Genomic DNA, 288,358 nt, shown 5'->3' with positions numbered 1-288,358 from the left:
TGCTTCTATCTTTATGCATGCTTTGTTGTGAACATTTTCTCCAAATGCTCTTAAGACCCATTTATTAACTGACAATATAAAGAAAACATTTCTGGAGAATGATCTAGGGAGTAGAGAGGAAAAGCTCCTCTTTAAACTGTGTTTAAACCTTTGAAATTGTGAGTATTAAGTGGCCATAGATCTTTTAGTAGCTCTGGGAGCTGCAGTTGGTTTCATTCTGAAAAGGAATTTTTCAGGCTGGAAAAGGTTTTCAGAAATACAGGCATCCAACATATTGCCTGAACAACAGTCAAGAGCAAAGCTGTTGGTCACAATACAAGAATGTCATTTGAATTCATTAGTATCAGTTATCAGCTTGCTGCTAATAATCAGAAGAGATCAGCAGAAATGGTTCAGCAAATATGGAAATTGTGTATGGTTGCACTGTTTCATTGTGGTTTTTTCCCAGTACTTTTGAACAAGAAGTAAAATTTGAGGAATCCATTGTTCAGTGCAAAGTGTCATGTGGCTTCCAGTTTTCCCAGTTTTCAGATAAAATGTGCACAGACACTATAATGCTCATAAGTCAGGTTCATTTGTGCTGGATATATATTCCCTGTCGCTTGATTTAAAGGGAAATAATGATCTGATGGTGAACTCAACTTTTGCATGTTTCGCTAAACTTGGTTCTTTGAAGCATAAGAAACATAGGCTTCTACCAACATGGTCACTCATGGCTGTTTCTGTGGCATATATCTTTAATTTGTACTTATTCAAGACTTTTACAGAGAATAAGATATTTTCCTTTTTTTTTTTTTTTCCTCCTAACCCTTTCCTTGAGAGTTTCATGAGATTGTTATCATTCTTACTTTAATTAGATCATTTCAGAGCAGTGCATACTCTGAATAGAAAACTCCATATGACAGAAGACAACACTGGAAATTTTGGCATTACAGCAACTTTTTTTTTCTCATCAAGGCAGTGTTACATCTGCAGATATTTGTGTCTTTTTTTTTTGGAGGAAAATTTACCACTTTCCATAATTTTTACTTATGTTTTTTTTCTCTTGCCCAAAGGAATCTTACCCAGCTGGCACCTCTTTAACCCACCACAAAAGATGTTTATTCTACCTGATTTTTAAGGTCTAATAAACTATAACACCACAGACCCTTCCTGTTTATCTTCAGACAAGTTGTGTTTCATATTTGTGTGCTGGCCTTACAGTGAAGCTGAACAATTCATTGAAATGCAGTCCTGAAAAGCAAGGATTACTTCTGCACATTTCATTTTAGTACAGACAGGACTGACCCTTTTGCTGCAACTGTTTGATCTCTACAATGGAAGATATTTATTAATTAATTTTACTGAAACCCAAGCTCAGAAATGCTGCTGAATACATTCCTTTACAGACTGTTTTTCTGAAGTGATTACAAAAGTTACTTTGGTTCTTGAACAAGATACTGTACTTAACCCTGTAATCCTAAACTTATTGTCATGACAGCTGGGGAGCCAGAGGGAAGCAGAGTTACGTTCTTTGTGTTCCTCTTTTTGGCAGCTGTTATTGGTGCATGGTGGAAACACTGAAAAGAATACATCTCCCAAACACCACCCTCACCTCAGCCAAAAAAAAAAAAAAAAAAAAAAGGAAATTTAGTAGACTGAAGGAAGAGACTATTTATCATAACTGCAAATGATCCCATTAGAATTTTAGCAAAGTTTAGTTTTTAAAGGCTCAAGAAATGAAAGTTAAGAACTTTCAGCACTGCTTTGAAACTTAGAACAATTTCTAAGATTAAGTAAATAAGAGGTCATCTAGCAGATGAGTGAAAGCTTTAGAAGATTTACTTCCACACTGGGGGCTTGACATCACATTCGACACTAAACATTTTGTATTTTCTCCACAAGATGCACTTTCATACAAGCATGTGCTAGCCCATTTAGTACTTAAAAATGTACAACAAATTCCATTTGTAGATAGCCTTGACTCTCCAGGAGTTCAGCTCTCACCTCATACTTGTTGGCAGCTGCAGCTTTTTCAAAGAAGTATTTTTGGTGGTAAATACCTCCTGGTGAAACTATAACTTGCTAAAATGTATTAGTTTAACAAAAGTTTTAATTTGGGAAAACCAAGGCTGAAATAGGATTCCTGGACAAAACTGGAGAGCAGCCTTTCCCACAGTAACTGGTCTGACACCTGGTTTGTGGCAGATAGTCTGGAATCATTGCTATGCCTGATTTTCCACACAGATGTGCAAAGTCAGATTACATCCAGTCTTAGTGATTATGAGAAATGAACAAATTTACTTAGAATTTCAAGTACCTGCTGCTATTGCTAGCTTTTTCTCTATGCATCTGTCTGTATGTTTACACACTACTTGCATGTATGTTTTTGCGATACCTGCTAGAGGTACAGGGTCTTGGGGCACTAAGCCAGCAAGTTCAGATACTGTGCATTAGGTGACAATAACACAAAGCCATGGCTGCCAGGGAACTAACTACCTCAACCAAGTATCCACAATGATATTTGCAGTACCAAAGCATTTAAACTAACATAACTTTTTTTTGCTCTTCATCATCTTCCCCCCTCCCCCCCCCCCAATTATTTTCTGCATTTACAACTTTGGAAAGACATTTTTGAGAGAGGCAAGGAGTCTGTGGCAGTTCTGGGAGCCAGTACTGCTGGCTCCAAATCATGTGCTTCAACCACAAACTTTTCACTTCTCAGAAAATCCAATTTTGTCCTGGCTTGTATCCTTGATTATTACTGCCTTTTTTTTTTTTTTGGTTTAAGAATCTGCAGAATTTGGTTTGTGTGGTATCATATGACATTTCAGAATAGTGTCTTTGATACTTCAGAATAGTGTCTTTGAACAATCTTGGAATATTAAGAGACACTATTTCAACTTTCTTCTTTTTCTTTTTTTTTTAGCCATGACTACAGTTATATTTCACCATTGTCTGTCCAAGATGTGTCTGATCCCATAATTGCTGTTTCATTTTAACACTCATAAGTATGCACACTTTTAGAAGGTATGAAGGTATTTGAGTATGAAAAGAGGTCCTTCAGATACTAGCTGCCATTTAGATTTTTAATGAGTCATTGCTTGTTTAAACAATTAAAACTGTGAAAGAGTGCTCAATAGGCCAAGCAAGCTTTTTTTTAATTCTTTTTTTTTTTTTTTTTAAGAGGAACTACGTCTGGGTTATATTGAAGTGCTTCAATACTGACATCTTTCTAGAGACTAACAGTTGTTTTTTCTGTTGAAGTTCTTGAAGTCCTATACTACATGAAATATTTTTAATACATAAATACTGTCACAATCTTCAGATGCTTTTTCAGAGTCTGCTCTCGGTGTATAGTTAACTGTGGAAGGGTAATTGGGAACTTAAAGGAGTTGATAGTCTTCCTTTGCAGTTAAGCATTTAAATACTCAGGAGAGGCTTAAGAAATATGCAGCTATCCCTTAGTTTTGCATTTCAGCACTGTTTTCAGGTCTTGCATGTTCTTTTTTTTTTTTTTTTGGAGTGTTGTGCTCCATAAATACTGGGAATTTGCTGTAAAATTGAAGAAATAATCATGATTCTTTGCTGTTCTGCAGTTTTCTCTCTTCTTGATGTTTACTGAATGCTGTTCTGACAAGTACAGCAGCATATATAGTGTCAGCAAACTAGGGAATGTTATAGATAGGATCCCAAGTAGAGACTGCCCAATACCTACTTTGAATTTCATGATTGCAGATATGGTCCCACTTTTCTGAGCTGCTATTATGTAAAACATATTTTTCCTTTTATTTCTAGTGGGTCATTTACACTCATATGCCAAAAAGCTTGCCTTGAAATGTGAACTTTGAAGGGCTGCAGTCTTTTGCACATGAGCACATTTGAGTACCTGTCTGTATTTGTGAGTGGGGTGGAGGTACAATTGCTTAACATTTATAATGCAGCCACTAAACAGTGTATCTGAAATTATGTGTTATAAAGATTAAGTACAGAATCACTGTTCTCCTAGCTCCCAGAAAGTAAATGAAAGATCACTTGTGTGTTTGGGTAAAGGGAGATAATTGACTTGTACTAATAAAAACGTCTTAGTCCCTTAATCTGCTGAGAAAAATTATACTTCTCTTCATTTTTCCTGTCTTGTTTGTCATATTTTTAACTGTGAGGTTTCAGAGGGCGGCAGGGACTTTGCTATCTGCATGTATTTCTAAAGATTCAGCAAAGTGGTGCTTCTGTTCTGACTGGAACTTTAAGACATGAGTCCAGCATATTTTTGAGTCATTAATATTGAGTATATAATCAGAGCTCTTTCTGTGGTAAGCTTGCTGCTTTAGGCAGGTACTTTCTAGTAATTAGGAGAGTAGGAGGATATGCACACTTCATACACAGGACAGTGTAGCATGCATGTACTTTTAGCCACTCACCCTCTCGAGAGCCACGAATTGGTTAATTATTTTCTCTGAGGTATGTGCCTCCTCTAAATTCACATGAAAATGCTGTTTAACATAAGGAGTTGAATGCAAAACGTCAGACGTAATTTGTTTCCATGCACAAATAAACATGATAGAAGTAATTCCCTGTAGATAATACATGGTAGATTTGTGTGAGATGTAGAAAATACACTAAATGTGCTTGTGAGGAAATGATTTCCACAATTCATTTGAATTGCACTTTTCATTTGTTATGAGCCAATTTGTCAGAGATCATTCTGTATTCCCTAATCTCCAGCATATCCCTGATATATCCTCCAAACTCTCACTTTTTTGCTTGTTTTTCTCATTCGCTTTATCTAATGAAAGGAGGGACAAAGGAGCAAAAAAAAGAAAAAAAAATTCAGATAAGGTATAGATGCAAAGTACGGGACACATGACGGGGATTAAAGAAGAATGTAAACTGTGTAGGACAGCGGTTCAATAGAGTCTCTGTGCCTGCTTGTCCTGTTTATCTTTAGTTTAACAAAATCTGCTGTAATTATAGCATCACATTGTTTTACTGCACACACGCAGGGATTAAACAAAGGCTGATATGATTCTGTTAACAATTTTTAGTTCTTTGCTTTCATCATACCTTACATTTTAACTGAGTGCAGGAGAGAAAGAAACTCTGAGAAGATAAGTTCACGTAAAGAAGCTGGAAGAAGCCTCCCTAATTGAAACATCACTTTCCTGCTTTTTCAGTGCCGTGTATAAGAAAGCCTCTTCAAAAAGCTTTCTAGTATAACACTTACAGAAAAAAAAGCTACTGCATCTTAGCTTCAATCTTCATTAAACTCTTTTAAATAGACTTGAATTATTCAAACAGAAAACTCTATTATTTCATATCATAAAGACTTTGCTCATTCAGTTGAAAGGTTTCATGGTTATTGTTAAATTAGTTTATTAATTCCTATTCTTAGACATTCATTTTCCGCCTTTAAGTGAAAATAGACCTGTCTAATTCAGTCAAATAGAATCCTGCCTACATTAAGAAATCTCTTCTGCAAGTCCTCCAGACCTGCAGTAACATGTCCTGTTCCCACACTCCCCAATTTACAAATGGATTTCTACCTCTGTTCCTGTTACACCGTTTATTTAAAAAAAACAAAAAACCAAAAACAAAACAAAACCCCTCAGACTCACTATGTGGTCTTTCACTGTGGCAGAGGGGGGTGGCTGTGAAGAGGCTGTTGTAGTAATCCCTGTGGAGGTCACCAGCAGCACACCAAGATCTTGCTGCCTGGCTGAGTGGCCCAGTGGGAGCTGTAGCACTGAAGACTTTTGTTTGTTTTGTTTTCTGTTTTTTGTTTGTTTGGTGGTTGCTGTAGGGTTTGGGTTTTGTTTTTATTACATATAGCCCTAGTAGTCAAATTACTAGTTCATTCTTTTCAGAGGGTTTAAATTTAGTTATTTCGTACACTCACAGGACAGTTGAGGTTGGAAGGAACTTTTGAAGGTAATCTAGATCGGGGTGTCAAACTCATTTTCACTGGGGGCCACATCAGCGTAATTTCAGGACTGTATAAATGGAGTTATACAGTCCTGAAATTACATTTGGCCCTTTGAAGGCAACCGTGAGGCTGATGTGGCCTCCGGTGAAAGTGAGTTTGCCCTTGATCTAGACCAACCCCTTGCTTATTTATAAGCTACAAACCTACATGAAAAAGCAGTTCTTTAAGGGTTTTTTTATTTTATTTCAAAGTGCATATTTTTGTTGGATCTCAGCTGGTGATATAAAGCACTTCATTTAAGTAAGCTTACAAAACACCTTCAGCTAACATAACTTTTCCCATGTCCATAAAAATTCAATTTATGTGTGTGTGTGACTTAGCAAAGCCGACAATTGGAGATTTGTTATGTGTTTATTTTTTAAGCTTCGTGCACTTCTTGGTCTTTCATTCAAACTAGAATATTTTGTGTCTGAGAACACCATCAGGGAAAAAATAATAAAATATGACTTTGAAAATATTGTTCTATTACACGAAGATGTGAAAACACTTATTCTAACCATTAACTTCAGTACTGTGGTGGGACATATATAAATTATACTTAACAGATTTTAGAAGGCAAGATAACTGGAGGGTAGAAATACATTTCTTTTTAGGTTCAATTTGTCTGTCTTTTGAAGATATGTTTTCTTTTACATGTAATAATTTTCCACTGAATTGTGCTGCTAGTGAAAAGCATTACGTAATGCCCCTGCTAAAAGTAGCTTTACTGTAGAAATATGTATTTGCATTTTCAGGAAGGTGTGACAGTGCCTTTGGTTTTATTTTTTTGTCAAGTACCAGTATCTTGTTAAGACTCTTCAGGGATCTTCTGTGTCTTCTTGTATCTGAATATCTATCTCTAAAGACAGTAGCAACACAAATCGTTACACATCTATGTTAATAAGTGTGATTAATTCATCTGTCTGTTAATTGGATGTGTGATACGCCATATTCCCTAATAGTCTCATAACTCCGTTAATGCCAGATGTCTGTCCTGGAGTCTGGAAGAACTCTCTTTACTGGTGCTTAAAGTATCTGGTACATCCACAACCACATGTCATGGATCTGCTAAGTGCAGTGATTGAATCCAGCTGTTTGCATTCTGTGCTTTGCTGTCATTTGCCAGCCACTCACCATGAGAGCTGGGCAGGAAATTAAAAAAAAAAAAAAAAGGGTATTTTAAGGCTGTTCCCCAGAAGGGGAAAAAAACCCCCAAGATTCACCCCAAAAATAGCTGTCCTTATGGCAGTCACTTCAGATGAGGAGGTTCAGATTCAAAACTGCGAGCTGGATATCTTCATGAAATGTTTATCTTTTTGAATACATCTTTTGGAGTGATAATTTCCTGACAAAAAGCATTTAATGTCCCAAATTCCTGAATATTTCTGTGCACCAGAGCCACTATTTGCACATAGATGATCTGTCCTAGTTGCATAGGGTAATTTTTTTTTTTTTACTATTTGAGTAACTGCCAAGGCTTTGGGAAAAGCGGATGTTGCAACTGATTTTCCGTGTCACCACCCCACATCATCCATGCTTCATATAGTACCGTTTACTATACCTGCTGAGAGTATGGATGGAATTTACTGCCCATTTTTTCTTTGTATGCACTGTCAATGACACAAATCTAATAGGAGTAGTAGGTATATGTCTGTTCTCACAGTACCTTTTTGCAAAACCGAAGGCTGTACACCCCTATCTACCTCTATTACCCACCTAAATGTCAATTTTGCCTCTAATTTTAGTGCTTCATTTTATTATTCATAGCACTATACTTTGTTATACAGTATTATTTTTGTTATGTTGTACTTGAAAAGTACATTATTCTAGGCACTGTACCAGCATAGTAGATAATTGTCTTCCACAGCCTAAAACTGAGGATCTGAGGATTTAGAGTCCTACTGTATTTAACCCAAGTGGCTGCAGCAGTGTTTAACTTAAAGTCTACTCACCGGAAATTTTGACCTAACACATACTCTGTAGCCATGGAGGTGTTGGCTCTTAAAGTAGAATGGGAAAGGGGAAGAAAGGCAAAGAAGAGCAGTCTCTTTCTTTTTCCGCTCCACCCCCCCCCCTCATCAAAGTTGGATATACCTTGGGGGTTGAAGGCTAAGAAGGTCTAGAGCTAACTGGTGTAAGAATGAGAAACAGGAACATATTCATACACCAGGTAAGTATGAGCCCTGCAGACATTCCTAGTGCAGATCAGCAACTGGTTGAACGCTAGGACTACTGTGACCAACTGCCTAATGCTGCTTCAGGATGTCCACACGTCCAGGAGCAACTTTGGTGAACGCAGCACATGCCCTACTTTGGCACAGAACATGATGCTCTCCCCACTGCATGCAATTATTAGGCTTCTAGCTGTTTTTCCCATAGCTGAGATATTATCTGTTGGCTCCTAGGCGTGTGCTAAGAGTGTGTGTGTGTCTGTCTATTCCTCCTAGACTTTTCTTTGTCATGCTACAAAGGGTGCGTGATGTTTGTTAAGAAGTTGGCAGTACTGGGCCAGTCTATATGGAGAAATTGTACTGACACATCTGGCTCTTCAGCACCTGGCATATTACAAAGGGCTGCACAACACTGGTTTGCACTATCAGTACAGCTCTTGGATGTTCAACACATCACCTTTCCCTGTTACTGGAGACAGTATGATTTGTGGAATGTGATTTGAATGTCTTATTAAACTAGAAGTGAATCCTTTAAAAATGAAATTCTGTATAGGCAAAATGACTGGATAATTTCTACATGCTATAAATCTCTCTTCTGATTTATGGTTATTTCTATTCATTTTGTGAAAAGATCAGCAGTAAAAGGAAAACACCAATGAACAGCTTTTTTGATGCTTTCCTTGACTAGTAGTGTATAAATAATTTCTGAAAGATGCTATTAACTTCTCTGGTGGGACAATAAAAATGCTAAATAATTCTAAAGACTAGAAATAGCTATACCCACCAATTTGTTTCTTACAATACCAATAATAGGGCTGATAGCTTCCTGATTATTTTCTTTAAATAATTTTAAAACAACCAAAAAAATTCAAGGTAGAACTGTGAGTTACAGACCTTGTAATCTCACACATATGTTTTATTTATAGACTCAAAGGATTTTTTTTTTTTATGATACTCCTCCACAACATAGCTGGGTATCTCATAAAGTCTTAACGGCTTTTTCCTAACAATGCTTATCTTTTGAGGCAACAATGTCTCCATTATAAGGACAGGTAAGGAAAGAACAGTGAGCTCAGGATTACCCAAGGTCACGGTGGAAGCACACAATAGCAGTAGACATGGAGTGCAAACTTCAAAATGGTGTATTAATACCTAATCTTTCTCTCCACAATATCCTTTCCACAGCCACACACTGCTTATTTATAAGGAGCATCATTGCATATTGTGTGATTTAGTTTTGTGTTAATGGCAAGGCGCCCGTGGTTATTTCTTTTCTTCCAATGCTCTTTGAAAATGTCTTCATCTATACCCCAAAATGTTGCCTGCGAGCTATTCTTGTTGTCACAGTCGCTATTTAAATGACAGAGACACACAGGAAAAAAAAGGTTCGCTTGTATGAAAGGATCCCCATGATGGAAAGTGACCTCAGGCTGTCAGACTCGTCGGGCTGGTTCGCAGCGTGATCCAGCATAAGCAGGGCTGACTTCCAGGCCCTGAGCACAATGCACGGGGTGTGGGGTCACCCTCTGGCTCCCCCGGCCCCTGCTCCCAGGCCATGGGGCTGACCTCCTCCCTTGGGGAGCGTGACCCCTGCCAGCCCAGCTGAAATGGGCTCAGCGGACTCCCAGCCAGAGTGTGAGGCTCAGAGCACAGCTTTCCACAGCAGAAATGGTAGTAGGAGAAAACATTTGTCTTTGTGGAGGCACAGCAACTGCTGAAGAGTATATGCAGCTCCATTCTCATTTAAATAGGGTGCATATTCAAAACTTCACTTGTCTTAAAAGCTCTGTGAAATCTCCAAGGAGAGAAAAATAAAAGCATGCTCTCAAGCTTCTCTGACAATTAGAAGAAAAATAAGGGGATGCTTATTCTGCTGTGATTTAGGGTATGTAATTTCAGTGATGTGTATGCACCTATATACATATGTATATGTTATGTGTGCATAACAAGTCCACTTGTGCAGAGAAAAAAATTGCATATTGCTTTAGTTCATGAGCAGCAATAAAATTGGATGTCTGAATTATTTGATAAAGCTAATCTGCGGAGTTAGAAAGTTTCTCGTGTGATTAATCTAGACTCATAAAAGTAACCTTGTTGAATTCAGTGGAACTATCTGTACGAATGAGAGATGCTGCATCTTGCACTTGAGTTAGTCCCACCAAGTGCTTACTGTGTGGGTTGAAATGATACACAACTGAAAACCAAGACATTTTGGAACTTTTATACATAACTTGCTTCAAGTCTTTCCAGTATTGTTTCCATTACCTCATCATGTGCAAAACAAGTCAGTTAGCTACATTATAGATAATTGAACATTTCCAGGGTACGATACTTAAAATATTACTTCTTAGAGTTATGGTATGCATGATACTTATGGTTCAAACTGAGTTTCATTCACCACAGTTTTACAGTCTGAGGTTTAGAAAAGTTTGTTCTCCACACCCTTGAATATGAGAGGTCATAGAAGGACTGAGCAGCCTTGAAATCTGTCGCAGTGTACTTCTGGACATGAAGGCTTCTATCCAGCAGGTTACTTCTTGGAGTTATTGTGACCCTGGCCTGTGTAACAGCTCCATTCAACTTTTCCCATCTCTTCAACCTCCACTCACATGCAGGGGTCTGGGAGAATCTCTTTGTTCATCAAGATGAAAAAAGTGACATAGCACTTTAAAAGAGAGCTAGGGAAATGGTTGAGGAGATGAGGAAGAGGTTGATAAGTGAGTGTTTTCATATCAAAGAATAGTGCAATTGCCTAAATTTATGTATTTATCTTATTCTTTATTTTAATAACAGTGTAGCTTATACCCAGCCTTGAAGAATGCATTTTTAAATAATTTAATAGAGCAATGGCAGCGTAAATGGATGGAGATGATATACAAAATTGTTTTACATGCTACATGTGAAATATGAGGTTCCCTGGCTGCTGCTGGCAATTACTTTTTAAAGCCCGTTCCTCTCAAGGATTTTGTGATTTATTTTTTATATTCTTTAAGGCAACACTCTTGTGGTAACGATTCTCATAACCTATTCACTCATGTGTAAAACAAACTATGAAATCATGAAGGCTTCTTATGTGTTTCAGTTCAAATTACTTTCTTGCTTCTCACTCATAGAATCACAGAATGCTTGAGGTTGGAAGGGATCTCTGGAGATCACCTGATTTCCCCCTGCTCAAGCAGGGCAACCTAGAACTGGTTGCCCAGGACTGTGTCCAGACAGCTTTTGAATATCTCCAAGGATGGAGACTCCACAACGTCTCTAGGCAACCTGCACCAGTGCCCAGTCAGCCGCACAGTGAAAACGTGTTTCCTTATGTTCAGAGGGAACCTCTTGTGTTTCAGTTTGTGCCCATTGTCTCTAGTCCTGTCATTGGACACCACCCACAAGAGCCTGGCTCTGTCGTCTTTTCACTCTCCTTTCAGGTATTTGTATATATTAATAAGATACTCCAGGCTGAACAGTCCCAGCTGTCTCAGCCTTTTCTCATAGTAGAGGTGCTCCTGTCCCTTAATCATCTTCATGACCATTCAGTGGACTCTCTCCAGTAAGTCTATGTCTCTCTTGTACAAGGCAGCCCAGAACTTGACCCAGTACTCCAGCTGTGTCCTCACCAGTGATGTCTAGAGGGGAACACTCATTCTGTTATAGTCAGGGTTTGTTCAAGTTTGTCTGAAAACTTGCTGTGGTCCTGACTGGAGGGTTTGTCCAAGATGTCCCAGCTGTTTTTAAAGTGATCAGCCACAGTTCTCAAAGAAGCCAACTTTTGAGATGGTGACTGGCTGAGATAATAAAAACTGTTTAGAAGTCAGCTGATATTAAATGCACATTATGTGCTTTCACTAAGATTTCCCTTCACGTGCCAGCCCGGGGCCAGGTCCTGATCCAGGACCAGCTGACTAATTGGAAAAAATGTGCTGGTGACGCAGGGATGACACAGGACCAGCGCTTAAGCCACTCAGTCATGATTTAACATAGTTGGCAGGGAAGTTAGTACATATGGTCCTCCTGACTTCAGGAGGGTTAGAACAGGCCCTTCATGCTCTCAGAAAACCAAACGATTTTTGGTGTTGGCATGTCAAAATACAAATATGAAGTGTAGTTGCAGAGGAATTTAATATTTCTATGAAAATTGAAGTTGTCCTTTTTGTTTTTCATAAAAGCTGCAATTGTTTAAACTCTCTGTGAAAAGCTGGTATGTAGGACAAATGGGATTTCTTACCACATGATCAGAGTTGATTTTATATCTCTCTTTTCACTAATCTAAGATACCTCAGAGAACAGTGTACATGTCAGGTTACATTTTATTGTAGGGCTTAACTGCTGCAAAGGATGATCTTTCTGATAGAATTTTTGTTCCTATTAATAAACTCTCTTGGTAGTTATATAAACATTTAGTGTAGCCCGTTAATGAAAAGTGTGCTGGTGCGAGTGTTGAGTGTACCACAATAAAATTTTAGCAGTCGAGAGGTTGTTTATTGTACTCAGTCGCACATTCTGTTGTACTCCCAGGTATTGAGACTGAAGGGAAACAAATGACATCCCAGGATTACAGCATCTTAAAATGGAACATAAGTTAAAGGAAAACATTTTAGCCACTGTACCTTTTTTCAGTTGTAAAACAATGGATGATTAATTTAGAGGAAATAATATTATTTCTCAAGCAGACTCTCTATGATATTTTGGTGTTTTTTACATAATACTGTTGCCATAAAAACAATGGAAACCAAGACCTCTTGACAGCGCATTTTAGGTCTGGTACAATGAATGTAAATTGAGCTGCCCAGATTGCTGGTGAAAGAGTTTACTTGCTGTAATTGGAATAAAGGAAACTTAAAAACCATAATCTATTTCAAGTCAAAACCAAACAACTGAATATTGTCTTAAACAGTTTTTTTTTTTCCCTGTTCTTGGCATGCCTATGCTCTTTAGGCAAGTGACACTATGAAACTCAGGATACAAATGTTGTTTCTTTTAGATAAGTAAAACTGTTGTTTCTGAATCCTTCAGTCCATTAATTCTAAGTTCATAGTTTCAGGGTTTTTGTTTTGCAGTGTAAAAAAATAAAATATACAAGCTGGAATAAGTCATAAGTAGCAATCAAATAATATAATCTATTTGTTTCTGGTGTTACACTTCATTGGATAAGCTTTGCATGCCTAGTGGGTTTGATACGATGTAAAATGCATTTGATTATTTTATGCAATGTGTCTTCATCATTTTTCTCTATCTAATATTTATTCCAGAAAGATGTCCTTTCTCTGATTGGCATGCCATTTTAGTTATTACAATATTACAAAAGCATAACAAAATATTTTTAAAATCATTTCTGGGGAGAGCAGTGAATGTTTGAGGCTAGCATTAAGCTTTCATTTGAAAACTAAGATTAATGCCTTTATTATTGTATTATATTATCATTATAATATCATTTTTGATGTAAGCAAAATATGGATTTCCAGTCTAGCTTCCAGATGTCTTGCATATGCAATACCAGGTTTTTTATAGTTTTATTTCTTAAGGTGTTATGCTGGCTAGTATATCTACTGAGTGAGTTAATGTCTGAAAACCCCATGCTGATGATGATGCTCACAGTTTTACAGGGTTTAACCATAGGAGGGAGCCTCCTCTCTTTCGAAGTTACACGGGAAGATGCAATCATGTGCCCTTGGAGGTCTCTTCCCACCAGCTTGCATTTGGAAATGTAAATGCATCTTTTTTATATAAGGCTGATCCACTGCAGTTTCACAGGCAAGTACTTTTACTTGGGAGTCAATCCTGCTGTTTCCAGAAACAGCTGTGCAGAAACCACCAAACCCTTCTCCCAACGGATTGTAAGCGTGTGGTCGTACTTGGAACACAAATGAGATTGTCTTAAAAAATAGCTAGGTTGCATAAATATCTGCCAGCATCACTTCAGCTGCTGCAGGAAATAGTGCTTCTTCAGCTGATGCTGCGTGGGTTTTATTCTAGCCTTTTCCATGGCATCTCTGCCTTCCTCACAAACAGCTGTTATTGGACAAGAAAATATTTCAATTGTTGTCCATTTATTATATTCAGATTAGATTTGGCCTTAGCACAAATTTTACACAGTTCAAAGTAGAATTTGTGTTTTACTGGATTTGATTAAGTGGAAGGAAATTTGTATGTATTTTTAAATACATTTTTGACTACGTTGATTACACTGAATTGGATCAATAAGCTAATATAAGAGAGAAATCTGTTGAATTAAAAACCACGGAATAAATGTGGAAGGGAAATACATCATTAGAGAGGGGGAAAAAAGAGAATAGTTGGAGAAGCTAGAACCAAATAATGACTTTAAAATAACTGATTATTAAAGCTTAATACACAAATAACAGTGAATTTTAGGTAATTTCTCTTGTGGTGTGTTCTGTTTTGGGAATTTTTGTTTGGGATTGGGTTTTTTGGTTTGCTTGGTTTTGGTTTTTTTGTTTGGGTATTTTTTTGTTGTGTGTGGTTTTTTGGTTTTTGTTTTTTGTTTTTTGTTTTTTAATGTAGGTAAATGAGATTTAAAATAAACTACCCTTAAAGTTTTTATGTGGTCAGAAATTATTTGCCAGGTTACTTGTACTTGGTGGTTTGGCTTGGGTCTGACCATTTTTTGTGAGCAGAGGTTTCTCTGATGCTTTGACCACCAAGCCTGCCCTCCTGTTCTTCACCTTACATGCCTGAGCTGAGGCATTGGAGCCAGAGTGGCCTCTGACTGAGGGATGGGGATTGTTGCTGAGATACCATAGAGACGCATAGTGATTGTGGTGCCTGGAGTGAGAGCTCACAATATATTCAAACAGGAAAGTGGGGTCTCACTGACCTGTTTCTCCAGCCTTGAAAAGCTGTTTTTCCAAGTTTCTCGCCTCATTACTCCAGTTTCTGATTGTGACATTGCTTTCTGAATCCTCAGCCCACTCAATGTATACTCTGAAATCTGTCCTGGATATCAACAGGTTTATCTTACATTATTCTGAACAAATAAAAAAATTCCCACATTTTCTCACAGCAAGAGCAGTGCCTGGTATTAAGTCAGGCGTTTATCACACCTAATATTCTACTACTTTCCTTGCATACATTATTGGATAATGTCTGGATAAAGTCATATGTTATTTTTTCTTGTCACGTGAATGCAATGATAACTCCTAAGAGGAATCTTTAACAAGGGAGTAAATCTGCAGCAGTGCTTATGTTACTGCTCAGTACTAGAAATTCTTGTTCATATGAGTAGATTTCTTGTATGGAGTCTGATTAACTGTAAGACATTGATGCCTGTTCTTGCAGTAGTTTGCAGGGCGGTTTCCCTTAAGCTATTTATACCATATGCCAGTATGCCATTTTATTCCTTGCTTCTTCTCCTTCTTCCCAAAAACACCCAAGTTAACTATATTAGTTTTTCTTTGTTTTGGAAAAACGGGCAATACTATCACTATATAAATCATTATGTGTATGTTTTCACTGTAGTAATATTCGAAATCTGGAATTCCAAGTGTGCTGCAAACCTCTGAACTACGGGCAAAATACATGTGTCTCCTCCAAAGAACTTAACAGCCTGAGGCTTCAAGCCTAGGAATTTTTTATGCAGATGTTTGTCTTTAAATACCAAGGGGGTTACAAAAAATCCTGATAGTTGGGCTTTCAAAGGCTTTTCAGCCTTCTCAATGCCTACGTCTGTGTGCCTGCTGCTGTCAGTCTGTCTGTAGCAAAATTGTGATTACAATATCTGATTAATTATAAAAATCTCATGGAAAGTCTATAGTATGGATGTCTCCCAATGCCAGGCTGCCTGCTCATCCCCAGGCTGGTGCAGAGGGCTGCAGAGGATGGGCTAGATTATGAGTGTTTTTTCTGGCTGCCCACTGTCCAAAATGTCAGGTTTGTCTCATTTCTGACCAGTCTTTCTGTGAGCAGCATGCCATGTGTGCCAAAAACACTGAAAAGGTACTTGAAATATTTCTGCCCAGTTTATAGAGAGCAGCATCCTTCTTGCTTTATACACCTTATGGATGAGGAGAGATGAAGATCTAACCTCTTACAAGTCATGGGCTGTTCTTTTCATTTTCTGTTCTTATTTTATCATTCTGTCAAACTTTAGGAAGACTGATGCATTTCCTGAAGTTCGCAGGCTTGATGCACCAGTGTTGGCTGATGTGTTTCAAATTTTCAAGCCTGATATCCTCAGTTTCACACATACACTCCTAATGTAAACCCAACTGCACCACTGAAGCCTTGTTTTCATCCAACTCAGAAATAAAGAGCAGAGAGAGGGTATGTTCAGAGTGAGCCTATGGAGATCAAGCCCAAAGGAAAACCCTTGTCAAAGTAAAACATTGACTTGAGTAATGTTCTTGCTGGAGTGAATCTCTCTAATAATCTGAATTTCTTATTTCTTTTTCTTTTACTTGGCTATATTTTTCTGCTCTATTCTCCCCTCATTACTACTTGTTATCCTTCCTTCTCACATGTCCTGGTTTCTGCTGGGATAATGTTAGTTTTCTTTCTAGTAGTTGGTATAGTGCTGTGTTTTGGATTTAGTATGAGAAGAATGTTGATAACACACTGATGTTTTGGTTGTTGCTGAGTAGTCAAGGACTTTTCAACTTCCCATGATCTGCCATGTGCACAAGAAACTGGGAGGGAGCAAAGCCAGAACAGCTGACTCAAGCTGGTCAAAGGAATATTCCTTACCACATGATGCCAAGTGCAGTATATAAACTGGAGTTGGCTGGGTGGCAAATACTACTGCTCAGGAACCAATGGGCTATTAGTGTCATGGCTCACGAGCAATTGCGTTGTGCATCACTTTTTTGGTATATTCTATTATTATTATTATTATTATTATTATTATTATTATTATTATTATTTTCTCTTCCTTTGTATTCCTATTAAACTGCACTTATCTCAACCCACAATTTGTTTGGTTTTTTTTTCTGACTCTCAATTCTCTCCCCCAACCCACATGGTGGTGGGGGGCAAGCAAGTGGCTGCATGGTCCTAGTTGTCGGCAGGGGTTAAATCACGACATTCAGGTATCCCCTCTTCTGCTTGGTAGAATTGCCATGTTGCTTTCTCAGAAGACAGGTCCTATGAGATAGCTAAAGAATATCCCTGAATTCAACATACATATGTTATAGGCTGGCTGAGAATAGATCATTAAATGGCCTTACATTTGAATGGTAAAGTTTTAATATTAATTGACTGTGTTAGAGTTGGTTAAAAGGTATACTCTCTAGAGCACCTACTGACTATTTATAGAAGTTCTGCTTCTTGATGAAATGCTTAAAAGTCAGACTATGTGTGTACCCTTAAGGTGTGCATTTCCTTCTGTTTATAAAGATATGGTGCCTCCATTTTCTATACTGCCTTTAAGAATTACTGAGAGTTTCTTTCTAGAAGGTAAGCAAAAAGAAATCAAAGAACCGCAGTGGATTGCACTAATCAGTCACACCAGTGATTCTCAAAGAGCTTAGTAGCCTTTAAAGTTTAGTTTTGCTAGAGTCTTTTCCAGGGCAGTTGCCTGCACCACTCTGCTTTGCAGAAGAGATTATTTGAAATGCACTTACAATTACTATTAAAAATGCAGGGCTATTATCCAAATGACCTTGCCTTATGCTTTTTTTTAATCTAAGAAACACAGAAAGAAGCAAATGCTATGCCAAAAAAAAAAAAAAAGGTGTTCTTGACAAGATGATACAGATCAAAGAGGACCTAATCGTGAGCATTAGAGAAAAAACTATGTAGCAGAGTGTATAAACCTGCTGATATTTCCTCAGACTTCCTTCAGGCATTTGTCACGAGTTAGACTGAAATTTACATTCTGCAACAAAATGAGAAAAATGAGCTTTTCCAATTTTTTAGTGTCTTGTTTTCAGGAGTATGTCCTACTGTGAGATTTTTTTTTTTAATTTATTTTTTTTTGCCCTATGCAAACTCATTTTAACTGGCTTCCAAGTACAAGGGTGGTTATGCTTCTCAAGCTTCTTTTTTTCACTCTTTCTTTTGACAGGTAAAGCTCTTCTCATTTGCGTGCATCGTAATTAAGTACCTACTGGATGGTATGAACTTTTGTTATTTAAAAGTTATTTATATAAAGTGGTTTGTGAAGAGGTCTTATCCTTTCTAAAACATTTAATGTACTTCCTTCTTTACAATGGGAATGTTCTCAGATTGTTAGGAAGAGACAAAGAAACAATGACAGCAGTTTAGAAGCTGTAACTGGTATATAAATGGCTCACAAGTACAGCTCTTAAAACTCCCTTTTAAGGGGTGAAATTCACACCACACGACTTTCACCATGATAGAATCCATCCTAATTCCCTGACTGGGGTCACCTGAAGCAAGTGTGTAATTCAAAGGTGGTCCTCAGAAAGGAAAATAATTAAAGAAATGGAGTTGAATTAATGAAACAAGATAGCTGCTTTGTATAAATCAGTCCAGTTTTGCTTTTTTGGGTATCAATTAGTCTCTGTCTTCTGTTTGATTATCTTTCAGTATTACCAGTATCATCTTACCCAACAGCAATTCTACAGAAAGAAAGACATTAATAAATCCAAAAGCACATGAATACTATCATCTGAAACACAGTGAATCTTTTTGGCCAGACAATAGTATTTTTTAAAAGAATGAATAGAATTCACATATGTTTATGATACGTTTTTGCTACTGGAGAGGTTTTGTGTATTTTTTTTTAGACAGAATTATGAATATCAAATCTGAAACTATAGAAACAATAACAAATACAAAACATATGAAAACTTGGTCTCAAACATAGGGTAGACTAGTCCTTCTTTTCATTAATCCTCTTTCATAGCATGAGGATCACTGGAGATGGGGTGCAGTAGTGTAGAACAACAGAGACTTGGCTTTCTGCCAAAGAGTTCCTTGGGCCAGGTCATTTGGCCTTAGTATCCACCCATAAAATCAGAGATTTGACACCCTCCAGTATTACCATAATGAACCCATCTGACTGGATGAACAAGCAGAAACAAAGACATAGCGATATTCGCAACCTGTGTTCCTCTCTAAGGAAATAAGAGGCTGACTTCACGTGTTAGAATGTCTGTTAATGAGCTCAAGCCCAAGGAGGCAGAGGCTTACATTTCAGAGAGTTTATCCGCCATCTTCATTTTTCCGATTTTTCATGGAGGGACAGCTCATTCACAGAGAGTTCTGTGAAATCTGGTAGTTTTTATATTAAACCTGTTATTCTTGTAAAAAGATTTCTGAACTCATTTTAGCAGAGAATCTGCATTTGAATACTGAATTTGCACGTGCCATGTGAATCCTCTGATATTATATTTTTTAGATAATGAATAAAGACTTCACATTGCAATTGCTTTCTTCAGTATACTGCAGTGAGGCCTTTGTCCAGTGAAGTATTGTCCAAGATTCCTGTTTAAGTAGTTAAATCAGCATAATTCAGAGGCGGTGCACAAAATTCATAGTCCAAGTGTTCTTTGGGCATAAATGAAACAAACAGAATTCTTTCTTTTCTTCCTTCCTTCCTTTGTTCTCTGCTGATGTTGCTATTTTCTTAAATTAAAATATGATTCAGAGTAAACCACTGGGATTAATTCCTCTCCTTGGAGCCTGTTCCTTACCCCCTTACACGATAACCCCAACAAAGTGGAAAGGGATTCCTCCAACTTCCCAATTTTGAGGTAGGAAAAAGGTGTTCCAGGTATTTATTGCATCTGCTTGGTTCATTTTCACTGTTAAAATAGCTCCGTATGGTGGAAGATCCTCCTCTGCTCCTGTCTCCTCCTTGAGCCAAGCAATAATGGAGAGAGAGAGCTGTGAAGTCACAACCCATATTGTGAAAAAAGTTCTCATCCATCAATCTGTCACCTCGGTTTTCTGTCCAGGGTCACAGAGGAACAAAGTCAGCTTGTGTCAGGTTGAAATAGCATTGGTAAGTGTTAGTGTATGTGAAGCTGGTGGTTTGAAGTCCATTTATTTTGTCTGAAAGGCTCAAACAGCATGCTGCCGAGCAGAGGAACAAGCAGGAGGAAGTCTTATAAATTATTACTGGAAGGCTCACAGCCATCATTTAAGATGTGAAATTATGCTATCTGCTTTTCCAGGTCTTTGATTTACTTTGTAGCATCTGCCTGTTTCTGGGTTTCCACATCTCACGGAGAGGTAAAACTTGCGTTAAAAACTAATACGACAAGAGCCTTTCTTTAACAAAGATTTAATGCTTTCTTGAAAACCAGAGAATATGCAGGGGATATTATCTCAATATCTATGGCATGCTTTCAAGACAAATTGTATGGAAAAAAATGCTGTCTTTTTACATAAACTGGGAATGTAGATAGAAATCTTTTTTTCATTGTGAAAAATGCAGTAGTTCTGATTTTAGTTATCAAAAGCATTTCAGGGAGGCATCAGTGTTTGGTTTTTTTTTTACATTGCTTTTAATTTGATGATTCCTAACGTTATTGATTTCTTGTTTGTTGAGGTCTTTTTTCTTATACTTTTTATTGATTTTCTGGGGGAACATTTTTGCTGTTTTGCTGTTTGAAATATTTAAGGTTTATTCACATGTTCTTTGTTAAAAATAAAAATCTTAGGCCCAACAACAGCTTTAGGAAGTCGCATAGCTAATTTAAAAAGAACAACAACAATGAAAGGCTAACTACTTCAGTGCGTGCTGACTGAGATGCGGGAGGAAACTCTTGCAAGTACCCAGGGGTTTGCTTATTTTGGAAATTAGCAGCTGAGAGGGTGACGAACGGAGATGCGCACTTTTCCATGCCTTGTCCTGACACGCTGCCTGCGTTCAGGGTGTGATGCCCAAGTGCCTGGCAAGCTTGTTTGGATCCCCCCCCGCCCCGCGAGGATGGATGTGAGGCGGCAGGGGGCAGAGGCCGGGGGGGGTGCGTAATGAGTGGCAGCAGCCACCCCCTGGGAGAACCGCTCCTGCTGAAGTCATTTGGTGCGTGCTGCTTTTTCTTGTGCGAGGATTAAGGAGTGGGAGAATGGCTTTGTGAGGAGGCTCGGAGAGAGGGAGCCGAAGAGAGGCTGAACAGAGGGGACGAAAGACTTTAGCCTTTCATAGTTCTTTCATTCCATTCATTCTGGGAGACCAATTGCATGTGATACGGCAGCTGGGGGTTTTGTTTTCCTTTCAGCTGTATACTGTAGGAGAAGCTGGTAAGATTATTATTTTTTTTTTTTCTCCTTGTTCTACTGTTCCACGATGCTATTGTAATTGCTTTATTGAAGTGACTGTTTGGTGAGGAAGTTGGTTGACGATGCTGAGGGTCCCTTGCATTGTCTCTCCTTTGCACAGCTGCAGAGTTTGGGGAGAGGCACTGTTTACAGTAGAGGGGCTGTTTTCTGTTGAACAACTTTGCTGTTATTTTTCCAAAGTTGTTTCAGCCTTTCTTTTGGTGAAGTTAGGAAAACAAGCAAATAAACAGACTTGGCTGTTTAGAAATGGGTAAATTTATAGAAGTTGCAATTTGTTGAAAAAGCTGTTTTGACGAAATCCCAGTTTCAGATGTTCTGCCTTTGATGTTGTCGGATTTGTCACCCTGCTGGATCAACTCCAAAACTGGATTTTATGTGAGAACCTTGTCTCACAAGTCTTTTCTTCACATTTTCAGCAGGGACAAGATAGGTCACTTGAACTGATAGCCAAAGAAAACACAACAAAAATGTATCTGTGGAAGGTGGAAGTATTTGAGGAAAGGAAAAATCCTAGGGGAGCTCTGGAATTAAAAAATAATGAAGGAGCATTAATTCTTGGCACTGATTTTTTTAGCAGAATGCTCCTGATCAGTGTAATAGGAAGCATATGGTTAGACAGAGAATACAAATATTCTTTCACAAGATTCAAGATACACAGGTCCATATCCTGTCTAACTGCATCCTTCCAAAGAGAGAGTTATAGGATTTGTCGTCTTTGAGGCGGGGGCGGGGGGGGGGGGGAAAGAAAAAAAAAGAAAAGAGAGAGAGAGAAAGAAAACCAGAAGATCCTGGCTATCCTGTCCCTTTCTCCTCTTCTTGTTATTTTTAGAATAGTGACTTGTGTTTGTCAGAGTCTTTCATTTCCTTTCATACTATCGTGGGAAACTTTAGCCTGAATTAGTTGGACATACGTGAACGCAGCTTGGGGCATACCATGTCTATTCCACAGGCAGGCTATGAAAATCCTTCCTGTGACTCAGATTAATTGTAAAGACCATAATTACCAACAAAAGTTTCTTTTGTGGCCATTCAAAAATCACAAACGAGGTAAGGGGGAATGACTGACAACAGTTACACTACTGATTGACAGAGAACCATAAACTTGGTCTGTGACTTAGTATGTTAGTTTTTCAGGAAGCGTTGACCTTTTTCACTATTATTCCATTCTTTCTGGTGGACTATTCCAAACTCCCCTATTGATGCTAGAATGTCTATCTATAACGTGTCTTTGTAATTACTGCCTATAGCCTGTATGTCTCTTTACAATGATATGCTTATTTGTTGATGCCACAACAAAAGTGAGATGCATTGCAATCAGACTTCCATGAAAGAATGTGTATCTTTTATATGCCTCACATGCTTAACTATTGATTTCAGCTACAGATTTCACTCTTATGAAGTAATGAAGTGCCACATTCAAATCCCGCAAATTGATACTTACAGTTCTAGCTCTTAATAATGGAAAGCCCATGGATATCAATGTGGTTACTCATCTGAGTAAAGATTTAGAGACTCATTTTCCACTCGTGAATGAAATGGTTTAGGAAGTGCACAGTTACTATGGTTCTCTTTTGGCTTAAAAACAAAAATCTTCATTAAAACAACAACTAATGAGATTTCTCAGAGGGGCCCAAGGAAAGACAAACTCATTGATTTAATATAGGAGTGTGGTAGACTCTTGACAGCAGTATTACAAGAAGAATGAATAAAATGTTCTCTCTCTTCAGCTTATTAACAGTTTTAGCAACATGGGAAACATAATTCATCTCTTCATGCTGCACCACCAGATACGGCCGTGACCCTTGAAATAGCACCACAACTATGAGTTACTCCTCCCTTTGAGAATAAAAGTTAATTTAGTGTGGTCTTTATCGCATACTCCCCCCTTCTTCTAGCAATAACTGCCCATTCTGGCAAATGACAACAAGCTGATCTTTCAGGTTAGGCTTTTCCTGGTTTTCTGTAGACAAAGGTACGCTATCCCCAGCATGCCATGTTTATTACTTTTGCATCCTTTGTTTCATTGCAAGCAAACAAGGCAGGATGTGTTCCCTGGTTATTGATACACCAGTTAAGGCTCCTTAGTTCTTTAGTGGAGAAATTACTTTGGTTCAATGTTTTTAAACTGTTCAACAGCATCCTTTATTTTACAGATATATATATATATATTTGCTGCTAATTCATTCCTAGTTTTCATGAATTCTAAATTTCCAAATGTGATTTTTAAGAATAAATGGACATCCAACTTAAAAGAACTCACAACTGATATTACATCTATACTGTGGATGATAAAGGAACTATATTAAAGTTGTTGTGAAAAAGAAACCTAAAATTAACAGCCTGAGCCAGAAAAGTGGCTATCCTATCATTTTGATAAAGCAGAAATACATATAACTTTACATGGCCATTGTTGGAAAAAGAGCATCTGACTGTAAATGAAAGATCACCACCAATATCACATTTACACATAAAGAAGTAAATCTTGACTATAAATGTATTTTATTTAGTTAAAGCAGAAAAAAATTAATTTGAAAAGTGGAGGGAAACACATATAAATAAACTTAACATCCATTTACTCATAAAATTAGAGCAATCTAAATATATTCCAGAACATATTAGCTACCAGCTCTTTGTTACAAACTGGAAGATTTAGGCAGATGAAAACTGTAATATTGTTTCTCAAAACACATACCCAATTCTGTAAAAGAAATAGTAAGGTTGGAGCTGACAGTCTGGTACTGTGCTGCAATTTTGTGAACTTTTTGTGAGCTTTTTCACATTTCCTAGCCCAGATGTCACATAAAGACCATACAGTGGAAAAACCAACCAACCAACCAAAAAACAACAACAACACAACGCCCACCACACAGTGTGTTTTCTATACTATATACATTCATACCTATATATGCATATATAAACACTAGTGGCAATTTATTAAAATGCAGTTGGTACACTGCAAATTATTGTTAAGCTGGTTTTATTAGTATTCTTTTACTTGTACTCTTACTTACATCACTGTAAGAGTTATTGTTTGAACAGACCTGTAAAGATACACGCTAACTTCATGTATTTTCTGTGTTAACTAAACACTTTCTATGTTCATTATCACACAGAAGAATCCTCAAGCCTCTGCTTAGAGCTCATGGCTCCCCATCTTCCTAGAAATAACTACCTGAAGTGAATGTCACCATAAGTCATGCTAAACACAGTATGAAAGAGAGTTCTACTTTTTGTATCCTTAACTGGAAGAAAACACATCTGGACTTTCATGGGAAGCTGCCATTTTACAAACAGTAAGCAGCAGGAGGTCCAGTCTGGTGGAATAGGATAAGAATTAGAGAATACAGTTCCTACTTGACACAAAACAAGAGATATTGAGTGTTGCTTCCGCATAATTTTCTTTTTATTTTAAATTGCTCTGAAAGTAGTTGGATACTAATTCAGTCATTCTTACTCATGAAGTAACGGAATATAAAACACACTGAGTATTTTTGTCCTATATATTTAAATGATAGTTTCTAAATACCTCTATGTAATTTTCAAAACCTTTTGATGAAATTCTGCATGATTGCTGATGCATCTTCCTGTTCTGCACATCCTCCAGCACCTTAGAAGAGCAGCATGTTCCATAGCTTGGAATTTACTTGTTTTTTAAATCCAATATAAACACAGAGAAATTGAACTGCTGAGTAAGAGATTATCTGCAGGACAATTTGAGCACAAGAACAGTGGGACGTTGTAACAGTATATGGCTGAGGTTTGCAAAGTTCACAAGCATCCCACTGTCTTCCTAGAATGTGTTTCAATGGTGTACATCTATATCACTTTGTCTTTGAAAAGCTGTAACATTTACAAACCTGTTGTCTCCTTTGGTTGGATGTAGTAGGTATTTTTCATCTCATAAATCCTAGTCTTTTAGAAAAATAGTATCCATTTCCGTGATAAACTTACAGGGTTTAAGAGACTGACTTGTGGTCCAGTGTAAGTCTAAATTCAGCCCACATGGTGTGGCAGACTGGGCAGGATGCTGTCTGTCAAAGTCTCATAGTTGATCCAGGATGAAATTATTGAGATATGTGGTCTTAGGCAATTGAAACTTTGACTGAAATGTTAATGGTCTTTTGGCTGACACTTTGGGAAAGACCACCAGTGATTTCCTAAGGGGAAAGAACTATTAGCTTCCAACCATACCTGAGTCTGTCCAACCTCAGTACATTACTAGCTGACATCTATGTAGATTTGTAAGAGCTTTTGAAGCTTTCTGGATTACGTGCAGACAGAAAAGAGATGGATTATTTTTACGTCCATGAACTGGAGTATCATACTTCAGTGCTGAATAAAGGAAACTAAGGGTCAATCTGTCAGTCAAAACGCATCTACATTAGAAAAATGTGTGAAGATTTTTCTTCTGTGCTGGTCCTCTTGTCCAGTGAAATCAGCTGGAGAAATGGTGTAAAATAAGACTTCAGGACTCCAAGGGCTTTCAGAGTATTCTCAGGTGGCAAATGAAGAAGCATTGTATTTTAACTGCCTCTGCACCTCTCCCAAAGTAGTCCCAGAAAGCATGTTGGCCGGCATGGAGCTTATGTTAGGGCTTAGATCAGTTTTAACTTCTAGGTGTTTTTTGTTTGGTTTTGTTTTCTGTTGAGTTTAACTGAGTCAGATTTAGGCAGTTACTCTTTGCCCTTTGTGACCTGTTTTCTTCCAGGTTGTGGAAGAGATGAATGCACCCTGTTGATACTAGCGTAGTGTCCTACAAAGAGATATCACTTGTCTTTTGGAAGTTCTGTCAATTATTTGTTTGTTTGTTTGTTTCTTGCAGTTTGAAGGCCATATATTGGACTTTGCACTGGGTGCTGTTCCCTTTTATAAGACTGTTTCTGTACTCCATTCCTTTTTCCAGTTAACAAATTGCCTAAAAAGATGGTTTTGAAATGTCAGTAGATGCTGAGAGAATGAAATAGTGAAAGCTGGGAATATGCAAAATACAACCTCGGTGGGATTCAGTTCCACATAGATGCTAGAACTTGGGCATCTGTTTGCAAATGTCTACTGTGATTCAGCTCAAGTGACAGCTGACACCTATGATTCAGATCAGTTACCCACATTTAATGCCATTACAGATGCATTAAGATACCTTGAACATCCACATGGGACTGAAAGGTGACACAGGACATGTGGACAAATAGTCTTTCTGGAGAAGTGGCTCTTCCAGGGAATCTGAAATTATGCTAGGCACCTATATATAGGCCCCTGAATAGGAAGGCCATGGTAGCTGGCCAGCTCAACAGCCCTTCAGATTCCACTGCTCATGTTGACTGGATCACCCCTAGCTACAGAGCCACCTTGCACAGTTAACTTGTCTGGAGGCAGAGTTTTAATAACTACTGGGTTTTTTTTTTTACATCTTTTTACCACTCTTTTTACATCTTTACTACTCTTGAAGAAAAAGAGACAAGTTATTCATGGACCAAAATAAAAATGTTCCTGTTCATTATAGTAATAGGGAGGAAGAAGGAAAAGAGGAAGGAAGGAAGGAGGAAAGTGTCCTCTGATTTTCCAATGGCATCTGCTTTGAATGCTGAAGTTAGGATACTGGGCAGCTTTGTCATCAACAGAGAATGATAAACATCTGAATTATTCAAATTCTGCATGAATCCCTAGCCAAGGGGAGACAAAGTCTCCTTGGACTGATTCAGGTGGCCTTAGTAAGATGCTGAGCTGGGAACATCTAGGACTAGTCGACAGCAAACATCAGGCATGCTCATTATAGCTTAGGTCATCTGAATATAACATACTTTCCTAAGGTTATTTTAAGTTCTGTTATATGTGTTTAGACTGAAAGAGATTGTACTCAACACTTCTTTTCAAGATATTATTCTATTCTATTCATCTTATTTAGCATAACTGCTTTCTTATACGATTTGACTTCCAAATGTACCTACCTCTCTTCATCACTTGCATAGGACTATTGCCTCTGAGAAAATAATCTAAGGGAAGAAACTCTTTCCTTTTGTCATGCACCACTTACATTAAGTCCTTTTGCTGAGATACCTTTAAAATTCCGTATTGTTTATGCATCTCTATAGTGTTTTTCTAAGGTATCCTTGCGTATTTTGAAACAATATCAATATGCACTCCACAACTGCCAGAAAACAATTTCCCCAACTGAATAATCTGAATTGTAAGTCCAGTTATTGTCTGTTTTGAGGCCCATAATTAGAGCTCAGATGGTAGGGCAATTGCAGAAGAGAGTTTACCAATTTACATGTTAATCAAACATAGTCTGATGGACGACTATTAGTGGAGACTCTGTCAACATCTTAATTAGGTGGAAGTACATTGTGAGGCCTTGGTGCCTTCCTTTCCATGCCTGAGATTTTTTTCCAAGCAAGTACAGGTTCCTCAGTAGGTGTTTTCCATAGCATTGTTAAATCTAAGACCTTAACTGCTTTAATGAAGGAAGTTAAAAACTGTTCAGCCTTGTCTAGAACGCTAGAGGTAGCATAGAGTCTTCATTAAAGGGTAGAGCCTGGCCAATTTGTAACCTGGATCAGGTAGGATATTAAATGACAGATTTGTGCCAGAATCACATTGAGCACAGAATATGTTTTTAAGAGCTGCGGATGGTTTTATCTGATTGATTAGTTCCACATGTCCACAGCCCCAGGAATCTCTCCACAGGAGCCCACATGGATTCAGGATAAGCACAATTTAAGTATGCCTTTGTAGTTGAGTAACCTGCTGAGTAGGACTTCATCTCTCCTAACAATGTCTCTCCTGATATTTTGTTTAAAGGTTTGCTGGTCTGTAGCTAATTTATTTTACAAATAAAAATCGACTTTCTCCATACAGATATGTTTTAAAATTCCTTGCATACTATCAAATATTGTTTTCAAAAGCCAGCCTGTCTGAGGACTAGCTCCCAGTGAGACTATGAGAGGTTTAGAATTTTTCCCCGTTTGATTCCTTGCTGTACATCTTTCACTGCTGCAAAATGTACACTGTTATATGTAGATGGAAATGTTCAGTGTATATTTATTTTTATTTTTAAAAGGAAAATCCTGTTACGAAATGTTTTATTTTAGTTGGAAGTAGTTCTTTTATTGATGAAACCAAAAACTCTATGTCTCTGGCATTATATGTTCCCTCTAGCAAAAGAATGCAGAATAAAAGTGCCAATAACATGTACACTGCGTGCAATTTCTCTCCTTGCTGTCATGATAGCTGGTGTAAGGGCTGCTGGTTGTGACAAGGAGAAAAACATCTGTTAAGTTTTTTGGAGTTGACTGCTGAGCAGAAGAGGGAGCGATTTATGACCTTATATTTTCTATTATCGCCAGGCATAACACTGTGATTTTTCTGCTTGGTTTCTGAGAAGAGATATGAACTGTGTTTGGAATCAGTACCAGCCACTGCATGAGTGTTGGATGCTACCCTGGCCTTCCACCCAGGGGACTGGTATCACAGCCTCCCATATAGGAAGTGTTTCCTCATTACAGAAATAAAGGAAAGATTCAGTGAGATCAAAACGACTTACAAATTACAGATATCTCTTGCCAAAACAGAGAGAATTTATTGGTGGAAAAGACCCAGGAAGCTTCTTTGGTCTATTTGGTTGCCAGTGCCTTGTTATTTCTTACATCCTCTCAAAGGCTTCATTATGTTCAGTGAATCCTTGTAGGTTTTAGAGGCAGTCTGGCCTCTTAGAGAATTTTTTTTTTTTTCATGTTAAATGTTCAGTGAGTTTCATTCTTCTGTTTGTAGTACAAATTGTCCTGCTCCCTTAAACTAAGGTCACTAAATAAAAGAAGTACTCCGTACGTAATTATAAATGTTCTTATTAGATTTTTGAATATACTGTAAGCTTCAGATGAATGGTGAGTATTTATGTTGAATCCTTTTGTGAAAAGCTGAACTTTATGGTTATTTAAGCCCTAATGTTTATAATCATAAAATAAGACTTTCATGCCTTGAGATATGGAGTATTGGAAATTGTTTTGACACATAGTACTTGAAATATCTCAGGCTAAAAAAAGAACCATTTTAATATTCAGGGAGCCAAATATTCAAAACCAAATTCCAGCAGTTTTGTGCAGTTGCCATATTGCATTAATGCAGATGCTATCAATATTTCTTAACATAAATACAAAAAAATTGATGGGTACAATTTTTTTTAGCCTGTACGTATACCAGTGTCACTGAAGATACTGCAGTCTACAGATGTCATGTGGTAACTGAAAATGGCTTTTTGGATGAGTAACATGACTATATCTTTGCAAAGTCAGTTTGTAATGGCTGAAAAACATAACAGAAAGCAGCTTATAAAGGACACTTTTAAACATTAATTCTTGAGGTTGTTTCAGTATTTGAAGTTTGTTTTAGCTATGGAAAATAGCTCTGGAAACTCTTTTCCCTCTAAATCCAGAGGGAACTTCTTCCAACAGTGGGTTATAACTTCAGCCTTACATACCCTGCAACATCAGCGGAGGTAATTCTGCTTGGCCCCCATTCCCTCTTTTGATAGATCCATATTATCAGTATACTTTGTATTATTTCTCATTACCTTTCCTTCTGATATCCATCCTGGATAATGAATTAAGTGGAATCAAATGAATCAAAATGCTAGGTAGTTTCATAGCACATTCTAATAAATAAGCCTTTTCATCCATGCATTCTGGAGGTTCATGTCTTCTTCCATTACAGTGGAAGCTTACATGCTAGATTTAACCCCGAACTGCAACATTTAATACCTGAGTGAGATAAATCTCTCCTGTAATGACTTAAATTTGGTGTCGTTATAATGTTAAAGTCTAAAGAACTATCTTGACAGTTAAAGAAAGTAAAATACCATCCCTACACAGATAGAGTGCAAAAGTTTTTAAACAGGAAAAACCTCTAAAAGATTTACTCACTGTTTGAAATTAGAAGTTAACAACAAAAAGTGTTTACTAATTTAGAACCTGTTTTCCTCTGGAAAGATCTAATTGCAGCATCTATTTTCAACAGTTCTAAGACATTATTTTTCTAAGGTTTTTTTGACTACTTAGAATAAATACTGAATTTAAATGAATGCAATCAAGAAGCAAAGCAAAATATTATCATTAAATATGGTAAAGTGGTAGGAGCAGCTTTTTCTTAAGATGTTTATTTTGCAAGACTTAAGAATAAATAACTGTTTTATACAGTAGTGTTGTTTTCCATGTAAGTGCTTACAATGTACTTTCAAAGGGCAAAAGATCTAAAAATGTTGTATCATATACAAAATTGTGTTGGTGTATCCCCATAATCAGTCATCCTCCCAGAAGTACGCAAGTAAGAATACTACAATTAACTTGCATTTACACAGTGTCTTACAGTATAAGGAAATCTGTATGAAATGCTCCCGTTTTACAGAAAGGAGAACAAAGACAGCTCAGTGTTTTGATCATTATTCTGGTGTTTCTGAGCCAAGGAAGTCTCTAGTGTTCACGAGAAGGGCACTGAACATCTCTCACAGATGATCCTCTCTCATCTATGAGACAATGTTCTCCTGGAATCAGTCCCAGAGAGACATATTGGGGGAGCAGGTGGGGATTTATTGAAAGAAGACACGGTTATTTGAATACTATTGTAGTCATTAACAATACAGCCATTAAGCTGAACACACACACACAGAAGGTAAATATTTATGTGACTGGTGATCTGGTTGAAAAAAGTGGAAAACTGGACAAAAATATCTATCTTTTAATTTTGTTTCAGTTAAGTGTCTGACTCTTCCTGTTAGACTATTTCTGTGCTGTCATTTTTCTTTACAGCTTTAGGCTTGTGAAATGCTAGATCAAATTGAGAAAGGTAAAAGTAAAAAAAAAAAAAAAAGCCAGGAAAAAAACAAGCAGCTGTAGTAGATATTGTTCAGTGTGAAAAATGTAAAGCTAGCTCTTTTTTTTTTCTGCAGGAGTTCATTAGAGGGCGTTATGGTCTTTCCAGTCCAGTAAAAAAGACATTCTATATCTTGATGTGTGTCTATGAATTTGAAAGATGTGACCTCCGTAGGGGTTACTACTGTTGGTTTTACATCATTAATGTTTTCCTTCATTTATTTCTGCAGAATACCTGCACTGTCTTTTAAAGTGGGAATTGCCTGGGGTTACAAATTGAATCTTGAATCTTTGCACCTGACGCCTTGAGAGCCTATAAATTAGTTATGGGCTAGGAAGATGGAATCCTAAATGTTTCTATTTCTCATAGAAAAGATGACCCTTGGGGTCACTAACCAAAGAATGAAAAACCTGGACTTGTTAACAAAAAACCCTGATTAATTATTTATACACATGTGGGTGTTTGCCATTAGCATCTTTAGAATTAGAAGTCCTTGTTCTGTTAGATTTTTCTTCTGCCCTCGAGACTTTAGTTGTAAAAATGGGGTTCAGTCTAGCCCATTTAGTACTGGAAAACGTACAATGGAAACTATGAGTTAAAGCAGGGTTATATGTGTCCATTGCTCTTGGTCTTTCAAAGGAAGTAAAAATTAAGCTATCTTATTTCAAAGGTACAATAGTGTAGAATCACCAAGAGTAACTGTATCATCACCCATGTGATGGTTTATTATTCTAGCACATTCACAGAAAGGATGAAGAAAATAAATTATTGAGTGCTGTGGGTGATTTCATTTATTTATGTATGTATGTATGTCATTGTTAAAGCAAACAGTAGAGAGAAACCTTGCATCCTAATATGACTCCCGTGGGGAAATCTTAATGCCGTTCAGCCAGGTGGAGCTTCTATGTGTTATTTTTCCATTCACTGCCATCCGCCTATCCATCATAATGCCCTGAGTACATTTCATCCATGAAAACTCTTTGCTATAGCAATATACAGGCTTTGTAAATAAAGTCTGGCACCCCTAAGGGGAACAATATAGACTTCTAGGAATTCTCATATATTTAATCTGTTTTAAGGCCTGAAAAGTATATTTCTGTAATAAAATATTTTAAGACCTTTTTGTCCTGGGAAATTTCTTTTCCATGGCAGGTGACCTTTACAGGTCTTCTCTGGCTACATAATGACTACAGATATGAACATTTAAGGGGTTCAAATATATATAGTATGATGCAGGCATTTTTTAAAGATTGCTCCAAGGCTAAAGCACTTCCCTCCCACCCCCATACTTGAGCAGTTTGAAAGCATCAAGGCTCACGTTATCCCTGTAGATACATGCAGAAAACTCCCAGTGGCTACAGCCAAGGCTACACATGTGCATCCAAGGGCAGTACTTTGGTTCTGAAAGTTAGCTAAGACATGAGATAATAGAACTGGGTTATGTATAGCCCCTTTCATACTTGTCATGGCTATAAGCATCTTAAAAGGAAATGAGATACTACTAGCACAGGGAGCATGTAGGAAGGTTGGGGAGACATTAGGTGCTTAGTAGAAGATCATATGGTGCTTCAAAAAGCAAAGCTTCATTTATGAAGAAAAGCAATAGTGTCCAGAAATACTATTGTTGTTATTTTTCCCTTCCTCCTCTTTCATCTCTTACACCCACCAAAGATGCTATTGGATTTTTAACTTCGGAGTTTTTAACCCACTATCTTAAAACTATTGACTTTTTCTTTTCCCTTGGCCATTTCTTCTAAGCATCCAGCAAATCCTGGGTGTTAAGTCTAGAAAACAAAATACCTTCTCAACCTCAGTCCTACAGCATCAAATGTTTTAGTCTAGTTGTGTTGACATCGCACGTGCAGCTGTGTTGTAGAAAACACTACTAAGCAGCCAAGCAAGGTTGGCAGAGTTTTCCAGTGCTGCTTTAGAACAACCTGTGCTGCTGGAGCAGAGACATCTGAGCTGGCTCTTCTCACTCAGGACTTGGGGGTATGGGGTACAGCACAGCGCCTGAGCTGGCAAATCATGTGGGAGCTTAAATTCAGAAGCAATATTGTGACATTTAGCTTGAGCAAAGCATGGGCTAGTAAGTGCTTCCAAAATATTAGACTGCTCCTATGTGGCTCCTTGGCATGACTTGGCTAAATCTTCACTATGCTACCCCAATTCAAGTCTCCAGTAGCTTAGGTAGCAAGCTATGTGTGCAGTGAAGACCTGCCATACAGACTCTAATCATAGAGGAAATGCTGAGCCAGCAGGTTTCTCTATAAAGCTCATTGCAAGATTTGGGGTAGCTGGGTTGCTGCAAGAGTTGATAAGCCACCCGAGCCCAAACATGGTTAAGTTTTGAGAGGGAAAGAGGTAGTACGTGGATACAATGTATTTAGCCTGGTGTTCCTGACACCACAACTGAACAATTTTTAGAATTTGGAGCTTCTCATTACCTGTTTCTGATGCAATGTGAAAGTCGCATGTGCCTGTAATTTCCCCTCTAAAGGCCTCTGTGAGTAAGCACTCTTGCGGTGGCTGCATAGCTCTCACTGCTTGGAACAATCTGATTTCATGTAACTGACATCAGGTTTGGATTTATCTGATGATATTTCCTGAATTGTTTAATTTGTTAAAATATTTAATAAAAGATTTCTGAAATGATTTATTCAATATTTTCACCATAAAAATGAGCAGCAACATGTGTATCTGTCTGCTGCTGTGTTTGAAGTGGTATGACTGGGTCTCGGATAGTGCCAAGAACTTGCTGCTTTTGTAGGTTGGGTGGAATAATTTGGATCCAGTCACAGATTTTCTTGTTGATTATTCTCTGCCTTGCATTAAACAGCATTACAGGAGGTGTCCTTAAGTATTGATCGTAATAATAGGATATTGTGTATCTACAAGCATCCATACGCATATGCATGTTCTACACCTAAACTTTTATATCTGATTTTTTTAATAGCTCTACGGTAATTGCTTAGTTGAACTGCACCCCTTTGTTTTTTATACATATATCTGTTAAGATATCCTTCCCGCTATTTCTTTTTATGTGGAAGTGAGGGCTATCAACACTGCTGGTGCAGGACCCAGGGTTTGTAACCATATAGTGGCTGGGGCCCATTTTGCCTCCTTAACTCATACAGGGCTCCCTATTTATTTGTAGCTTTGTGTTTTGGTATCACAGTGGAGGCTGAAGAAGAAATAATATTAATAAATATAAGAAACCCAAAAGCTTCTAAATGATAGTGTTTTTAGCTAGAGTTAAGGGAACATTTGCCTTCCTTTTCGGATCATTCCAGCAGAATTACAGGCAAAAGTAATCTCATGACAAAGTGGAGCAGGTTCAGGGTGCTTCTCCACGAGGAAGCATCGGAAGAGAAAAGCTGGAAAGGAGATCCAAGGCAAGACCTGTGGCAAAAGGGACTTGTGGCTGCTCCAGCTGCGGAAGGAAGGGAGGGAGGGAGGGATGTGAAGGGCTGAGATGCTGTTGGCAATGAGCAGCTTGCCCCACTATAGCTGTCCCCCTCTGCATCCCGTGGAGTGCTGGCTGGCAAAGCAGGCAGCAAGGCTGCTGCTTCTTTCCTGCCCCATGCAGTCAGCTGTGTCCCTTACCTGAGCCTAGAGCTGGCTGGTGTAGCTCGGATCGTCTGTGCGATACTGGCAAAAAAAGGGAAAACAGGCACCCTAGAACTGTATGCACACATACATTTACACAGAAGCATTAGTCAGTGTTTGGCTGCATGGTAAGTCAGGAGGGCAGGTAATTAACTGTCTTAATTAAAATGCTGGTAATGTTGACTATACAATTAACATTTATTTAAAAAGGTAATGTATAGGTGAGCAATGTGGTTAGTGCATTACTGATACCTGCCCTTCCAAAGAGCAAACAGATGTGGGAAATGGCATCGTTTGTGGCTTGTCTTTAGAAACAAAGATTTCTTGTAGTCACTTCCACTTAAAGAGACTGCAAAGCCTGAGCTAAAGCTAATGAATGACATGGAGTCAGAAGGCTGTAAAATGCAACTGGCATTTAACCTGAAAGTGTGTTCTATACAACCTCCTCTGCATCTGCTCCTCAGAAGAAGGGAGCTCGTAGCAGACGTTTTAGCTGCAGCAGGACACATTCTCCCTTCCCAGAGCTCCCTGCCTAGACTAGCACAAGCACGAGGGGGGCCTTTTCTCACCTGCAGAGGATGGCTAGCTTTCAAAAAGCATTAACCTCCTACCAGGCTTCACCTCTTTCACAATCATAATATTTTAGCTTAAGAATCATAACATGTTAAAGACAATTCTGCATTCCTTTTCTCTAGCCTCTGGCTTTCAAATCCTGGGGTTATATTTGGGTCAGACTGTCAGCTCTCTCTCTGCAGTGGTCTAAAGGCTAAATCCCTTTTAAAAAAGAAAATAAATCTTCAGTTCTCACATAATGACTTGGTATCTGGAGCTGAGACTTCACAGAAAAGATCAAATAGCCTGAGCCTTGTGACAGAACTGTAAGAAATGGTAACTCCTCATTATCCCATACAGTAACATCTCAGTTATGGTATTAAAATGGACCAAAATGACATCTTCAGTCTTTGAATGTTCCCTGAGAAAGATGACCAAGAATATAGTCCATGTGACAGGAGCTGGTACTGCTTCCCTGCTGCGTGTGTCAGTGATTGTTGCTTGTGCTTTCGACTCTTACATTGCTATAGCTGCTTACTCAGGTGTTACATGGAGTTAAATTGGATGGTTGTGGCAAGCAAAGTGGTTACGAGATGTGGGATAAGTTAAAATGTTAATGAGTTAATGACTCATGGGCACAGATAGGGCCAGAAGTGGTTATGAGCGACTGCTTGACATTAAAACCCTGGAAAGTTTGAGAAGAGCAGAGGTGGAGGGACTGCACAGAGAACAGCTTGTTCTCCCTTGACAATCTTTGCTTGAAAAGAGAGCAGGATCCTTGTCCCATTCGGACACATCATGAGCTCATCTCAGCCTCCACACTCTTCTTCAACAGCTGCAGCTGCATTACAGCAGCCTCTGTGCTAATGGGATAAAAGTATTTCCATGTGCTCTTTTCATTTGGAGCACACATACCCCTCCCCATAGCCACCAGTGTATCCTTGTTCCCTTGAAATGGATTCAAATATTAAAGTCTGTTAAGTTTAATTATTGCTAAAACTCCGGGAGGAAACAAAACCTTATGGCACTTCAAGCTGTTTCAAGACAGGTACATATAAATCACAAATGTGCAATCACTTATGGGAAATTCGGGAGCCGACAAAAAGCAGTAATATGTACCAAAGAGAGTGATCATAAAACTTATGTGGCTTTCTCGACCATGTGTGCAGCACTTTGCAGTTCCTTAGTGAGAACCTCTCATGGTCAGGACTTGCGCAGGAATAACTGGCAGCCACAAGGTGCGGTGTGGTGACATGCCAGAGGTACCACCTGCCTTTCTGGGCTGTTGTAAACAAACCTGTGAGCAGCTAGATTGCTACTTGGACAATTTTGTGCTTTATCTAAAAATTGTTAAATCCCCACGATTTCAAATAAAGTCAAGGGGAAGAGCTTGCCTTCAGGCCTTTTACCAACCACATGCAAACCAAAATTTTATTCGGAGAGGTTTTTTTGCCCGTGAGAGTTCAGAAAAAGGCACACGTGGGAAAGTTTTCTCCTTTATATATACCCCTGCTATCCTTCTTTTATGCTTCTCCCAACACAGGGATTTCTGATTTGGGGGCTATACCGCATTACACATGGACAGTGGATCAGCTACTGTTTGATTTGAATGAAGCTTTTTATATACACACACACATTTAACAAGGCTGTATCTACTTTTCCTGTCTCCCTCTCTTTTTTCTAATACAAAAGCTATTGCTTTCATTAAGTTATGCTGTAGCCGAACAGTACCATAACAAAAATTAAATCATTCAGACTACATTAAGGGGCAGTGCAAAGGAAACAGTACTGGTGGGTAGCTGTTCTTATGGAGGGGCTGAAGAAGAAGTGTATTTCCTTCTTCTGTTGTTGGGCTGACTTCAAATCAAAGTTCATAGGAAACCTCAGTTTACAATTTAGCATCATTCTCTGTTCTCCCATTAGAGTATCCGTGATGACATCTGGCAGCGGCAGCAGCAGGCAAGCTCTACTACCCTTTTATTTTTTTTTTTCTAAGTATTTAGAAGTTTCTTGAGAAGCAACCACCCAATCCAAATAGAAACAATGGCTTTCAGTTTTGCACAAGTGCTACATGCATCTTTACATTGTCTTTTCTTATTAACGAACTCTTTGTTTTCTTCTGATGTGTAATCACGTTACTCTTTCAGCTTATATAAAATTTTCCTATAAAAGTTTAAAGCCTTAGGTTTCTGTTGGAAAGGCCTTCTGTCTTTCTGTTTTTAAAGACCTCTTTTTTATATATATATATGTATATATATATATATAGGTATATATCTTCACACCACACAGGGAAAAAAGCCATTGCTAACATATCGAGTAGGTGCTATAAAATGTTTCTTGGAAGGCGGTCTAAAAAAGCATATATCATGTTTTGTGGAGGATGCTGCACCTAGTATTGTGGTTGGAAGAGCTGAATCACTTTTTTTTCATATGGAGATGGGGCTGTTTGCCAATGTCTGTTGACAATGTGTGTTGATGATGCTTTTCCTCTAGGCTGAGCTCTAGCAAATGCTGATAAATTCCAGACTCTAATCAAACATATTTCAGAAACATTAGCATTTGCTAAATAAACATCTTTCCTTGTCTCTCTTGCATGTAATGGATGTTTTTAACATTGTTTGCCAGTCTCCCTACAACAAATAACAGATGGCCACTGCTTCTAATGAAATAATTATATTCCTAACCCTTTCCTTGGGAAGGAAGAGGTTTAGGCTTGATTTTTTCCCTATCTTACCTCTTTATTTCTATGAAGTGTCTTGAATCTATCACTACTCTTTTCTATTAATGACTCCGGTGTCAAAGATAAGAAGAAAGTTTTTAGTTTAAAACCTTTTGCCAGTTTTAAATGATGGAATGGCTACTTCTCTTGGTATTGCTTTTTGGTTTGGTCACCCTCTCAGTTCCTAAAATGTAAAAGGGAAACCTCAGTCCGAAAGTCTGTGAAGATGGGTAGTGCTGTTAAGAGCCAACTATCAGAGTGATGTGCTAGATCTGCACTGCTCTCCAAGACAGATCCTGGGAGTGGTCAGAAACACTCTCTTCTCCTTGATCTAACCAAAACCTGTTGACATGATTGCTTAAAGGATTTTGTGTCAGTACCCTCTGAGTGTCTTCTTTACATATTCTTGGTGACATGCTAAGCCAGTTGACTGAGTATTATTAAGGTACTAAACTGGCAGATAAGCCTATGTACGCAAGGACCCATATGTGGTGGAAACTGCCTTCTACAATAGGTTGCATTCAAGCCCCCAGGTCCTGTGTTTGTACAGACAGAGATGCAGCCTCGAGAAGTGCTTACTGGTGAGGTTAGTCTGCTCTCTGAAACAGAAGTTTGTCTGGCTAAGAACCTGAGCACGCTAACAAAATGGATGCTCAGGAGTGTCCTGGCAAGACGGGGTCTTTCTGCAGCACTTTTCCACATGTGCATGTGAATGACACAGCGAGAACAGAGACTCCTCAGATTCAGAATATACTTGATTCCTAAATGTTTCAAGAAACTATTTGGCCTTTGACATTGATGACATGCCATACATTGCTAATAATAGCATGCCTGAACTTTTGTTAGACAAATAAGCATATCCTTCAGTAATTCCCACACTCCTAGCTTAAATCACCACAATATCATATCAATGCAAGTGCTGATGAAATACAGAGAAATAGTAAAATCTCGGCTGAATAAAATTTGTTCTCTTTTGAGTGGTCATTTTATGAGACGGAAAAGAAGAACAATAAGATGTTAGCTAGTCTTTCGTCAGCACCACTGCTCTTGGACACTGATGGGGTGACAGGATGCACTTGTTGTCCCACCCTCTTCACAAGTGTTGAGATCTTGCACGAAGCTGCTGATATTCTGCTGAATTATTATGGTAAATGCAGATTCATTAACTACCCTTAAAATAAAGGAAGCATGAGTAAGAGGAAGAATTCACTGAGGTAAGATACAGAAATTCCTGGAAGGAAATACTATGAATAGATGAGCTTGGAGAGGAAGCTCAGTCTGAAGGTTAGGTTGTATTACTTTTGTTTGTTTTTTGTTAGATAAATAAAATTTATCTCCAAGAAGAGTTCAAGTCGGATATTAATTCTAGGTCTACATGTTTTCTGAGCACAGAAGTAAGTACTCAGCCTGTTTGCACTGACAACTAGTACGAAACTGATTATTCACAAAGGGGGAAATGGTGGGATTTATGCCAAAATTACCTAATATTTACTGTTCATGCATCTAGGAAGAAATGAGTAACAGAAATCTGTGAGTGCAGACAGGGATGAAAGTTATTTTCATTATGAGGAGGCCTGTTTTTCGCATGAATCTTGGAGGATCTAGTAATTCACAGAATAACATTGTTTCCACAGATTCATATTGTTTCCACAGATTATAAGGTAGGTGCACTGGTATCAAACTCATTTCTCACCAGTCTGCACAAGACATTCAAAACTGTGTTGTTTGTTTGATACAAAAATTCAGTGTTTGCTGGGTACTTCTGAAGGCAAACAAAAAGTATGTGTTAAATCAGGAAAGAGAGAATATGAAAATGAGCAAGATGGATTGATAACCACACACTTTTAGTGGAATGGTTTGAGTTAACCTGAGGTTTACTTGCTGTTGTATTTATCCCCTTTGTGCTGACTATCAGGATATCCCGTTGCTATAGGCTAATGTGGAATGCACTCTGCTTTAATGGTCAGACTTCAGTGGTTTAATCGTATTTTCACAGGCAGAGAGCTGGTATTAACTTTTTTTTTTTTGTCCCAAGGGGCTAGGCATATGCTGGGAAAAAAATGTGTCACGAATTTCAAGTATGCAAATGTTTGTGGGCTTTTAAGGCTGTAACTGCAGAGAAATTGCAGCATAGAGATTTCACAGTGGTAGTAGTAGTGGGGCATAAAACTTATTCCTGGTAGGTACCAATAGTGTACTTACTTTACAATCATTATAACGAAGAGAAAAATAGTTGCCATTTTAAATAGGTGCTGTCGTCTTTTTGCATGTAGAAACCAGACTTACACATCAGAAGGGTTTAGAAGCTTTGTTCATGTTGCATCTCAAGACCAAGAGGGAGGTATCTTACAGATGTCATTACCAGCAAGAATCCATAAAACTGCCTGCCGTATATGGTTTTTAAAATTATAGCTTAACATCGCTAAGTTTGGATCCGAAGCTCAGCTGAGAAGCAGCCGAAACTGCAGAACTTGAGCTTTTCCCTGCAAACAGAAAGTGTTTGCAGTTCCTACCAGAAAGCGCTGTCGCGAACGGAGCCCGCCGAGTGTTCCCGTGTCTGCCGGCGACACTTGGCGTCCCGGCTGCAAAGTGTCCTCGGTCCGGCGGGCGGAGCGCCGGGGAGCGGAGGCGGCGGCCGGCAGGGGGCGCTGTGCGCCCGGCGCAGGGCGGGGCGGGTCGGGCGGTGCCCCCGCCTCGGGCTCCTCCCCACGCTCCGTTTGCTATCGGTCAAATTGAATCGATTACGGCAATAAATAACCATTAAAAAGTCAATCCCAAACCAAGTCTTTGCTACCCCTCCCTAGCTGTACGCGAGGGAAAGTTTTGGAGGGTTGTTTTCCTGAGCAGTCTCTGACCTTCTGATAACTTTTTCAGGTTTTGTGTATTCATGAGCTTGGTATACAAGAGTTTGTTATTCTATTTTAACATAGCTGTGCATATTTGCATGGTAGACCCACAGTTCGTTGTTTTCCCACTTCTCTGTCTCAGCATTTATCACCCCATCCACTTTCTCGTGCTTGTTCCTGCAATCATCACTTACTCTGTAAGTGTCGTAAGTACATAAATGCTGAAATCAGTGGGAGAATCATTGTGATAGATGGTATCTATCTCGGTAAACAGAGGGTTAGCTGTTGGTTTGGGACCAGATTTCCTTACAATTGCTAAGGCTTCTGGCGGCTGGCTTCACCATCACCTTCAAACTTTGCAAGTCACGTTGGCGTGCGCTGAGGAACGAGGAGGCAGCAAAAGACATTCTTACACTTCAGAAAGGAGCCCAAAGGCAGACTGAGCGTGGATGGGTTGTTTCATGGATAACAAGAGCAGCGATTGTAGAACAAACATGACGGGTTTAACTCTGCTAACTACAGCACAAGAATGCTCCTTGCTGAATGCTCATTATTGTATTTGCAGATTGAACTCATATGTACCACATGTGCTTATTGTTGTTGTGTTGTGATTTCAAGCTTTTATGAAGTGATAAGCCACATATTAATAGTTTTAACAGAAGGTGCTCTAGCTGTTAACATGGTAACACCTTGCAAGAACAATATGTTATGTTCATTTTTGATTCTAGAAATACACAACATTCCGTGCTTCAAAATGCATAAGGTAAGGGCTTAGTTAATACTTAGATCTGCTCAATATATTACCTTCCACAAATTCCTACCCTTTTGCTCAGTCCTGCTATAAAAGTTTGCTGTCTCAGACTGCAAAATATTAATTCATTTTGCAGGAATCTCTTTGAGTACAAGCTGTGAAAGCGGATCTGGATGTCGCAAGCACATTTGCTCTTCCATAATCTTACTCAAAACTGAACTGATTACTAGCACTAGTATAGTAACAGGTGTTCAAGTATATCCAAGTAACTTATTACCCTTGCTTGGAGGAATCTCTTTTTTTTTTTTTTTTTCTTCCTTATTACGATCAGGTTATCAGTGGCATATAAATGAAATCCTAGTCACATTCAGCTCAGTAAAAATTGTCCCATTAGTACTGCAAATGATATTCATAGTAGCAGGATTCCACCCCATGACTGAGGCTGATGTCAATGAAAATTTGCAAAATAAGATACCAGATATACAATGATGACAGTGGTCAAAAGAAAGCCAAGCAGTGGTGTTTTGATCATAATAAAAATTAGCAAACTTTGTTTGTTTACATTCTGGATATCTTAACAAACAAGATAAAATTAAATGAAGTTTGCATGTTAAACTTCAGTTGCATCATGAAGGGGACAGACAAGGATAAAAATACCAAATTTTATGTCTTTACAGTAACTTCGTTCAACCTGCCCTTCTGAGCAGGCAGTGCATGAAAGCATTTGCCCATGCGTAATACCATATTAAACTGTCATGATTTGATGTGACACATTTTTCTCCCAATTTGCATGCCTGATAATAGCTTTCCTAAATATCATCTTCAGGTCCATTGGCATAAAAGTAACTCACCTGAAAGAAACCTTGGATCAAATGTTTGTGATGGGACAATCTCAGCGCTGTGTCTGAATGCGAGAAAAAGGGTTCAGGCCATTAAAAGCTATATGGTCTATTGCCATGCTAATGTTGAGTTCTTTGTGTAGTTTGGGCTTGTTGCCTGTAAACACATTTCCATGACTCAATAAATCCTCTGGAATAAAAGCTCTCACAATTCCAGTACAGTGGAGCAGTCATTTTTCAATTTAATTATAAACAGGCTAGATAATGAGCTGCCTAACTTGTCCCCTTTTCTGAAGGAGGAGAATGGTTAGTGACCTCTTGTTTCTCTAAACAGTACTGAAATCCACTTTATTTGAAAGGAGGAGGAGTGGAAAGTCCTTGACAAAATAAAAGGGGTTCATAAGACAATGCCAGCTGGGCAACTAATATTTTACATAACAAGTAAGAATATATATTTGTGAACCTATTTAGTATTCAGCTTAAGAGAATATAGTAACCATAGCAACCCCTTATCACCTCTTTGAGACACTGCGACATCTTAATGAAATGTGCGCCAAATGCCCTGGTAATATTTGTAAAATGCTGATGATATTATCTCTTGGAGAGAGTTACGTTGAAAGGTAGACATGTAAAAATGCTTGAGACTCATGACTTCCCCATCTACCATCTGCTTTCTCCTGGAGCTTCTACTTTGCTTATACAAATCAGTTTTATTTATCAAAAGCTGAAGATTAATGGATACAAGGGATTGCTGGAGGGAGCACGGCGGTGGACACACATCACTCTTAGCCCACAACATGCCCATGACAACCACCCACAGATAAGTGCTCTGAAGGCTTTAGTGGTTTGTGGTGGCCAAACAGAGGCAACAAAGGGAAAGGTTTCCCAAAAGGGTTGAACGCAGGAACTCACAGGAAGGCACCCAAAATAATGAGGTAAATGCAGATCTGATCTTTCCCTTGAAGCAGTTATCAATTTACAAAGGCATTTGTGCCTTTTACTTTATTTGCAGGCTTCTGAATCACATAAAGCCATAACAGTAATGATATTTCTGGATGTAGTGACAGCTTCTGCCATTCTAGATTTTGCATTTCAGGTGCTCTCCCTTCCTTTTCAGCTTCCAAGCTGCAAGTAGTCAGAGCTTTACACTTCTGAAGTCTAAAATGTGTGTATGGCAGATGAATTTTTCTGTGGGGTTATTTCTGTGCCTCACAGCCCTAAAGCTAAGGATGCCGGGATGGCCTGCAGACCTCCCCTGCCAAAGTGTATTCACCTCTTCCCAAAGGACTCTGTGCTTTGTCCTTTTTTATTTTTTTTTGTGATGAACTTTATTTTCCCAGTCTATAAATACTTAGAGAGGCAAGTGGTTATCAGTTTTCTGAAGATCCCAGTGAATTCAGTGTTCCTCTGATAAAAGATATATGGCAACTGTGTTTAAATCATGAGAGTCTTTCATTTTGAATCCTCAGTATGATTCTTCTTTCTCTCTCACCAGTGTGAAGTGCAGTATACTGTGTATTTATGCTTCCACTCCTGAGTACACATGCAGAAGGAGGGTAGTAAAATCAATGGTTGCCAAGCAATTTGGTAATCAGCTAACACGACTGCACAATTCAGCCTAATTCCTCTGTATGTGCTGAGGGATCTTCATGTCTAATTTTGGTCTGCAGCACCCTGTAGTACCAAGTTCTTCACTGTTAATTGCAGGTGATAGGTGGCAAACTGAGAGCACTGAAAGCGTGGGTGGCTGGAGCTGACAGGATTATCAGGACATCACTCCCCATTCCCATCGGCATAAAGGACATTCTTGGTGCCCAAGAGGTGTGAAAAGGGACTTTCTGATATGAAAGTTATGAACTTTATATGTCGTTGCAGTTTCATGTTGTATTACAGCAAAATAGGAACTAAGAAAGATGGTAGAACAAGAGGGAGAGTATGAGCACATGTGACAAAGTGTTAGCCCCAGGGATCAAAATCTACATGAAACAGCTTAGGAGGCATGCATTAACCTTCACTGTTGGGGTAATGTGCAGTAGCGACTACGTCTCTACTCTTTTTCCCTGCTGTTGGTGCAAAATAATGTCTGAGAGTGTGCTGCAGGCAGGAATTAAAATAGTTGAGTTTCCCTGTAAATAAACATGTATACTCATGAAACAGGACACACTGGGCAATATCTGCAAATTTTAGCATTGAAGTGACAGATGCAGACTAATAATACATTGTGGAAGTAAGAGATGCAAAAACTGAAGTCTAGTGGTGAGCATTTTATTTCTGTGCTGGGCTTCATAATCCATATATCTTACCTGAATCAGATTTTCTGACTTCATCAGATTCACTGAGTATCTTCATGAAATTTTTAACACCAACTATGAAAATACAGTTTTCAAAAAACAGTCCGGTCTGCTTTGGTGATGGTTTTTGTTTGTTTGTTTGTTGTTTGTTTGTTTTGTTTTATTATTTTTACAAGAGTAGCTTATAAAATCAGAATCAAAGTATTAGATTATAAAACTGGTTTGCCTGGAACCTGGAGAAGTACGTTATCTTTGCAGTCATTGTCTTTTATTGCCACTGCCATTTAACAAAAAGGGAGGCCTGAAGAAGGGACACATCTGGAAATGCGAGCTAAATAAAGTAAAAATTCTTTTGGAAACTGGTAAACCTACACTATATATGTCTGTAATTAAAAGGAACGAGGTACAGTGGCTCTTAAAAGTACCATCTGAAAGTGGTTTAAAGGTTAAAAGATCTTGGCACAGATAAAAGGGTGAGATTCAACCAAACCCATCCTCCCAGGGCAGTCCTCCCAATGGACCTATTTATAAGTATACTGTTTCAAACTCCTCCTTAGCTGGTGTACACATAAATAATTTTAAGCAATGCTCCCGGTGAGAAAAAGCATTAATGTGACAGGGAAGACTCTGAAACCGTGTCTTATTTTACTGCTTTGACTAACGCTTTGTGATATTTGCCCACATCCTTGAATTACCTATTTTAAAATCCTCTGGTAAGAAGGTTCTTTTTATTTTCTTCTAAATTCTTTGCCTGCTTTTCTCATTTGAAATTAGAAGAATGTGACTTTCTTGTGTAAACTTCCCACATAAATATATTACATAGTCAGTACCAAGCACCTCGCTGAAGCAGTGGGAAGGGATAGTAATTCAATATTTTGTAGGTAATCTGACCTTGACGGTAACCCTTGTGAACTCCAGAAGCTTATGAGTCAAATCACGAGTCATGTAAGTTAGCAAATTCTCAGTTGTATAAAGAGGTTTTCCTAGGCAGAGTCTAAGGGGTTCAGGTTTAGGCTTTTTGTTGTCATTCTCCAGCCCACCCCCCACAGACCTCATCTCGCCACAAACACTGCAAACCATTGGTATCCGGGCTGGGGAAATATTTTGCTCAGTTGTAGGGAAGACGACCTTAAGACTTCTTTCTTTTTAACAGAGAAAGTCCAAGACTAAACGTTTATTTTTACTTGAAGAATTTGAATATGTTTCTTTTACACATTCATGCACACACCGACACATAATTTTCTAGAAATAATTTCAATAGTCTACTTGTTGTGTGGTCTGATTAATACTGTCTTTCCCACTCTAACTACTTATACTTAGCCCAAAAAATTGTAGTCACATCTACAAAGATTTGTCTTTTTGTACCTTTCATTCCTGCTTATGAAAGAGGCTGTGCTGCCCTGATTACTATAATATGTGAAGAAGTTTTAGTATTCATACATTTATTCTCTCCTTTATTATCCTCAGGAAAATAAAGGCAGCTTCAATACACAGTTTGAGAATTGAAATAGAGATGAAATGCCTTGCCCACAGACACACAAGCAGTTTACAGGTTGCAGTCTGTATTCCTATTGTTTAAGATAGAATCCTGAGTCAGTTTATTTCACAAGATTTCCATTTGACCCCGTTGCTATACAGCTGACAGACAGGTAAGTTTTGCATCTCCTGTCCCAAGAGGTTGCCTGTTGCACAGAAGCCCTTTTCCTGTGTGGCAGGCAGCTGGCGTAGGCAGCCAGGGCACTGGAGAGAAGAAATAAATGAGAATTCTCTATGGGAATATTCTTGAGGAGGTTCAACTGCAAAAAGTAATTTTGTCATGAAATTAGGTTTCAGGACAAAATGCAGATTGTTGACAAATTTTTCTGCCTAGAAGAATGAAACAAAGTATTTTAGTCTGACTTGAACTCTTCAACAACTTGCGCTCTGTTGATCTGAGCTGAAAAATCTGATATCAAGTCAGTGAAATATTGGTTGGTTGTCCCTCCAGTGGCGCTTCGCTTCATGGGATGTGTCAAGAGATGCCTGAGCTCTATTTTCAGCTCAGTGTGACCCAAGTCGGGTAGTGTCATTCCAGGGAAACACAGCAAAACTTTGAAATATCAAACATTTTCTGAGAACAAGAAATGTGGAGAAGAAAAAATGCTGCACAAATGTTCCAATTTTTCATGTTAATGCCATGCCTTAGCTGGGGGGTTGAAAAAATATTAAAATACCAGCATTTCTTGTGTCTTGGAAAATTTTGCAATACAGAATAGTTCTCTCTAAAATTCTTCCTGGATGTGGCATGGTCCTGACAGTGCTTAGAGTTTCTCACTTGTGGCACAGGCTTCTGCATGGCATGGGATATGTTTAACTAGCTGTGTGCAGGCTGAAGAAAAACTCTCGTTTGGAGCAGAATAGCTTAAATGTGAGAACGTTATGCATTTTTTTGTAAACCTGTGATTAGAGGCTTTTGTTTGGAAAGGAAGGATTTGCACGGCTTGATGGTCTCAGTTCATATAGAGATAACGGGAGTTTAAGTAGGTATCTGCTTGCTTCAGGTGACAATTTATCAGTTTAAATATTAATTTGTTTCAGTGAAATTGTGGCGAGATGACTCTTTGTTGAGTTAGTGTGATCATATATTTGTGTATAACTCCTGAAGTGGCAGAACGGTATTGGTTTTGACAGCTACTGCTTGATGTTTGGCTCTAAATGGCATATATCATATGGCTTTTGCCTAGATCTTTATTTGCTTAGTTTGAGTCATTGCATGACTGATTTAGGCAACTGGTCACTAAATAACTAGTTGGTACAAAATGCAACAAAATAAAGTTACTCTTTTTCCCTATGCTAATAGGGGCTACAGAAACATAAGGCAATTCTTGTATTGTTACTTTATCAACCTGGTTTTCATGAAGTCTTATTATGACTGGAATATTAAGGAAAAAAGTGTCATTTAACTATCATCTATTACCTTTAAAAGTAAAGAGGTATAATTATCACTGAAGTGCCAACTAATTGTGAAACTCTAGGAGACGAAAATGGAGAAACAACGATAAACTAATTATGACTTCCATTTAATTCTGCATGTATATATACTACAGAACAGATGTTTTAGAAACTCCGAACCCTTTTAGCATTCTTTTTTGTCAGTCTTTTTAACTTACTATACTTCCATATAATTTTAGAATAGACTATCAGAGTCTTCTTATCACTGATTTATTACACATAAATGTGCACCAACTTGTTCAGCCTAGCAGATCAAGTATCTGCCTTGTAGCAGATGTGGCAAAATGAAATTCAGTAGATATTGTTTTGATTAAAATACCTTAATCGAACTGTCTAGTCAGTGTTATCATTAAAGCAAGTGCAGATGGATCGTTTCTTGCCACCTTTCTGTGTGTCTGAGCTGGGGGTTACTTAGATTGCATAAGTGATGGAGGAAGAAGTTGTCCTGAAGACATCTTTCCTTCTTTCTTGCCTGTGGTTGGTGCAGCCCCGGTGAGATCAGAGCAGTTTGAGAGATGCTGTAAATAACCGAGTGAGGGCGAATGGTCATCTAAGGACCACGCCACCAAGACGACTGCAGGATACTCTGATCTTTCTCATCTCTGCTTGTTTTAGTGATTCCCTGCGAGAAGACTGAATCATCTTCCTTGAAAGGCAATTAATTTCCCAAAGGTCTGCCTTAAGGACATCTTTGTGCACTGTGGTTTTCACTGTATATTTGTAAATTTAAGGATGTCAGGCATTTCTGGTCCTTTTTTTTTTTTTTTTTTTTTTTTTTTTTTACGTTTGATTGGAAAATGTGTGTGCATTTAAATACCCATGAGTCCCTCTGCCAGGATAATTAGTTTATCTTCATTGCATTCACTGCAGCAATGTTGATAAAAGCAGTTAAGCACTGCTTTGTGAGATCCAACTCCGCACATTCTTATATTCACAAATATTAACTACATATTTTTAAATTATTGTGTAACACTTTTACATCTTGATAAGAGTTTTCCATATTAGTACTATTTGGGAGTATTTCCTTTTTTTTAATGCCATATTCTCAGAATTTTTTCTTTATCTTGCAACCTCATATTTTGTGCCAGTTCTTCTGGAGGTTATTTTTACATTTCACTGTTGCCTGGAGTTATATATTCTAGTGTTATCTGGGTTATTAAATACTATTTTGTATTCTGGACATCCTATCCTTCCCGCAGGTGCCAGTTTGAAACTGCCGAGGGAGGGACTATAAAAACCATTAGAAACGAATTCCAACACCAATAGTTTGGGTGTGAATATTGCTTTTTCCTCTCAAAGTGTAACAGTTTAGCTGCTTATTCAATTTTAAAAAGCATATCTTTATTTTTATCAGTTGTCTATACTGCAAATTAAAGGCAATCTATTTGCGGTTTACTTCATACCTGAAGATGTTGATTTTCAAGCTAGGTTTGTTTTTTTCCAAGCAATGTGGTGGCTCATCTTTTTCCTGCTGCAAGTCTTTCACTTCTACCATATAATCATATCCTGGGGTCTGGTCTCTCTCTATTTGGCACAGCTCCGTAAGGAGACAGAGTGCTTCTTCTGTCTTTAACGTATATTGAATTCTCTGGGCCCAGAAGGATTTCCATGGCAGCTGGAATTCAGCTAATGAGAGAAAGTCCTTTTCTCCACTTCCCTTTCTGCACTCCTCCTGCAGCTGGTGCAGACCTAGCTCGGTCTGGAATACATAAAATTGCGTTACACCAAAAAAACTCCAGTGACCAAATAATTCCACATTAGGTTGTTTTGCATCTGGTCCACCAGTCCAAAATTGTTCCTGTGTTTGGTAATTTATTGGAAAGAATGAAACTAATTAAGGAAGGCTGAATTAACAAATCAGAATAAGCAAAAGTTTCAGGTTTTGAAACAGGGGTCGATTTTTGGTATCAAGATTGTTGTCCCTGCTTTTTCAAAACGTAAAACCTTCAAACTTGTCCACTGCATTGATGAGCACCAAACTAAGCCTCAGCCCACTAAACTGAGTTGGAATTTTCCAGAATGAGGGTTGACGTGCTGACAAAGAACACAGAACACCAAGTTTACTATGTTTTATTATAAATATGTGGTATTCGTACATAATGGACAACTTGTAACTGAAATTACAGGATGGTGGGTTTTGCTGCATTTATAAGAACTCCTGAAGCTTTTTGGCTACTTAAGCCAGCTCAGGACACATGTTAAAATTACCTCTTCATCCTAAGTAGGAAGGAGGCAGGATTGTGAGTTAGCACCCAACACCCTGAACCTCTCCCGAGTACCTGCTGACTACTTTTGCCAGGTCAGGAGCAGAACAGCACAGACCATGCTGAAGTTTTTGCTGGTCAATGCTGCTGCTATTGGAGGGCCTGCTAAAATTACCCCGCTTTGCCTCTGCTTTAGTCAATGGGGCAACACACTGCTGAGGCATGAGGCTAGAGAAAGGGCTCTCCTGTCTGCCCATTTTGCTTGGGAAGTATACGATAAGGAGTGTGCTAGACACCTGCAGTGAGCAACAAGGTCACAGCTATTTTGGTATATCTATGCTGGAGTCACACACAACTCTGAGAGCAGGTTAAACTGAGGACTGATAAAGGGAATCTGAGCATTACTACTGATAACCAGAGTTCACAGAATGTAAAACTGCCAATGTTTTGGTGTACTTTTCGGTCATTTGTCTTTTAACTTGAATTAACCCCATAACAACCCTCTAAAACTGTTGGACTCACAACAGTGACTTTGGTCTTGCTTATACAGTGACGCCTGAACTTACAGCTGGCACCACCTCCTCTGGCTGCCCTTTCCTCTGCAGGTACCCACTGAATAGATCGTAAAAGGTTCCATCTTCAGAGGCAGAATCTTCTTGCACTTCCCCAAAGAGAGTATGACTTTCTCATGCATGCACATACACTTTGGTTATAGATGCGAAACTAGATATTCAGAGGAAGGTGTGAAAAAAACCAGCACCTGCCTTTTCTTGCATCCCAAGTGACAGTTCCTCACCTCTAGGTGTACCTTTGTGTCTTCGGAGGCTGGCTACTCACACAACCAATTCTTATGCCATTCAGAAGACCTTAAGAAGTGCAGAACCTACTTTTCAGAATGCACTGTGTGTGGTAGTACTGCTGCCCCGTGCGTTGATCACAAAACACCTTCCTCAAAGGTGGAAAGTGAATGGTGGATTTAGAATGGTGTCTGTCCATGACACTCAGTTATTTCAGTAAAAAACCAGTCCACACTCCACTCTGACTGCGCGTCATTGATGATTTTTTTTTTTGTTAATGATTTTGTTTTGTTGGTAACACTAAAATGAGTTTTCATCCTATAGAACTAACTCATTTTTTGATCCCACATTCTGCTGAGTTTTCAGGAAAATGCAATTCCCATCCCATCCTGTAAGGAGTGTGTGTTGTATGTGAAAAGGTGTGCATTTCCAGAAAAGTTCTGCAACAGTTTTATCTTTATAATATTGGAGTTATTACTGAATCTTTTGCTGTGTTTCCACACGAAACTCTGAATTTGTCCTCAGAGTCCCCTTCTTGAAGCCCTGAAACTAAATAGTCAGTTTTGGGGTGAATCCTACATAAGCCTTACTAATTTTGTAAGTTTTGCACATTTTGCTAAATCACTTTCACCAGGGAAGTTTATCCCTAAGGCTCTAATTACTTCAGGAAAGCATTTTTGTGCTTTCTTTGACTGTATCCTCAAGAGGATTCTCCTAGACTTAACCACTGTAAAAGGTCTTTGCATACCACAAACTTATTTCAAGTGACACGTGTCCACTGAGCTATGCTTGAGGAACAGAGGACAAACATTCCTGTTCAGTGCTCTACATGCGCCTCGTTCTGTGCTTTGCAGCTGCTTCGAGCTGTTGTGCAAGTGCACAGGATAGGACTGTCACTGGAGGATCACTAAGTTGTCTCCTTGTTGGCTGGTGTAAATGGCTGGTCTCACCCTTACACAATGTGCCCTGTTGATCCCTGGAGATAGTTGTTTTCTGTTGTACTTCGAAGCATGTAACTGCACCTTTCCTCTGAGGACATGGACCAGGCGAGGGCACGGTTTGCCCTGGATAAAGTGTAATAGTGCTTTAAATCAAGTTTTCCCTCCATCCATGCCTTGCTTCTGAGGTGGACAGTGTCAAAATTAGACAAACTCCTTTCTTAATTGCGCTTATGAGAAAAACCACTGTTTTCTTTAGCTGGGAAAGCAAACGAATACATTTTTTAGACCTTTTCTTCCTTTCACTGTGAATATACCCAGTGCCGGAGCTTATAATAAGTTAAAAGGAAATATATTTCAGAAGCCTTTAATTAAAATCCTGGCAGCACGTCGTTGTGGAATTTTTTTTTTTTTTTAGCTCAATTCAATAAGATTTCTTGTACTGATAGGAATTTTTCTGCATAGCATCTACTTTTCACATTGGTAATAATTTGAAGAAGCAAATCCATGATGTTGGGGCTTTTCTTCAGACATTAGATTTGCCTGATTGTTCCCTGAGATCAAAAGACAGATTTCCATTTAGAGTGGAACGGAGAGACTAACAGGCTTCTGAAATGATACTAAGTTAGAGGCAAAGAATTTGGAGAAGAGTGGGTAGTTTGAATTTGCAGGTTTGTGTTTCTCCATTATTTTTTTTTTTTAATTCAAGAAAGGTGTAACTTAAATAGCAATGACACTTCAGATTTGGGATTTTTATTTTTGCCTTTTGTTTGTTTATTTTAATGAAAGCCACCGAGGGGCAGCAGATAGACACTAATCTCACTGTTAAAATCGGAAAAAAAATCCCCAACCCCCCAACTATTATTATTTTTCCTTTAAAGTTGCATTTGGGGTCCTGTGTTACCTTGCACAAGAAATTATGCTTCAGGAATGAGGAAATCACTCTCACCAAAGAAGGGAAAGCAGATAAAACACTAATCTTAAGGGTGATTAAACGTTTGCCACCGAGACATATGAAGCTTTGCAACAGAGCATTTCCAAAGTCTGTGGATTCACACACATACTTCTGTTCCTTTCAGCAGACAGGCACTTGCTCTTGATGTAGATGGCAGACTCTATTTTAACTGTTTGCTTCTCATGTCATTATGTAATTTACTTTTAAATCTGATGTGAGGAAGTCGGTGCTTCTGGCGTGCATGTGGCTCCGACTAGGATGTGTTATTGCCACTTTACAGGGTGACTGTTAACTGTTTCTGTATCACTCTGGTGTTTCAGTAGTTTTCACTGGACGTTCACATTTTCTTACTGAAGTCCTAGGAGCCCGTTAAGCTTTAAGCAGACCCGGAGCAGTTAGATGAGAATGTGAATAATCTCTTACACCGCAAATTGACTTCCCTCTTTGTAGCCCTAGACACTGTTTCCAGCTGCTTTCAGTCTTTTAAATCCTTGAAAGCTTTCCTAATCCTCATGTAGGCAGCCTTTATGTGCTCTCCTTCCCTCCCCTTCCTCCTGATTGGCGAGGCTATTTCATGGCCTAATTCAACCAACTACTACATCCCTGGGCTGCGGTTTGAAATAAGAGCCAGGCGGACAGTTGCCTCCCCTCTCCTGACTTTTAATAGGCTGGGGAAGGAAGATTGGGAAACTTGACATTGTCTTAAGAAGAGTGTCTCCCCCCCGCCCCGAGCAAAGGATAAAAAAGAGGAGGGGGGAAATAATAGAGGGGAAGGAGTGGGGAGAAAACTTGATGGATTTCTGCCCTGCCGACAGCAGCGTGGTGTGAGCAGCCCTTTGCCGGCTGGATGGATGATGGGAATCTCACCATGAGGCAGGTAAGAAGCAGCTGCCCGTTGGGGCCGGCCAGACAGGGCGAGCCCCGGGTAGTACCGATACCAACCTCTTCATGTTTCTTAGCCTTGTCAAAAGTAAATTCCTGGGGTGAAGAAAAAAAAAAAAGCAAACAACTAGGCAGTGATGCCACGCAGGTCGTTGTGCATTTCAGGTTCGTATGAGCATGAAAGTGGTTTGCAAAGTATAGAAATCCATTCCAGTGTGCCATAGCTTAAATGCATTGTGTCGGCTATCTCACAGCCCTGTTTGTGTCATGCAACTGGAAATAACTTGCTGTGTTATAAGCCTAAATATGTCAATAATTCAGTCCAGGGATAATTTATTAAGCAGCTCTGCATGAGTTCCTTGCCTGCCAGTGCTTTAATCTTCTGATTGTTTTAAAATTTAGTAGTTTCAAGCTATCTTTCAGCTTCACAAAAGTACTTTAAGATGCGTTTTCTAAGGACTTTTTTTCCAAGATTATTCAAATTAGATTTTTTTTAAGGCTTCTATTCACCTGAAGAGACAAAAGGACCTTTTATTCTCGTTCTCACAGTTAAAAGGCGCTGTGGCTAAATGTTTTTGATTCTTGCTGTTCATAGTTTTACAACAACAATGCGCAGTTAGAAGAGCCTTGTGGGAGCAAGGAAAACTGGCTGGGCTGTATCTTAAGACTGAATCAGAGATCTGTCCCAGTTTAAAAGCCTTACCAGTCCACTTCCGAAACTTGCACTTAATATGTTATTTTTTTAGGTAAGCAATGGGTAAATATGAGGAAATGAAAGAAGTTTTCTAGGTTCTTTTCTGTTTGGGTGTTATTCATTCAGCTCGCAGTGGGACTTTTATAGTACATGTCCAGGGAATGCATGTGTGAGGATTTTGCACCTGTAGTGTAAATGGAGCATTTGTTTTCCGCCCACTTTCTGAAACCATGGTGGCAAATCTCAGCTTCCTTATACCAGTTTTGTGTAAGTTACAGGAGGTGGGGAAGGGTGAAAATAGAGAGAATACAGGTGGCAGGAGGAGGAAAGGTGTTTCTTTCTCCCATTAGCAGAAAAAAAATACATTTCTAGATCTTTAAAGAGAGAAGAAGAGGAATTCTTGTCCTTGTGAAGGAAAACGAAGGGCATTTTATATACCGCATAGTTCAAGTTGATCAGTTGGATGCACGTAGTCATCAGAAATCATTATCGCCACAAGGGGGTACTTTGGCACAGGGGGTTGCCAAGGAGGAATGCGAAAGCAGCAGAAACGTTACAGGATGGCAACAATAAAAAGTAAAATGCTCTGTGAAACATGCACTTTACTTTCCTGAAATATTCTACCTGAAGCATAGGGCTTCATGGGTGATCAAGATGCATAGATGGTGGGTTAAAAAAGCAAGGCAAATAAGTCAAAATGGGGCGGGGGGAGGAGCGGCGTAGGGTAATGTTAACGCACACACGAACCCTCCCTCCCCCTCCAAAAGAGGAGGAGAGGGAGGGAGACATTCCAGCCTAAAAAGAGGTGCAGGCACAGGCTTATTCTTGCAGGGCCCGGCTCGTCCCCGTAGGTATTTGCCTCCTTTCTTTCGGGATCGCAGCGAGGGGCCCCTCCCTGGCCCACCCCGCCTCGGTTTCCTCCCCCCCCTCACCGCTTTGCCTCAACCAGGGGGAATGGGGGGGAGCGGCCGCTGAAGCGCTGCCAGAGTTTGTTTAAACACCTGCCTGCGAGTGCGGTTTCTTTCTCCCGTGCCAAGCGAACGAGTTAGAAGTGTTTTCTCCGGGTTTGGTTGGTTTGTTGCGCACAAATATTTTCGGTTTGGCAGGGAAAGGCTGTGGGGGCTGCAAGGGCCCGAGGGACAAAACCCAGGGAGCTGGATGTCAGGGTGGGGGGGCGGGCAGAGCCGCTGGGCGCATCAGCCCCCGGTAGCAGACTTCATGTTTTAGTGGGAACTGAAGATTGTGATGAGCTATGAACTAACCGTACAAAATGTTTAGGAAATCCATTACAGCTGACACTTAGGAGCAGGAAAGTCCTGGGCAGCTGGAGCGTGTGATCCTGCTTCTAGTTTGAAATTGTTATGGGAAAAAAGAATATGCAGAAGGTGACTTTTCTGCTGGCGTTTTAATGACCCTCCTATTCCGTGCAACAGAGAGTTTATTTTTACCTGCTCTTTCGCCTTGCCCAGCAATCCTCTCTCCCTACCTGTACGGTTGCCTTCCCTGCCCTTCTGGTGCTCCCTTCCCCATCCTTACGCCAGCTGGCTGTAAGCCCGTGGGTTAACTCCTTCATTTTACCAGGCTCAGGGAGCAACTGCTCCCACCTTGAGAGGCTCTTGATGGAAGCTATAGTTTAATTTGGGGTTAAAGAATCACAGAATCAGTTTGGTTGGAAGACACCCTCCAGATCATAGAGTCCAACTGTTAACCCAACACCGTCACTGAACCACATCCCTAAGAACCTCATCTATATGTCTTTTAAACACTGTCAGGGATGGTGACTCCACCGCTTCCCTGGGCGACCTGTTCCAATGCCTGACAACCCTTTCCATGAAAAAAGTTTTCCCCATATCCAATCTAAACCTATTGCTCACAAGCTGGCACAGCTGGTGCGTCACTCCTCAAGCCGCGATGGAGTTAACCATCAAGCAGGTAGTGTGTTGTGGGTGTTGGAATGTAAGAAGGTATTGTGCAGATTGATCTGGTGCAAAAGGCAGCCCACAGGTACTGAACGACAGTGCATAGCAAGACAAATGCACTAATTTCCCCAATAGTAGTGCAGGAATTACTGCAGAAATGTAATATGCAGCCTGTCGAGTTGATAAGGTTCAATCAATTTTACCACTGTGCCAGGCCAATAGTCTCTAGCAGGTAACAGAGGCTGGTGTAAATGTTGTGCTGGGATTTGTAGGTGAGATGGTATAAAGAAGCAGTCTTTTTTAGGTGATTATTGAAAACCTCAGGAAGAAGTGTTTCCTTGCTGTCTGATAGAATGACCTCACATATATGCTCCAGTAACCCAAATGGGAAAATCTCCATCCTATTGTTATGCATGTGACATCTGGAAAGTACACTGGTTACTGTGTACCTGTAAAAGTTTAAGTATCCACAGGAAAATATACTCATTTTTATGTGATTGGGTGCTATAAAACTGGTGTTAGGAAGCAGAAGTGCAATTATTTAAAGGTATCTAACATGGTTGCAAGGCAAAAAAACCCAACTAATCTGACAAGAAAAATGCCTTGCAGGTAACACATTTTCTGCTTTGCAGAGTACTCGCTTCAGTTTCTTACTTAAAAAGAAATTCCTAAGTAAGGAAACTTGCAAGTGATGAAAACACCTGAGAAGGTGCTCAGCCTTCATGTGGTAGAACGGTGGTTTTGTGTGGCTGAACACAGTTGTGAGGCTGGATTCCTTGAGTTTGCTGCGGAACTAGAGAGGGCACTGTGGGCTCTGTTTTAAGTTCCCTAAGCCCACTTCACAGAAAACCAAACGTTTGATGACTTTTAATACTTCATTTTCACTCACTTTCACCCATAAAATGTCCCTGAAGTGCAGCTTGTGGGAGTGTCACCGACAACAGATGCAACTCCTTATTTTGACCTCTTCCTATTGAAGTCCCATTGACTTTGATCAAGGTGGACTTGAGCCCTTCATCACATAAAGAGACTGAACAAAATGACTGTTAACTGACAAGCCACCTAAAAATGAAAAACTATGTTTCTAAGGCACATAAAGCCAATACAATTACTTATCCTGACTGCAGTCATATAGCTTTTAGCATGCATATAATTCACCAAGAGAATAAATGCTGCATGCAATTTCAGTGCAAAACATATGCAAAATTCAAAATCATCCCCTTTCCTTACAGCTGTTTAAGTTCTTAGCATATGTTTCTTATTTCCTATTTTCTTTTGCATACCTTTTAAAATTCTTAATGTGTTCCTCAATAGAAAAGCTGTATGCTTATCCTGGAGTGCTGTAATCCTTAGCCTTGCTTTGGGAAATTCTCTTTTAAAGTTCCTTCTGGGACATTTTGTTGTTTGTTTGGTCTGTAAGGGAAGAATGAGCATCCTGGAGAATGCTGCTTTTTTGTGTGTGCCAGGCAACATAAAGAAAACAAGTGCACAGATTCCGCAGGCTGGGAGTGTATCAGTTAATTAGCAGCTGGACATTGCTCGGTAGGAAGCCTGGCGAGTTTTTTTGTGCATGTGTGTATATGTGTGTTGTCTGCTTCCTTTGATCACTTGTGTGGTAAATAGACATGCAGGGTAGCTATAGCAACTTGTGCTGTAGGTTGGTGGGAACAGAGGGGACAGGATCCTCAGACAAAGGGTAGTTTGTTAGAGTGGTTGGTTCTGATTAGAAAAAGGTGGCACCAATCAGGGCATTTAAGAGCATCAGTTTTGCAAAACGCAACTGGATGTTATCGTTTTCAGAGCAACGTTTGTTTCTGTAGCTCTAAAAGAGCAGATCACATGGAAGATTGGAGAGGAAGGGGGAGGGATAATAAAAAACAGAAGAAAAACCCTGTAACACTTTTGAATGTAAAAATGTTCATGCTGGATTTGTTTTTTTCTGATGTTGCTGCACCGTCTGTGCATTTTGCAAGAAAGCATTTGTAGGAACCAAATGACCACAGATAATGCTACAGATAGTAGTGTTTTTAAAATATGGCTGTAGAGGTGCAATGATGATAACCTGATGTTATATAGGACGTCTGAACCATTATCTTTCTCCAATTTCTAAAAGTCCTGTGTACAATTTGGGATCAAAAGATACTGTACCTATTCAGCAGCCTACCTGTAGAGGTCAGACTTGAAATTCTCAAAATCTTCACGTGATAGAACTTCAACCTAAAGCTATAAAAATACAAACCCAGAAATAGCCACTTTCCTCATTAACTTTATGTGGAATACTTTTAAAATAATGTTGGTTTGTCAGTGTTGGGTTGTTAAGTAACACCACATTCTGCATTGATGGCAGCCTGAAACACATTGAAATTCAGCCTCGTCTCACATCTTGAACAGAGCCCAGCCTAAAGCTTTTATTAGCGCCTGAATTATTTAGATGTGCATCTCCCTCTCGCTGATCCCCACCATGCCTCCTACCTTTGATGAGATCTGTCTCCAGCTCTCTCCCTCCCGCCTGCCTGGCACTCTGCTGCGCCAGCTGCCCAGTCCCAGGGCTTCCCCGCTGCGGAAGGACAGGGAGGCAGGCAGTGGGACGGAGGGTTTCGACAGCTTCTGAGCTCTGCAAAAAGTTGTCAGATCTCAGAGTCCCTCCGCAGAGTAGCACCAGAGGTAAGAGGTCTGCTGGAGCCTGGGGTCGAGGAAAAGGAACTGCTGGGAATGAGGAGCTCGCGGTGGTAAATGCTCGGGGGATACACTGAAGATCAGTAAATGCTTCAGCATTTGGAGAAATATTTGTATTTGGTTGAGGGCGAAAACTGAGCCGAGGGAAAGGAGCAGATCTGTATTTGCATACAACTATGAGAACTGGAATGAGCGCTGCTGTTTGTTTGAACTGGATTTCAGACTTTTTAGGGTACTCCATTCTTTAGCCTGTTCTTGGGCTCAAAGTCTTTTATTGCGGCTGTGCAGTTTAGAGCTTGTAATGCTTTAGCAAGCTTTAAGGAATTACTGTATATCCCTGAGATCCTTGGCTTGTAGTGCAGAATCCACCCTGTCTGAAAACTGAGAAAGGCACTAAGGGGTAGGAAGCTGATTTTGATCTCTTTTCTAAACATTAAAAATGGCTCTTAATTCTTTAAAATTCTTTCTGATTTTCTGTCATGTCATGGTTGTTTGTCATTATTATTTATATCTTCCCAGGTGGACGTGGGAAGACAAAAAAATGGCAAATAGGTGATGTTCGTTTGGCCCTGAAGTATGATAAAACTTTTTTGATTGCTTAAGTGTTGAGATAGCTGGATGCAAGAACCATTTTAAGGTAGTAAAACAAATAAAAGAGAGTCCAGGCTTCTACTCTTGGCTTAGTGGGTTAGTAAATGAGATCTATGGGGCTGATAGGATTCTTCATTGTAGCGTGATAGACTATAACAAAAATATTTATGGAGGGATATTTCATGCTCCTAGAGAGGAGCTGGTGACATGCTATGACAGTCACTCTACGTTTTGGGGTGAGGAGGTCAACATACGTCTCGTACTTCTGACGACACCGACAGCTTCTTGTCACACTGCACCCCGGCATCTGCGGGCCCGCAGCATGGCCCACCACCTCCCTTTGGCACCCCTGCGTCCTGAGCAGGTGCCCATGACTAATGGCACTAACTCGGCTCTTTGGGTCTGCAGGTATTTAATTACTGAACAGCTGCAGCAGGAGCTCATGGAGACTGCCCCCCACCAGAGCAGTAGGTCAGACTCATTTGTGATACCAGCGAGTCGATGCGCTACTTCGGGTCAGGCCAAGAGAGAGGTTGCTCAGATGGCACCACTCTGACTATCTCTGCGATCTCCATTTCTGTTTTTTTATTAGAAAATTTATTCTGAGCGTTAGCTGAGGCTGGTGCTTTCTTCCAATTTTTTTTTTTTTTTTTAGTAGTTATCCCATATGGAAACATGATCCCTCTTTTTTTTTATTGAGTCATTTGAGACGTAAGAAAAGAAGAAAACAAAAGGAAAAGGGAAACACTACAAATTTACACATATGTGTGTATATGTATATATGACAGTTGCTAAATCCAGCCACTCCACCATAAGAACAACCAGCACCCTGGTTTCAAGGTACTCTTAGTCACCAAGCAAGCTTCAAAATTATTGGAGAGGGTTTTATCATTGGAATGGATTGGCTTTTTCCTCCTAAGATTGTGCCCTTATTGCAAAATCTATGTATTATACAGGAAGATGTAAACTCTATTGAGACCTTCTGCTTTGTGGACCACCAAGGTCTGTCTCTCTCTCCTGTGTCAGCTTTTTTCCTCCATCCCGACCAGCCCCAGCTCCCTGGGTAGCTGGAGTCTCATGCTCTCAGCCTCATTTCTCAGCCTCTCAGCCTCAGCTCTGGAGACAGGGATGGATCCAAGCAGATATCACTCTCACTTTCACATTTCTGGTCTCTGGGAGTCACAAGAGGCTGTAGGCAGAAACCTACACAACTGTTTATAGTCCCAACGAAAAATACACATGCTGTAAATCCCATGTGCAGAGGTACAACAAAGGCAGGGGAAGAGAAGGCTGCCCTGAGCAAGGAAAAGAACTGTTCCTTTCAGAGCACCGCGGGTGGACAAAACACTTGGGCAGGGACACGTGACAACCAAGCATGGAGGGGATTTCTCCACGTGATGCTCAGGAGAGCGTCTATGCCTGGCTTCTGCCTTGTGTCAAGTGGCATCAAAATTAGTGTGCACTTTGCTAGCTGGCAGATGTTACCTCTGTGGACCTCATTTTTGACAAATGGTATGCCGCTTTTGAAGCTTAGATTTTTACCTGTGTGCAAAGTTATGCTATTCTACCAGCCCTAGTGGCACCTCTTGAAACAAGTGACTGTAAAGAGTTAATGACTTCATTTCTAACTGTATAACCTCAGAATTATAGTTTAGGCAGAGATTTCAAACTGGGAGTTAAGCAGTTCAAAAGTGCACTATATTGTTTTGGTCTAATTAACACAACATGGTGATAAGACATTAAAGCAGAGTGACAACACTATGCATAGATAACAGGGGACATTAATGCCTGCAGACACAGTCTACATTGTAAAAATTTGAAAAAAAAAGGTTTATTATGTTAGATAGGTCAATGTGATTTGACCTAGTTTTGCTTTGCTGCTTGGAAATTATGTCAGTACTCGTTATGTCATCTCCTTGGATGAGCAATTTAGCATCCTTTTTGCATTGCAGTGTTGTTGTCCTAATATTTTATATATATTTACTTACTCTCTAAAAGGATCCTTCAGGCTAATTTTAGATATATGGGAAAAATTGATACAAACCAAAACCTCCTGAAACTGGTTTCCCTCTTATATATGTCCTCTCTGCAGCAAAAAGGAGTAAATTTATTCACAGCAAAATTATACGTATAAATTCTTAAAAGTATCTTGTCCCTTTTGCATGTAAATCTCATTAAAGTTAATAAAGAATGACTGTACTAACTCTTGTAGCAATGTACACATTTCTCGTGAAGGTTTTCATCACTAGAAAATAGCATTTTTAACTTTACCTGCATGCTTATGCAAAATAGAGTGGATTAAAGGAATCGTGCTATATACTTCTGAAATGTAAGGTCTCATATGAATTCATCAGTATTTCTGTTGGAAAAACTGAGATTATTTTTTTAGTCTTCAACAAAATTGCAAGGCTTCCCTTCATATTTGTGTTTATGCTGGTTTGTGGGGGAGGGTGTGTGTGTTTTTTTGTTTGGGTTTTTTGTTTTGTTTGTTTTGTTTTGTTTTTCTCTACTACCATCTGGACTTGCAAAGCAAGACTTTTTGTTTGCCAGGACTCAAATTGTGGTACATTGAGGAACAACTAAAGGATTAAATGCTACTGTTCTTTGCTCTAACGGAAAAAAAAACCCCTCTTGCTGTTATAGCCAATTATGGTATTTTGCTAAGTGTTAGCAATGGAAAACTCTGTCTCTACTTTAGCTTTACCTATCCACCCACAGCTATGCTCCTCACTGGTGTGTAACCTGTGAAGGGTATTGCAGGGCTTCACTTTCCTCTTCTTAGCCTTGCTTGATCAAAAATGGGCAGCTCTGAAGCCTGATTTTGCTTCTGCTGAAGTCAGTGGGACTGGGGGGGTTGGATGGAATCCTCCTTCAAAATACTGTGTTATTGTAGTTATTCAAGATGTATGTCTGTGAGTAAATTCACACCCTTGTGACAAATGCTGAACAGGTCAGGTGGTAGTGCGAGAGCAAAACCAGGCTTTCTTTCCTGATGGTTTTTTTTACAATTTTTATTTTCTTCCATATTTTCTTGAATAATAAGAAATTTGGTTTTGAGTTTCAGCATGAGCTGAGTTCCTTGCAGTGTTGAAATATTTTAATGAGGTAAGAGCTGTGCAGGTTACTCACTATTTCTTCACAAATACATCTAATCTTCAAAAGGTTCTGCTTATTCAGATTTTTCAGCTCAAGTAAAATTTAAAATTGTAATGCTCTTATACCCCTTGTTAACCAGCTTAATTGGAATACAAGTCTGATAAGAATGAGCGTTCAGAGGTGCCTCTTCTGTGCCATACCTTTTGCTCCTGATCTCTAATTAAGCCTTGTTACTGAAGGTTTAAAAAATTCTCCCACAATATAACTCTCCTTGAATGTCATGGGAGAAGTCTGCTACTGTACCCCATGCCCCTCCTCCCTTTAAAGAGAACTAAAGTGTAAACTGCTTATGAAAGATGAGCAATGAGTGGAAATAAATATCACGTATCCCCACAGTAGTGGAAGCCCAGATAATGAATGTCTTGTGAGTGTGTACACTAATCATTCAGGACCATGATGGTTTCCCAGTAAAGAAGAAAGCCTATCTGCCACTCCTTCAAGTTTACAATCTGAAGGAAATGAAGGATGCAACAAAATACAGCACTTCTGTATCTTGTTTAGCAAGGCTGGGGAAAGCAAATCCCAATTTTCAAAAGAAAATACATGTTGTTTTTAACTTGTGAAACTCAGTATGAGGAGAGATGCTTGAGGGAGAAGATGATTGTGGACTGATGGCACTATTTGTATAGCTAGAAAGACTGTGCCCAAAAAGGGATTCACAGATAGTTCAGATTAGACTCTGGATATTACCTCGTCCAACCTTCTCTTCAACACAGGACACTACAGCAATTTATTCAAACACTCCTGAGCATTTCCAGCACTCAAGAGTCCACCACTTCCCTGGGCAACCTCTTGTCAGCAGGCAACCTTGTGAAGAGAGTAGCTCAATTTGCCCTATAATGAACTTTTTTAGATATTCAAGAAGTGTGAGTAGATCCCCCTTGAGCCTTCTCTTCTCCAGGCTGAACAAACATGGTTCCTCCAGCCTTTCTTCATAGGTCAGGTTCTCCAACCCCCTAATAATCCTGATGACCTCCGCTGGACCCTTCCCAACTTCTCCAACCGAGGAGACCAAAACTGGTCACAGTATTCCAATGTGGCCTAACAAGTGCCAAGCAGACTGAAGTAGCTGTATTCTTGGTTTACTGACTATACTCTTGCTGGTGCAGGCCAGGAGACTGCTGGCCACCTTCCCTGCCAGGGCACACCACCGGCTCCCATTCAACTCACTGCCTGCCACCACCCCCACGTCCCTTTCAGCAGAGCTGCTCCTCAGCCCATCAGTCCCCAGTTTATGCTGCTGCTTGGGATTACTTCTTTCCAGGTGCAGGACATTACATTTATCTTTGTTAAAGCTCATGTCATGGCTGTGTTGAGAAAGTTACTTTACAGCCTCCAAGAGAGACTTCCTGGCCAACATAACAAAAAAAAAAAAAGCTCAAAGCTTTCCCCCTTTAGCTTGATTTTATTGCATGATTGCCCACAAAAGGCTTTTGTTGTTTCTCAAGCATTATCTGTCTTTCTGGACCAGAAATCCTTGGGTATTAGATCATGGATCTTGTCTAATTTATCTATTTCCATGGATTTTTTTTCTATTGTCTGGTTCTATGAATTTATACTTTTAAATATTGCAAAGGAGTTAGCGTTAGGAAGACAGATTGTCGTTGTGTTCTAGAAAATCTGGAAACTGTTACCAGAGAATACAGGTTTGTGGAGAAATGCACTTTATTTCCCTGTTTGTCTTAGGTTGATGAGGTACATCTATCCCAAGAGAGACTAATAACCAATGGTGCTGATTTTTTCTCTAAGGCTCCCTTGAGTTTTCAGATTAATTCCAGTACATTCTCCTAGTCCAATATGTATATATATTTCTTTTCACCCCTTTGAATCAAGCTTTGCTGCCCCCCACCCTGTCCTTGCTCTAAGATTTCTTTTACTGCTTTCTCACTGCCCTGTCCCCAGTTTTTTGGCTTCTGCCTTTAACCTCCTTCTCCTTCCCCAGACATCTGGGCAACACTAGAGCTCATGGGATCTGTACAGTAAGCCCAGAAGGAATGAGGGGTCTTGAAGAAAAGGAGGAAATGCCACCTCAGTCCCCCTCCTCTTTGAATGTGTTTCTAACTCATCAGGGAGGTAGGCTTTTCCAGCCTGGAGCTCCAGTCAGTGTGCAGCTGGAAATTTGAGCATGACAAAGAAGAAAACTGGTAGCACTCTTTTAATCTTCCCTTCCTTCTATCATTGAACTGGAAATTTTCTTTGAAAATTCCTGAGCTTGAAAAAATGTTTGAATCTTTCCAAACATATTTTGGCTGATGTTTGTGCCATTGGTTGGTGCTACGCCAGGACATGACTAAATGGGTTTGCCTCTTTGAGGTACTTGAGAAGAGGTAAAGGAAGGGGAAGGGAAAGAGAAAGAAAGTGGCGGCTCTGGATGTGTGTGTGCTATTTGTATGTAACAAAAGAGAAAGCAGCTCTCTTGTTTTTCTGGACAGCAGTACATTTCGAAATACCAGGGTGCATTCCTGAGGCTAGACTAGGTTACTCTGAAAATAAAGTGCAGAAGAGAGGGGCAGACAGAAGCCCAGAAGGAAAACAACTATGTGGGAGAGGAGACCTGGAGGAGCCTGTGGAGAAGGAAAAGTTTACCAGACTCTCTTCTTAAAATTGCATTAGAAAAGCTGAGGAAAGAGCCTTTACACAGAAATTGTGAATGAAGCTTGTTTTGAAAGCCTTGATGATGAAAATAGGACTTTTGGTACTATAGAATCAGAAGTTGTCTTGGTAAACACAGATGCAAGCAAGAGGAATAGTTCACAAACTTCAAGAGTTTGGAGGCAAAGAGAAGGAAGGCAGCAGACAGAAGGTAAGGAGGGTAAAGAAGACCTCTGAAGGCATAGAAAAAGTGTTAAAGACTCACAGCAACCATTGTAGCTTCCCATTCTGCCTCGTTAAACTGTTTGACCTATCTCTTCTTGAAAGGACTTCTCCTGGTGGTACCTGTCCTCTACAGGCCCCTTTGCGTTGCAGTGCAAAGGGATAATAGGACAATCAATGGGGTTTTGGTTTAAAAATCCTCTGGGAAACTATTTTCTTAGCCGGTTTTTCTTTCTAATGGGTATTAAAAAGACACTACAATGTTCTGGGGTGGTGGGTTTTTAACACCTCTAAAAGAAGCTCAATTATAAGGCTTAGTTTTCTGATCAAACTCCCAAGATTTTTGGGTTTTTCAATCTTGAGGTCATTATGTAGCATGTAAATAAACGTGTTCTTCCAAGTGCTGAAACCTTGCATGTGAGGGCTAGATGTATAAATAATCAGTTAAAAAGTCAAATGTACCAATAACTGTGCATCTTCATTTCTAAGATTTGTAAGCCAGACTTATGGGGCAGTATCAATGTAAAAAATTCTGGGATTTTAAAAAAAATTGAATATAAAAAAATATGGGATTTTTTTTTCCCCATAAGGCACTGTTAAAAGGGCTTCGTTTCAATTGTAAGACCCTTATTCCTGCTGATCTTATAGCTCTTCCACTGTGTGAACTTGAACCTGCAGAACTGACAATCTGACTTTCAGTAGACAGAAAAACAAATCCATGTTGCTTTATTTTGCAAAAGTCTCACACCCCAAAACTAAATCTTTCCTGCACAATTTCACTATTGCAGTTATATGGGAAAAGTTATTTTTTATGACAAAGACATTTGATATTGCAGTTATATGGGAAAAGATACTTTTATAACAATTGATATTTTGATATGTCATCTCAGTAAAATGTATTGTGAAACTTGTGACACCAGTTAGAAGCTTATATGATATGGACAGATAAAACAACACTGTACTTCAAGCCAAGCCTAAGTCCAGCCTTTTGAGTTGAAAGGTGACTGGATTTTCCCAGCTTTGGACTGTTTCATTTGAAAGTGCTATGCCAAAACTTTCCCATTAGGGATTTAAAGACTACGTGTTAATGTGCTTTTCTATGCAGATATGCACAAAGCAGTATTAGGATGGCATGTGCAGTGTAGCAAATCAAGCAAGTTAGCAGTGCTTGGGGATTTAATCATATTTATAATAGACATTTGTTTACTTTGTTCTCTTTCTTGTATAGGGTGAAAAGGTTGTATGTGCCTTCAGGTGATAATGGATGAATTATTTAATTAATAGGGGTGGGTTTTCTCCAAATCTGAAGGTCAAAAATCTTTGTCTAGTGTGTGGGAAAGGGTGATGCTCAGTGTGATTAACACCCAGAGGAAGTTTGTTGAAGTTTATTTTGGCTGGTCTGTAGTTGATAATTCCCTTGGCTAATGGAATGCCTGGCTCCACGTCAATCACCATTTGCAGGGCTTAACTTCCAATAGCACTTATTGGTCACATATGTTGGCCTGTCAACTCTTGTTTCAGAAACAGGATGCAAAATGGTAAACTGCAGCAGTTGGGGATTTTTTTGTTTCTATTTTGCTGTTGAAAGACCCAGATTTTTAAAAAAGGAAGTATAGGAAGGCCCTTGGTGAAAGTCTGCTTATAAGACAGCAGACTCCATGTCTTGTAGGAGACTTACCATGCCACAGTACTTCATTTTACAGGCAGGATAAGTTTGAGAGAGAGAGGTTAGGAGAATGGGAATAAATGAACAAATTCCCATGGCTATTGCTACTTGTACCTTGGCTGACAGGTGGGTGATCTATGAGGAGGCTCTAATGATATTAAAGACTGTATATGGATTAAAATGATGACCTAACATCATACCTTTGGTTGTTGTTGATGGCATGCACTGTTGACCGGGCTTGTTTCCATAGGGAGTTGGAGAAGAGGATGCTTTTTGTGTCAGTAGAGTGTTAGCCAATGTGTGGTCCATGGCAGCTATGACTTTCTGGAGTACTGCCGCTAAGAGTCTTGCAAGTACAGCAAATCCTGTGTTGGCCACTCCACACCAGCTAGCTGAAACAAACTGGTAGTCAGGAAGGGGAGCTGGGCAATGACATACTGGAGAGCCTTTGGAAAATTTTATCATGCCTTGGTTTTATCTGGAAAATCGGGATTATAATAATGATTTTGAAAGATGTTTTGAAGTTTACTTACAGTTTTACTAACAAAGAGTGGTGACATTGATGTATTAAGAAGGCATAGCAGATGGCTCCTTACCATAGGGTGGAAACGTATACTGTATCTTCATGGAATATGCTTCTCTTAAAATGGTACCCTCTTCCCCAGCAACATCTAATCTTTCTTCTCTCCCCATCTCCCTCAAAAAAAACCAAACCCAAAATGAACCAATCACCTTCCAAACCAATCAACCCACTAAAACTGTTTCATTTTCTGATGACAGAACCCCAAAATAAGGCAAAGCTAGTGTGTTCTGGTATGTATCTGGACTGAACAGTTTTTTTGTTCAACTTGACTGTATGAAAGCGCTAAGTATGCTATTCTACATAGTATATGTAAAACATAAATGTTTGTATTTAATAAGTAGCAAAATTAATTGAAATAATTCTTTTTTACTTATTCCTTAAAACATTTCATTCAAGTTGACATACTCCTATACAATGTGTATGTTTTTATGAAACTGAACTTCTCAACAGGGAACAGCTCTATTAAAAAAAATAGATCTATTCCTGTGATCTCTGAGACTGAAATACTTGTTGGAATTAAAACATCTGGTGAAAGAGGATGTGAAGAACTCACATGAATTTTTAAAAACAGATCACTTCACTGTGACTAGATTATGTAAAAGAGACTTTATGAAATGTAAAATATGAAATGTTTTATTAAAAATAATAATGTTTTTCATTGTTGATGAACAAGTCTCCAGTAGTTAGAAGCACTTAATCGGATCAGGTCTCCTCCCCCATTAATAATAAATTCGGTCTTTTTTGTGATCACGGGATTACTATTATATTTTAGCTATTTTGGGAGAGAAATATCACATGATATGGTGAATAAACATCATTAGTCTAGGCTATAATGAGGATCTTGCTAACTATAATGCCTTAGGGTAAACATTGCAGGTACCTTGCGTCTTCATAGGCTTTTATAACAAGATAAACATGTTTGGGTTTTTTTTGATTCTTCCTCCCTTATCAAACCTCTATCCAGACAGACATGCACGTATCTTTCTAAGAAGTGAAGAAAAAAAGGCTTTAAAGGTCGCATGAGGCATCAACAGTAGGCTAAGTTCAGATACTGTTCAGTGATTGGCCTGAAGTAGAAAGTGATGCAAAATTTAGTAGTGATATGTAGATAAGAACAAGGGACTGATTCCAGTTTCTCATGTAGTTGCTTAAATATAATTCCAACAAAGATATTCCAGTAGTTCAGAAGGGACTGAAAGAAAGAACATCCATTCTCCAAACCTTGATTATACAAGTAATGAAATGAGTCATGGTATCTCATAAAATATTTAAGGGAGATTATATAGATGATCAAAAACCATGAAAGCCTCTAGAATGAGTCAGAATGAGGAAGACATAGTGCTGGTGTCCTCTCACTAGCAGGAAATTCTTCGGAGGGAAATTGCAAATGATACTAGGAGGTGGACTATGCCTATACTAAGAAGGACTGCTCCACAAAATATGCTCTAAATCCCAAAATCTGGCCTAGGGAATTTCTGTCCAGATTTTAGATGCATTATTGGTTTAACTTTGAGCATATAAGATGTGTTAACCATATTTTCCAAATATTGAGAATGTTTCATTTCAGTGGATGAAACAATTCACAGATATTTTACTATGCCAAAATTTGGCTGTGGTTTAAAGCATCAAGTTAAAGGTTTGGTACATGGTTGGTATTTTTAATATTTTGCAGGTTTATCTTTTTATTTTAAATGCAAATGTACTCAGACAGGAAGCCTGTACAGGCGGCTCTGTTACAATTTCGTGTTTGCATGTGTCCATGCTGTGACTGAGAAGTTTATTATTCACCTTGTTTGGGTGGTGACCCCCAACTCTCTCCCAAGCTAAGACATAGGCATAGGTATGAAGTAAGTCCCCAGTTCTACTTTCTTGTCAGCCACTAAACATCCCATATTCTTCTCAGGACGAGGATGCAGATTAAATCTGTTTATGCTGCTAGTTCTCTAGTGCCTGTCTATACTTCCCACTCAGTGCCCAGAAGGTCAGGAAAGCCTTCTTGCAATTGACTGGAAAGCACCATGGAGGAGTTCAACTGCAGCTGGAAGAACCGCAGGAATTACCCCAAGAAATCTTAGCTGACACGGGAATGTCTCTGTGCGAACCGATGTGAAAAAACACTACAGAGTGAAGATTGTAATTACCTGAGTGAACACAAGTTTATCTACCTTATTAACTGGAATTTAGACATCTGATTCTAAATCTGTAGCTTATTACTTATATCAAAGAAGAGAGGAGATATATAAAAGAGGACCTACAAAATCAGGCCTTTCCCAACAAAATCTTGCATAACTAATCTTTATTATCTGTGCTACCTATCTTCAAACTCTATATGGATTGACACACAAAGCTGTAGCCTCCTAGTGTTATGCGGGATGCTCACTTTAACTTCAAATTAAAAAAAAAAGTGGTGGTAAAAATTTAAATAGAATATGGTGAAAAATATCTTTTTAAACATGGATTTGATCTGGGCAGAACAATACGGACTAATGGAAATAATATTGAGCATTGCTGCTGTCTGAGAAGTCAGACTTAGTGAAGGAGTGCTGTGTCAATGTTTGAGCAAGGTCTAACACAGCATCAGAGAACAGCATGAGGGAAAGGCATCTCCAGTAGGTTTGGAATTTCTAAGAAAACAATAATAATATTCATACTAGCCTTAAATCCAACAGTACTTTTAGTTTGTGGGGTTCTCCCCTCATCCTTATTAAAAAAGATTGAAATGGAAGTGTTTGTTTTTAAGACAAATATTATTTATGCTATGTGACAGCAAATGTCTATGCAGCCTATAAAAGACACACCTTTTAAAACTGACTTCAACAGGAAACCCACATGGTATTCTCTAGGTTTAAAAGAAGCTGTTTTATAAGCATTTGTGTATAATTAAACATTTACAAGAAATTCAGCAACCCATTTGACACACTTGAGGAAAGGGATGACATACAGATGGACCTTGAGTGGGCCAATGTGAACCTCATGAAGTTTAAAAAACCAAATTTTAGGTGTTGCACCTGGGTTTGGGCAACCCCAGCTATCAATACACAGTCTGGAGGATTAAGGGACTGAGAGCAGCCCAGCAGAGAAGGACTCGGAGGTACTGGTGGATGCAGCAATGTGCACTCGCAGCCTGCAAAGCCAACCATATCCTGAGCTGCATCAAAAGAAGTGTGGCCAACAGGTTGAGGGAGGTGATTCTGCCTCTCTACTCCACTCTGGTGAGGCCCTACCTAGAGTACTGTGTCCAGCCCTGGGGTCCTCAGCACAGAAAAGACATGGACCTGTTGGAGAGGGTCCAGAGGAGGCCACAAAAATCATCAGAGGGCTGGAACAGCTCTTCCATGAAGAAAGGCTGAGCAAGTTGGGGTTGTTCAGCCTGGAGAGAAGGCTCTGGTGGCACTTCAGTTGTTGCCTTTCAGTACTTAAAGGGGGCTTATAAGAAAGATGAAGAGAGACTTTTTACCAAGGCTTGTACTGACAGGACAAAGGGTGACAGTTTTAAACTGAAAGAGGGTAGATTCAGGCTGGATATAAGGAAGAAATTTTTTTACAGTGAGGGTGGTGAGACACGGGAACAGGTTTCCCAGAGAAGTTGTGGATGCTCCATCATTAGAAGCATTGAAGGTCAAGCTGGATGGGGATCTGAGCAACCTGACCAAGTGATGTTCCCTGACCACAGCAGGGGCGATGGACTAGATGATCTTTTCAACCCAAACCATTCCATGATTCTATGATATTTTTATTTTTGTTTATTTAGGTCCTTTTTTTTAGGTAATATTATGAGATGTCCTCTTTTAATAAGTCATTCTATTATCTTGATTAAACCATGTGTGATTGCATTCCAAAAAAATGTAATAATTTAACTGGAAATATTCTGGACATACTGCACTCTTGTGATGGGAGTCATCTGACAACATAGGCACTGACAATAGGACATCTATGTCTTAGCCCATTTGCTGCAGGCTTCATTTACAGTCTGTGGATACAGGCACTTCTAGGACAGGATTCTTCTTCATACTAAAGCCATCTAAAAAGATAAATTTCTTCCTTGAAATGGTTATTGAGTGCAAGGGGATCCCAGAATTAGTAGGATCTAGCAATCTGTAAGCTTCTGTGTTATGGACACCCCTACTCCATCAAATGAACTGAAATTTAGTATAATTTACGGTGGGCTTTGTTTTCCCAACATCTGTTATATCCCATTCAAAGATGGCTGTACAAGACATGCACAAAAGTGTTGCTTTATGTTGTTTTTCTGACCTGAAATCAGGTGAGATGAATTTCAGTCTTTATGGAGTGTGTGACCAACTAAGGTTAGCAGAGTGGTACTACAGTCTCCTAGCAGCCAGGGCTGACTCGTTCAGCAGAATTCATGCTATAGTTTATTTTACATGCTACTCTACGATATTTAGTCACAGCAAAGGGCACAAACTGACAACTTAATTTCAAAAGTGTTGACTTCAGAAACATTTGTCCCATCCAGAATGGTAATATGGCTGACAACTGTATTACATTTTGCAGGTCTCCTAATGAGAATCTCAGCCTGTGACACAAATGTTACCTACTTCACAGCATGCATTTTTATCTTCATAAACCAGGATTTAACTCATAAGTATCTCCTGTCCTTTCAGTGTCCTCCTTTCCCACTCATTCCCATTCCCATGACTTCACCTTTCCCTGTATGCTCTATTTCTGAAACTCCATGTTTCCTTGCTCCCAAACTTGCCTATGCCTGAATCCTCAGTCAGATTTTCCTTAAGCTGCTGAGCTTTTGGCATACTTAATGCGTGTGTCCACATTAACAAGTCATGCTGGACCAGTTAACAACAAATCTGTAGAGTGAAATAACTGATGCAAAGAACCCAATATCCAGACTATGCATATTTTACTCCCATACCATACTCCTCCTAGTCAGGGCTTAAGGACTGGATATTCGTTAGCGGCTGAAGGTCATTATTAAGTGTTCATCTAGAGCTCATCATCTGGGTTATTTAACCTGAGAGGATGAAACTTCACATGCTCCAGTATCAGTCCGTGATGAGAACCAAAGCCTGATTAATGGAGAGGATTGGGAGGTTGCTTAAAAATGTTCTCATGACCTGAACTGAAGCACTAATGGGAAGACATACAGCAAGCATAGGCACTTCTGCTTTGCGAAGGCACTGATATCCTTGAATTAGCATATGCATTTGAACCACTCATTTCCCTAACACTGCTTTCCAAAGCAGGCTCATCCTGAGTGATGATGATGTTAACAATGCAGACACAGCTAATGAGCAAGCCACACTCAAACTGCTCATAAGGCATAACGATATGACTATCCCTCCGGTGAGGAACTTAAGATATATATGAGTGAACTCAGGTATGCTGAGCACAGTAAAAATTATGAAGGCCAGATTTACTAGGAGGAAGGTGGTTTTGGGTCAGGCTGGCTGAGCGAGAGGAGTAGTAATGCTAAACGGAGTTACAGTGCTAATCCTTTTAACTTCCTCTCTGGGCTTTGTTGCCAGACCCCTATTGGGACTTGATTATTCAGACTTTGCTCAGTCTTCCCAAGCATCCATTTCGAGCAGAGCTGCCTCTTTCCATAGTTAACAAGGAGCTGAATGGCAAAAGGCAGCTAGTGTTTCTTCAAGGTGGCAGACAGCTTTTTACTTTTAAAACATTGTAATTCAACCAAAAGTATGGAATATCTGCTGACCAAGTGCATAAAAGTGTTTAGGAAGCTATACTGCTCAGGAGGATGGGAGTATTGTATTTGTATTGCATTATATCTTATCTCTGCTAACCATGGAAGAATCTCTTCTATAGAAAAGCTCCGGAGTACATAAAGGCACTGTTGTTTCTTGGAGTTAGTGAAGCTATGAAACGCGTGAACTTTACCCCTTGCTTCTACAAAAGGTCTGCCAGTTCTGTGAATTTTAAATCCATGGGAAATTTTTGTTGCCGTCGGCTGTTGAGTTTCAATGGCTTAAACTCTTTCTGAAGTTATGCTTGAATGCTATTTTCTTTATAGCATCTAAAATGACACCTTATGCTTTTCCTGCATTCATAATGCTGAGAAAAAGATGCATAAGTGTTCTCTGTTTAGAAAACTGTGGTATATAATCCGGTCTGTTTGGCTGTTTCAATGTAGTGATTTAGTGCCAATAATTCCAATACTAAAATGTGTTTAGTAGGCTGATGTTTTAAAATCTGGGAATAAAAAGACTGATGTTATGAGTCACGAAGGAATAGCACATATAAATTGGGGGTAGGGCACAAGAAAACTGGAACTGTTTTCTGTGTAATGATCCATGCATGGCAAAGACTGTAAGGAATGGCTGGCAGTAAAGAGCTATCTACAGTGATATAGTCATTTTATGTTGCATTAAGGTTTTGTTATTTTAGTATTTAAACAAAATTATGCTGCAGGAAAATATGGAGCCTATTGTACAACTTTGGTAAGGAAGAAAATCAAACCTCAAATTGTTGGGCTATGATTTAGGAGAATTACATCCATCAAATTTTGGTCTTTAGCTGAGTATTTTGGAGATGAAAGGGGGGAAACTTTAATTCAGGAAGGAAATGGTGGCATACAGAGCCTTGAAAGAGTCAAGGCACATGTGGGCAGATGCAGACAGCACTTTTTTGGCTATGTGACCGCAACTTCATTTTTGCTTACCCAAGATGATAGGCAGAACAGCCTGTATTTTCAAGTCACTAGTAACATGCCAAGTAAATGGATCTGTTTTTTAAAGTGTACTGGGCACTTACTCCACTGAAAATTTGGACACAAGCTGGATATTTTAAAAAAGTATATTTTTATATGCCCTTTTGAAAATGTAAGACAGTAGTAAGAAAGGAGCAAAAATGAAATCTGCCTTCAGTTTTCCCATCTGCATTATAAACCAATATCTTAACCAAAACCATTCCAAGATATGTCCAGGCTACTGCATCAAAAAAACAAAGATCCTAATCTGAGAGCTCAACTAGGTCTCTGCATCCATATTTTCTTCTATAAGGAAGACTGTGACATGTGCCAGACAATTTATCTACCATTTCCCTACTGAAAATTCAACCCTACTATTAGTTTAACTGTCAGACATGCTCCTAACTTTTAATACATGAGGTAAAACCCACCAATAAACCTTGTGTCCAGATTTCTGTCCGTAGTGGTGTGTCCAGATTGACAGACACAGTAGTATCTTCAAAGAGGCTGGAGGAAGAACAGTGTTGTTGAACGCCAGATTGGTAAAATGTGTGGGAATTCTCCCTTTTGTCTCCTTCAAGGTTTCTTCTGCTGCCACAGCAACATCTTCTCTTAGCCAAGGGAACAACTGCTTGGACAGCAGTGTGGTCATTGTCTGCGTAGTTGCCCCAGGCAACCCTATCCTGCTGTAGATTTGAGAGAGACTCAGTGTGAGTTTGATCTCTGGACATTTAGTGTCCAACCAGGTAAAGTAGGCATGGTGACTTCCCTCCTCAGACAGGCAAATGCTCACTCATACCACTCACTGGGTGTCTTTCACAGCCTCAACTTCTGTGCAGAAAAAGCGTTGAGCTCTTGTGACACTGCAGCAACCGAAAAGAATCAAAGTCTAGGAGGAACATTGAAAGATTTCTGTTTATTTTATGTCAAATATAGTAAAATAACGGCTTTTAAGTGATTTTTCTAAATCCTGTTTCTGACTTGTGTGCATGTGAGGGGACTGATAATGAGGCTCCTGCTTGCCTATGGTGCTTGTCTTCTTGTGGGCTGTGATGGGAAGAGGTGAATATCAGATCTGTTCTCCCTGGTGGAACTCTGCTAACCAATTCACAAACCAGTTTTCCTGGAAGAGTCAACCTGTTCCAGATGCCATGTATCATCCCACAATTCCTTTCCGCTCCCCAAGCACCTGAAAAAGACAGCTGGAGAGCTGAAGGGAGGCTTGGTAATATTGACCATAAAAAGACACCCCTTCCCCCTATACCTAAACTATATCTTTTTAATACGCCATTTTGCAATATAAACAAACATCTGCTTCTGAAATATAGAAGTTGAAAGCAAGACTGTGGCCCTGAAGTAACAGAACGAGCATGTGTGTGTGTAAGAATGCTTTATAAGATTGTATTTTTAAAATGTTTAGTCCTAAGAACAAGCCCTACTCAATGTACTAAAGATCTTTTCCAAACATGCAATTCATTGCAAGAACTGATATACTTCATCTGGTACAACAGGGTGATATTTATCTTCAGACTAGACAGAACAAATCTTTTTTTGAAGCTCTTGTGGCCCTTTGAGTACTGGTCTGACTCAAAGTAATGAAAGATATTTATCAGAGAATCTTGAGTGCATGGTGAAGTATTATGCTTTGATGGTTTATATTCTCCTCTCTCCCCTTTATATTGTTTTAAACTCTGTTTTACTTTGTATCTGAAATATGGTGGTAGGATATCTGTGTTCGCGATGCAACATGAAGGTATGTGACATAGGTTTTTTTCTTTGATTATTTTGGGGGATGGATGTTACACAAATGCTGCTGAAAAAATAACGTCGCTCATTCATTGAGGACTCAGATTTTGTATGTCTGATTTTCACTGTTGTGGCATACACGTGAATAATTCTGTTCATAATATTGTCAGATGCTTTTCCCTCTTACTTGAGTATAAAAGCTGAATAATGTAATTTACTTTATTCACTTCTGGAAGTGAAAACAATTCTAGGCATTGTGGTCAGTCACTTGAATTTGATATCTTCCGCCATATAGTTGAGTCATTTCAAGGATCTCTCACGCAGCGTTTGATTTTTTTGTTGCTTTTTCCTTGTAAGCATGTAATATATTGAGGTTTCCATACAAACAAAAGAGGTAACATCTAAAGAAAGGCTAATAATACCTTGTAGTTGTTTACACGATTTGTAATTATAAACCATCTTGACCACATCTTGATTGTATATTAACGGTCCAGCCCACCTTCCACCTAAACAGAGTTATGAAGCTCAGTTTGATTTGATAATAAAGCACTCAGGAGGACAAGGACGGTGTCTCACAGAATCACCTTTTAATACTTTGGTTTCCAGGAAATGCTAATTCTTATAACTTCATAACCCAAGTGCAAATATAATGTAAAGCTGTCTGTCTTAATAATATTTGGTTTTTATTTGAGTAATAGCACTTCAACATTTCAAGTTAATTTACAATATAATTAGTGGTAAAGGGAGCAGAGTTTCTCTGCTAAAGGCAATCTGTGCTCTGTGTGTGCCATAAAATCCCGGCATGAATGCACAGCAAAATGAAGTATTAACTTTCTCTTCTTCCTAAGAGTTCAAAATGTTTTGGTCCTGTGGGATTTGATGTAAGTGATGCTGGATGTTTAGTCTACAGTCTTCTATTCACCTTTGAAAAGCCTAGGTTGTAATCTGATTTAGGTTACAATTGAAAGAGCTCAGCGGTCTCAGTTTAGTTCCTTGTTTATTAAACCACCATCACACACTTAACACAGTCCTGAGCATGGCATAATGGACACATTTTGAGACACACTGGCACAATTGCAGTAAAAAAGGTATGGAGTATAACCTTGACTTAAAATATCCAGGAAATTACTTTCTTTTAAACACCACAAACATTTACTGAAAATTTGCAAAGTTGAGCCATCCTCACTGGATGAAATGCCTTTATTCTCACAGATGACAGAAGTAGGAGTAGTTACATTTATACAGTCCTAGAATTACATTTGGCCCTTTGAAGGCAACCGCGAGGCTGATGTGGCCCCTGGTGAAAATGAGTTTGACACCCCCGCAATAGACTATTCTGCAATACAAATGGCAAAGCTTTTGGTAAGGTTGGAAAATAAATCCTCAGTAGGAAGAACTGCATTGTGGTAAAAGTGATTTGCAGTGGCTTATTAAAGATATCAGTATAGCAGAATTTGGACAGATGCTCTATTAATAGTGAGGTGGCGATCAAGTCAGAAGGTATGCTAGGTTAAGAAGGCACTGACTCTGATCAACATCTTCAGTCATCTGTTCACATCTGACCCATCCTGAAGTTGTAATAGACATGACAGAGTAGTGTAAAACTCTGCAATAATACCTTAATTAATTAAAATAATTTGATATTGGAATAAATGAAAGTGTGGCCATAATAAAGGAAAAGAAATATTTATAAAAAGGATGTTTCTCATCTTGCTTTATTAAATACTGAAAAGAAAGCTCTATTGTAGTTTTTGGAAAACACAGTGCCAGTTAATTCCATTTCTGTAACCAAGTGTGGATGAAAAGTTGTGCATCGCAACCATCAGTAGAGGTTTTTGTGAGAGACAGTCTAGACATAGCAGAATAAAGAGGTTTAGAGTTTAGCACTTCAGGGGGCTAATGTGTGTTAAAGCTACTTCTCGAACAGACCGTAGCTTAATCTCTGTGCTGCCAGTCAAGATAGTGATTAAAAATCACCCATCCAGGGAATTGCTTCTGGATGTCGATGTGGTGGGTTGTGAGGATGGAGTTAAGGGGGTGGAGAAGAGGAGGATTTATGTATGTATGGCTGATGTTTGAGCAGCTGAATTTCAAAAAGTGGGAGGGGAAGAGAGGGAAAAACTTGTCTGGCCCCAAGAGGGAGAAAAGAGAGAGAACAAAGCTTCCTTCAGTAAACTCAGCCAGTCATATAACCATAATTTCTGAGTTCCTCACAAGAGACCTACCCCACTATCACTGCTCTAGAGAGAAAACAAGATTGTGAAATCAAAAGTCAGCACTGGGGGGAGGGACAAATAAAAAGGTAGATTGTAAATGAGGCAGGGTTTATGCTTAAATAATAACCTTAGCAGTGATAACAAGGCTCCTGGTGAACCACTTGGCAGACTTTTTAATCTGTCTTCTCAGATGCAGAGTGTCTGCCATTTTTAAGCAGGTTCTTTGTCAAAGGAGCTTAGCATTGTGACAGAATAACATACTCTTTAATGTGCATATGGAGGAAAAATACCTTCCCCCATCTCCTGTTCTGGTAATTCTGATACGTTGATAATATCTCTATATTGCTTGCTTGTTTATTTTGTAGGGGTTTTTTGTATCCAATTACTACCAAATGACTTTACAAAATCAAGGTGATGAAAATACATTTGTTTTCTGGTTACTTAAAACAAAAGAAGGTGTACTGAGGACAGCATTAAATCTTCTTTCAGTATTAAACATTTAAGTAAGTGATGGCTGTGCTGCTGCCCTTTGAATTCATGCATGTCTGCTAGAATATTTAATCTATCAGCCTTCCTTGCACATCTCATCTATGCTAATGGGAGGAAAATGTGTTGGTTTCTGATCTTTTCCAGAAAATATCTCATTGAGTGGCTGGTACACTCAGCTCCTTGAACAGAGAGGGTAACGTATTGCTGATGGTTTTAGTTCAATAGGTTTACTCCATATTAGCTGAAACACGTGGAGTACTTAAGGACCATACATTTTTAATAGAGAAAAACAGCCTGCCATAAATTACCTTCCTCCATCGTTTAGATTCATTTTCTTTGAATGAAGGGAAAAAAATTAGTATCTTGTCACATAGAAGGCCTAAGTTGGCAAAAAAAATCTTTCAGAATATGGTACATAATTAAATTTAGGAATACAGATGAGAAAAACGAGTCCTATCAGTTCTATTTCCCACAGATCACCTTTTTCTTTTTTTTCTTTTTTTTTTTTTTTTTTTTAGCGTTCATTTGGCATTACTGCCTGAGAAATGGACTACACAGCAGCTGCAGGGTATTTAGGACTGTAAAACTTGGTGGTTTACACAGGGTCTTTCTCAGAATAACACTTCAGAATCTGGTCTTCCTCCTGTTTTAGGAACCCTGTTTCTTCATTGCTAGATTGTAGACACTTCAAGATGAGCTGGAAGCTCTGCTGGACTGTGCTGCTACCACCTCCTCTTTTGTATCTTGCCTATATATTTTGGCCAGGAGCCCTCCCATGCTTCTTGCCAGGGATTTAAACTAGTCCTTATTTTCTAGAGGTGTCCATAGTTTAGGGAAGGAAAGGCCTCCAGAAAGTATCATAAAAGTAGTATTTTAACAAATAAGGTGCCCATATGTGGTCCTTTCATATATGCAATGTTGTTGATTGAACTGAAAGACAAGCAAAAAAATAGAAGCAGCTTTATGGGGGAATTTTCAAGGCTTGGTTCTTATGAGCTGGAAATGAGAGCTGCTATTGGCTTTAATCAGTATTTTGATACTGTTCAAAATTGGGCTGAAGTAAGCTACTGAAAATTGACTTAATTTCTTGCCCCAGCTTGTGTGAGTATTTTTATGTCATTTAGATGGAATCTCTTCTCACTGCTGCATCTGGAACGCTTCCAAGTGCATTTGCAAGGCTAGTGGAAAGTGGAAATGTGCCGTAGAACAAGCTCTGCCCATTTCTCCTTGGCTTAAATAGGTCCAGCCTTTGTGAAAGTCTTGAAGAAACACTGGGTCATCCATTCCTGATGGCAATCCAGGAACCTCAGCAAGCTTTGAAGGTAGTGAGATAAACTGGGATATCAGCTATGTGTTCACTGCAACTATATGTTCCTCTCTCTTCCAGAGAGGCCTGGTTTAGCTCTCTGAAGGTCAGGAACCCAGAACATCCTGGCTGTTATTGGCTTTTTCTGTGTTAACAGTGGAAGAGATGGTTACCTACGAAAGGATACTCACACTATCTGTTTTGGACATTTATCTCCAGAGGAAGTTTTATCCCATCCTGGAGTGCCTATTTCACTCTATTCTCTAGAAAGAACCTAAAGAGCTGGCTAAAATTTTGTCTAGCTTTTCAATGGCTAAAATAAAAGTTTTACTCTCAGTCCTGTCCTTTGACACAGGACACCTAACTTAAGCAGCACGCATCTCCTGCCCTGCCCCCTTGACCCATTTGCCCTTTCTCAAGCTGGTTTCTTGACAATATGATCAGCTCCATCCTATCCAGCTCACCCTGTCTGCGGCACTAGAGATGACCAAAGTTGTCTTTTGCTAACTGGACATGAGAAAAGAAGCTGCAAGAAATCTGATCATGGAGAGAATGGATCAAAGCATGGATTTATATTCCAGGCATGACTCCATGGCAGGTGACACTTCAGCCAATATTGTGGGTGTGGATGCCTGTGCTGATGAGGAACGTGGAAGAAATAGAAAACACTGCAAAACAGAGTGCGGGAGCAGAGCCCTCAACACATCAGTCTCACAAGGTATAACAACTACATTTCCCCTAGCTTCCAGTAGCTGCAAAGGTGTTCTTTCTGGTATACTGTAGCTACTTCTTTTCTCCAGCACCTCAGGTAATAAAATACCTGCTCATCATTTCTTGCAGCTGAAATGGAGATGACGACTATTCATTTCTTCTAGGGGGTTTTCTCAGCCAGGACAAATGCAAACAGAAGACAACAGAAAACAGCAGAAAACAAAGGCAGTGAGAAAACGTGACATTTGTGTCCCTACAAGAGTCTCTGCAAGAGACTCTCGTTTTCAGACTGATACAGCAAGTCACCGGTGGCAGGGAGTTAGCTGCCAGCCAGATTGGTTTCCTGGAAAAGAAGTTCCTGTGGGCTACCTGCTGTTTAATAAGTGCACTCTGGCAGTCATTCAAGCTCTTGAGCAGATTCTTTTTGATTTTTATGGAAAAAAAAATGAATTATTCTCTCTGTTACACAAAAATCATCATGATCTTGAATTTACCACAGATTCAGAGAAGTTAGTGCAGAACAATCCAAAGGTGGGTTGTTTGACCTGTCTTGTCTTCCTTTTTTTTTCTTTTTTTCTAAGTCATTCTTGGATGTTGGATGTTGCTGAACCTGTTTGGTTGTTTTGTGAAATATGGATGGACATGACCTGCCACCTGGAGCAGCTGCTACTTATGTCTGACTAGCTCACAAAGACACATTTATTCTGGTTGGCTTTAATTAGGTGGAGAAGGTGGGGAAGAAAAAGGGAAGAAAAGAGAAGTTATTGCATTCCTGAGCTGATGGTACATATAGGACTGACAAGCAGAGAGGAAAATTGCAGAGCATAGCAGCTGTCTCTACTGGCAACTGAAAACTGGGCTAAGTTAACAAACGAGGCTAAAGAATAACCCAATCTAGCCCATTATTTGTAGCCTAGTAACTTTATTTTTTCAAGGGACTTCTGCTTTGTGTATTTGACCTAAAGAGAGCTAAGTAAAATAAATTAGTGATAGCTGTGGCAAATAAATGTTACCAGGAATCGAAAATTGAATTTGCAATTGATTTTAAAATGCCTTGCAGCACTGTGCAGGGCACTACCAGGTATTGTATCCACTTTTTTGTGTGTTTGTGGAATTATTGCTCAGCAGGTCCAAAGCTTAAAATTAACTGGATCTCATTGCCGTGGGATATTATGAAGGCCCAAAGTATAAAAGGGCTCTCAAAGGAAAAACTGATGAGAGGTGTGCAAACGAATTTCTGTCCAGCTGCCTATTGCCAACAGTAGAATGAGTACACCTGGGAGATGTTCAGTCAGTAGTTGGTTGGTTCCCTCAGTTTTCCCTTAACTCACACATCTTCTATGGGACACAGCCTGTCCATGGCAATAGCGAAAAGGGATGTTTGGTTAATTCATAGCTGTTTCCTATGAAAAAATATGTCTGCATTAAAAAACTGAGGTTCAAATAGATGCAAATTAATAGCTGCAACGTGAATTATTCTCAGCTGGTTAATGGGTGTTCTCTGTGGCATGTTAGTATCAGTCTTGCATGATCTTTAGGTTTTGAAACATATAATTGAATGTGTGATGGGTTTTTCATCGATAGGAACTTTAACGCCCTTACCAATTAGAGGACTTTGTCATTCCTTTCAGGCTAGAAAATTTCATGCTCTAGATCTGGAAGTTTTGTAACAATTCCTCCCCAAGGATATTGTTACTGCTTAAATAGCCAGCTGATTTTTTTTCTTGAGTCACTACTGGAGTCTTTGTTCTTAGGTTTACCTGCTAGACTTTGTTGTTATTTAAGCTTCTTCCTTTTCTCTTGCTTGAGAATAAATGCACCGTTTCCCATTGGTTTTGAGCTGGAGGGTATACTTTTAGTTGTAATTTATGTTGTAATTTATGATAGGTTATAGCATCAGGAGACTCTTTTGAAGAAAAGCAGAAAGTAAACAGTGTTGTATTTCTTTCCTTATCTCTTGGTCGGCATTACTTTTGAGGCAAAATTCCTTTATGTAGACTACAGTGATTGTGATACCAAGAAGTGAAGGGGCTCTTGGAGAGCCTGCAACATTAGCAACAGGCTCTTCACTCAGTCTGATGGGAGAGAATACTTACATGAGTCCTTAATCTGTAATTTGGCAATGAGCTGTGTTTTTTCTATCTAAATGCAGGTGCACCACTCTGATGAAGACACTGGCAAGAGAATAAGGGGCAAAGAGCGCGAGAGGAAAGTTGCCAGATAATTAGAGATTTAATAATAAATAGAAAAAAATGGGTGCTCTGTTACCCAAGACTTTTGCTCATTTAAGTTCTTGCAAATCATGAGTACTTAAGGAGGGAGAGTGATTGATGGGATTAATTAGAGCTGTATGTTTAACAAGTGCTCCTAGCTATAATGGCCTCATTAATTAAACTTGATCTTCGTAAGAAATCTTTTCATAATCCATATTGGTTTATGAATTCTCTCTTATTTTTGTTTTTGAGCGGAGGAAAACCAGGACGCAGATGAACAGGTCAGTAGTGCACATGAAAAATAATATGCAATGCGTTACTGTGATTCATATTTCTTTGGAAAATCAGAAAAACATGAATCAACACATAAATCACACATAATCAGCAAGACCAGCCTTTGTGGAGATCTTTTCTTTAGCAGTCTCTGGAGGTCTGTGCTTAAGTTCATCTTAGGTGAAGTTGCGTGAACCAGCCTTTGAACTACCCATAAACTAAGTAAATTTTATGTTTCAAGCAATTTGCTTTCCATTGAGAACACCGAATATCCATAATCCTCTTATTTTACATACTTGCATTTGTAAATAGTTATATCTCTTCACTTGATAAACTCTTCGGAAAATAACATAAGGGTGTATATGTTTCCATACATATCGAGGGTCTTGATCCTGCAGTTTTTTGTGAATGTAAAATGCACTTAAGTCACTCCATAGGCTCTGTGCTATTAAGTAAGGATTTGTGTTCCCTAATGCTTTGCTTTGTTTTATAAGGGTTAATGTCCTCTATTAAACGTCACTGCTTTCTTTTACTAATACATTTCAAGGCTATTCATTTCAATTCTCTAATGGTCCTCATTCATTTTGAAATATACTGGTACAGTGAATACAGGAATATCCCTGGAAGACAAAAGATATACCCTCAGGAATAAAGGTCATTTCATTAGCATACACTTGCTTTAGATCTAGTTCTCTAAGTATTTATCTATGTACTTAACTTTATTTCACATTCCCAGGAAATTCATGTACCTGATGCTGTCTCTTAGTGTCTGCAGAGCAATTGCCACTACTGTTTGCAGTAAGAAGACACTCCTTTTGTAAGAAAGTGGTTGAACTGTGGCTTTAGTTGGAAACAACTGAAGTTTCTGTTGCAATTCACATGTCTACATGTGAATAAGAAAGACAGAAATTTATCACTTAATTGTGAGACTTTTGAAACAACATTTTATTAATATGCAAAGAATAGATTCCAGGATGTAGTCCTAAGCCTATAATGAAAATCATAGTTTGGTGATAGAGCAAGCTATGAACTTTCCAATTATTGTGTAGTTGCTTGGTAATACATTAATTTCTGTAAGACAAAGCTTAACCTGTAGAAGTATGTATGGCAAAAAGAAATGTAGTTGGACTTACCTGTGAACATACAGCATCTGAGACACAAAAGATAACATATTATGTCTTAATATCAAGTTTAATGAGAGTGTTTCATATCTATCAGTCTTGATCACTTTTCTGCAATTTTTCAGGTATTTTGAGTAAAATGTTATTTTTTTAAAGAAACTTGACCTGATTCTGTATTCTTTATGTTACTCCAAACTTGCATCATTTTCAGCAAGGATGTTGGCTTAAAAGCAAAGAATAAAGACACCTTGGTACTTACTAAGACACTTGGACATGAAAACACTAATCATTCCTTGTTAAGCATAAAGCCTGTGCTTGCAGAGCTCTTTGGGAAGCTCATCTTTTGATTTTTAACACTGAAGAATCACTGTTGCCTTCAGCAAAACTGAGAGCTGGGTATGAGGCTAAAATACACTTCTACTTACTGGAAGTGTATATTCATAACACTACTCATGAATACCACATAATCTTCCTGTGAGACTAAGGTTTATGTTTCAGTGCTTAAGAATATAAATTTAAATTGGTTCTCTAGTATAGTTCCTGTGGCCACTGTTTAAAAACATGAACAGATACAGGCAGTGTTTCTCGAGTTTGTTAATGTGATACTCGCATCCCAGTTTTCTGAAACGGATCACATTGAGGTAAAGCATAATCAGATGTCATCTTTGTAAAGCATGTCCACTGAAGAGACTAATCCATCTGTTATGCTAAAAAATATTTTTAAAAAAGTAAAACACTATAGGATTTAGATACAGCCAGCAGCCTCAAAGTCAAGTCTGATCTCGAAACCTGAAGTCTTGAGGCTTCCTAGATTTGGAGATCTCATTGTCCACTGCACCATTTAGGATTAATTGCTTTTCCAAATGCTGTAGCAGAGACTTTGATTTCAGAATATGTCTTTAGAAACTTCAGGTTTCAGGTTTAGCAAGTTTCAGATCAAGTTTGGTTTGGCATCACATAGCTAAAAAGCAGTTTACAACAAACAAATGAAAACATTTTTCTTATTTTTTCAGAACAAAACCTTTTCTGTGTGATGAATTTGAAGAGGTAAACAATCCTTTAGGATGTGCTGCAGGAGAAGACATAAAAAGGAACATGTTCCTGTGGATTTGACTGCAATAGTTTTTGTCTTTTTCCCCCCTGTTTTTAAGCATACATTTGCACACTGATATTCTTCAAATCTTATTTTAATACTGATGTTTTCATACTTCTGCCCTGATTGTTCCCTCAATGTCCTTCAAGGAGACAGATTAGAATTCAGTGCTGTTATCATTAATCTAACAATTGGGAACAGAGTAATTAATCTTCTCTTTCTCGATCTAAAACCCAAAATGCAGCACTGAGCAAATGGCTTCATTGATCAAAGGGAATTGTTAAAAGCAAGTCCTGTGTAGCAGCGAAATGGGATGGGAGAAGCTTTTATTTTTCACTCTTCTTTCTTCACCTACCCCGCTAAGATTGCAAGTAGCTGCTGTACATTGTAAACAAGGGGATTTTTTGTTCATGGCTTACTTTGAATTTAGAAATATACTATTTTGTCTGAACAAGGGAAATCTGGTATTTGATGGTGCAATTCATAATCTACTCATCTAACATGAACCAAGTGGTACACATTGCTCCTCTAGCAAGGCATAAATTGTTTTTGGATTACATGCTGCTGTTGAAATTACAGTTTGCCTTTCTCCAGAGAGCATTAATGGTGGGTCATTTATAATATGGCTTATTGGGCCAAATTCAAATGATATTTAAATACCTTTGTAAAATGCAGTTGAAGCATTAGAGAGGAAAACGGCATACCTGCATACAGTGAGACAACAGAGGGGTTTTATAGCTCAAAGAGCAATTAATATTAAACAACCATTTGAAAGAGAGTTGGTACTCAGCATTCATATGAAATGGTTTCATATCTAGAAGCTCTTCATATTGTATCACATGAGTTGCTTTACTGACATGATATTTCCTAATTTTTCCAAAAGGCCAGACTGACTTTTTCTTTCTTGGAAGTCCTTGATGCGCAAAGAGAATCACAGGGTGCAGACACTGACAGAAAGGCAGGAGCATCTACACTTTCTCCACTCCTTTTACTTGGGGTGGGCAGAGGACGTGACTCATCAGTAAAGTACTGAGAAGGTACTTGCCCAGAGGAGAAGAGCTCTACGTGTCTGACATGCTGTTCAGAACAACCATGAGGTTGCTCTAACTCTGGTCCTGTTCAGTAAAAGAGTGAGTTGCAAATGTCTTTTGAATCAGTCCCTCTGTGCTGACTGACAATATGGCAAGAGAAAAAAGAACGGAGAGATACTATTTTTAACCAATCCACTGTTCTTATTTTTCTTCATCATAAAATCCTATGATTAGCTGTATAGAATAATTTTTATGGGTGTGCTTGTCTGTGAGAAAGTTACAAACTGCAGACATATTAGTATATTTATTCTAATTGTTAATATTACAGCTCCACTATGAACTCGTTATACTACATTATGGCATCTGCTTTCCATGGACAGTGGACTGATTATTTGGACTATGTGCCTGGCAGCGGCACTTAACAGTCTAAAAATGCGTGTCCCCTGTCCATCAAAAGAAGATAAAATAAAATTCTGCAAGTAATGAGCTTTAAAACAAATGTTGTATTTCTATTCTGCACATGGAATGAGTAGCATAAAGAATTCTCTTTTGTGGGCAGATGACAAAGCATTAAAAATAGGTTTTGTATTACTATTTTGGATTATTGCATATGAGGATTTCCAGACCAACAAGTAAAAATCTTACTTTCTAGCTTTCTTAAAAAACACCTGGACCCATTTTCAAGTCCATCTGTTTTTCCAAAGATATTCATGCCTGACTTATTAGTGAGACAATTGAACCCAGCAAAAATCTATACTAGATGTTTGTGGGTCAGTGAATTCCAGTAGTGACACTGGAGTACAACTTTGTGCCCCGTCTAAGTTGCTTCTCCTGGTCAGTCCTGGTACTATCTTTTTCTAGGACTTTAAATGTTTTGTGGAAATAGGATTTCTTGTAACCTAATTGGGAACCTGCTTGTTTCTATCCTATTGTTGATCTGCTCCAGCTCTAAAGGTGCTCTGTTTCTTGATTGCAAGGAGCATTGTAACTGGAATAATACTGGGTTACAATATAGCACAGCTATGAGGTGTGTAGAATATGAAGGTTGCTATTTGATGCTCCTTTAAACAGCAGGATCACACTGGCCAAACTCTTCTCATGCAGAGCTGACCCTGAATTCTGCAGAAACAGAAGGCTTCACAGCAAATAGATACATTATGGAGATTCTGTCATCAGAAATAAATAATTTAGAACTCACACATGATGAAATAATAATAATTTTACAGTGGCTCAATGGGCGGATATTTGTTAAGTATCTGAGCCTTAAGCTACATTAAATTTAGATACATTAACTTATTTCTCTAGTAATATATTAGCTCAGAATCTTAGACTGAATTTCTTCATGGCCTGATGTTGCCAGTTGAAATATACTGAATCTTATGGACATAGTTTAAGAAATTACTTTCACCAGCTACCCACTTCTTCCCCCTGTTGTAACTTACTGCAACCATATATAACTTAAGCAATCACTTTTGTACCTGGCAAAGAAACTCATGAGCTGTGGTTTAACACATAATCTACTACATCTATGGTGAAGGTGGTAACTTTGGTGGCTGACACATCTTGTCTTTCCTTAGTAGGATTCATCAAAGCTCTTAGTGGGTACCATAAGTATGCAAATGCACACCTGTGCTGGCTCTGAGCTCTAAAGATGACATCTTGTTAAACTGTGGTGCTTTGATCATATTCAGACATGTATGTCAGACTTTCTGCTACATGAGAGTGTAACTCCATGTATAAATATTTGTGTAGTGGGGCTTTCATGAATGTCAATACGTATTGCAGAGGAGAAAGGCTAGAAGTCATCTATTTTATACTTGACACATGAGCTCAGAAAGTGGAAGAAGGGACATTACTATGGTAGAGGGTGTGGATATTTGTCAGATACATTCTTTATCTTAAGCTAAGGTTCTTGAAGGATAACTGAAAAAAGCAAGCATAGCCAGTGATGGAAGTAAAAGCTTTTGAGGCTATGGGTTTGAATCTATAATTATTTACTTGTATGTATGTGTGTGTGCATACTCGTGTATGTGCAGAGAAAAGTGCGCTGCAGCCTTCACAGATGTACCATCATATAGACATACTCAAGTTTTGAAAACACCTTCTAGTGTTTTTTTCTTTTTAAAACATATGCAATGTTACCCGCAAAATGAAGAAGCACACATACAGGAATCAAGGCAGATGCATCCATAGAATTAAGATTATTGGAATTGTTTTGCATCACTTTAGTGATTGATTAAGGAGAAGATTTAAATGTAGAAAACTACTTATTTATCTAAACTGTTTCAGACTGTGGCTGGCTGGCTGCAAGCATAGGGCATGAAAAACTCGGGCTAACTATAATGTGGACAAGCAGTGCAGCAGGACAACACCTGCTAATAATACTGGTCTTTGGAGTGCCTGTTCCCAAAACATCTAGATGAGAATGAGCCAGCATGGCTGGAGGGACACTCTAAAGAAACTGCATGATGCTGTTTAACAAAATATCAAGGACAGGATATGAGCTGAGGACTCTCAAATCCTTCCATCTAGGACCTGTGCTATGGCCTCTGCTGGGCTTCTGATCACTTGACTTGACTGTAGATTATCCATGGACATTTAATATCATGGAAAAGAGTTCCAATAATAGTAGTCCCTCTGCACATCTGTCTTGCTTTCTGCATGCTCTTTTCGCTTGTTACAAGCTGTCATTCCACACACATGCTAACAGATGTTGCCAGCAGAAACCTTTAAAAACCTTACAAAGACTGTGCATTTGTGAGGGCTCTGGTCTATTGTTTCAAGGAAATGAAATGAATAGGAAATTCAATAATCACAACAGTTGTTTATTGTTTCAATGAGAACAAAGTACAGGCTCTTCCATTGAAGAAAGACCAAAGACAGTGTGGATTTGCAACCTTATGCTCAAACGTCTGAGGTATGTTTTGTTACACTTTGTTGTGTTACCATTGTATGAAAGAGGGCATTGCAACATGAAAAACAGAGAACACGAGGAAGCAATTTTTTCCTGCTGTTTCCACTTTGCATGAATTTTTAACACCTTTGTTGGAGACCAAATGTCTGGTGTGACTTCAGTCAGGATTCCTCCCGGGCACTTTGCTGAAGCGTTTGTAGTTTTCTGTTGCAATCTGCTGCTTACATGCAAGTTTAGACAAACAAACAAATTAAGCACTGCTATCATCTTGTGTTTCACCTGCTCAATTTCAGAAAGTGGGATCTCCATGGTGTATGTAGGAAGAGAAATCTTTCCCTCAGGCGACATGCTCTTTCAGACCGTTCCCACTTCTGGCAAACTCCTGCTGGACTTTTGTGTTGTTAAGTTTTTGAGTAACATTTGGAGAAAACTGTGAAAAAAAAAAAAAAAAAAAAAAAAGAAAAAAAGTGAACTGGTTATTGAGCGTGAGTCTTTTTGTGCAGAGTTCTGCCTTTCTGGTGAACAGCAATTTTGGTAGCATTCATTTTGCAGGTGACAGGTTTGGCTAGTCCAGGTCAGCTTCCTGTCACAGGCCTCGGCACTGCTGGCCGTCACTAAGCACTGGGTTAATTGTCCCCGGGGCTGAGCTTGTCCTCACCGGGGTCCCACCCCAGCCCTTGGGCAGCTTGCTGGGATGCTCTGCAAGAGGATCCATTTGTCCCTGCCTTCTCACCCCAGCGGGGCTGGCTCTTGGGAGGGAGAGGAGGTATTTTGCTCGGAGCGGAGGGCGAAGGGCTGGCTAAGGGAGCACAGATCCTGGCGGAGGCGGTTAGGTGGAGCGGGTTTTCCTGCAATTGTAGGGGAGATTTTCCTGTTGTGTTTCAGCTGTGACGGTCTCGCAGTCGCAGACGTGGGTCAGCGCTACTACGGGATTACTGGGGAGGTGGCGGCTGCTGCCGCCTGTCCCAGCTGGGCTGCCGGTGCTTTCCTAGAGGGTCAGCGTGGTCCCCGTCTCCGCAGAAATGTCTCGGCCAGAAGATGTAGGGCGGGATCCAGCGGTGGGTATGCGGCTGGGTGGCTTCTGGGGGGCTGAAGCCAATGTGTATGTGTAGGCTTGCCATTGCAAGTAATTTAGGAAGTATTTCTAATGCGTTTCGCAGTTGTAAGGGAGGGGCTGAGGTTTTCTCTTTTGCTGTGATGAATTTTCTTTTCGGCAGTGAAAACTCAGGAAAAAAGGGAACGTTTTTTAGCGAAGACCATTTTTCATCTTGTATTTTCAAACAAGAGCTTGTTGTTGTCTTGTTAGTTTTCATAAAACTAGTAAGAGAGATAAAGGGGGTGTTAGCATCTTCATACTGTTAACAATATCTGGAATATTACAGTTCTGTTTTAAAAATAACAGATGAAGGCTGAGATACATGTTTACATGAGAAGAATGAAAAAAAATATGGTCATTCCCTAAAGCCTGCTCCACTCCTTGTGCAAAGTATTTCAAATCCCGTTTATTTATGTGTAACTGATAAAGTTACATAACCTAAAGCGATGACGTGTTTAAGTATGATGACTGAGAGATGACGTTTTTTCAAAGCTTGTGTTTTTGGCACTGATATGCTCAGAGTGATGATCTGGTCACTACGCTTATGTTATATGCAAGTTCTGTATCCACAAAAGCCCACAAAACACGCCATACATTTAGGTGAATGAGAAGCATGTATAGTCCACAGGTACAGAATTTCTAATGTGATTTTCCCAGTACAATATTTCAAGCTGAGCAATTGTCTGAGAACAAGACAAGCTGACATTCAGTCAAGTTTTAAAGTCGATATTTAACAAGCTCCTGGGAAAAAAAAAATCTTGAGGCTGGAGGTTGTGCAGATGCATGCCAGTAATTCTTTCAAGTGTGCTACTCTCTTTATTACAGTAATGGTGACCTGCTTGCTAGCTGGCAGAAAATGTACAATTTATTCCAATTTTTTTAGATAAACTGTGAGACTTTAAATGTTGTTGATGAAGAACATCTCAAAGGGTTGTAATTAAGCTATTGTTTTCTCTTTCCATGCTATCTTAAAAGCTACTAAGCCATTTTATGAGTGACATTGAGAAGCTTTTGCTTGAGAGGCTTATCTGGGGTATTAAAACAGTTACTCAGAGGCAATTGCTCATTTTAGTTGTTTTTTCCTACTCCCTTGTGGTATGTTCTGAAGAATACCCACAAGACAATTAATTTGAGGATGTCAAGTAAACTAGTAAGTAGTCCAGCCACCTATAGCAAATGGATTCTTTTCGTGTGCACATGCATGCGTGTGTACCTGTGTGTCTGAAAGAACACAACCATAGCCAGGTAGTGAAAAAGCATTTTCCATTCATTTTATGAGGCTACTTAGCAAGGCCTTTTCCAGGATCCTATCTCCTTGAGCACAAGAGGAGAGCTGTACAAACCCAAACACCACCCATATCTCAGGGCTGGAGGGGACTGGAACTCTAAGTGACAAAGACACTGTATAGTGACAGCTCCAAAAAACAGCGCTTTCACTTGACGGAGTGAGCTTACATTTAATATTGGAGCTTCTGGCTGTTGTACAGTTCTCTGGCTGATATCAAGTGAAACGGAGGTAAAATTGGATCATTTTTTCCTATCACCTCACTAGCTGGATTAGAAACTGTGTTACCTGGTTTCCTGATTTACTTCAGCCCCCAGAACATCTCTGTGGCCATCACCAGGGATCAAAGACTAGTACTATTTACCACTTGTGTTTCTAAGCTGCAGATTCCATTGCTGATACCATGCAACCCTTTGCTGCTCTTAATTTCTTAGTTTGAAGCAATGAAGTTTTGCCACAGCGCGATTACTAAAAACCTGTGAAGCAAGATTATGTGGCTGTGGTTAATGATTGGTTTTGTCTCAGGTCTTTAAATAGAATTTAAAGGGTAACATTCTTAAAGGATATAAATGCATGGAAGAAAATATTTGAGATCGCCAGGGTTTATTGTGGTTTGATTCTGTTAAGTAACACTTTCTCAAGAAATAAAATGCAAGTGGGCGTGCCTCTGGCAAGCAATAAAACATTACTGGTTCTTTGTGAAAAGCACCAGCTGACATGACTTAGAAAGTCCTCAAGAGAGGTTAATGGAAGCTTGCCACCTTCTTAGACTTGAGCTTTATTAGCAGGGAATAAAGACTAAGACTTTGCATCTCGTTGAGTGGGGCATGGTACCTCACTGAACAGGCTGCGTGGAGATGACAAACCGTTGAGTGTCTTAGGGGCAGAACAGCCTGTTCTTGTGAACGCCCACATACAACTGTGTACTTCTTCCTCTTCTCAGTTTATTTTGCTGGTTTTCATTGTTGTTTGTTTTTTGTTGTTTTGTTTGGTTTGGTGGTTTTGTTTTGGCTTTTTTGGTAGGTATCTGGTTGTGTTGGCATCAGAATGTTTACTCATGCACTAACCATTTTGGGTTATTTGGCTTAATACTGCCATTTGGCAATGACAAGCAACATGAGGAGATGACTAGAAAGTAGCTACTACACTCCTTGGTATTATGAGTGGGAGAAACTTAACCTCTTGAAGCCTGTTAGAGAGCTGCAGTGGGATGGCAGGAAAGACAGGAATGAACAGTTGGAAGGAGAAAAGTCTTGCACCTGGTTCACGGTTATAGGAAGGCAAGCTACTATTTTGTCAAAAAACTGTGAATAAAATACAGAGGATGAAGTTAGATTTGTCATGCCAAGCAGGTTAGTCTTAAGACTTAGTGCAGACCCCATTGTGTCTGGTTCTCAGGAACTGTCCATGTACCCTTCACATGTAGCAGGGACCAGAACCGTCCAAATCCAGAAAAATCCCTGCTCATAGTGTCAGCTGGAAATGGGTTGCTTTGGGATCATTTTCCTGTGACTCAATTCAGTTTTCTGTGTATCCTTTTGGATCTTTAAATCAGAGAATGATAGAAGTGAGGCACATTGGAAGCAAATTTGACTAAACAAGTCATTGTTGAGTTTGTAAGAATAACAAAGAATAGATGTGGATTCTCTGTTTTTTTTTAAAAAGCTCAAGAACACTGGAAACCATTACTTGTTAGTTGATATGGTTGTAATTTCTAGAGTTCTTAAGTTCCTTTTATACCTGGAATGAAGCAAGCGCATCTAGAAAATGCAGATCACTTAATCCTAAAGATAATATAAAATAGAGATACCTGATTCTACTGACTACCAAAGGACTCTACACAGACAGTTCAGATGAATGCTCTCACCTGTGCTTAGGAATCACAGTGCAGCAACAGAGAAGAACTGCTGGTTCTGCTAGAGATTTGTTACGAGGTATTTGGAGATTTCTCTTCTGGTCTACAGGACCAAAGAACATTCCTAAAGCCATTCCATTAATGGAGAACAGGAATCTAGTACCCCAAGGTGGAGTGGCAGATGCATGCTCCTGGTGGCCTTGGTGACATCAGTAGGAGGGAAAATGTCTCCACTCCTTTTGGAGCAGGTCTTGGGGTCTGGTGAGGGACCATGTGGGGATTCTGCTCCTCAAATGGACAAGCAGACCTGCCAGTTTCCACTTTGCTGTTTCCGGGCCCAGGAAGCCAGAGTTGGGTGTTCCCTGCACCAGTGACAGAGGTTTCTCTTAGACGTCTAAAATAGATTACCTTCAGAGCACAGATATAATTTGTTCCTTATCCTCTACTTTCCCACGGTTCACAGCTAGTTTGCCTTTCTAATTACCTGATTAAAATCTTGATTTTTAAATACACCATTGATCTTATGGAGTTCAGCGTACTGACAGTACAGCAGGCATAAATTAGGAGGAGGTCCTCAGTGTTGGACAGTGGGGTTTTTTTTGCAGTCGCCAGAATCTCTTTGTAGTCTTTGCAAATGTGCAGAATATAATTCTGAGAATGTGTGTTTGTTCTTTAAAAAACAAAAAATCAAAAACCTTTTATAATTCTTTTTTAATGATCACATCTGAGGAGCGGACAGCAGGACAGGAGAGGCTAACATTGTGTGCCTTGTGATAGGGATAGCTCTGTATACTCAAGGAGTTTAGTTAGTCAAAAGTGGATCTTGCAGGTAGTTCAAATTCAGAGTCCTGTGTGGCAGGTGAGATCAGACCTTCATACCTGTTGTAGTTCCTTGGACATTGCTCGCTGTTGTTTTTAAAGGCTCTCTGTGATAAGAAAGCAGACCTTGGAGTTCTTAATTGAAAATGTGATGTCATTATCTAGGTGGAGGCGATGATTATGAATTTAAGTAGTATTTAAGATTCCTTTTACTTAGCTGCAGGAAAAGAATTCATAGGACAACTTGGTGGAAAGAGAATGCAATTATTTCTTTAAGCCACCCTAAGATCTTCCCTGAAAACTTGCAGTAGCTTAAGGACCCCAGTGTTTCCAAGCTGCAGTAAATTATGTATCCATGTGTGTGAAGACATATGACTAGAAGGAATGTGCTGAACTATATCTGGCTATTTCTGTTGCTATATCATCTACACTATAGACCAGGGAGTACAATGTCACGTAAGGCATTACACAAGTGAAATTACAAGCTGGGGAAATGTGGGAGATTTCCAGGTCTACTGTGCAACCAAAGCTCAATTAAAACTGGTGGGGTTTGATATTTACTATTTGGATAAAATTATTTTACTTTCCTTTTGTTATAGAGTAGCATCCAACATCTAGGAAGCTCTTGTCTTGAAATCAGAGAAAAAAAAAAATGTGTGGTATATAGCAATTTGTCCCCTTCGGCAAGTTCGTGGGGTTGCCCCAGTCATTGTTTTCCATACTGCCAGTATCCAGACCAAGATGTGAACCAAATTCCTCAATATTTGTTATTATATAGTTACTATATGCCCCAGAATAAATACCAGTTTCTCAGATGAAGAGTGTGAATTTAGTTGAAGACATTTTTGGAACAGACCTGCAGCCATAATTTTTTTAGGATGTCACTGCTGATGCCAGTAAATCTATGCTGATTCACGTGTGCTAAAGATTAAGCAATCCTTTGCTTTCAGTCCCCTGAAGGATTTTGAGGAAATATTAAATCTTGTATCTAAAGAATAAAGCTACGAGAGTTGCAAGAATGTAGAAAATATAGGTCTAAAAGCATTCCAAATGTATAGTATATAGATTTATGCACACATATATAATACTATATCTAATGCTACAGATAATATTAAATCAGCTATTTATTGATTGCTTTGGGATTTATAGGACATGATTTTTTTTTCTTGCCTGTTAGCATTTGAGACTCAGTTATTGTTTTAGCTTCCATGAGAACGAATATGTGATGTTGTGTCAAAGACCTTAATTCTATGAGATGTTCTTGTCTCGCTGAATAACACACAGGATCTGGCCTATTGAAAAGATGTTCTCCTACTAGCATACATTTCAACCAGAGAGGGATGTTGTCTTGGCTTTGTATCACTACAAACAGCATAGCAAATGTGCATTTGTTATATAAATATCCTTTAAATGTTGCAAACAACTATCTCAACATCATGTAGACACTCCCTGTAACTTTTAGACAAGGCAGCTAATCTTTCTTCTGTCAGTGAAAATGTGTGAATAGGATGAACTAGTAATTTTCTTTTATGCTGAGTATTTATTTTTGCATATCAGGAGCTTTTGAACAGCACTATCCTTTGAATATTTATTAATTTGCACTGCTTTGATAAAAACCAGTGGGAAAACAAATATTTGCTTCCTTCAGGGTACGTGCAGCTTGCTATATTTAGCATTATAGAAGTTTTCATTAAGCATTTCTAGAGAAAAAAAAATAATCTGAGTTTTTATTATTAGTTCCTTTTACACTGCTTACACTAATTATACTACTTACCTGAATATCTCACTAGCTGTGCTGCTGGCAATTACTGGTATCACAAGTACTCATAGACTTCAGTGTCTGTGCTGCAGGAGGTAAAAACTGTAATGAACTTGAGACACAGTGGGCTATGAAGCAGTCTGTTGGTTTTATCACATCTGAAATGTTTATTGACTGTGAAGTGAAATGATCACATTTACTTGTTGGAAGGAAAAGTTCCTCCCGAAACAACTTTGTGTATATCCTAGAACAGGAAAGAAAATGGCAAAAAAGAATAGCATTTTATGTTTTCTTCCTTTTTTTTTTTCTTTTTCAGAGCTAACAGAAGGAATTGCAAGTGTTTTTTTAATTGCCCATAGCAGACTTTATGACAAGAATATAAATTTTAGATTTTCCTTTTATAGTGCACTTAACAGAAAAATATTGCCACTTTGAAAGCTGCAGATGTATATTATGATACTCGCCTGCTTAAGCACTTTCCATAGTTTATTCAGGAATAGTGTGTGTGTTGACTGTCATTCCGCTTATACTGTAAACCTAGGATACGCGTATCTGTGCACACACACATTCATGCATACATGCACACCACATTTTATTAACTTTCATACTTAAATGTTCGTATTTCATGCAAAATTTCACTTCATATTCATATAATTGCAGTTTAAGAAATTGGATTCTCTAACTGAAAAAGTTGGCAAGTGTTTTCTACAAAAATACTGAATCTTCAAGTGTTTGATATTGAATTTAGTCTGTGGTCTTGTGTCTGTTTATGAACAATCCTATATATGTGCTTGAAGGATCAGGGCCGAAATAGCCTTACTGTAGTATGCATTTGGTAGTAGCCTTAACACAATGAATTGTTAGAAAATATTATTAGGAAAAATGCTGTTTCAACCTGCTTGGGCCTATTTTGGCCATAATTCAACAAAACACGACAAACTGTGGTTTTGCCAGAGACATAACACATCATGGCATTTTGGAACAAGTCCAGCTCTTTTGCCCAGTGCTATTTTGTTACTAAGATTCTTAAAATTTGCAGTATGGCCTACAGGTCTCTTTCCTCCTTCAATATCAATGAGTCACTACAACCTATAAGTTTGCTGAAACAGCTTTAATTCATACTATGAGCTCCACATTTACTAGAGTGGGAAGTGAAACGTTGTAGGACATCTTTTTCCACCACTTTTTCACTCCTGATAGATTCTTTTCTCTCCTTCCCTGAAGGATGTAGGAGTAGCTGGAATAGAAAAGGAGCAAGAGGAAACACGTGGCATGCTGAAACATAGCCTGCTCACTTTATTCAAATAGCTAGTGCTTTATTCTGTGTGGGGAGAAATCCGTAGTGTCTTACTGACAAAAAATTACCTCAGTATACTGGAATTTTTGACACATTCGTTTTTAAGTGTAGCTTTAAATTTTGCTCATTTCATTTCAAACATTATGTTAACATTTCAGAACACTTCATGTTCTATAATAGCTTGAATGTACTGAATTAAGGTGAAGAGTGTTCTTCGGCAATATCACACTATAATTACTTTGTTAATACAACAAATGTAAATACTTATCAATATTATTGATCATCTAGTTAATACCAGTGAGAAACAGATGAATGTGGAGACCATGTGAGGTCACTAATCACCTTTTTGGTGAGTGTTACTAGTTAGGCTGAAGTGTCCTATCCAGATCCAACTTTAAAAAATGCCGTTAGCCTTCTTGAAGTATTTTATTACTGTAGCATCACCAGGTCCTATAGTATTACTGCTAGATGTTTGTCTTTTCCCCACAGAGTTTAGCAGGACTGTTGTTTTGGACATTAAATGCAATTTTCTGATTGTATTTTGGGTGCAGAAAGAGTGATAGCCTGTGCACAGGAGCCAAATAAGGGTGTTTGCTGTGAGGACAGCTCCACGTAGCAATGTGTGGTTTGTAATATCTTTCTAATGGCATCTGAGTTCTTCAGAAAATATAAATACATTGCTTTCCTGTGAGGAAGTGCTTACAGTTCTGATTCATGGAAGACTTCCCCCACCAACACGTTCTGGTATTTTTATCCTGCTGCTTCTATATACTGCTTAAAGCGTAGGGGTCATCCGTAACACTGGCACTCTCAGCAATGAAAAAACAGGAGTCAGCCTTCAGTCAGCCCTGGGCTGATTTCAGGGCCACCAAATCACCACATTTTCCTATAAATAGTAATGTTTCAAAGAGTTATGAACTGCATACTTTGTGTCCTTCTCGGGAAATGTGTTTCTACGCTTTGATTACTAGGGTCTCATTGACATCAGTGGTAACAGTCTTCTGGAGTTTGGTAGTATCTCTGATCCGTAATTTTTCAAGTATAAAACAAACAGAAGGCATAATACAGCATTTTTGCAGCGTAGCACTGCATCCAGTTACGAAACACCTTGACAGATTTTTTTTTGTCTGTTCAGCTTTACTGGTACTTCACATACTGAAATTTATCTAGTTCAGCTTTAGCTTTAATTTCTCTCATGTCTCTTCACTTCCGAAAAGTGTTGGGCGTACTTCTGTGCAACTGAAGGCAGTAACAACACCTGCAAAATATATCTTTCTTAAAACAAGAGCTGCAAAGATGCTAATTCCACTAGGCTTAGTAGAAGTCTTGCTATGAACTACACTGAGATCGGGATTTCATTTACTGCATTGCTTACCACATATTGCATAAGAAATTGTTATGTGCTGGGGAAGTGTCAGTTCCAAAGTTACTTAAGTATATCTTTGATTCTTAAATAACACTTAGCTTTTGACAGTCACTTTTACTTTGATATCTGCTCTTAAAACTACCTCTTGTGGGTAGAAAAAGAATACCTCCCATTTTAGTGACATTTTGATAATTGCGTAGTCTTCTGACAGTAATTCCATATTTTTGCAAATATGAAATTCTGTACTCAAAATTCCTTCTTTCCTTTCTGTGTGTGGAGACTGTCTATGTGGCTATCAATTTATGGGCCATGTTGAATATGGAATACAAAAAACCCCATGCGTATCGAGTTTCTACCTGATCTTCTAGTTTACTGTAGCTATGGATTCTCTACCACTCTCAAGTCAAAAAAAAAAAAAAAAAAAATTACTGAATATGAAACTTTAAGGCAAGGGCAAATGAGTTTGAAAGATTTTGTAGCTGGATCAGCAGCACAGTCCATACTTCAGGCACTAACCTAAAAGTAAAAGCAGAATTGTAGACAATTAAAGAATAATCATTGGAATGCCCAGAAAACACAGACCCTCTTTAGTGCCTCTTAAAGGATTCATTAGTTAGTCTCAGATGCCGTGTGTTTTGACTTTTTGGCAACTGCGAAAGAAAACGGGGAAATGTCATTTTTTTGTTTTCTGTCAGTGTTCTCAGCTTTGATTACCTTGGAAGATAGGCTGTTATTCCAAGATGTTTACAGTCTAAGATCAGATTTTGGCACCCTTGCTCATACTGAATAGCATTAGTCAGGCCTAAGCTACTGCTCATTCAGGTCAGATAGATCAGAATTAGTCATCAGTTGAAACAGTGGTATTTATGTAGAGGCATGACAGTGATTCAAATGTCTTTTCATGAAGCAGTGATGCAAATGTTTTTCTTCTGGTTTTATCTGTTTAGCTCTACCTCATTTTACATGAGTACCATTAAAAAAAAAAAAAGCCACCTTTGGTTAAAAACAAAAAAATAGGGCTTTAAGAAGGAAACTGAATGAAAGAAACCTTTTGACAGATGAAGGAGCAGAAGGGACTTTGTACAGAAATTACAGGATGGAAGAAAGCTCCATATCCAAAACATGGTCCTAAGAAACAAACCCGAAAGGTTGGCGGATTTTCACTGGACTGCCAATAGATGAGCAATGATTGGTTTGCCTTTTTAAAACGTTGTCTCCTGCCAATGCCAAATTCTCTTCTCCCATTTCCAGCGCAGCATTCAGCCTGCAGAATAACTAGATGATGGTAGATGATGAGGCGCACAGTTGTGGTGTGGAAGGGATTCAAACAGTGTGGATGAGATTTTGATCTTCTGGGACTTCTGTGATACAGAGAGCAAAGAGAAGGAAAGACAAACTGGTCTTCATTTGCAGAAAAAGCTTTCATCTTTTCTGTGCCGTGTGGCTATGGCTGAGAGGGAGTTGTCTTTCTGCTTATATCAAATAGTCAGACCTTTAATTTTGACCAGATGCACCATACAATTACGGCAGCTGACGGATAGTTATAAATGAATTAGGCTTTGGCAAACTGAGCTTTATTTCAAGTAAGATCAGCATCACAGAAGATACAGGAAAGGAAATTTTGTGATGGGGTCAGTGCATTTGTTAAATGCTCAGATTTCTTGGCAGAATAAAAGGATGCATTAGTGCAAAGAGGCAAAGTATCCTAATTTCTAAGCAAACCCTTGGAACAGACGCCTTGCTGCTCTTCCCACAGAGCAAGCAGGACTAAATACTGACGGGCAGTCTGAACCTTGCCTCTGTTGGCTGAACTTTCCTTTTCACTGTGGTTCATTTTGGGGTTATAGGTAGCATTCCTGTGACTGCTACCATGCTCCCCACACTAATTGTCATGAAGTACAGAAGATTCAAGCACGCTTGGTTCCCAAGGCTGCTAATGAGTCCTGAGCTCTCCTCACCCTTAATGAACCAAGGTTCGTTTGTGGGGGATTCTTGTCCATCCCTCCTTTTTCCTGGTCAGGGGACGAGGCAAGAGTTCACACAACCAAACAATGACTTTACAGTGTAAAGACGATGCAGCTGTGCCATCTGAAGCCATCCCCAGTTATGAGCAACAAAGCTTAAATAGATTGTACTGTGAAGAGGTACAGCTCTGTGAGTGTGAAGCACAGCTTTTGCTTCTGCTTCACTGACCTGTCTGTTTGCGGCAGCGACGGGCCCTTGACAGGAGCTTAGGCAGGGAGAGCTGCGTAGGGCGACTCTTTCAAAACCACTCTCTGTAACGCCAAGCACAGGAAAGGAAACAAAACGAAGTTTCAGTTGATCTCTGATGGGGGTGTACTGCTGCATCCTCCAGAAAATCCCATGCCCTCTGTCTAAAAGTCATTGATTCCTAATCCACTTCAGGTGATTAATTAGGCCACTAAAACAAGCAGTAGTTCATCCATATTAGCAATAGAGAGTACTCACACAAAAGTGCAAGCACACACACACACACTCAAACCCCCAGCAAATCACACATCTCACTGTCTTACTCTATAGAGGCTCTTCTTGTACTGTAGGTTAGAATCATGAGAAATTTGGGCTAAACTATTCTTAATCATCTACTTCTTCTGTCTTCCTTTAGTCACTTCAGTTATGGCACTGTGTGATCCTCTGTCTATATTTATCTTTCTCCAAATATGTATGTAATGTATGTTTGTGCATATGTGTACGGGTACACATGCACAAAAATACTGGTACATGTAAATACAGACACATATGTTCTAGAAATACATAGGAGTATTTTAGTATATGATATATATGTAAAAATATCACATGCTTTCCTAGAAACATTATTCCCTGTAAATATTCAGATACATATTTACACAGGTAAACACAGACGTACTTTACATGTTGCAATAATGCTATAACAGCAAATGAAATTTTCAATCTGTGAAAAAAACTGTTACTTGTAACAGCAGTGAGAGATTTAAGTTTATCAGTTATAATACTCTACACTAATCCCTGCACAATGTTATATTAAGTTGAAGGGGTTTTTTTGAGTTTTACAAGTAGATTAGTGAAGCCAAAAGCAGCATCTGCAGAAGAAATCTAATTTTGCTGTAACAGACTGTTTGAAGGCTATAATTTTGGGTTTTAATAATGCACAGAAACATCTGCTATTTTCCTCTGTTGCATGAGAGAGAAAAAGAAAGAGAAAGAAATCAAGAAGGAGCTTTTGTTTTGCATTCTTAAGTGAAGAGAGGCAAGACAAAAAATAAAGCAGCCCAGTTTTAAATACCTTGATGTGTGCAGGTTCAAAACTTTAGATTGCCCTCTTGCCTGGCGTGCTGGGTTGATAGCCCCGGGAGCAGTGGCGAAAGTTGACAACCCCCCATGGCTGACCCCTCATGTACTCTCTCGCCTAATCGAATTTTACGTGTGTTTCCAGATAGCTGATCAGCTTCCCTGGATTTCGCTGACGCCACAGGAAAGCTTTGCCTGAAGATGGAAACACTGGAGTCGGAACTGACCTGCCCTATCTGTCTGGAGCTGTTTGAAGACCCGCTGCTGCTGCCTTGCGCTCACAGCCTCTGCTTCAACTGCGCGCACCGCATCCTGGTCTCCCACTGCGCCACCAACGAGCCGGTGGAGTCTATCACCGCCTTCCAGTGCCCGACCTGCCGTTATGTCATCACCCTCAGCCAGCGCGGACTAGACGGGCTCAAGCGCAACGTCACCCTGCAGAACATCATCGACAGGTTCCAGAAAGCTTCGGTCAGCGGGCCCAATTCCCCCAGCGAGACCCGCCGGGAGCGGGCGTTCGATAGCAACAGCATGTCGTCCTGCGAGAAGGTCCTCTGCCAGTTCTGCGATCAGGACCCTGCTCAGGAGGCGGTGAAAACCTGCGTTACCTGCGAGGTGTCCTACTGCGAGGAGTGCCTGAAAGCCACTCACCCCAACAAGAAGCCTTTCACTGGCCACCGGCTCATTGAGCCCATCCCAGACTCTCACATCAGAGGATTAATGTGCTTGGAGCACGAGGATGAGAAAGTTAACATGTACTGTGTGACTGACGACCAGTTAATTTGTGCCTTGTGTAAACTGGTCGGGCGACACCGTGACCATCAAGTGGCAGCTTTAAGTGAGCGCTATGACAAGCTAAAGGTTAGTGCTACTTATTGGCCTTTCTAGCCAAGCAGCCTGTGGTTGGGAAGGAAAGCGCCCTTGGGTTACGTGCTAAATTCTTCATTTGGGCAGAGGTTGGGAAAGGTAGGTGCGCGGTCTCTAATCGGATGAGGTACACGTGCAGATCTATATGAGCATTTGCTCATCACCATTGAAAAGATGTCAGATGCTGCTTAAAGAAAGATTCCTCCGTTGTGCTTTGATTTCTCTATAGCTGTCATAAGGAATATGCAGCATATGCTACTATTTAGGTGAATTTTTTTATCTACCTACAGCTTTATTCGTGGCAGCTGACAAGGTTTAGTGCTGACTGCACAGATAGAGGTGCTGATTGAAATGTCAGGCATTCTTTGCGTATGCTCTGCTGTTGAATATTATTCATTTGGTTGCTTTCATTGTGAAAAGCCCTTTGCATCGCCGCTAACAGGAGATGCATTTATCCGTGCCGGCTTCAGGGATGCCATCTGCCTGGCCAGCCAGGGAAACCAAATGCTGGCTCAGCTCTTCCCGCGCTGCCTCCCTCCCCAGCCCACAGGCAGCGCAGTCCTAAAAACAAAATCAAAATTCTTTCTGAGCTTCTTGTGGCATTCCCACGGTTCGGTGAGCTCCTGGTATATCTCCTGCCAGGTAGCCAGACAGCTCTAGCAGGCCCCTGGTTCCGTGCAGGATGCCCTGGGTGGGGTGGCAGTGGGCAGCCAGGTCTCAGGGTGCTCTGGAAGCTCTCCAGGCTGCTGGCAGAGGCAGAGTTCCCACTGAACAGCGAGGCCACAGCAAGTTGCCTTCCACCCACCTGGGTGCATTTTCCTCTCATGCGATTTACGTGCTGCTGCAGAGTAAAGACAGGAACTAGGCACCCCATGCTTTCCTGTACCCGCTCCCTTTGGAGGGTCTGATTGTGCCTGTGCGTGGCTGGCGGGAGATATTTTTTAAAGATGGACTGCAATAGAGAAACCGCAAGTGCGGAGGGCAAAGCTTTTTTGTCAGCCTTCTTACTCAGCATTTTAGAGGCTGAAAAAGAAACTGAATTAATAGGTTTAACTAACAGGAAGTGTTTTCTTAAATACTTTCAGACAAAAATATGTGGCTGCACATGATAACTTTATGTGAGCGCAGGTGAAATCTGCATACACATGCTGTGTGGATTTTGTGCTTCTATGTACGTGCAAACATGCAGATCATATTCTATGATTATTTTAGCATAATGAGAGACAATATCTAGGCTTCATAGCTTCCTTTCATCTATTAAAGACTTTTTTATTTACTAAGGAGGAGTTTGGTTTTGGTTTTTTTGTTTGGTTGGTTGGTGTTTTGAACTGCTTTGTTATTTTGTTAGGTAAGAGTTTAGCCATTGATAAAATGGGGCATGGACTATAAATGTGAATAGAAGGTTCCTGGACTTACTGTACTTTTCGATAATCTACTGGGTTTATATCGTTAACAGGTGCTACTATTTAGTAAGCTAACGGTGATTGAATGATTGTATTGCTTACCAACTCTATACAACTAGGAATGTACTACTTAACATGAAATACCCTTGGAATTAAGTACTAGATAAGTATATTTTTGAGGATTTCAATAAATGTTAAATATTTCTTAGTGTTGGTATACTAGATATATTTCTGTGCCAATATGCCTAAGCAAACTCTGAATGGTATCTCAGACAGGCAAGCAATGTTGATGTTAGATGTTACATAATTTAGCTAGCTTGGCAGAAGCCTAATAAAGTACTTTCTGCCAGCCACCTCAAGGAGTAGTTCAAGTACTAATTTAATGATTAGTGTAGGTCTGTGTCAAATAACTCTTTCTTTACTTATAATGACAACTCCTATCATTGTTTGTAACATCTGTATAATTTTTATTTTATTTTTTTTAGATGTGGACTTTTTTGTACCCAAACTATCTAAAAGTACTTTGTACAGATGATTATTAACCTACATGAAATCAAGTTCCTATCCCCTTTGTCATGAGACAATTTATTTCCATTTTCTAAGGCTAGCGATTACATCAGTCATGCCAATTATGCCAATGATTCTGACATGTTTATACTCTGAGCCCAGGAACAGTAGGCTAGGTGGTTTCCATCCAGATCAGTATCCATTCTCTGTTTATAAGAAGGTAACCTGAAAGGTATGTCTTCATTGCCTCTTCCATCTCACAAATTTGTGCTGGTTTATATATCAAACTCTGAGAATGAGATTTTCTGTTCCGTAGATTGGCATCTATCTCTCAGGAGTAAAGGAATGATACCCATTCATACCAGCATTTAGTTGCTGAGAGTCAAGCATTTCAGGTCCATTTTAACATTCAGGTCTCCTCCATCATAAATGATGATATGACCTCTTGAGTCACTGGTCATGGTGCTAATGTAAATCTTAGGTATGAACTTGTAGATAGTCTTTGTTAACTTACAGATAAAATGCATGTACCATTGGCAAATTCAATGATGAAGTGGATCAGAAAATCCCTGCCTGAAAAGACGGGTTGTTGCTTGCTATATTGCTGCTGTGGGTTTTTAAAAATGTGGGGTTTGGTAGATAGGCTACCCAAATCTTTAATAAAAAAATTCTGAAAGAATGAGCATGCAGTAGCCAGTACTATAGTGGGTCCATTCAAAATTGAGTGGTTAATTGTATCTTCAAAAAAGAAAAGCAAAACCGCTTCAAGTGACACTCTTCCTTGTGGTTTTCTTTTCAAAACAACACATTGTTAGTGCTAACAACAGCAACTGGTGTTGCTCTGAGTGTCAAGCTATGCTAATTACTTGCATTCTCTTCTAGCGGTGTTACTAATTATTTAAACAATATATCATCCTTCATTAAGCATAGGACAAAAGATGCCACTACAATCTAGCTCCTTTTGTGGCAAAAATGAAACCCTTTAATTAGGAGTTCTGTACACTTGTCCAATAGAGGCATTTGTTTTCTTCCAAGAGGAGTCATTTCTTGCTTAGTTACATGACCACATGAGATACCTTCACGCTTACAGTTATTTTAGTGTTTATATATGTGGTGTTGGACTTTTTTAAAGTAGATCATAGACAGATGTATATTAAAAATGGAAAAATGATAAACCATGACCAAGACAGAGAACAGGAAATATTCTGGTGAAGTGCAGAATTTATGAGGTGGTGGTCAAAATTGTAGTATAAATTAGGAAAAAAAATAGCTACATAAACAATGAGACTTTTAAAAATAGATGATACAAATGCTTATGGTTAGCCCACCATATTACCTCAAAGAAAATATATATGGCTCGATACTTTTGATATTGATTCTTTGCTTTTTATCTTGTTTTAATGGAAAGGAAAAGACAATTGAAAAAAGTATGTTCATTTTTTTCAGAGAAAATTCATAAAATTGCCATTGTTCTATGGATGTATTTATACTTAAGAAAGCGACAAGAAAAATGAAAATATAAGATTTATTTTGAACAAGAGAGAATATTTTGGGGAGAAGTTACGAGGTGTGGATGGAAAGATATCGCTCATTAAATATTAACAAAGAGCCATGAAGGGGTGTAACAAAAGACAAAGATAGACAGTAAGCCATATTTTTAAATTATTTAAAGACAGCACAACTCTATTGAAACCAATGTTTTTATTCACCTTCACATTTACTGAGAATCTGACCGCTGACACATATATTCTTGCCAAATTTTGGCACAATTTTTGTAGTGCTTAGTCAAGAAAGATCTTTTGTTGAATCGAACTGCTGTAGGTTAGCTGTGGTTCTCCGTGGTTTTGTTTGAATCTTATTAGTGCTGACGTGTATTGGGCATGTTTACCAAGGCACGGCCGGCCGTCTTCTGAATGGCACTCAGCAATTCCAGGAACAAAAGGGAGCTTCTTGTTTGTGTGGTTTTCACCTAGTTTAGTGGCAGAATTCATACACATCTATCTTCCCTACGCTGTTGATTCAGGAGGCAAGGATCGGTTTTCTACACTGTTGTCAATTCAATTATTCACAAATAATTTTTTGGTGGGAAGCAGCCACAAACTGTTTCCATGTAAGGAGAATTGCATTCAGCCCTTATAAGCCTACTTCAACTGTTTAAAAGTAGGAGACTCTGTCAAGGACACAGCTTCTACAAGTAGAGTGCAAAAATTTCTGCTTCCCTGCTATGTATATTATGAATTTTAAAACTTTTCACACTGAAAAGTCTTTGCAGAGATACTGGCAAAATATGTGTTGAAGCTTTCCAACTATTTTTATTTGACATTATTTTGTACTTACTTATACAGTGATACCATAACAACCCAGCACTTATAAATTTATACTTGTGCAAACAGTGGGGTTGACAAACTGGGAACATTGGTTTCTGGACTTGCATATAAATATATTATGCACATACGTGTAAATATGTGTCCATACACATTTTATGGACATATTTATAGTGCTTGCATTAGTATATAAAGGCAATACTGCATATGTTCGTATGTATGTGTATGTAGACTTGTTTGACTAGCATAGAAATACATGTAATTTCAAGTAATGTGTAAGCTCATGAATATCTAGAATCTTGAATTTGAATAAATACACATGTGCCTATGCTTTAAGTAAATATATACAGTTTCGTATATATGTGTAGGTCAGTTAAAATATATTTGATCACATATGCATATGAACTACATGTTAATAGTTTTACTTGGTATCCATTTTTAACATTCCATGCGTATAGGTTTTTTAGTAGCTGAATATTTTCACATCTAAATTTATAGTTTCCTTGTGTACCCTTAACTTTACTAACTTCCTATTTAAGGGAAACTATCTAACTAAAAAAAATCTGACTGATAGGTAAAGACATAGTGTTATAGTGACATGTTATTAAACATTTAGATAAGTGGCACTTTCCTTTACATGGTACTTAATAGATTCAGAGTGTAGAAAGTTACTTTCTATAGTGCCAGTTATGCAGGTTTAACATATAGTTAAAACACGATATCCAATCTGACAAAATGTGGAACTCATGGACTTTCATTATTATTAGATTATTTTTAGATTAGATGCAGCTTGATATTATTATATTTTTATTAGATTAAATACTTCTTGACAGATATTTCAGTGTATTATTTTTTATGAAATTAAAATGATGAATGGTCACGTCTATTAGTATAGACTATTATCTGATAGTACTTAACCCAGAAATAGATGCAAAAATATAACTAAGTGGCTGTGCTTCACTGTTTGCAAAGATCCAAAAATATTACGTTGTTGCATGGAAGAAGATTGATATAGAAATGAACCATTTTACTGCACAGGTTTTCAGCTACACTTATTTTATTATGTAGTATAGAAATATGAAGGCAGACTTTAGAACATTCTCTCTTTAGCCTAGTGTTATCTCAAGTGGCTCAGTTTCCTCCATCTGGTATTTCTTTGGTGAAGTCTAGAAGGATTATAGAAAATGTTAATGCACTAATATTAATAATAACATTAGTCCTTTTTTGAGGGTTTGTTTGGTTTGGCTTTTTTTTCTTTTTTAAAATTTTAGACTGTTTTAGCGTAGTTCAAAATTCATTGTATTTACAGATGTAGATGGTGAGCTATGACTTTACAGTAGTTATAAGTACCATGATATTGTTTCTAAAGAAATAATTAAATAATATATAAATAATTAAATAGCACAAGTCATAGTTTTTTAAAACTTACCTTCACAAATTTATCAGCTGGCGAGTCTTTCAAAAATGTTTGCATACTACTTATTTCCTTCAATTTTTAGTGGAAATGATGGTGTTGAAGGCATAATCTATTCAGGAAGAACAAGAGAATTAAATAAGATTGCGAATAGTACAGCATTATTATCTTTGTTCTCATGACTCTGGTTTCCAGGGAAGCCAAACTAGGCATTAATTAAAATGTATTTTCATACTTTTCCATGGATCTGGTCCAAACTGTTCAGATAACAGACTTTAAGTCCATGTTCTAGCTCTAAATTTGCTTATTGTAATGACCTCTTGACTGACTCTTTGTTGCTTATGAGTTTTTAGATAAAATGATGCTCGAAAGTTGGTGGTGGAATATGATGCTTGAAATTTGATGGTGGAATGTAATGCATGACATAGACTTCCTCAGAAGGAGAATTTCTGTTTAAACAATAAATAATAAAGCAATTTAAAAAAAAAAAAAAGCAATGAAAATGGAAACTAAGTAAATAGAGGAGAGTAAGGGCAAATAACAAGCTGGTTTAGAACACTGGGCACAGGTTGACTCTTTGTTTAGGAAAGGTAATGACTGCTTACCAGAGTAACAAGGGTAGGGCTGGTAACAGGAAAAGTTACAAACGAGTGACCTTTCAAAGGCAGAACACTTACGGGTTTTAGCATAACAGTACGTCTTCTCATAACTGATAAATTGAATGAGTAATTCTTTTAGTGCTTTACTGGGGAATGATAAAGCTAGGTGGAGGTTATGGCTAAAAACCCCATGAACAGTAGGCTAAAACTCTTCAGTGGTACTGAGACTTATGCAGAAGGGTATGAATATGTTGCTCTATTTGTTAGGTAGGTATATTCTGAACTGATTTTAAGGTATAACCTTATCTTACTGCAAATATTTTAGAAAATAATGTGACAGCAAATACATTTTCAGACAAAGGTGAAGGTGGTTAATAATATGCTTTAAACAAGCAAAACCCACCCCAAAACCTGAATGTAAATATCACCCAAATAGGCACTGCAGAACACTCAATATTCAGATTTCTCTCAAGCTTTAATTTAATATCTTAAATTACCCCGTGAAGAGAAATCTAAATCACTTTAACTCTGCCCTGTAATAACATACGATCAGAGGAGCATGATTAAAGCATTTTAATTCTTCATTTTATGTTGAACAATTTGCATGACCTATTTTTCTTTTTTTCATATTATCTGGTCTTAAAACACAAATACAGCAATAGTCCCAGCACACTACTTTCCATTTCAGGCTTTACAAGTGTACATCTATTATGATTTTCTTTGGCCCTCTTTTTTTCAGCCAAGTGTACACTTCCTAGCAAAATGGTAATGCTTTTCTGTATCCTCAGCCCTCTGAATCTGTACAAAGGGGCTCATACCAATCAGAAACGGTGCCTAATCTGGAAAGCCTGAATAGTCCATGAAGATTTAATCTCCTCCAGAAGGTCATGGATTGGAAAGCCATGTTGAGTTGCTAAAGCACACTTTGGACTCAGAGCCTGGTATGGGTGTAAAGACTGTGTGTTCCCTCTTTCTCCCATCCATATTTACCTGTTCCCAAAACCAGCCATCCAGCCCCTTATGTCCCTTGGCATCCGTTGACCCTCCTCACAGGAATCCTTTTGCTGGGAAGGACATTGTTGCTCTCAAGAGCCAGCACCTACACCGAGGACATGGGGTAAGGGGATTCCTGCCCCTCACAGCTTTCACATCTCATCATGCACTCCCGCAAATCAGACAGAGCCTGCTGTATTTTCCAGTTATCTAAAGTCAGTGAAAAATGAAGGAGGAGGAAATAAAATGGAAAATTAGATGATTTTATCATTCTGTGACTATACTGAGTTATTTCTAGGCCTTCTGTAAATGCTTACTTAAGCAATTCTTACCCTTTTCCAGTATAACTGCTTAATTGAAAGTGCATTGTCTTCATCAGTAAAATGTTTAGAACATGTTGGGGAGCTAATATCAATGACTTTTTTGATGGAGTGCCTTGATGGTACCAGCAGGATTGCTTTCAATGATAGCCTTTTCTTTTTTAATTTCTGCAGGACAGAGTGGAAGTATCGCTTAGTTTACAAATTTCTCCTTTGTTTGCGGTGTTGGTCCTATGCAATATCCCAATTTACAACTGTGGAAAGGGAGCACGTGCAGGGTTGTTTTAATGCCTCGGCCAAAAGTGCTCAAGGGACTGGAGCTCTGCATTGCCTCTACCTTATATGTCCCCTCCGTTAGAGCTGACCAATCCACTTTCAGCTGTCTCCAGTCGCCAAGATGTGAGACTTTGTCATAGCTAGAATTGCACTGCAAAATTTAGAAAATTATATGCCGCCTGCTAGCACCTGTGTGTCCGCATATACACCTTGTCTCTGAAAGAGCCCCATGAGATTGTGAGAGCTGAAAACTGGAAAGGGAAGAAAAATGGGGCAAGCAATGAGTCCACAGTCAGGAGTATGGTTCTGTAGAAATATTTCCCCATCCATCTCAATTACAACACTATTGCATTTCCAGAGTTTTGCGGCCATTCATGTGTTTGTATTGAATGCATACTCAAAGTTGCATCAGTTTGACTTTGAAAGCAACAGAGTTTGGTGTGGCATTTTTTTTGTCTTTGTTTGTTTGCTTGTTTGTGGTGGTGGTGGTTGTTGTGTTTTGGGTTTGTTTGTTTGTTTTTTCCCAAGCAACATTTGAATTTTTGGAGAAATGAAAATTTCCTGCCAAAATGTAATCTCAGTCTTCTCTTTTGAAACTTTGCAATTTTAGTTTTCTTATAGTATGTTTGCCGTGATAACACAGTGGTATGATCCTATAATTATATTTTACATTATGAGAGGGACCAAATTCAGCACAGATGAGAAATGTAACCGGAGTCCCTATGGCTAGATCTTTCCTTTGTGATTTATCTGTTCAATTAGTTGTGATATTGAGAATGATTTTCTAAACTATGACAGACCACAACCACAACCTTTTAATAGCCCACACAACACTGGCTACAGAAACCAAGTGCTGAAAATTTGAAATGGCAAAGACATTTTGGTGGAATGACTTAGACAGCATACAACTTCATACCTAAAAGGAAGTTGAAAGTTTTTTAAGGAGAAAAAAAAAAAAGAAAAAAGACAGCAAATTCTCTGTGGGCATTTGTGAGTTTGGAATAGATAGTATTCCACTGTACTATCATCTTTTCCAAACGCATCTGTATAGAAATTACTTAATTTTACTACAGTCATTCGCAAAGGCAATGTCCTGCAGTATAAGATCTTGTGCAAGTAAGTGCATGAGATGTAATCCCAGCTTCAAGGAATATTAATTTAACTGTACTTAGAACAAAATACAAAAGCAAGCATGACAGGTACATAAAAATTTTGTGTGATCACAGTAATATTCAGGTGAGCTGTTGGCATCATGTAAATGGGCAAGATTAAATAAGAAAAAAAAATAAAGTAGTATTGGCTAGTTCCACTAGTCAGCAGAAGCACTAGTGTTTGATTTCTTATAATTATTCTGGTTTGAAATGCTGTGGCCTCACTCTCCCCTGTCACTACGCTGAAAGGCCTGGGTTCTAGTGCCCTTCATGTAGAAGAGGTCCCAGTGCAACTCCTGGGTCTGTATGTCCCATCTTATGCACCAGTCTAATAGCAAATTAATTCTGATGTCCAAACTGATGTTAGTACACTGTTACAAGAGTACTCTCTGTTGGCTGAAAATTTACACTCCCTAAACTGGAAAAAATAACTGAAATATGAGAGATTCCAAAATACTAATATCTCATATCTTGTAGAGATTCTCTTCTATCTCATAAGTGCTTCACCTTTTATTTCTTAATAAAATTACGGTTTTGATATCACATCCTTTTTTCCCAAAGAGTATTCTAAAGAAAATTAAAACAAAAACCTGGTACAACAAGAAAAGATCTTTCATGTAACAAATGCAGCAGCTCATACAAATTTTTGAAGCCATTACTTCCTAGTGCTGTACTGCACAAATAATTTCTTACACCTTTAGTTACCATACGCTCGTGGTTGTGGGTGATAAATCATTATTGTTAACAGCAGGACAGATGAAGATGGGAGAAGCAATCTGCTATGGAGCTGAGTGAAGAGACAGGAGCGAGAGAGGATGGAGCTTTTGGGTCCCAGGACTAATGTAAGGATGGGATCGCTAATATACCTCTTGTTCAGGGCTATGCCTAAAATTCTAAGCATTTTTTTTTCTATATCGTTTCCTGTAATTCCACCTATAATGCATACATGTATTTAAATACATACTTTAATGGTATTAGACTTCCATTTTTGCCTCAGAAGATAAATACTAAGCTGTTCAGCTACAAATAAGCTGAATCATCTCTGATGGTAGATTGCACTGGAAAAATTCTTACCATGCTCAGAGTATCAGAGCTTAATTTGAAGCTGCTGCTGGAAAAAAAAAAGTTATTCCCTGATAAAAATAATCCAGTTTTTGTCTTTTCTTTAAATTTTGTTTGGATATATATGGATACTTTTATGACTTGCCAAACTCTCCTGCTTTCCTCATGCAATTCACATTGAGATTTCATGCTGTCTGTGAATAACAATGTCATTTCAAGCTTGTAACACATTAGAATGTCAGAGAAATTTTCCATATCTACATCCAGCTGATAGGTAAAATTGGTTAAAGGTAAAAAAAACCCCCCAAAACACCATCATCTTTCATTACCTATCAGAAAAGCTAAAACATCTTTTGACAAAGTAAAAGAGGACCTGCATTGCTGTATTAGTTATATGGTTTAATGCTGCTGTTCTGGTTTTTGGGACAGTTGTGTCCCCTGGTAGGGCACCCTGCTTTGCCAGCTGGCAGTTGCTCCAGTTGCTCTGGGCTCCTGCATTACAGTACCCGCCCCCCCCCCCCCGCCCCCCGCCACTGAAACTCATCTCTGCACTTCTGGAGTTGTACTGGCTGTTTTAAAATGTGAGGCTGTGCGCCCGAGTTTTGTTATTTGCTATGATACAGCCAAACATTAAAAGAGATTGAAGACAGGCAGCTGTTCACAACACGTGTCTCGTGGTAGAAGCATTAATGAGACTCGTTAGGCTGTAGTTAATGACAGTGTGCACAAACTTTATTTCCAGATTAAGCCAGCAGCATATGGGGAATATAACTCATTCAAACTGAACTTGAGCAGTATCTGTCTTCATAATAAGTTACCAAAGAGAAGAAAATATACTGATCAGTGTATGGATGATGGATCAGCTGAGTAGGTATCTAAAATGTTTTATTTGTGGCCCAAAGACTAAACACATATGTGCAAGAAATCCCTTCAAATGAATAATTGAAGGAACTATTAAAACATTACAGATATTTGATTGACATTATCAGTTAAAAAAAATTAAAAATTGTCAGTACAAAAATAAATATTTTAAATGCCAATATATCAAACCTAACTATATTCTGTAAACTATAAGAGGGGAAAAATATATGTGCAGATATGCAAGAGACTGGTAGAGGTGAATGCTTGGTAAGGAAAGCCCTCGTGCTTTTCCAGTAGACATGGACCTCTTGGTCACTTTATGGTCTTTCCTATGGCTCCTGCTTCCCCCGTGTACACAGATGCTGGGGGCTGCTGAGGCAGTAGGTCACTCCAGGATGGCCCTACCAATGCTGGGGCTTTCCCGTTGCACAGGGTGTTATTTAGCTTGGTGGGACTGAGTGCCATTTGCTTTTCTGTGAGTCCTTGGTGTTGGAAGGCAAGCACCGAGGGTTAAAATCCATCAGTACATTGAAAACTCTGCCATGTAAAGGAGCCCCTGCATTGAGGCCCTTGTTCATCCTACAGGGTGATAGGTGTCTATTTAGGGAAAGGACCTGCTCAAGATGTCTGGTGAGGTTATGCAAACTTTGCATGAAATGTATATGATGATGCAATCTTTTTTTTTTTTTTTTTTCATGTACCTTAAATGTGGCCAGGTGTTGTTGTCTGTTCTACATTTGATTACAACCTTCAACTTAAAAATATGCTGCATCTTGGGGGGGAAGGGGCATTATATTAGGCATATGATGATGTTTTCACCCTCTTTTGAGCATTTCTTATGATCACTCTTGAGGAAAAAGTGACCTTTCCATTCAGATCCACCAATCAGAGCAGCAACCATGAAACTTTTTTGTGGTTTTCACGTTGTCTTTCTTTGTGCTGAATTAGCTTTTTTTTTCAGACTCAGTAGACATGTTCTCCAGCTCTCCTAAAATTCCGATGCACTGAAATTCTTATGGAAGCAGGATGCTATGAATTACCGTAGTTCTTTTTGGCTAAGAATATTATCAGAGGAGCCTTTTTTTTACCCCTTTAATTTACTTGATTACTTCCAGCTTTGTCGATGTTTATACAAATTGAAAACCTTTGTCTGAACATACAGTGAATCACTCTAAGTAATACCACCTCTTTAAATTAATAATTTTCTTCTAATGTCTTTTGTTAAAAGAGGCTTGGTAAAGATGGTGATAAGCTAATAAAACATTTTTCTGAATACCTGCAAAACACTTAAGTCTAAATTTTGAGGAGTTTTAAATAGATTCTTGCTCTGCCTAAATCAGTTTGCATGTTCTCACTTGAAAGCAATGTAATTTTTCTGTCAAATAAATCACTACTACTCATTAGGAAAAAATCAAACAAACAACAAAACAAGCAAACAAACCTGATTTGGAGTTCTGCTCTTAAATCTCATAATGCTTAATTTCAGCACTGTTAAAGTCAGTGAAGGCTTTAGATTTTATTGTATACAATATCAAAATAATTTTGAATAAATTTGGAAGCTATTTTAGTCTAATTGTTGCCTCTATTGTGTGCAGAGTTGAGTGTTTGCAATATAGGGGTACAAGTAAATTGTTGGGTTACAGGTAAACGATTGTCACAAGTTACAAATTCAGATGTGAGAGAGCTTATTCTGGAATGACTCTGCTTATAGTATAGCAATTAAACTGTCACTCCAAGAAGAAACACAACAGAAAAGTGAAGGGGAGGATGCTTGTTTTTTATGGTGGTTTGTGTTTTTTAATAGTTTTGTTTTGCTTTGCTTTGTTCTGTTTCTTCCTGATATATTCTAAGCATGGTAGGAAGCTCATTTCACCCTGAAGTTCAAGACCAGAGTGCCTCATTGAATAACTCCTGCTTGCAGAATGGGCTCTGAATCTGCTGTCACGTGTTTCCTTGGAGGAACATGTTTCCTTCCTGAGGAGGTCTGTAAGGTCAGGCAAATATCCGATCTTGGAAGCTGCTTGTCTCAGCACTGCTCTCTCTGACTCATTTCAACAGAAAAAGCTGTAGGGAAAGTCTGTCAGAAACTCTGGAGTGTACCTAGATGCTTCAGTAATGGGAAGACACTTTAAACCGGGCATGCCAGGTAGAAGAGAAACGTTTCAAAGCTTTGAGGTTTTGCTCTTTTACATACTATGTACATAATTTCAGTATTCCTGCTTAAGAGTCAGAATTCATGTAATTGGTTTCTAGTGCGGTGAAGCAGTAATATCGTCATAGTTTGAGTAAAAGGCCTCCTGTTCAGTCTTAAAAAGTTTGCCTTATTACTACTTTTGCTTTATATTATGCTTACAGCATATATCAAATTCTGGCCTCAGGCATACCAGCGGAACTCTACATTGCTTCAGGAAATATTATTGGATTTTTAAATTATTTATTAGGTACTTATTATTGACTATTTGGGTTTTTTCTTGTTTATACTTCTAGCACTGAGAATACATTATGGCATCACCGAACCAATTTAACAAGTCTGCTGCTGCCAAAAACTGGTGCATCCTGTTACGTTGTTCTCTCTGTCTTTCCAGATGTAGTCTAGGAAGACTGCTGTGCTAGATGCTGATAGTAGATGCACAAGTCAGGTGCCTAAAATACAATTTCCCAGCAGCCAAATCAATTTAATGGATGGATTCTGTGGGTCCACCATTTTCCCTCTCCTGTAGTGGTGTATCCCTACTTCATCCTCAGCATCTGTGCCATGCCTGTACATTCTCACCCTGACCTATACCAGCTCTCAAGGTCAGTAAAAAACCAACTATGCATAGTAAGTGAATAATTTTCTGGATGTCTAGCAAGTTGAAATGACTCAGTGACAGTTCAGACTTACTCTGGTTCTCGCACACAGTAAAGATGAGGATCTTACCGAGCAGGACACGGAAGAAAGTGATTATCCTAAGCAAGGAAGAGCAATTCCACCTACAGCCCTTAACTGTGCATAAAAAGTGGATATAGCAACTTCTCTGTGTCCAGCTCTGCTAAGGGTTTTTCTCTTTATCCCCAGAGAGCACTGTTAAGATGTACAGATGGGATTCTTGACATTGAGTCAACCTTTCAGGATTTGAGGAAAGCTGAAAAAAGAAAGCTTTCTTTCTCCTTATGTTGTTAAGTAGCCAAAAAGTATTTTTTCAATAAAAACAACTACATTGATAAACAAAGCAAAATAAACCACAGAGGTACAAAAGTGGTGCCATAACAACGCCTGTACAAAGACTTTTGTTCCATACAAAAATTCCCTGCAGAAGTTACACCCCTCACATGATGTTAGTACTCTGGCAAAAGCTTCCAATGTAGTTTGTAACATGAAGCTATGGCTTTTGTTGGGAATAGTGGTAGGAGAACAAATTTGATCTTTGGAGCTTTATACCCACCTGCTGTGAATTTTCCCTATGATTAGGCTTCATGTCAACCCCTAGTATGTGCTTAGAACTTACTGTAAGTCCTCCAGACAGCTACAAAAATTGAACAAATATTTCACAAATTTAACTTAAAGTTTGAGCTTCAAAGCAGTCATAGAAGTAATTTATTTTAGCTTTCGTTGAGAAGCTTTACTAGATTTCTAGTAGGGATATAATATTTTCGCTTTGGGAAGAGTTCATCCATGAAAAATATGGACAAAACTGAGGATTTGTTATTTATGTATTTATTTTGATTTATACACGACTTCTGAAATAGTCCTAGAATAGTCCTTGAAATATAGTGGAATGGATCTGTCTGGCAACTCCCTTTTAACCACAAACTGGCAGAACTTCAATAGCTGAGCTGCAACAGGTGTAGATATATCTGATTTTTAAGAACTCATGTCAGAGCCTTCTCACTTTCTCACAGTCTGGAGGATCAAATGGGCTTGGGAGTCATGCTCACTAAAACAGGGCTATTCTAAACTAAATAAAGAGCAAATTCCAAAACACATCAGAGCTAATTTGCCATTGTTTTCACCATAAACCATAATGAATTCTCAACAAATGAATGCAGCTGCTATGGTGCTGTATCCAAAATAATGTAATTAAATTGCTGCTCGGGGAATTTTAGAATATAAATTTGGCAGAGACTCGTTACTGGCAATTTGACAGCAAACCATTTATGATCTTATCCAGGGAGGTGATCCTGTGTTCTGTCAGTCTAAGAAAAGAGAGAGGAGAAACAGAACCGGGATGACAAATGGCCAGACCAAAATCTGAAACAAGAAACCGCAAGAGCTTAAGGCTAATCCAAGCCATTCTGGAAAGCCTATTGGGAAGGCAAGGGGAGGACAGGAGGAGAAATCTCGGATGGGTTACATTAGAAAAATTCTCCACCATGCTCTGCAGTGACAAGGCCAACAAGGAGAGTCCACCAAAGGGAGCCTGCAGAAGCCACAGCTTTGCCACTGTCAGAGTCAGAAGAGTCACAACCCCAAAGCAGATGAGCAGACTCCTTCTCCCTGCCTGCTCCCCTACGAAAGCATCCTTCTCCACACCGTCAGTGAGTGTGTGGATGCTTGATCACAACTTAAGCGGCCTCATCTGGGGCAAAGCAGTGTCGCTGGGCAGGTTGGCCTCACGTGTGATGAATTCCTCTGGAGCTGTCAGGACTCAGAATGGCACATGAAGATCCAACATACAACTCAAACATCTGTAAAAACTTCCGTGATGAATGTGTGCTGAGCACACCGACATTGTCTTTACTTGGGCTGTTCAGCATCAAACAGGCAGCCATTCTATTGCCAAGAGTTATGATGAATTGACTACTACAGTCATTTCCTTGGTTACAAAACTGTAAAACTAAACCCAGTGTCATCCTCTCTCATCAGGAAGCAGATTTGATTTCTAATTTGTGTTAAAAGTGACCCCAAATTAAATTTCAATTTCAGGAGAGAAGAATTTGTATTGAGGCCAAATCTGAGCCTTTAAATGTTTATGTTTAATAAGCCTTACTATGCCCATTGTAATTAAGCCTATATGAAATATTGCAGCTCAGACCATACTTCAGTTTAACAGCTATGTTTCTGTTCCTTTATATGCTAAGCAAAGCTCCTAGGATTGTTTTTCCAATATGAATATTCAGTATTACGGCTTCAGAATTGGATATCCATGAATATTTAACATTACGTGTTCCCAGAGGAGCTACCTAACACTGCAACTTAAGGACAGCTGATCAGATGAAGCCAACAAAGTCCTTCACATTATCTTCAAAGTCCTTTACATTATCTTCTCTTTTTAATATTTTTTTTTATTCCTTGGTGCAAACCAGTTGCTGGCAAAGTTGCAGAAGCAGCAGCTGACAGCAGTGCCAGCAGAAGTAATTGAAAGTGGAGAGGGAGAAGAGGAACATTTCAGGCTTTTGATGAGCAACAAATAAAATAATTTGTTAAAGAAAGAAAATTGTAGAGACCCAATGTTGAGATTAGAGACTAACATGTTCAACAGTAAAATTCACAGAACATCTTTGATGTGGAAAGAACATTCAAAAATGCTAACAGCAAAGAGTTCTGAAGCAGGTGGGAATCTCTATTTTATATATATACATATTTATACGTAGAGAAAGACTATATTTTGAGGTTTGATACTGTTTCTACCCTGAGATTTAAAACAAGAAGACAAAATGAGCCTGCTGCATCCTACTGTTGCTCAGCATTGGCCAGAAAACACTCTTTTGGATGGGAATAAAAAATAGTTATTAGAGCTAACATTTGGCCTCAAGGTAAATGTTCCAGCAACATGAATCTACTCTAGCAACAGACTGATGTCTCCTGAATTTGAACTGCCAGAAGGGGAAGTGAAAAGAGAAATAAGCAGGGCGGGATTTGTAGGTCAGTCACGGATTTCATGTAATTCATTTGTTTACGTAGCTTTGCAAACTCAAAGCTGTCTGAGATTTAGAAAAACAAATATTCGTGTCTTCTCAGGGGTTTGCCAAATGACAGAGTGCTGGCAGTCTTAGCAAGAGGCTGAAATCATTTGTTTCCATGTTGATTCAGCTCACAATAGGCTTTACGGTTATCCTGTATTTCATATGTAATACCTTGAGAATTGCTGAAGGCAATCGGGTGCCTCTATCCCATGCCATACCCAAAAAACTGTTGTAGCAGTTGCTTAACAACTCCACTGTTACTTTTTTAGCATTACTGGACGATGGCTTTGGTTTTGGCCTGTCTGGTCGGGTTAATGGGCTGCTGTAAAGTTCTGCAAAGTCACTGAGAAAATACTGGCTTAATCTTGAGCTTATTGGAAGGATCAGACTGCCCTTATCCTGCAATTTATTCAACAGAGTTGGGTAACATTTTTAGTGACCACAAATTGATCACAAATGGAGTTTTGATCCTAAAGCTGTTTCCACTTTTGAGTAGAACTGCAGAATCAGTTTGGGGTGAGGAAGAAAATATCCTGGAGATAAATGCTAGTCATGTCGCCCCTCTTTTAGCCACTGACTTGGGGATTATGGAACTTGATTTTTATCTTAGCATGAGAGTCTTGGAAACCACACCTCCCTCTGCAAAAGGACACTGTCACCAAGGAGAAAATTAGAAGGAATTTGGAGCGGGCTCTACTTCTTCTCTCTTCAGCGCGCTTTGTATCTTTCGCTTGTGAGGGTAGAAACAGATTCTTCTTCTGATCCTTTCCTCAGTAAACCGCAGTAGCATAGTTTGCCCCTGATGCCCTTCACGGAGTCTCTCGTGCCCAGCCAGCCAGCCGGGGCCGGGCTCTGCCATCCCGAGGGCCCACAGGCTGCTCTCCTGGGGTGCTTTGTCCCACAGAGTCCTCTGCAGCACACGGTCTGGACACTCACGCTGCTGCTGAAACAGCTTTAACAGCAGTGGTGTCACTGGCCATGTTTACCCTCCTGTTTGCTTGTCCTAGAGCCTGGAGCTTCAGTCTCTTTTAGAAAAGTGGGAACTCCAGGTAAAGTTTGTTCTTCTGCAGTCCAGCATGGGGACAGGACCAAAGAGACAAAGCTACTTTTCTGATTCTAGTATTTCAGTTTGGCTGCCAACCCAGAAAATCAATTACAGTCGCAGACCTATGTAGTGCAGAATGAGGTAATATTCAGTATGACAGTGGTTATGTCTGGCCTATGTGGAGCCAAGATACCTGCAGATGTTGCTTTCCATGTGCTGCCTTTGGTACTCCTTTAAATTCTCCCAAGGAATCCTGTTTTCTATGCAGGTTTATTTAAAATAGAGATGCAGTACATTAAGAGAACAGTGACCTTTTTTTTTTTGGCACAATAGTTCTATGGAGTGGTCTTAGATGAAGTTCAGCTAATTTATATACTAACAATAGTGAGCTGATATTTCCTCTGATACTGAGATTTGGCAGAGAGGACCAGAAGGAAGTGTTTCAATCAAATATATAAGAGGACAGTAAAAGGGAAAAAAGAGACTTCCTCTTTATTATGTGAGGAGAATAACATATTACAAATAATTTCCACCCATAAAAATGCCCTTTTGTTTTACAGCCTCATTTGGGATTTGCTGTCAGTCCAGTTTTGATCATTGTAGTATCTTTGAACACTCCATCTTTGCTTCCTCATATCTATAGCTTGCTTTTGCATGTGTTGCATCTGATCCCAGTTGTTTACATTCAATGATCATTAACCAGGATACTTATTACTGAAGAGCAGTGCTCCAAGTCTGGGGTATTCTGGCCAAGTTGTCACAGATGGATTTTTATGGTTCTTCAGTCATTGCTGGATACTTTCATCTTTAATCAACTGACCAGCTGTAATTTAGTGAGACCTCTAATGGGCCAAGCTCTCTGAACAGGGATATTTGAATCTGCTTTCTGCAATTTTGCAAATCCCAAGGTTAAATCACAGGTTGAGAAGCTTCCCACAGACTTTGAAGAAAAAACTTTGTGCCATGCTATCAGCTTTTTCAGTGTTTGCATGAGTTGTCACTCTGATTATTGAATGGCATATTTTTGCATTATAAATGAATAATAACTGAAGGAGAAAGAAGGAAGAATTTTACACTGTTTTGTACAGCACCAGCACCACAGCCATGTTTCATTTGTTCATGTAAGGGAGGTTTTCTTTACTGAAGCACGTGGCTTCTGTGGCTCGTTTTGTCCTACCAGTGTTAGGAAACCCTCTATTAGCGACTTGTCCCTACAAGCATTAATTCAGTCTCTGAGCACTCAGGGGCTTGTGCTGTTTGCAAACCGCACCGTGTAGAAGAGCTGAATTGCTCAAAGGTTTTTCCGTCAGAGGCACACCACGAAGCTTGATGTGTGTCTGATTCGGAAATCCCAGGGCAGCGTGTGGTTAAGTAGCAGAAGGGCCAAGGAGAGACGCTGCCAAGCCCTGTGGAACCCAACACCAGGTTTCCCAATGGGGCAGAGGAGAGAGACATTTCTGATGCCAAGGTTTTCAAAACAATCAAAAAATGGCAGTAAGTTCTGTGATGCCTCGGCAAAGGGTTGATTTCCAGCCACTGATTTTTAATAGCTTTAGGACATAGTCAAGCGATAAATGCCAAAAAGACGCTGCTCTCTTCTGCACTTTCATGTTGGTTGCAGCCGAAATCCAGAAGCCTGGAGTTTTATTTAACAGTCTATGAAGTGCAGTCGTGGGAATTAAAATTATCCAAATAATAAGCAATATGGAAAAGGTTTTGTTTCTGATTTGTTCAAATTTTTGGTTGATTTCTCTTCGTTAAAACTAACTGCTTTCATAATGAACCTCTCCTTCTGAGAAACACTGAGGTTTAATTCCTACAAGAACTCCCATCCAGAATGTTACTTTCTATTGGTTAGTTCCTATTTAAGCAGAAATTTACAATTGCAAAGTTTCTATCACAGAATAAAGGTAGAATATGCTTTTTTTTTTTTAAATGCAATGTTGTATTGCGTGTGAGCAAGAGGTCTATTCCCAATGAAGGAACTTCTGTTTTAAAAAGTTAACATTTTTTGCAAAATACAGATACTGATATTCTATTAGAAAGCCGACAGCAGCAAAAAGCATTTATCAGTTTCTGGAAAATAACACCATACTGCTTTAAGTGGAATTTCTTAATGATGAACAAGCTATAATATGTGTTTTTACCCAGCTTTTCAACTGAGTTTAGCTTGTATACTAACAACACAGCTTTTCTGTGTCAATTCTGTGTTAGATCAGAAGGATTTTTTTCTATTAACCTTATCCATGCTGCTCAAGTTGACTTCATGAGAGAGATGGGCTCAGGAAACCTGCTGTAGTTCCCTGATTCTGGCTAGCTGAAGTTCAGCAGCATTCATTATTATTACATATTTTTTCACATTCTTATTCCTGGTGAGTTGGTAAAACAAAAGTTCTATACACCCAGGTTTTCTTGGGCGAGTCCTCTTCTTCTGGACTGTGCAAATTTTAAAAACTATGAGTGCCCAGAATTTCAGATGGTAACTCTAATGCATCGCACGCTTCTAATTTGGCTGCTTTTAATCTGGGATCCTGATCGTCTCTGGGATTTCCAGTGATCATCACCCAGGCTTGTGCATGCTGCTTTTTACCCAGGCACAGGAATTCTGATGCTATCAGGACACCCCAACATTCCCGAACATGGACTATATTATATATTCACTTACAACTGCATAATAAGCCTTCAGTGTGTCCCTGGTAAGGGTCACACACTGCCCAGATGGCCTTTGCAACCCCAGCAGTTCTATATGCTCTTAATACCTCAGATTTGTTGAATATACAGCAAATGTTCACAGCCTTTCAGTCAGGAAATCTGCAATAACAGTGTCCTCTTCTGTGTAAACCAAACTGTGTAAATCTGCCTCCTTGGATGATCCACATGATGGTAGACATGGATGGAGACAAAACCACCACCAGCTTTCTATCTACAAAGAGGTTTTTTGCATAATAAGAACGATCTGTTTTACTTGTGTTTTACCGTGCATTGATGCCTTGTTAGAAAAACTGGCCCTGCTGGGGAAATACCTCTAGTGAGTATTTAAAGTTTATATAGATGCCCTGCTAGCATATTGGCTATATTAGTCTTGAAGGTAAAAGAGTGACTGTGTGGTGCAAAGAAATCCGTTACTAGGATATTGTGCTTTATTTCATTTTTTATTTCTCTGTTTAATTCTTCTTTATTTTCTTTATTTCATTCATGAACTAGTAGCCTATGCCGTTATGGTGAAAATGGTTGGAAAATATGTCCTGTCTTTCTGCTATTGATTCCAATTCACACAACACTATTTCAGTAGGAATTTGAATTTCTGGCATGACTTGTTACTATATCTACTTGTTTTCTTTCTCATCACAGAGTCATAAGAGATGCAAAATAAGTTAGTGTCTACTTTAAAGAACAAAAATCTATGTCTCTTGAAGACTCTTTTTTCCCTTTTGAGACAGTATTCTTTCCTCCTAAATCAATATAAAGCTACTCAACTACTTTGATTTTTAAAGTACATACATATCCTTTGAGTATCCTAATACATTTTTTGCTTTCAAACTGCACGCAAGAAGGGGATACTTGCTAAGTCTCTGAAATTCATGGTTCTAATACGTTTTAAGATATTTCTAAGCAGATATTTGGAGGCCCTATTATTTATTGACTTCTTATGCTGGAGAATATTCATGGTCTCATTATAGCTGTTGATCTCCGAACATTACAATTTGCTGTTTGACTGAAGTGAAGGGCTGCTTATTTTGATGGTGTACAAGTTAATTGCTGAAATTTCTGGGTTTACTGTAATTTAGTAATTACAAATATTTCAAGACAGATGTGGTTTTTGTAAAAAATTATGAAAGAGAGGAAGAGAGGAAGGAATGAAAATTAGCATAGAAAACCTTTAAGAGAAAAAAAAGATAAAAGTTGTGTAAAGGCACCAGTCCTGTATGTGCAAATCTTGCTGTTGATTTAAATGGGTGCAGGAACTTGCTCCTTATTAGAATGACTGCTTACAAGATATGGGAGTGTCATTATGTAAAGTTATTTTGTGTTTTTGCTATATTTTTTCATGTCACAGAAAACACCCAGGAGTTAAAGGCCCCCAGACTAGCATTTAACGTCTAAAACAAGTTTAGTAAACCTCTTATCATTATTGGCAAGCTGCAGTCTGTTGCAGCTCTCATTCTGCTGTCAAAAGAAGGGTTTTTAGTGAGGTAAAACATGAGCTTTTCATGTCTAGGGACTTGGCAGAGGATGAACACTGGAATCTCTGTTCAGCATCTAATGTACAATAGGTGATTTCACAAGGCACCTTTGCAATTTGGCAGCCTTATTTGCAGGAGACCTCAGGATTAAATGAGCCTATAGTGAATTAGTTAACATTACCCCATAGAAACCTGCCTCTGTAGGTCAAATCTGAAGTTAATTCACTAAAGTACTGCATTTTCTTCTTTCTGTGCTGTCAGAATACAGCAGGAGACACCTAGCTCAACTCAGTACCTACTGCACCCTTTAGGTATTGGTGGGAAATGTATTCACAGCTCTGAAATACACTGACAAACACAGTGAATATAGATGTGACACTCAATGAGAGACTTTTTTTTTTCCCTAAAAAAAATGTATACAGAATCACCAAATTAAATCTTTCTATAAAGACTGTGGGTTATGTTTAGGGAATTAGAACTAATATTACCCTAGTTCTTTCTACTCTGATTATGACTCCTTACAAAGTACCATCCAGTTTTTAACATCTATTTTTAAGGGTGGGCTTCTCTTTCTGTACCCTACTCTTTCAAAGTTGGTATTAGCACCATTCTGTGATGACAGGCCTGATTCGGAGCTCATTGACATCAGAAGAAAAGGTCCTAAATGACTTTGCAGGTCGTTGCGCAAGTACCACAGGGAATCGATGGCCGTACCCAAGAAAAATTTACTGGGAATGAGTGTTTTGTCTGCATATTGAGTAATAAAGTCTCAAGTGATGTCCATGGAGTCCAACTGCATATAAACCATTTAAATGCACAGCAGCAAAACCCATGTGCTTTGACTGAGTGCTTAATTGAGCGATTAAATGTCCAAGTACCATGAACTTTGCATTGTGAATTAGCTATCTGACTCCTATTTATTGAGTAACTCCTCTACAAACCCTAATAATGTCATTGTATTTTACTCACATATCTTTTGTCTCATTGCATGCAAAATATGTCTGGAAACCTTTAAAATGATAGGCTTTTGTAAAATACATTTTTTCATGTTTGGTTTGGTGAAAAAAAAATATACACACACTCTTTCAGATTACTCTTTGTTCTATTTGCTCTTGGCTGGTTGATTTAAATTTTACAAGGCACGGATCATGTCTTCTGTTTTTTTAAAGATCCATTGGTACTTTTGCCATATATGAGTGACAGGGGTTCATAATTATTTCACATATAATTTTATACTGCACTTGTACAACGCAGAACCCTTCAGGGTTATAGCTAACTCAAGACATCATTTTAAAAAGGCTATGTTTTCAAATACAGTCTACTTTTCTAAATACATGCACTGCATAAATTATGGTGTTTATCTGTTGCCCTAGGCTAAGGATAATGGGAAGCTGTTTATTCTGCCCTAATGGGTAACCTGCCCCTTCAGTGTGCCTAGGTCCCCTGAGGTGGGATAACTGTGATGGGACCTCTGCCTGGAAGAGATCACAGCAGTCCAATGCATGTTGCTTGCAAATAAAAATTATCCTGCATTTTGTGGTACCGTTTGGAATGGAACGTTTAGAGACAGCATGTGTAATCTCAAAGCTCTTAAGGAGGGACAGGCATAAACAGTAAGAAACAATATCAGCCCCACAGAGTGGAAATATATGGTACATAGTGATCTGTTGCTATCTCCAGTTGTACTACTTGCAAGAGTAAGCATCACTTATGTGAGGGTCCATGGGATAAAGTCCAGGGCTATCTTTTCAAAGCACTGAGCAGAATTGCTAAGTAATAGTATTTTCCAGGAATGCCTCCAACCAGCATTTTTTAAAACAGTACAATAAACAACAAACTGGAAGCATCCCTTTCATTTTGGCATGTTTTCCACCACATGACAAAGCTACATAGACCTGTTAGAAAAACAAACAAACAAACAAAAACATTCTATTTTTAAATGTAGGGCTGCATAAAGCAGATTCACTTGAAAATGATATATATATAAAAAAATAGGAGAGTCTGTTTTTTTTCCTTAGTCCTCTAAATTTCTTGATATCCTAAGTTTAAATAAAAAATTACTGAGTCTTAAACATCGTCTGGTTCAGGACCCATTTAAAGCATTACAGCTAGCATCATTGTGTCTTGTAAGTCATCATGGCAAAGCTGGAGTGTGGCATGTTCCAAATGTATAAACAACCTGAAAATCAGAGGCGCAGCCTGTTACTACTAGCTGTGACTTTATTCCTGTGAATCACCATTAAAGTTTGCAGTGGAGATCACAGAGATTGTGCAGGTTTTGTATTGTATAGTGGATTGCACCTGAAAAATCATATTTTTCTGTCATTACTAGCGTTACTCTTGGGGAATTTTGGAGACTGAAAATTATTTTGGACACTGTGACAGGTATAGCTATGGCCTCTTGATTTTTGTCTGGACTTTTAAATCTAGATTCCTGATCTAAACTTCTGAGTTAAGGTGCTAGTGGAACTTAGGCAGGATGTGAGAAAAGCTTTGTTGGAACTTCAAAGGAAACCATAGTGTGAAGTGGAAGCAAGGTGACACTACAGAACATCGCAAATGTTCTTTCATCGCTTCTATTGTGTTTTCTCCTCTTGAAGCACTTCAAACCCATAACTACTCCCACACTTTCTGTGAGTGTATCCTTCTTTTAAAGTGAGAACAGAAAGCATTGTGTTCATTTCACCCACAGTCATTGCCAAGCCTTGAGATGGAACCTAGTTTTTTTTCGTTTATCAATAGTGAAGTAGGAGTATTGTGCTCATATTGTAACTAGTAAACAATGCTGCCTCAAATAACTGAAAAACAGTTTCTCAATTCCTGTCTAGGTTTCAGATTTACTTTACCAAATGCTTCAATGTTTATTTCAAACAAGGAAGCTGAAAGAAAGTTTTATTTTTAATTATGTTAGATAGAAGTATCTTAAAAGTCTGTCAAAGCATTATGCCCTCGTGGAACAAATAGAGAAACTTGATACTTCACGAATAGTGAATGCTGCAGTGTGACTTCCAATAGAAAATCTCAGTATAGGGAACAGGCAGATCAGATCAGGTTAATCTTTGATCAAGAGCCAAAAGTGTCAGGAAAATGATGATAGTCATTTTGTGGTTTTTATTGTCACAGAGAACATGAGATAAGCATTGCAAAAAGTTTTTATTTATGTTAACAGGGGAATTCATTATTAAATAACATTTATTTATTTAAAACAAAGCTAAGACTGAATGAAATAAAATTTTATGCTCTCCTTCCGTCCTTATTCTTAATATTTAATAAATGATCTTATCTTCTATCATCTGCTGTCTGATATTCTATACCATTCTTTAGTCTGCAAGAAAAAAAAAGAGCTTTAAATAAAATACAGTCTAATGCCTGGGCACAGAGCCACTTTTGAAGCTGTAATTCACTTCAACAGTTTTTTATAATTTCAGAACAAGTAACAGAATCTCCTGTAACTTATATATATTATTAGGTCACAGAGATTTAATTTCCATTCCAATGTAAACTTTCAAATAGAGACACTTGTGATTTTTTGGTGTGAGTTTGGTCAGATTTATTTGGTTTTGTTTTGGTTGTGTTTTTGTTTTTCTTAATTAAGGCAATCCAATCTCTGTTGCAAAGAAAAGACTTCATCCAAAGACGAAGACTACCTATCTTTACAGAGGTATTGCAGATACCTATAGATATCAGAGTGAAAGGACTGTGTATGGAATTGGAAGCAGGGACAATTAGGAATTTGGGAATGAACTTTCTATTGCTGTTTATTCTAGGTTCTGATATATAAATCATTATTTTTTCTCCAGGAACGATCCAATTTTAATTTAATTTCTGCAGAGAGAGACAGAAGTTGCTTGAGGGATTGAAAAAAGGAGAACCATTTCAGAATAACCCTTGTATTCTTCAGTAATGATTAGGGAGAACTCCCTGTTAGAAATGTATAATTCTTCCTGTAAGTAAACATACACGTAAGGGGGACTTTGTAAAAGAGGATTATAGGAACTGTATGTTCCAGTCACAGGTAGGCTGCTAAATGACATTTAATGCAACTTGTTCAGATCAATAATATGGGATACCAAAATTCAAGTATATGTTCAATATATGTTCAATATGTAACTATAAACATTGAAATAATGGCAGGAACACAGACCTCACACTAGTGTATTCATATACGATGAGAATATTGCTCTGCAATTCAGGAGAGAAAATATAGACCCTTATATGTGTATCTATGTTGAAAGAGTCATCCTGGGGCCAAAAGGAACTTTAGAAGCTAAAACCTACTTTTGTTGCTTATCTCATGAAGTTTCTGACCAGTGCATTCAGTTAATACACTATCTTTCTACCATCATTCTTACAAAGCTTTGCAGTCTTCATTCATTTTTTTGCCACAATACCTTCAGCCAGCTGTGGCTTTCCTCATACACGTTCCCCTCCCTCTGCTCCCACCTTTTGTTCCTTAAACCATGTGGACTTCCTTTCTCAATAGCTGTAACTGCTTTATTGTCCCCATCTGCCTACCACTCTCTTTGAAACTTTCCCTCAGAGAATATACATCTAAGAAATTCATTTTTAAGATTTTTGACACTCTGACCTTTAATGACATTTGTGGGGCTTGATGTCTTTCTCTGAGAGTCATATCTCAACATCTCATAGACTCAGGCAGTACTTCTCATCAGCATACTTGGTTTTAGCTTGTTGAGATCAGTCAGGAGCAAGCTCTGATGGGGAAGGAGCAAGGGAAGAACAAACATGGCTTGAAAGAAAAATAAAACTCGCTGAGATCTGGAGAAAATCAGCCAATTACATGGGTTGAATAATGCCCAATCACAAAGGTTATTTAATTTTGTCAAAACATTTTTGATCACTGACAAGCACGTGCAAACATAAGTGTGTTTGTCTGTATACATGCACACATACGCAGGTGTATATTTTATACATGTATAAGTGAGTGTGTATGTATGCAATTGTATAAAACAATGGTTTCAGACAGGCTGAAGTTTCTCATATCTTCAGCCTTTCACTTTTTGATACAGCTACTTACATACTCCATGTCCTTGCTTGTCCATATGCTGATCATTCCCCATATAAGCTCCTACTCTTGCCTCCTCGTGAATGTTGATTCCAGCCTCACTTTACTCCTCTTCATTGTCCAAGGTACTACTGTCAACATTTATGTCCCAGCTATTGCTTCAACCATGTTACTTTGCCATCACTTTAGTATCCTCATGTTCCGATGTTCTCAATTGCAACTTCCTGTGGTTCCTTTGAACAGCCTACATGGTATTTTTGCTGCATTTCCTGTGTCTTCCCTGTTCTTCTCATTGTCTTAGTGCTGCCATTTTCCAAATACACATCCATTTCTCACATTTGATTCCCTTACCTACAACAAAGCTCAGTGATTCAAGGCAAGGTCACTTCAGGCTCTAAGACAGCACTTCCGAAGCCATGAAGTCTTGTATTTTTGCTTGTTCAGAATGTTATAAGTCAAGGAATTAAAAAATAAAGTTAACGAAAGGTAATCTTTTTTTTTGTAATGTTAGGATCTCTGCTTGTCATGTTCAACTACTTTGGGGAAGGGACTAAATGTTTGTCTTATATTTATACAGTATCTAGCAGAGCAAAGTCCTGATACGTGACAGGACTCTGCAGCAGGAAACAGAAGAAAGAATTATAAATTGATGGCTTTATTGCAGGTATTTCCAAACTACTGACTAATTCACTTTTAGCATTGGATCTAATATATAACAACATACAGGGTGTTTCAAAAAGATGGACCGAATTTGAAATCACTGTAGCTTTGAAATTGGGTCCATCTTTTTGAAACATCCTGTGGTAAGTATTAAAAACTGCAGGGAAAATTTTTACATGTTAGTTTTATGATTTTTTTTTTTAACTTTTAAACACTTGGGATAGTTCTCTAATCATAAATTATAGCTTTTAAAGCATACTCTGTAATATTTACATAGAAAGTTGATAAATTAGTTTAATTTTGTCCAACTGTCACTCATCAGTAATCAATTAGTCATCTGTGGTTTATGGATAATTATCATTATTTAAGTTTTAGCCTAAATTCTCTAACGTTTAAACAAGGCAGTACTTGAGTAAGTGTCCCTGGAGGGCATGTTTCAGTGCTCAGCTCTGCCTGTAATTACAAATTTCTTTTAACTTCACAATTATTCACTAGTGATGGTTTATTTACAGGTAAACGTCTCATGAACTAAAGAAGGAAAAGGTTTATAGCAGGCTCAAAATTCAACGTTTTGTCCTTTCCTCTCTGTTGTTAATTAGTATATCATCTGATTCACTGAATATAGGTTTATTTTGAGTGCTTATTTTTTTATAATTTGAAGTCTTACTTTGTTCTTTGCATGTTGTAGAAGTGGCTTAGTTCAGATGAATTCCTAGTGCTGGGTAACTGCATAATTACAAAAAAGCTTGAGGGTGAGCATGTACTTGTGCAGCTTGATGAATTCCAGGCTAAGTCCTCTGAACCATTTCAGGGGTGGAGAAAAAGGCTCAGCAGATGTGGAAATAGGGCACTATCACTGCAAATGGCAGAGTTTACCTACCTAGATATGATAGATTACCTGAGTGCTTGGTGTTATTCTTTGAAAGGAATTAGGTAAAGAACAGCTTTTTAGGATAGACCAGTTCTTGGGAACCTTCTTAAAAAGTACTTAGAGGAAAAGTGCCAGTCTGTAGATACAACTGCATTATTTCGATCTTCCTCATTAATTTAGATACTTTTCCCACATTTGACAGGCACAAATATTGCAAACATGAGTGTGAAGCTCTGATAACAAATGTTCTAAAAAATGCAAAGCTTTATTACTTGACTATAATCCTTTCCAGGCCATGGACTATGCTTTTACTTATCCTGTTACAGCTAGTGAAGCTGCAGTAGTATATTGCAATATTGCAACATAGTGTACCATGTATTAATGTATAATAGATAGTATATGTATTTTAGTATACTGCATAACGACATGTAGCAGTAGCCTGCCGTATTGCTGGTTATACAGCCAGTACTATTGTAGCACTTTCCAGCTAAGGCGGTTACGATACTTTCTGTTTGAGAGTGGTGGATGCTCAAGAATTTAAACAAGAATTTATTCTTTCCTTTTACTTCTCCTGTGGCCAGAGATTAGCTCCCTTCCCAGTGTGCATAGCCCAGCCCCAGTTCACGTTGGAGACTCTGGAAAGGTGGCATTAGAAAATAGGCTGTATGGCCAATAAGACTAACAAAGCTACAAGTAGAGTGGCCTGTGGCTCGATAACACCTCCAAACAAGACCAGTTTCCTCCTGTGCTCCATGGGTTCAGTTTTCCTTCCTTGCAGTACTTTCTTGAAAACCCATGGGAGTTTCCAGTACCTCTTCCTTTCTGTAGGCTACTGTCTGGGAAAGCAGCAGTGCAGCATGGGGGGTGCTTTCAGGGAAGGTGCATGCCCCGGTAGACCCTGTGGGTCAGCTCAGTTCACACCACAGTCTTCCTCCTCAGCAGGGTCATGTAATCACAGAATCATAGAATAGTTTGGGTTGGAAGGGATCTTCAAAGGTCATCTAGTCCAACCCCCCTGCAATGAGGGAGATGAGGTGTCTCTGCAGGATATCTTCAACTAGATCAGGTTGCTCAGAGCCCCGTCCAGCCTGGCCTGGAATGTCTCCAGGGATGGGGCATCCACCACCTCTCTGGGCAACCTGGGCCGGTGTTTCACCACTCTCATTGTAAAAAACTTCTTCCTCATGTCTAGCCTCAATCTCCCCTCCTTTAGTTTAAAACCATTACCCCTTGTCCTATTACAACAGGCCCTGCTAAAAAGTCTGTCCCAATCCTTCTTAAAGGCCCCTTTTAAGTACTGAAAGACCACAATAATGTCTCCCTGGAGCTTTCTCTTCTCCAGGCTGAACAACCCCAACTCTCTCAGCCTTTCTTCACAGGAGAGGTGTTCCAGGCCTCTGATTATTTTCATGGCCTCCTCTGAACCCTCTTCCAACAGGTTCATGTCTTCCCTGTACTGAGGGTTCCAGAGCTGGACACAGTACTCAAGGTGAGGCCTCACCAGAGTGGGTCATTAACTGAGTGTTCACTCGACTACTCAGCAGTAAATTTTAATGAATTTGTGGGACTTCAATATATCCAGGACTTCTGTCTCGTTTTTTTTTCGACACTAACCATTCAGTTTGTAAGCTACTATAGATGTAGCAGATAGCCACATGTGGGTAATAGCAGGCAGTCAGGTCAAAGTTAGAGAGGAGGGTGAATTCAAATGAAACCCTGTTGGAAACAAAACCATTTCTTTCCTCAATATATTCTCCCTCTCGAGAATGCTAAAAAGCTACTTTTTCACTCCCTGCTCTTCTCTCTTTCCCCAGCACAGCTCTACACAGTTAGTGGGACCAAATTGTTGCACTAGTGGCTGTTGTATTGTTCTGTACTTAGGAGTGACCCCTGTGTTTCTACAGATACATTTTCTGAGGATTATCCCTATTCTACGGTTGCATCTTGTTTGTCTAGAAAGATAAGCAAACTATAATAGCATGCAAATAAAATATTTCTGAATAGCTGAAATCTGACTGACCTTTGCTTGTAGAGCTAGCAGTAAGATCCTTCTTTTTGTGGCAAAGCATATAGATGCTACAATGGGGGATGTAAATCAACTATGTCGAGCTTATGCAAGATTTGCAAAAGTTATTCAGGAGTTAAGGTGCCCAAAATGTAATGGGAGGCTATTTTTTCTAGTGTTTTTTAAAATCCATGCCTTGAAAATGTGTCCTTCAAATCCAAGGCATCTGGAAAAACAAATCACTAACATTTCTTAGTAAAAGCAGCTTAATTTTCAGAGGGGCTATAAGACTTTCAACAGTCATAAGCCTAAAGAAAATAGTGTAGGCTCTAGAAACTTCTGAGGAAAATGTCATTTACAGAAGTCTTGTGAGCGGTTTCAGCTAATCTGAGACCTCATCAACAGGAGAGATGGTTCTGCTTCACCACTTGCTTTGAGATAACTTGTTATCTACTGCCTCACTTGTGCTGGCTGCTATAATCATACACCTTTGGAAGGATTTGTTTTCAGCAAGATTAACATTTTGATGCCCTTGACTATATGCTCCCACATGGTGCAGTGCTAATGAAAGGCTGAGAGCAGGAACGCCCCTTTCAACAATGGCATGTTCTTAAGTTATTTTAATAACTTGAAATTGAGTCACTAGCTGCCAAAAAAAAAAAAAAGGGCAAATTAAACTGTTTTTGTCTGACTAGATGGGGAAAGGAGCTTAAACAGAGTCCTTCCTCAGAGAAACAGTGTGACATTTTTATGAGGGAGTCTTTTCTGGAGTTTCAGAAACAGTCTCTGAGTCACATACCACACACTGATTTTGCTATCTAATTCCTCTCTTTAAAATTGTATCTAGGTTGGTGCGAAAGTAATTGTGGTTTCAGACCATGAATTTTAAATCATTATAACTAGGCTCAAACACATCTTTATTAATCAAAATAGGAACCATTACAATCAACACAGTTTTGCCAATGAGAAATAAGTTTGTTTATTCCTGCAGCATAAAAATCTGTGGTTTGGGATTCGACGAACTCTTGGAAAGCATTTTCTGCATCCTGCTGGTTGTGGAATTGTTTTCCCTGCAAAAAGTTGTCGAGATGCTTGAAGAAGTGGTAGTCGGTTGGTAAGAGGTCAGGTGAATATGGCAGATGAGGCAAAACTTCATAGCCCAATTCGTTCAACTTTTGAAGCATTGGTTGTGCAATGTGCGGTTGGGCATTGTTGACGATATTTTGGATTTTCAGTCAGCTCACGAGGCACCCACTTCTGGAGCTTTTTCACCTTTCCAATTTGCTTCAAATGCCAAATGACCATAGAATGGTCGACGTTGAGTTCTTCGGCAATTTTTCATGTAGTTGTAAGAGGATCAGCTTCGATGATTGCTCTCAACTGGTCGTTGTCAACTTCCAATGGCCAGTCACTACATTCCTCATCTTGAAGGCTCTCATCTCCTTCGCGCAACTCCTTGCACCACCATTGCACTGTATGTTCGTTAGCATTTCCTGGGCCAAATGCATTGTTGATGTTGTGAGTTGTCTCTGCTGGTTTACGACCCACTTTGAACTCGAATAAAAAAATTGCTCGAATTTGCTTTTGTGTTTCTAACATCATTGCCATAACCTAAAATAAATATTAAAGAAACAGCAAGTAATAAGTCAGCAGAAAAAAAAAAAAAAGGGCGAGAAAAACATATTAAAATTGTGTATAACATAACCACATTTAAGGATGTATTCCAATATCAAATGGCAAGTTTCAACAATGCAAAAACCTCAATTACTTTTGCACCAGCCTAATACCATAAATAAACAGGGCAAGGATGCCATAAACTCTGTCAGTGTCAATTCATTTCTTTGTAACTAAGGCACTAAGCCTACCCTGGAGTCTAGACCTTGCTGAGAAATCAGCAGCTGTGACAGTATCTCTCTGTAGTGCCATGATAGGCCAGGTGAGGAAACCTGCATTCATAATTCAGTATCCTGAACACAAGCAGATCCACATCCAGTAATGAGTACATTTTCCGTGATGATGTGAAAAAAATGGTGTCAGATAATGGAAGTAAATGAGGGCAGTGGTTTTTGTACTTTAAAGTAGATCAAGCCTTCTGGCCACATATGTAAATTTAAAATAGATCTTAGAAGGGAAGTAAGACACATTCATAGCAGAGATCGTCATGCCAGTTATACAGTTATTTTATTCCTTCCCTTTCTCTTCTATCATCACACGTAGTATCACATGCTGACTTTACATTTTTCTTTAGTAAATTCCTCACTACTTTTAATATCACAACATCAGTGAAAAGCAGTGATCTACATAACTATATTTTACAATGCTTAAAGGGACTTAGTGAGTCAGGATTACTTATTAGTGAATCCACAAGATGCTGGCTTTGGTTTGAAGACTTGCTTGGCAACTTCTGACCCTTCAGCCCCTTCCTTTCCCTGCTCTGTCACAGCTCATCACCTCAGTTTTTCTGCTACAACTGTCTGTGGAGCTGCATTGCAAACTGGGTCTCTTATACTGATTTAAAGTATAATCCCATTCCCTCCTCCTTTCTTTCAGAGATTTATTTTTAACCCTGGCGTGGTTTACAGTGCAGCCACGCAGAGTGGTGCCAGCAGGGACAGGGCAGCGGGGAAGGCCCTTAAACTGGCTTTGTCATCACAGCCAGTAAGTGACAATATCATGCTAAAACCAGGACTCTTCATCTTTAGTGCTCTTGTAACACTGATATCTAACCTGCCCAAATCAGTTGACGGATGCGTGCTGAGAATTAACTTGTACAGGCTGCCAGGACATTTGTAGCAGTTGCTCCCACCCCGCAAAAATCAGCAAGTGACAGTAGATGGAGGGTTGCTGTGGAAGGCCTCTGGGTACTGCCCTGAGGCCAGTTTTGCATTGCCTCATTAAATAGAGTCAGGCCAGTACTACTTTTTTTCTTTTATAGATGAAGGAACTGAAATACCCAGTGATGTGAAATGGCAAAGGCCAGAGAATTAACATCCCTCCTGGGAATAAAAGTCAAGACAAAACGTATGTGAAAAACTTGTTCTGTGGGTTTTTTTTCCTACCAGCCTGTACTCAAAATAATGTGGCTCTCATAATGACTTTTTTTTCCTTTGCTGGCTGTTACCATTCAGGAATGCTTTTTCCTTAAGACAAATAAGAAAGTATTAATAATATAGTAAATCTGTTCCTTTTAAAAGCTTGCTTACTAGCCAGTAGAGCTATATGCCATTTCCAGAATCTCTTAAAAGAATGGTAAATCTTGTTTTGCTTAAGTATTTTTTTCACAAAGGAATTGGGGTTTGGTGGATTACGGTTGTGTGTGTTAAGTCAGACATAAGAATTTCATTTTCAAAAGTAGTTTTTCTTCCAGACAGTGACTTATTCCTTGAACAAACAGGAATATCTAGCAGTGCAAGAGAAATGGCTAGCACTGAATAAAAGTTTTGAGGGAGAACATTTCGCTTTTGGTATATGGCAAGTGCTGGATAAATACTACAATATCTCTAAAACAGCTAGCAAAGTCAGGCTGTGGCTTTCTTAGGTGGTCTTTTCTCTGGATGTAAGGAGTACAGACAGGTTTGGTTATTGCAATATTAGCACCTAGCAATGTTTATTTGGTTGGTTTTTTTCTATTGTGTAATATTTTCACCAGATTTGTCCTCAGTGCGAGATACAGGGAGACAGGCTTTGGATATAGGAACATGGATGACTGAAGAGAATGGGTTTTTAACTGATATTTTCAGAAGTGCACAATGGGCCTTGTATTTAGGAGTTTAAGTCCATTTGAAATTAATAAGTGTTATTAATAGATAAGAAAAACTTTTTTTCAGGGCTGTGTTCTAGATGCCTGCTTCTCTACACATTTATAAATATCCCACAAAAAAACATATTTGCAATTGAAGGCAACATACCTTTGTAAAACACAAGTCAACACATTGAGCCTGCTGTAACACCAGCGGCTTCTTTTTTGGCTTGAGACAAAATGTTGCCAGGTGGCTGGACACAAGTTTTGAACGCTGACAGTTTTAGGACCACGCAACATATGGGGGTACGAGGGCAGGGTGGCCCAGTCAGGGCAGTGTTGGCAATAGGGCTAATCTGGGGACAAGTCCCTGCAATGTAGCATATGTCTTGGTGTCAGGGCAGAGCAGGGTCTCTCACACTGTGACCCCAGGTGCCAGAGGGAGCTGCTCCCAAGAGATGGCTACAGCCTAGCCCACCCTAAACCTTTTGGATGGGCATACACTGACTAGCGTACATTAACAAATAACCCCTGTAGTTTTCTGATCTGCCTGCTCCTATGGGAAAGTTATGCCATCACTCTTCTAAATCCTACACTTCATATCTGTAGTTGTACTTGACTGTCTTATGCTAGCCTGAAAACTCAGTGCTTTCATGTTCTTAACGTAAGCTTATAAATGACTTATAGAGCATTAGGCTTCTATGTCAGACAAAGTAAAGCAGCCTCAAAAATACGGTATCTGTGGGAGATTTGTCATGATAAATATAATAAGGTACCTTATCTGTTTTTCAAAGTAAATATCAGCAGCACAGTTAGCAGGGGCACATTCTCAGCTGACACAAAAAACTTTGTCGGAGTCACAATTTACATCAACCAAGGATCTGCTCCTTAAAAACAGATGCTTAAAATTCTAGACACTTCCCAAAACAACAAATCACTGTAGGCCAAAACTGTCCCACATTTTGAAAGAAAACACATTTTGTGAAATAATTGTAATATGGGAAAAGAAACAACTTTAATTTCTTCTTTGATTTGCAATGTAAAAAAACCAAACCAAACCAACAACAAAAACCAACAACAACCACAAACAAACAAACAAAAACTACAAAATCCACAGAGTCTTCTATTTGGAGAGCTTATTAATAAGAACACAAAACACTCATCCCATCCTAGCTAAAGCTGATGACAGGTTGCATTGTATTATACATTATACTTGTTAGCAAGTAGAAGGAAATAATATCATCCTCTAACACTCTGCTAACTTGCAGAGAGTAAAGAACAAATATTTACACTGAAAATATGCTTAACAAAAATGGAAACTGAATAGTCATATTAACTTTGCAGGCTTTTATTAATTAAAAGCTGCATTAGAAGAACAAGTGCTTTATTTCAGTTTCCTTTTCAAAGAAAGATGGGGTGAAATCCTACTTAAATCTAAGCAGTCACAAAATTCGTAGAAACAGAAATCACAGCTTGGTACTTTAGAGGACTAAAGGATCCTTTGATATTTCCATTTTCGGTGTCTACAAAAGAGCATCATTTCCAGAGACAGCCATTGTACTGTTTATGCTTTCTAATTCTCACCTTTTGCATATGAGCAGAATTCCCAAGGTTGCAAAAAAAAAAGAATTGTGAGAAACCATTAAAAGCAGAATGTTGCCTCTATTGGTCCCATTTTTGTGATTCTGTTGTAATCTATGATTGCATTTCTGCTGGCAGATGGAAATATTTTGCTAAATGGGAAAGTATAGCTGATATCATAGTGATCATTTGAGAATTTTAAGAATGCTGTCTGGAGCTGACTTTTTTCTCTGTCAGCATGAGCCCATACAAAGGCTTGCAAAATTATCCACCTGAGAGGCCTCTTCCTCTGAGGGAGACTAATTTCTAATTCCCCTCTTCTTTCCATAAACTCAGTCTTTCCCTTTTCTGACATCCAGTCTCAGTCTCCTTGCCTGCTCAGATCCTTTTCCAGTTGCATCTGCTCAGCATCCATGCCCCAAGAGTACCGTTTCCCTGGCTCTACATCTGTATTTATTCTGAATTTTTTCCTTTGGTTCCCAGACTGCTTGGATCTCCATGGATCCTCATCTATTTTCGGTAAGCCCCCCCACAGACCACTTTTCTGCTCAGGGCTCTGCCCTCCCTGATATCTTTCCCCAGTGTATCTGCCCTGCAAGGCTTTATTTTCCCAGTCCCAGCTGTTTCCCCACCACAGTAATTCCCATATACCGATTCTCATCTAACTCATGCTGACCTTCCCCTGGTCCTTCTGCTCTGTTTCTTCCTCTCCCCACCTTACCTTTTAACCATCTCTGTACCTTTTTCATTCCTGGGGTTATCATTCCAGTAGCTACCCTGCTATTTTACCCTCTCACTTCCAGGCTCTCTGGTCTGCCTGTACTTCCAGAGGAGCTTCCAGCTCAGCCAACTCCAGTCTAAGCATCTTTTTCCAAAGTCATTCTTTGCTCGCTCTGCTTTCGCATCTGTCCATTCCCATTACTTTCCAGCACCTCGTTCCAATTTAGCCTCATGTGGAGCAATTTTTATCCATTGCTAGTCTACCAGACCCATGTCTTTGTTGAACTCCATTCTCTGTCTCAAATCAAACTATGGCACGCACTTAATTTCAATTTTCATCTGAACTTCTCTGCATCAACTAGTGAGTCCTCATGGGAGGGGAACTGAGGGCACAGGAGTGGCAAATTCTGCTTTTAGATCTGAAATATGACCCTGCCTTGGATCATAAGATAGAAGTTGTTACAAGGATATCGTAATTTGGTTTTAGTAGCCCTGAGCTGTACTGTGACAGTGCACGTACCGTCTGGTCAGCTGGCAGTTTGGAACTCAGCCTGTGTTGACAATCTTCAGATCTTTAGATGTAAAACTGGGATGCACAATTTTTTTCAGATCTTGCCTGAATTTGGGAGGACTGAAAGCAAAAGGCAAAAAAGAAGGGCATATACCTGGCACAGAAACCTCTCCTGCCAAATTGAAGTCAAATTTTCAAAGCATTGAATCAGCAGAGCAAGAATTTTTATCATTGATGGCAGCATATTTCCCCAAGCGTATTTGGTGAAATTAGCTGGTGGTTTTAGCTGGTGTTTTCATAAAAATAAAAATTAAATAAAATCAGGCCAAGGAAATACTGTAACTGGAAAAAATAATCTGGAATAACTAAGGTATGACAATATGTGTGTGTGAAATCAGGATCGAATAATGGGATATGTCAAGTGTGCATAACCACAGGTGAAACCACAATCTCTGCTGATATAAGTAACAGCTTTAAAAGGTCTGAAATATGTTCTAAATAGTTGAGAATAAATTATGAACTGAGCTACATCTCTGGAAATCATCTGATTCTTACATTCAGCTAATGGCTGAATTTAGCCCTTTGTGTATAGCAAAACTTCTACTTTTTAAAATTTGCTGCAGGCAGACATTATATATTATCAGCTTTCTAAGGCCAGACATGACCATGGTAATTGCAGAATCTGACCTCATGTGCAAGAGAGACTGCAACATTTTGCATACTGATTCTTTTATTTCACCTAAAACTCACAGTTAGTGTATCTAAATCCAGCTATCAATATGCATGTATTCGGGGGGCGGGGGGGGGCTGTTTCCTGGGTTGTATTCAATAGAAGAGATTGAGTCTAATGGCCATAATGACATGACTGTATCTTAATGGGAACGCACCACTAGCAAAACATTCCAATTAACAGGGGATGTACTGAGCTGAAATAAATGGTTTTAAGTGATGATCAGCCTGGTGTGAAATTATAAACTCCATTGTTAGTATTAAAATGACTAATTACAGCTCTGATGCAGAATAGCACTCAAGTTTTTAAATCTGTGGGACTAAACTGAAAATGCTTTCAGCCTTTTGCAAGACCTCCAGGGAATAATGAAGAGCATCCAATTTTTAGCTTGCAGTTTTATTTAATTGGTGCATTATTTCAGTACAAAGTATTATATAGTATTTCTTTCCTCTTTCTCCAGTCTTCTTTTAAATTGAGTTTCCACAGGATGTCCTAATTAGGAGACCCATACTACATATCCTCAAAAGAATTAAGGATTTCACTTCAACTAAATGGCACAACAACAAAACAATTTAATGGGACAGGGAAAAACAGGGCAGCCAGGCTTTTCAGGGAAAACTGAGAAACAGGCACAAGTTTCATATAAGGATTTATTATTTATTTAGGTGGTGCTCTTTACTTTACACTTTTCTAACACTGTATAGCACTAAATTATCTTAATTTAATTTCTACTTCTATGTAAACCAATCCACACACATTTTAAGGCTTTTTCTTCCTTTTGCCCTACAGCATTCATATTGAGCAAGCGAATGTTAAAAGCAGTTAAAAGAGGGCTTGAATCTGTTCTCTCCATTGATGGGTTTTAAAATTAGAGCTCTCTCAAACTTTCATGCCCGTCAGTGCAGCCCAGAAGCGCTAAATCACGACCGCCTGGTGCCACATGATGACAAGCCATGTCTTGAAAAAGGGGTGGCAATTTTTCTGCTCTAACGTGCCCAACCAATGCTGAATGGATGAAAAAAAAAAAAATCTGACTTTTCGTTTTAGTAGAGTATATGAAATAGTAAAAGCTGAAGACACCTTTGAGTTTCTATTCTGTTTCATTTAACATCTCTCACAATTGCCCCAAAAGCTGAAAACATCCCTTAATAAATTACGGTGTCTTTCTTTGTGACAGAATCCAGGTGAAGTAGAAAAGGCATGGTATTTCTGTAAATGTATACTACCCAGAATGTATATTATTCACTGAAACTTGATATCCTGCAAAAGATAAGAATTCAAAGGATAGATTCAATGAAGTTAATAGAACAAGCTATGTAGCTGCATTATTTACTCATGTTTTTCAATGTACATTGAATAATGTAATCAAACATACAAAAAAGTTGGCACCTATGTACTACAAAGATGGGCATATTAAGCATATCTAATAAAGCTCATAAGCTCATCAAAATCCTAAAAGCGGATTTTCCTGACATCTGTCTCCTTGAATATTTAAGTATTCACAAATATTTATTAGTTCCTTGTGCATTTATAAAAAGTACAGTAGCGTACTTAACGTTTGGATATTATAGGCCTCATAGCTCTGGTGAAAGGTGAGATCGTGTATAAGCATGCTTCTAAATAAACATCTTCATTAAGTTCTTTATATAAAAACTATTTAAGGCTCAATTATCTATCTTAGAAGACCTTCAGATGTTCACAATTTTTGTAAAATTTATGACTTATGAGAATAAGCCTATTAATTGTGAAATTAGAGAATAATTTTCCTTGGAAGAGCCCTCTGGAGGTTAGCCAGTCCAGCCCCCTACACAATGAGGTTGCTTTGAGACTAACTGTTCTGGATATCTTCAAGGATGGGATCCTACAGCCTCTCTAGGCAACCTCTTCCAGCATTTGACCACCTTCAAGGTGACAACAGCCAACTTTGCCATGAGAGCACATGATTGGCTTGTTGTCCACCAGGATCTGCAGGGCCTTTTCTGCAAGCATCAGAGCGAACAGCTATTTTACATGCAGTAAAATATCTTTCCTTAAAGATAGTCACCATGTTGTGCATTGCTTTTATAGTTATTTTCTTTTCTTTCATTCACATTTGCTTTTAGTGCTAGTTGTTCCGCCCTGAACCCCAAAAGTATTTTTGATGTACAAATTTCATTTGTACCTAAGACATCTCTGAAGGTACCTGTAGAGAACTGTGCAAAATGGAACAAACCAGACTTCTATTTACTTTGAAAAGTACCCAGCAGCCACTGTCATACACTGAAGACATACTGCAGTACATGTTTAGTAGTGGGAATGTACAGCCTTAAAGGGCTGGACAAACCCAGCAGGAACTACTGAAATCTCCCTTTTCAGACATGAAATTTCAAAATGACAACCAGCAGGAAGAGGCTAATTTTTCATAAAATGTTCCTGAGGTGTTAGTTTTAGAAGTCTTAATTGGGAATGTTTATCCAGTAAGTTTTCACTTTGGTCATGTGTCAGTGGACTGTGGCAGGGGCAACGTGCCTCTCTTATGTCAAACCTAGGCGTCTTTGTGTCATTGCTTTTGTTGTCATTGGTAATCATGTATATGTTGTTTCAGCAATAGTTTGATATCAAGCACACTGATACTAGGCTGACAACAAAGGAATAATCAATATCTTGAGTGCCCAGATGACTTGCCTGTGCAAGCATGTGTTACTAGCACATGGTATTTGTGACAGGAGGGACCTTCTTAGCTTTACTGGCTTCTGATGAATCTCATTCAAAGCCCACTGACTCTGTAGAAAAACTAGTATAGCCTCAGTGGGTTTTGAATTATAAAGGCATCTGAGGCAAATTGAATAATCTGTAAAATAAAGATCATAAAGTTTCTCTCTTGTAGAAGTAATTGAAATTCTTAGAGGGAAAGTAAAAAGTATGCATTGTTACAGTTTCACCTCTTTTAAGAAAACTGGTTTCATCAGTTTTTATTTAATTACTTAAATGAGTAATTTAAGGCATTTTGAGATCTCATGCATTTGGCGTTTCATTTGTTTCTTTCAGTTGAAACAAGGTGGTTGCTATGGAAATAAAGACATTACAAGATTTGAGTTGCTGTTAGCTTTGGGAACAAATACATTATTACAAAAACAAGAATCCCTGAGATATTGAAATATAAAATAGAATATATCCTTATTAATTAACAAATCCTGGGTAAAAGCTAGTTTTATACCGAAAGTATGCAGAATAGGAACCACTCTTGCAGAAACAAATGAAAAAAATGAAAGTTAATGGAGCTGTCATTTCAATATTTGATAATATTATCTAGAATATGCAATTTCCCAGATGTAATTCCCATATCCTCCACAAACAGTTACGACAAAGTGAAAGGCTTACTGACACCAACGTGCTTTTCCTGTCACGGTGTAACTGCAAAATGTATGCACTTCTAGAAACAGCAGAGCAATTGGGAAAATAGAGCCATGCTTGACATCAGTTATATGGGCAACACATTGCGTAGTCCTCCTGGCACCCTTTCAGCTATTTGCACAATTATTTTCTTGGCTGTCTCACAGACTTGCATGTTTATGAACGGGGCAAACAGGCATATGTGCAGAAAGGAGGAATCAAAGCCTCTCAGTCTGGGAGAGGCTGATGACCTGAGGGTTGACAAGCGTTGCCAGGCTTTGCTTCCCAAAGTCCTGGACATATGGGAAAGAGTGGACCAGGCCAGTAGGAATTAGAGAGATGTTGGTTCTCCTCTCCCACACATAGCTCATTTTTGGCTGTTAGTGACCCTGTAAGTGTTCTGAATCAGGAGAGAGTTGTGTAATTGAAATGAGCTCAAACTGGGCAAATCAGCTCAAAATAGGGGCATTGAGCCTAGTGAGTTGGAAGAAGAGCCTAAGCTAACCCATAGGCTGATTTCACCGTGGTACTTGCTAAAACACACTCATATGCCTGTGCATGCCTGCACGTGCACACACACACAGAACCACACTTAAAAGAATGAGTCAATTATAGATGTAGCTCTTTAAATAATAGATGTACTTAATAAATCATTAATTGTAGAGCACCCCAGTTTGGAAGGGATGTCAAAAGATGATCTTTTCCAACCTTTCTTGGGAAAAGGGAGCCTAGGTGAGGTTGCCTAGACTACCTGTCCAATTGCATCTTGAAAACCTCCAGTGATGAGGACTCTACCATATCCCTGGGGAGTCTGTTACAGTGACTGATTTGTAAAAAATGTCTTACATCAAGATGAAAGCTCTTCCAGTGCAACTTGTACCCATTGCATCTTGTCTTATCCATGTGGCTTCTTGTGAAAAGAGAGTCTCCGTCCTCTTTGTAGCTGCCCTTTTAAGTATTGGAATACTGTGATGAGGTCTTCCCTCAGCCTTCTCCAGGGACAAGAGGCCTAACTTCTCCAGTCAAATCTAATTCTTTCAGTCAAGGAAAAGAATAAAGGAAATTAAAGAGCTGTACTTTCATTGGGTGTTTTAAATCCGTTCAGTGTACAAAATTAGGTTCAGCCCTCAATCAGTGTTGCGTGTCCTCAAAATGCTATGGTTGATCATGCACAGAAATACTAGAGAAGACGCTGTGTTCTACCTCTACACCTTTTGCACATTGCATAACTTATTTTTTCCATGTTACAGAATATAAATGCATGCTTGCTTCTGTACATTTTGTATGGCTAAAGAGAAGATGTTTCTCACAAAGTCTTTAGGCCTGACTCTTAGAAACAATGAGCGTAGAAAATAAAAACTCAAAGTAATGTACTGTGTGAATTAAGTCCCTGCCTTTTCTCTAAAGAAAACTTTGTCTGAGATCAAAATCAAAATTACTTAATTAAAGGCCCCATATAAATACTTCCATAGGCTTTACAGTTTTTCCCAGAGTGCCATGAAATCATATACTTATATAATCATCATTGGCTTATATTTTCAGTGGAAAAAGTTTGCTAGCCTTGATAGCAGGGAAAACTTCAAAGGCCATGATAAACCGAGTGAATAATTTGTCTGGAGGAAGTCCGTATAAATTGGTTATGTTATCTAACTGTGTCAAATGAAATGTTAAGATCTCTCACTTCCTGCACAAATAATTGGATTTGCACATCTCTCTAAATTGCTAGTCTTTTCACCAAAATGTAGGCACATATATTTTTTATTGCCTGAATGCCTGTCGTGATAAATGGTTACAGAAAAGTAGCCAAAGCTATATAGGAAGGTTCAGGCAGGCTGTTTCTACATCTTCCTATTGTTAGCCCAGCTGATGTGAAGATGATCAGCAGGCCATGTCAGACTAGCTCAGTTCTGCATCCATAATTTAGATATGCTGGACTGGATAAAATGAAAGGGTCTAAAATTCTTTGTAAATCATGCAAAGGTGAGTTAGAAGGTTCCATTACTCACACCTGAGTTCCTCTAGAGGACTGGCATTTCTGCATTTGGCATTCTGGAGAAAGAAGAGGTAACAGGAAAACAGCACTTGATTTTTCTTAAGTTTCTAAGGTTTTAAAGAAGGTTTAGATTATACCTATGACTTGCTCTTCTTGTAGAGAAGGGACTGTTGTTTCAGATGTTTTATTTTCTGTTAATGATAAGTATTGTGTTCTTAATTTGACATTTATGAAATTCTAGGATATATATGTACTTAAAAATTGCTTTGGTTTTCTATGTATTACATACTCTCTTTTCTGATGCCAGATTTACCAAATTCACTAGGGCAAATTTGGATGTTTAATGTTAAGGCCGAAGACAAAGCATCCTTTCCTTATTTTGTTAGTAAAATGTTCAAAGTCTCTTCCTATTGGAATATGCAGACCTCTTATTAATTGTTCTGGTTCTCTTATGAAGACAACATGTAGATCTTTCTGTAGTGTTCTGCCTTTCAGCTGAGAATCTGAAATGTCAAGAAAACAGAGAAAGTTCGAACTCAGAAGCTGAAGTACAAAATAACGTGTTAGAAATTGAAGCAGTGATAGATAAGCCTGTTCTTGCACAGTGCAAGTTTGAAATCTTACAGGTTGCTGTGGTTTAACTCGGCAGGCAGCTAAATACCACACAGTCATTTGCTCATCACCTCTCCCTTGGTGGGATGGCGGAGAGAATTGTAAAAAAAAAAAAGGTAAACCTCGTGAGTTAAGATAAAGTCAGTTTAATAAGACGGGGGGGGGGGGGGGGCAGGGCGGGGAGAGGGAGGGGGAAAGCCACAAACAAACAAGTTATAATGGTAATAACCATAAAGGAATACATTAAAAAAGTGATGCACGATGCAATTGCTCACCACTTGTCGAACCAACACCCAGCCAGTTCCCAGTTCTCAAGAAGTGGTCCCCCCTGTTTATACACTGAACATGACTTCTCCCTTCAGCCAATTTAGCTCAGTAGTCTTGACTGTTCCCCCTCCCAGCTTCTTGTGCATCTCTAGCCTCCTCACTGAAAAGTCCTTGACTTGGTATTAGCACTGCTCAGCAACAGCCAAACCATCAGTGTGTTATCAACATTCTTCTTGTACTAAATCCAAAACACAGAACTATACCAGCTACTAGGAAGAAAATTAACTCTGTCTCAGCCAAAACCAGGACACAGGTGCATGTATTTGGGCTTCTATTTACACTTTTTTTTTTTCTAAGAATGTACTTTGGTTTCATATCATGTGATCTGTTGCCTTGCCAAACAACAGCAGACTTTTTTTTTAATGGTATGTTTTAAATGTCTTGAGAGACTAGAGTTCTGTGGTGCTAACAGGAATGTCTTGTTACAGTCCACTGATTCTTACCAACAGAGGTTTTAACCTGGATGTGCTTTCAAGCTATATGTAAGCTGAAGCAAAAAATGGAAAATAACATTTGGAACAGAATGATGGGATGTCAAGGACTGATTAAGTAGAACTGGCTTGAGTTACATTTATGGTTTGGCATGCTGCAAGTGATTTATTATCATAGGAACACAGTAAAAATAAACTACAAAAATACTTCCTAACGTGTTCTTGAGCTAAAATTCACTACTTTGAAGTATCCTTATGCAATTGTTCGTATTAGTATGAACAATTCATTAGTTGATACTAATTGATTAGTTCATATTAGTAAAATGAAACACATCTGTGATTATCTGCAATGCTGAAATAAGTGAAATACACAAGTCTGCTGTGGCCTCCACAGGAGATATTTGCTTTTGGCTTTTTGGTTTTTTTAAGCACTCCATATACATTGTCAAAGGCTGTTAAATAATCATTTGTCCTTGAATTATTGGCCCCTCAAATGATAGTTAGATTAACATTGAATTGATTATTGCATTTTCATCTGTGTGAACGTGCACTCCAATAGGGACTGAGAAATAATATCTTAGCAGAGGAAGGAAAGGAATTACTTCTTCAGGTGCTCCCCTGGCTGTAGCATGTGCCCCTCACCCCCTGAGCATTTTCTTGAGCATCGAGGTTACTTTCAGATCTTCCACCCAGAAACTCTTGGCATCATGCACTGCAGGCAAAGCAAGAGCAAGCGACTGGCTTCAACTCAGGTTCATAAAATCTAGCAGGAGGTGAGGGGCATGTTGTGACAGCAGCTGGTCAATTTACAGCACGACCAAAGAAAAAGGGGCAAAATACTTACTCGTTTTGGAGGTAAGAGTGGTGAGGGAGATCAGAATGTCTAGCAATGGAGTTGGATCCCCTGCTGAAGTAAGGGAGAGAATAGCTTTTAGTGTTGTACATTAAATGAGAGGATGATACTTGGGCCTGCTGACAATTTCCTTGGTATGCTTTTCTTTCATTTATCAGTTTCAAATAAGGGAAAAATGAAGTGCTATTTTTGTTGTGGTTATTTTTCCAGTGCATCAATATTTAAATTATACTCAGACCTAAGCCTAGTTTTCCAGCTAAAAGCTCCCAGATTTTTTTTGTTGTTGCTTTGTTTTGGTTTTTGTCTATTTTGTATTTTGAGGGGTTTTTTTTGGTTGATAAATTTGAAATCTGGAGTTGTTCTCTAATGAAATATCGTCAATAAAGTTTAGACAGGTCAGAACAGAAACCTAACCTGAGTATGGCAGAAATATGAAACAGAATCTGAGTCCAAATAATGATCTATATCTTGCAATTTATACTCACTATTCAATTTAAACTTAGCTCACGACCATCACGTTGTTTGAATAAGTCTCTAAGTATATAATTGAACTAAGATTATTTACCATTATTCTCTCATTTCATCCATAGCAACTTGTAAAGTCAAAGATTTAAATGTAATAACAACTGTGTAGCTGAAATTTGAATCAAGGATGACCATTTCTCTTATTCCCAAATTTACGATCTGGTGCTTGGTCAAAAGCTTTGAACAGAAAAATAGTGATGAATTATATAATCAGACCAGACTGACAAGCATTTTAGATGAATGTTTAAGTATTCTTTTCAAAAAAGTACTTAATCCCATGTCTAAACTTTAAGACTGTAACTCAAGTTCACTCTATCAGACTTCTTTTGGGGCATTTACTCAATATAGTGGAGGGGTTTAGTTTACTGAATAGGAAATAGAGCAAATGAATAGAAGAAAACAGAGTGAGATTTACACTTCTGTCTAGACTAAGCTCTAACTGCGGGCAGCAAGGCAATGAGCATGTGCCGGAATGAGCATTAAACTGGACAGATGCCCATTTTTTTATTGCAAGTAACCTCTCGCAGCTGGAGCCTATTCACTGGAAGGAAAAGGCAGAACCACCAATGACTTCGGTGCTGCAAAAACTGAGCACTTCAGAGTGGAAGAATTAGCTCATGGTGTACTTGGCAAAACCCTGGAAAGTTTGTGAACACAAAAAATATTGTAAAACATAATTGTAAGCAGCACTTTGTTTAGTATGATTCACCCTAAGTCAGAGTTCAGTCTTTCTGATTGACTGGTTGGTTGACCCTTGCCTCATGCACCATGCTGTTGGATGGTAGGACTGGCATTTTCCAAAAGCGATGCTGTGCTCTGGCTTCACTTGGACTTACTGATGGTGTCTCTGTGCCTCCTAATACGCCACCAGAACAACAGCTGGGACTATACTATGTTCACAGATGCACCTGTTTCCTTACTATAGAGGAGCTGCATAGAACGTTCCCCAGATTCCAGTATAGGTTGGGGAATGACCTATTAGAGAGCAGTGTAGGGGAAAGAGACCTGGGGGTCCTGGTGGACAGCAGGATGACCATGAGCCAGCACTGTGCCCTTGTGGCCAAGAAGGCCAATGGCATCCTGGGGTGTATTAGAAGGGGGGTGGTTAGTAGGTCGAGAGAAGTTCTCCTTCCCCTCTACTCTGCCCTGGTGAGACCTCATCTGGAATATTGTGTCCGGTTCTGGGCCCCTCAGTTCAAGAAGGATAGGGAACTGCTGGAGAGAGTCCAGCGCAGGGCCACAAAGATGATGAAGGGAGTGGAGCATCTCTCTTATGAGGAAAGGCTGAGGTAGCTGGGTCTCTTTAGCTTGGAGAAGAGGAGACTGAGGGGTGACCTCATCAATGTTTATAAATATATAAAGGGTGGGTGTCACGAGGATGGAGCCAGGCTCTTCTCAGTGACAGCCAACAGTAAGACAAAGGGTAATGGGTTCAAGCTGGAACACAAGAGGTTCCACTTAAATATGAGAAGAAACTTCTTCTCAGTGAGGGTGACGGAACACTGGAACAGGCTGCCCAGGGAGGTTGTGGAGTCTCCTTCTCTGGAGACATTCAAAACCCACCTGGACGCCTTCCTGTGTAACCTCATCTAGGTGTTCCTGCTCTGGCAGGGGGATTGGACTAGATGATCTTTTGAGGTCCCTTCCAATCCCTAACATTCTGTGATTCTGTTAACGTTGCTCCCATTTCTTGAATAAATTACTGCTGGTGGTCTGTTTAGCCCAACTGCTAGATGCTGCATTGGTAACGGACAAAGCTGCTGTGTGCCCTGGACATCCCAGTTCTTCCAGCCAAGCTGGGAGATGGACTTCCAGCTTCATTCTCTGGATGGACAATTAATATCCTCAGGAGAGCAATCTACAGACATCCTTTAAAGTCCCATTTGCCATACTGAGAATCATAAATGTGGATGGGTGCAGCTGCCTTAAATGTCAGCTTTGTTATGGGCCAGCAGAAGGGGCTGAAATAGGTTTGTGACAGCTCCACTGGTCTGCTACCTAACACTGACTAAATCACCATATTGACCTTCTCTACTCCTTGCCTATCTAGCTGTCCTTTCTAACCTGCCAGTTTTGCATAATGCTGAATTGCTTTTTATACGTACCTGGTTAGATAAGATGGAATTTTTCAACCGCAAAATGCAGTAATACGTACTGACTGATTAAAACCAGACTTTTTTCCATAATATAACCTCTTAAATAAAATAGAAAGTTTCAGAAATGTTTAGGCAGGCATCTGTAGAAGCCAGGACTTTAATACCACTGCATAAATTGTGGTTCTTTAGATGAGCTTTTTGCATTTTTTTCCTATAAATGTCTGTCATTAGTTATGTGCAAAAGTCAGAACTTCAGTTTTTGGAATGAGTACTTCCCAGATCTTGCTTGTGCAAGATTAGTTTAGATATCTCATGAGCAAGAGCTCTTGTTGAACTCCTGGTTTCAAGTATGTTCCATGTCCTGGGAGACTGGAGGTGGATGAAGCCAGGATGCTGCAGGACAGCTGTGCAACAGTACAGGTTCTCCTTAACCCCCTTCATTGCACTGGATTAGCCCACGGGGAAAAGCAGGAGCTTACTAACCCTCTAGCTCTCCACAATAAGTCTCTAATGACATGCTTTAAATGCAGAATGTCTGGTATCTGTCATGCTCTTTTAACACTTCAGCTTCCAATTTGACTACTGCATTCAATTAAAAAAAAAAAAAAATAAATTTGGGCTTCAAAGATATCTACAGTTTTGCAAAGATTTATTAGCTTACATATCAATCCAAGACTGGTTTTGTTCTTTAATTTAGCCAAATAATTAATCGAGACTTTCTTGAGCCTTGATTCCTGATTATTATTCTAGTCCTTCTTTGATTAATGATTCATTAGAAATAGGGCTGAACCAACCCCTCAGATCCCAGCCAAGCCAAGATTTGGATATCTTAGAATAGTTTGAAATGCTAATCTCTAAAACAATTATTTGTGCTATAGTCATTGTCGAAACTGAGACAAAGTTTTCATAACATGTTCGAATTTCCTGAGAAAAATTGCTTTCTCTGTTTGCAAGAAAATGTTATTTTCTTTTCTTTGTTGGGATGTCCATTTCACATTATAATATTGACTATAACTAAGCAGTGTCAGTTCCATTGGCCTGTTTTGTTGGTAATGAACCCTATTAACAGACAGACCAGTTTTTAAGTGTATATATTGTTCCTTTCCCAAACATACTACTGCACATCAAAGGAAAACTTTTGCTATAGAGTACTATGTATGGTGCTCATCCTGTCCTTTTTCCCCAGAAGCCCCAGCTGTGAAATTTTTCTTATGCTCTGAGGAATGGAGAAGATGCAGTGAAAGAAGACTAAAGAACATGGCAGCAAAGCAACTCACAAGGCTGATTAGTGTTGCTAAATCAAAGGCAGAGCTGTGGCTGTAACTGGCAAGCATCCATGGTATATTTGAGGGCATGGTTTAGCAGAGAAGTGAAAGTGAAGTTATAGGTTTTCCCTAAAATGTTGTCCTCTCAGTTAATAAAGATTTTATGTGGTCAAGAACCTGAAATGCTTGGATTTCCTTTAATTTTTACAATGCCTTATTTTAAATAAGGGTTAATAAAAAAATAATTGACATTCCTATGAAATATGGAAAGAAGCCCAACTTAGTTAACACCATTTAAGTCACAGTGGCATCGAATGCAGCTATTTTTATTGCACTTTTAATAGAAATAGTCCTGGACAATTAATTAACAGTGCAGTATCTCATGGGTCTTTCCTTGTGATACACCGTAATCACTTGAGGTAAAAGTCTTAGTCCCCAGGAGTGTATCAACATCATAGCTGTTGTTTCTTTTCACATAGAAATGTGGACTGCAGTTGTCAAGCTCTGCACATTTGAGACTTGAGGTCAATCATTCCTATTAACCGCAAATGTTACCATTCCCTGGCTAGAGAAATACAGGGTCGAGCATGTGTATCCTACGGAAGACTAGTCATCTGTTTCAGGACAAGGATGTAGAATAAAAGTTAGCTTAAGTTTTTCCATGTGCACCTGGCACGTCCATTTAAATAAAGAACACCAAAGGAAACATTAAACTTGCATACACCCAAAACCTTGCTCAAAACCACACTTGGTACTCTGGCAGTTCTTCTGGAATTAGTTGGCAACTCTTTAAATAGATTAGACACGAGTCCTAAAGGCAATAGGCCTAGTTCATAGGGTATGTCACCACAACGAGGTGGAAACTTAACTGGTGCACACGCAAGCATAACTCCTTCAAGTTAGGAGGAAAAACACTTGCAGTGAAGATGTGGTTGCATGGAGTTTGTTATTGACAGGATACATATTTATGATCTCTAGCTGGCGTGCATGTACTAAAGACTCATCTGCCATGTAAACATTGCTTTGGTTGCCCTTCTAGCTTGAGTAAGTGAAGATACAATCACACTTTTGCTTTGTGGCATTTTATTCCTCATCTCTCTTTTTTACTGCAATCTCTCTTTTACTGCAGTGTAGCTGTGTGGCTTTTTGTTACATGTTTTAACACACCAAATCTGAGAGTTTATAGTCTCTCTTTCAGTTTGATCATTTGTAAAGAGATGATAGGAGAGTGGCTGTGGTTCTCATGAAACTTATATAACTACTTGGCCTCATTTCCACTATGTAGGTCTCTGATAAGCCCAGAAGTCTTTCCAAAGTTGTTTTCTTCTTTAAACCAGGAGGTAGCCTCAAAATATATCTTATCCTGGTCAGTGCTACACCAGGAGCAGAGGAAATGCAAACTGCTGTCAATGTTTTCTGCCAAAAGGCTTTGATCATGATTCATTTGATGTAAATGGTAAGGCTATTGTGACAAAATACTGTCCCACAGTGTGTGAGTCTTAGCACGTGCTGCATTTTCAGTGGATTGGTTCTCAAAACCTTCCAGTAAGCAGCGAGCGGAAAATACAAATGCATACTTGTATTTAACAGTGCTTGGAAAAAGAAATTTTTTAATGGGAAAAAGACAGTGGTTTTACTTCAAATGGACTTTAAAAGCTCATTGTAGCTGATAGCTATATGTTTTAGTTTGTGACCCTTCGAACAGACATTTTTTATGGACCAGGAAAATGCCTCTGAGAAGATCTTGCGGATGCTGTTGTTTTCTCTGCTGTGACGTAAGGCAGGAGCACACAAGTCAGCATTTTTCTTCTTAAGAAGCTTACATTAATTTATTTTGACAGCATTTTCAACCCATATAGTAGCTTAGGACTATCTGTTTGTGCTACCTTCCTATTTTAGACAAGCGATGCTTTGCGTGAGATTGTTAATTTGGCAAAGGGCAAGGGTTCACATTTGGTTTTCATAGACTGATAGATTTAAAGGCCAGAAGGGACCATTATGATCATCTATTTTGACCTCCCACTTCAATCAGGGCACAAGCCTCACGCAATCATTACTGCAGCAAGATCATGAGTTCACTGTGAGCTAGACATCAGCTTAAAGAAGGCATCCAGTACTGAGTTGCCTTCCTCTAATTTTTAGCATTAATTTTTCCAACTTCAGACTGCAGTCCCTGGATTGTGTCATTTTATAGGCATGCAGAGTCAAAAGGAAACATCATCCTCAACTGTCCCTTTCAATTACATGCCTGTGATTTCATCTACTTGGATTTATCCCAAGATAAGGAATATTTATATTATGTAGTTGTCAGACCATGCTAAATGGACAGTAAGTATTCTTATCACTTTATACTGGATATTGTAAAAACAGCTGCAAAGCACGCATGGAATGTCAAGATCTTGGACTAGGTCTGCATTGTAAGTCAGGAAGCATTCAGCCTGGCTTTTGGTTTTTGAGAGCATTTTGCATCCCTTTTGTTGACATTGGTTGAAGCCTGTTCACAGAGCAAATGCACAGCATTGTCCTTTTAAAAACCATCTCTGCATTTCTAAGATCAGTTTTGAATAGACAAGTAACAATGAAAATTAGCAGGTGACAAAAAAAAAAAGACAAGGAAAGGCAGGTAGAATTGTTTAAGAAATTATGATTTATGTAGAACATTTCCAAAAATACAGTTCTCATTTGGTTCACCTAAGAGAATGGCAGTAGCAGATTAGGTGGGAGGAAGGAAGATACTTTGAATAAGCTTGTTCTGCCATTTGTTTTCACATGTACTCATCATAATATGAGAGCACACTTCATCCAGACTTAAAACCTGGCTATAATTCACTATCCCAGGAATTCTGGGATCAATTTTTCAAGACAGCCAGAGCTCCAAGTTTGCCATTGAAGTTTTACACATGAAGTTTCAGGCATGGATGTGAAATGGGTTTGTGACAATTTGGAAAGTGTAAGCTATTTAAAGTACTTCTGAAATTTAAAGTCTTTCAGGCCCTTTCCAGCTCCCTGTATACAGAATAAAGAAAGTGCAGGGCTTGAACTCCGCTTCTGGTACATACTATCGTGTGGTAACCAAAGCAGTGCTATGGTCTATACAGGAACGGAACAGGGGAAGGAACTAGAAGATATTGTGAATTACTGCTAGAATTGATCGAGTATTATGACCTTTAAAACTTCCAAGTCAGGGCGGTTTTAAGAGCTGCCATTCACTATTTGCCCTAGTGAAACTGAAAAGATTGACATTAATTTCAGAAAGCAGCTGCCAGGTTCTTGCTATTTAGTAAAGCATTAATATAAACTGATGTTCTTCAACAGAAGTTTATAAAAGTTCTGATACTTCTTGACTTAAAAAGACTCCAATCTCTTGCATACCAAACTTCAAGAAAACAAAATTCCAGGCTTTACAGTTTGAAAATGACACAGTTTGGAGAGCTAGAGCACAGGAATTCATTAACTCTAATTTTTGTAAGGCAACTGATTTAGTAAGGCACTTATTTAGTAGTTATCCTCCATTTTCACAATTAGGAAATGCAGGAGACATCAAGAGACCTATGTGAAACCATAATAATATATATGGGTTTATGTTTATATCCACTGGATAGAGAATTTATTCTAAAATTTTGGGTTTTATCCAGGATTTGAAAATATCCTAGCTATAATAATCTATATATAATCTATGGGTAAATAAATTTATGTTTCAGAGAAAAATACCGACTCCTCGTATTTTAATGGCCTTAGTTCAAGACATCTTCCGGTTATTGAAAATCAGTGCAGTATTCCGTAACAGCTTTGAGAACACTTTTTCTTCATAGTGTGTGAAGGTCGGAACTCTTAGCATTTATTGTGTCTAATAGTCCATTTGAAAGTAGGCAATCCCAAGAAATAATTTATATTTTTCATTTAAAATCTTTTGGTATAAAATATTAGAACTTTTACAAAATTAGTACGTGGGCAATAAGAAAGTATGTAAATATAACTTCAAGAGTATTTGCACATTTGAACTCCCCCTTAACAAACTGGTTTTTAAAGGCAAAGTTTATCTGATACTGTAACTATATATGGTATTTTGACTCTGCGTGTGAGTCTCAGCTATAAAAAAGGGACAGCATAGAAAACGTGCCTTTGCAATTAAATGATCATTCACGTTACAATTTATAGAAATATAAGATACAACTCAAACTGTTTGGTAAAGAATGCCCATTCTTGTTACTCTTTGTTTTAATGAGCTATAAAATAAATGCAGTGTAGAAGGCATTTTTACAGCCAGAGCTTGTGATACACGATATGCATGGCTGTGCTGGGAAGAAAATGCCAGAATTATGTACTTCAAACACCCATCACGCTTCTTGGAAGGGTTATATGTGTAAAACCATCAAAATCCCATGTTATCTTTAATGGAACAGGACTGACTGCTCCTCCAGTGTTTACGGCATCATCCCTGGTAGATGCCAAAGTATGTATGGTTCAGCAATGAAACACTGCTGGCTTCATTCATTTGTACCCGTATGCAAGAAGGAGTAAGAAGACAGCATGGCTGCAGAAAGGATGACAAGGAACAAAGTGTTTTAAAACAGCACGAAATAGGCAGGGAGTAACAGCACCACACACACGTTAAATGTGTGCACAGAGGTGGGGGCCAGGGGAGAAGGATGAGAGAAGTCAGGTGAGTTAATGGTAGCTGAAGGGGGAAAAGTAGCAATGTGAAGAAAAAAAGCCATTAATAAAAGATGAGGAGGGATGACGTTAATGGGAGCTCTGCAGAGACACTACAGCCCTTGTGGGGAGAGAAGCACAGGGCCCAGATGCTGGTATTCTTGTCCAGTACTTCCCAGATACGGGGGACTGTCAGGAATACTAAGCAAGGGACTAGTGTCACACACTTAAGCAGGTGAATAACTATGAGGAACATCTTGTCACGTCAACAGTCCCCAGATTTTAAAAATGAAATATATGCCCATAAAGTTACTGAAACAAATGATTGTTTTGCAGTCAGGACTCTCTTTCATGATTTGCTTCTTTTTTTCTTCTTTTTTAGATACTCAAGTTGTATTTGCAGGAGGTTTTTTGTGTCTGTGGAAATTTTGCATTTCACATAAAACCAGGAGGTTTTCATGCCCCTGTGCTTCCAGAAGATGCAATTTTACGTAAAACATGAGCTATTACGAGATGCGTAGTAAAAAGCAAGCAGCTGGTAGTTGCAAGTTCCATGGTGCGCTGCATGGTCCTGGTCCCGAGGCAGCCAGACCAGGGAGCAGGTCACAGCCATCACAGACCTCCTTATGCGCTTGGATTTCCTTCCTGTGGATACGCAGGGGAGAAGGGAGGCTGAAGCTTTTTCTGCTAGATTTCAGTCTTACATGCAGTTGCACAACGGCCCGGGTGCAGCCTCAGGTCTGGAAGCTGGAGAGCACACATCTCTCATGGTTGCAGATATTTATTGCAGTCAGAATCAGTTGACAAACACAGACACAAGCCACAAGTTCTCTCTCAAGAACAGTGAAGGGCAGTCTGTGAGTAGGTATTTCATTCTTATGCATAGAAAGGATGTTTTCCCTTAGAATTATTTATTCTAAAATATAATCCTACTGAACCAGGGAATTAAATCAATTAGATCAACCCTCCCAGCACTGAGAATCCCAAGACGAAAGTGCTGATCCATCTACGGGGTCCTTACAAGTACAGTCCCAAAGGGGCACATGCTCGGAGACCTCAGCAGCAGGCCTTTAAATTCAGATGTTAGACTGAGAGCAGGAAATAAGGATTCAAAAAGTGTTCTAAACCAAAGTAAACCTCTTTTTTTTGGTGAAATGCTTTTAACCTCCCTGCTGTTCTTCTTAGTCCTTTGTTTTCCTCCTAAAACTAATTGCTTAATCTAGTTTTTAGAATGTCCTTATGAACTCTATTTTCTAGAACTCTTGTCATGAACTTTTCTGCTCTCTTGTCTTGCTATACTTGATGCATAGACAAAACATCTAAGGGTTTATATCACAATGAAAGTCTCATGTTCATCCCTGTGTAATTACAAAATTCAGATCATGAAAATACATCATTTTTTCAACTGTTCACCTAAACATTAAATTATTTAAAATGTTAATGTATTATTTTCTTTTCTTTTTCACAGCAAAATTTGGAGAGTAACCTCACCAACCTTATTAAGAGGAATACTGAACTGGAAACTCTTTTGGCGAAACTCATTCAGACTTGTCAACACGTAGAAGTGAGTACTGACCTTTCTTTGAAATGCTTGTAAACTTAATTATGTTAACTTCTAGTATTCAGGAACATTCATTTCCTTTATAGTACATTCATGTCAACAAAGCCAAAACCACTATGAACAAAAAGCTTCCATATCATAAAAAACTTGCAAAAGACAACATGAGTTTATGCTTTCTGACAGTAAATGTTACACAAATATCCCCATGGCATCAAAACTTTATCATCAGTACTTTCCTTATTGTCAGTCTCAGCCATGAGTCCAAAGTGACACATCGGATACAAAACATTTTCACCCAAAGCAAACAAAACCAAAACAAACCTAAAACAAACCAACCAACCAACCATAAAAAACCCCAAACAAACAAAAAAAAGACTGTTCTTTCAAAGAGATCATCTCATTTGTTCTTCTATCTGCTCCACCTCTGTGGAGCCTCACTGACTTCGTGGGGCTCAAGAAAACCATTAAAGTCTATCCACAGTGCCAGACATGAGGTGAATGGTTTGTGTTCTGTGTCTAGGCAGCACCAATGTCAGGCAGAACAACTGTAGTATCAGCTGGAACGACTGTAGTAGGTAATGAGAGACAGACAAGGCACGTTTTCTTCCCCTGTATATAAAACTCGGAGCAAAACCCATGAAGCAGATGGGCCCAAGACAGCATAAGGCCTCCTCTTCATTAGTGGCCTATGTCCAAGATGGGCTAGATCTGGAAGATTTAAAATTGCTCCTCCACCTCCTCTGCAATTCTGCAATAAATTACCAATTCTAAGGTTTAGTATTACAAAAAAATCCAGCTTGTTCAACTGGTAACAGATGCGCTACTGTCCCTGGAGCCCTCTTTTAAAATATTTCTCTGTAGACATAAAGCAATAGCAGCAAAGTTGTTAATGAATTCCTACCATGTTTTAGTCATCAAATTAGTCTAATTAGCATTTAAATTAGCTAAATATTAAGAAATGAGCTTCAGTCAAAACCCTGGACCTAGGCTGCTCTGGAAATTGGGCAAGTGGGGATGTGGAAGTAAACTTTAAAACTGTTTCTCAGAGCTCTGTGAGAATTTCAGATATCATGTGAATTTCTCTAACATTAGAGAAGCCAAGGCTTAGATTTTTAGAAAGTCAGTAGGCTCTCTTTCATCCCAAAACAGGAACCAAAATGAAGCTAACAGTATATTGATTGTAACGTGGATGTTACAAATTTTAAATTGCAAAATATTAGAAAAAGCTGAAGCTTCTAATGACTGTATTAGTGTTGCCATATGAACTCACTCAAAGGCCGAAAGTGAACACAGTTAATTTTATAGGAAATGTTTTGTTTTCATTTTTTGATACAATATATTAGATGATGATGTAGAATATATTGTACACAATTTGTAAGCATCTAAATATATAGGTGGTGCACCGTAAAAAATTCTGTTATGTACTTCGGGGTTTTTTACCTAATTTAAAATAATTTTATAACGTTATTTTAATGTTGATTTAGATTTTGGGGGGTTTAAAACCCATTGGGGGAAAAAAAACCAGCTTTGGGTTTCACACATAATTCGAACTTTGAAAAACAAGGAAGGAAAGGAAATTAGTATTCTTTGTTTTAACACTACCAAGTTTTCATTGAGGGGTATATGAGATCTTTTTGAAGTTATGCTAATTAACTTTTGTTTGTAGAAAATAAAGTAACTTTTAAAAAGTCATGTCAAAAACCAAACAATTCAATATTACATGAAAAATGAAAAAGGAATGTCTTTTTTGGCTTTTGATACGGAGCAGAAGCTGGTGTTTCCAAAAATGAACAATAAACAGGCTCTGTATCTTTTGAATAAGTGAATCCTCACCAGCCAAACCAAATGTTGTCACAGAGCCACTGTTTCTCATCAACTAAGTGAGCTGTTAATGGATTTCCAGCAACCAGTTTCACTGCAGATTATTTACCCATACATCCCTCCCATCAGACAATTGTAACTTCATCAATAGCACAGGCCAAATCCCAGTCTCCTTGTGTTTTAAAACAAACGTTTATTCCCTTCTGAGAGAGTGTTATTTTCGCTTTTCGCTCACATGAGCAGGCAAGGAGTGGTTGGGGATGTACCTTATCTGAAAGCTGGAAGCCTTCAAGCCACCAGGGAGGGGGGGATCTGGAGCTGCCTTTCATCACAGCAACGGAGGCATAAATCTCGCCTATTTTTAGATGGAATTTATCCATTTATGACATGATTTATTCTGGTGAGGAACCTGATCTTGGGAGACTCGAGAAGCTCACTTCCAGTCTGGCATTCCTATGGGTGGTGCACCAGGAAAACTTTTGCGAATAAATCAAGCCAAACTTGTATTCTTTACTGGTTTAAGTATAGTAGAGATATTATTAGAGATATTGTTTTATAATAATAATAATTTTAGTATCTGAATGTCTGATTTCATGCCTAATATGACAGTACAGTCTGTGCTAATACTTAGTTTATGGTAACACTTAATTTTAAAAATCCCATTTTCTCAAAGAGAACCATACCCTGAAAAGTGAACACTTGAGACTATAACACTCATTTCCGGCCCAAATCTTTCTGTTTCGTTAGAAGCACCCTGACACACTGATTTTACTCATCTTTCAGAAAAATCCCTAACACATTTTTTGTTTTACATTCATTTCTCCATCTTTTCATGCTCCCTTCCTCTGTAATCCTGTCTTTCATTTCTTGGTTTTGCAGAAACCCCATAGGCTGCTAGTCAGGAAAGTTTTGTTTTCCTTCCTTGGAGATGATGGCAGGTCTACAGCCTCATGTCTCTGGCCAGGCTGCTCTCTGCAGAGCACCCCCTCACTTGGCGCAGTTCACTGGTCTGGCCCTGCTGAGCCAGCTCTGCTCCTCTCTCTTTTTTGCGGCTGCCTCCCCAGGGAAAGCAGGCTTGGCTGCATCAAGTGATAAACTGATTCATAGGAGTATTGTGTCCAGTTCTGCACCCCTCAGTTCAAGAAGGACAGGGAACTGCTGGAGAGAGTCCAGCACAGGGCAGCGAAGATGATGAAGGGAGTGGAGCATCTCCCTTATGAGGAAAGGCTGAGGGAGCTGGGGCTCTTTAGTTTGGAGAAGAGGAGACTGAGAGGTGACCTCATCAATGTTTATAAATATATCATGAGGATGGAGCCAGGCTCTTCTTGGTGACAACCAATGATAGGACAAGGGGCAATGGCTATAAACTGGAACACAGGAGGTTCCGTTTAAATCTGAGAAGAAACTCCTTCATGGTGAGGGTGATGGAGCACTGGAACAGGCTGCCCAGGGAGGTTGTGGAGTCTTCTTCTCCGGAGACATTCAAAACCCACCTGGACGCCTTCCTGTGTAACCTCATCTAGGTGTTCCTGCTCTGGCAGGGGAATTGGACTAGATGATCTTTTGAGGTCCCTTCCAATCCCTAACATTCTGTGATTCTGTGATTCTGTGACAGGATAAAATATCATTTTTTTCCATAAACTTAGAAAATGGAAGAGAAAGGCTACTAATCTGAAATATATTTATTTGTAGTCCTAGTTCACAGCATTCATGCATCTCATAGTATCTGTAGAAAAAAATTTAAAAGCATTAAAGACTGTCCTGGAAAATTTTATTTTTAAATTCTGGGGACATTCACCCTGTGAGAGGGCCCTCTAGCATGTGGCTAAATCAGCCTATAGCTCTTAAAAGTCCATAAAAATGCCCATGCATGTCAGGAAAGCAGCTGCTTAGTTTTGGAGCTATTGTAAGGGGAAGATGTTCAAGAGAAAAGTAATATAAATATTTATTCTTCTGCATAAATTAACAATCTAGGTACAAGCCCTCTACTTCAGGTGAAGGAGAACAGGCTCTAGCTGGATCCATGGCAATACAGGTTAATCCCTGGGTGACAGCATGTCCATGGCCATAGCAACCCGCTGCCTGGTTGCCCTCCTGCCAGGTTCTGGAGGGGCATCAGTGTGGTGGTGGCCCAGGATGGCCTTGGGCACATCTCCCTTACCTGTCCCCCTGTGCAGTGTGGCATTGCCATCCTCCCTGCACATCCCCACGTGTAAGGTGATGGGGGCCACATCCTCCTCTGCTGGCCTCTGTTTACTCCAGCTGGAGGCAGCTCTGGATTTAGCCACTTCTCAACTGAACCAGGGAAGGATTCAATGCTGTAAGCGCTTTGGTTCTCTTCTTGGTTTTAGTGACACAGGTTTCTCTGGTTGACAAAGTGCTATGTCACAGCAAAGTTACTTCTTTGTCGTAGTTTCCAAGGCACATTGCTTCTATGGATGTGTGAGGCTTCTGCAAATGTCTTTTAGGTCACAACATTAATTGGCATAAGCACAAATTTGAGCATAAGCCTCTTTTACCAGTTACATTTTTCTTAGCAATTTGAGTTTTCTTTCTGGACTTTTTTCCCATCTCTCCTAGGAAATACGCAATTAAATGTCTGTTATGTAGTCAGTACCATGAAGATTCTCTCATCTGTTAGGCAGAAACATAATCTGAACTCAGCTGGAGGAAAAACTGGAGCAATTTTCTAAGGGGGAGGGGAAAGGAAATGGATTTTGCTTGTAGAAAGCTTTATAACATCTGTATCTCAGTCTTTCTGTTTGTTTTGTTTTGTTTTCAATTCACCAAATGTCATAGGAAGCAAATTCTGGACACCGCTGCAAAATCATTTTTGGTTGTATAAAGAGGAGAAGGCATTTTCTTCTATGTGTAACCCTCAAACTGCTGCATCCTTTGCTTTCTGTTTGTAATGGAAATGCTCAGTTTCTAGCTCTACTTCTAAAGATCTGCTTCAGGCTAAATCTCTGCATAAAGTTCCCATTCAAAATTGGGTTTGTGTGTGTCAAAGGGTGTTTTTTTATAGCCATGTTATATAATCATATTAAAAAAAGTAGTCTATTGAAAGACCCTTTATTTCACTGCTACAGATACTGAACACTCACATGTATTGGACACATTTTAAATCAGTGTAACAACAGTAGTGCGAAAGCGATGAGGAGATGATGGCAGGACCTGGAAAATCTTGCTGTTGCCTTTTTTTTTGTGTGGCTGATTAAAAAGAAACGAGCCAAATGAGGAAATTATAAATAATGAAAATTCGAGATTCTGGTAAGCCTTCAACTACAAGATAGCTTCTTCAAATTTTGCAACAAAATATCTCCATCAATTTTAATATAAGATACATAGAGCATTCCTCTGACTTGAGGGACAGCAAAATCAAAACTCAGCTGTCAGCATTATTCCCTGAGGACACTCAGACAATAAAGAGGCTTTATTTGTGACAATAAAAATTAGTGAGTACTCTGTTTTCACTATGTTTCATGGTACTCACTCCTTCTTGAGATTTGGGAACATTTTATTCAAAGCCCAAGTAAAATGGGAAGTTCTCATTAGGAAAATTTAGGTGGAAAGCCTGTATGTAAATCCTACTGCCTGGACTGTAGCAAATGGCCTTCATAGTCATACAAGAGTGACCACTAGTAGTTCAGAATAAGGAATCTACTTTGCTGGTCTGTTTTTTTTTTTTTAGATAGTAGAAAAGGGGCAATGGGTTAAATAAGTGTTTACCATCACTGTCAGATATATGGGACAGATAGCTTAGAAAGTAACTCCACCGAAAACTGCTTTTTCCTCTGCCCCAATATCTTCCATTTTTGTGAAGATGCTTGTTCAGCAGTTAAATTTATTTGCTATATTTAAGTGCCAGAAGTAACTGACATTTTTTGATTTGTGAAATAGACAGGAAAATATGACTTGAAGGAAATCAGGAATTCTTACTCTCAGTAAGAGACTAATTAACAAACTTCATGATGTGCATAAAACCCTAAGGAACATTTTACAGCAGTTTTTTTCCTGAGACAGTTTCTGATGAGGGTGCAAGAGACACTTTCTCTATTAACATTATTTAGATGAAATATATGGCATGATCTGCTTTTGATTTCTAATCACTTTAGTTCTACATTTATTTCCACTTCATAAATGAAGTTGATTTCATTCAATGAAAATCTCAGGTAAGCTTTAGTCAGAATCTTAATTATATAGCATTAAAGAGATACTTCAGAAATAAAAACTGACAAAACATGTTCTCATGGCATATGGCAATACAGAATATTCATTCAAGGATGTCCTAAGTTGCATGTCAGGTAAGCCCTTGCCTAGTAGTCAAATACTATTTGCCTAAATAATTATTCTTTGCTTTCACAAATTATTAATCCAACGTATAATTGGTCATATGTATATACAGAACTGTAGCACTTACGCATATATTTTATATACAAATTAGGCATGTGCTGGAATATTCTATTGCACCTACAACTGTTTTGTAATTTCTGGAAACTGGAGTCATAATTATGATAAGAGATCATACAGATTGCTTATAAATTGATAGCAGTTCTTGCCATTGCCTGTTAAGGTGGTGAGTTCCCACTCACTCCATCTCTCTCACATCCATGTATGTGTTCACATTCAGACAAAATGTTGTTACTTTTTGGAACCCTTTGTCTTTGAGACATTTACCATTCTGGGAACAAAATACTCCTAAGTTCCTTGTTTTTCTACCTAACATAAGTAGCTAAACAGCAGTCAGAGCAACAAGGAGACCAAAGGCATTGTTAAACACTAGGCTAAAGACCATGGATCCTGGATGAGAGTTTTAAGTCCTGAACAGTTGGTTACAAGGGCACTGGCCTCAAGTGGTTTTAAACTGAAAAAGGGGAGATTCAGAATAGTTATCAGGAGGAAATTTTTTACAGTGAGGGTGGTGAATCACTGACCCAGGTTGCCCAGAGAGGTGGTGGATGCCCCATCCCTGGAGACATTCCAGGCCAGGCTGGACGGGGCTCCGAACAACCTGATCTAGTTGAAGATGTCCCTGCTCGTTGCAGGGGGTTGGGCTAGATGAGTTTTGAAGATCCCTTCCAACCCAAACTGTTCTATGATTCTACTAGTCATCTTCATCAAAAGACAGGCAATCCTTTGAACTTCAGTGATTATTTAATTTTTCTTGTTTTTCTACACTAAATAAAGCAAACAAAGTGGAATATTTTGCTCAACATGAAACAAAGGCTTAATGTCAGCAGGAATAACAAAATAAAAACAATAAATATGTAAATATTGTTCAATTAAAAAAAAATTCATTATTTAGGTTCAAAGAAAAGGCTTATATAAAGCACAAAAATGACTGAAAATAAGTGGTTAATATGACACTTTTAGTGCATCTTGAAAAACCAAATCACTCTTAGGGCTTAGTCTGATCTTAAGCTTAATCTGATTTTAAGCCTCATTGCTGCCAAAAGTCTCTCCACCTCTGCTTCTGCCCTCCCCGTTGTGTTTCTCTACCTGCTTCTCGTGTGTTTGTGCAACCTGCACGTCGGACAGGTGGGCTCAGACCAGCCCTTTCCCCAGGTGGCCACACCGGCTTCTGCGGATGGCAGGAAAATGGGCAATACCTTTTTTCTTCTTGGTAATATGATCCCAGAGCAGGTTAACCCAGGTGTGAAACTGTGGTTTATCTCTCAATAAATGTCTTTTCTCCAGTGTGCTTTCCTACCCTGAGAAAGATCAGCTGTAGTTCCAACATGATGCTGGATTTGTGTTTTATAAAAACTATACTTGGTTCCTCGAAGCAAGCCTCGTTGATGGGCTTCACAGCTGTTGGCATAAGCATCTCTGGAGTAGCTCTTTATGGGAACTTTCCAGATCATCCGAGTTTAAGTTTTTTATGTTTTTAATGGAATTCTTATGAAAACAACATGTTTGTTTTCCATTAAACTTCTGGTTTGGTTTGGTGATTAAGTTGTAAATATCACTAGAGAACAGCCAGGTATCTTGCTGGTTAGTTTCTCAACAATGTGCTTCAAAGCACAGTGGAACAAAAAACTTTAAAATAATATTTTATTAAGTAACATGAGTATTTCAAATTGCTAAAAAGGTTTACTTTTAGTCAAGATTGAGGCAGATAGTCTTATCAATCTGACCCAAAGTGGTTTAGCTATCCTGGCCTAATCGATTCCTCATTCACAAAATTCCTAGGTAGCCAGAGTAAGTTGCTGTGTTGTTGCACTGACCTTTGTTTAACCTGCTCTGAGACTGCCTCTAAACACAGTTCTCTTGCTTAGAGATAGATGTGGAATGCAAACAAAAACAAAGCCTCTGGCACACTTGAAATGGGAGATGACCATTCCTTTTTCTCTTGTGCCAATTCAGAATAGAGGAGTTGTAGATGATCCATTCAGATGGCAAGCTGATTAATATCACATATTTCTAAGGGCACAGTTTGTCATAATAGATAAAATCAGTTTTATGCTTAGATGAGATAAAGTCTGAAAAAGCTTTATTCCAAGAGTTGCTTTTGTTTTACAGAAGACTCAACTGAATAACCTGTAATATCAAAAAGGGATACAAAATGAAAGAAGTTTTAATCCATGACTGTCATTCAGCCTCACTATCCATAGAAAGAAAGGGAAGAAATATTTTAATAAATGCACATTAGTAATTATCCTTTGTATTTCCATTAGATAATTAAATGAAACATGGATGATGTTAAAAAAATGACTTTGAGGTATTGTAACTATGGAGAAAAGTTATTCCCTTTACAACATGCAGTAATTAAAAAAATAAATAGACCTCTCTCTTTAGATGACTCTAATCCTTTAATTCTTCTGGAGACTCTAATGCTAGAAAATGTGTTCCACATCTACATGACAATGAAGAAAGTTTTCCTAGAGTAAACAGGTACTGCCCATTATATGTCCTCATTGTAGATTTTTTTTCCTCTGTTTCTGAATTTGGTGTAAGAAGGAATTCAGGCTCAAAATCTAGAGTGAAATATGTGGCAATGGTTTTACAATTGTTAAGTGGAATAATTACAATTTGCTTTCCTGATGTTTTTGTTTATTTGTGAATATATAGTAATTTTATAACCATCAACTCAAACCCATTTAAAAAAAGCTGATACCTCTTCTTTACCTGTATGACCACAACTGCAAATAAATTATTTCTGAGGCATTGGGACCATTTTTAAATAGTAAAGCTGAAACTCAAATTCATACTTCACTTTCCAAAGATCAGAGTCTTTCTACAACCTACTTTTTTCCATTTTGCATAACCAGTGGAGGACTAGGTAATAAAAAATTACTTTAGTTTTGATAAATTTATCCCAGACAGTGTAGTCTTAAAATAGCAGGCCACCTCTAATTTAGGATGTCTTATTCTGCTTGTCATTTATACATTATTTGCTGAAAAGGCACATGTGCACTTCCACTTGTGGACAAAATTGCCTCACCCATAAGGAATCTCAGAGGGACAGTTTTGCTCCTGCAAGGGAAATTCTGCCGAGAGAGTAAAAACTCCTTTGATTCCAGTATATTAGTTGAAGAAGTTTTCAGGAGTATGAATCCAGCCCTCTGAAACTGTGTTTGCCTTTGAATTAAGCCTAGAAGTTCCCCTGCAACCTTGAACCTCTCGCCATGTTGTAGTTCTGTGATTTCCCAAACATCTGCTGGGGACTTGGAAACCACCACATTTATTTTCTTATGACCTAAGCTGCAATTTAACTCAGGTCTCTGAAGATGAAAGCCAAGGAAGCCTCTGCAGAGAGCAGAACACTTTCCAAAGCAGTTCTCAGCTTGTGGAGCAGGGAACAGCTGGCCGGCTCTCCCTTTCTGGTTGGAAAGGCTTGTCATTTCCAGCTCCTTGTCAGACATCTGAGGAACACCCATATTTTTCTCTTTTTTTTGTCTTTTTTTTTTTTTCTACACCCACTCCCTGAGGCAAAGGCCAGGAGTCCCTATCCATCTGTCTGGAAAACCTGGAAAGAACCCTGATATATATATATATATATTTTTTTTTTTTTTCAGTAAACTGTCTGTTTAAGATCTTCAGATATTACAGAAATAGGAGTAAATTCCCCACAAAAGCAGCAAGGCTATAATCAGTCCTTGGTTGCTTGTTTGTATTAGAAAATGTCATCATTTTTGCTAAATCATAACAGGCCTCCTAGTCAATTTTAAAACTGTTTTGTAGCATGGAGGAGAAGTTTATAAAAATGATACCAGTAAAACATAAAGCTTTAGGTTCAAAGTAGTTCTGGACATGGATGTTTAAGGACTTTGTTGATGCCAAAACTAAGTGTATTGATGCAAGCAAAATTTTCTACTGAAAGCTGTCCCCAAGTCCAGCATAAACTCTCAGGCAACAGATCTCTCAAATTAAAGAGTCAACATTCATCTGGGTTGAAGGAAGCCCAGATTTAAGTCTGTTCTCCACTTAATTCAGAGGCTCTCAAAACCAAAGTGAGCAATGCAGTCTCCAGACTTTTCTAATGCAGCTCTCCGTCTCTTTTAATGAACTCCTCGGAAAGAAGGCTAGTTTTTAATGTGGAAAGATGTAGAACATAAAACCTCAAATATTTTCACCAGACCAAACTCACATTCCTTGGCCAGCCCCAGCTGGAAGTTATTGTCAAGGCTGCTGTTCATCAAAAGACTCAAGCAGAAGGGAGAGCCTTATTCTGGCACTTCTGTAGCACCTGTACAGCAGAGCCTGTGGCTCTTTGGTCTGACATATGACTCCTCAGAAACATACAAGTAAATAATATTCAGTGGTAATCTCACAAATAGTCCCTTTAGGGCCACAGCTAATATGGTGCACTTAAAGTTAAGCGTGTGCTCAATTATGAAGTTATTACTGAATCAGAGGCCTTGTAGGCTGAAAATTTGATTAAGGAGTATTTCAACTTGAGAAAAGCCCCCAGATTATTTTCTTTTTCGTACAAAGCTCAGACATATCAAATAATTTTGAAATATTCTTTTCACTTTTAATAAGCTCGTGCAAGCTATAAAGTAGGAAATGTCTTCAAATGAAGTTCATAAAGAGTATACTTTTCAGATTTCAAAGAAAAAGAGAAGTTTGCAGTCAGTGCGTAAGAAATCCAGAGGGTTTTTTCCAAGCATTTTGTTTTTCTTAGCCTAGAGTTTTTTCAAGATTTAATTAATAGATTATTATTCAAACCAACCAGAGCATTAAATAGAACAATGTTGACTTAACCTTCCTGTAACTCTATGTTTCATGACAGTTACCCCAAAGATTAATTAAATCTGCTCAACAAAATGAATTTGTGATGTAAGTGGTGACAGAAGTAACACTTTGAGTGGAAGCTACTCAAAAATCCTGTGAAGTGTTATGGTAATTAAGTGCCAAAGTCAGCTCTGGCATGAGCAGGCCTCAGTATCCACCCAGAAGGAGTTGCGCCCACATGCAGTGGATGTGATCATTGCCCCTGACTGAACCCATTTGGGATCACAGAATCACAGAATGCTAGGGATTGGAAGGGACCTCAAAAGGTCATCTAGTCCAATCCCCCTGCCAGAGCAGGAACACCTAGATGAGGTTACACAGGAAGGCGTCCAGGCGGGTTTTGAATGTCTCCAGAGAAGGAGACTCCACAACCTCCCTGGGCAGCCTGTTCCAGTGTTCCGTCACCCTCACTGAGAAGAAGTTTCTTCTCATATTTAAGTGGAACCTCTTGTGTTCCAGCTTGAACCCATTACCCTTTGTCTTACTGTTGGTTGTCACTGAGAAGAGCCTGGCTCCATCCTTGTGACACTCACCCTTTATATATTTCTAAAAGTTAATGAGGTCACCCCTCAGTCTCCTCTTCTCCAAACTAAAGAGACCCAGCTCCCTCAGCCTTTCCTCATAAGAGAGATGCTCCACTCCCTTCATCATCTTTGTTGCCCTGCGCTGGGCTCTCTCCAGCAGTTCCCTGTCCTTCTTGAACTGAGGGGCCCAGAACTGGACACAATATTCCAGATGTGGTCTCACCAGGGCAGAGTAGAGGGGAAGGAGAACCTCTCTTGACCTACTAACCACCCCTCTTCTAATACACCCCAGGATGCCATTGGCCTTCTTGGCCACAAGGGCACAGTGCTGGCTCATGGTCATCCTGCTGTCCACCAGGACCCCCAGGTCCCTTTCCCCTACACTGCTCTCTAATAGGTCATTCCCCAACCTATACTGGAACCTGGGGTTGTTCCTGCCCAGAGGTAAGACTCTGCACTTTCCCTTGTTATATTTCATTAAATTTTTCCCTGCCCAACCCTCCAGCCTGTCCAGATCTCGCTGGATGGCAGCACAGCCTTCTGGCGTGTCAGCCACTCCTCCCAGCTTGGTGTCATCAGCAAACTTGCTGACAGTGCACTCAATTCCCTCATCCAAGTCGTTGATGAATATATTGAATAGTACTGGTCCCAGTACTGACCCCTGAGGCACTCCACTAGATACAGGCCTCCAACCAGACTCCACCCCATTGACCACGACTCTCTGGCTTCTCTCCTTCAGCCAGTTCACAGTCCACCTCACTACCTAATCGTCCAATCCACACTTCTTCATTTTAGCTGTGAGGATGCTGTGGGAGACTGTGTCAAATGCTTTACTGAAGTCAAGGTAGACCACATCCACTGCTCTGCCATCATCAATCCACCTTGTTATGCCCTCATAAAAGGCTATGAGGTTGGTCAAGCACGACTTCCCCTTGGTGAAGCCATGTTGACTGTCCCTGATGACCCTCTTATCCTTGATATGCCTTGAGATGGTACCAAGGATAAGGTGTTCCATCACCTTCTCAGGGATGGAGGTGAGGCTGACCGGTCTATAGTTACCCAGGTCCTCCTTTTTGCCCTTTTTGAAGACTGGAGTGACATTTGGTTTCTTCCAGTCCTCAGGCACCTCTCCCGTTTCCCAAGACTTGGCAAAGATGACAGAGAGTGGTCCAGCAATGACTTCATCCAGCTCCCTCAGCACCCACGGGTGCATCCCTTCTGGACCCATGGATTTATGGATGTCCAGATTGCTTAACTGGTCCCTAACCCCGTCCTCATCAACCAAGGCAAACTCCTCCATTGCCCTGCCTTCCTCTGGGGCCTCAGGGGTACAGGGCTCCTCAGGACAGCCTCCGGCAGAGTAGACAGAGACAAAGAAGGCATTCAGTAATTCTGCCTTCTCTGTATCTTCTGTCACCAGGGCACCCACCCCATTCATCAGTGGGCCTACATTGCCTCTATTGTTAGTTTTATCTGCCATGTATTTGAAGAAGCTCTTTCTGTTGTCCTTGACCACTCTCGCCAGGTTTCATTCTAAGGAGGCCTTAGCTTTCCTAGTTGCCTCCCTACATCCTCTAACAACAGCCTGGTATTCTTCCCAAGGGGCCAGCACCTCCTTCCATGATTTGTAAACTCTCCTCTTCCACTTAAGCTTACCCAGCAGTTCCTTGTATAACCACGCAGGTCTCCTGGCTCCCTTCCTTGACTTCCTACGTGTCAGGATTCTCCTCTCTTTGGTGGAATTTCAACCACTGGTGAAACTGGAGTTGGGGCTGGGGAAACTTCTGCACTGGATGGCTCGTTGAAAACAGCTCTGTAGTTTTGTGCCAAAGTGCACAACAGGCGGGTGTGATGCAGCTGGAGTGGCGGGATGATGAAAAGAGGGGGAGTAGGAGGGACAGTGTTGATTGACTTATTCTTCTAGGCTGCTTGAGTGGTCAGTGGAGAGACAATGACATTGCCAGTGGCTTTGGGTGAGCTGCTCTGTGGTCTGTCTCTCTTCATACACCATGGCGGGAAGCCAGGCAGAGCAAGCAGCTAATGTGAGGAGATAAATAGGCACCTAAAACTACATGGTGGAGGTACTTTCTACATCTTCACCTACTGCATAGAGATCTCCCCAGCAGTTTCAGTATCACCTGACCCCTTCTGGAAACAAATATATTTTCTCTTTATAGTTCTGATATCTTGATATCTTAATTAATAATTAAGCCTGTAAAATATGCAATCAAATTTTAATTTTATGAAGGTTCGAGAAGGATAATCCAAAACCTTAATAGAAGCAGGCCTTTGTAAACAAGTTCCCTCTTTGCCTGGAGGACACAATGTATTTCACATAAGAAAGGTGATTTGTAAAATTTGCCTAGGTCCAAATTTAGATATATAAGCATTTTCTTAATCTTAATGAGCTCCACTTACAGGTAAAAGTGTGTTTAAACACATTCTTGGAAGAAAAAAAAGAAGGTTGAGGCAGATCAAGGGGCTCATCAGACTGAAAAATAACCAAGGGGAGAAATATATTTACTTGACACCTGCAACTGTTTCCTGTTGCTGTTCACCACCAGCTCTTACTAGAGAATGGAAAGGGTGACGTGGCTCTAGGAGCAATCGGCCAGGGCTGAGGGCTGCTTTAGCCTCTTAGCGAAGTGTGTATGGAAACACAGCTCTGAAATCACTCCTTAAAATTTTTCTTTATTCTATATGTGATTAGAACTTTTTGCCTTTTTCTTTGACTCTTTTTGCATATATGTGAGTTATACATACTACTGCTGCTGGGGAAGTACCTTTTTCTTGTCATACAGAATGTTGACTTCTCGCTGAAAAAATCAGTCTCCTCCAGAAACAAAACATTTTCAGCTGAGAACCAAAACTTTTCTAGTTTAAGTTTTCTTATTTTTTCACAAAAGTCAATGTTTCCCATAAAAAGATAATATTCTTTGTGAGGTTATTTTGCATTAAATACAGTTTCACTGGGTTATATATTTATACTGTAGAAAACTATATGAACACAGCTATTTTTTCTACCTGATTCATTGCTGAGCCAAAGCGGTAATAGTAGAGACAACCAATTACCAATTGGTAATGTCACTTGGATCTTCAGTATTTTGAATCTTTCGAGAACCACTAAATGAAGACTAAAAATAGTGTTTTCAAGTGTTAAATTCAGCAAATCAAACATTAGGAATCATTATGAAAGTAATCAAAATGAAGTAGAGAACATATTGTTCCACTGTATGACTCCATAGTTTGTTTGCACCTTGAGTACTTTAGTACAGTTCTGTTCACCATATCAAAACAGAAATGACAGACCTGGCAAAGTTTCAGGGAAAAAAACAAGGATGACTGAAGGTATGGTATGGCTTTCATGCAAGGAAAACCTGAGTCACTTATGACTCTTCAATGTAGAAAATAAGTCCTGCTAGAGGACAAAACTGTAAAAGCAAAACCGGCACCAGGACTGTGCGTAGGTATCAGTTGATCACTGTCCTTTCCAGTAAAAGAACTTGGGACCATTAAATTGAGTTGGAAGGAGGCAGGTTCAAATCCCTCTAAAGGAAGCAGTTATTCATTGGACTGCCAGTTAAACTGTGGTGGTCATTGCTGTGGGATGGTGGGGATACTTGAAGTTTGCAGAGGTTGAAAGAGAGTCTAAATAAATCCACAGAAGATAACTCTTCTGAGGATTAGTGATGATGTAGAAATTGTGTCTGGTTCAAGAAGACTCTGAGCTGCAAATGGTTGGAGGATGAGAAAATATTAATGAGGATCATCATAGATGTTGGGACTTCTTCCTAAGGTGCTTTTCCAGCAGATGCTGGCACTAGCAGCAGTGAGAAACAAGATACTGCGGTGGATGGACTGTATGACCCAGTACTTATGCTCTTACATGCATCAGTATTCACTGCAGTCCTATATACAGCTTGAAACTGTGACATGTTAAGCATCTCCTGAAGAGCTTTCACTTCCTGCTGATGTCCACTTTAACTGACATCACTCAGTACTCACAGGACCAGGCTTTTCTCATTTGAGTTAGAAAAGTATTTCATAAATTCCAAGACAGAGAAAACAAAATAACATGTCGATTAAATACAGAAAGGAGTGAAAATGCCAGACTAAACATTTTAGAAATTCCACTTTGTAAATTAGAGAAAGGAAAATGTCAAAAAAGGTTTTGCTAATCATAATGGTTTGCTTTGTAGGTAAATGCATCCCGCCAAGAAACCAAGCTGATGGAAGAATGTGACCAGCTCATTGAAATAATCCAGCAAAGACGACAAATAATTGGAACAAAAATCAAAGAAGGAAAGGTAAAAGTTTTTCTTCTTTAGATCACAAATAGGTCAACACTGCTTCCTCCTGCTTATGACTTTCTGACCTCAGGTACTATTAAAACAAATTTGTAAAAGTCCTTATAGGGTCCTGTAGCCCTGGGCCACTGCTATTTTCATGTAAAGAGGAATGAAATATATCAGTATTAGTATGCTAGACCTCAACACTTTATTTTGCATTTCTCTCACTATATGTGATTGTGATTTTTAAAGACTAACACAGAAATGATGTCACCATCAGTTAGTGATAATAAAATGATGACTAATTAATGATTCCTTCACTCATTTATGTGTCTGACAGTATTTCCCCCAAAGTTTTCACTTTCACAAAGTATCACAACATTTGGTATCATGGCTGGCAATTATCTACATAAATATTTGATACTTTAATTACTTATTAAAGTACTATCACATAAAGAATTTGTTTCAATTGTTGTTCTTTAGAACAGGAAGTCTAACTTGTTTACAAAACAATATTCAAAAACATGCAGGAAATTAAATGAAGTGCGCATTTCTAATTACTGAGGCATAATGATTATTAGCAGCAAACATATTCAGCAGGAAAAGTCTCTGATATTCAAGTTTCAATGCATTTTGCTAGGTACCTGTTAACTCAGAAACACATTAGAGTTGAATTAACGTTCTTGTTTTCTAGGTACCTGATGTTTACTCTTTAACGTCTCAGCTAAGACAGTCAAATATAAACTCTTCTTGTGTGGGAAAAGCTCAGGAAAGGAAAAAAGTCAAGAGCAGGTTAAATGGTTCATGCAGCTGTCAAGATACTGCAATTAACTTGAAATAAAAAGCCTGTAGGCAAGGGCTGACTTAAACATGTTTGAAAACACAGGTCCCGTAGATTTTGTGACAGAACCTGAATCTCCTCATGCTATTTACAAAATACGATTCCCTTCAAAATGGAAAAGATAGCCTTTTGTATTATTGTTTCAAGTCTCTTTCTCTATGCAGTGAGACCAGCTGTGCTTCCAATCAAGCAGAAAACTTTCCATTCATTTGGATTTGTGCTATACACAAGTTGCTTTTAAAAAATCTGTTGCTTGCAAACATGTATTCTAATGTCCATTAAAGCATGGAAGATTTATAATACAATTGACTCCAAATTTATTTGAATATTGCTGATATCAGAATCTATCCCCATTCTTTGTTCGACTTTGTTCAACCAAAAGTGATACCAATGGAGGTCCAGTAAAGATCTGGAATGCTTTGCCCCAAAAGTTGTATATGTTGAAAAATTTTAGGGATTCAAGAGACCGATGTGAAAACCTACAGGAAATTCTGCCCAATGGACCTTCTTTTAAGAGGGCCTGTGGCTAAGAGTCTTTCTGGAAGGTAGAGCATGACAAATTTGTATATAGGACTGTGGTTGCAGCTACAGAGCTGGAAACAGTGAGGCATAAATCTCTAGCTATGACTGCAAGGCTGCAGATTCAAAGACACAAATCTACACAATGTGCTTAAATATCAAATAGATAAGATAATTATAGGGCAGACATTGTTCCTGCCATTGTGGGGAGTGGGAGAGATGAGACTTTTCCTTTAAAAGTTCATCATCAGTTGTCTTCTTGAAGAAGATATAAAAAAGACTCAAGCAAACAAAAAAACTAGTTCATATGTAGCCGTAACAAATCATGAAATGCCTTATGATTGTTGAAAGCTCACAAGGTAACAAATATTTCAGTTCATTGTTTGTTTTGTTAATTAATAAGTAAATACAAAGATGAGCTACGTAATACCACAATTAATATTTCCCTGCTTAGTCTGGTGTAGACTAAATTGTAATCTCTACAATTGCACAGTTAGAGAAAACATTATGGCACTAGTTCATTCCAGAAGCTGATCAGATCATTCATTAACAAAATCTTTGTGCTTTCCTAGCATTTTTCTCCCTTTATTGTTTCTGTCTTTAGAAGAAACACTGGTGTTGCAGGACAGTAGTCATTTGGCCAGTATTTTCTTTTTGAAAGTTTTACAAAATAGTTATTTTCTTACTGGTTTCTGTTGTTGGGTAGGTGCACTAAGATACCCTTAGATCTGCTTAGGATGCAATTATGTCTGAAATTCAACTCAGCAACTTCATAGCTTGTGCTCTAATTGCTGAGATCAGGAATGTTATCTTGATTATAAATATTTCTGCCAGTCGACTTGGTTGTTAGTTTCCTCATTTTGAATGTAACTGAGTCTTAATGCCTTTTTGAACTCCAGAATTATTTCATTTCCTTCCTATTTCTTACTCCTGTTCAAACTATGATCCTGATGTGATAACACTGGGAAGGACTCCCAGAACTTTCAGGAACTAGAAGTTTTGTTAGCCAACATTGTCTTTAAATGGAGGATTGACTGTTCCCCTCCCTGACATTTCAGCTAATGATTGCAGTCATATCTACTGTGTTTTTCTCCAGCACATACATTTGCAGTAATAATAATCAGCTCTCCAGCACTACTGTGCTTTTGTCCTGTTAAAAATATTCAACAAGAAAACACCCTGTTCAACAAAAAGCACGTAATGAAGAGGGCAGGCGTGTATTGTTAGTAGAATTGAACAGCCTTTTTCTGTCAGATTTTATTTTCAGATTATTTCTGATGAAACTCACCTCAGTAATAGGAAAAAAGTAGCTAATCTGTGAGCTGCCTTTGACACAGATCTCATGACTTCAGGGAAACTGCTATCTAAATAGCCCTTAGTTATCATGTAAGCAGAAAGTACCAGGAAATGACGTTTCTTCTGTTGCAAAATAGGCCAGCTGTGCTTGTTTTGGCTCTCCCCTGTTGTTTTCCATGTGGAAAATATTTAGGCAGAAAGGCTGTGCCTGTCCCCTTATTAAAAATGTTATGTGGCTAGATGGGTCTCACCGTCAAGTTAGTGTGAAAAAAGCTCTTGTCAGTGAATACATCCATCTTAACTCCCCCTTTTCATTCTAGCTTTTTCCTCAGAAGTGCAAAAGCAATCATGATTTGTGACCTTAGAGATGTGACTGCTTTCTTATGTTTCCACTCAAGGTGGTGAGGTTGAGAAAACTGGCTCAGCAGATCGCAAACTGCAAACAGTGCATTGAGCGCTCCACATCCCTCATCTCTCAGGCTGAACAGTCGCTGAAGGAGAATGATCATGCTCGCTTCCTGCAAACTGCTAAAAATATCACTGAAAGGTAAAGAAGACATTCCTCTTGCAAAACCTCAACTTAAGGCAAATGTGGTGTTGTAGTGGCCAAATTGTCTTGTCCCACAACAGATGTGGTCAAATGGAGGGGAGTATTAATTGACACGTTATGCCAAAACACTTTGTGTTGTACCAGAATGGGAAGAACCTTACTGTAATGCTAAACTAAAACATCCCTTTGAAAAGAGGAGCAGTTGAAAAAAGGATGCAAAGTAAGAGTTACAACAGTAATAGCATGTACAAATGAAGGAGGCAGCACAGATGCCAGGCAGCTATCTGGTGCTAAACACACCAAAATACAGGTTTCTGGAAGCTGAAATTCCTACTCTATGAAAAATCCTGAGATTGAGAAAGAAATCAGGCAACTATTACATTCCTTAGAAGAAATTTGGAATGATCGTAATGGATTCATATTTTTCACAAAATAGCAAGTGACAAGATAACAAAATGTGTAACTTTGGGAACCTGTAACATGCATCTCTGAGACAGCCCACTCAAAGAGTTGGAGATTCAAAAGCTTGAGTGTCTGGAAATTATGGCAGCTGCTGCTTTGGGTCCCTGGGCACAGGGAGTTGCTACTGCTTCTAGGGTCCTACATTCTTTTCAGTGTGCCAGATATACCAAGGGCCCAAAGACAAGGGGGCAAGACAGGAAAATTGTGCCGTTAGAAAATTTGGTTTGGTTTTCAGGGCAACACTGAGCAACACTGTGAATGCTGAAATATTACCCCTGAATTTCAGCAGTATTTTCTGATGAAAAAAAATTCTGTTGGAATTATCAGCTTTTTAGGCATCAGTCAAAGAAACAATAAAAGTAGAATGTATCTCGACAATGAAGAAGAACACTATAAAAACTATGCTCATTTATCCAGCTATTTTTTATCTCACATTATATCTTCATATTGTCCAGCCCATTTTCACCTAATACAAAACAAAAAATTATTATTTATGCTGTTACTATTTTCTTTTAATTTTATCACTTACTCTGGAGTGCTGCATGCAGATTCTCTGAACATCAGGCTTCACCAAAGCTATTTAATCAATTTATAAATAAGCCAGCAACATAGACTTGCTCATTACAGGTTCAGAGAATTGAAAATCTGTTGAGAAAAGCAAGGCAAAGGAAGGAAAGGCAAGAAAAGACAATGGATTACATTTTCTCTGTCAGACTTGGACTGTGGTTTGTGTTTCATCACCAAGCTATGTCATGGCACAACTTTTTCCCAGCTGAAGCTGATAGTAAAACTGTCATGAGTATCATGAATAAAAATCTGAAGTTGAGGGTCTGGCCTTTTTTTCAGTATTCAGTGGAACAAGCAGTAGGGCAGAAACCTGTGAAGATACAAATCTTTTTAACTGACTACCAGACAATATTCAGGGAAGGTCCATTTTTAATTTGTAAACATGAACAGTTGCATCATAAATGCAGTCACAGGAGAGACACTTGGAGAGTAGGAATGAGACCAGCTGACATGTGTGCCCAATCAAATCTAATTCTTAGATATCATAGATTGCTGTCTGTAATGAGATTGCTGTCTGTAATGAGGTAGCTGTGAACGCTCTGAAAATCACAGAATCATTTCAAGCAGAGAAGAAAACTGGGAGGAAAAGAACACCAAGTGCTTGCAGAGAAATTGCAAGTGGAAAAAGAGACTAAATCTGATTAATAAATTATTCCCCACAAGTAACTCTCTTAGTTCTTGTGTGGTAAGCAATATTTTATTTGCTTCTAGACTGCTCTTGTAAACTCACTAGGGCTCTGAGGAGCTAAAACAGTCTCCTGAAATTATGCTCGTTGCATTTCTTCATCCTCATATTTCAAAGTAATTGCAGTATAATATTCTCTGTTGTTAGCACAACAGGTAACTATGTAAAGCAAAGACATTACACACACTACAGTGATTTAGGTCGTGCATTATTTACAGTGGGTGAAATGCATTTATCCTAGAAAAACCCTTTCCAGCCAAGTACAGTGTCAGATAGATCAGGCAGAAATTCAATCCTCTGAACCTAATATGGTGACATGGTGTCTGAAACTGCGAACTGTTGAGCTCACTGAAAACTGACTTTAACACATTTGCTCACAGTGCACCCTTTGCCTATCCCCGAACAACAGTCCTGGTGAAATGGTGCTTTATGGAGGTATTCAAAGAAACTCTTAACCTTAGATACCTGTTTGCTGGTTTGTTAGCGAGGCTTTTGTTAATTTTGTAGAGCTATGTTTCACCCATGAATTTTCCCTAACACAGGCACTTACAAGAAATGCATATATATATTTTTCCTACTAGATGTAAAAATACCACAGCGCAACTGGAGATGAACTACTGGGAATGGGTGGTGTGAGGCAGAAAAAAAAAAAAAGAAGTGAAAGAGCTCAGAGAAATTTCCCTCTAAATTAATGGGGCAAAAGCACTTCAATTATCCTCTTTCTCGAAATAAATAATAAATAAATAAATAAAATCTGTACTAGGATCTACTTTAAGTTCTACTGCAGTTGCAAGAGAAACAGTGCTGAAAACTGTATAAGAATTACTGAGTAGGAAACTTCCTCAACTCAGTTTTTGAAAACTGTATTGAAGACAATGAGATGTGCAGCTCAGGTTTTGACTTTCCTAACTGTCTGTCCTTAAAATGCTACAGAAGAAATATATGAAAACATAGTAAGCATTTGCCCTGGAGCATTTGAGTCATGTCTATAGAGACATACTCTAATTTGGGAAACTGTTAATTGAAGTAATCAAAATATTTTGATCTGACGGGTGTCATGAATGACAGATAACTGACATACATTGTGTGCGTGGTTGTGTGTTTACCTCCAAACTGAAACAATTAACAAATTTCTGTTGTATAGCATGAGGTTGGAAAATCTCTTTGCTTAAACAGACCTAACTTTCTGCAAACATATCTGGTATGCAGCTCACTAGTAACATGTATTTTGAGATAGCAGGCTGAAGGATCTGAAAAATCCATCTGATAGTAGTTTTCTTGCAAAAGCTCATCTCTTTATATTAGTACAGCTAGACAGACAAAAAGAGAATGTAGCTCCTAAAATGAGGTAGGCAAGGAAACTGTTCACTTTTGGAGGAAATATAAGTATGCACACATGCTTTGCAGAGAAAAACCTTTCAAAATAAACTGTGCCGACATCTATTTGTTTTATCTCCCCACTGTGCTTTTTGAAGTTGACAGCAGCATGCTGTGCTGAACAGCTGAGGAGGTGTGGGGATCTGCACCAAGCCCTTGGGACAGCAGTGCCAAGGAATGCCTGCAGCAAGAAGCTGCTTGGGAAAACAAGGGTTGGGAGAGATGCAGCATCTGTCAGGATTGCTTAAAACACAGATAAAAATGGTGCTATTGCCACTTTGGTTTGGTGGGTGGCTGGAAAGAAGAATCCAGAGTATATTGTTACTAAACCGATATTTTGTTGAAAACTTATCTGATGCTGCATGTTAGGCAAAAGCTAAGTAAAAAAGGTTTTCTGTTGAAGACTTTACTCCCCAAAATAACAGTGGTAGGAGAAGCTCGTAACTTGAAACATAGAAATATTATACATGCAATAGTTTTTGTCAAGCTTTTTAAGAAGTGGTAACAATCATGATGATCATGCCCTACCTTGATGTGAAAGTTATTGTGCCTTGGGTGCTAAATGTCTTGGGTGCTAAAAGACTTTTTTCTTTTAATTACAGGGTTTCCATGGCAACTGCATCCTCCCAGGTTCTAATTCCTGAAATTAATCTCAATGATACTTTTGATACTTTCGCACTGGATTTTACCAGGGAGAAGAAATTGTTGGAATGCCTTGATTACCTTACAGGTAATTTTTTTCTCAAGGTGCTACTGTTGTATGTTCCTCATAAAATAGCAGTGACAGGACTTTCTTCATTCCCCTCTGTGGTCAGGTAACCTTGGCTGGTGCCCACAAAGTCGCTCTCTCACCCCACTTCCTCAGCAAGGCAGGAATAGAAAATCAAGAGCTCGTGTGTTGAGATAAGGACAGGGAGATCACTCAGCAATTACTGCCATACACAAAACAAACTCTGCTTGGGGAAGATTAATGTTATTTATTGCAAATTAATTGTAAGAGTAGAATAGTCAGAAATAAAAATGTAACAAAAACGTGTTTTCCCCCCACCCCCCATCTTCCTGGGCTCAACTTCACTCCCAACACTTCTACCTCCTCCCCCTGAGCAGGGCAGGGGACAGGGAATGGGGATTGCAGTCGGTTTATCACAGATTGTCTCTGCCGCTTCTTCCTCCTCATGTTCTTACCCTGCTCCAGCATGGAATCCCTCCCACAGAATGCTGTTCTTCACGAACTGCTACAGTGTGGCTCATTCCCACAGGCTGCAGTTCTCCAAGAACTGCTTCAGCATGCATGCTATCCCTGGGGTACAGTCCTTTGGTAATGGACTGCTCCGGTGTGACTTCCCCATGGGCCACAGTTCCTGCCAGGAAACCTGCTCCTGCCTGGGCTCCTCTCCACGGGCTGCAGTTTACTTCAGGGCACATCCACCTGCTCCACTGTGGGGTCCTTCATGGGCTGTATGTGGAGATCTGCTCCAGTGTGGACCTCCATGGGCTGCAGGGGAACAGCCAGCCTCACCATGGTCTGCACCACGGGCTGCAGGGGAATGTCTGCTCCGGCACCTGGAGCACCTCCTGCCTTCCTTCTGACTGACCTTGGTGTCCGCAGGCCTGTTTCTCTCACATTTTCTCACTCCTCTCTCCCAGCTGCTGTGCAGTGTTTTTTACCTTTTCTTAAACATGTTATCAGAGGGGCACTACCAGCATTGCTGATGGGCTCAGCTTTGAGCAGCAGTGGGTCTGTCTTGGACCTGCTGTGTCTGACATGGGGTCAACTCCTGGTCTCTTCTCACAGAATTCACCCCTACAGCCCTCCAAACTACCACAACCTTGCCATAAACCCAATACACTATCCCTCTTAATCTCAAATATATTACACCCAGCAGCCCCAGAATGCCATAGGGAGCATTAGGTACTACAGAGCACAACTGGGATGTATTTCCTACCTCCTTTCATTCCGCCCCAGCAGGGTGTGGGCAAGCGGGAGCGAGTGAAATGAAAGCCGAGTGAAATGAAAGAACAGCCGGAGCTCAGCCTGGAATGGCTTGAGGAGGGAAAGCAGGGACCAAATCTGGTTTTCCAGGGGGTGTATGCTCCACATGTTCCGCTCTCCCTTGGGGCTGCCCCCTCCCTGCGGCAGATTTCAGCCTGGCAGATTTCCCGTGAGCAACCAGAAGCTGTTCAAGCAATCACCATCAAGGGCTCAGCAGTGAAAGATGGAATTTCTTGTGCCGGTCATGCTGTGTATTTCCTCCATGACAGAACAGGAGGACCTCTCTGTGTCTGGCACTAGAGAGCTAGCAGTGTGCTCTGTACTGGGATGTGGGGTGGATTCTCCATGAGCCCCAGCTTGCTTAACTGAGAGCTTTGGCCTCAAGAAGCCTGTTGGATCAGACCCTTTCCATAGGCCTGAGTAATGTGCGATCTCAGAGTATAATAACGACTCACAAAGAGAAACAAATTACTGTAATTTAGGATGTTTTGACTTCAATGCCAGAATTAGAACAATTCATTCCAGTTCAGCTGAAAACAGAAGAGACACAGGATAGGTTTTCATTTTGCAGGGTCTTTAAGCATCTGCTGCTAGCAGTGAGAATTTGCAATGGAAGTTACAAAGCACTGTTAGAAAACCGCTTGAAAATGCTTCCTGCGCCCATTCTCTTAGCCCGGTTTGCAGGAGATAGATGCGTGTTATTTCAGAAGAATGTGAGAGCACGGAGTCTCCTCATTGCCAGCCACTGGATCTTTTCCATGCAGAGGGCTGGCTTCTGGCTTTTCTGCAGGGAAATAAGTGAACAGTTTAATACTGGGAAGAGCAAGGCAGCCTGCATGCACAGGGGGTACCACCCTTGCCTCATGGAGCTGTGGGGTTCTTGCCATAACTGAGAGAATTTATTTGCAAGAAATTTCTTTATCACTGTGTAACTGGTGAATATAATCAGTGTTTAACGCATACTCAAGTAAACAATACATAATAATAATGTGGTGAAAGTCATTTGAACTTTTTATACAGCACCCGTGAAATGTTTTGGTGTTTGCCTTTCCCCTCGCTCCCATTCTCCCCAAAGTCTGCTGGAATTTTGCCACCATGTTGAGTACTCACCCCAAAATTATAAAAAGCTAAGGAAATTAAAGGAAGAACCAAGAAAAATCCAGACTCATTTGCCCTAACGTAGGAATCTACCTGTAAGACAATCAGCCTCAGCTTCCTTTATAGTCACAAAAGAGGAAAAACCACCTCATTTTAAGGCACGTAGATCAGGTCAGTTGACTCCATTCTGGAGGTGCCTATTTCTCCTAATTGGCTCCAAACAGAGGCTAGAGAGATTCATTCAAATATAAATAATTGTTGTTTAGATCTTTAAAGTTATACGAGGTGAATTCCATCTGGCAGTCTGTTCCCACATCCCCCAGATGTTCTCCGCTTTGTACATCATATGTCAATATTACCAGCCTAATTGCTGTACACTGAAGAAAATGAAGGTTGTATCTATAACAAAATGAAGGGTGCTCTTGCTATGAAGATCCTTTCCATGGTCTATCATTCTGGCAGTGTTATTTACACAGCTCCGTCTCTGCCTTCTTCCTACCTCATCCACAGTCTTGAAAAATTGCTCACAATGCCAATGCAGTCTAAGGGAACCTGCAAATGTGTCAAACAGTTTAGCAGGTTTTTTTCCTAATCTACCATTTTTATCCTTGCCCTTGATGCCCAGTGAAGAACAGTTTTAGCTGGCTCTGTGTTTGTACTGTTTTTCTTCACATTAATAAATAGCATATGCCTTCAATGGCAAAATCCAAAACAAATGTCCAAATTATCTGAGCATAAAATACAACCTATGCAGACAGTGAAAATTTGTTTATGTAAATATAAGTGTATATGTAATGTATATGTGTACATGTATAGTCCCAAGAGTCAAATGCACTTGATTATTCTCTATTGTTTTCAGAAACTCTAGAGGAAGATTTATTTTATTTTACCACTATCAGATTGATAAATGGAATCTTCTTTGTAAGATCTTAAACTGCAAAATATGTGACAGAGTGAATTGGCCTTTACTTTTATCATGTTTCAGAGTTAAGTAAAAGGAACCCCATTTGTAAGTCCTAGTGGTACATCTATGTTGTGAATCAAGTGAAGAAGTCTATATTATATCTGTCATCTGTTCTGCTCTGAACAAAATGCCAAAGCCTGAATTCCAACTTCATTCTCTCTGATGTCAGTTGCCTTCGAAGCAATTGACATTGGTTGTCCTCTGGAGATTTTCTTCTTTGGTTCTTCTCAGTGTACTATTTGTCAGATCTTCATCCTCCATCTCCCAACCTTAGTTGTCTATGTGTCACATGGAAGTTTGCATCTTTCTTTCTTCCTAGTCTATTTATTTCCCAAATATAAATTTAGCTAGTTTGTGCTTATCATTTCACAGTTGTCTGTCCAAAGCTTCTGCTATCCAAATGAAAATCTGATATCTCTCTGAAAGTTGCCAGCCAGACATTGAGATGTCAAGCTTAGTATTGTAAAACAATATCCTTAATCTTCCTCTGACTGTTCTGGCCTCTGCATATATAGCCTTGATGCCTTTTGAAAGCTTTCTTATCTTGCTAGTTCCTAAAGCTCTTCATCTGGAACTCATATTTTTCTAAACATGTATCTAGCTGGATCCAGGCAATGCATAGGACTTGCAAACTCTGCACAAGATTACTAACATAAGGATTCTTTTTATCCATTGTGAATCAAAAATACTTGTTCTGTGTCTTAATACTTTGAAATGAATTGCAGAAACACCTATTCTTTGACCTTGCAGTTTACTCTGCTTCAGAAATCCCACCTGAAACAATGATACGTTTTCTTCATCTATCGTTTTAGCTATGACTCTACTAAGAAACATGCATTGCCTAACATATGCCAGCAGTTTTTTCATATGAAAACAACTTCATTCTGGAAACCCTTTACAACCTGTCTCTCCTCCTGACTCTTTCAGTATTAAAAGATCAAAAACCACGTCCAGCCAGCTCTGTCTCGTGCTTTGGCTGTAATCTCTTCTCATTCTGTTGGTTTTGAACAGTTCTGGTCTACCAAAAGACTATTTCTACATGATTGTAAGACTGAGCTCTTGATGCCAACGCAGGCATGACATGGTACTAACACATAAAATTTGTATTCACATCTGATGTAACTGTGCCTTTCAAGTTCCTGTGTGCTGGTTCAGTCCAGTGTTGTGATACACCGTGGACCCCAGTAATGAACACTTAAGAGATGTTCAGAGCAGCTTGCTCAACTCCCTCATGTTCATACCAACAGTATGGTTCTATGAGTTGGGGTGATTTCAGACAATTTCTGTGACCTTGTGCCAAGAGAATTTAGAAATAGTCTCAATAGCTGCCCGGGAGCCACTGCGTTCATGCTGGGATTGACTATTGAGAGGTGGCAGTTTCCCTCAGCTGCCATTTGGGTGTGTGGACCATGTGGGTGGTTTCAGTCTGCTTCAGAGCAAAAGCCATGCAGATGACATTGAACAGAAGGGAAGTTAGACTAACCTTGTTGAAAGGGAGTAGGTATCCTCACAAGGTCAGTTACTTCTGGGACCAAATTTAAGACACTGCTTTTCTAATATTAGTTACTGTCTTTCAAACAATTCAGATATGGTTCCTGACTATTTAAGTGTGCCTGTTCAGCTTTTAATTGAAGTCCCACAAATAAAACAGCTTTCAGCAATGATTTTCACTCTTGTTAGAGAGTGTCAATTTGTGAATGCAGATGGATGAAAGTCAATGCAACTGAAGCAGTAACCACTCCCAGATGTTTGCCCTGGTCATCTATGGAGATTGCCACCCCATGACCAAGGAGAGTTACATATGTTAGGAAGCAATTCCTCAAATCGCTGAAGCTTTCATTGTGCCTTACTAAGTCTGCTGGCACTGATTCCAGGTTCTCACTGCTCAAGGCTGTAAATCTGTGGTTTTCAAGAGCTGCTTCAACTTTTTTTCAGCTCTCCCTGACACTGGGCAACAGTCTGTAGACAAGAGGCTGCCAATAGCTGAGGGTATTGACAGCATCAGCTGTCAAACTTCAGTCTTGTTATGGTTGCAAGTCAGTGCTCCATCCTCACCCTGAAATGGACTGGAAGGATGTCCAGGCAATCACTGCTTCTCCACTGGGAAACAGGGCTGAAGGGTGGATGTTAGGCTTTGTGTCTTCTGCATGGAAGCATGCTGGACTTCCCCTTCCTGAGCAGTGGTGGAGCACACCCGATCCAAGGCCACGTGGGGGAAGGTACTGGCCCAGCCTTGAGGTCGCTCTGGAGTCTCTGTAGAGCTTTCACTGTGGCATCTGAGCTCTGTAGCAGTACTAGTAAATTTGACAGGTAAATCACACATGATGAAATATAATAATGAAGATAACTGATTAAGGTCAACCTCTTTAATTGCATTACAGAGTTATACTTTCCAAAGGAGTATGGTCTGTAGAATGATGAATTTGGCAGTCAGACTTCTACACTATTTTAGCAGGGCCTATTGTGATAGGACAAGGAATAATGGTTTTAAACTAAAGGAGGGGAGATCCAGACTGCCCACAAGGAAGAAATTTTATCAATGAGGGTGGTGAGACACTGTCCCAGGTTGCCCAGAGAGGTGGTAGATGCCCCATCCTTGGAGACATTCCAGGCCAGGCTGGTTGGGGCTCTGAGCAACCTGATCTAGTTGAAGATGTCCCTCCTCATTGCAGGGGGTTGGACTAGATGACCTTTAAAGGTCCCTTCCAACCCAAACTGTTCTATGATTCTATTATTTTGAGAGTTGTAACAAACCACTTGCATGCAGTCTTCCCTGTCTGTATGCAGGAGAAGCACGTAAATTTTGTTTTATTTTGAGTGGTTTATGAAATGAGTGTTGCTGAAGAGCTGAGTTTCATTCAGTGTAGTCTCAGGGGGGTGTGGGTTAATTATAAGAGCAAGACAAAAGATGTCCTGCTTGGGTCAAATCTCTTTTTTCTGTCATTTTCCTTACCTGAAGGACTGTAAATCTCCAGCCATAAGGCCAGCCATGTGTGCATGTAAAAAAAAGAAGCTAGGCTGTCATTTTCAAAGGAGTCGAAGACACTTAGGTGCTATTGAAATGCAGTTTACAGTTCATTAAACTTTCAGTAATGGATGCTTTCCATAAATTAATATTTATTATTTCTGTTGCAGTAACAACAGGTACATTTCTCAAGTAAAAGGATTTGCTCTGTTAGGTACAGGAGATAATTGAAGAAGGCTTTAGTAGAATACTAGCACACAAAAAAAATGGATCTACTTGTCTATTTGTAATTTTTTTTTTTGCCTTTGAAAGACAGGCAAAATACGAAAATGAAAAAAAATAGCTCCGTAACTGATAAGATCAGTGCAGTACTGCATAGCTTTCACAACAGTTAGTTGGCCTCTGTTAGTACACAATCTCTAAATTGCAGCACTAATCTTTCCAGCAGATTGTGGTTTTTTTTCTCCTCCTTCTGTTTACATTCTCCTCCTGGATGACTGTTCTTATTTTAGTTCATTTCCCTATCTCTTTATTAATACCCATCTGTCCTAAGGGTTCCTCTGCTGACAAAAAAAAAAAAGCCATTGGTAAACTTCCATGTTACAATATTTAGAGAATCACAAATCACGGTCATATAATGAAACATATTTGAACGTTTCCTTATGCCTCTTGGTTGAAAAATGCATCTGCCTCTTGGTTGGAAATGCATCTGCACTTTAATCCTTGGGAACACACATCAGTAAACTGGGGACAGGAACTATAAAAAATCTTCATGGAAAGTAAAATAGATGTTTCATAAAAATAAGTTGTTGCAAAAGGAAATGTGGAATTCCTTCAGAGGGACATTTTCTGAGGCCATTATTTGTTGCTAACAGAAGTTAAAGAGCTGATAGCAAAAATACCATTCAGAGTTGCCTTTCTTTTCCTTTAATTCAAGCATGTTGTGGTTGTTTCAGCTTGAGTTCCCTCCTTCCTCACTCTGTGACAGCTGGAAGGAACACTATTAAGCACAAGGATTTATTTTATTTGTTTTTTTTTTTTTTTTACATTATGGTGGCATGTAGGGAAGATGATTAGGAATGAGGCTCCCACTGAGACAAGCGTGCAGGAAGCCCCACCAGTCTTTCAAAGAAAGACCCATTTGTTTATTATTTAGATGCTTGGCTTTGCAGAGAATGCAAACAAGCAAAATTTAGACCTAAGAACTTTACTTCAAGTTTCAGTTTTTCAAATAGGACTTTAAAATAAACTTGTGTGTTAATATGGGAGAAGAATGTAAAGCTTCCTATAGAGATCTTGTTTGTTGACTAAAACCAAAACAAATTTAAAAAAAACAAACCAAACCAAAACCAAAACCAGAGAGACAACTTTTTTATTTAAGTGTTTTGGTCATTTTCTAGAATTATTTAATTAGCAATGACATAGAAGTTTAGGTTGGAAGAGTCACACAGTCATGAAGTTATGATAAGAACTCTTTACATAAGGCTGACAAAAAGTGAGTTGTATAGCCAACAGAAATTATGTGCATCTCTGTTAGAAAGGATAGCTAGGAAATAAATAAAAATTAACTTGGAGAGATTGAGCATGGAATCATGAGTGTTGGACGGCTTCCCAAAATTATATTTTTCAAATAGCACTTAGCCAATCTCTGTTAAGATAGGGTAGGCAAACAGTACTTTCAAGTCAACAGTGAAGAGTATTGACTCTTCCTATTGATATAAATTTCAGGGAAACTTGGTTAATTATAGCATGATGCTTAGAAATAAATCTAGAAAAAATGTCAGTTGTGCCCATTAATCATAGTTCAATGTGACCACCAACACATCGCTTGTAATAGGGCATCTGAAACTAAAGCTCCTTTAATACAAAATATTTTCAAAGTCTGGAGTTCCTAGGTGGTTATATTGATAGAAAGAATTCCTTTGCAACAATTTATTGATAATCTAAGTTACTACTGGAATGAGTGAAAAGTTATTGAAAAGTCTGTTGGACAATATAGCTTCAAACTCATACATCTGATGCCCTATCCCAGGTGAGAAGGGAAATATTTTACTCATTGTGTCAGTAAGCCTCCTCTGTTGTATCTCACAGCTCCCAACCCACCCACCATTCGAGAAGAGCTCTGTACAGCTTCTTATGATACCATTACTGTCCACTGGACATCGGATGATGAGTTCAGTGTGGTCTCTTACGAGCTGCAGTACACCATCTTCACCGGACAAGCTAACGTTGTTAGTAAGTATAAGCCTTCTATTTTCTCGTTCTGTTTCCTTATGGTTTCCTGTAAAATAAGTGCTTTTAAATATAAATGTACTCATATGTCAAGAACAGAAGGAAAAAATATTTTCTAGGAAGATTTAAAGCCAAAATTTTAAATCCAAACCAATAATGATTTCGAAGAGCTCTAAAATCAGGAATTCATTCAGTTAAAATTTCTTATGTGTTTTCTGGGAGTGCCATATAGTAAGAGCTTTTGAAGACTAAAACCTGCACATATTCCCAAATGCACAAGGCCCATACATGTTAGCGGGACTTATAGAATCACAGAATAGTTTGGGTTGGAAGGGATCTTCAAAGGTCATCTAGTCCAACCCTCCTGCAATGAGCAGGGACATCTTCAACTAGATCAGGTTGCTCAGAGCCCCATCCAACCTGGCCTGGAATGTCTCCAGGGATGGGGCATCTAACACCTCTCTGGGCAACCTGGGCCAGTGATTCACCATCCTCATTGTAAAAAACTTCTTCGTGTTCAACCTGAATCTCCCCTCCCTTAGTTTAAAAGCGTTACGCCTTGTCCTATCACAACAGGCCCTACTAAAAAGTCTGTCCTCATCTTCTTATAGGCCCCCTTTAAGTATTGAAAGGCCTCAATAAGGTCTCCCCAGAGCCTTCTCTTCTCGAGGCTGAACAACCCCAAGTCTCTCAGCCTGTCCTCATAAGAGAGGTGCTCCAGCCCTCTGATCATTTTCATGGCCTCCTCTGGACTCAATCCAACAAGTCCATGTCCCTCTTATGTTGGGAGCCCCAGAGCTGAATGCAATGCCCCACGTGTGGTCTGACCAGAGCAGAGTAGAGTGACAAAATCACCTCCCTTGACCCACTGGCCACACTTCTTTTGGTGCAGCCCAGGATATGGTTGGCTTTCTAATCTGTAGGTGCATAATGCCAGCTCATGTCCAGCCTTTCATCCTCCAGTACCCACAAGTCCTTCTCAGCAGGGCTGCTCTCAATCCCTTCACCTCCCAGCCTATACTGATACCAGGGGTTGTCCCAACCTGGGTGTTGGACCTTCCACTTGACATCATTGAAGCTCATGAAGTTCACATGGACCCACTTCTCTACTTGCCTCTTGCATCTTAGGTCCCTTGTTGCAGATCTAGCCACAAGGGACAAAGACCTAATTTGCATTGGCTCAGCTAGTCGACCACTTGGGAACCTGTGATGAACTGGTCTTTAGTTAGAAATGCAGCCTCATTGTCATTTAGATACCCTTGACAAGTGGACCTTTGTCAGAAATACAGATCAAGTCCTTCCCTGTGGCAGTCTTCAAGGCTAAAAAGCGTAGGTCTCAGGGCAGCAAACATCAGTGGAACAAGAGTTAATACGATAACTTTTTTCAACTTATAATAACATTAACTGTCATTTCTTTACATTCTGTATCATGGCACAACTTTTATTAAATATATTCCCTGTTCTGAATTTGTGACTTTCCTGAACAAACAAGCTTACTGATTATTCCTCAGATTGTTCTGTTGTTACATAACTATTCCTCCGAGAAAACGATATTTTCTAACCTTTGGTCAGGAAGTCTGGGTTCAGTGCATAGCAATCATTGACTATGAGTTTGGAGAAGTCATTTAACTTCTTCCTGTTCCCCATATGTTTAACAGGAATAGCACTAGCGGACAAGTGTTTGCTTTATGAAGCTGAAGGATTCTGAAATGAACCAAAGCAATAAAAAAGTGGAGTTTGTTCCGTCATTGTGTATTTAAATTTGGAACTCATTGCCACAGGGGGCTGTCGATTAAATTCTGGTTGGGTTCAAGAGATGACTGGACAGATCATGCAAGGAAAATCCAACGAGAACAATGAAGTGCAGAAGTTATTTTGTTCTTTCAACATTTGTTGAGATGTTTTGATGAAAGTTAGTGCTGTGGACATGTTTACATACTTTATATTAGTGGAAAAGTTATATGGTCTATGCCAAGTCTCAGTACTGAACCAAACTCTTGTGCTGACTACTCTGTTGGTGTAAGCACCTAATTTTCTCCATCACTAAACTGGAGTTAGTTCTCCAAGCCATCTGAAAGGATATCTGAGGCTTCATGCACTGGCATTTTAAAACTATTTTTAAATAGCATACTGTGAATATATCATGGTATTCAGGACTGACTGAAAAATCGAGTGGATTATTGAAAATTCTATGAGTGCTTTGCTGAAACCTCCATCTAGTATTTCACTAAACAGCCTGATCTTCGAGATCACATTGTAAAATTTAAGACCTCTGGAAAGACCAAGTAACCTTTAACACATGCTCCTACATCTGAGTGAGCCGGACATCAAAAAGGTGTAATAGTAATTTGGAACAAATTGGAGAATGATAGGTAGAGAAGGAAAAGGTTCCATGATTAATTACTACTAAGCAGACAGGTCTTAATCATAACACCATACTTCGCTTGTTTTCTGACACTATTTTATCGATCATTTTATGCTAGAAGGCTTTATGCAAGTCAGTTATTGGCACTTTGTGTAAACACAGCAGCAGAAAGGAGTGCCATTTCCACACCTTTGTGATGTGGGGTTTTACTCTTTGCTTACTGGTGAATAAATAACAAGGTATTTCATTTTTAGACTGTATTGCAGGTTTCCCATGTGAAGTCAAAAGCTTTGATCTGCAAAACAGGTATCAATTAGTCTATTTGCAGAGATGCAATATGATAATTTTTGGGTATAGTATGAAGTGCTCAGTCTGAACTTTCATTTTACCACTTTGCAAAAATGATGTCATTAAAAGTTTGAAGAGAAAACAAATCAACACTGTAAGAAACTTTGTTTACAAAATGCTCTGAAGACCTTGAAAGGCAGTAGAAAGAAATGAAAGAACTGCCCCCTTTTTCTTTTCTTTTTCTCTTTTTTTTTTTTGAATGCAGTAGCTCTTACACGAATATCCCAGCTGTTAGTTTCGATTTATTGAAAGCTATAATGTCAACCCAAATTAAATACATGTGTGTATAAGTGGAAGAGTTTTCTAAATGTTTTAAAGCTTTCTTTTAAATCTCATTATTTAATGTAGGCTTGAACACCTCCAACGGAGATGTTCCCACCAAATCTAATTGCTACAGATCTGCCCAGGTTTCTAACACATGGGACTCCCAGTTCATTCCACCTTCCATTGGTATGGGAAATTTGCCTCCTAACATGCTGATTTTACTCAGAACACTGCTTGGACCTTTCTTTATTGGATTACATTCCTTGTCCTGCAGCAGGGTCTAATATCACAGCTTTTATAGACAACTTCCCAAGATTGTCCCTAGAATATCACAGTGTACCTTAATAGTGTGGTATAACACAGAGAACTATTTTCACTGTAAGTGGCGTTAGCAGGCACTGCACTTCAGCCTTCATGTTTTGCTGAATTGAAGCTACATGATTTCTTTTAAAATCCTTTTTAATGGAATAGATTCTGGATTAGCACAAATTTCTTTCCACTTATAGCACTTGCATGCTGTTGCACATGCTTATTTTTAAAATTTATTTCTCCGTCATACCCCAAAAGGTTTCCCTTGGTATTGTGTGTTGCTTGTAGCAGATAATGTAAACAGGTTCATAGATTGTCTTCAGTTCTGTGTTTTTGTAGCTATGAATCAGTCACAAGGGAGTAGCTAGAGTACTACGTTAAACCAACAAGCTTTTTTTCCCCTGAGACAATAGGAATCACTTTGCATACATACCCACCTACTGTGCTAATGGAGGTTGTTATTTTGGAATCGTTTCTTAAAACCACACAGCCAGACTGGCTGCACTTTCCACTCCTCAGTACATTTCCCCCACCAGAGGCATATATCATTCAGAGATTGCTAAGAATTCAGTAACAAAAACAAGCAAACCTATGCTTTTCTAGTGTATTTTCTATCCAACATAATCAGCTATATTCTTTTTTATTAACTGAAAAATTGGAGAGTTAACATTTGATGGAAAAGCTCCAAATAGAGTATTTCGTTTTGAATCTTATTTCATACAGGAAAGATTATTTCCAAATGTGGCCAAACTGCTTGGCTATTAAATGCTTGGCAATCCTGTTCTGTGCATAAGAGCAATATAGAACTTGAAATTAAGCAGGCTTTTACTGAAGCAGTTGTTCTCAGAGTTATACCATTCACACATTTGCATTTCTGAGAGGCAGTTAATCACCTGCAACCTGAATATTGTAAAGGTTTTTAAAATGACTTTGTCACTAGCTAGCTAACAAGCATTATAATTTCATTATCCCATTTCAATACATTTTCAAGTATTTATTGAGTATGCATTTTTTTAACATCATGGAATTGCTTTAGTGTGCTTCAAGAAGGTTAAAATTTAAACACCAATACAAGATGTCTTCATGAAAAACACACCTCTCTCTTCAAGACAAAAAGCAGTAAATAATTCTCTCTTTCCTGGTAAATGGAATTTAGGTTAGTTAGTTTCATCAGCTAAATACTAAAAATCACTGTATTAAGGATAGAGTGTGCTGTCGGAACCTTCCCAGTGTGACACATTTACTCTTCCTATAATATAGGATAAAATTATATTGAAGGACTTAAGAAAATTAGAAGCCGAAGCTTCTGTGAAAAAAAGTAAGTTTATGGTTCACCAATTAGTTTTTGAATATTCTAGCTTTTGTCTGTTTCTGGAAGCTTAATTTATTAAAAACAGATTCCTTGCAATCTTCAGAAAACCAAGAAGACTTCTGTCTCTTGAAGAATATAAAAAGAGTGTATTTCTTAAAAAAGCGTGATGTGTTTTGCAGAAATCCTGCATATATTATTTTCTTTCTTGTGGGAATGCAGAGTGGGGGTGGAGAGCCGTTACCTTCACCTACTGTATTTGTTCTATCAATTTGAATTAGTAATAATTTATTTAAGTAGACCATTTAAAATAATTAAAATACTCAAGAGATTAAATAACCTTCTCATGACTTTTGTGCTTCTCTTCCAGTTTTCAAGAGGTTATATTTTATTAAAATCTAACAGTGTAAATTTTAGGAGCATTTACACCCTCAGATTTTTCTCATCTGTTTTTTAAAGTGCATCAACAGCCAACACCAGGGAAACAGCTTTACAAATTATTGCCTCCAGACTCTGAGAAACTCGTTTTGAAAACTCACACATCCTGTACAGACATCCCCGTGCCCACTGCACCATTCCAGGATGTAATTTAAATTCTCTACATTTTTGTAGGCTACAGTTTTAGAATACATTGTTTTACCACCTGCATAGCCCTGTAAAAAGCCCTGGGTTTTTGAAACTAGAAACCTGAATGTCGCCTGGATTAGGATTGGGTACAATGGAAGATCCTTAGCTCCTGCTGCTGCATCAGTGAGCAGAAGATGTGGCTGCTCCACTTAACCAGCCACAGGGAGCTGAGGGGACAAATGCTACCCCTAGATGCTCACGTTACCGGGCTGCTTGCTCATTTCCCTGAACTTTCTTAATCACCTTATTTTTTATTCAGAGAAGAAAAGCTGTCCTGACAGGGCAGAATTGCAGACAAATTCTTTTTATGTAGTGACAAAATTTTCTTTCATACCTAAATGCTTATCTTGGTTGCCACTAGTTGCTATTCTCCATTCTGAAGGATTTTGGACTTGTAGATTGACACCATAAAAACTTCATCCCCAAGATTTCTAGAATCGAAGTGCAGTTTAAGACCTATTATCAGATAGCTCACAGTCAGGGAGCACATGGACACATCACTAATCCCCTTGGTGCATAGGCAAGAGCTGAGCTTGTTGGGACAGCAAGGTTTGTCGAGCAAAGTGACTGAGTCAGTCACTGCACATCCAACATTTATTGTACACTGATAGTCTAGGGTGCCTAAGAATGGTAGGACAAAGAAAAGAAACCCCAGTTGTCTCGTGTCATCAAGGAGGACAGACCCTTCTCCTGGAACACAAGTCAGGACAAACAAAGGGTTCCCAACTCTCTCTATTGACCATGCAGATATTTTAGGGTGGGTAAGGTCCTAGTGCAGGAACTCTGCTCTTTGTACACCTGCCCGTGAGTGTATTTTCATTAACCCCAGTAGCAGAAGCCAAGATGTAGCAATACCTAAAATGATCATGGCTCTGCCTTCTATACACAGAAATCCAAATTAACCATTAACTGGATTATTTAATAATATAATAATTTGCCCTGTGTGAGTATTTACAAACTAGTTGAGTATTGGGTGTATATAAATCCACATATGTGGGAGGAGAAGATAGACTGGAGAGGAGACTCATAGCAACACAACTGTACCTTTACAGTCCTTCATATACCCATTTAGATCCAAGTTTCTATGCCACATCAAGGAGTGATCAGCCTCCAAAGTGTAACATAAAAACTGTAATGATAGCCTGAAAAATGTGCCCTTTAGAGAGTTGTAGTGATGTTTCATCTCTAGTTTTGAGATTATTTACCAAAAATCTGAGCACTTCTGGGTCTATGTAAGAGTTTGTTTATATATGGTCTATGTATACCATAGACCTTTGTTTTCAAAGTGCAGTTGTGGAAAGAGAAAACACTTCCAGAACCACTGTCTGGATTCATCCCAGTTACTGTCATATGTTATTTGATACCCCACCAGAGGCACCTGAGTTAAGGATTCCTTGGTTATCTTGGACTCCCTCTAAATCCAGTACTCCATTTTGTTTTCTTTTAACTTAACGCTTATTTTGCAACAGCACCTATGAGTCAGGTAAGTAATGGTCTCAGTCCAAAATCAGTGTGGTAGTTCAGCTACAGAATAACTGTGCCTTTAATACCTGTGGCAAATTTTTGTTTGGAAAAGATGAGTATTCCTCTGAGCAGTTAGTGAAATATTTTATGCCAGGAAACTGCTGATTTTATTTCCTTTCTTTCTCTTAGGAAACCCGTTCACACCCAGCCTAAAAAAATAAATATCATCCAGTAGGTATGATTCAGTGAAACAAGATGTGGACTGATGTTGCTATAGGCAGTTTGCTACAGGTGCTAGGCACAGCTAGAGTTTTCGTGGGATATAACACTGCGTTCTTTTGTTTTCAGGAGATAGGTGGATGATTGCTCTATATGATCTAGTTTTTTGATAGTCTTGAGAAAAACAGTGCTGTGAGGTTGGTTTTCTTTGCAGCTTCTCTCCACATACAGCAAACTGAATCCCTTGTAACTGATATTTAGGGAGGGTTCATGTGGTCAGTACTCTCACTGAATGGAGCATAAGGAACATACTAGAATTCCTTTTTCGCACTTTACATCAGAAAACTGCAGCAAAGAAATGTTCTTATTCTGTTAAGTCATGTCCCAAAGGCCACAACCCATCTGCGAGTTCAGCCACAAGCTTAGGCTGTTTCAGACTTCAAATCAGGGTGGCAGGGGGGCTTCACCTCACCTCATTTCAGATACCTAAAGTTAGAGATCTCACCCATGCTAGTCATGTAGGCTTCCTCTCTGGCCAAGAAAAGAGAGGTGCTTGTGGTAGGATGTTCACACCTGGAGAAGTGAAAGAAAATACTCACTGATTTCTGTGATTTCCTCAGAGTTCAGAAAAATATGTTGGATATTGCAGCTCTTTGTTACATGATGAGGTGATGTGAGTCCCACCTGAAAATGTGCCTCAGTTACCCATTTGCACAGCAGAATAGATAGCTGCCTGCCTCTCAGGGATGTTGTCTAATATAAGAGAAGTTTAAGATAAAAGCTACATAATTCTTAGATTGAAATCTGGGGTATGAGTTCTGTTTCTAATGATCTTTTGTTATGAAAAGCCTGTCCCAAATGAGGAAAGAATCTGTCAGCATGGTAATGAATTGTCTATGACTTTGTAAACCTGTATCAAAGGTCTTTTTTCTTTCAAGTTTTGTACTTAGTAACCTTTTGATTTTTACTTTACATAAAGGTTTGGTATTGCCTAATATGCAGAGCTGAAATTACTACTGACTTTTAAAAGATTCTGTTTACTAGTACTTGCTGGTAAAACATTAGGTAAAAGCTGAAAGCTATTTTTTAGTAACACAGTAGCTTTCACAACGTGTTCTATACCCAATAAAGGCAGAGACCGAGAAGTCTGTCAGGTTCCTAATTCAGTCAAGTATTTTTCTTTTAAGTTTTCCAGCCTTACATATGCACATGCCTGCATAGACTTCCATCTGCATGTATCTTTTTCTAGCTCTAAAGTTATATAAAAGGTTGTGAGTACATATACACTTCGTGAATGTTAAATTTCTTATTTATCTAAACATTTATAATAAGAAAGCTATCAAATGGGGATCCATTAGACCAGGAGCTCTTCGAAATGTACAGTAAGTAATATGGGTGATTGACTGCCATTGCAGCTATATCGCAGTAGGAAAAATTTATGTAGATTAATAAATTCATCTTAATGGAGTATTTTCCTATTTTGCATATGATATTTCTCCATCCTTATTTTATTTACTTCCTTCATATTATACTTCTGTGGTACACATCAAATGTACTCCAAAAAGTTTGTAACTGGAAAATTATCTAGCTATTCTGCAGTTGACTTCTAACCATGAGGACATAAATCAAAAAATTGCATCCATTAAATTTACTGGCTTAGATTACATCCTGGCAAAGTCCGCAGTGTAAGAGCCAAAGCTTGCTCTGAAGCCCACTTTCTACCCTGTTTGGCCTCCCATGATTTGCTTCGGGTCCTGAAGAATGCACACCTGGGGACCGTCAGCAAAGATGCCTCCCCAGCCCTCCTAGCATTACTGCTTACATTAGATTTCTGAGACTTAAACTGAGTTCATTAATCCAAACGGTAGATTGATGGGATCTCCGTAATCCTTTAGTTCTTAAGCAATAAAGAATTCCTTGTGCTGGGATATGAAAAAATCTCAGACTTGCTAGTGCCTCCACTGAGTCATTTCATGAATGTCCATTTTTTATGGTTGACTTCACACAGCAAGAACTTAGAAGGTACCTTGGCTGAGGGCTGATGAAATGCGTCAATGAAATTAAGTAGCAACTCAGTAAATGTAACAACACTTTAAAAGGTACAGAAGTAAAATTCCTATCAGTCCTTGGGTGCTCGGGAGTGCTCTCAATGTTCCTCTGTTACGAAGCGTTTAGGATGTTATGACTAATGTGCTCTGCTTGAAATTCCAGGTTTATGCAACTCAGCCGACAGCTGGATGATTGTTCCCAATATCAAACAAAACCACTACACAGTGCACGGGTTACAGAGTGGCACTAAGTACATCTTCATTGTCAAGGCCATTAACCAGGCAGGCAGCAGAAGCAGTGAGCCTGGCAAACTCAAGACAAACAGTGAGTAACAGGAGAACCGGCACGCACGCATCCTTCTCCTTTCTTGCCTTCCCTTTTAGGCTCAATTTTTGGAAGATACAAGAGCACAGAGCAGCTTAACTTGTTTAAAGTGTTTCCCGCAATTAAAGCTGCTTATTTAACTCAAGAGCAGATATTACTTTTTTTTTTTTTTTTGAAAGATACATCTGTAGTATCGTTACTGGAATATCATTTAGGAAAAGAGCCATCACATGTGAAATGATTGAAAATACTCTTCTGTGATTCTGTTTTAATGTCTTCTCTATTTTTCCTCTGCAAAGCAAAAAAACCCTTTTCTTCTGTTTGCAATAAAACATTTTATTTTTGTATAGTGTTCATAAGATAATTGGTACTATTTTATCCTCTGAAATGATCTCTTTCATAGGACACTGGAAAACTTTCTTAGCTTCATCCCCCTCAGTTTTTTATGGAGTTTAACAACGTGGTAGAGTAGTCAGAGATCCCACTTCAAAAAAACAATGGTTACACAAATTAATAGCAGATGTAGTATACCAATGTTAAGACTGGTTTTCAGCCTTTTTCTTCTTGTCTGCCAGCCAGTCCCCCAGTCATGTAGTCATCATGGGCAGCTCTGAGCACTGGAAAGGGAACACAGATTTGTGCACCATCTGAGACCTTCTTGTAGGGGAGGGTGTTTGCAAAGGGGTGATACAGAATGTTGCAAGACGGAGGCTGGAGGGAGTGGCATGTACTCGTTTCTGATTTTCTCCTTTCTGCTACTAGCCTGCCTTGCACTTCTGTGTAAAAGCTACTCATACAAACCCCACATCTGCTACCAAGGATCTGCGTATTATTAAACCTAGTAACCTACAAGCAAATGCACAACCAGAGAACCCATCTGGAAATGGCAATCTTTCATCCTTTTGTCTCTTTGTGACCCAGCGTGTCACCAAAGCAATCTCTTGGGTGACTCAGAAATGATGTGACCAGATACAATTCAGTACAGAGAAATATGTCCCTCAGATACTGCTTCAGCAACACAAAAGCTACTAGCCAGTTAGAGAGTCAGACTGTAGGTATTTTACTGCAGCCAAGCATTAAGGAAAAGCAGGCAAAATGTGCCCCCAAATACTTTCCAGTGGATTTATTTTATACTTGGTCATAATACATAACTAAATACACGTTGCAAAAGTAGATAACTCTGAGCAATTTATATCTTATTTGAAGTTCACATGTCGGTTCCTCACACAGACCTCATGAGAGCAGTTATTTCTATTTTCTGTGCATGTCATCAAATCTTCCACTTACTTTTTTTTCCTCTTGATATGAAAGACAGTAAAAAGGGAAAAAGGCTTTGCTGGACCACTCATGGTGTTATCCTTTCCTAGTTGTCTCCTGGCGGAGGTAGATGGTTGTTCTGCTTTTTGACACGATGAGCAAGCCTGTCAGAATTGTGGTGGGCTTTATACATCCACGGGGTTTGGTTTACCAAAAAGCTTCCTGTTATTGTCTACAAACCTTGTGCTACAGCTGAAGATGCTTGCCAAGAGCAACAGCCTCAGTAATGTTTTTCCACCATACTATCTGGACCAAGTTACGGTTCACTTCCTTTTTTTTAATGCACACTATCCAGCACCACATGGGCATCCTTCCAAAGCAGTCCTAAATTGTTGACTGTGCTTTTTATAAATAAAGCTGTGAGTGAATGAATAGACAAAGCTAATGCTACTTCTTAGTTTCAAACCCATTTTGTGGAATTTGAAATCATACTTTTTGTAGTAATGATGAAGATGTTATTATGGATCTTTATCCCTAGAGAATTAATAGAACACAACTTATTCTAAATCTAATATACTGTAAAAAAAGCAACCCTCAGACCTTTATTAGCATGTATATTCATTTCAATTACATGCGAGACTTAGAGTATTCAGCTTACCTCTAGGTCAGAGATAATGGGCATGATGATTATGCAGGGCTCTTTTCAGGGATTATTGACATGGGGAAGTTAGTGCACAAGGAGATTTACAGTGAACTGACAATGCAAACTAGCTATGCAGGTAGCAGAATAGGTTAGTCTATCTCGAGAACGCTTCAGAGGATGAGATTAATATGGTTATATGATCTTGTGGGCTTCTTAAAGGCTTGCTAATCCACTCTCCTTTTCAAAATCAAAGCCAAACCATTCTTCTGCCATCTTTGTCTCTGCCTCTCTAGGTCAGCCATTTAAACTGGACCCTAAATCTGCTCACAGAAAATTGAAAGTGTCTCACGATAACTTGACAGTGGAGCGTGATGAAACATCCTCCAAAAAGAGTCACACACCGGAGCGATTCACGAGCCAAGGGAGCTATGGAGTAGCTGGCAATGTGTTCATTGACAGCGGGCGGCATTACTGGGAAGTGGTTATAAGCGGGAGTACATGGTATGTATATAAAAACATATGTGAAAAGAATCACTGGTTCACACCAAAGGTCTGTGCAGGTCCCAGCACAGTTTCTCTGACGGAGACCAGTAGCAGAGGCATTGGGAGCAATACAAGAGCAAGACAAACATACACTTTCACATCATTTGTCAGACTATTTTCCCATTCTCCAGCACTTTCAGACTCCGGAACCAGGTCTACCAGATAGATCACCTTTATATTTAACGGTCCTCACAGGACTTTTCCTCCATGATTCAGGATGGTTGATTTTTGAACCCACATACAATACATTTTATTATTTTAGTGAATTGAAGAGGTCATAAAATTTCATCTTGTTTATACAACAGAGCGAACTTTGTAAGTGGGATCATTTATTTAGGAGGACAATTTGACAAACCAGTTTCACAGAGGTGGAAGCCAGATTAGTTTCTGGGGAGGGGGAGTGAAGCAGCAGTGCTGTAGGTCCGTGCCCCAGGGTATGAAGCAAAGGGCAGGAAATGGAGGAGTGCATTCCTCTGCTACTGAATGATCCTCTGCCTCACACTGGGATGGATTTCAGGGGCCCTTTAGTCAGTGGAAGATATGTCATCCTTTGGGATTCAAAGGCAACAATCATGATGGAAGTTAATGGAATGGAAAAATCAGTAAGGTCTCGAGGTATGCCCACTGTCTCAAACAAGAAAAATGCTGTTTGCCAACGCTAAGGAATGGAAATAGAGTAACTTGTGGCACATTAATCTCTGTTGGTTGAAAGCCCAACAAATACTGCAGTGTCTCTAGAACGTGAGGAACTTTTACATTTCTTTTCCATATGAGGAATCAGGTATTTGCCCTTGGTGTCCATTAATGAGAACATTTTCACAATCCTTTTACCCTGCACATCTTGCCATAAATTATGGTTTGCAGAGCAAATATCTTCACCTAAAATTGCTTCACTTGGCCCAAAACCCAGTCTGAAAAATGCTCATTGAATTTAAAAACCACACCAACATCTGGCGAAACATATTTGGGAATGGCAAAAATGTTTTTTTTTTTAGTGTGTCCTTTGATGTTTACTCTTGCATTCCTTCTTCTGGGCCATATATTAAAGGAGCAAGGAGAGACCAGATTAGCTGACAGATAGCAATGCATTTTAAAATCAATGAATTTCTCTGTATTCATCTGTGTGGAAATGGAAATCTGAGGCCCACTGATTTAAACTTACTCAACAATCTTCCTTTTGAATACCAGAGGCAAGTGCTCCAAAAAATAGCCATAGCAGCCAAACTACAAACAATCTGAGGGACAATGAAGTTTCCCCGACCTCTCAGACACAAAAGAGAGACGGGGAAAAACATTAATTAAGCCTGTGCAGATATTGCGGTGAAGTGTCACTTAATTAGAACTTAACCAGCAGAAGTAAGAGGCTGGGGCATTCCAGTGAGTCCTCTGAGCTAACATTTGACTGCACTGAGAGACAAACCTGCCAGAAACCATTTGTTTCCTTGAGTTGTTTTTTATTTTGCAGGTATGCCATTGGTATTTCTTACAAGTCAGCACCGAAGCATGAATGGATTGGGAAGAATTCTGCCTCCTGGGTGCTTTGCCGCTGCAATAACACGTGGGTGGTGCGGCACAATAGCAAAGAAATCCCCATCGAACCCGCGCCTCACCTCCGGCGGGTTGGGATTTTGCTGGACTATGACAATGGTTCCCTTGCTTTTTATGATGCTTTGAACTCTCTACACCTTTACACTTTTGACATTACATTTGGGCAGCCGGTGTGCCCCACGTTCACTGTGTGGAATAAGTGTTTGACCATTATAACCGGCTTGCCCATCCCTGACCATCTAGACTCCTCTGAGCAGCTCGCGTGACTGCTAAAAGCCAAAAGGTAGGATGACGTGTCTTCCCAGGGTGGCCAGGAGGCTGCCCACAGGAGCTTGCCTGGAGCTGGTGGACCACGTGGCATCCCAGCCTTCGCTGCCGGATCCAGCCAGAACTGAAATGGGGACAACATGTCTTTACTGTGTACTTTGTATGGAAGGACAAGAAATGGCTTTAATAATATCTTAGAACTTTCTTTTGCAGTTGGTTTTGTTTGGTTGGTTTTGTATTTAGTCTCTTACTGGAAGATTTATAAATTATTTATAAAAAAAACAAACAAAAAAAAAAAGAGAGAGAGAAGGGAAAGCCTGGTATGGACACCTGGAAAATGACTTATTTGTTTTGCACATTGATGGTCCTACTAATTAATTTCAACAGCCCTTTATATCATTTTATTTTACAGTGGATAAAAGCAGGAAATTGGAAGACTGAAAACTATGCAGTGGACAAGTCAGTATACTGCAGGTTTTATTCATGCCAATATTAGCACTCTCATTACCAGTCTTACTGAGTGTGAGATCTCCTGATTTCTACTTTGCACATGGGAGCGTGCAGACCAAACAGAATAAAAATAAACAACTGAGGAAGTGGAGCTAGCCAACACAGCAAAAGAAGAAATTTCAATTTACTTCTGTTCACAGGGCAGTGCTCTCTCTGTTCATAAAAAACATGTGGATTATCTCCTAGAAATGTGAGTGCATAAATCATCTGGTGATTTATTTTATTGATGGCAACATTCCCATCTACCAGTGCCTCGCCTTCATCTTTGGGAAACATTGTAGTATCACTGAGGCTGTAAAAGACTGATATCATCTCTGAAATCAGCAACACGGGAGGAGAGCAGCCAATTCAAGGTCTGACTGTAGGCTAAATTGATAAAGCACGACATCATTTAAGGGTTGATTGTAATGGAAGATGTCATGGTTCTGATGGTAGACATGTGAATGCTTATTGCTGATTTTACAAGGTTCAACATAGCAAGCCCAGCCAACAACTCAGAAGTGAGACATGCACCACCTTACCATAGATTTTAAATTAAATACAAATGTTTCATTGTTGTACACTATGTAGTCTCTATAACAAAGCAAGGAAATCTGTTTTACATGTGCTGTACGGAAAAACACTACAGCTGGAATTTGCTTATAGTTGTCATTGTCTTCTGTTGTTTGGGAAAGCACAGTTCTCCTTGTGAATGAGGAGTAAATAGCAAGTTTTCAGCAGGAGTAGGAGTCTGGCCCTATGTTCATCCTGGTATTGGTGGGTGAACTTCAGTGAAGGCAATAGAGGTTGTACCTACTATATCTCAAACTGAATCGGATGCTTCTTTTTTTCTCTTTTCCTTCTACTGAATAGAAGCCATTTGTAATTGCTACAATGCTTATCTATAAATGATCATTTAGGGAGATGCCTGAGGCATATGACAACTTTAAAAGAATGGTTTTCCTACAGTATTTTGTTGTTACTATGCAAATGGTGAAAATCTGCCTGTGTAGAAGAGGATCAATTGAATATCAGCTTTAAGAAAAGTTTTACTCAGTAGTTTATAACTATGCTTTAGGTGTCTTTTGAAAAGGATGCCTTAATGCACTTTGTTCACTAGTGGGTCCAAAGTAAAATGGTCCCAAACTCAGCCTCTAGTTTTTAAAATACTGATTCCCCAGGTACCAACCTGTACTGCAGTTTGCCTTATGATGATGTCAAAAACTTATGAGCAAGATGAGGAATACATACATGCCTATTGGGATTTTTTTTACCTTTTTTTTAAATAGAAAAATAATGCTTATCCATGTTCCTTTGATTTCCCTTTACATGCCCTGCTAACTGCTGAATTAAATGGAGAAAAGTCTGACAGTACATTGCTGGTACCATATCTTTCAGCTGGGGCAGCATCTCATGGTTCACAGGTAGGAGCCACTGACCTTTCCAGAGTTGATATAAATAAGGGAAAATGTGTAGATATAGGGAACTGCAGAGTTTATCAGAGTGTCTTTAATATACAGAAATGTATACTCTCAAAAATGAAAAGTAAATAAATCTCCAAACATTACATTTTAAAATTGAGCAAAATGTTACCAATACAGTCTGATGTATATTGTGCAGATGATCTGTCCTGGTATGTTTGGAAGGTAGCTGAAATGGCATGGAAATTATTATAATGAGTTTACAGGAGATTACTGATGCAAAGCAGTGATAAAAAGATGCAGGAGCAAAGGAGTTTTAATGTAGGATTATTGTCAAGTTTCCACCTAAAACGAAAAGGTATATTACCAAAGTACATGTAGCAAGGCTGTGTATCTTCTCTTTTGCCAGAAATATTAAATCTAGAAGCTGATTTCAGTAGTGGACAAACTGAAAACACTGTTCAGCGTTTGGCCATACAACATTGGCAGAGATTGAGCTAGATGGAACTAATACCATGGATTTGGAAAGATCCCAAATGATCTCACATATTTTCACTGTAAAGACAGACCATGAGTTTAAACACAGATCATGGTTTTGGCCAATGGAAAAAGAATGGTCTGTTATCTCCAGGCCTTGCTGTATCAGTTTTATTTTAACACAGAATACTTCATTTGGAGCTAAGCCACATTTCTCTAGTGGACTATTAATTCAGGCAGTACTCTTTGTGCGTATATGTTTGTGCATATATGTATACATATGTATGGGTATGCACACATCAGTATAGGCACAAATATAGTGTGTAATTTGTGTATATGCAGACATACACATATACAGACACAGACTGACAGTAATTAGTCAGGTGTTCCTTTTTTGCTTATTTCTTGAACAATTTCACGTTCTGTATGACTATGAGGAAACAAGTTTGCTATGAATGATATTCTTCTGGACATTTTTAAATGAACAAAATCTGTTTATTTTACAATACTTGATTCAATGCCTGATTAATCAATAAAAACTTCCATACGAAAATGTAGCTTCTGTGGTCTGTGGCATTTTGCATGGTCCATAGTAATCAGTTGAAATCCAGCGGAACAGAAAACCTCATGTAAAAATAAAACATGGTACTTTAGTGTAGTGTACAGTCTTAGATGAGAGTTTTTCTCTGATTTTTCAAAGTTTTGTGACTAGAAATGAGGTAGCATTGAATAATGCCGTGTTTAACAAAGGCAGATTTTTGAGGAATAGTCTGCTGAGATGCAAGCAATGAATGTAGTAGATAAAGCCTGTGTTGGTATAGTGATTGTTTTGAAGGTGTGTTTAAAACAAGTTGTGATTCAGCAGTTAGAGCAAACTATAGCACAACCTCTTTAGAAAACAGTAGCAATGGCTCAGAGTAGTCAAAGGTCTTGGCTAGCATGTGGTTGTGGAATGGTGGGGACTTTTTTCCCGCTGAGGCCAGATAAGATTTTCCTTGTGTTAGCCTTCCATGTATTAATGCATGTCTAATGGGGAAAAAAATCATTCAGGAGTGCGCTGTATGTCATAAATTATTTAGTAGACTGTCTCCAGCCCACTGTAGTTTCCCATTGTTGGCTTTCAGAGAGCAATGAGAGAGATGAAGTTGCTGTATTTACTGCCATGATTTTATTCTTTGTTTTGGGTATCTCATTTCTCAATTGCTCAGCGAAGAGACCCACACTGAGCAGTGGGTCCCAAGGATAGGAAGCATAAAAATCCCTCAGGTGTGGGTACACTGTGAAAAGCTGGAAATCTGCAAGTACAGGTGAAAACCCATGCACATTCTTCATTATATTAGCAATAGCAGATGACTAAATAGCAGTGTGCATTTTCTGTTTTAATTGCAAAGACTATTCTTTCCTTATAAAATGCAACAGGACACTATTTCCAGCATAAATTTAAGTGTCAGCTATTCAATCATTTCACTTTGAGATGGCCAGCATTTATAAGCACTATGAGGAACTATTGGCAGTGGAAGATTTCGTTAAACAATTAATTGACATTGAACACAGTATAAGTATTTCTTTCTTAATTATTCTGATAAAGCAAATCCTAGTAGTTCCCAGATTCTGCTTTTAGTTACGACAGCACAAATTCTAGATAAACCCAAGCGCCAAAACAAAATGAGAACTGCTAGTGGCTATTATCTGAGTCACTAAAATTGAGGCTATTTCTTTTAATTGGAAACACTGTCTTAATTTCTGATTTAGGAGTGAAGAAGTGTTGGACCCACACAAAGGACACACTGGATCATCTCAGTAACCAGCCAGCCCATGACTGGCCTGAAAACCATTGGTGGGGCAGCATTGGGAAGCCAGTGATAAACAAAAAACATGCACAGGATGCTTATGTAGTGATGTACTGGCAATTTTCTTGTAACACCATCTCTAATGTCTTTTCACATACTGATCTTTCTAGTAGGGGAAGTGTGTATTAAGATATAAGAATGTAAAATGCAGTATTTTCCAATGTTATTGGCTTAGTTGCCCATTTAGAAATTAGCACAGTGTTCTGAACTTCAGCCTTCATTTTTGTCTTTTCCACATGGAGGAAAGCCCTGGTCACTCCAAAGTGATGATGGTGGGTGTTGTAGGTTATGTTGAGCTATTGGTTTTTATTGTGCTTTTTGAAGCGAAAAAAACTCTCCTTACCTTTTGACCTTTGATTTAGCGCTGATTTTCATATAAAAAATTAAGATACTAAAGAGCAATGATGTTAACAGTGCTGCAATGTGGATGAGACTCTTGGTTTGGACTGTGAGGCTTAAGGCATCTGTGTACAAAAATCTCTGTGCCAAGATTGACTGATTTGTCATTCATGTGGGAGCTGAACAGTACAGGTGCAAGTGTTTTCTTCTGAAGTAGATTTTTGCATTAACTGCATTCTTGGAGTGGAATATTCTGTTTCTTTAATTTTTTTAATTGGTTTTCTGATTCAATTGCCGACTATGTTAGTAAGACTGTAAGTAAAATGATCTTTCATCATGTTACTTATTTTAGCAAGCCCTACCATGTCACATGCCTCTGGCAGGTTGCTGAACACACCAGCTGCAACCATAACCTTTGCAACATCACCTCTGATGTCTGGACTGACATTTAAGCTGTTGGTCAAGTATATAACTTTCTCAGGTGGGCTTCATCTTGCTTTGAGTAAGGAACTCTAGCACAAACAGTGATACCAGTTCAAGGTGAGAGGCTCATATATTTCACAAAGATGTTTTAGGAAAGATATAGGCTTGAATACCATCGACGTTGAGGCAGAGTTCTGGCTTAGAATCATGACAATGTATTAGGAAGGCATGAAGTTGTCTACTACAATGTGTCATTATTACTGCTGCCTGAGGGACAGAGGTAACAAAAGAGAGAGTTCTGGAGCAGTACTGAGAGAGATCACCCAGAGTGACATGAGAGCTGGAAACCTGCCACCGCCACCTGCCCTGGCGCCATGCTGCAGCTCTGCAAAGCAAGTCTGCACCTATTCTTCCTTTTGTTGCAGCTCAGACCCCATTCACATTCCCAAATGACAGGAAAAAATATCGCAACTATACGTTTGAAATCCTAACTTGAATAAAAGCAGCAGGGCAGGGATGACAGCCCCGAGCCTTGATTCTCCTTTATTCACCTAGGTTTTTACATCAGTTGACTTCAAAGGAGACAGTCCTGATTTACACAGAGGTACGTACAAGCCCGTGAACCTCCAGCTTCCAAAGGGTCAAACCCAAGTGCGGCAGGAGCCCCTGTGTGAACAGCTCAGCATTCCTATTAAATCATATCTTTGGAGAAAGCATGTTAGCTGCCAGCAAAATGGCAGTTTCTCATGAGCTGTTTCCCAAGGCCAGCACAGGTGTGTTTTAAAATGTATGCTTCTTTTAAAATGTAGGGTTCAATAACATTCTTCTTGGGTGAATTGTTTGGGCAATGCTTTGCTGTTTCCTTCAGTCAGGGTGGGAACTGTTCTGTTAGCAGGTGCTGTGTTACTTTTGTAAGAATCATGAGAACAGCAGATACATAGGTTATGATACAATGCTGCAACATAAGACTATTGTTCTTGGACTTCCATTTAAAAATGGATAATAACTGAAGAAGTTTAGAAGTCTACTTCCTCTAACTCTTTGTTCTAATTTATATAATTATTTTAATGTATGGATATGTTTCCTCTCAAGGAATATCACCTCATTTCTTTTTAATACACACAGACCTACAGTAATTGGGAGCATTCCTGAAAATCCATGAATTCATAGAATAGCTTATAATCAAGCCTTTGAAAGACAGCAAATGGAGGTTTTGTGTTTTACATAATGTTAGTCATTGAACGGGGAAAAAGAGCTATAGGTGTTTAGATCACTGAAACATTTAGAAAATGACAGTCAAGTGCCATACAGAAGATGGGAAAGTTTCCATTAGCAATTTATTATTTCTCCCTCATTTTTATTTTATATGGAAAACAAGCTATTCCACTTGAAAATATTTCTGTTCTCCTTCAGTTTCTTCACCTTTCTTTTCTGCTTTCAGTCTCATTTTCAGATTTTAAATATTTGAGTAGCAAGAAGTATGTGTTTTTAAAAGTTGGATTTATTTTTTATTCTCTTGAAAGTTACCTTTTTCAAGAGGCTCACAGAAAGTGAAATGAAAAGTCAAAATACTAATGCAACATGGCAGCTTAAAAGTTGAGAATATATTTGATGTAGAAGTAAAACAAGAAATGTAGATAACCCTGTCACTCTTCTACAATTACTGAATTATTTGGTTTCATTATTCTGGGCTTAATAGCATTGCTCTCTAATTAAAACAGTGTTATGTGACCTGATTAAGGAGCACAAGCAGAGGAATAGTACATTATTTTAGGATAACCCTGGAACAAGTCTCCTTTAATAGCAATATACGTATTCAAACTCATTAATGTCAGCTCAGGTTTGCTGGTTTGTTGGGGTGTTTTTAATTTTTAAATATTGTGTTCCCTCTTTAGCAGTAGTTCCCAGCCTAGAAGTATATGTCTGCTTTGGGAAGCACAAGGTCTAGTTCCTTATGGAATTGGGAAAAAGTCCTCCCTATGGCAAGTTTGCAGGTGGTGCTAGCACAGTGAGAACATATCCCACTGACAGGGGGCAATTTGACCTATATTTCTGTCATCTTGTCTGTGTGAGTAGCAGTGATGGCCAAACTGAGGACGAAATGGGTTCATCCAGAACTGTGGGTGTGGGAAGAGGTGGAAGGCCTCTCTGGTGGATCACAGCTAGGGATTATAACCAGTGGTATTCCCAACCCAGAATTAGAAATTAGCAAATGCAGATTTGTTCCTTAAAACAATCAGTTACATAGCCTTTTAATTTCTTCAAGTGACTGTCACCTCTCTATCAATTTGTTCATCAGTTTACATCCATATGCACCTTGAACATCTGTTACAGTTGGAGCTGAAAATCTTTGGGGTTTTTTTAGCTGCTGCGTTTTTGTCAAACTACTTTGAACACAAATGTCAGTAGCTTATGGCAGAAGGTAGAGGTTAGGAACAACATAGGACCTAGAGAATAAATGTAAGTGTAGACTGAGTTCAGAACAGCAGAATACTGCTCATAAACATAGTTTTCATCAATCCTAATTGAAAATACTCGTGCAGGTGAAGAGAGAGAAACACAACTTAATTCAGCCTTGGCATGTGCATGAATAGTGGTCAGTACAAAGTAGCAGAGGGACTCAAACAATTGGAAACCTGGTTGATATTGTTTCTCTCTAACAGTTGGATCATACCATTCCTACATCGCATTTATTTAGGCAATAAGGATGTATTATTAAGAAAGTGCCCTGAGTTATGCTGTACATTCTTACAAATGCAAGACTGAGAAAATTAGCATATATCTTTGAATTACATATATACAAAAAGAGCAACAGAAAAAAAATTATTTATTCAAAATCAATAATTCAAACAGCTGTACCCAAGCCATCCTTTCTTACTAGAACCCTGATTCTGCCCTCCTGCATCCCTCCATGGAGAGGATGAAATTGGAACACTTTGTCTTTCTGTTGTTATGAAGTCAGTGCTTGGTATTAGTGTTACTTGGAAATCTCTCAGGACGAATAAATTTAGTCAGAACAAGTACAGAGTTTTCACCAGGCTTGGAGTCTGAATAAGCCATTAAGCAGTTTCAAGGCTGAATTACCACTGAGTTATGAATGCTTTCATGTATTTTTAACTGTGCGGGAAGAAACATGTAGTATTAAAAAAAAAGTAATCAGTTCTGTGTAGATGTGGGAACAGATGTCATTCTGTCCAGCTACAAAGCTGCTGTTTGGTACAGTGACAGGAAAATATTTTTTATGGATTTACTATGAAGCGCCTGCACTTGTGCTGGTTGTCATGCACACAGAAGTGCTGTAGCTCTACATCCTGACAACCTCTACATCCTGACAACCTTTTATCTGTCTGTGGAATTCAAAAGCTCTGCAAATCATGCTGAGGGGTGGCTTGGTGTCTGTAGGTACAACTTTCTCTAAAAGTGCTCCCACTGGCCCAATTTTTCCTGCTTCCCCAAAAGCAGAAGGAGAGGCAAGCCAGCTCCCAAGGTCTTCAGCTCTAATCCTTCCCTGACCTTTCTCATGGCAGGAGCAGTGTGGACACCGGCTGGCCCTTGCTCCACATCTTGTGTGGCAACAGAATTATGTTATGAAGCTTTGAGCAGGCTCCTCTGGCCAAGGAACCTGACCCCGCAGAAAGAGAAGTTAAACTGGCCCCAGTAGCAACGTTCAGACATTCTACCAGTAGTTTCGTCAGCTTCTGCTAGAGGCAGGAAATGCAAGGGAAATCTTCTGCAGAATGGGGTATGAAGATGAGACATGTTCTAAAGGCATGTCAAAAACGCTCAAAGTGAAAATTTTAAGTGACATTCATCTTCATAGGAAGGTCTGCATGAGAAGGCTGGGATACATTTTTTCCATGTTTCCGTGAAGGCATGGAAAGCTGCCTCCTTATGCCTCAGGTTTTTTAGTGCTTGTGGGGAGGCATGCCTCACAGTTAATTTTGAAGAGTGGAAAATCATCGTCCCATGTTTTTCTCTCCACTCTGCTAAAAGTTTGACAAATGGTAAGGAAAAATTTTCAAATTCCACTGCATAAAGGCTCATACTGCTGGTCTTCATTGTCAAAACAAAGACAATGTAAAAAGACGCAATGAAACCTGGATGTGCAAAATTGTTATTTGTTACAACTGACATAGCTGACATATTTTTGATCAGATATTATAAGAGTAATAGAAAGAAAGTGGAAGATTTATCATGACTGGAACTCTGATAATGAAAGACAGAAATAAGTTGAAGACAGAAATAAAATAACTGGGGAGTGCACCTAGGAAGATAAAGACAGAAAAGGTTGCTACCAGAGTGCAATGAGTCTGGCAGAAGATTATCTAGAAGACTACATAGTCTACCATAGTCAAGAAAGGTGATATTCAATAACACAGGATCAGAGAAAGGATCATCTGAAGGAAAAGCCAAGAGAGAGCCAAAGTTAGAAGGGGAGATGATAGTGTGGTTATTTAGTCTAGCAACTGATGGCTGAAAGGAGATAAGGTTATTGTGCCTATAAACATATGATTAGAGGTAGCACCAGGAAAGGAGACTAACACTTTTAAGTGAAAGTCAATATTGGCATGAGAATAAATGTAGTCAGCCTGTTTATGGACAGTTCGGTCTACAGAAATCAGGAAGGTTACTTCACAGGACAGCAGGAGAAAAAAAGGAACCTTACTGTTTCTGAGACAAAGCTTTGTGCATGGGATTAATCACACTTCAAGTTAAATGCCCAAATATAAAATAGGCCTAAGCATATTTTTTAGGCATCTTCTATAATAAATGGGAAGCAAATAACATCTCCAAATATTCATCCTGGATATTATAGCAATCTAACTTAGAACAGAAAGAATCCCACTCCATGACTGATCTTTCACCACTGGTCATATGAAGAGTCAGCGTGTACTTGGTGCTTGCCTTTCAGATAGCTAAAAGCTGACCAAGTGACTAATATTCTATATATTTAGCAAACAGGTCATTGACATTTTTATAGTGACGATTATAGAGTAAATCCATTTCTTTGGACATAATACAGAAATATATGGACAGCTTCTGACTTAAAATCCTTGCTATCCTAAAGTAAGCAGACAATTTTTCATTGGCTTCAGTGACACACAGATTTTGCCACTTAAAGATGAACAAGGTGAAATATTGTAAGTCAAAGTCGTATTAAATGTAGACATCTCTCCTAATCAAAGACTATTCTAGCCACTGGTCCCTTGTTTTTTCAACGCAAGTTATATATAATAATGATTCGGTAAAATGGCCATCCAGGCAAAGTCAGTGAATGAAAATGCATCTATTTGACTACAGAATAAACCATCTTGGAGGTTATATGTATTTGTATGCGTTCTAGTGCATTGATTCTGTGCACGAGTATTTTAGACTCCAAACTGGGTTGCTTATCCAATGCTGCAAAATGCTATGTATTAACAAATTGCATTGTTCTAGAATTATTCTTAAAGTTTGTTTTAATAGGCGTCACAATCAGCTCTCCTCTGGCATTTCCTGGGTTGACTGTGTAACTATGAAACTGTATCAAAGCTAGAAAACTAGGTACCAGTTGTCATGGCTGCATCATTCTTTCCTCACAACAGCAAGCATATATCACTATGATAGACAGAGTACAAGTATTAAACTCACAGTGCCTGTGGCAAACGGATTTTGCTTATGGAATCAAGAGCTCCTCAGCATAATTATTTTCTAATGGAAAAGTAGCCAACAATTATAAGTTAAAAGAAAAGTATAAGAGATAGCTGAGAAGTGCTGGCTCTTTAACTTTTAAGTCAGATGCTGAGGTCAAAAGTACTTATTTTATTATGTAATTTATTTGCATCTTCTGCAAAGCAAATAGGACTGATTCTCTGAAGACTAACTGAGAGTGCTTTTGATATTCATGGCAGATTGTTTTGGATGGCTACCATCCAGAAAATCTTAATGGGGAGAGAAAAATATTCTGTGGATGGATGTAAATATCCCTTTTTCTGGGGTTTTATCTTAGACTCACCTCTCTACACTGTATAGATTACTTTCAGAGGTTTCTTTTTATCTATTTCTAAACAGCATGAGTATTTATCTAATGATACTGTGGTGAGGTATGATTCAGCCCTCAGGTTAATAGAGTGCACCGTTGAAAAAAACCCTTCACATAGGAAGTATTTTTAATTGCTTGTTCTTTGTAAAAGAGAAGGAAGTGACTCAGGCTGGAGAAATGTTATAGTGAAGATTGTTGATGCTCTTCAAGCCGATAGAAAAAGAATTGCTCAAATAAAAGGTGAGAGCTTCTGCAGGAAGCAGTGAAAAGCAGAATACAGACAGGGCTGAGATAGTCTGATGTGCTTTGGAGGGACCAGTCAGAGGACTTGTATCAATATTAATAGTAATAATATTTGCAGAGAGTGTGGGAAGAGCTTGTGAAACTGCACTGGCCCATCCTGCTTAGGGGTCGTGTTGTTGGAAATAGCAGCAGAACTGAAAGGAGCTGAAATACAAGGCAAGAAAGAAGGAACCAAGAACATTTTATTTTCTTTTTGTACTCATTAAAAGGAAAAATAAACACGAAATATCCAACAGCAGGAAACTATACAGCATGAAAAACTTTTGTAAAATTACAATCTTTCTCCTTATGTTTGTGATTTGTAGCATCGATGATTATTGAAATGGAGACAGTTCTTAAACTGTAACTTATTTTCACTGGGTATAGCAACTTACTTAACTACTTTTGTTAATTTTCCCTATTTGAGCAAAATGTTCCTTCATTTCTGCTGCGTAAAACTCAGCCTATGATCCTTATTCATGCGCAAGCAGGGCCTTACGTCCTTAGGTATTTCCCAATCCATGCAAGTGTGTAATTAATCCTATCTCCTTATAAACCCTGGGCCCTTCCAATAGCGTGGTGGAAATGCTATTATTCTGGCTCTGGTGGCCCCTACCAATGTTTTTGGTGAACGATGTAACTAACTTGGCAGTGTCCCTGTGAGGCTTCTAGGTCTGGGTGCTTGGTGGGTTGATGTGGCAGATATAGGGCTGATTTGTCTTTTACGCAGAAACAGGCACTGATTAAGTGACTAAAAGCAATGAAGGATGGTTCGAGGCTGAACTGCTGGAATGGAATGTGTCTGAGGGGTGGTGAGGACGTTTGATGCTGGATGATGAGGAAGTTTTGCCAAGGCATTGGTGAAGGTCTCACTATCAAGGATGTAAATTAAATGTAACTACAGTCACTGTAATCCAAAAAGATTTTGACAAAAGTTTTGTAAGGCTATTGTGCTCCGAATGGTGTTGCAATATGGAATTTATGTAAATGTAAATGAACTGATGTTTAGTTATTGGAATAAGGTACTGCAGATGTATTGTGAGATATATAAAAATGAATGTGTAACCTAGATGATTTGGGTTATAAAAGATGGTGCTTTGGCCATCTGTCGGTGTTTTTCTTTTACCAGGCTAAGGAAATTCTGGATATGAAAAGAAATAACAATTTATTAGCAAGTTTTGGATTGTATGAATGTGTCTTGATTTTTGTAATAAAGAATATTAACTCTACCTCTTAATTTCTGCTAAAGTAAACCTGTGACTTTCAGTAATGATTTTCGTTTGGGCAGAATCAAACTTAACAAAACTAAGGGTGGCAGTTAAACCTTATCTAATACCAATTTAAGATAATGGTTAACAGACTAATAATTTCTTCATGAATCACTGCCTTGATAAGGAATTCCCATTGAAGGGAAATGAGGGCATATGCAGCTGCAGCCAGTTTTCTAGAAATTTATCCCAGTGATAGCCTTGAGGAAAACAGTGTAAGCTGTAGTGAGGAAAACCATCAGGTCAACACATGGGTAGATTTGCCTGGCTTTTTATGACCAAGTATAGCAGCCTTCATGGCAAGGAGAAGAGAAGGGCTCCCAGCCTCACACCCTCACACTAGAGGAAGGTGACTCCCTGAAACCAAGCCGCTCTCCCCTGCTCACACAAGTTTTCTCCTCCAGCTAATTTCATAGGAATTGAAAGAGTTGGGGAGCAAAATTATTTTGTGGTGTAGAACTGTCGAAGTCAAGGGTAATAACAGAAAGCTAAATTTTGAGAGGTGCACAGGTAAGGGAGAGAGCAAAGAGGAGTTTTATGGGAATTAATGAGCTGTGGGCAAAATGCGTAAAATGAAGTCCAGAGGATTCTATTCTCTTTCTCTGAATCAAATAGTTTTGGGATTATCTCTGAGTCACAAGTTCCAGCCAGCAGAATAAAATAATGTTTAATTTCACTTTTGGCTGAAAGGCAGATTTCTATCACATTCCCACAGCTTTGCCTCAGAGATACCCTATCTAAATTTGCTCAGAACTGCTCAGCGAGTTCATGTTAGAAGAATCACACCTATTTAGTTGCCTTTTATTACGTACATGAGCAAACCACCATAGAAGATTTGTAAATTCTATACTTTTCCCCTGGCAGAGTCGTGCTGCATAACCACTTCACTCAAGGGAAAGTCTTGGTGAATTCAGCATGCCTGCAACTACCGCAGTCCTGCGCTGGCGTCCCACCAGCTCTCCCAAGCAGGGCTAGGCCAGGCCCAAGTGCTGGGAATGCTGAGTATGGCATCCTTGCCCTTCTCTGAGTATGTGTTACGGGGCATATCAACACCAGTGAAGAGTTTTTAACTGGAGCACACGTGGGCCTACTGAATGAACTTAAGCTAATTCTGACACAAAGAGCCATAAACATCCAGATCCAGCAGTTAGGCAATGTTTTGCTTACTGTGCTTGCAGACTGATACCACATCCCCTATGTTGTTATTTTTTGTGGGGTTTTTTTCTCTTATTTTAGGTTTAAAGTTCCTAGTTAATTCAGTCTTTTCCCATAAATCATGTTTTTCAAGTTTTGTCATAATTTGTGTTTCTTCCTTGTGGATTCTTTTCGATTGATCTGCACTGCTTTTACTACAAAGGCAGTGCCTGAAGCTGGATACAAAATTCAGTGCAAGACTTTAGCAGAGGTTCAGAGCAGAAGGAAAAAAACAATCATGTTTCAGGTCTTCAAACCCCAATATGATGCTTGCCTTTCTCATGACACCACAGCAATTCTGAAAAAATTACCTGTCACAGTCACTGCAATCCCTGTAGGCTCTTCAAAAGTCCTGCCTCCAGTCTGCCTTCACCTGGTGAGGAGCATGTCTGCTTTTAACCCCACCTTGTCAGGATCATGTTTATTTTCAGTTCTGTGCTGCGATGAATTTACAGTCTGGCTTTGTGTCGGCTGCAAATGTAGTAAATATATATCCTCTGTTCCACCACTTTGGGGTGTCTGGGAGCTAACCAAGAAGTGTTCAGCCTGAGACAGACCTTCTCTTCCTCTGAGGAATACCTGTCAGTGCCACTGGTGTGACAATGAACTTAATGACAGCTGCTCTCTGAGCAGAGGTTTTTTAATGACTCTCATACAAATGTGTGGTAGTTTCAGGCTGATAATATTTCCCTTGTTTGCCTCTAAGATTGTCACAGGAAACAGTGCTAGAATCTTCACTGAGTACTAACTACGAGACAAGTAATGCCGCTTGTTTCTTCCCAGATCCGGCTACCCTACTGTAGAAATAAATAAGATTTGTCAGATATATTTGTTCTTGACAAATGCATGTTAATGTCTACTCATTTTGAAGCCATTTTCCAGGTGCTTACCAATTAATTTTACATGAACAGGCACATAAAGAGGTGACAATGATGACTGTTATTCTAAAAAACAATTACTTTATTATTTTTCAAAAAACTACTAAGTGTTTTCTCCAGCTTCATATGCAGTATAAAACAAACAAACACAAATAATTTCAGAGCAGACGAAAGCAGAAATAAACATTCTGTGAGGTGTTTGGTTCCAAACTAAGGCACCTAAATGCCAGCACGTAAGTGACTGGTGTCTAAGCATCAGGCCTCTAGTGCCATTCGAGAGACCCCAGGGCATGGGAGATGTCTACAGGGGCTGGCAGATGTGCCACAGGATCTACAGGAGACACAGGTTCTCCAGAGCAGCAGGCAAAGTGCTCTAGACACATAAACTGGCCCATAGTTAACAACTGGTTCATCCCTTGGTTGACCTAAATTAATTGACCTTAATTTTGTCGTTTTAATCTCTAATGGAATCTCTGATCATTCAGTTTTATGTTACTGCTGAACTTCGATCCCCTGTTTTTGGTAGGCCCTCTTGGGCATATCATCTTGAGGCGCAGGCTAAAAGAAAACAAAACCAAAAACAAAACCAAAAACCCCAACTTTTTTTTTTCTCCTGCCTTTTAGAATATAGTTATTTTTATGTATAATGGAAAGGGGGAGGAGAATATTTTCCATTTGCTATATCCTCCTTATGGCAGACTTATCAGGAGCTCATTTAACTGCTTTTCCACCAGTAATTACAGTGAGTCAGAAACCATTCCCAGCACTGCCACTTGCATTTGAATTACTGGTGTTCTCTCTCAAGCTTTGGAAAAAAGTCAAGGAACGAAGAAAAGGGATTCACATACCGGTCTGAGTTTCGAAAAGTCCTTAGTGAATACAATAAATCCCTAGCCTAATCCAAGAACAAAAGATAACATATACAAAAATCTCATACCATTGAGAATCAGGGTAGCACTGTGATGCAAATGGGGAATCTTAGAATCAGAAAAGAATATGCATAAGGAAGCAGAAAGAGTCAGCTGAAGTTATTTTTACTTCCACAGAAGAAGCTAACGGTTGCCCTTTATCATACTTAAAGATGTATATAGCGGAAGGCATTAATTCCTTTGTGTGATGTGGTTTATTAATTTAAGGCTAGATCTCTGCTCCCAGAATGACACTTACTGCAATAGCTAAAGGTGTGCAGAGGTTTGGGGCTGCCTCCGTGCTGCTCTCCTCCACACACATTGCCAAAGGATAGATGGTTTTGGCGTTCACTGGGGGACCAGGTGTTCTGCCTGAGAAAAGCAAAGTGTCCGCTCTGCATCCCTAACAGAGGCCACATATGTACTCAGAATGCAGCTGCCAGATCTCTGTCCATCTGTCCATCTTGTCTGCTTACAGCCTGGAGAACCCCAGGGAGGAGACTCATCTTCTGCAGCAGCCCCCTTGGTTCTGCAGCAGCACCACTGCCAGGGTCTGAGCCCCAGCCCCAGGCTCCTGCTGACCTCCACACACTCTGACAGCTCTCACAGTTCAGGGCTTGTCTCCCACATTCCATACACGTATGGGGATCAAAATTAATGATGGCAGCATGTTGTCTTCAGCATTCACAGGGACACCATTACATACCTCATTATGTTCTCTTTTAGGTACATCCACCTTGGCAAATGCCCAGTTTTTAAGCTGGCCATATACAAGCCACTCGTGGTCTGGAAGCTATAGAGCTGTGTTAACATTGGCCTTTCCCAAGTTAACATACAATGTTACGGGGCAAAATAAAGTGAATTTCTCTGTTGCAACGTAACTCCCATGCTAGCAGAGCCATATACTTTCCAGCTGAGGTAGGCTCACAGATGACATTCTCAGAGTGTGAGTCTTCTCTACCTGTACGTGTATCCAGGCTTCAACCAATTAATATCTCATCTATTGATGCAAGTGAAATACAAACTAAGTCTTCATAAAATGGATTTGAAAAGAAAACATTTTTTAAGTGTCCTGGCAACAAGACTTAGCAACTTTTTTCCCAATATACTGCTTTTAAAAAAACCACAAATTTGTAGCCTTGCATTTTTTTCCAGAGTTATATCAGTGAATTTAATCCAAATTCCCAACTGTTTTGGAGACGCTTTTTTTGTGCTTTAAAATATATATATATATATATATATATATATAAAGTTAAAGAAAAAATGCATTCAAAAAATTCAAAAATGATTCAATGTTTGTTTCAGGAGAAATTTAAATTTAATATTAAAAACTGAAAAGGCATGTGAATGCTGTGATTCCTGGTCAATGAATGGCTATAACATGAAGCACAACAAGCAATCTTAAATGTGTTCCAGTTGCTAAGAATCTCGTCATTTTCGTTATGAAGCTAATTAAATTACAGAAAGTTCCCTTTCCTTTTTTCAGTGTCTCCAGGCCAGATGCTGCCAGGTGAGCACTTCACAGCCTGTGAAGTGCTCAGGAGCAAGCATCAGCTTCACCTTCCGGGGGAAAAGTCAGAGTAGGATGAGTTATGTCTGGTAGGAAGAGAAGATGCTTGCAGGACCTTGATAAGGGCCTTAAGTCGTTTAAGGAACATTTTTATCCCAGTCTACTAGTAAATTAGGGCACAGATTCAGTAAATAAATGTGTATATATTCACACTGGATACTACCTACCTTTAATATTTTGTGTAAATAAATGAAAATTTCATGCAGAGAGGTATCTAGGTAGCTGGAATGCTAGTTTAAAGCCCAGAGGGGAAGACTAGCTGCTTCTCTTTTCTCTGGAGGGTGGCCTTTGAGGGCAACTCTGGGCTGGGGTCTTACCCCTCCAAACAAGCCAACTGTAAGCATGGCAATAGGAGGGACAGTAAAATCATACACAAGCCCACTGTGAGCATGGCAATAAGAGGGACAGAAACATGTCCTTCGGAGGAACTAGGCACTGTGTGCAAGTGTCCCAGGGCAGCCTGCAGGACGGGGAGGGAGGGCACGCCACAGGGTGCCGGGTATGGATCTGACTCTCTCCAAGGATATTGGCATAGCTGTAACACTCTGTATAGGGGACCTGTTAGCTGGATGTCATTCAGCCTGTGCAAAGACTCAAGGAAGGCCTATACATGGTTTGTGAGTACACAGGATGTATTTATTGGCTAATAGGCACGAATATGTTCACCACTCACTGGCGAGGTGCTGCTGGCGCTGCAGCCACCAGTCAGGCAGGGAAGTGCCAACCCTCATTGCCTGGCTGAACCTTCATCTCGCTGAGGTGCCATCATCTGCCTCTGCTTCCACCACCAGCTGGCTTTACAGCCTTCGCATGCATATTTCTCTCTGAAGTCCTGCACTAACCATTACAGACTCACTCCTGCCTTTGTTTTCACTTTTCTTTGTTCTTGTGGCTTTAGCTGAGCAGAGGGCTCAGAGACCCCCGGCAGCACTTCTGCAGGAGCAGCGCTGAGCCAGGCTCACAGCAGCGCCTGGCAGAGCTGACCCCAGGCTCTTAGCACCCTCAGCATTAGAACTCAATTTCGTTCAGTGATTTACACCAGTGCCTTCCAATGTGAGTGTGTCACCTAAGGGTGCCCTCAAGGTGGATTTCAGTAGATGAAGAGTTCTTGTACCAAAACTGTTCCAGTGATTAACAGAATTATGGTTAAAAAAAAATATCTTACCTTAATTCCAGTTTTAATTAACCTAGTTTCAGCTGCACATGAAAACACATAATTCAAGATTTCCACAAATCAAAAATTCTTTTTTTTGAGATATAGATACACCTGAAACAACGGAGATGGAAAGTTTCTTAGAAGAATAACACTTTTAGAACCTGACATTATACATATGACTGTTTGGGGAGAAAAAAAAAAAAGCTTTTGGGGAAAATGATCTTTTACCCTTACTGTTTAAATCATCAGATAATTCAATAAACAGAGGAGCACGTCTCCCTGCTTGTCATATTCTCAGCTTCAATCTCAGCTATAAAAAAGTTAGACCATTGTTAAGACTTAAAAACCTCTACTGTGAAAGGGAAATATAATAACCTTTGCTGTATATAGACCAGGTGTCATTCCCTAACAAGCACTGTTGATAGAGTGATGTTTAATCTTTGATGGTAATATCTAGGATGTATTGAATTGCAATAAAAAACCACTTTCCAGACACAGTATCTTCCAGGATTATAAAAATCTATGGACAAACCATATGATTCTGTACAATGGCATTAAACACTGACTAGCAGTGCCAGGGAAATTTGGGTAATGTCGTAACTTTGATCTCTTACGTGGGAAAAATCCAAAGTGTATAATAGCTTTATTAAGTGGCAAGATTTTGTTCCTGAATATCAGGTCAGCAATAAATTCTTACGTTACCACTGTTATAAAACTCAGTAACAGAAACCTGAAGCTGTGTTATATGACTGTCCCCTAGGAAGGCTCAATGATTCACTTCTCTCAGTGCTGCACAATGACAGTAGGAAGCACTAGATTTACACAAACTGTGAACCAAACTCAGTACTACACAACTGCAATTCAAAGTACCACTATTGAAAAAATCATTTGGTTATCATGATCAATGTGGATTCTCACTGAAAGAAGAATTTGGGAGGCAAAAGCATGTTATTAAAATACACTAAGAATTCTGCATGAGTCTCGTGTCTCTTAGGGTCTTTGCCTAGGATATCTTTGCATTTATGTAAGACCCAGCTCATTGTTACCACTGAAAAGTAAAATCCAAGTTTCAAATCAGCCATGACCACAAACTGGAACCCAGGAGAAAGTTGAGATAAAGGGTTAATGTGGCTCCGGCAGCTTAGCATAAGGCAGAAGTTTGCCTGTGTTCCAGAGCTTGAAACACACCTCATTTCCATCTCTGGGCAATAGTAAAGTATGTTACAGAATTTGTGGGAAGGCATTAAGCATGTTGCAGCCAGGATAGTTTTAAAATGAACTGGGATTAATCTTGCCTACCAATTAAATGCTAATCATTTAGCCTAAACTAGCACTTGTCTTCCTGCTATAGCCAAGGGAGAAGGACAGACACCTCTAAAGAGTGATTATTCCACCCTCTACTGAATAACCCGGGATGAATCACCTTTCATAAGTGTCTTTAAGTCTCCACAGATTACAGAAGGAGTCTAGATGATTAGCTAAACTCACAACTTTATTTTGAGTTGGCTTCAACTAGATGAGATTAATTTCGCTGCTGGTGATTAAACTAATCTATTTTTCACTGCTAGCATCATTTTTCCAGAAAATTGTTAAATGCATCCACTTCTATCCAGTCTCATAAACAGAGGAAAACTTGGAAATGGAGAATGATATATCAGCTAGTGCATTCTTTTCTTCCAGGTATCATTATTGAAGTCTGGTGTAGATAGTCTGAGTCAGCAGATTTTCCTCCAGATGTTGATTCCTCCTAAAGAGAAAAGCAATCTTATGAAGTTGCTGGCTACACCAGAGCATCATCAGCCTTCACATAATATCCCGTCATAATCTCAAACATTATATTTATCTTTTGAAAATACGAAAACAAACAAAGAAACTTTTGGGCTAGAAAGACTATTGTCTACCATGAGTCACTGACTTCTAGTTCATAACTCAGGCTCTGCAGTTCTGGAGTTGCAGAGAGCCAAACAATAGGAGCCTTAGGACAAGATTGGTATCCATTGTCCTAAGTAATATTAGAGTACCTTGAGGACCAGTTCAGCCAAATTACAAAGCATGATGGCAGATGGCACACACTTTTTGTTCTCCACCTCTCAGCAATTTTCCCAGACTGGACTTAGGGAAATGGTTGATGTGGCTTGTCTAACCTCCTTATTCTTTTTGAAACTATGGCTGTTTTCAGGGAGTTTGGAAAGGCAGCTTTTTCGAAGAAGGTGTTGATAATTTCCATTAGCAGCAGACAGTAGTTTTTCCACTGGCTTTCAGCAGTCAGGGAGAGTACAAATCTGCTTTGTAGGAGGCAGCTCACATAATCCTAGGGGCTTCTAGAGTTTCATTGTGTTTAATGGAGTTTCATTATGCTGGGGTAGTGAGGTGGTTAATACCTACCCGACCAACTGAAAGTTTTCTGCCCCCGTTTCTGTCACATTTAGTTTATTTCTTCTGCAAAGAAAGATGAGAGCTCTTTGCAACAGGCAGGTTTAATTCAAAGACATTCAGTCCTTAAATGTCAGCTGTAACAGACCTTTTCTGCTTACTGATCACACTGTTCCTAAGCAGAAGTGAAAATACAGATAATATACAGGCAGACAGATAGACAGACACATTCAGACACACAAAAACAGCCTTTACACAGATGTGTCATGCGTAGGGCTTCCTATAGTCCGCAATTCCTTATCACAATTCCCTGCACATTGCAGGGGGGTCAGGAGTGGCTGAGAAATCTGGGGCTGTTTAGCCTGGAGAAAAGGAGGCTGAGGGGAGACCTTATCACTCTCTACAGCTACCTGAAAGAAGGTTGTAGCGTGGAGAGTGTTGGTCTCTTCTCCCAGGTAGCAGGTGATAGGATGAGAGGAAATGACCTCAAGTTGCATCAGAGGAGGTTTAGATTGGATATTAGGAGAAATTTCTTCACCAAAAGGGTTGTCAAGCACTGGAACAGGCTGCCCAGGGAAGTGGTGGAGTCACCACCCCTGGAGGTGTTTAAAAGATGTGTTTTTAAGGTTCTTAGGGACATGGTTTAGTGCCTGAGTTTGACAAAAATTAGCTTTTCTGAAGGGAAAAAAATATTTAGCTAGCCACTTTAACTAAGCAGCCAGCCACTGAATTTGTGTAGAAAGGCATCAGTGCTCCCAGCAAACACTCCAGTCATGTTCAAAAGAAAGCAGCCTCAAGGAACTCAAATCTCCCTGTTTTGTGGTGGATTACATAGTAAAGCAATACCAAGAGTGACAAGACCTCTATGTCTCTGCTTGAGGTCTTGCGCCCAGCATGTGAGGCTAAAGAGCTGGAGAGAAGCTGAGGACTTGGGCTGGGAATCCATATTTCCCAGGCCCACACAAAGCTGACTGCAACAGGCACTGCTGAGAGGGAGGAAAACCCTTCTAGCAGGATAAACCCTGCTCCTGTTCACACAGGCAGCTTGGACCAAGAGTAATCACTCTAAAACACAAAAGGTCTGATCTCAGCTCAGCTTCCCTGGGTGTCCTGCAGAAACCAGTGTAAAACAAATCCAGCCTCAGGATGAATGACTAGAGTTTGTATGAATCATTTTTATGCTTGCACCTAAAAACAAACCAAAACAAGACTAGGCTGGTACATTGTTGGGAAATCAGCACAAATGGCAGGACTGCTAAAGGACATGCCAGGATTTTGCCATATGCAAATTTTTGTCTTTGTGTGATTTAATGAGACAATTATCCTGCTAGATAATTTTAGCTGGCTATCATTCATCCTTATTACTGTATCAGTTGTAATAACAGAGCAAATTATTGACATCACGAGGAATTAAAACTGCTCATTTAGCTTTAGTGCTTTGTTAAGATTTCCTTGATCTTTTACACCTTTTTGCTATTTTGAAAAGCCGTTCTCAGCAAGTCTGAGACCTTGCTGAGATGACTGTGAAAAAACTGTGCATTCTTTCAGTGAGACATGCCACAGGGCACAAGGAAGTAAAAAAATCCACCTTGTGCCTAGGACCAAGAGGCATTTCTCTCTATAGGGTATCAAATCTAAATCTGGCTACTGTCAGTTATGGCTACCATTCATTTTTACTCCATGACTCTTCACAGCTCCGGCTAGGACTTCTAATAACTATGTTGTAAATCTGTCATCGTTTTACCTTCTAATTCTGAGTTACTTTTCATCTGACAACATGCCTAAGAGTATATCATGGAACTTTTTTCAATACCAGATGAAAGGCAGATGGGAATAACTCTTTTTGTTAGCTCCCACTCACATCTCTCTTCTTCCTCCAAATGTGTCCCCACAGGCACCTTTGCTCCACACAGACCTTTTTTTTTTTTTTTTTTAATTTTTCTGCTGTCTTTTTTCCCATAATCTCATATGATTCCCTTTTCCATGAAGTTTTGAAGTCTTCATTTTTTTTTTCTTCCCCAAATGGTCTTACCGTACTTTTTTTTTTACTGTGGGGCTCTTTATGCCAGAGCTTCCCACTTACAACCACTGTCTCGACATCATGCAGAGACTGTGGGCACAGAGATGGGCAGGCATCAGCTCTCAATTTGTTTGTCGATCATACTTTCCACAGCAGGAAGAGGGGGGTCACAGAGGAGTTTCAAAATCATGGTCAAAAAGCTACAGATGTCACATCAGAGATGGAGAGGATCCAGATAAAAATCAGAAGTTTAGCAGGTTCCTAGATTTAAAAGCAGGTTGATACAATGGGAAGAAGGGGGGGAAAAAGAAATAAACTAGCACTTGCAACGTAAGAAAAGAAAATAAAGGGAGCTGAGCAGGAGCCATAACTAAAAACACTATAAAATAGGAAAAATTGCAAATAAATAGGTAAGTGGGATACTGAAAGGAAAGAAAACCATGGTCCCTGCTTCCCCATCCTTGGTACTGCTTTAAGTGTTCACGGCTCCAAGTATCTGTGTTTTTCAGAAAGACTTTATGTATGCAAATGCTGGAAAACAGATGCTTTGACAGCTCCTGCATTCCTCCTGCTAATTGTCAAAGACTGTAATAACACACTGCCTGGTGGTCTCAACTGAAATATTAAAAATCCCCTGCTGCAGACAAGCCATTCATTGCTGACCCAAAAAGGGATGCTTTCTTAGCTGGTGGAAAAATCCCTGACAAGCGAGATTGGATTTCTTGGTATTCTTTAAAAATTGCATGAGATCTTTATTTTTACCTCACTTCTGTATGGAGTATTAACTCGAAATTTCCACTGACCAAACAAGAATGGTGTCATGAAAACATTTAATATGCAACAATGTACCTTTTAATATAACTCTCAATTTCAGAAAAAAAAAAAAAAGTCTGCTGCATTAGTGCATCAAAGAAGCATATTTTGTCTGAAAATCACAGGTAATTTGTAGGTATCTGTTGTTGTCTGACTCTTCATTATAGCTACCACATATTTTTATTTATCATTGGATACAGAAACACCAAACAAGGCTTGAGCTCTGTTGTCTTTGGGAGTGTACATCTTCAGGACAAGAAATGAGTTAATAAAACATCTAAAGAAATGTGTGTGTGTGCATGCTTGCATTAGTTGCAAGCATACTGATCTTTCCCTTTGTCTGAGTTTTATGCGTGGGTGCTTCCATATGTGCATTAAAAAAATAACGTATGTCAGCACGCACAGGTATGAAAACTGAAAAATTAATGTCACATGGTACAAGGCTTTATTGCAAACATTTTTGAATTACTACATTTCTAAAAAATTAGCATCTTTTGACTTCAATAGGTATACCACAGAGTAGTGGAGTTTGAAAGGGACCTCTGGAGATCATCTCATCTCAGGCTTCCAGCCTCTGCTGTGATCAGCACTGACCCTGCCTGTCCCTCAGGCTTCTCTTGTAGCCACAGAGAAGCTGGGGTTCCTCTCCATTTCACCAGCCCTTAGGCCGTGCAGCCTGGTGACCTCCTCTCCCAGCTCCTTCCTCTGTTGACTTAGAGCTTCCCCCACACACGTGGGCTGCAAGCGAGGAGCCGCCCTACCCTCATCCACAGAGGGAGGCACCGGGCATCCCTCAGTGCCCTGGATCTTCATCTTCCTGGGGGACCTTGCTCTGTGCCAAGGCCTCTGCTGTGCCAGTGGATGCTGGGGAATCATGCCTTGTGGCATGTCACCACCATTGTCAAGCACATGTACAGGGTTTCTGCCCCTCTCTTGTGCATCCTTCTGCACCAACTGCTGCACCAAGTGCTGTGCCTGTTGGCTGCCTTTGCTGGCTGCATGTGTTCTTCATGGTTTGCACAGTCTCCATTCAGGTCATCTGACAGCTCCTCCTTCATAAAAATTCCCAGGTTTTTATAGCACACCATCACATATTTTATGCATGCTTATAGAGAAATGGACTCAAGCTAACCTGCTGAAGAATTGCTTGTAGTCTTGTCCTTGCTCTTCTGTCTATACATAATGTATAAAGAACAGGTTAACGATGTAGTTATATTGAAGATACTTTTGCATATAAATAAATGATTAAATAAATTAAAGCACATACATGCACATACACACATGTGCCTGTGCACGTGAGGAAACATCCAATAAGACAGGCGTTTGGCATAGGACCCATGGGGATGTGGAAGGTGTTGCCACAATGCCTGACAGCTCAGAAGCCAAATTTGCCAGGCTCATTTAGGGGCCTGAAGAGCTCTAGGCCCTGTATCAGGACATATTCGGCTTTCAGAGTGGGATTTGCCATTGCCAGCGCTGTGGTGGCAAAAACAGGCCAGAGTTTCATGCCTGGCTGTCCTAACACCAGTGTCTGTGTTTGCTTAGGGAGCTACCTTGGTAGGAGGTTCTCTGGGAAAATGGGTCTTAGTGCCTGAAATAATTTCCTTCATTTGGACAACTAAAGTAGTGGTTCTGTGACTTCCACAACAAACTGAGGGCTCTGGAATTATAGATGTGCCCTGGTGGACCAGCTGGCCAGCTTGGCACATCAGGAGAACACCTGATCCACTGGATCCTGGGCAGCAGGGGAGCCTGAACCACCTTTCTTACTGACATTGGGCTGTCATGCAGACAGGAAAGCCAACTTGTGGGACTCGCTTGTAGGTTTTGGATGAAAAAAAAAATTCAATCAAAATATTTCGTGATGGTAAATAACTTCCTGTGCAATGAAAGCTACTATTTTCACAGGCAAAACAGAAGAAGAGGTTAGAGAAAAAAAAAATGCAACTAGAGATGACTTGCTCTACCAATAAGTGCACTAGGCTAGAAGTTTGCCAGGACCAGTAGTTGCTTGTTTCTTGTTATGTGTTATAATGCTGTACAAGTAATGTAATGATGAGACAGTAAGTGTTATCAATCCAAACACCACTGAAATATTCTTGAAAACATTCTAGGAATTTCAGGTTACATAAAAATCCATGGGTTTTTTGTTGTTGTTTTAAGACTTTTCCTGGAATAATCCTCACTGCTCTACAAATATTAAAAAATAGCTCATGTGTATTTTCCTTTTTGTTTTTGGGGAAAAAAAAATTAACGAGAGAACAAAGGCAATAGGCATAGCCATACCAACATGCTACGAAAGTCTCGCCTGTCTGTGAAAAATGTATACAGCAAGTCAAACACAGAATTGGCAATTGTCTGTCATGTTTTCCAAAACATGATGAGTGTTAATTACTGAATAGTGTATTCAAGGACTGTTTGTGCTGATTTTTTTTCTGTTTTGAGATTCTGAGATTTCCAGAGATGACTGTATCCTCTCATAGAGACTGAAATTTTATTCCTGAAGCAAATTTCTTACAGCACTTCTGCATCCTTAAAAGTCATTGACAGGAAGTAGTATTTCTGAGAGATACTGCTAAACTGAAGTTGAAGTCCAGTCCAATTAGTCATTTCCTTGTCTGTGAGTGACTGTTCCCTATACACCCCTTTTTAAATTATATAGCTCAGTCTAGTTTTCAAATGACCTCAGAGCCTTTAAAAAAAACTTAGCGATAGAGCTGAACAGTACAGTCATAGAAATATGTCTCAACAGAAGAAAAAGTTTATTGACCTTCTGAATATTCAGGAATGCAATACAACAACGCATGATTTAAATTACGTGAATCTTTACATATAATTAAACATACTTTAAGTATCCCTACTGGGACTCTACATCAGAGTTCAAACTAGAACTAGTACGTTGATATAGTTATTGTCTGCCAATAATATAATGTATGCTTTGGTAAGGTAAGGGAGCCAACAGCTAGGGAATTATTTGTTAGAAAAGGGAAAGATTGTTTATCCATGCTGTGATGGACCTAATTTAAGAGTTTGAACCATTAGGGACGAAAACCATGTTTAAAATTCTCATTTTTATTATTTCAGTGAGTCATTCTGGATTCACACCAGAATCCAGTTTTTCCCATTCTAAGCCTGATATGGAGCTCCCATTACAACCGGAACTAAGACTTCAGCATCTCCTACAGTTCATTAAAACTTGCACTTATTTTTCTGATCTTTCCTTCCACACATCCTTTAGCAAATGTCTCAAACTGACCATTTGTCTAGTGCATAACCAGGCGGATTTGTGTTCTTAGACCAGTTGTAGGGAAGCAAGGATCTTGAGTGACATTCTGTAGATTTTCTTCAGGTTTGTTCAGCTGAACAGCTGTCTTTGGCATCATTTCAACAGTTGTCTTCTGAGAAGCTCCACGGGTTGGGAAAAGATTTGGGTCTTACACTATAGCCACCCCTTCGATGCCACGTGCTGATCAAGCTTTTCTTAGTTGTATGATCTGTGAATGTCAGTGAACCTCGGGCCTCTGCCGTGAGCCTTTCAGATCTTTCATTAAATCTAAATCTCCTTGAAGCATTGATTGTGTCATATGGCTTTCATTATCATAAGCACACTGATGATATTCAGATTCATGGTTCATGTTAACCTTTCCTACTGAGGTCAGTAACAGTATCTCTGAGCATCTAACAGCTGTCTCCCCATGGATGTCTCATAATTTTTTGACATTAAACACAGGCAGTAGGAGTCTCTGTTAATTGGTTCTGACAGTTTCTGTTCTTCTTTCAGTTTGAATTTCATGGAATCTGCTCAGTACCTTTAGCTGGGAACTTGGGTCTTATTCCTAACAATAATTTGTCATTTACCGCTCTGGTTTTTTTCAACAAAAAACGCCATTATTTAACATCTTATACATTTGTCTGTACTTAATCATTACATCAATAAAAACATCTACCTGTATGCTTGTGTATTTGTGTTTAGAGTTCATCTTTATTCAGAAAATATTTGTCGTGTCAACATATGCATACTCTTCTGCTTGTAGCATGTCTTATACTGGCAGTACCTCTCCCTATACTGGCAGTATCTCTCCTATGCCAGTAGGTAGTGTGTGTTTAGTCAGAATGTTGGTGAGCGTGGGCACAGTGCCCCCGTAGTGCACAGGGCACTTGTCTTCTGGGCTGGAGCATGTTTGGCCAGCTTGGAGTATGGGCAAAGGAGCCACTCAGAGACAATTGTTTTTATAATTTAACTAAATTGACTCTGTGGGCGTGAAAGAAGAGCATATGGTCTGCTCCCTGCTTCCCAGTAGGGACTTTTGCTCCCGAGTAGGCTATTAAATAAAAGAGAACAGTCATTCTCTGATGGTCCTTGAAGTGATTAAAGGAATATTGTTGTGTCTGACCAGCAGCTCCTCATCTGAGTGACAGCAATGGGGCAAGTTAGACGTTTCTGTTCCAATCGATTATTAGAGGGAATACACATGTGGTTTTCCAGTATCAAAGGATAAAAAAAAAAAGCATTGGGTTTTTTATTTGGTGCCTACTGAGCAGTGACAGAGATGGTTTTCATTTTCTCCGTTTTAAATAGGTCCCAGTTGACATGCCAGAGTTAAAATGTTGTCGTCATCTGGGCAAAAAACAACTTGCACTTTTTTTTCATTTTAAAATCAGCAGCAACAGAAATATAACCTTCAGCCTGTAATGAAAAAAATCAACATATTACAAAGACTTTGAAGGTCTAGAGATGGAGTGTATTGCTGTATTTAATGTATGTAATAACAGTGAACGTCAAGTAAACGGCGTGTGAATTTTTTGGTATTGTAGGACTTGGGTGTCCTTTCCAATGGTGAGACACAAGAGAGACATAGAACAGAAATTTTTCTCGTGGTAACAGACACAGTAAGTTCTTTACAGTCAATATTGTGCTGTCCTGCACCTACTCAACTCTCTGAGAGAGTTCAGCTCTCAACTCAGAGTCGCCCTTCTCCAAGCAGCTTCCCAAGAGTGAGCAAGGTAAAACACAAAACCTGGAGATGTTCTAAGAGCAGCGTCCTTACTGAGGCACAAATCCTAGCCTCAAGCTGAGCAGGTCGCTGAGTAGCATCTGGGGAATTGTGTCAGAAACACATGATGAAAATCAGTGCTTGAACTATTCTCCAAAAGATTAGCTTGTGTCAGATATGAGTGCATGGGGGCTGCCACACTGCGCTGTTGGGCTCTCTGCTGCCTACTGGCATCAGTAGCTTCCACACAGGTGACCTGCGGCCTCTTTCATTCCTCTAGAGAGGGTGGTACCCAGCAGTGTTACCCTCCAGGATACAGGCTGTCAGGGAGAAATGCCCCCCAGGCAGGTTTCGTTGTGCAGATTAGGTCCTTTCTGCTGAGAGAGTGGACACCTCTGTGTGCTCGTCAGGTCTGCTGCCAGGCACCCCCACCTGAAGCTTAAGGCAGGTTGTGGCTTTCTCGTATAAACTCAGGAGTAATTGTAGTGTTTCACCTTCACATACCTTCTTGCCAATCTGGGAACAAGAGTTCTCTGCTTGATTTGAAATGGGGTTTTCATGGAATCATAGAATCATTTTGGTTGGAAGAGACTGTCAAGATCATCGAGTCCAACCATTAACCGTTAACTGGCACTAAACCATGTCCTGAAAAACCTCATCTACATGTCTTTTAAACACTTCCAGGGATGGTGACTCAACCACTTCCCTGGGCACCCTGTTCCAATGCCTGACAACCCTTTCCATAAAGAAATTTTTCCCCATATCCAATCTAAGCCTCCCCTTGCACAACTTGAGGCCATTTCCTCTTGTCCCATGACTTGCTACTTGGCAGAAGAGACCAGCCCCCTCCATGCTAAAACCTCCTTTCAGGCAGTTGCAGAAAGTGATAAGGTCTCCCCTCAGTGTGTCACCAGAGTGTCCCAGCTGCTATGTTATGCAGAGGTAAATGTCTCCCTTTACAGCTAGGCATTTCTTATAAGCAGCTGTAGTTCCATGAAGCAGTACGATAAAAGTGTCTTGCCCACTAGGCAGTAGAGAAGTCTTACTTTTTATGCCTTCCTCTGCTCTGTGAAGAGGAAATAATTCTGACATTTAGAATCAATAAAAAGCATTAAAAAGTAAGTATTCTACTTTATAGCACCAAAAAAAATTTTCAGTTTTTATATAATTATTCTTAAACAACCGGAAATGAAAAGAGGCTAAAACATGATTCCCTATTCACAGAATCACAGAATCACAGAATCACAGAAGGTTAGGGATTGAAAGGGACTTCGAAAGATCATCTAGTCCAATCCCCCTGCCAGGGCAGGAACACCTAGGTGAGGTTACACAGGAAGGCGTCCAGGCGGGTTTTGAATGTCTCCAGAGAAGGAGAATCCACAACCCCCCTGGGCAGCCTGTTCCAGTGTTCCGTCACCCTCACTGAGAAGAAGTTTCTTCTCAAATTTAAGTGGAACCTCTTGTGTTCCAGCTTGAACCCATTACCCCTTGTCTTACTGTTGGTTGTCACCGAGAAGAGCCTGGCTCCATCCTCGTGACACCCACCCTTTATATATTTATAAACATTAATGAGGTCACCCCTCAGTCTCCTCTTCTCCAAGCTAAAGAGACCCAGCTCTCTCAGCCTTTCCTCATAAGGGAGATTCAGCAAAATACTTCATGGATGAGAAAGGAAGAGAAAATTTGAGGAAAAAACATAATGCATATTTCACTTCTATTGTAACACAGTCTTATTTAGTTGGAAATAAATTTGATTTTTCCACTGCAAGGATGGAAAATGGCACCATGAATCTTCATCTGAAAAAGACTGTTTCAACATGACCTGCAAATGGAATGAAAGTCACTACAAACTGAAGGAATGGAATCAGACATATTTTTAACAGTATCATGCTGCAGGGAAAAATAAGTTTTAACAAGCCAAATACTTTCTGGAGGAGCAGGAGAAAGATTTGGGAGAATTGCGTGGGAAGTTTGATTGGCAGTTAGTTGAAGGAACAGGTAATGATAATGGGCTTATTTTCTAATATAAAAGCACTTCTTAAAGCATTACTAGCTGCAATCTAGAGAAAAATAAAAGAACAGAAAAAAACTTCCAACTCTGAGCGTGAAATTAGTAACCACAGAAAAAAACTTTATCTGACCTTAAGTGCCTTTACCTCATGTAGCTAGATTATTTGCAGACGTTTTCATGGCTGGTATAGTTACTTTTTTTTTCTACTTTTTGGACAATGTTTCCCTTGCCTCCTAGGAATCTCAAAATAATTTACTTATGTTTGGCAAGTAGAAAAATCACATTGAGGCATAATAAAAACTGTCACAATGAATGAATCTATAAATACAGATTTTGAAGGAAAAAGCACAAACAACTCTTACAATTTATTTGCTTATCTTCTGCACATTTCACTAATGAAGGTGCTACTGGCACCTCAGGTCTGGACACATCTATTAGTTTGAATCCTCGGAGGACTTTCCTGGTTTAAACACTGTTTACAATTGTTTACAAATAATTTCTATTTTCAGTTTCTTTTGTCAGAATATTTAAGTCTCTTTCACTGAACCCCTATAAATAATTTTTACATTTCTTCCTTTCTAAGGTCATTCCATGCTGAGAACACCCAATAAGAGCAGGAGCAAACAATCCCTGGGGACTATCTGGAAATAAGTGTATCTCCAAACTCGACGTGAAACAGAATGGTTTGAAGATGTTTTTTGAGAAAGTTCTTAAAATACAGTTGAAAAATTTCCTAATCCCAGTCGTATTTCTCGTTGTGGTTGACAAAGCTTTTAAGAAAATAAGAAAAACACTAGTGTGTAAGTATAATAAAAGCATATAAAAGTATAGACCCAAATATGCTATTCCATCCTTCTGTGAAAGATCTGTCTCTGTCAAACATGAGTTTATATATCCTCTACTTTCTATATTAGTTATGTACAGCTACGTTATCTGCTCCAAACAGCTGATGGTTTTGAACAATCTGATAAAGAAAGTAAAAACAGATATTCCTCTTGCCCTGGCTGTTTGGTGTGTCTCAATGCTCAGTGCTAGTAAACACGGTTCTTATAGGGTTGTAAAGGGTATATCAGCACAAGATCCTTGTAATGAACTGCTGAAGACAGGAAAGTATTCTTCACGGCATTTTTTACTACCTTCATTACATGTCAGTGCATCGCTGGCAGATGTATAACCTGGAGCATCACAATAAACTTAGAAAGCAAACTGAAATGAATTCAGGTCATGTGAATATTGATGTAATCTAAAATGTCATTGCCACCATTCCTATTACAAAAATTTCTTGCTAAAGAGAATGGTGTATGGCCCAGACTGTGGTTCATTACTGAAACTTTTCACATTTCTTTGTTTCTGATAATATTTTCCTTAGACTTTTCTTTCCTTCAGCAAATTTTTATAGAGTAATACTTGCCACTTTACTAAAGCTAAATTCCACTTTACTAAAGCTAAATTAGAAAACCGAATCTGAAGTATATGATCTAAAATGTTACACATATAAAAAACGCCAACTTAGAAAAATAATAAGCTAACCCTGAAGAGATTTTGTTTCTATAAAAAGAGGCACATAAGAGCACTTAAATTCAAGTCAAAACAGAGGTAGTTAGGACTAGTTTGGCAACTCTCGTAAGACCGACAAATCTTACATATGGGAGCTATAAATTTGGTAAAGAAGTGAATGACTAACTGAGACCCAGTTTGTTTTATTTGACTTAACCATATAAATGCGAGCTACATTTTCACCATCTTGACTACTATAGTATTTTCTTTAAACGTTGTTACCCAAAGCTACCTTATTTTGCTCATGTAAAATACGTTGTGATGGATATATTCCTTCAGCATCTTTGGTCTAGGTAGGGATAGATCCTAAAGATATCCAGAATTCCTAAAGAATATAACTGAAGGGGAAAAAAAAGCAGCATGTTTTGTGTGCATTCCAGGAACATTTAGAAAATCTTTGTGTAAAGTGTTGTGTGTATGTTAGATGTTTGGCTTTCAGACCATGATCTGAAATGTAGAGTGAGAACCTAGAATCTCTTCTCAGTGCATGGGTCAAGAGACATACTCCAGAGGAGCTTTCCAGAGAAACCCAGGCACTGAGGGAAGAGGTGCTCTGATTTCTCACTAAGAAAGCTGAATATTCTCTTCCAATCTAATGGAAACAGGGATTTCATTTCAGAGAATCATGGAATCACAGAATGGCTGGGGTTGGAAGGGACCTCTGGAGACCATCTAGTCCAACCCACCTGCTAAATTAGGGTTCACCCAGAGCAGATCGCACAGGAATGTGCCCGGTTCGGTCTTGAATGTCTCCAGGTAAGGAGACTCCACAACCTCTCTGGGCAGCCTGTTCCAGGTCTTTGTGAAGTGGCTCAGTTTGACTAGGTGTCCATACAAGCAGCACCATAGAGGGCAGAGCCTGTTGAGGAGCAGAATCTTGAGGCAGAGGACTGGCAGAGGGCATCCCTCAGCCCGCACAGCACCCTGCCCCTGCAAAGCACCCAGAAAGGAGCAGGGGTCTCTCCTGCACTGCGTGTGGATTAGACACAGCCACATCTACACAGATTTAGTTTGTTGTGTACAGATGCTTCTGACGCCCAGGTATCCAACTAGGACGGTTCAGCCCTTCTTGAACTCTGCATTGCCTTGTCTGCTCTATGTGTTTTCATGTGTTAGAATATGTTTAATTAGCCCTTCCAACCAGCAGTCTTTTGCTGTGTTCACAAATGCCTTGGAGATGTAACATCATCTTGAGATTGCTCAGCCTCCCCTTAAGGACACTGTATCGCATCCCAAATATAGCAACTATCAAGTATCATTGTATCCTTCTTTTTTTAGTTATACTCATTTCTTTTCTAAATACCTGCTGTACCTCTGTTTTCCAGCTTCTTTTAACCAACAGCTTGTGATTAGCAAGCTCTAGGGTTTAAGGGGCCTTCTTTGTTTGTTTGTTTTTTCCTGATAATTTCCAGATGTTTCCTGTGGCGATTTGTTCTGTGACGCCAGAATTCCATCTGTTCCTTCCTATACATTGGCCCTGCTTTACTTTGTGATTCAGAGGGTTTCAATTAACACATCTTATTAGCAGTACTACCTATTTATCATAATTCCTGTATTTGCAGATTGCCTCTTCCACTTGTCTGTGTCAATTATTGCAATAAATAATAAATAATTAATCAAAAAGTATTAGGCACTTTTCTGTGCACTTCAGTGTACCTCTAAACTCATATTTGAAACTCCTTGCAAAAAGCTATTCCTGAACTTAACAGTGTTCCAAAGAAAATGGGTACTTGAAAGGTGACGATTAATAGACCCTTAGGGTAGCATCAATACATAGGTATGACAAACAGAGAGAGTCTTGGAAATAATAGAAACCCTCCATTTTTTTATTGCAAAATAACACAGACAAGTTAGTACTCAACTTACTGAGAGAAAGCCAGTTCTCTGAAAATTATGAATAGCACTCGGAAGTACTAGGTCATTAGCAGGACATTTTATCTATCTTCAGTAAATAGCTGTGTTTATAGGCAAGACCTCTGCTTGGCTTTGACCCAGCAAATTTTTAAAATATCTCAGTGCAGAAGAGGTTAGACACCGATGGTCAGCCAGCAGCAGCAAGATGTGGTAAAACTGACACCTTGATAAAGTTTATTAATCATTAGAAGCACCAGCTGGGAAGAGTTCTTTAGTAATGGATCACTCTATATGGAACCAAATATATGAGAGGACTTTTGCTTATATGCATTATCCTGTTTAGAAGAAAAACATCCCCACTGACAAATGACAGCTTTTTAGTTGAAATATCAGTAGGAATCCCTTACAGAGCATACAAAAATCCAGAGTCAACAGGCATGGTTTTTACCTATCTCTCTTTAAACATAATCATTACTTTTTAATCCTTGCAATTATCATAAAATTATTTATGTTATGCTTTTTACATATTAAATACGACTTTGGGATGGCTGGCTAAACCTGAGGAAATTTGCTCTCCAAAGGAGCATTTCTAAACAGATTATTGGTCCATTCTTTCAGGTGCAGAACCCCTAAAAAGACTGGGCAGCAACAGATCCTGGGGGCCAGTTTGGTTATGCAGGGTAGCAGCCTAGAGGAAGCATTTCCAATGAGTGAAATATGCCTGGTATGCAAGGAGGATGCCTGTAACATTAAAATTTTCTTGAAATTGTAAAATCAGCTTTTGAAGTTCCCACACAAATCTTTGGACTTACAAATAATTTAAAACTGACCTTTTAAAATTAGATTGGTTGCTTAAATTCAATTGGAACTATGATCAGTAAAAGATGAGAAGGTACTGACTGAAATTAGATATTTAAGGATGTGAGGTTGTTGACTGAGGGTAAGAGACAAAGACGGCATTCAAACCTTTAGAATGCTTCTGGGTAATTATCTTTTATTTCATGCAATGTCTGTTTTCATCAAGCAATACACTAGCTTTGCGATGTTAACCTTATACATACAGGCTAATAGAGTTCATAATAAAAATGGTGAATCGGCAGTAATGGCTGGGGGAAATCCTGACCTATGCTTCAGCACAAGTCTTTGTGCAGTTATTCTGAACTAAAAACAAAACAAAACAAAACAAAAAGAAAAACAAATAAATAAAAAGAAACCCCAACCCTAAAAACCTTCCAGAATTGATTTTAAATTGATTTGCTCCCTGATAGATTTCACAGCCTATCATTCAAGAAACTATGCAGGTAAACTCAGGAAAAGGTAACAGTGGGAATACCTTTAGCCAACATTGCTGCCAGAGACTTCATGTTGTGGAACCACAGGTCCTGCATGTTCCTGAGGACAGAACATCTAATTGACGTACCCTGGATCATTGTGTTCTTTACTAAAACTTTTAGTCATGTCCTCATGCTTTCTTTGGCATTCTCGCTGCTTTAGGAAAAAACACCCAAGAATTAAGCTCTTAGATTTTGTATGTTACCAGTTATCCAGTTCATCAAATCAGATTCACTTCTTCATTAACCTAGTATTTCCTTAAGTGCCACTACTCCAATATTAACATTTTAATGTATCTCTGAAATGCATGGTTGTAGAATGATGTAAGGAATTTTACATCTGTATTTTTTAAAACTTCAGGGTTTCACCGTCTCCCCACAGAATATTAATCTCGTGTCCAAAAGGTCATGTAGAAGTCTATCTCTCTTCTGTGCAGTCTATTGTTACTACATATATTATCCTTTATTCCAGGGATTTATCAAATGCATTCTGATTTGCACACTGCTAATGCAGTAAAGACCAAACATTTGGACTGCATATATAAATGTGATTTGTATGACCTATGTTAAAAATACTTGCTCTTACTAGCATACTAATAGTGTGGTTATCCAGAATCCAGTCTCCTTTCAATAATTTTAAATTTACATTTAAAGCAGCCTAGTGATTCACTATTATCTCTGACTATAGTGTATAATCTCTGTTTTGGATATGCATAAATAGCTGAGCAATGTACAGAAAAAATTCCACCAAGATTACCAAAAAAAAATAAACTGGTGAATGTGTTTCTTATCCAGAAACATAAAATGTAAATCCCTGAATATCCACAAAAGTTTTGAGAAGCTTGCCTACATATTCAGCTTCATCATTATGTCTTGTTTCCTCTCCAATAAGGCATAAAGCCTCCTTTATTCCTTCTAACTCTTTGCAGCGGAGAGATTTCATCAGTGGAAACCCAATACAGCCATTTTACAACAGAAATCTTTTCCTTCCTTCCTTCCTTCCTTCCTTCCTTCCTTCCTTCCTTCCTTCCTTCCTTCCTTCCTTCCTTCCTTCCTTCCTTCCTTCCTTCCTTCCTTCCTTCCTTCCTTCCTTCCTTCCTTCCTTCCTTCCTCTGTTTGTTGTTTATGTAAACAGTTCAGAAAGGCTACTGAGACTAGACTGCTCCTTGTATCAATAGGCATCGCTTTCCCCAAGTGACAGGCTAATTTCCTCCTTCTCTCCTTGTAGCCTTGCACCCTGCTAGCACTGTTGTGAGAACTGGAGAGATCATCATTAGTACCCTGAAAAGGTTTACCTAGGTTGTCATTTGTATGCATTGGCAAGTGAAAGACAGGGATAAAACTGAAATGCATGGAGTATGGAGGTGCGGCTTTACAGCTTCAAGTGTGGAAAATCAAACCTTCAGGGACAAGAACATAGTGTTTGGGGCTCTAACAGTTATGGATATTCTGCAAAATGTAAAGAATTACATAATGGTAATTACACAATTACTTTTCAAAAGTATGGGTTTAAAAACAAGTTAGAGGATATTTTGACAAGTGTAATGAAATAACCCTTCTGGAGGAAAGGCTGGGGTAGTATGCAGCAGTCTGACAAACTGGCACACTGTGGCTCCTCCTTTCGGCATTGCACAATTCAGTTCAGTTTCTGTTTCTGTGCCAGAATTTCAAACTGTGAGTTTTCAGAACTGAGCTGATACAGGAACACCTCATCGAGAGGAAGGGATATGGTTGAGTATCAGTGCACTGCTGATGGTTTTGTCCAGATCAGGCTGTTAGATGCCGAATGTTATCAGGTCCTTGCTCAGCTGTGAAACGTGCTCAGAGAGGAATCCTGCAACTGAGCTGAAAGGTATCTCTCCAGCTTTTCCTCAGGGTAAGATGTTCTGCTCCCACAAATCCTCCTCCCGTGGACAGTCACAGGGGGCACTTGTGCTGTCCTTCTGGCATGTGGCACAGCCTGCAGGGGCACTTTCTCTCATTACTGGCTGATCACTGTGGGAAAGTTAATGATAATGAAGTTTTGATTTCAGCTGCTGTCTCACCCCAGTGAAGTCCTTTGTCACATTTGAATGGGTCAAAAGGAGATGTACAGTCTGAAGTTTTAGCTGAATCGTTAATCTGCTCTGAACCAAAATTAGGTGTTCTTCTTTTCCTAAAAGCTAAAGTTAAGATGCCTATTTTCGACCAGATCTGACTGTTAACGCCTTTTACATTTTATTCCCTCGAGCTCATATTTCAGCAAATTACAAACTTATTCACATATTGATTATGATCTTGACATGCAACTCTTTTTCAATTTCACTGTAAATACTGGTGCTGGTCTTATTGAATACCACTGAAATCCTTTACAATATGCACTGATGTCATTCCCCTTTCTGATAAACAGCATTAAAAATGTACGTATCTGATATGAGCCATGTGTGCTTCCTACCTAGTATGACCACGACACAGTTAGAAATCACTTGAAGAACTGCTGTTTCGAGAACATCTTTAGTCAAACAGTGTCAGATCTTCCTGACAGCAAAATACCTCACAACTGAGTCAGGATGAGTCTGGACTAGTACTAAAATACAGATGACATTCAGCATTTTTATGATAAAATCCATAGAAATCTAATCTGGAATATAGAGGAAAATTAATTAGCATGGCAATTTAAATTAATTTACTACAACAGTATGTACTGATTTCTGTTATTTGCTTTCCAGCACCTAGGAACTGTATATTTTAGGTAATTAAAGACACACTTCTCAGTCTAAACTGTCCAGCTGCTGAAATACTGGAGAGCTGGAATAATTTTTTTATATATATATATATGTCTTAAGGAGAGACAGGCAGAGATGACCTTTTCTGCAGCAAACAGCTTTTTCATTTGTGGTTTTGTTGGGTTTTTTTGGGGGGATGGGGGAAAAGACAGCCCTTTCAGTTTTCTGCTATAGTTCCTACTACCAAGGGAGATGTGTAATCAAAGTGTGGTCTATAAGCAGTCACAAAATTAGCTTGAGTGTTTGTGTTTAAAAAGGCCAAAACCAAATAACAACACCCTCTCACTCCCAGTTGTCAGAAGGTAAGAAAAACAGGTCCTATCTTGAAATTGCTTTGAAGGGTAGAACTGCTTTAAAAATACATTATTATAGCTTGGCAACAGCAATAACTAGAGGTAGCATTCTGTCTTCGAACCTCTGGGCATCTTCTGGAATGAGACCTGCTCATGCAGGAGAATTTACATCTCCCTGAAGAGATTTTCCGAAAATAACATTAAGAAACTGTAGAGGAACACAACTGGCTGATTTAGTCTCTATGTAGCCTGTATATGAATATAAAAGCAAAAGGATTTGGTACTGAAATGTGTTTCTGTTACAACTGCCCGGAAATTCAATGCATTGCCAATACAAGCCCACCAAGAATTTCACTTATAACAGGTGGGCTATAAAAGCAGAACAGCTTGGCATATTATTACACAGAACTCCTTTTAAGTTCAGTGAGTTGAAGCCTCTTTGGACCTATTGTTCTCATTAAAACTTAAAGATGTTCCTTTGAACTCAGTAGGTCTTAACAAAATGAACAGAAAGGGAAGAGGCTGATGTGCTGGAATAATAATACACAATATTAATTGCATTTTTCTCATCTCCCTTTTGTTGTTTCCCTGTAAGCTTTTCATAGAGGTTCCCCCTCTAATCAACACAGAGTGGGTGAGATTTTTCTGCAGAAAGGTTAATTCCACGCTGAAATAAGCATCTAAGGCAGGGGACCCTAGAAACATCTCTCTCTGCTGACTACAGAGGGAGTTGAGATAACCAGCCTAAACACAGGACTCAGCCAGAAATTCAGTTCCAAATTAAGAGGTTTGTGTTTCTGTTACAGTTACTGAAAATTGACAGCTCCATTCAGTTGCCCCAACTTAACACTGGAAGCCTTTGAAGATGCCTCAGGTCAGATATTTTGGTTGCCTGCTGGCTGCCTGCCCATCATAGTGTGGATTGCCCATAAAGCCTGATCCATATTTGCCATATCTGAGTAGATTTTCCTGACATCTTGAGCCCTCTGGCATGGTCTATTCTTAGGCTACCCTTATTTAGGTAACCTGAATTGAGCCTCTAGTAACCACAGTAAAAAGTAGTTACCCAAATTTTGGCAGCTAATGCCCAATGAGATGCCCAAGAGCACCCGAGACCTTCACTGCTAGGGGCTGGCAGATCCCATCTGTGACTTTTTGCAACAGCAGCTGCAGCCATATAGAATAATTGAAAAATTCTAAACAGAGAAAACATTTACCGTCCCAAAAGGCCTATTCAGGCAACTGAACTTTCCCTCTCTCTGGGTCTAAAGAGCTGTTCAGCTGATGAAAAGCAATTCTAGATACTGGGTTCAACTCACTGTAACATCTTACTCTCATCCAGAGAGTAGGGTACACACATAAATACAGGTGTTTGAATATCGGGCTCAATCTATAAATTCATTAATTTTAGACGGGATGAAATCCGCTACAGTTGTTTTATGTAGATGAAGTTTTATATAAACCTTTGCTGATCTGGCAGTGATTACCATAATTAGAATTTGCAAAGTATACATGTTTCTATTGTCAATTATAAAAAAGAATACCTTACAAAATATGCACAATATTTAATGCCGTATTACTCTCTAGTTCCGTGATAGGTATGGTTTGTCAGCACTCCCCTTTACCTTTTATGAATTTGATGTTTCTCAGCGAGCTTTACAGCATTAGAGTAATTTCTTTTCAATTAAATTACACCCTGTTTGCTTGTCATCAGCCTAAATACATTTTTAACCAAACATTGTAAATCAGGGAAAACATTTTGACCTCAGACAGTTAGTTCTTCCAGACACATTTTTGGCATGCTATATACAACAATTTGGGCTAGAAACAGAAATTTGGCATCACAATTTTAGTTCTTTCTGAAAACTGGATTGGGCTTTAAAAGCTTAGAACTGAGTTAAAAGTTTCTTTTTCCTCTTAGGTTTAAACCGTTCAGGAGGATAGGTTCTTTTTTGCAAAAGCCAAAGCTATTAGTTTGAAAGTCTAAGAATTCAAACTATTATCACTTATTAGTAACAGTTCTGGCAACTTGAGACCTTTTTTTCATTTCATTGACTAATTTCTGGTTCCACTTTTCCTTACTCGATGGTGCCTTAGATGTATATACACATGCTTGTGTAGTACATATTAATTGTTGATTACCACATTAGCACTGTTACCAAAATTTTAAAAAACCCATATATATATATAATTGTAGATGTTGGAATCGGAAAACAAGAAAATTAAATTATGTAAACTGTTTCTGGGTACAGAGAAAAGGTCTAAGATGTAAGTACCAGTCACATACCTCAGCCACAATAATGACTTTGCTTCTAGGGATATAGAAATAAGCATCTCAGATCTCTTGCTCTTGGATGAATTGGTTTAGGAACCTGACTATCTTTCCTCATTAGAATGCATAGCAGATGTGACATGTTAACTTAATTGTTACAGCAGAAGCACAGAATGATGCCATGGGGAAATCTGTTGTCTTTTTTCATTCTCATATATTAGAAAAAAAGGTAATGTTTTGACTAGACCAAAATAATTACCTCTGGAAATTGTATCCCAAATGCCACTTTTTTTTCTTTCTTTTTTTAATTCTTGCTGTGTGGCTTAGGGCAAGCAACCAGCATGATACAACTTCACATGTGACTAATATAACTGATCCAAGAAAGGATTCAACACCCACAGCTATGTAATACTTTGCTTAGATAGCCAACAAGCATTCCCAAGGGGTCTTGAGACATTGTTTTCTGCAGTTGATTCAACAGCGGCTGGGAATAAAAGTCTCAGTGCTTACTGAAGTCCTAAAGGAGGTCCATAACGAGAACTGTGAAACTCCTTGGAAAGGATATGAGTGCAAGTGCTGAGAAGCGTCTCTATGTGTGTGGTTTCCAGTGGCTGGGGTCACGGTTCCCCACCACCAGATCCTTTCTCTCCACACTGCCTCTTCAGAGCCTAGCTGCTCCTGTATTCCCCTCAGCTGTCTTTTGCATCCAGCTCGCTGCTGGGAACTACAGGCAACTTGCATTTTGGAGGCACCAGAACAGACAGCTCCTCGTGAGTTGAACTTTCTTTGTCCTGAAAGAATGCTACTTTCAGCAGTAAAAATACTCTTCCAATCTGCACAGTAGTCGTGTTCCCTAAATGGAATAAATGGTGGCTGGTCATTTGCTTAAGCACTGCTGTAATTCACCACTGGCTGGAAGGGACAGAAACTTCAGAGAAGAACTATGTTGTCTGCTGAGTAGTTTTGCAGCTGAACCTAACCTCTTCCCCAGTATACTTATTTATTGTCTGTGATATGCAACTGGATCACCTCTCACTGAAGATCTTAAATGGTTTGTAAAGGAGAGTCTAGTTATATCAGCTTAATGCATGTGAGACTGAGACACATAATTTTTCAATTATTATATGCCAAATTCTTGTATGTGTCATTTTTGTCTTCTGGAAAACTGTTTTCATAATATAGGGGAAAATCTATCCAACCAAAATCACTGTGTAACCAATTTACTGTGTAAATTTCACTCTGCAGCTAGTGAATCTAATCAGAATGATACATTTTCTATCATATTTGAAGTTCTCCTGAAAAGTCCGTAGCAAGTGTTACCTCTTATATTCTAGACTACCTTAAACTAGCTATAATTTTCCTTCTGACTCCTGGGGAATTTTCATAAACTCTAGGATACTCTTGGCTGAATCCTATGTTCCTTATTCTAAGATCTAGTCTGAGTCTTACTGAAATTACCAGGAATGTTTGCATGAGTGAGGCAGGAAACTTTTTATGCTATCCTCACAAACTATGCGATAGGGAAATTTGTCAGCCAGGCTTTCCAGGAATGATTGTATTGATTTATCTTCAGTGTGGTATGTCTCAACAAGATTTCTTCAAACACTTCATTTTTAAAGCTATTTCCCTTTAAGATACTCCTGACATCTGCAGCTTTTATAGCTTGAATCGCTAGAAGGCTGCTCCTCAGACGGTTGTTACTTCACAAACAGTTGTGTTTTTGACAGTCATGGGCTATACAGTGCAAAATCCCAAATCTCTGCCTTGGAGACTGGAATTCTTCTTTTAGAGAAAAATTCTTCTGACTTTCTCCAACACTTTCTCATTTTATTTTCCTTAGTTTCTTGTTATGCTTTCTGGAACCCCTTTTTAGGGGCTCTTTTTCCCTTCCCATGAACTCCCTACATGTCACCCTTGTGAGTGCATTCTCTCCCGTGCCTATCCTCCCAAAAAACTTCTCTGCCGTGGCAGTTAGCTCCATTACAAGTCGAAGATAAAGAATAACAATATCCCCTAGGCCCCTTGACTCCATGGTAAATCCCGCACGGCAGTGACAATCACTGCTTGTCCAGGAGAGCTGCAGCAGGACAGATAAGAAAGGCATGTGGGCTCTGGGGAGAACCTTCATGGGAGGCAGGGGCCTCCGCAAAAGTGGAACTCTAAGCACCAGGAGGGAAGTGCCTGGGGTATGTCGCATGCAGACTGACCAGAAAACAAGGAGATATCCTAATGCCACAGCAAGTTCAACCTTTTTTCCATTTCAGGCCTTATAGTTTGAAATGGTTCCTGTTTAAATCTGGAGCCTCCTCCAGTAAGAGCACAGTAGCGTTCATCCTGAGCTGTGAAGGGAGAACTTCTGAAAGCTCTGGCTTGGCAGCTTTGTCTGGAAAAGCTTTGCTGCTGCCATAATGCCCTGGGAGAATGACAGAGAAAATGTAGGCTGCTAAAAATTAAAAGGATGAATAACGTAAACAAGATGATTAAATTCTGTAACCTCTTCAACTTTAAGGCTCTAGGGTGGCTTATGTTCCATTAAAATGAATGGATTCTGCAAGCTGGGAGGAGGACATTATAGTTGGCTAACAGAAAAAAAACAAACAGTGTGCAGTAAAAGAAGGCACAAATAGCTAAGGAGAAATCACTGTTTTATTTTATTTTATCCATCTGCTCTACCCTTTGTGGTGGTCAGCCTCATTATTTCATGGGGTAGAATATGATATGCGCCTACAGCCAAGGCTTTACAGAATGCAGGTAATGTTTACTACCTAGTTATCCAATGATGTTTAAAGCAGGTTTGAAGAATACTATGCCCAGAACACTTTCCAAGCTAATTGTGTCTGTACAAATCTAGAATACATTAAGATATAATAAGACAAAATTCTTGTTCTGTCCTATTTCAAAATTCCTGAAATGCAAAGTGTCTCTAAATCAAGAAAAGTATGAAAGAGAAATTTCTTGCCAGCTATTCCTTTATAACACAGACTTATTTCATGCAGATTAATGGGTATGGATCTACATAATAAGGTAGGAGAGAAAAAGTAAATATAAACTGTTAAACATTCCACGGGTTGTCATTTTTATGCATGTGAGCTTAGAAGAGGCACAAGGTGTTTTATGTCTCTGTCGTTTGTCAAAAGTTTTGTCAAGCTGGGGAAGCTCTAACTTCTCTGGGTGTCCCAAAGTACCTACACGATGGCAACCCTGTGAAATATGTACCTGCGTTGTCTGCAGCTGGACACACAGATGCAACTGGAGACCTGTCTTTGGTGTTACCATTAACAGGCCTGATAAGCTCTGTGGGGGACAATATAACAAAAAAACGTGGTCACAGGTTTCCTTGGGATCCTCGAGGTGCAGAAGTGCTCTCCACTGCAAAAGGACACATGAACCAGCAAAGGTGCAGAAGGGCAGCTGGCCATGCTGTCTCAGGGAAGAGGTGCAGGTGATGGGATGTCATACATGGAGCATGCCAAAATGTGGTATTTGTACCCATGGCAGTGGAATAAAACAGAGGAAACTTTCCTTTCTCTGCAAGAAAGTGTGGGGAAAATTAGCATTGAAAGAAATCTGTGCAAGTCTTGTGCTGGTGATGTCATTAGCAGGGGAAGAGGCCAGGCAGAGTATAAAAGTATCTACAGTTTTACACCTTCCTAGTGAACATACTTCTACAGAGACACACCAGTGCTGGAGAAGCACACACTTTGTTGTGAAAAAGAGTGATGAAACTACTACCACTCTGGAGGTCTTGGGTCAGAGGGGAACATGATGTAATGAACTGAAATGTCTCATGAAATTATCAGTTCTGTTTCTTCTTTCTCCTATCATGAATACAGCTAGTGTCCCACGTGAGGAATTCTGGCCAGGGAGGAGAAGAACCAAAAGAGGTTGAAATACTCCAGTAAGAATCAAAGCAGTAGAGGGACTTCAATGAGTTCAGTCCCCTGTCATTTCTGGCAGTCACATCCCACAGGTTTAAAATTGATCAAGCTCTATTTTACAGCTAATTAGATTTTTTTTTTCCTTAATGCCTCCAAGTAGAAAGTGATTCCAGATTTTCACTGTAATAACGTCTAGAAGTGTTCCAATTATCAGCATAAGCTTCTTTACGGACAGGTTATTAGTTTCTTAACCTAAATAACACTTTCTCCACATGGGATTTCCTTTGTTAATGTATTTATCAAGACCAACCGTAGCCCCTTTCAGACATTAACGGGAACCTAAACTGGGTCACTTGCTTTCTTACTATTTACTATTTACCCATGCTATCCTTAAGAAGTGGGAGTCGGGGAGGCAGACATGGGAATCTGGAGGCACAATCTGCATTAAACTTGATATGAGTCAGAGGGTTAAACCTTTGCTCATCACTCAGAAGAGAAGCACTTCTGGGATTCTCCCTTTCTAAACTTGTAGAAGAGTTAAATAGTTCAGACAAAACTGATCTCCAATTGACTGAATTGCACTAGATGCCTAAATATTGCCTTTGATATAAATTAAAAATGAGCCAGCCGATGTTACTGTCATTATAAACTCATGGGAATGAGCTTTCATACACGAACTGCACTTTCATTGATTTCTTTTCTCATTCTGGTTTGTTTGATCTTCATTCTCTTATAATAATAGAGGGAAGAGCAACCTGAACTGTTTTTTTTTATTCAGTGTTTAAAGTGTTTACATGATTTCAAGCACATAAGAGATAATATCACAACGTTAATGTGTGCTTTTATAAATTCTTGGAAAAATAAGCTAAATGGGACTGCTTAGACATTATTTACATAGAGACAACCTTTGATATAACAAACGACAGTGACTGGAAGCTGAAATGAAATAAAATCAAATTAGAAGTACAATACAAAAATTGCAATAGCCGGAACAGGTGAACTCTGGAACAGGTTATTTAGAATAATGAGAGTTTCTACAGCAGCAGCAGCAATTTTAGAATCAAGACCACATGCTTTTCTAAAATGTATGCATTATCTTAGAGAAGAAATTAACTCGGTGAAGTATTTAGATTATACTTGCTGTTCACAGTAACCCTGTTTGTCAATAAAAACAATTCGTTTAAAATTATTGGATGCATTGTAGGATTATTCAAACTGCTCTTGGATGGAGCTGTAAAAAAATTAGGTAACTCCACTGCAGAGAGGTGAAGCTGGTAGCTACCTACTCTAATAAGAAGTTGGAGTGGCAGCAAAAAAAGCTTATACACAAATATGAAATAGTTATGCTTACTTTTAATGACTGCTTCCTTTTAATGACTGCTTCCTTTTAATGACTGCTTCCTGTTAAGATCAGCAATTTTAGATAAGGTATTCACTGCCACGGGTGGCTAGGGGAACCAATAAAACTTGCAAGGCCAGCTCCCATTTGTGCTTAAAAGAGCAATTCCTGGAATTGAAAATCCTTGTGAAAACTCTCCATAGGTGTCAAGGACAGTGGGAGAAGCTGTCTGGAACCTTTCTACTACACAAATTTTGAACAAAATGCCAATAATGTGACAGGTTTATACTGAATGCAAACATGCCCCAGTACACCAGATCTGCCTTTCATGTTCAGCATGAACAAAGTATTGCCATATTGTAAGTGAGATTCATTCCAAGAAAATACATGGTGATACTAAGCAGATGCTGCCCTTCAGTCACCAAAGCATGCAGTTGTAGAAATGCTGTTTGGAGGAAGCCTCTGGAGTCATCTAGCTCAAAAAGCTGGGTTACTGCCAGTCATCAGCCCTAATAATGTCTTGCAGCATCCTGAAATCCTCTGGAGAGGGAGATCCCACAATGTCTTTGGGCACCTGTTCCAGGCTGTGCTTCTACATTTTTCATACATCTTGCCTTACAGAGTTCCCTAACATCCAAACTGAATTACTACTCTGTGGGCACTGCCTTCTGCTTTACCTTTAACTGAGAAGGCTTGAGTCCATCATCTTTTTAGAAAACTTTCCTTAGCAGTATTGCCCCTTTGGCAAGTTTTGACTTGGTTCACTCGTCATTTATGATCATATAACTTTCTCTACCTCTTTATTGCCTCCCATTCATTAGTTACATTTCTCAACACACCTATATTCCAAATTCTATGGTCATTTTAGTATTCTCTGATGGGGAAAAGCATCACATTTCCCCTTAACTTGTGATGTTTCTATGATGTAATTCTCAGTTCTGCTTGAATTCTGAAGAATTTGAGGAACTGGCTCAAAGTTCACTGAAATCTTATGGAAAGATCTCAAAAACACTGATTTGATTTCAGCTTCAGGTGAGTGGTTCTGACCTTCTTCAATGCATTGACCATTCCAGAAGTAAAAGCACAATAAGACTGCACAGCAGTACAGTTCTCCACATATAGCATCAGGCTTGGCAACATAAACTAGTGCAAGGGTAATGATTTCACCCCTCTATCCAAGTAGGTGTGAATCCAGGCCTTTCCTATTTCTCAAGTAAGTACAGAACAGGCTGAAGGGGGGCAAAAAATGAGGAATTTTATTTTTTAACATAATGGTGTTGGAGTTTTTGACAATAAGTATTAACTAGTTTCCTGTTTCCCTTCTGCCAGATGGGGAGAGAGGAGCATAAGACAAAATTTTTACTAAGTGTACCCATGTACGAGGTACATTCTTTTGAAGTATCAATGCTCTTTAAGAGCATCTGTTCTTCAAAGGAAAAAATGACAACTGGTTTGAATAGGAAATCTTAAGCCCTAAGCATAATAGATAAAGAATGTGAATGTCTTTTGATGTAACCAGAAGTCTTTGATGTATTTATAAAATCTTGCATCTCATCTTGTATTTTCAGCCAGTTAATATATAGATTAAAATAATTAGTTATAACTAACACATTTTACAATGTTTTAAAGCTGTTTTCCTGGATCTTTCCTTTTCTTCCTTCACTGCTGGCATGCCTGCTACTTTTGGAAGCCATATCACTGCTTTCTATAGTCAAAAGCAGATGTGCTAATAGAGAAACGTTTAATGACCTAGATAAAGCTTCCTTAAACAAATGGAAATTAAAAGCAGAATGTGTGTTGGATGAGAGAAAACAGGCCATTGCTATGTGGCTGGTTTCATTTATAAATTTGACAGTTCCCTTGCTTGGCAGGGCGGAGCCAAACTGTACTTTCATTTCATGACACGATAGTATAATCCACACTAGCTCCACTGAGGTTGGTGAATTTATTCTCAATTTGTCCCCTGGTGAGCAGTATTTGGCCTTCACTAGAATAGGATTTCATTTGCCACCTTGTAAGATCAATATGTTGGGGACATTTAAGGAAAATCTAACCCAAATTATTTGTTCTGTAGAGGTACCGGTATCATTAAAATAATCTTATTCCTTTTCAGTGACCTTCTTCTATGAAGAATAAAGACCCATCATCTGGGTTTGGGGAATTTTGTCTGACCAGAATTCTCCATTGCTCCTGTCCTGAAATCTGAGAATAATGCCTTCCCTGAAGCCCTCTTTTAATAGCTCCCGACTTGTCTGGTGCTCCCATTTCACAGAAAAGTTGATGCCCTCCGAAAATATCAAGCGTTCTTTTGGCTTCTTGGCCACTCACGATTTTATTCTTCACAATAAAATCAGTAGTTTTCAAATCAGCAGAGTGTAATTGCATGTGCTAAGGGAGCGTTCACATCTCCTCTGCTATAATGAATGTCTCCCAGGGCTATGGTATCTATCTGCCCTTTCAAACTGCCTGCTTAATTTCCCCTGCAGCAGCCCAGCACCTGCTGCTCATTTCACCATGGGGACTCATCATGAATTTTTCTAATAATATTCATGCATCTGTCCTGCACACTTTCTTATGTGAACATCTCTATTACTTTCCTTCAATCAACCTACCTTTGTTCCTATGACCTTTCTTTTATGAATAGCTAGGGACTTGGTGCTATGCAAAGTTTTATTGCACAAGTGCCACCTGGTCTTCAGAGTTGTCCACATATCTGCACGGCAAATAAGATATACCAAACAACAAAATATGGCAGAAAGCCTCCTGGTCTTTATTTCATGCATTTTATGCTTTCAGATAAGGTTTTCCTTGTAAAATCATCTGGTTTAGGGGAAAATGACAACAAAATGCTCTTACCACTTCAAATCTCTTCTGCCTTACTGTCCTCTCATCGCTTATTTTCTTGCAGGTCAGTGCAATTGCTCCAGCTGAATTATTGTCAATCATTACTGTACTTACTAAGTAATGCTTCTGCTCTTTATTGGATTTATTGTTTTGTTACACCTCCACATGAAACGTCACCACAGCTCTTTTCCAGTTATGTACTGGACATTATGGAGGCAGGATTCAGCCTGTGATTAAGACATGTGAATTGAAGTATCTATGTTTGAGCTGCACGAGAATATTGACTCCTAAATTCAGCCTGAAGGTAGGTGCCTCATGTCAACTAAGACATGACAGGACATCCAACATATTCATAAAAAAGCAGCAGGCACAACACAGAAGTCATGGGAGATCTTCTGGAAAAGCAGGTCCAAGCAGAAGGCCCTATAGCATCTAAAATGGTGTTTAAACATCTATCACCAGGCATCTGCAAACCTGTTACTATCTCTTTTTATGTGTCATAATTTGGAACTGAATCATGCCTTATTTATACAAGAGATGTCGATCCAGCATGCTTTTCATCCACTCTGGTGGTAGATGGGCTTTTGCCTGAACAAGGCCAGTTGGGTTGGGTTTTTATGCATGTTATGCATGTTTGTGATTATTTCTAATGCACCATCTGCTTTAAATATTCTTTTTGTTTGTTTGTTTAGAATATCCTCTGTTAAAGCACTTTTGTTATTATTTTCCTTTTAAAAAACCCACAAAAAACAAAACAAAAACAAAAAACCACAAACAAAGCAAAAAACCAAACAAACAAACCAAGAAACCAACCAAACAAACACAGGTGAAAGCTGCCAAGTTTGAAGGTTTTTCCATTCAATTCCTTTCAATTTTTGCTTCCTAAGTCTAGCACATAGGTTTCTCATTATTTCCCTTTGAGTTGCTCCCAGATACATAATGGGGTCTATTTGTACTCTTCATGAATAAGTCTCATGAGCAATAGATTTTGCTCAGCACTTTGTTTCATCAGGCCTCATCTTCACACATTTTCTGTGGAAATTCTGTAACATTATGGGCCAAATCTGTTCTGCAATCAGAGAATCAGCACAACTCATAATTGATGTGAGAAGGGCAGTTTACAAGATCTGAGTAGCACACAATGATCCAGTTGATGCTTTTCCAACTTGACCTGGACCGTATGTTTATTGCCGCTGGTCTCATGCCTTTAGTTCACTTTAGAAAAGAAGTTGCTGTTGTTGTTCATTGATTCCGGAGAACGATCTAAAAAACTCTTCCAAACTGGTGTCTCCCCCACTGTATTAAAAAGCTCTGTCCCACTTTGCACCATTTCAGTAGTGAATTATAGTAAATGAGAAGCAGAATCTGGAATAGCCTCATTGAAACTGTTCTGATCTCCTGTCCTCTGTCTTTATCCCCTCAACAAGAATGGGAGTGTTTGAGATTGTCACAGGACATTCTACTCTGGAGCCTCTGCTTGACTTCATAGCACTCTGGGCTAAGCATCTGCACTGATGGATAAGGTTCCAATACTTCAGATTGTCTCTGGGAATGTTTTGTTTACTTTTGACCTTATAAAGATGAATTAATCATAGCCTTTGACTTCTGATTTTTACCAGAAATCCCTATATCTCCCGGATTAAAAAAAAAAATCCCAGAGGCTTGGTTTTAATGAATGTGACTCATCATCTCTTAGATTTTCTTTACGAATGTGACTCTCCTGGTTTTGCAAACTCCTCTTCAAATTTCCTGCTGCCCCATGAACGTACACCAGGCGGACGAGTAGAAGACAGGAAGAAAAACTAAAATGCTTCACTGAAGCTGCATTATATTTCACATCCTCCAGATACATAATACTTTGAAAGAATGAGTAATGCAGTGAATTAAAAGGAAAAGCTTCTCAGTGGAATTGAGTGAGTTAATGGGAAATAGACAAATATCAACACAGAGAAAAGAACTCAAAAGACAATAAGACAAGGATTTAAGAGAAGACAGTTTGGTGAAGCCCACCTTCAACCTTTAAATATAATCTTTTCTCTCTTTAAACAAAATAAAAAGTTAGAAAGGAAAAAGCTGGAGGCCTCCTGGAAGACATTTTTAAAAAACAATCAAAAAACAGGAAATATGGAAGTTCAAATGAGGAGTGAAGGCTTGGAAAAGACTTCCTGAGTCTCTGAGTCTGATCCTCTGCCATTTCAGACAATCTTTCTGGCAAACCGAGCAACCACTCTCAAACTAGCTAAGCTTTTTGTCCCTTCACTCCTAAAGGGAGGCCACCGCGGCATTGCTCATTTCCTGCTTAAACTTGTCCAGATTAGTGCAAATCAATGAATTCTTTTGTCAGCATTATTCATTGACTTCAATATCCTCTTATATTCACCCCATATGAGTTACTAATACAAAGCAAGCTTTTTTAAAAAACAAGTAATTTTAAATTTCTCCTTTGTGAACACATTATGATGATCATAAAATTTAAGTAATAAGCATTATCTTGTGTGTAATACATACGCCAAAGATTAAGATTATAACAATGTTATAATAAGATTTGAGAAGAATGTTTAATAAAACTCTTGCTAAAGAAATCACTCCATAACCCACGAAAGTAAAAGATGCAGGTTAACAATGCATATTTCTGGCAATTGAAGAACATGAATAATACAGGTTAAGGTGGGCGGTAAAGTTTCCAGTGCTCATATTAGCTTAAATTTTCCCTGTGGACTTGGGGTGTCACTTTGCCAGTCTGTGCAGTGCATTCCCCATATTCACTAAAATGGGGATAGCAGCACAGAGTCACCGTGAGAGTAAACGTTTTCGAATCTTGTGATAATGTCATATTTTAGACAGACTGGCAACAGGTGTTTATCATGAAAGCGTTGCACCCTTAATTCTTATATGGGACAGACATATGTTCCATATACAGTACATAAAGCATGTGTCATATTTCATACAGCAACACTGCAGATTGCAGTGTATTAAAGTTTCTTTCGTGTAATGAGTTACTCTATGATCTCATATAAAATAAATCTGTGAAACATTTGCGATGACTGTAGTGTTCATAAAAGTACTTGCACCATATGAAACACAGCACATACTCACCAGCAAAGAGTATGTAGCATCCTATTCACATTATGGCACATAAAATACATTAATTAACAGAAAATTCTAGTAGCAGCCACCTAGAATTAATTTAATACTGGTTGTGAGAGCCTAAGCAGTTAAATAATTCTGAATATTTATATAATTCACGAATCAGAATGGGCTACTTGCTCACTCTTGAAAAATGTGTTTAACCATATGTAAATGTGGGTGGAAAAGGGGAAAACCTTTAATTTCTCTTCAGAAAGGGAAAGTAAAGGAATTCAATTATAGCAATTAATCATAGAAAATTTAAAATAAAGATGAGGTAATACAGGGCTAAATTTTTCTGTGTACATACAAAGGAACACTTGACTTGGCCAGGAGTTTCACAGATTGCATCACTTTATGTGGATGTTAAGGTGTAACTCATGTCACCTATTTTCTGTGTTTGCACCTTTCATAGACAACAGAGAGAAACAGATCTTCTGGGTGTGACTCACAACATTTTAAACGTCAGCTCTAGAGTGTAAAGAGTTCTGCCTAGTTCTGACCACTGACTATAACGTGAGGTTAGACACCAAGCTCAGATGTGGAAGTATGCTGTGGTATGTTGCCAGCATTTAGAACAGGATTCAGGTGCCTGAACATAGGCCTGCAGTGTGGTTTTAGGCACTGTTGGGTGTCTCACCTATCTCCTGTTATTCCAGCAAGACGTAGGTTTCCCAACAGGCCCATGTCATGTCTGCTGTTTCCCTGCACTTCTTGGATAAACTATGCCATCTGACACAGAACGGTGTGTCTTTATTTATGCAATAAAACTGTGCCCTTTCCTTTGGAGAGAAAAATGCCTCAGTCTAGATATGGAATGTCAGACCTCACTTCAGGCCTTCAAAGGTCCACGGCATTACCATCCAAGGGGCACATAAAATAAAAAAAAGATAGGAGAACCTTTGTGGGGAAGGGAGGGAGAACAGAGAAAATGAACTTGAGCAACTTCAAAAGTACCATATGCACTAAGCATTTGCAAAAGGATTTCCTGCATACTTAAAAGCTCCAGTGATTTAACATGTCTTACATCTGGAAGTCCAAGCTGATTAACTTGGACTACAGTTTGAGCTCTTTAATAGAAAAAGCAGGCATTTATCAAAAAAGTGGGAACATTCTTAAAACTAGTTGTAAACTTTAGCCACTCACAGAAAGAATAAACCATTCTTAATGTTTTACAGAAAAAGAAAGGTAAAGCAAAAATATTTTAAACTGAAACACATGACAATATCATCCTTTGAATAAAGGAGTAATTATTACAGAAAACAAATTGTTACGACAGCATTTTCCTACACTGGTTATTAAAGTACATCTCTTAACAAAGGGGTGTAATACAGTTACGTTTGAAATTGTCTTTGTATGGGAAAAAAATCTCTGTGCATGTAGATCTGTATACCATGAACATGATTCTTGCAAAGGTGGATTTTTGCAGGAGTAGAGGGGTTGCTTATTGACCTGCATAATGAAAGCACCAGCATATGCACTTTGTGAAGCAAGATAAATGCTCTCTTCATATCACTTTCTTATTAGAGAAAAGGTACATGGCAGATGAAGCAAATAATTTAAAGCATTTTTCTTATCAAGGTCTTTTGATTGCTTCTCCATTTAGTCACATGGGCACAGAGCATTAAAAACAGTCATCTTCTCTGGTAATGAAACCCATCCCAGTGGCTTTGCACAGTTTACCTTTAGGCACTTGAACAACCTTCAGAAGTCAGCTAACTCTCTCCAGTAATTAAACAGGAACGTATGCTCCAATGTAAAGTACTATGAATCATGCGTAAGCTAGACATCTAAAACTTGAACCATTATATTCCTGTCACAGGTGCCTTCTTTCCATCTTGACCTACCCTGGGCTCATGGTCACCAACGGTCTTATCTTTCATTCATTTATTCTGTTCCTTTGTAGTCATATTCTGGTTTGTCCAACATCCTATGGCAAGAAGTTTCACCTTTCTTTTTAAGTATTGTGTTACGTAAATAACTGTTTGGCTCTTAAGGTTTTCACCTTGGCAAACTGGAGGTGTGTTAAAACTAGACTACAGTCCTCCTTGCGTAACGTCAACCATGTGCATTACAGTGCTTTTTTACCTTTACAGATAGGTGCCCCATTTGAGAAGGTATCCACACGAACTGTCTTCAAGACGTAAAAATTAAATGACATAGTTTTTCTGTCGCTTCTTCAGAACTCTTAAAATGAGCGGTTAAATGCGCACTGATTTTTTTCTAAAACCTCCAAGAATTGTGCAACATTGGAACTTCACAAGGCAGAAGTAACCTATTTTTCACTGTCTACAGCCAAACTGCATGAAACATAAGCCCGCTGCGCTGCAGACAGTCTTCTTATTACAAGGGTATACAGTACCTACCACAAGGGAGACATAAGTCCTGGCTCTTCCTCTGTGGCTTTTTCATTCTCCCTGAGCAAATATGTTCTTGTCAGCGCTGCATCTATGGTTTGGCTGGGTGTAATGGGATGGCTTCTGTATTCTTTCATTGGTTGGCCATTTGTGTTGGAATTAGCATTCGTCTAGTCATCTGAGACACAGTGTCAACATCTGGAAATCTTTAGGACATTGGGGACATTAAGCTTGTACTTCTTCCTGTGCTTGTAACATTGCTTATGTTTCTCACTGTGAACTATTTTTGTTGCATTTTTAAGATTAATTTATTGAATGTGCTTGAAGATTGGTAACGATTCTATTTTATCATTTTAGATATCCATATGTAAAACCTTATTTTAAAGAACTTGCTTTCCAGGAGTTTATTTCACCTACTGTTTCAATGATGGATATGGAATAATTCTCAAAATAGATAAACATTTTGGGTGTTTGGAATATTTTTGTGGCTGACCACAAGAATCAGGAAAGTTGCAATACTTTACTCATTAAACATGTGCAGATCCAAGATGTCTCTTTGACAGAGGGCAATTTCAGGATTGATTCTTTCCTATGAATCTCATGAGCATTTTCAATGAAAGACCTAGGTGGAATTCTACATCAAGTACTTTATGCCACATGAATCTTTCCCTCCTTCATTCTTACTGTTCTGTTGTCCACACCATTTTTTTTTTAGGTTTTTGCAGGTTGATTTAATAATTTATATACAAATATTGTTTAATTTTTAAAATAGGAAGTGGGCCCAGTTTCTTAGCTCTTTTTAAGTGAATTTAAATATTAAATACTTAGATACCTTTAGCATACCCGATCCTTCAAGCTTAGAGCATTAGAAAATCTATTGGCAAACTTTTGTTTGTGTAGTATATCACATTGAATGAGTCACCTACCATTTCTGTTCTATAGTTGTCTTACCCATCAAACTGGGGACATCTCTACTAATCTCATAGGGATAAGGTCACTTCTGTAACATGTTGTACAACTCTCTTCATAAAATATAATGTGTGATTGTCAGTCCTTACTATGAAAGACCCATTGTTTCAAAGCAGATCACTATTCAGATCGTATCTTTTCAAAATGTGAGTTCACCGCCATTAAAAATGTGTTTCTCTGTCTCTGAACTTCAGTGCAGATAGCACTGAATTATTATTGAAGAGAGCTAAATTGCCTTAAACTATGAGGAACTTTGGTTTTTAATGTGAAAAGTAAATTTAACTAATGACCTGACATAGAGAAAAAAAAAAAAAAACAAAAAAGAGAGACGGCATAAACTTTGGTTCATTACCCCTGTTCAAATTGTTTTTAAACTTCATGTTTTCTTCAGCCTTCAGAGAAATGCACCTAAATTTTTCATACAAGGCTCTGTACGCTCAGAGTAAACACTGTCATCATGCACTAAAATCCTTTTTCTTTAAGAAAAAAATTTTTTTTTAAATTAAGCAGCTGAATAATAAAAGAAAGAATGCAAGAGTCCATAACCTCCTTTTTTTCACTGTTTTTTTTTTCCAGTTCATTCTAGCTCTAGGCCCCAAACAACAGAGTTTTAGTCATTCACAACTGTCTATGATTCATAACACTTGGTTTTAATCAGGAGAAATTCTGCTTCGATTAAGAGTTTTGAAAACAGTGTGAGTGTAGGCATGAAACACTCCCTCAGGAAGCTGTCCCACCACGTTGGCTGGCTGGAGGGATCTCTGTTACGATCACAGGCAGCAATGCATGGCCATCACAGGGGAGGAACTTGCTTATGAGCTGCTGGGTAGAAATCTCGTTTGCGTCTCCCTCCACCCAAAGAAACCAAAATAAAACAAACTTTTGGATGTGCTGCTTACAAAAATAATGCCTTCCATGGAGCTCTACCCAGACAGTAAGCTCAAAGAGTCTTTATAAACACTCCTTCCTTTTCTGATGCTATTGCCTGCCTGACAGTAAAAGCGACCCTAGAGATCCTTGTCTTCCCAAACATATACAGCTTTGGGCCTTTCCAGGTTGTGGGGCATGTCAGTCTCGAGCCCTATACAAGAGGCAGCAGGCCATGGCTTATGGCGGGTTTTAGGGCATGTTGGGAAAGGAAAAGGACATGGTACCTCTCCCTACTGTTTCACAGAAAATCTGTTTTCTTTGTTGATCGAAAGTAGGTGACAAAATAAGAGGAAGACAGAATACCTGAAAGAAGGTAAATTGCACAAAAGCAAAAAGAAATGAATGGCTTAACTATGTAAAATAGAAGCTTTTGAAATCTGATTTTATACTAGGGCTGCAGTAAAAGAGGATATTTTGCACTAAGGGAATAGATGCCAATCTCACATGAAGAAGCAACTGGCTGCAGCTCAGAGTGGACATCTAATTATCCTTTAACAATTAAGTCACCATTTAGGAGGAGAGAGAGAAAGTAATACTAGAGTGTGTCTCTCTTGTCTGCTGAAGGCATCTGTGCAGGTAATAAATGAGTAAACATGGATGTAGAATAGTTGAGAAATACCTTGCGCGATATGCAAGAACCCATCTGTCTCAGTAGGCACGGTGGGTGTGAGTCGGTCAGGGTGCCAGCAGTTCACTGGAATGGGCTGTCAGCATGTTATTTGTTGGACAGTCCCATGAAGAGAAGGTGAAGTAAATCACAGGCAAAGCCGCTTTGAAGGTCTCTCTTTCTGAGCCCTTACAGCTTGTTGGAAGATTCTTGTAATGTGGAGTCTGCAATCTAATGGAGAGTCCCTTTGCCAGAAAGTGGAGAAAAGAATTAAATACAGCTAGATATAAATGCATGTACTTGTGAAGAAACATAACAAGTAGTTACTATAGTCCCACAATAAAGAGAATAAGGATAAAGGGATGTATAGTAACAAAGAGAAGAAATAGGGGAGATGAAGGGGAACCAATCTGGAGAGAAAACATGGATGAGAGTGAAAAATGGAAGGCAACGACAAACATGTATGCATTGGGTAACACTGCTTAAAGTCAGGCTAGTAGTTTTTTGGTCAAGCATGCAGATGAGTTACCTGGGTTTTTCTGTTAGGTTTTTTTCCAAAATGCTGATCATCTACACGTTGCCTGAAGTAGGACAGAGCCATAGAGTGTAATGGACTAAATAAGGAGCCAACTTTTAGTACTAAAAGAAAAGCCCTGGCTTTCCTGGTAAACAGATTGGTATCACTTTTCTGATTTTTTTCTAAATAAAAAAAAAAGGAAAATAACATGCTCTTTGTGTTTAAGCACCTATGGCAGAATGCATGAATTCATCAGGCATTTAACGAGTTAATAGTTAACCATTTCAAGAAATCATCACTAAGATCTCTCTATCTTAGCTGAATGAGCAGCTACCTTTGGTGGCTTAAAACCTGCCTGGAAAGTCTACAGAGTATATGTATGTGTAAGAGTGATAGGAAGAGGTAAAGGGAAGCACTAAGGGAAAAATATTCTGATTAAATATCCAACACCCATAGTCCGGCCAAAATGCTGACATAAAAATAAACATGGCAAGTATTTCCTACTGTAAAATGTTTAGTTCGAGTTGTGATCTAAAATATTTAAATTCTGTTTATAGCTGAAATTGCAAGCTGGCTAACTCCATTGCCTTCGAAATCACTAGCACCAAAAAGGAGTACTAGAAGTTAGTGAGACAGATGGTACAATTCAACTTCGTGCACTTAAAAATGCAAAAAAAAAAAAACCAAAAATAATCAACCCTTTCCCAAACCCGAGCAAACTACTTTTAATATTTTGCACCGATATTTTTTCTAACAAGGACACTGAAAGGCAGTAAGACTGCATGACATTACAAATCCACAGAGATTGGTTTTGCGCATTCCTTCCACTCCTAATCTTAATCTAAAAGGTCGGAGTGAATTATCCCAGGCTTCAGGAACATTAAATACCCAGGACATTGGTGATTCCAAGAAGAGAGTAAGAGTTGATCATAAAAATCAGTGCCAATAGTCTGATTTTCCTCTATTAACAACTACTAGCAGCAGAGTATTGATTAGCATCCTCTCCTTCCCTCATTTCTCCACATATTAGTTCAGAATTAAGTAGCTAAACTGATGTTTAAGATTTTAAAATGGTTTGTGCTCTCTTGCTCCTTTTCCTGTATCCTAAGGGACCCTAGTCTCACACTGGACCCTGACAGAAACTAAACTCATTTTATTTTTAGAAAAAACCCTATTAACTTTAATTATTATTATGAAAGAAAAGGCACTACATTCCCCTGTACTGTCAGTGCAACTGGTGCTGACAGCATCTCAGCTGTCTTGCTCTGGCCCTGAAAGGCATTAATGGGGTGACCATGGTACTCTGCTTCTTTCTGTTTGCCAAAGCAAGTGTCTAGGAGCTGCAGTGATTAAATTTTGGTGCTGTCAGGAAGGAGCTTGTCACAAGTGCCCCGCAGCTCCCACAGCTCTTTGAGCACATGCTGTCAAATCCACATATATTTTCTCCCAACATCAGCTGTGCCATGAATCCTGCTGGTTGAAAGACATGTTGTTGTAGGGTTTTTCTGAAGAAACATAACTAGGCATGAGTGGTCCCACTGATTTTTCTGGCTCACCACTAGTTTAAAATAGACAAGGATATTCCATATGCTCTTTGGTCTTACCATCCTGCTTTTTTTTTGGCTCTTTATGGGGGTCTCTCTTATTTACACCTGAGTGATGGTTTACTGAATGAAGGAGAAAAAGGGAAATAGGAGGGATGTACTGCTGCCGTGTGATTTGGTAGCCACTCACAGTCTCTTGTCCCACCCACAGTGCAATAATGCTCTCTATCTCCATGCTCATCTTAATGGAAGCCATCACCAGTGCTGTTTGCAGACTTCTTCTTGAAGTAGCTTGGGTCAGTCTCCAACAGCACAGAACTTGTGCTACTAGGGCGTGTCAGTTCCTTAGTCTTGAGATGGCTGGAAAAAAGTCCTGTGCAAAGCCAAGACTCTTTATAGATAAATTCTTTTCCCATCCCCAATGATCAGGGCATTTGTTCCCGTCTTTTTGTTTCCTTACTTAATTGTGAGAGGGAGAATGTGTAGGTATGGGGAGATTGTCTCACACTGTCTGAAGGAAGCAAAGTTCAGTACCTCAGATTTGGAAGAAAGGGAAGGAAGAAGGAGATTTTATAAAACATAAAGCAAACTTCCTTTAGTCATCCTTTGCTTTCCATCCCTCTCATGCTTTGTTCCCCCAGAACACGGTCCTGTTGTTTCCAGGTACAGGGAACAAACTATTTTTAGATGCTGCAAAGCATTGTCTGGGTCCTCTGTGTTTGTCTTTAGTTGTCCTGTTATCTTTCCTGATTGCAGAAACACGACTCTGCTTCTTTCCTGGCTACTTGTACAGAATTTCCCAGGCTGCTATGCTCAGGCGTGACTTCTACCACCCTGTCCTTCTTTCTGCAATCAAGGTTGAGTTTGGTCACTCCAGCTCACTCTATGGATCATTAACAAATGGAGCTGCAGAATTTCTAATGTGACACTCCACTGAGCTTTCATAAATATTCAGTCTGAAATGCTGAAGGATGTTATTTCTCAGGTGGTAGAGCTGCTTGTGTTATAGTTGCATGGGAAATTGCATGGTCACTGCATCCATCAGAGTTCTTTTTCTTTACAGTTTGCAAAAATAATATAAAACCTGATACGATATCTAAGAAAGTTTCTTTTTAAAACTTTGAAAAAGTACTGGTGTCTAAATATGGTCCAGCTTATGTAAAAATTGAAAACAATCCCACAGTTGCTGCTTTTTTGCCTTCCCACCCTCCTTTTTCAGGTTGTCTATGTACAAAACATAAAGGTAACCCAATCCACAGAGTATTTAAATATTAATGTCTGCCCCTGAAAATAAGATACTGTGTCTCAGAAACCTAAGGCAAACACTTTTGTCCACTGAATTAAAATAAAGAAAAAAGAACTCTGCAATTATAGGTCATGTGCAATTACCCAGAAGGTCAAACAAAAAGCTATTGAGAGGAACTTGTAGGCAGTGCGGGTTGTTGGGGAAGGAATCTCACTTAATGGAGCCCTGCAGCACAAATGTGTGAGGCTGTTTGTGATAACCTTGGAGTGTTTGATAAGAAATGTAAGATGGTTTTGTTCTGAGCTACTTCTCCAGCTCTCCACCGGTTTACCATGGCATGAATCCCCCTGCATGAAAGCTTCACAATTTTGCTACAGTCTGCACCCTTTCAGAGCTCCTCTGCAGCCTAGCTATTTGTTCTCTTGGGGTTTGAAAGCTGCATAACATTGAGGCTTCTGTCCCCTTTCCATGTGTTCTTCCCTAGTGCTCTCTGAAATCGCTTTCCTGACCAGCTAAAGGATTAAAGCTGAAGAAAACCAGAGACCACCAGCTTTGTACTTGATGCTAACCAGAGGAATTCTCCAATCAGTGGCACTTATCAGCCAAGAAACATGAACTTCCAATACCCAGTATGTGCTGGGTTCTGACATATTGAGGGCTCAGAATTAGATTCCAGTAACGTGATCTATTTTCTACTACTTTCAGTGGAGTTAATGCAATCTTATTCTAAGAGTTAATGGACTCAATCTTTAGCACACTCCTTTGAAGATGGCCTCTTTGTCTGTCCCACCTCATGAGATGGGATACCAAGCCATGGAAGACTTGAGAGGATGGTGAATCAGGGCTGTATGTGCATAGGATTGGTAGGTCAGTCTGTGATTTTTCCAAAACGGAAAAAACAAGACCAAAAACAAACAAACAAACAAAACCACACTCTACACCTTTCTGAACTGAACAATTTTCACTCTAATCTTTCTGCTTTATCAGACTTAATTTCCACGATCCTTCGTTTGCTTACTTCTCAGTAGAAAAGGAATCCCTTGCTGTGACGTGCTTTGAAGAAAGATGACCTTAACCAGTTGAATCATAGGATCACAGAATCATAGAATCATAGAATCACAGAATCATTTTGGTTGGAAAATACCCTCAAGATCATTGAGTCCAACCATTAACCTAACACTGGCACTAAGCCATGTTCCTAAGAACCTCATCTACGTGTCTTTTAAATACCTCCAGGGATGGTGATTCAACCACTTCCCTAGGCAGCCTGTTCCAGTGCTTGAGAATCCTTTAGGTGAAGAAATTTCTCCTAATACCCAATCTAAACCTCCCTGGGAGCAACTTCAGGGAGTAGAGGAACCTGAACTGCTCAAAACCAGTTCTCCAGAGACCACTGCCACCTCAGATTTTAACAAGCTTTCTTCAGTACCAGATATACTATTTTTAATATGAACTTTCAATAGCCATAAACAATTAACATTCTGTTTTTTTAAATATGCAGATTAAAAATGTTATTCATCTTTATTTCTCATTGAATAATGGCTTTTTAAGGAAACTTCCACCTCCTATTGTAGCACTTTCTTTTCATCTCTCGTCTGAATTGTTCCTTCAAATTGTCAGAATTACATGGCCACAGCACAGCTGCATAATTCCTATATGATCCTTTGAGAGTAATAGAACTGGATTGCTCTGGGCAGTTGTTCACCCTGAGGAAGTGAGTGCTAGGTGGAATGAAACAGGCGTGTCTATTTTTGGTGGATCACTTGGGAAAATAAAGTGAGTGCAAAGTTGACAAGAAACCTGAGTGCATCTGATTTGTCAAGAGACTCTGTTGCCATCAGGTAGCTTCCCATCAGTCAGTCTTGCCTGCTCTTACAGGGTTGTCATCTCGTTAATTTTAATGAGGTTGCTTGCTTGGCTGTGGTGGTCAACACTGATTAAAATTGTTTCAGACTGTTGCTGATGAACTGGAGCCCATCTGTAATCCTAATGAGAGGTCAAGAAAGGTCGTGAATCAGATCCTCCTAGTTTTGGACAACTGGGCCAACAGTTGTCAGAAGAGGCAGGAGTGCCAGTTGTTACAAGTGACCCAATAAACAACTTAAAAGGAGGCAGCAGAAATACCGAGTCCTATATATAAAGGTCTTAGTCAGAAGCATTAGTTATGAGGCCTGAAGTACCAGTACTGGCCTTTGTATTACAAGGCATTATTCCAGCGAGACACCTCTTTCCCTCTTTCTCTCTTTATAATACAAGCTGTAGCACTAGATTACACCTCAGGTAAATATCCCAGGCTCACTTTGCAGTCAACAGAGAAAAACCTGTTCTTGTAAGTGCAATTCATCATTTTGTAAAATCTCAAATAAGCCAGATGAATCACACCCAAAAGGTTTTCTCTGTTGTCTGCAAATGAAGATTAAGACGATTCAATAATCTCAGGTGCAGATATCTTCATTCTTACCATCCAGAGTCAGGAGCGATGAATCTCACTGAAAGGTACTGTTCTTGTGAAGATGCTATGCTTTTATTAATGGAAACGCACAGACTCAAGGAATGTGTTCTTGTATTAAAGACATTAATTTCTAGCCAAACCTGATGGTCTATATAAACACTACATGAAGAAACATCTAAATGCAGGTCCTAATGTGGTTCCCCAGTCACAGGCCTCTGCTGGAAATAGACCAAGCTTTTGGAGAAAAAAGAGCACTTCTGAACACCAACTTTTTGCACAAGCTCCATAGGAAAGAGCTCGTTGAATCCAGAGAGACCTTCAGTGATGAGTCTATGAGGATTGTTTTGGCCAACACGCTTGCCTGCCCAAAAGCAAAGGCAGCATAATAAAAACAGAGGACAAAGGCATCTTTCACTGATATTACTACCCAAGTGGCTGTTTCTCAGCGCCCTGCACCTTCAGGCTGAATCTTAGCAAGCGGAGATCTATATCGGTAACCAATAAATCAAAATGAAAATAACGTTTTATTTTAATGTGAAATTGTTAATTATGATTAGAATCACAAAACCAGTACAAAAACTAAACTATGTATTGCTTTTTTTTTTTTTTTTTTTTAAGTCTAGGAGTTGCAGAAGTGATAGATGAACTTCCAAAGGGCACAAGGTACAGTTTTGCTTGGATGTTTTTCATCATACCAATTTCATCTCCTTTGTCTGGAAAGTCTTGTTATGTATCTTCATGGGACAAAACTTCCTGTAAGATTTCCAGACATCCGTTGTCTCTGAATTTCATGTGAGAATGTGTTTTTTCTTGTGGAGTTTTGGTATTACTACCTCTGATCTCAGGCCACTCTTAACTGTTGAATTCAACAGCGATGAGTAAGATAATTTTGAGCTTAGAAAATATTACTTTTAAAGGCTTCTTACTGAATGTGAATATTTCATTCCTGAAACAGAGGCTCAGCTTCTGGAAAGCAGCTCTTCAGAGAGGGATCTGGGGCTTCTGGTTGATGACAAGTTGAACATGAGCCAACAGTGTGCCCTGGCAGCCAAGAGGGCCACCCGTGTCCTGGGTGCATCCAGCACAGCACGGCCAGCCGGGCAGGGAGGTGATTGTCCCGCTCTGCTCTGCACTGGTGCGGCCTCACCTAGAGCACTGCGTGCAGATCTAGGCACCACAGGATAAAAAAGATATTAAGCTACTGGAGAGTGTCCAGCAGAGGGCTATGAAGTTGGTGAAGGTTTTGGAGAAGTAGCCGTATGAGGAGTGGCTAGAGTCACTTGGTTTGTTCAGCCTGGAAGATATCAAGGGGAGACCTCATGGCCACTACAGCTTTCTCACAAGGGGAGGAGGAGAGGCAGGTGCTGAACTCCTCTCTTTAGTGACCAATGACAGAACCCAAGGGAACGGCAGGAAGATGTGCCAGGGGAGGTTTAGGTTGGACATGAGGAAAAGGTTCTTCCCCCAGAGGGTGCTGGACACTGGAACAGGCTCCCCAGGGAGGTGTCACGGCCCCAAGCCTGGCAGTGTTCAAGAAGAGACTGGACAACACCCTCAGACACATGGTGTGAACTGTGGGGTTGTCATATGCAGAGACTGGAGTTGGACTCAATGATCCTTGCGGGCCTCTTCCAACTCAGGAGATTCTATGATTCTAAGTGGCTGAACAAGTTGCCAAACCTGTATGGTCTCTGCTGAGATATGTGTGCTCAGCTCCCACTTGCTCAGGCTGGTGCAGGTAATGTTACATGTGAACAGAGTTGTGAAGATAAATGCAAAGGTGACTAGTGACAGCTCAGAACAGTTTAGATATGTGCATGCTCCTTGTAACTGAATTAAAGCTGCAAGCAATAAGATGTAAGACAAGGGTGATACCAAACATCTGACTACTGGCCTACCTTTGCAGAAAATGGAGATGAGATCAAATATTGAAATGAGCCAGGAGACCACCAGACAGAAGAGCTTCCTGATAACCGGTGATATAGATCACACTGCTAGCCAGAAACTGAAGCACTCTTTCGTGAGAAATTTTGTTTTTTCCTAAACTTCCTGCAAAATAAATAGTCCCTGCCTAACTAGTCATAGTAATACCATACATGCAAAGACAGCTCCTGGTCTGAACAATGCAACTTTTGATGATCAACCAGTTCAAAGTTCTGACCTAATTTCCTCAGAAACCATGCCTTGTATTTGTTTTCAAGTACTCATCAAATCCAAAGATTTTCAGATGAAAGAGTTTGACCTCAACATACTAATATTATTAATACGTTTTAATTTTTTTTTTTTAATGGGAATCTTTCCAAATAGTTCAGCATATAGAATTTTTCTCAGCTCCAGAGAGCAGCTGAAAACAACTGCTGAAAAATCTCCGTGAGGGATGTAGATGAGCATTTAAACATGACACATTTCACCCTAGGTCAATTGAATAAAAAATCACTGTTTGACTTTGTTTACTTTGCTTACTCTGTATTCCATTAATGAGCTGTCCAAGTCTGTCCTTCTGTCCCAAAGCTGTCCTACTTGTATTAAATATCTATGTTTTGAAAGTGATGAACTGCCCCTGGAAGTCTCTCTCAAGTTAGGTGAGACGAATTAAAATCTAAAATGCCACATACTATTAGTTTGCAAACTCAGAATGATACATTCAATCTAATTAAATCTAGCAGTGTTCAACAATTTATCTAGCCTTGACTTCAGCTTTCTTATTTCAACCACATTATTCTTGTCTTTCAGTAGACACCAAATGCCACAGAGGTTTGGGCCAAGAAGCAATTTTGGGACCATAAATAGATAAAATTCCCAAGCAAAGATATTATATCAAGAACAAGAGCAAGTGATCAAGGACAGGAGAGTTGGTTGAAATGAGAAAGTTACCTTGCAGAAACATAGCAAAAGCATAGTAGCTATGCTTACATTCCTTCAGGTTGTCAGTGTCTGACGTTGCTCTGGGGAAAGTGATATTTAACATGATGATTTGCAAGACAGCTGCAAACATGAGTTTCTATAGCACTGCTCTAAGCTGTGACCATGCCAGAGGTACCAGGGAACAGGATGAGGTACAGCTGAAGGGGGACAATCTCCTATATATGCAGTTTCTCATCCTTTGCTGTGATAGATTACGTTGCTTCCATACACCTGGGTTGCTTCTTCACATTTTTGCCCATTGCCAAAGAACAACTATTTCAGAAATAAATCCCCATTCCCTAGCATTTGATTTCAGCAGCCCAAACTGACCTTGGTAGCTCACTGGAAACCCAAGCACCAGATTTTCTTAGTTCGTTTTCCACATCCTTTCTTTCAACAGGTTTATAAGTTCTAGCTATCACATACACACACACTCGAAGTCAACACAGCTGATAAGGCCTTACCCGTGCCTTGTTCTAAGCACCTTTTCAGCGTGCTCAGTTTCTTGCTTTGGACTCTTTTCTCCTCTCTGCCAAAGAGAACTCCAGGTCATAGTAAATACACACAAAGTCTTGCTTCAAAGTCACTCCCTTGATCTGCCATGCGCCCATGTGAGATTGCTCATGGTGCTGAGACCAACTTTTCCTGCTGCAGTTTTTGGCTCCTGTTCAGCAGACAGCATTTATTCCAACTTTTTTTTCTTTTCTTTTTTTCTTTCACATCAGAATTTATATTTGAAAGAGCTGTCCTCTAGAAAAACATAGGATAAAGGAAATCCTGATCAGAGGTTTAATGACTTCTGGTCTGGGTTCGTTCGGGTTTGTTGCTTGGTTTTTTTTTTCTCTTTTAATATGATACTGAAAAATAACATTCTAGACTTCCCCGCATGGTTTTGTGAAACATTTACTGGCATTGAAAACACTTTATGGATTCCAGCCACTATTGCAATACCTTTGATCTGGAACTGGGACTATTCCAATAAACACATTCTCTGTACATGATACACTGTATTTCTTCTTCACCTGGTCTGCTTCATGTAAATGCTTTCCTCTCTGCGTTGCTTTTAACTCTTTAATATTACTGTTTTAAAGGTTATGCTCTAACCAGTCCATATTGATTTTCCTCTGCTTCTTAATACAGCCATAGAAAGCAAGAAATGGTATAAAAAATTATTGGGAAGATATGAAAAACACTGGTTTGAGATGAAAAAGTAGCCTAAATCTCTTGGGACTTGCTTTAGAAATGTGTAAGGTACATGTACCTTTTAGTAACAGATGTTACATAGTGCATTAATGTAGCAAGAAGTCTCAGTGTAGGACAGAAGTGGTTCAGTAGCAAACATGATAAAACAGAACAAGGACACCAGGATTTGCTTCTAATAGTTTCAGGCAGGAAAGGCAGCAAAACTGCATTCTAAATGTCAGAATAAACATTCCATGCTGAGAGACCATATTGAATATACGCAACACTGACCTATCAGTTACAACAGCCATTTTTCTATTGCAGTTGGATTATGAGTTTTAAAATGAGATGGTAATCACAAATCAAGATTATCAAGCAACAAGTCAGCAACCAGACAAACCTGTAGGAGAATAGGTAGACTTTTGAAGAGAAAAATTGCACAAAATTCAAGAGCATGACAGCCACTTCCATTTCAACAACAGAAGATTTCTTTCTAACAGGTTCCAACAAAGGGCAACATCTTTATACATGTAATCACATATCATGGATAAAATAAGACATTTGGAAAAAATGTTGAAGTGCCTTATACCAGGAAGGAAGACTTGTTTGCAGAACCTCAATTTTGTACTCCTAAACGAGGTAGCCACATTTTAAAATTCTAGTTACTTTCTAAATCCTTTCATCTTTTTGCAGACATTGATGCATTTTTTCCATACTACTCTAGGCATTCAGTCAACAGGTCACTCAGATCTGTGATTTATCTGACCAGATGTTTACATCCAAGTTAGAGGTATATGCATCTGGCTGTATTAACTAGCAAGGACTTAACAGGTGAAACTTGTCTGGAAATTGGAACCTGGCTTCATAAGGTATGTTTCTACACATGCTACAAGACTCAAATCCTAAGAGTGCCTCTTTCTTTTCTCTGACTGTGAAAAGTAGCATGGGTGAGCAACTCGGGTATGAATGTTTTTATGGTAGACATCCCAAATCAGGTAGGATAAATCCCAATTGAATCCCAACCCAACAAATATCTTTCAAAGAAGACACACACAGTTTTGCAGGATGGAGAGTAAAAGCAAATAGAAAAGTCTTCTTTACCCTCTCAAGAGTTTTCCTACCTCTTGCACCACAGGGCCTAGGGCAAGAAAAATCAATACATGATAGTTACCTACTAACAAACTTTCCATCTTTGAATCTATGGTCCCTATTTTCCCCGTCTGACAACGTAGTGATATTACTCTCATGCAGCTGCACATTTGACCAAAAAACTCAAACAAAACAGACTACCATTTAGTTCAGTTTGTCTTCTACAGTAAAGATATGTTAGCATCAAATAAATCCTAGTAGATAAAGGATTTTTTTGCCTTCTGAGACATAGCTACTCTTCCTGGCTCCCTCTTGGTTAAAAGGTGTTCAGCTGCACTCATTGGCGCGTCTGCATCCTTTCTGCTAACATTCCCAAACGTGCTGCCTTTAAGCTTTTTCCCTCTTCTACCACATTTGACAGCACTGTCTCCATTTCAGCCTTGGTGCATTAGTGAGGTTGTCTTGTGAAATACAGTGAATTTCTGTCTGGTTTGGGTATATTTCCTGGGTAAAACATAGAGTGATTTGTCATTCAGTCTGTGCTGCAAATTGGAAGCCTTACTGTACCTGGCAGGTGTTGAAGAGGGTGGCTGGGAGGAGAGAATTGCTGCCTGGTGTCCCAGGGTGGCTCGAGCTGGAGGGAGCGACACAGGGGCCAGTCGTGCACCAGTGGCCACGCACCACTCCAGGCTGCTCCAGGGCTATGGTGGTCCCATCATACAGGGCTCCTGTGCCCACTGCCCCCACTGCCCCAAAACTTCATGTATTGCAGTGCATTAAATTGGGTTTCCCTTTCGAACAAGGCAGGGAGAAGTGGGAAGTATTCCGGGCTGTTTTTGGAAAGGCATCCTTCTTTCAAACTCCATCAGTCCCAGATTTTTAGGATCATGGTTCACTTGCTAGGTCTTTGTTAGAGGGTGACCATTTTGTCCTTCTTCAAAGTAGGAATTAAATAATCCAAGTATAAATTCTTAATTTTCCAGTATAGTAAAGTGGCTATAGACAAAATGCTCTTCCAAACAACAGCGCTCTTTTCAGCCAATACTCTTCCCCTCTCTGCACTAACTTACAGAAATTAAGCTCATATCTCTGAAAAATATGCTTCCTGATATTTGTATCTGTGGGAAAACACAGGTCCTTGAAATAGTGTCTTTAGAATACATAGTGAAGCAACTGGGAAACTGCTGTTACTCTTACATATCTCCTCTGGAATACATTTACCTCTTCATGCATGCCTGCTTTTATATGCACCGCTTGTAGATTTGATTGTGGTTTAATTAATTTATTCCATGTTCAGAAAACATGTAGACATCACCACCTGACTGACTCTTAATTTAAAGATGCAGGATAGAATAAAGATGAACAGAACAAAATAAAATAGAACAGAATGAACACGTCAAGATGATTAATACAGGATATTCTAGCATTTATTACTTTTTAAAGTGCACTTAAATCATATGCATATTTTATCTTTTCTCTGCAATCATAATGGCTAAATTTTCTCCTTTAAAAAAAATAGTCTTGCATATTGGATTATTTCATTACATGAGTAGTGTCACGAGATCTGATTTGAAAGTAGTATCACAAGATCTGTCAGAAATTGTGAAAGTTGGCAATGCTGTCTTGGATACCAAGATTTGACTAATTTTTCGAATGTGAAAATAAATAAAACTTGCTCAGCCCTTCTTGTTTATTTGGAACAAGAAGAAGCAAAAACCCCCAAGATTTTGTTTTTAATGGCTTATACTGAACTTGTTTAAAAATGTTTAGATAAAGATATTTCTTTGGGAGCAGTAATCTTTCTTTCCAAATGGTTGATGGCTGAGTGTGGTGGTGCTGTGGTGGTGCTGGCTAACAGAGAGATTTGCAAACACTGAAGAAGTAAGGGTTTGGCTTGGTTTCTAACGGTGTCTATAAACTGGAGTCTCAGCTCAGCCGATTTTGTCTGATCAGACTTTATCTCTCTGGTCTCCCTCTACATTCGGCAGAGAGAAATAATCACCTCCAGGCACATCCTATCATGTCAGCTGAAATTCCCTCTCTGAGTGACTACGTGTCTCCATGGAGGGTGCCTTGATGAATACTGAGAATAGATAGGCAGCTTTGACAGAGGAAAAAAAAATTAGATGAGGTGGATCCCTCCTGATTGATCATGAGAATAAAAGAGCCCTGCCCCCACCCTGAGCCAGTGAAATCTGCTACAATAACTCATCCAGGCTTTAAAGAGTCAAAGTGATGGCGATCCTGCATTCCTCAGTACATGATGTGGAGAGCTTCAAAGGGAGCTTGTTCTTCACTCAGAACTTAAGCAAAAATACCAGGTCAAAGGTTGAGGGTTTGTAAACTAATAATCCCCAGATGACAGGAGAGGAGCCCTTACCAAAGTTCTTTTTTTTTTTTTTTCTCTCATTTCTTTACTTCATGGGCACTATGGTCAAAGGAAGAGAATTTTTAATGCAAACAACAGTGCTGCCAATATCTTGGGTAAGGAGGGAAAGACTACATATATGTTTTCACACATACATTTAGAAAAAAGAATATGCATGACCCTAGAGAGAGGCTTATAGCTCAACTCACTGAAGACTGTATTAGCATTTCCAGCAATGTTAATTTTTGGTGTGTTCTTTCTATCTTCTTCTAGTTGTCTTGGAGCTACCTGAACTGTGTAGTAAAGAGTTAAAAACAGGAATTCAGCTGATATCCCAACCTTTTTTGGTAAAGGAGTTATTAAAATATACACAAGACAAAGCAGATCCTGGATACAAATTTCAGTACCCAGTTTATACACAGGCCTGCTTTACTAACGGGAGGCTTAGAAGTTTCATATGGGCCACTTTGTAGGCAGGTAATATGAGTGGAAATCTTGCAACAACCTGAGGTGCTGAAATAGTCTTTAGGAGAGCAAATTTCCAGTCAGAGGCATCTGTTGTCTCTCAGCCAGCAATCCCAAACTACACAAGATCAGAAGTTTATCTCTAGGTAGCTTTTTGCAGCTCAAGCTCCCACAGCTCAAGTAGCCCCACCTCTGAAAAATGTGACAGAGCAGCTCGCTTTTTCACATATGGCCCCTAACTACTTGGTCTGTGAAGGAATTTCTTCAATGGGGTTTCTATGTGTGTATATAGATAACGAAGACATTTACAGCTACACTAAAAGGGAGGAAAGCAGCCAAGGAGCAAACTGTGTGAACAGCACTGCTTTCCCAATGCACCACCACACTTCTCAACACGATGCCACAGAGAAGAGCAGGAGAAGAGCCACTCCAGCAATTACTGTTGTCAGGCAGGTATGAAATTTCTTAACTGGCCAGAAGTGGGACAGAGGCTAAAAAGACTCAACTACTCTAAGACCTGACAGCAAATGTTGAAAAAACATTGTGTTTTCCACAGAGTTGGTCTTTGACTCGCATCATAGTTTTCTTGGACCATTATAGGCTTTGTCTGCGAGAGATATGGTCAGATCTGATATGACAGTCACTCTGCATATGGGACTCACCAAATCAGCACATAGGCTTTCTTGCAGCTAGAAATATGGATGAAAAATAGACATAGATGGCCAGTCTGAGCTGGTTATCCATGCTCAACTTATAACAGAGGTGAACGAATAAAAAAAAGAATTTTGTTGGCAGCTCCTCTCATGCCATCTGGGAATTATTAATTTGCAAGCCTTCATACCTTGAGTGAATTTGTGGTAAAATCTAAGTGGATAATAGCTGCTTTGAAGCTCTTCTCAACCTCATGCACTATGACAACCAGTCCTCTATAACTCCGCCTGTCTGAAGCCCAGATGAATTCCTGGAGCAGGTTTCACCAGTTTAGGACAGGTTATTTATGTTCACACTGCTTCCTCCAAGTGGGAACCACCTTCCCTTGCCTAAAAGATGGGCTGGCTTAGCCTTTCAGACTCTGCTTAAACAAATGCTAGAAGTCTTAGAGGGCGATTCAGCCACCTCTCATGAACATCTGTTTTAGGACCTGCTGAACTGGCCCCTTGAGCAGCGGCATTCACTCTCCCTCTCTCCCTCCTGCATTGACCACAGGAAGCTCCCAGGGAGCTGGCCCAGAAGAGGCATCTTCTCCGAGGACGCTGATGAACTACTCAGAGAAAATGGCAAAAAGAGGTGTGGAATATGAACAAAAGAACAGTGGGCATAAAGCTAAAGGGCCAAAGGCTTATGGCGTGCAGTGCTTCATAGGCAGAAAAATAAACTGTGTATCCATTCATTTAGTCACATAGACCTACTTCCTACACTGTGCTGCTGGTTTTTTCTGCTGGGGACTTTGTTCTATCCTCCATCCAAAGCAAAATACTTTAGTTTTTCAGAGAAATAGCTTTGTCTTCAAATTTTTTTGTCTTTGTGAGCAATGAATAGAAAGAGTTGAAGGTAAAGCCACAGAATGGTGGCCCCTGTCCACATATTCTACCTCCAACGTAGCCAGTGTGGTTTTCTTTAAGAATAGCAAATTTGTCACATAGCAAATACACGACATGCTCTGTATGGCTTATCATAGCCAAAAATACACGACAGAGAAAAGAAAGAAAATGCTTAGTGTTACAAAATCAACAGACCTCATGCTCAGAAAAATGTAAGCAATTTATTACAACTGGTATCATTCCACATGATTGTAAGAAAACAGGGGAGTTTAATTGTTGGGAAAAAAACAATCAATCTTTTACTGGAATCCCAAAGATGAAGGAAAAATATGGCATCAAGCCCAGCTTTAATAACCTTCAATGACGCATGAACCTTAATTTTCTTCAGTAGAAAGGTATTTTTTCTTCAAGTACATTTTTTTTTCTTTTGGACAGATATTTGACTACTGTAAAAAAATTAATACACACAAGCTGCCTTCAAATTATTTTCTATAAAGTATGTTGTATCCAGTTCAGAAGAAATTATTTTGAACAACTGGAAAATCCTTTTAAGATGTTTTTAAGGATTTTCTAACCCTTCTATGGTAAAATAGATGAATTCATTAAAAAGTAATTTGTTGGTATAACTAGCTTCTACAGAGATCCTGAAATACCCGGCTCTCAAGATGTAAAGGTGCATTTCCCTTTAATATAAGCATACCAAATATTTGTTAGATCTGTGATCTCTAACTATTTTTTCCAGTGTATCTGTCCCAGATTTCCCCTCTATATTTTTTTCCATTGGCTTATCTGCAAGGAAAATCCCAGCTGTTGTTAAATCCAAGTACAACTGAAAAAAACAGACCTTTGAATTTTCCACAACACTTCTGCTTCTGCATTTCCTAGATGATGGATGAGGATTGGTTTGAGTCCAGGAGTTTTCCTGTGCACTATGCCATGAAAAGGTGGGGGTGAAACAAAACAGGAGAAATCTCAGCAAGGTTTTGTTGCTTTTGATCTATGTTTCCTCCTTGAGTTCCCATTGTATATTCAAAAGTTTTGCCATTAAATCCCATTCTCACATGCAGCCAGTGAACTATAATGAAGTCAGCTGGAACTGGAATATCTCCATGAATGTATGCAAAGTTAAAATCTGTCTTTTAAGCATTTATAGACAGTACAAATTCATCTGAGAGAACCTAATACACCTCAGAAAGAGCCCAGGGAAGAAATGTTGGCCTTGATATTAAGTCTCCCCTCTGTCATTCCTAGACTTATCCTATGTAGATGCCCTCTTACTCAATTAATTGATAATGAGATGTTTTGTCAGAAAACAGAGCTGCATCCAGTTCCGGGGCCTCCGGCACAAGAAAGACATGGACCTGTTGGAGAAGGTCCACAGGAGGCCACAAAAATGATCAGAGGGCTGGAACACCTCTCCTATGAGGACAGGCTGAGAGAGTTGGGGTTGTTCAGCCTGGAGAAGAGAAGACTCAGGAAGACCTTATTGCAGCTTTCAGCACTTAAAGGAGCTTATAAGAAAGATGGAGAGACAATTTTTACCAGGACCTGTAGTGAAAGGGCAAGGCGAAATGGTTTCAAACAAAAAAGAGTGTAGATTTAGATTAGATATAAGGAAGAAATTCTTCACCATGAGGGTGGTGAGGCACTGGAACAGGTTACCCAGAGAAGCTGTGGATGCCCCATGCCTGGCACTGTTCAAGGACAGGTTGGATGGGACTTTGAGCAACCTGGTCTAGTAAAAGATATTCCTTTCCGTGGCAGAGGGGTTGGACTAGTTGATCTTTAATGGTCCTTTCTGACCCAAACCATTCTATGATTCTATGAAAACATCCTCTGACTTCTTACATTTGTGCCAGTATCCTGGTTCTGTTTTGTTTCCCTTTTATTGATCTTCCTTTTCTCCCAAGGAAAAGTACTTCAGGATACTGCACAATGGAAATTCTAGGCAATGTGACTCTCTAACTTGTTTTTGTATGGCAAACAACCCAAAACCTCAGAAATGGTCAGAAAATTGGGAAAGACTTTCCTTCTCAATTTTATTGTAACAGTTACATTAGATATATTGGTGAAATCTTGATTCAAAGATATCTGTACAAAAAATTTCAGCTGATTTTAGCAGGAGCTGCTCTTCATATCTTATATCTGCTGAGTATCTGAAAATATTATTCCCGACTGCCAAAAGAAAAGGGAAACGATTAATTAGTATTCATCTAGATATTACTGTTTTAACTTCTATCTGTAAGTCCTGCAATGGGAAAAAGATCTCTGTTATGTAATAACATATGTATGTGCTAAGGCCAGGAATGTTTCTTTTGAGCTGCAGAACAAACTCATTGTCTTCAGTGCTCCTAAACTGCAGAGCTACCTGTGTTTGTACACAGCTGAATGAATTTTATTATATATTTAGTAGATGTTGTTAGATCTCTCAAGCAAAAAAGATACAAATACAAGTGTCAGTGCTTAGAGGCATCATTGCTGGTACTCTACCCAGCATTGCCAAGCATACTATTAATTTAACAGGTATCTCAACTGGCTTGCAGTTACATTAAGTGATCGGAATAAAAACTTGCTGAATTTCAACCGGTTGGAAATGGCTGGATGCTGCCCTGCTGTTTTGGTTGGATTCTAGTATTAAATCAAAAGGTGAATGAGTATTTGAAGATTCCCAATGGGCAAAAATTATAATATGCCAAAGGGAGCATGAATGACTCACAGCTATTTTAGGAAGAACTTGGTGTGACAAACTTAAAACCCTTACGATGGATTTATAACTGCATTTATTTTTAGTACTAACTCCTGCCATAAAAAGGTGCAGAAATTATTTCATCTCTCTCCTGCTGGATGAAAGACCCATTCAAACAGAGTAATTTTAAACTCCAGGAAAACAAAAGGTACCGCAAAGAAAGGGAAAAATGTTTTCCTATCAGTCCTTTTATGAATGACTTAGAACAATTGAATTAAGCTGATAATGCCCTTGTAAAGTCCAAAGACATTAGCTGATTGTATTGATCTCTCTTCTACTGTAGTAAACAATCACCAGCTCCACATAAAATGACCACAATTTGATAGCCTCTGTGATGATATGTTTTGAAACCAAAACTTTGGAAGGTAAGTTTTACCACTGCTCATTACTGCCTTTAAATTCAACTAGAAAAATGACATCATGCTCTCACATAGGCAATTATCAGTGTTTGTTCTGGGGACCTTTGACTTTGAGAAGAACTAAATGGTAAAGTTGTTTGAATGCATAATATCCTAACATTTGCACAGGCTATATATATTTGCCCAGGGCTGTGTTTATACAGGTTCCTGTCTGAAGTGGCTAGCTAAAAACAAACTCCCTTCCTAAAGCTATACCATCATGTCAGCACAAAAATATGCCAGGTGGACCATGTCAGGCAAAGCACTTCATAGGCCTTTTGGATTCAAGCTGGTTTCAGGGGCTCAGCTGCCTCAAAACATGGGGGTCTTGGGCTTTACTGCACTTTTCTGTGCAGATGTCCTTCAGGGCTGCACGAAGAGCTGTGTTGAGGCATCTTAGCTGTCAGCTCTGCCTCGAGGCTTGGATCTGCAGGCAGACGGGCAGGCTGGAGGAGAAGGGACATGGGCTGGTGTGTGTGTTCCTGTGCCTGGCTCATGGCTGGACCTGGGCTGCGGCCAGTTTGGAGACGGCCTTTACATTTTCACTGCAAGCTGACATTATCTGTAATGGCTTGCAGGTTTAGCCTGGATTCTGTAAACATTTTGGAATGGTCAGGGCCATGGTAGTGGTGGTGCAGGAACAGCTTCGGCAGAGCAGGGCCGCGCAGGCGGGAGGGACGCCCGAGTCCTCCGTTTCATCCTCCCAGCCCAGCAGGTGCTGAGTTGGTGCTGAGTGGAGAAACGAGCACAGAGGAGTTACCAGGAGGGGAGCCCGGGGACGTGTGCTGGGGGCAGCAGGACGGCTCGCTGCGGTGGGGAGCTCTCCTCCTCTCCCCACGCCGCACGCTGGCTGCCTGGCTGTGCTCCTCAGGAACAGATACACATCATCTTGAACTCATTAAAACTGTCCCCATCTCTTATGGCTTTTTTGCTTTATTTATTTTTTTCTTGGCGCAAACAAACTGTGTTTACCCACCCTTCATCTACAAAACGAGGATGGTATCCAGCGATATCCCCTCAAGATATTTATTTTAATACGCTGCCCTTTCACTTATGAAGATTAGAGAGTCCTCTGGGGGCCACAAAAACCTTAACAGTGAAATTCAAAGGAACGTGGAAATGTTTTGGTTTGTATTCATTAAATATCTTACATGTGTGAAAGATGTCTTTACTAGTTCTTCTCGTAAGGCCAATACGGCATGTTGTATTCTGGAACTGGGTTTGATCCGAGACATTTCTCCTGTTAAAAAGGTCCAGCTGAGTCATAGGAAGATGGATGATCTCTCTGCTCCAAGATCCAACAGCTGGCAGGGAGGGCTTTGCTCTGCGTGAGGGAGGGATAACACTGGGGGAAGAAGCGATCATCAGGATATGTCTAACCTGTTCCATAGGCAATTCTGCAAACACCCCTCCTGTCCCCAGGGTCAGCATGGGCTGTAGGGCAGCCGTGGGTCCCACAGGAGGTATTTCTGCACCGACGTACCCCCTATCACAGCCAGGCTGCAAGGGTGCAGGCTCTGGGGGTGATGCAGGAGGGACTCCTGAGAGATGCTGGAATTGTTTCAGTGTTAGAAACTGCCTTTGGAAATTAAAGCTGTAACTCTTCCTTCTCAGCTACAAAAGCTTCAGCTAATGGCTTTAGCAGGAGCAGGTGCCTAGTTAGTCAAAAAAAAAGAGCAACCACTTGCCCCTGCAAACAGCAGAGATATCCAGATCTGGGATGAAAAAATCCAAGGGACTGACACAGTTTTAAGAAGTAGTTATAAAGAAATGTAAATACATCCATAAAATCCCTGGCAGATTCTATTCTTTGGTGAAGAAATTAAGATGCCTCTTCTCCCTTGTTAAATCTTTAAATTGTATGTCACTTAGAGGAGCTGTTGAGGTGTTTCTTTTTATAATGTTGTATTAAGAAATCAGAGTCAAAGGCACATTGGTGGCTTTTCTGTCTGGCTGCTAAATGGCTGTCTTAGAAAGTATGCAGCTCTATTTTTAGGAAGGAAATGGTTTTATGGACTAAAATTCAAAGGATAAGGTAAACAATTGCATATAACTCTTTACCACAAAAGATTATTTTTTCCTTCAGTGCAGGTTAATGCTTTCACAACAGGCTGATGAGAGAGGTTCTCACTGCTTTTCTTCCCTTTTAGGCTATACGGGGTCTCAGATAAACTAATAAAATATGGAAAAGCAACCCAAGTGTGTATGGAGGAGACCGGGGGGCAGGGCGGAGTAAAACCAACAAAATTAGCTTCTGATCATTGACTATCTCAGCTGGAATTAGATTATGTCACTTGTGAATATTTCATAGCTACCAACTGACAAACATCTAGTCAAGCAATTAAAGCCAATCAGGGGAAGATCTGAGTGCTTTGTTTCTCAGCCACGAGTCGTATTAACATTCTAAGGGGAAAAACAAGAAAAACAATATACTTCTTCCTACTGGCAACAGGAAAGAACTGCAGGTTTTGTCCACAAGCGTGCTTTGCTGAGTGGTAATTGCAGAGGATAAACCAGCTGGGAGAAGGACTTAGGGAGTTCTGTGGGAGGCAATATGCTAGGGAAGAGTGGATGTGCAACTGTGGTGCCCTGGTCCTCCTCTTCCTACCTGACTAAGGCACATTGGAGGAGGTTTGGCTGGCTTGGAAGGCCTTCCCATGAATCCCATCAACAAGCTAAACGCTCAGTGATAAATACTTTAAGGCAACAGTCCAAAGGATGCAGCAGAGGCAGACATTCATACTGCAACCCAGCCTTATTTTATTTTTCCCTTTTTCTTCTGATGTGATGCTAGAGTCATGGAGCAGATTGCAGTAGAGAGCAGAAGCAAAGTTCTTGTTTCGTGAGCATCAGTGCATCAGGAGAAATTAAACCTAATGCTCATTTTCTAGAATAACATTAACTTCTATGAAGAAATGAATTGTTCAGCTGGCCTCTTAATCTAGATGACAGTTTTATTACAATTAAAATATCACCTCTAGGAGGCCCTTTGTTTGCATTTGACAGATTTTATTATGTTTATATAGGCTAATGAAGCAGAATGAAATTATACAGCTTATATTAAATTTAAATGACTGATTTATTGTATTTTAAACCCAAAATTTATCATGCATGTTCTTTGATGCCACACAAACTACATTAGTTCACTGCTGGTTTATATCCTACTTTGGTAATTTGCCCAACTGAATAAGGTTTTGTGAATGCACTAAAATTAGGTGAATTAATGTCCAAATAGTTAAAACAGGAAAAACTATCTTTAAGCATTTTAGAAGAGTAACAATGTTGTGATGCTAGGTCTAGTCTCTACTTCAGGTCAGTGGCTCTAATTTCATGGGTCACTATCAGTGATTTCACTGAAGAGCTTTAATTTGAGCCTTTGCCAACAGACCTCAAGTTTCCACCAGCTCATTTTTGTTGCTGAGCTTTCTTGTTACTTATTTTTATTGATCTAGCAAACTCTGTTATTCCCCATTGAACATGTAGCTCAAATAGTCCCCACTGCTTACAGTATTTGATATTATAGAAAGGAGCAGCAAGTCCTCTGGGTTCCATGTAAATGCTGAGCTGATCACCATAAATCTGAATGCAACCTGATGCATGTTAATCTTACTATTTTCAGGTGATGGAATTCCTCTCACTTTGCTTTAGATTTCTGTCCTATAGATGCTTACAGCTGATCTCATTAGTCCATGTTTTCTCCTTCATTGACAGAGAGATTTAGATATGTGGTGAGATTCACTGGAGATGTATTTTTGATGTTGACTTCAGGATGGGACGGGTTGTGCTCTAATGCCTCTATTTGTTTCTATATTGAGGAAGCCAGTGATTAGTTCAGGTGTAGAAGACATCTGAAGTGAGAAATCTGTTTAGTCAGATTAAGCCCTTGTCTGATATGTAAATATTCCTCAGATATGTTCCAATCACAGTGAATACTTGTACTTTTTATTGTCAATACAAGCATAAACGAAGGGCTTGGGATAAAACTATTTGTAAATCAACCTCCAAAAGAAACAATAGGAACCACTGCTATTAGGATGTATCAGACAATTCCAGGAAGCGTTATGTAGACGAAGAAGTGCTATTTAAGAATAACAATTTTGCTGAAAACTTGACTTTCAGGGAATAAATTCATTTCACATATCCAGTTTGAATCTGATAATGGATTTTGGCCAGAGGAACTATGAAAAGAGATTTTCAGAAGATCATTTTTCTTTTTTAACAGCAGTGCTTGGTGAACTCATGACATCACTTTTCCTTTGTAGTATTGCTATATCTTCAGCTTGGCTTTCCACTTTGGCTATTAGCTCATTGAAGTATATTGTTTCATACGTAATACTATGGGGACAGAAAGATATTGGGGCTGATTTTCTGCTCAGTTATTAAAATGGTATGACTGAGTGAACAATTTCAATGATTTCTGTGATTAAATGTATTGTGTAACAATACAGAAATTTGCGGGTATGAGTAAGTTGGACCTAGGAGTCAGCTCTAGTTTCCAGGACTTTATGCAGGATGATGAGTCTCACTGCCCTTGTTCTTCAGCTCCCAGCTGTCTGTACATAGGGTCCATAGGGTCTGCAGTGCATGGATTTGTCCTGTCTGTGGGTGGCATCCACCAGTTCAATCAGCAGAAAGCTTCATGTAATCTCCAGGACTCAACTGTGCTGGTATCAGTTTCTGTTTAGTGTAAGCAAAGATTCAGTAACTTGCATTCCTTTGTGGTGCCTATCTGATCCATAGAAAAGTAGGTCTAAGCAGGAAACAAGGTGGGAATATGCTCCTGGCAGATCGTTCCTACTTCTTGCTACCTCCTTGTTCAGCCATGGGAAACACAAAGACTCACAGACTTGTTAAGTACCTATAGTGTACAGGGATTTGGTGACTGTCATGCATCAGAGGTGGGGAATCCCAGCAAACAGGATCTTCTTTAAAATATAAAGAGTCTGATTCTGAAGTACTCAGTTTTTATATCTGATACAAAGAGCAGCTGTGTCTGGTCATATAATTTCAGCATGACTTTTCCTCTGCATGACTCACGTGAGGAAATAACACTTCTCTCCCTTTGAATTTCCAGTGAGGAGAGTTAACACACCATGTTAAACACATACAACCCAATACTGAAAAATACAGCTGCTTTAACATACCACACTCATCCTCCCTAAAATCAAGGGGTTAACATATGGGCCATCCTGAGGCAAAGAGCCTAGACCAAAGTCTCATGTGTTGCCCCTTTCAAAGTTTCTAGCCTGAAGATGGATTTGTGTCTGTAAGACAGGTCCAGGTTCCTGTTCACAGATCACCTGAAGAGCTCAGAAGCCTTGCCAATCCTGGAAAGCTCATTAGTGAAGAATATGAGTTACCATGGGAGCCTTTCTTATATTAATAATAAAAAAAAATACTAATATGCCTTTGAGTGGGAGAACAATATACTTCTTCCCTGGAGCCAGCATCACCTATTCCTTGCTGTCTGCTTCATCTGGCTTCTGTCCTTTTTGCTCTACTTAAATCACAGTGACGCAATGAGCCCTATAAACGAAGTTGTTCCTGTGTGCTAATGATGTGCATACCCACTTGGATTGTTGAATAATGACTAGGAAAACTGTTGTATTTTGCAGTAGATAATTTGTTACAAAATAGATATCAGAAAAATATGAAGAATTTGTGTCAGAAAAGGGAAAGGTTCTTTCTGTGAGCTTGTGTAAAGAATATCCATCAAGGAAGGGTCTTTTCTCTGTATATGGATCAGCTGTAAATTGGACATGATGTCCTTGAAAGAGATGAAGCTGTTTGGAGTTAGAGACACGAAGAAGTCTGTAGAGATGTTTTGATGCTGTAGACATTGCATTGCCACACTTATCTGGGGTAGGATTTTGGTGGTTTCTTTGTGATAATTTAGTAACTTCCTAGTTTCTTAGGAGAGCAAAATTTAAAATGTAAATATGTGATTGTTTGCTTCTTTTCTCCTCATTTTTGTGATGTTATGAGTGACTCATGGCTTTTTCCTTCAGAAAGTTCTGGATACAAGTTGGACAAGACAGCCTCATGGAGGGCCTGAGGACCACAGAGAGCTGTCTTTACTCCAAACTAACCGGACAAATCCCTAAAGGTTTAAAATTTCTATTGACTGCTCATAGTGTTATAGATTCCATACTTTCATTTTAATGCTGTTATTTTCATTTTTTATCAAGTCATTTTAATTAGGAATGGAAGATACTCCATTCTGCAGTTTATGGGCAGAAATCTCTATGTTAGTGTATTTAATTGTGCCTGTTACAACCATTGAGACTGTGCAGTCCAGCCTGTATATGCTAAGGCTAAATGGAGCAGAAGTGAATATGCCAAAAAAGCAGTCAGCCCTATGGTTGCCAGAAAAGGTGTTAATATTTTTCTCCATTCTAGTAGAAGCTCATTGGGATATGCAAAACTCATTCGTTAAGCACTGCTGCAGAGTGACAGATGCTGACATATATAATTTGACAGCTGCAAATACCAGGTACTAGAAAGTGTCATTTCCCATAAGTATAAAATAATGGGTCATTATTCCCTGACAGATTAAAAACCAAGTACTTTGAATAAATGAATCAGTAATCCTGCGTGCTTCAAAAGAAAAATAGAACATTCTTTTTCTTCTTCTAGAAATAAAGGTGATTTCCTTTGTTCTCTTCTCACCTGTGTGCCTCACCATCAATTGCCAACCCACTGATGAGGTGGAGCAGAGGAGGGAGTCGCTCACACCATCTACTTAATACATTTAAGACCTTTATGTTTCCAGACAAGGGATGCTGGTTGTCTCAGTAGCCAGTGCAGAAATGGCAGAAGCATCCAGCAGCTAGTTCAGAGGACAGGCTTATGGTCTTTTTGATTGTGAGCGGCTCCCAGGAGTGCAGGCTGGCTGGCTGACAGGAAAGGTGCAAATACTTGCCTCTCAAGTATGGTAAAATACTGGCCCAGGTTGCCCAGAGAGGTGGTAGATGCCCCATCCCTGAGACATTCAAGGTCAGGCTGGTCAGGACTCTGACCAACCTGATCTAGTTGAAGATGTCCTTGCTCTTTGCAGGGGGGTTGGACTAGATGACCTTTGAGGGTCCCTTCCAACCCAAACTATTCTGTGATTCTATGATTCTATGCTGTTACATGGCCCCATAGGAGACCTCAGCTGTGACTGCTTCTTGCCTTTAATTCTGAGCCCATGTTTCTACTGCTGGGGCACCAGCCACAGTGACCTTCCTCAGGCAGACAGCTAACAGCAGGAGAACCCTGAGATTTCAGATGGAGCACCATTAGATATCTTTATCTTGCTCAGGGCAGGGGGGAATTTGTCCAGTGGTTGGAGGGGAAGCACAGGAGGGAAGCAGGGACAGATCACACTCAGCAGAGCTCTGCTGGGGCTGTGCTTGCTGGGCTCACCAGAGGGGACTGGAGTGATGCTTTGCCTAATGCAGCCTGAGTCCTAAAACAAGACACCAGGCACCATTCCCAACAAATACACTGAATGCATGTAACGAGAATCTAGTTAATGTCAAATTGGTTTCCAGTGCCTGTCTGTACTTACCAGCCTTGTGCCTACAAATAAGGTTATACTGTACCCTGTGATTAGCTATTAAAGCATGGCTATCATATATCTTCTTTCCTCCCATCTACCTGATTATCACACCCATCCTCGCAATAACATTATATTGCACTAGATGTTGAGACTGAAGGCTGTTCTCCAGCTGAGGCAGTGGATATTGTCCAGTCACAATATCTCCATCGTTGTTGTGGAAAGGAGCATGGCAGGAACTGTGGCAGTGCCTTTGAGTCATTGGAGAAGTCACCTGAAGAGAGGATATCTCTTGACATCTAGTGAAGTAGGCTCTGACAATCCATCCCAGCAGCTCTGCAAGAACCAAGCAGCTCTTCGCTCAGTGCTTTCCTTTGTGCATTAGGTACTTTCAAAAATAAGCATTATTTATTCATTTATAACAGTTCAGCTTCTTTAAATCTACATAACACAAGATAAAACCATTACAACTGACAAGCTTGAGGTCTTGTAGAATGGAGGCCTCGCAGAATTTCACTCTAACTCTTGCATTAGGGACTTGTTTGTTTTTTTTTTTTTCATATAAGCACAGTCGCTCACATAGAAGACAAATGAAATAATGCCTTCATTCATTACTTACTGAACCTGTTTTGGTGAGGTTTTTAACAAAATACTTAGAGATTTCAATTATTTTTAAAATGTAACTTGCATCATACTGCCATAGCAGTATAGCGATGTAGATGCTTTGGCAAATCATGCCATGTTTAAGATCTCTTCTTTGTGTTGATTTTTGGTAAATTATGCTTGCTACTGTCTTTGTGTGCAGCAGATTAATTAGAAGCATGATAAAACCAACTGGAAAAACAAAATTGAAGTTAATGGGTAGATTTCCTATAATCTTTGGGATTCAAGACTTTTTTTTCATGTCTTCTACATTTAGCACAGTAGACTTCTGGTCTGTGACTGGGCTCCTAGGAATTATAATCATATAAATAAGAATTAGATGAAAGTTAAAAACAGCATGACCATACTCCAACAAATATCCATAATTACAAATGAATCTGTAGCAGTGGGAGTGAAAGTGAATACACTTAAAATGTTCAGATTTTAATACCTCTTTACTCAGAGATCATAAATATTCATTTAAGGGATGGATTAAAGGGAACTCTTCCCCTTCCCCCAATCCACTTGTTTCTTCTCCCATTTTTAACAATTGACGGTGGTTCGGAGATCTGCAGAATTTGTTGAGGTTTTCCTATGTGTCATTCCTAGAAGATTTTATCTTCAGGCTGCCAGTCACCAGTCTGAAGTGGTTAAAGGGAACATTTCTGCAAGCTTCACAGCAGCCTTTGTGAACGCAGTTTTGTGTTATCCATATCGTATAATGCTGGTCTTCCAACACTAGTTCTGTTTCAAGACAGACACTTGGACTGTGGACTGGCAGTGGGCTATATTCTTGGCTTCAAGAACACACTTTTAAAGTCTTTGAAGACAAGAATCTTTGGAACAAGTTTGCAGGGTAGAAGATTACAGACAAAGCTGTGTAGCCAGCATTGCAGAGATGAAATGAATGGATGTGCTTTCCTCAGTCTCTTAAGCTCCACATTCATCAAGTCAAATATTAAAGAGCTGTTGAACATTGTTATCAATGATTACTTAGGCAAGTCCCAAACTTCTATACATTTATAGCATATGTGGGATACATGTTTTTACAGTAACGTTGGTTAAATTTTGGAAAATATAAGTAACTTTTAAAAATTCCAATACCATAAACAGTAGACCTTATGCATTTTTTTAACCCCTCAAAGGCCAAGATTTAAAAGGGTAAGAAAAAAAATCAAACCAAAAAGTAAGGTTAAAATCTTATATCAAGGGAGCTAGCATGCATGTTTACATGTTATTTTCTCCTTTTAGTTTTAGCTGTTGTTAACTAAAATTTCCCTTTGGTACAGCAGATGGTTATAGTAACACTACATCTGTCTCCTTAGTATTTGTTGGCAGGCTAGTTTGTTTTTGTGCACATTAAGTAGGAAGGAGCTTTGGAGGCAGTAGGTCAGGATGTGTGGTGCATGGAGCACTAATAAAGTGGTTGAGACACTGCTGGCAGCAGGAGCCTGCAAAGAAACCATCATATCAGAATGAAAACAGCTGTCTGCCAGCACCATAAACTTTAGGAAATGTTGTGGGTG

The 288,358-nt window shown here is 39.2% G+C and overlaps 1 protein-coding gene across 1 annotated transcript; it reads left to right on the top strand.

Annotated features, from left to right (window-relative positions):
- Positions 1-53,324: 53,324 nt before the first annotated feature.
- Positions 53,325-206,594, top strand: MID1 (midline 1). The gene is made up of 10 exons (XM_065658255.1): positions 53,325-53,542; positions 102,355-103,070; positions 158,540-158,635; positions 174,414-174,521; positions 177,558-177,706; positions 181,403-181,530; positions 189,912-190,055; positions 199,169-199,330; positions 201,524-201,731; positions 203,239-206,594. Exons 2-10 carry the CDS (start codon positions 102,411-102,413, stop codon positions 203,585-203,587), a joined length of 2,004 nt encoding a protein of 667 aa, XP_065514327.1. The 5' UTR covers positions 53,325-53,542; positions 102,355-102,410; the 3' UTR covers positions 203,588-206,594.
- Positions 206,595-288,358: the final 81,764 nt, after the last annotated feature.

Source organism: Caloenas nicobarica, chromosome 1 (genome assembly GCF_036013445.1).
Source record: "Caloenas nicobarica isolate bCalNic1 chromosome 1, bCalNic1.hap1, whole genome shotgun sequence".
Classification (NCBI taxonomy): domain Eukaryota; kingdom Metazoa; phylum Chordata; class Aves; order Columbiformes; family Columbidae; genus Caloenas; species Caloenas nicobarica.
Note: the sequence above shows the minus strand (reverse complement) of the source record. Positions and strands in the feature narration are given on the sequence as shown.

Excerpts from the sequence above, each read along its gene's own strand:
- MID1 (XM_065658255.1), top strand. The coding sequence starts at position 102,411 with ATGGAAACACTGGAGTCGGAACTGACCTGCCCTATCTGTCTGGAGCTG. Across the intron at positions 177,707-181,402 it reads GCTAAAAATATCACTGAAAG|GGTTTCCATGGCAACTGCAT; the intron begins GTAAAGAAGACA and ends TTTTAATTACAG. Across the intron at positions 201,732-203,238 it reads GTTATAAGCGGGAGTACATG|GTATGCCATTGGTATTTCTT; the intron begins GTATGTATATAA and ends TTTATTTTGCAG.